This window comes from Micrasema longulum, unplaced genomic scaffold (genome assembly GCF_059751315.1).
Source record: "Micrasema longulum isolate JH-2025_06_02 unplaced genomic scaffold, ASM5975131v1 h1tg001642l, whole genome shotgun sequence".
NCBI lineage: Eukaryota > Metazoa > Arthropoda > Insecta > Trichoptera > Brachycentridae > Micrasema > Micrasema longulum.
In genome coordinates this window covers 1-217,500 of record NW_028278821.1, presented here as the reverse complement: position 1 = coordinate 217,500, position 217,500 = coordinate 1, and the positions used below count along the sequence as shown (strand labels likewise).

General features: G+C 33.0%; 10 protein-coding genes across 25 annotated transcripts in view; 5 read left to right on the top strand and 5 right to left on the bottom strand.

Moving 5' to 3' along the window:
• The window catches only part of nej (CREB binding protein nejire), a 22,564-nt gene extending 8,059 nt beyond the window's left edge, over positions 1-14,505 (bottom strand). For 2 of the 3 annotated variants that reach the window (XM_088237051.1, XM_088237052.1), the window contains exons 1-13: positions 13,937-14,505; positions 11,171-11,370; positions 10,397-10,643; positions 9,740-9,930; positions 8,679-9,404; positions 8,247-8,388; positions 7,615-8,026; positions 5,866-7,477; positions 5,095-5,252; positions 4,915-4,995; positions 3,878-4,814; positions 1,952-2,188; positions 1-460 (exon numbers count right to left, since the gene is read on the bottom strand). The exon at positions 1-460 is cut by the window's left edge and continues 806 nt beyond it. In XM_088237051.1, the coding sequence (XP_088093177.1) occupies positions 1-460; positions 1,952-2,188; positions 3,878-4,814; positions 4,915-4,995; positions 5,095-5,252; positions 5,866-7,477; positions 7,615-8,026; positions 8,247-8,388; positions 8,679-9,404; positions 9,740-9,930; positions 10,397-10,643; positions 11,171-11,370; positions 13,937-14,018 (5,485 nt within the window). In that variant the 5' untranslated portion in view covers positions 14,019-14,505. The remainder of the gene's footprint in view (positions 461-1,951; positions 2,189-3,877; positions 4,815-4,914; positions 4,996-5,094; positions 5,253-5,865; positions 7,478-7,614; positions 8,027-8,246; positions 8,389-8,678; positions 9,405-9,739; positions 9,931-10,396; positions 10,644-11,170; positions 11,371-13,936) is intronic. The other variant, XM_088237053.1, reaches the window with a different exon arrangement.
• Positions 14,506-22,743: 8,238 nt separating this feature from the next.
• Positions 22,744-31,037, bottom strand: LOC148274477 (membrane-associated progesterone receptor component 1-like). The gene is made up of 3 exons (XM_088237061.1): positions 30,541-31,037; positions 25,131-25,280; positions 22,744-24,272 (listed from the first exon to the last, which is right to left on the bottom strand). The coding sequence occupies exons 1-3, from the start codon at positions 30,854-30,856 to the stop codon at positions 24,163-24,165; spliced, it is 576 nt and encodes a 191-aa protein (XP_088093187.1). The 5' UTR covers positions 30,857-31,037; the 3' UTR covers positions 22,744-24,162.
• A 5,519-nt stretch (positions 31,038-36,556) lies between these two features.
• Positions 36,557-81,752, top strand: pns (DENN domain containing pinstripe). 3 transcript variants are annotated; one of them, XM_088237060.1, is made up of 24 exons: positions 36,594-36,890; positions 38,970-39,079; positions 39,191-39,361; positions 39,673-39,911; positions 40,141-40,285; positions 40,535-40,679; positions 42,093-42,227; positions 42,313-42,512; positions 48,088-48,196; positions 49,296-49,514; positions 54,140-54,321; positions 54,946-55,157; positions 58,136-58,348; positions 69,876-70,038; positions 71,225-71,492; positions 72,498-72,696; positions 73,000-73,250; positions 74,827-74,966; positions 75,110-75,228; positions 76,440-76,654; positions 76,985-77,167; positions 77,282-77,510; positions 79,134-79,225; positions 81,730-81,752. In XM_088237060.1, exons 1-24 carry the CDS (start codon positions 36,788-36,790, stop codon positions 81,735-81,737), a joined length of 4,050 nt encoding a protein of 1,349 aa, XP_088093186.1. In that variant the 5' UTR covers positions 36,594-36,787; the 3' UTR covers positions 81,738-81,752. The 3 variants fall into 3 exon arrangements, with proteins under 3 accessions (XP_088093185.1, XP_088093186.1, XP_088093184.1); XM_088237059.1 differs by lacking the exon at positions 81,730-81,752 and having other exon boundaries at positions 36,557-36,890; positions 49,299-49,514; positions 79,134-80,188; XM_088237058.1 differs by lacking the exon at positions 81,730-81,752 and having other exon boundaries at positions 79,134-80,188.
• A 6,300-nt stretch (positions 81,753-88,052) lies between these two features.
• Positions 88,053-114,788, top strand: LOC148274475 (uncharacterized). 7 transcript variants are annotated; one of them, XM_088237046.1, is made up of 11 exons: positions 88,053-88,407; positions 88,806-89,861; positions 91,596-92,222; positions 93,316-93,461; positions 103,993-104,092; positions 104,398-104,552; positions 105,683-105,820; positions 105,908-106,154; positions 110,059-110,324; positions 113,127-113,309; positions 114,443-114,788. In XM_088237046.1, exons 2-11 carry the CDS (start codon positions 88,988-88,990, stop codon positions 114,527-114,529), a joined length of 2,823 nt encoding a protein of 940 aa, XP_088093172.1. In that variant the 5' UTR covers positions 88,053-88,407; positions 88,806-88,987; the 3' UTR covers positions 114,530-114,788. The 7 variants fall into 7 exon arrangements, with proteins under 7 accessions (XP_088093172.1, XP_088093171.1, XP_088093174.1 ...); XM_088237045.1 differs by having other exon boundaries at positions 110,041-110,324; XM_088237048.1 differs by lacking the exons at positions 93,316-93,461; positions 103,993-104,092.
• Positions 114,789-128,237: 13,449 nt separating this feature from the next.
• Capr (Cell cycle associated protein caprin family member) lies at positions 128,238-133,935 on the bottom strand. The gene is made up of 4 exons (XM_088237062.1): positions 133,725-133,935; positions 130,983-131,159; positions 129,830-129,996; positions 128,238-129,750 (listed from the first exon to the last, which is right to left on the bottom strand). The coding sequence occupies exons 1-4, from the start codon at positions 133,842-133,844 to the stop codon at positions 128,388-128,390; spliced, it is 1,827 nt and encodes a 608-aa protein (XP_088093188.1). The 5' UTR covers positions 133,845-133,935; the 3' UTR covers positions 128,238-128,387.
• A 1,731-nt stretch (positions 133,936-135,666) lies between these two features.
• eIF2Bepsilon (eukaryotic translation initiation factor 2B subunit epsilon) lies at positions 135,667-144,276 on the top strand. Its single transcript, XM_088237083.1, has 10 exons — positions 135,667-135,872; positions 135,954-136,078; positions 136,168-136,359; positions 137,240-137,423; positions 137,506-137,750; positions 139,649-139,771; positions 140,759-141,063; positions 143,082-143,291; positions 143,520-143,800; positions 143,946-144,276. The coding sequence occupies exons 1-10, from the start codon at positions 135,747-135,749 to the stop codon at positions 144,153-144,155; spliced, it is 2,001 nt and encodes a 666-aa protein (XP_088093209.1). The 5' UTR covers positions 135,667-135,746; the 3' UTR covers positions 144,156-144,276.
• Positions 144,277-145,873: 1,597 nt separating this feature from the next.
• Positions 145,874-151,347, bottom strand: LOC148274472 (TBC1 domain family member 19). 2 transcript variants are annotated; one of them, XM_088237084.1, is made up of 11 exons: positions 151,155-151,347; positions 150,949-151,086; positions 150,603-150,774; positions 150,201-150,288; positions 149,994-150,054; positions 149,450-149,683; positions 148,729-148,866; positions 148,023-148,179; positions 147,187-147,296; positions 147,022-147,113; positions 145,874-146,317 (listed from the first exon to the last, which is right to left on the bottom strand). In XM_088237084.1, exons 1-11 carry the CDS (start codon positions 151,254-151,256, stop codon positions 146,062-146,064), a joined length of 1,548 nt encoding a protein of 515 aa, XP_088093210.1. In that variant the 5' UTR covers positions 151,257-151,347; the 3' UTR covers positions 145,874-146,061. The 2 variants fall into 2 exon arrangements, with proteins under 2 accessions (XP_088093210.1, XP_088093212.1); XM_088237086.1 differs by lacking the exon at positions 149,450-149,683.
• Positions 151,348-151,476: 129 nt separating this feature from the next.
• On the top strand, positions 151,477-159,563 carry LOC148274471 (protein SPT2 homolog). 2 transcript variants are annotated; one of them, XM_088237081.1, is made up of 7 exons: positions 151,477-151,713; positions 152,076-152,613; positions 155,838-156,110; positions 156,286-157,344; positions 157,586-157,712; positions 157,910-157,995; positions 158,621-159,563. In XM_088237081.1, exons 1-7 carry the CDS (start codon positions 151,654-151,656, stop codon positions 158,698-158,700), a joined length of 2,223 nt encoding a protein of 740 aa, XP_088093207.1. In that variant the 5' UTR covers positions 151,477-151,653; the 3' UTR covers positions 158,701-159,563. The 2 variants fall into 2 exon arrangements, with proteins under 2 accessions (XP_088093207.1, XP_088093206.1); XM_088237080.1 differs by having other exon boundaries at positions 151,492-151,713; positions 156,274-157,344.
• Positions 159,564-160,834: 1,271 nt separating this feature from the next.
• On the bottom strand, positions 160,835-163,512 carry LOC148274470 (RING finger protein 141-like). Of its 2 annotated transcripts, XR_015824294.1 has the most exons (4): positions 162,824-163,512; positions 162,292-162,732; positions 161,649-161,892; positions 160,835-161,490 (listed from the first exon to the last, which is right to left on the bottom strand). XR_015824294.1 is itself a non-coding variant. In XM_088237082.1 (3 exons), the coding sequence occupies exons 1-3, from the start codon at positions 162,967-162,969 to the stop codon at positions 161,727-161,729; spliced, it is 753 nt and encodes a 250-aa protein (XP_088093208.1). In that variant the 5' UTR covers positions 162,970-163,512; the 3' UTR covers positions 160,835-161,726. The 2 variants fall into 2 exon arrangements, 1 of the variants encoding a protein (XP_088093208.1); XM_088237082.1 differs by having other exon boundaries at positions 160,835-161,892.
• A 10,400-nt stretch (positions 163,513-173,912) lies between these two features.
• Positions 173,913-217,500, top strand: ZnT77C (Zinc transporter 77C). 3 transcript variants are annotated; one of them, XM_088237055.1, is made up of 8 exons: positions 173,913-174,386; positions 192,546-193,140; positions 212,037-212,120; positions 213,390-213,651; positions 214,405-214,593; positions 216,097-216,222; positions 216,300-216,478; positions 217,003-217,500. In XM_088237055.1, exons 2-8 carry the CDS (start codon positions 192,952-192,954, stop codon positions 217,021-217,023), a joined length of 1,050 nt encoding a protein of 349 aa, XP_088093181.1. In that variant the 5' UTR covers positions 173,913-174,386; positions 192,546-192,951; the 3' UTR covers positions 217,024-217,500. The 3 variants fall into 3 exon arrangements, with proteins under 3 accessions (XP_088093181.1, XP_088093180.1, XP_088093182.1); XM_088237054.1 differs by lacking the exon at positions 217,003-217,500 and having other exon boundaries at positions 216,300-216,663; XM_088237056.1 differs by lacking the exons at positions 192,546-193,140; positions 217,003-217,500 and having other exon boundaries at positions 173,920-174,386; positions 216,300-216,666.

The following is a 217,500-nucleotide window of genomic DNA, read 5'->3' as shown; positions in this document are numbered from 1 at the left end:
CGACCCGCTTCATCTTCTGGCAGGACGGTAAGCGGCAGTTAGCGTCTCGACATTGACAGGCATGTACGAGCGACTGTATGCAGCGCTGTATGGAGAGCTTGCGCGCCTCCTGCGGATTGGCCTGCTTGGTATCTCCCGGAGAAGTTCCGTCGTCCAGATCGAATCCTAATTTCTCCATCTTGTGCGGATGGCCTTCCTTTCCGTAACAGACCATGCAGAGATCAAAGTCATCACACACAGTACAGTGATACCGAGTTTCTACATGGTTCTTGCAGTGATTGCAAGTGTATACAAATTTATCTTGTCCTTGATTATGTAACTCCCAAAGCATACACAGTGTAGAGAACTGAGCTCTCCTCATTGAAGAGAATTCATAATGCCTATCACGTGCCATAGTCAAGAATGCGTCACGTCCGTCCATTAAGTCGCAGTTTAGCAAAGGATCTGGGTCTTGAATGGGCTGAAAACAAATGTTAGAGATATAATATATGTGACAGATTTAGGATGACTGTATATGTGTTAATGACCACATGAAGTCCACCGAGGCGATTTCAAGGGAAAAAGGAGTAAAACATTAATACCCCTAAAACTAACATTTTACTGAACATCATTGACCTTTATTTTGAAAGTCTAAAGGCCAGTTTTATAAACATCCGTTAGTTAACTTGATACCATTTTTAACTAATGTATTTGTTCCTAGCATTACGAGACATGTAGGTGTTTTGACACATTGTTATTTGATCATTTCTTTCATTCTCTGCTCAATTCATTTGCGATATGTGATTATTTTTTATATCATAATTACCATTCTAATATTTTTTACTCCGCATTGTATTGGGCAAAGATTACACATGGTATTCGTATTAGGTATACAAACAACAAAACATATATACCCCACATCATTGACTTACCAGTAATCTTATATATTTTCATATTTAATGTATTGTAATTTGGAGTATTGTACCCAACTTTCTTTTTTTGTAATTTATCGCAATGTTGACAAGAAATTCATGTATAATATATATTTGAATCCAGCACATAGCAATGCGCATTTTTTTATTTATTGGCAATTCATCCTATGAAGGATGATTTCTGCCATCCATGTAAATAATTTTATGCAGACTGGGATTTTTAGAAGATCCAAGTAGGAATACCAGCCTCCTAAAAGTTCACTCCATTCTCACTCGGAAATCTTCCTATATGATGTCAGGGGGGGGAAGTGAGGATATGAGAGAAGTGACATTTATGGGTAAATTTATGTTTACAATTGAGAAATAAATATTGTATCCGTCAGTTATAGGGCAGCCAAAAAGTATGCGGTGAGGCGTTTCCATGTCTAGGCCACACCGCACCATGGACTCTGAACTACTTTAATTTTTAATAGGTGACTGTTAGTGCAGCAGTGCAACCTACAAATGTTGGATACCAATATTTTTGATAATTTTGCAGACCTATACCAGGGTTGAGGAGGGATATAATTTTGCAAGTTTCTATAGTAAGAACCCTTAGTTTTACTGTTTTCATTCCAATGATGTTTAGCCTGGCTCATAAGTCTGAAATCTGCGAATGGAAGAAGGGAGGAGATGAACCGCTCGTCAAAGCCTTTCTTGCCAGTTCACCAACTTTCCGTTCTCGTTTCCCCTGATACCCGAGTGGGCTGGAATCCAAGCTATAGTCACATCTATATTGGAGTCTCTCAGTCTCCATAAAATAGATCTAATAGAACATAACAGTTTGCTTTGATGAAATTTGTACAGGTTCCTAGAAATGTACTTAATTGCACTCAAAAAATCTGTGAAAATAATTATACGGGGATTGGATAGTGATAAAGAGCTTCGTTTATAGCCAAATATTCTGGTGTAGAGTCTGGTGTCCCACAGAGGAGGGACTAGGTAGTCTAAAGCAATGTGCATTAATCTATGATAAGACAAATATTATTATAACAGCTTACCGCTAAACTTGCTGCAGATTGAGCTGAATGAAGTCTGATAACAAAGAAAACTTCTTTATGTTTCTCCATTGTTGCAAATATTTTAGCACTAAGATCATTTCCAGTTTGTTGGTCACTTTGTTTTTTACTATTTTTGCGTTGAGCCGCTTTAGATTTATTTGATTTTTTGGCTTTCTTCTGTCCTTTCTTCTTGCCATCTGGTCCCTGTTCACTGTCTTCAGAGAGTTGAAATATCTGCTAAAAATATTATTCAAATATTATCTTTATATCCGATGCACAAATAATATCTGTATCTTAACAGACAAAACACGGAGTCCACTTTATACCGTTTTGAATTTAAAAATGCAGAAATTATCGCAATCAGCTATTTTTATGTTGAAATAAAAATCAGAATTACACTTTGTTTTGATGCAAAACAACATCAGTAATCCCAAATATGCTATTTTAATATGTTATTTTTATTTTTTTTACATTAATAGTCTTATATAGGTTGAAATCATCTCATTTGGTTCAAAAGTTATGATGTTTTGGAAATTCCACAATCACAAAATCCTGTTTCCTGAAAATTGACTCCCGTAGTTAATGCTTTAAGGTACAGATATAACTGGTGGAAATTTTAAATGCTGTAAAGGACATACAGTAAAACCCCTGTTTTACGTTTTTCAAGGGAGCAACAAAAAAAAAGTTTTAAACCGAGGAAAACGTTTAAGTGAATGAGTGAGTGAAATTGTAAAAACTGTCATAATTAATATGATTTCATTGAAAATATTTTGTATTTTTTCAGTCAATACCATAATGCGTTTTTTTATTGAATTAAAAAAATACATGTTTAAATAATTTTATGTAGATACCTTAAAAACACGAAAATAAACATATGAATTTGCGCACAATGATTTTTTCCCTAAATTTTGGAAAATTTTATTTAAATGGTATCACTTTTTTTAGTATTGAACTGCAGAATTTAACTGTCATTTACAATGCAGCAAAACTGTTTTACACTTTTATGATAACTGTTTCGACAATCTTCTTTCCAAATTATGTTTATAACTTCAAAAAATATTTCTATTATAAATTTTTTAACTTTCTGCATCGTCATTTATAGATGCAAAGACTTTATTCTTCCTAAACAAGCGCAACCGCATGTCACAATTTAGTAAAATGTCAAAATTAGACACTTAAACAAAATGGTCAATTACATACTTTGAATTTAGTTTGAGACAACAATTTACACATTTTTTTATTTACCTCGATTTTATTCACCATTTTGGGCAAACGGGGCGGCGTGTGGCTAGGCTTTTTTGACAGATCGAACAAGTTTTAAAAAATTTCAACATAAAACCGGGGTTATGAAAAACGTAAAAAACTTTGATCGGGGGGATATTTGAATAACAATGTTTGGAACCTAAATATTTCGGCGTAATAAGCCCGAAAACTTAAAATTGAGGAAAGTAAAAACGAGGCTTTACTGTATTATAAATATGTACCAATATTCCAATCCTCGTTTTGTAGCAGTTTTCATTGCCAAAACAAAACAGAGCTAAACCAACGGTAATGTAGCGTCTTTTATTGGTAAACCCCAGAGGGAGTTTAGCATGTCTTGCTATTACTTAGAAAAAAAATATCTGTAAAAACTTGTATTAACTTATATCTGTATATCTGTAAATACAAATGTTCAATCACAGCCAAAATGGTAAATATGACAGTGCGTAAAGTGAATACTAATAACCAACTACATAGTTAAAATTTAGCATGATATCCAAAATAAAATTACAATTAAATCCTTTGCAAATATTTTATTTTGGATACCTTACCAAATTTTAATATGGAATTCTACCAATTTACTGCATACTTGTTAATCTTTGTATTTACTGATTTTTTTCAACATCATTATTCGTACGTTGATTTACAACATAAAGGAATACTTACTGCAGCTTCAGCAGCCTCTGCTTGCTTTCTTTTTTCTTCTTCTTCTTGGTCTAATTCTTTAATTGATTCTTCTAGAACATTGGGCCAAAAATCTCCCTCAAAATAAGGCAAATCGGCTGCGGAAGAAATCTGATCCTCCATAGCCTGCTTTAGAATATCCTTATAGTCGACGATAATCCTCTCTATGATGCCCTTATCTAACATCTTCTTGTACCACTCCTGCAATCGCTTAGGCTTAGGGATCTTCTGCTCTACAGGATGACAGTGGAAAATGTAATCGTCGCCCTCGGAGGGTGGGCAAGCCCAGATATGGGCCATCGTGTAGCCCAGCTGCTTGGCATAGTCCAGGTAGCCCAGCAGGATCTCGTGGTACACGGCCGTGCGGTACTGGCGGGGCTTGAAGAAGTGCACAGAGTCTAGGTAGGCGATATACACCCGTCGGGTGTTGGGCATGGGAGACTCGCTGCCGTACTCTTGCACGTGCATTCCGAAAAAGCACACGTCGGCTCCGTCCACCTCCTCGAAGGCGAACAGAGCCTTGGCCCGGTACGGGAACTCGGCGTGCAGTTCACCGGCTTCCACGAAGCGGTTCCGCATGCCAGGCTTGACCTCCACCATCTTGTCGGAGCTAGCCACCACACGGATACTCACCTCTCCGGCCCCCGCCTCCTTTTTCTTCAGGAAGTTATTTACTCGAGTCTCTATATAGATGCCGAGTTTGGAGGTAGGTAGACGTTTGGCGTTAAATTTATTTTCTTTTCTTTTAGCTCCCTTCTTCTTTAGACAGTTATCACATACAAAGCCTTGCGGCCATATTTGTTCTAAGTGAAGGATACATATTTGATGCTGTTTCCTTCCGCAATCGTTACAAATTATATATGGTTCTAATTCTAAGTGATCATTTTTCATCTCTTTAAATTGATCTTTTTTAATTGCCCTGTAGAAAAGAAAATTAGTTATCAAAAATAGATTTGTTACTCTAAATAATATTTACTGAAAAAAAGCAAGATTGACAATATTTTCACAGATAAACTTACGTTTGAGGTTGCATAGGATCGTCTCCCAAAGTAACAGTATCACCAGCAATATCGTTAAAACATTTCTGGCAGAATGTATACCTAGAAACACACAATTCATTAGCACAACTGATATAGATACTCAATACCGGAGGATGAAGCTACTCAATACCAAATAATAATTATGAAGAAATCCTTTACCTATTCTGGTAACTAAAATATTTTGCATCCCTCGGTATAGTACACAACTGTTTTCCATAACAGCACAACACTTGAGGATTAAAGGTGTATTTCCGTCCACAGCAGTACCCCAAACTTTGCATAACGGGGTCTATTTCCTGTTCAAATACTTCGGATAGCTAAAAAGTAGCATTATTATTAAAACATATTCTAAGAAAACAGACTGGGGAACTTCAGCCCTACAGGAAATTGCATAAAAAAATGTTCTTATGTGCGGTAAAATTTAGAGCATTAAATTATGCAGCAAAGTTTCTTGAAAATGTACAAAAAAAAATATTTTTATAAAAATGAACTACTTTGAAGGATCAAATCTTCGCAGACTTAATTTGGGATTATATAAGCCGATTATAATTTCATAAATCGACATTTCATGGTAAATATTAGATTGATTATAAAAGTAAAATGTATTTAGGTATGCAGAATTACAGCTATGGCATATTCTAAATTGAAAATATTTTTATGCTGATTTGGAAAAAACAAAACATATTTAAATGTTATCATTTTAAAAGATAGTTTCAACATAAATGTTCAAATCACAGCCAACCTACTGTATAATTTACTTCATGGTCCCACAAACATCAGTTAACTGTTCTTAGAAAAATCCTACGTAATTTTTAATAATTGTATAAAATTAAAACACTATTTTGAAATTTGTTTATGACTTAACGCTTAAAAGTAAACACCGAATTTGTGAGAAATTTAAATAAAGTTATTAGTAAGAACAAATCTTACCTTTGTACAATATCTATATACACGAGATGTTTTTCTGTTATACAGCCAAGCATTATCGAACATTTGCCAAACATCATCTACATATTCCCAAGGATCAGAGTATTTTCCACCATCAAGGTTGGACTTGATCGTAGATAGATCCATCGGTTTCTTTACAATATCAAAATAATCAGGAATCCCTAAAGCCTGGGCATCTACAGGTAGGCGGAAAGGGATAGACTCAGGATCCTGTCTGAAGAGCTTTTCCAAGGTAGGCATTAGCGCTTGCCGAAGTTCTTCCGGTTTAAATACACATTTGCGCTTTTTGTCGGCTGCTAGATTTTGAATGGGCTCCGGAATTAGGGGTATGATGTCTCGAGATGGGGAGCAGGGTTCTTCTTTCACCTCCTCCTTCATCTCCCCATCCTCCCCAGGTTCGCGCTTTATTTCTTTCTTCACCTCGGCGCGCATGCCCTTCCCCCCGCAGCCCACATCATCCGGGTCCTCTTTCTTAATATCATCCTCACGCTTTATGTCCATCTTCCCTCCGGGCAAGGCGGGGTGCGAGGAGGGCGGACTGTCGTCGCGATCCATGGCAGCAGCCGCATTAAGGGCCGCCATCTGGGAAGACAGGGAGGAGGAACGCGCCACCTTGCCGGGCTGCGGTGCCTCCTGCGAGGGCGGCGGGCTAGGCGCGGGCGGGGCTGGGGTGGCGGGCGTAGGCGGCGCGGGGCCCTCAGAAGGTGCGGGCGCGGGCGATGCGGCCGACTGTTCTGGCGGAGCGGGCGTGCCCACGGGGGGTGCACTGCGGCCCCCGTACTGCCCGTAAGGGCTAGGAGCGCGGCTTCCCGTCCCGTTGGCGACAGCCTGTTGCGCAGTGTTCATGCGCAACATGTCTGTGGAGGCGAACAGCGGGCCGGGAGAAGCCCCCATCATAGTGGGCCCGTTAGAGTTGAGGGAGGGGAATTGATTGGGTACAGAACCACCCGACATGTTTGAGGCGGGAGATGTCAGAGGTTGACCGAAGGGTGACAGTCCCGGGTTGGATACCATATTGCTGTTTGGAGTAGGCGGGAGGGCGTTAGGGCTAGGCCCGGGGGGCCCAACCAGAGAGGGTTGGAACTGCATGCGGTTGGGAGGCAGCGCCAACCCCATGCCTGGGGAATGACTGCGAATCGAAGGTGGAGGTTGCTGCGTGGCACCCAGGGGTGGCCTGGGCATGCCTTGACTTCCTAAAGGAGGCCTTACTCCGACTCCACTTATTCCCACATTACCCTGCTGTTGTTGCTGCTGCTGTTGTTGTTGTTGCTGCTGCTGCTGCTGCTGCTGCTGCTGTTGTTGTTGCTGTTGTTGTTGTTGCTGCTGTTGCTGTTGTTGTTGTTGCTGCTGTTGTTGTTGTTGTTGTTGCTGCTGTTGTTGCTGAAGTTGTTGCATTTCTTTTCTTTTTTGTCGTTTTTCTTCTAATTCTTTTTGTATTTTATATATTTTTTCAGCTAAAAGGTGATAGTACTCTGAACGAGTCCCTGCCATTTCGTACATATCACCCTCTACTTTTCGAGCATAAGCAACAAGATTATGCATACGTTTATCAAGCATGGCTGTTGGGTCAGGAGTGGGGAATATTGCTTGTACTCTACAAAATTTAAAAATTGTATCATTAGTAAGTAATTTGTAAATTCATCAGTAAGTATTTGTTATATTATATATGAAATTAATTAGATAAAATGCTAAATTATATGAAATTAATTAGATAAAGTAACCCCTACTCACAATTTATGCACAAGGTGATTTCTCAAATCAGATGTGATGGATTGGTGCCATTCCTTACTGCCGGATACAGGAGTCGCCGTGACCTGCGCTCCCGCGAGCTGCAGCGTGCTGGGGGGCAGGTCAGGCGGCGCGGCCTGGGGAGGAAACAGCTGCACGGGCTCGGGGCCGCTAGGTGCAGCCAGCCCAGGGGGACGGGGCCCCCGTGGTCCACTGGGCGCCGCCACGCGCAGCCCACCCCCGGGGCACTGGATCCCTAGCGCGTCATACGCTCTTCGCATGTCCGATGGGGAGGGGTTGGAGGGGGTGGAATTACTATTGGTATTAGAGATTGTGATGGAATTGGTGTTGGAAATGGTATTTGCGTTAGTATTGGTGTTGGCATTCACCACAGGCTGAGTATTTCCAGCTACAGCTATGGAAAGAAAAATATCTGTCAAAGATAAAATTAAATGTAAATATTGTGCTAGTAATACATTTAGAATAATTATTAAATTAGTAATACTCCATATGATACATTATTAGTATTACGATTTTATTTCATAAAAACCTTTCTATGGATCAATATGAATTAAATCAACTCTAAACAAACTTCGTTTTTAGCCACTAATTTTATTTTAGGTAAATAAACTTACCATTGCTAAGATTATTGCTTCGATTCCGATCTGCTTGCTTCAAGGGTAAACAAACTGGACAATCATTTCTCGAACAGTGTTTCCAGTGATTTATGATTTGTCGTGATGAGGAACAATGAGGTACACTACAACTTTTTCCAGCCTGCAATAAATTAAGCAAAAAATGTACTCCTTCAGTAATTTATTTTGAGACACTAACAATACAAACAACAATTTAGATTTATAAAGTAATATAAAATACTATTTCTTTTAAGTTCAATGTGCTCATTAAACTACCCAAAAACATTGAACGTGGACAGTGACATTTTTGCTTTTAACCCCCTCACATTCATAAGATAAGATAGGTTGTTAAATATTGAAATTAATAACTGAGGGGATTTCCAAACCAACTTTATTACATAATATTATACAAAAGCAAGTATTTATATTGACCTGGCAGGTAATCATGTGATTGAGTACACCCTTCATGGTCTTGCAATGAGGTAGCGTACACTGCCACACTTCCCCATTGGCTTGAGACTCTCGACGCTGGCACTTGTGGGCGTGCAGGAGCAGCACCAGCTGCTGCTGGATGAGCTTTCTCTTCTCGGGGTCGGCGATGGAGGGCGGCGCAGGCACGGGCGCGCCGGGCGCCTGCTGCGTGGCGGTCTGCGGTCCCGGCTGCGAGCCCGCCGGCGCGCCCGATTGCGGCTGCTGCGGACTGGGCGCGGGCGGCACGGCCTGGCCCGCCATGCCGCCCGCACCGCCCACGCCCTCACCCGGGCCGAGGAAGCGGCCCGCGCCTGCTGGCGGCCCCGCACCGCGCTGCGATGGCGCTACGCCCGCGAGCTGCGGCGGCGCAGGGCCCACAGGTGCCCCTTGCCCCGCGTACGCCGCGTGGTAAGGAGCCAGGGGATGTGGGGGAGCGGCTCCACGTGCGGCTAGGTGTTGTCGCACCCCGGGTAGATGCTGCTGCTGCTGTTGTTGCTGTTGTTGCTGCTGCTGTTGCTGCTGTTGTTGTTGTTGTTGTTGCTGCTGCTGCTGCTGCTGCTGCTGCTGCTGCTGCTGCTGCTGCTGTTGTTGCTGCTGCTGCTGCTGCTGTTGCTGCTGCTGCTGCTGTTGCTGCTGCTGCATGGCTGCAGCGCGAGCCGCCATCATCGGCCCGTTTTGCATACCGGCCTGGAGTTTCAAAAATTATAAATTAATTTTTTTAGATTTTTAAATTTAAACAAGCAGCTTTAAACTAATATGCAGATCTACTGTAAGTAAAGTTAGATGCGTGCGTATTTTAACATTTCCAAAACAAATCTAGCACATTTTTTAAATAACTGATACTACACGTTGAAACCAGCTCTTGTGGCAGCTTATTCCAACCATCAACAACCCTATTGACCAAGAATTGCTTCCGTGGGTCAAGGGTCAAATGCAGAAAAAGTTTTTCTGAATTATTATTCTGATGCACTATTCGTCAAAAGAAAGATAAACGCCATAAAGAAGATAGCGTGCATAATTACCTGGGGATGCTGTGGCGGATGGTGTGAGGGCCCCATGAGTGGCGCTGGTCCCTGTTTCAGGTTGTTTACCACCAGCGGGCCCCCTCCCATACCCCCAACCCCCACTCCCCCAACACCGCCAACCCCCATGACACCTCCGCCCATGTTGCTGTTGGTCATTATCATATTTCCAACACTGTTGACGTTCATACCTAAAATTTTAATGATTATTAATTTTTATAAATAAAACTCTGAAGTAATAAAATTTGGCAATGACAATTACATATTAAATATTCATGAATCATAAGGAAAGTGCATAACTTCACTCTTCCAAAGATTAACAAAACTTAATTATTTTTATAGACATGCCAATCTAAGTAGAACGGCCAACTACAGAACATTGGAGCATACTAACGGATACTACAGCATACTTCACCAAACTTGAGCATCCTACACATACTACAGCATACTAGTGCATACTAAAGCATGCTACAGCACATTAGACCATACTACAGCATACCACAGCGCACAAGAGCATACTACAGTAACAATCATCAGGATGCCCTGGTTGTTTACAATTCTGTTTATTATTTTACTCGCGCAGATAGAGTGCTGTATAATACAAGACGTATCTACAAAAATACGGTAAATTTGAAATATAAGAATGCATTATATTACCCTGCATGGAGTTCATAGGCATAGCGGCGTGGTGCTGGTTGGGGTGGTTGGGGTGACCCGGGTGGTTGGGGTGACCGGGGTGGCCCGGGTGGCCGGCGTTGGGCAGCAAGGCCTGGTGGAGCCCCAACTGCTCCTTGGCCACGGCCACGGGAGGAGACTGCAGACTCGGGCTCTTGCTGCCCAGCCCTCCCATGGACATGGGGTTGTGTGTCCCCAGTTGGTTCCCCTGACTCTCCCTCTTGTTTGTCTGAAGGAATTTAATATTTATTATGTACCTTATACAATAAATAACGGCATTTGTAAATAACCGAGTACTAACATTTACATTTTGACAATATTCAGAGACAAAACTTAGTACTTTTCTCTCCTCACCTTCACTTTGAATATGGGCGTTCATGTTTATACTGGGAAAGTATTTTTTTTAAATTTATTTATGCTCTTTAAGCATAGTATTTAATCTGTTAATGTCTTGAAATCATTCCTAAAGATATTATTATCTTCATTGAGAGTACTATATACACGAAAATTGTAATAAAAATTAATAGTAAGCATATGCTAAAAATTTTAATTTACAAAAGTCACGAGATTTTTCTAAAAATAGTCACAGGTGTTTTTAATCAATCTAGTAATTAATCTAACTTGGAAAAAAATGTAGACTAAAAGAAGTATTTTAAATTCTCCAGAGATTATTTCCAGCAAAATTTTCTAGTCAAGATCGGATAATTTTAGTGGATGTTAATGATGGGAATCGGGGATGTATATTTCCAAAGTTACCTGATGCATGAAGAAAGACAGCATGTGTTTTAGTTCTCCATTTATCTGCGGCTGGGGAGGACCCGTCCCCGGGCTGGGGCCCTGCGCCGGGGGCTTGCTGCTGAGCCCCCCGGCGCCCCCCTCGCCCCACGAGCCGCTGGACATTAGCTCATCGGGCAAATTGTTTTCCAGATCAAACATATCCATGTTGGAGAAAACATCTGCAATATTTCCAAAATTTAAAAATTACTGTGTGAAAATTTAGTGGCGATTTAGCTAAGTGTAAGTACCATGAGAAATATTTAGTAAAAAATACACACATTGAACCGGAATAAAAAACTTTACCTAAAATGGACTAGCATATTTCGTCGGGATTGTGTGGCGTCAAAAAAAATTAACTTAACTGCTCTCATAAAAAGTTGAACAAAATTTGCGTCGTTGTTCTACGATCATGAAGATTTATATTGAGTTTTGTTTTTTTAATTCTGGTGGTCTAAACATACAGAGTAATGTCACTATGATAAATGTGTGAATCGATTTGAGTTAATAAACCAGAGTCTAAAATAGTTATGGCTGTTTATTGACATCAGTTCACTAACAATAGCTCTATCTACTTTAGAATACCTAAATCTGGGATAGATCTGATCCAGAGTCTACGACATTACCACAGAACCAAGACCCAAAATTTATGTTAAATATACTGTTTTTATTGTAAATATTGTTGAAATTGTAGGTGCCACGGGACATTATTTAACAAAAAAATATGGTAATTTTGAGATCATTAACAGAAAATATAATTAAAAGATTGTGTGCAATGTGTACATTCAATAGTTGAATACTTATACATTAATAGCAATGTAAATAGGCTGTTACAATGTAGTGATATAATCATTCATTCATTCATTCATTCATACGGTCGCCGTGATATCATTAGGAAATATAATATTTTATAAAAATACCAAATTTAATTTAAAGATTTTATCATTTCTTTTGATAGTAATAACTACCACTGGAGAGGTATATACAGCATACACCCCGTGGGTGGAAAAATACTTTTTGAGTTGTTATCCACTTCAGTACTTTTAAAATGCAACTTGATTAAGTTAACAACCACAAATATATGGAGATCTTTAGTTCTTAATGAAAAATTTATTTTTATATATTATTTTTTATATATTATTGATTATATGTTGTTGATTATATATTATTGATTATATATGATTTGTGTTATTCATTTTATGATACCATACTTTTAATAAGAATATATCAACATTTTAGGCAGATTACATAATAGATTTCAAATACTATCAGAGTATAACACTATACAATGGTGAGTCGATCAATAAAGGTAAAGTTATTTATTTCATGCAACACTAGTGATCATGGCAGCCCCGAGGTGTAATGGCTAAGTTTGAGCGATCACAACTATTATTAATAAAGCGCAAATTAATTACCATATTAAAGATATTCATGTGCATATAATCATTACAAAGACTAGCACAGTGGCGAGAGAAAAGGCCAATAATATGTACACATTCTTAAGGTGCCAAATAATATGTAATAAATATAACAGGATAATAAATACGAAATTTTAAAATTGAACATTTCTGGTATTTTATTTTATATATAGACCATTATAGACAATCTTTAAACCCTAGTATTTTTAGTCTGCTTATAAAAAACACAAGACAATTTTAGTTATTTTTCTCTATTTTCTTACAATGCATTCCAGCAAGAATTTTCAAAGAGAAATATTCGCCTCATTTACACGAAACAAAATTAAAACTGTATAAGTACTCAAATTTATATTGCTAGGTATTTTTATTTAAATAAGTAAATGACATTCAATTAATATTATGAATAATTTCCATGGAACTTGTCAATAAAAAATTTAACTTTTTTTATTTATTAGAACTTTATCTAAATTATCTACTCGTAATCAAATATTAAAATGAGATAAACTTTATAATCACAAAAACATATTTGCATAAAACCAACATGAGCTGTCAAGAGTTTATTTTTTTATGAAACACAATACCTATAATATTTTTAAATAAATAAAAACAAACGCAAAACTAATTTGACATATACCTATTTTTAAGAGCGTATTTAACATTGCGAATACACCAATAAGTAATATTGGTTTATATTTTTATTTTGACATTTTTTATCTCTAATAATTTCGAATTATTGTTTAGTACTATTGATAATTTATTTTGAATGCCCGGTTATTGTATAAATATAATTCTCCGTAAGTCAAATGTCATATTATATTGAGAATAGCAAAATGAACGGAAAAGACTCGCTACTGTAAAATTACATTGATATTGCACAGACTGACATCGTCAACTATTGTTTGACTATAATATTATGACTTTCGTTGTCTAACTCACGTTGTTATTATTTTGAAATATATATCAAAGGAAAGACTAAAAACTACCGTAATAAAGCATAAATTAAACAAGCTAACGCAGATTTTACAGCGAAAATGTCAGACGTGCTAAAATGTAGAAACATTGATCTGATTAAATTGAAGCATAGGAAGTTTTAAAGATGGAATTGTCTTATCTTCCGTTAATATTCATTACAATTTGGTAAAAACGTATTTATTTGTACGTCCGACACACTTTTCTTATACTCCTAGAAATTTTCCCGAGCAATCCTTAATTTTCTTACACAAATCGCCACTAAAAACCGAGACACTACCAAAATGTCAACTTGGTGTATTTTGACATAAATGATTGTTAAATTGCGAAAAACATAATAAATAAAAACAAACTAAATTACCTGAGGAATCCGAAGGTCCCTGGAAAGAATCCCTCAATTTTGCCCGCTTATTAGGCGGTTCATCTACGAGATGATCGGCCATGGTTCTGTTTACTAAACTAAAGCCGTCGTGAATACTTCAGCCCGCCGTTTTAAAAATCACTTTTTGAAGTATTTTTCGGCTTATAAATCATCTTATAACAGATCATAATAATTTAAGTGTTTAATAGTCCACACCACGACTGCTCGATGTCCATTACACCGTAAAAGGCACATATTATTAAACCGCGGCTAAAGATTCGCCATTACAGAACTGGGAATCGAAGAACTACACAGAGCCTCTCACCATCTTCCGTCGGAACTGGCACAATGAATAAAAACAATATCACCAGATTTCTTTATGCATTATGGCGTCAATGACACTTAAATATTATATAATTTCACTAGAAATTTTTAATACTTTAAAGTACAAAAGGTTTTGATTAATAAGTCCAAGAATATACAGGTAAATCACAAGATAAAAACGAAATTTCGCCCCAGTCTCTGTTACTCAAAATGGCGGCTGTTGATGAACTTTTTCTACGCTTGTCAGAAAATGTCGGCCTATTAAAGTGTTACTTCTCTCTGATTGGCTATAATATGGCACGTGACCACCGGATGTATCTTTATGACGCAGAATCAGACGGTGGAATTGACATCAACGCGTCAGATAGTCGGAAATGGTAAAATAATTCATTTGTCTATGATTCGTTTGAACATAATAAATAAAAATATTTATTGCGTATTTCCCCTAAAATAAAAATGCGTTTTCACTATAAATTTAAATTCTAATATATAAAAGTAACAATTTTTATTATTGGACTATTTTTATGATGTTACTGTTATTTTTTAATTTAGCATCTAATCTTAGTTCTTTCGCGCTTCAGTGAGAGCGGGGACCATAGCCAATAATATAAGTTGGAATTCTTTGTTACGTTGATTTAAATATGTTTAATTTTATAACACATTCAAATAAAAGTTATAAAGTTTTATTTTTCAGTTTTGTGGTGGGATGGTTAGTGCATTTTGCTACTGTGTAAGAGGCCAAGGATTCAATTTCTGCCAATGCCAACATTCAATATTTGTTGAAAATTTTTTTTATCAATATTTAACAAATCGATAAAATAATATTTATTTAACAATACATAGTATAAAAACCACTACCACTACTTACTTTACAAGTTAATACATTGAATATTATACCCTAGACTTACCTCTGACTACTTAAAAATTATATTCGAGACCATTTTAAAATCAACATAAAGTCAATCATACAATGTCTATATACACAAATCAGACAAGACATGACTAGACCAATATTTTTTTATTACCCAAACGGGTTTTTGAAATTATGAATAAAAAATAAATAAAACACAAATCTCCATACACTAGAAAATAACAGATTGTTTTTATTTTTTATTACAGTCTTTTTCTAGTACCCTAGTACTTGAATGTTTTAAACTGATCATGTAATAACTAATGACAGATTTTGATAAGCTTAGCAGTTATTGGTATGAAAAAGAAAAATAATATTATTATTATATTATCCACAGTGGCCACAGTATAGGTAATGCAACCTAAGTTGAGGCGAACAGACACATAAGAAAATGTGTATTGGTATATCTGTATAGGCTTCCGAAGAGTACAATAGTATTTGACATTGTGAGGTGTGCTTTTATTTGACAAGAACATCCAGGTATAATATTGAAATGACCCTTACGCGGAATGATCTTTATTCTAATTATTATTAAATACATTATTTTCATGTTTTTTCTCATCATTTGCTGGTAGATACAATAAGAAATTTAAACATTGTTTAGCGAATGGTTATGAGTTGGTTACAATAACAATAAATGTATATTTTTGTTTATCAATATGCTTCAACTGTAATTCTAATTTTATTTTCTCAGATGAATAGACTTTTCGGAATATGCCAAAAGAAATCGATACCCAGTAAAAAAAAAAGAAATAAATTGTATTCTAAAATCATTTTCAATCAAATATTTGTGGATTTTTTTGTTGATGAAACAAATTTTATTTTTATGCAAAATTTAAACGTTAGCTAAAACATTTAAGTTTGTAAGTGAAAATTCTTGATGGAAGTTCATTGTAATTTATTATATAAATAAAAGACGAGTGATTCTTTAATCCACAAATTTCGAATTACCAGTGACCGGTTTCATCGCTTTCACGACATTTTCGAGTCTCATAGATAGGTATTCATCTTCTAGTCATCTACCAGTCTCGAAGATGTCGCGAAAGGGATGAAACCGGTCAATGGATATTCCAAATTTGTGGATTAAAGTATCACTCATCTTTTATTTATATAATAAATTAAATGTTAGGTTAGTAAATTTATTTATGAGGAATGGTATCTTTCACATTTTTGATAGCAAGATAAAAGTATTATCAAAATAAAATGCTGATGGCAACAGAATTTATAAAAATGTATATTTTATTAATTATGGCAATATTTTATTATATTGAAAACTAATTATTATGATTAATGCAGGAAATAAACTTAGAAATGTGTTTCCTAACATAAAACATTTAACTTTTTGACGCATCCATTAAACCCATCGCTTTATTTATAAGAGATGAAAATAAAAATGTGGACGAATAATTTTCCGCAAAAAAATATTTTTAAAGTCACCTACAAGAGTTAATCTTTAAAAATAAATTATCCGAAATGTAGAGTTAACACCACACCAATATTATTAACTCACTGGTGAACCTGTTAGAAGTGCCTACTTTTTTCAAAAGTGTGTCTTGCTCCAAAGACTGTTAAATTTTTATATTTTCCACCCTGTTTTATTAAATGACAATTAAAAAATAAAACCTAATTATTGTTCTTCGGAAAACATGAAATATATCCATAGTAACGTAAAATATTGCCTTGAAAAATCACTATAAATATTTAATATTAACCTCTTACACGGTAGCTAAAGGCGCAACCACTATACGACCAGGTTGACATAAAATGAGTTTTTTTAAATTGCGTGTTAAATATTGATAAATTATAATTATTACATTCAATAAAATACAGTATGGACAGAAAAGGAGCACTCCGTATAGCTATACATCTGTGTGAGTACTGTGTGTTCTCCTCAACTCGGGTTGCTTTACCTATGTAATTTATTGATTTGACTTATTATCAATAGATAAAATACATTTCACATAGCATGACAATTATTACAAATTTCATTATTTATTAGGCAATTACATGGTTTTTAAATGAATATATATTATTATACATAACCTCAGATCTTTGATCCGTGAGTCAGCGAGGCTAGTCGCGGAACCATAACCCGGTTCAATTTATTTACAGTTTTTTTTTGGGTATTATTTCGTCAGCCTCGTGGTGTAATGGTCAGCGCGTTTGCCTACCATGCAGGAGGTCTCGGGTTCGATTCCCGAAATGGTTGATATGAAATATTTATTTAAAAAAGTGGTTTTGCACTAGAATATTTCATATTCCCTGGACTGGTACCTGAAGCATATGACTGATCATCTAACCTTGCGAATGTGTGGGAAATCAATGTATGATAGGGTTACGAATGATGAAATCAGGCGAGAGTGTAAATCTGAGACAAGTATAATTGATAAGATTAAGAAAGGGTCTCTGAGATGGTTTGGTCAAGTAGAACGAATGGACGACGAGAGAATGGTAAAACAAGTATATATGGCAAAAATGAACGGCAACGTTAGACGAGGACGACCAAGGAAGACGAGGCATGATCAGATAAACCAAAATCTTAAGTCTGGTCATGTCAAAAGCAGACAGAACCGAAGGGCATGTATGACAAGATGTATGAATGTGGAAGAGGCTAGGATTGTATGCCAGGATAGACGTGTGTGGCGGTCCATTCTCTCTGCCTACCCCTACGGGGAAATGGCGTGATGGTAGTAGTAATCTAACCTTCATGTAACAAAAATTATCAAGATAAGCTGTGATAAGTGTATCAATACAGTGCCCTATGCACCATTAGGTGCGGAAAGGAAATGACGACGATGATTTTATAAAGTAGGGAACAAAATGCCGAACACTTTCTAGTGGAACGGAAGGCCTGTGGACTACTGCCCCTCTAACCCCCTACCAACCTCCCCACCACAATCCACCCACTTCCCACCCACTTAACCATAGTTGTGGCGGTGCGCTCTGGTACTTTTTTATTTAGGACTACACTACTGGTATCAATGCAGTGCCCTATGCACCATTAGGTGTAGAAAGGGAATGATGATGATGAAACTCCAGTCCTAGTGCCTTGTTTTCATACTAAACTCTTTTGAGAAGTTATTGTAATCTTTTGAGAAGACTTACCATTTCATTTTGTGATCTTGGGCCAAATGTACTTATTTTCAAAGCAATATTTTTGTTTGTATGGTGTCATGGTTTCTGAAACTCTCTCTATGGCCCTTCTCAACTTATGCCTCTAATATTGTTTTTATTAATAAGTAACATTCTGGCTCTAAACTAGACTAGACTCTAGACTAAAAACTACATATGAAATACAAGTTATAAAAAATAAAGTTGGACTTCTTTTCTCGTTTCTTTAGTTTGTAAAAATTAATTAAATATACCCTTCCCATTGATTTTTGTTTTAGGTTTTGAGCAATGATTTATTGTTTCTGTTAATGTTGTCCACCCTGCATATTTATGTCCTCTTTAAAAAAAAAACTTTAAGGTCTTCTTATAACTTTAGGCTGCCCCAATCTAAAACTTATTTTAAAAATATATATTATGACCTTCAACAGAATGACAATGGAATGTCCCATGTAAACCTCATCACTGTTTTTGATTTCACAAGACCTATTACTCAAGTTCATATATTTATAATTTTGTTTTTGTGATGTGATTTCTGCAGCTGAGACTGAGCATGTGTAATGCATGTGATATGTATAAAATTCTGCCCATTTATCTTGTCAATGTCAACATTCACACAACTTAAAGTATATAAGCTTTCTTTCAAAAAGCAGTCTAGCTGAATGTTCGTTCAGGTTCTATGTTTTAGATGTAAATGTAATATTATCATAATATAGGGATATATTATTTTTAATAAAAATGTCTGTTATATTATAATACAAACATACCAAACATTTACCTACAGTAAAATATTAAACTATTTATTTTTAAGATTTCAACCATAGAATTAAGAAGAGTCATTTCAACTATTTGAAAAAACGTAATCATAATGTTAATTTCATAGTATTATAATATTTTATGAATAGAATTGTAATTATAATTCCATGATTCATTTATTGATGTTGAAAATAAAAAGTGCGGCATCTTGTGAAAAAAATTGGAAGCTCTGTTCAACTTTGCTATCAAGCTTTGAATGTTGTTGACAGTCTCTGTTTAAAAATAGATATCAAGGTCAGGGTTTCCTAGAAGGTAGGCGTAGGTGTAACAAATAAAACAAGTAACAAGTCACCAATGCAATGTGAATGTAAAATATTACACTAAATTAACATCATAAGCGTATGTTTTTAGACACTTATAAAAAAAGAATAATAATTCATAAGGTTTCGCATTCGAAACAATGAATTTATATTTGTAAATATATTTTTTTTAATAAAAAAGAGAAAAACTAGAGTTCTTATTATTTACTCATATTGTTTCAGACCATTTCCTGAATTCCGTAAATAACTTGTGCTGGAAAAATGGCAGTCGAGTTGTGGTAGAGTGGGATTTGAACCTGGGACCTTTGGTCCGTGAGTCCATAATACTACCACTGGACCACAACCTGGGAATTATGAAGTGTTACATATATTATTACATACTTAGGTACCAGTTAAGAGAAGAAGCAAAACCATAATAATATGCATTCTATCAAATAAGTCAATATTTATTTATAAATTAAACAATTATCATGATATATGAATACTATATAAAATAAATTATTTCGCCTACATAGGTAATATAGGCAAGGCCTGAATTTTTTTTCAATTTCTGTACTTCTTCACGAACCAGGTGGATCAACAATATTTTGAGTTTGTCCAAATTTTTATAGACAAGGACTGGATTCAACTCCCTGGGGAGCTGTTAATATTTACAACAAAGATGAAGAACATTTTTGAGAAGGTAATATCAAAAGTCTAGGCATATGACTTATGAGGGCTTATGACCTGTCATTGGCTGGTTTAAATGGCCACTTTACTTTTACACTGGGTAACATTCACCATTCTTCTCATATTTGAACATCTATATTCCTTCAATCCTTCATCCGTTGATGTTTGTGAAGTTAAAGAGCTGAAACATTTATTTATGGGGGTAAGATTTATTTTTTTAATTACTATTCTTTTTTTTCAATTTCTATACTCCTTCATGGACCCGGTGAACTTCAACTAGACTTCTATATTACCTTCTCAAAAATGTTCTTCATCTCTGTTGTAATATGTTAATTATAAAATATTTTTGTTTTATATCTTATTTAAACCTTTATTGGCACACCTCGGTATTAATTGGCACAGCAATTTCCTTAGTTATTGACACCTTTACGGTTATGTGAATATAGGAAAAAAATAAAGACATGGTAATTTTTTATTGGATATACATTTAAAAAAGATAAAATACAATTTAATCTGAATCACTGATGAATATAGTGATCTTTCTATTTCAAATGTTGTTATTTTTATTTATTCATATTATAGAGGGCTTGATTTTTATAAACCCTTTTAAATCTTTAATACTGAAATTGACTGATTCATAAGACAAAATTACAATTTTGTTCACGGGTTTATTTTTGGCTGGACACGAAAACATACCCATAGTTACTAAGTTTGTTTATTTATACCACGACTGCATTCAACAATCATGCAGATGCTACTAAAAATTGGATACTCATTTTTGGTATGTAAAAAAGTTTGTATCTTCATGTTAAAAATCGACATTAGTTTTTGGTGGATCCCAATCAGATTATTTATTTAAATTCCTTATAATTTTGACCCATTTATTTCTTTTCACTGGATTTTGGGAAATGCAAAAATAATATTAACTCACATTTATTATAACATATTCCTATCAGTATCCCTGTAAGCAATAAGAGCTTCGCAATTGCGCCACTAGGCGTAGCTTGACGTTTACAAAAAATAATATTAATATTTTAATATTAATAGTTTTTTAATTAAGCTTTGTTAATCACTCATGAACAAATATTTACCAATGAAAAGTTACACATCTTTATCCGAAATGAACACTTTCATGACACAAGCCGGCATTTAGGTTTTGATTCTAAACGTCACTTCTGGCTGGTGGTCGAATGACTAAATACGCGTTGGGCATGACTAAGCGTTTGGGCATGAGTTAAGTGTTAATTTTTGAAGGCTCAGGGCATGTACAGACATGACACTCATGACATATTAATACATGTCAATGAGTGCACCCTATAATAATAAAAAATATAATGTAATGTGAAGTGAAAATATTTTTAATGTGGTGTCGGTATGTGTTGGATAGAAATAATACATATATTTAAAAAATATTTTTTTAATTAAAAACAGATAAAAAAAACATATTCAACATCAAATACAATACATAATATAATATGTAAATGTAAGAATGTCAATTTCGTAAAAACTTAGAAACAATCAGCTGTTTTTTGACATAGTTTATGTCTAAAATGGATACAATCTAAAAGAGTTGCAACTGTAAAAATATAGAAATCACTTGCTTTCTAGGAGCAAAGTTTAGTTGGCTCATTATTAATAAAATATTATAAGTACCCTCACACCACGATCTATTATTAAATAATCATTGCTCCCAAATAGATAAATAAAGTAATAAGTTTGCCATTTAGTACAAAATATTCTTTTGAACATGACATCTCATATTAGATATTTAATCATTTTCATTGCAAGATATTTATAACATGCTTGGTAATTATAACAATAATTATAATATGACTTCGTAAAAATGACTCAAAATATTATGCTTCTTAAATCATCAATTTATAGAAGATTAAGTTGATACCTTAGTGACACCATTTAATAATGCAAACAGGCATTTGAAAAGTAAGACTAAATATTTCCTTCGTATCGTACAAATGATCAAAATATGCTGAAATAGTTTAGCAATGCAATTATAAATCAAGTAATCTGGTAAATAATATATGTAAACTCTAATACCATCTATTTAAAACAAAAAAGTTACAAAATATAGATTACTAAAAAGAAACTTCATTCAGCTCTAAAATTCCAAGTATATATATGAAAAGTAGTTATCTGCTTGTCATTTTCACTTTTCAAAAAAACGATAAATTTGCTAAAATTTATGCAAACCGAAATGCCGAAACAAATGCCGAAACACCGAAATGCAATTTATCTGGGGTTATTCGGAATGCCAAATAAATGGTTAATCAATAGCCTTACAAAATAAGATTACAAAAAGCAACTATAAAATTATTTCATTAAATTTTGACTGTGATTTAAATTGGAAAGATATTTCGCAATTGCATACATAAAATAAATGCTAGTCTTATACTATACACCAACAACTTAGTCAATTAAATTTGTGTTTGAAAATTTTAAAAAAAGTGCACATCATTTAAAAATACACATTATGTAAGAACGCGAAATACAAACACCATATTTATGCCTTAAACAAGTATGTCATTTTGATAACACACTGTCCATCCAGTTCAATAGCCAGCACATAGAGTGAGATATATATAATGTTTCGTAACCCGTTCATTCAAATATACACCAAATTTAAGATTCATTTACTTACGTACCTACTAAAATTCAAAAGCGGTAGTTTTTTTTTATTGCTTGTATCCTTAAGTATATTTCTATTTCTTTTTGCTTATGTTGGTAGCCGGCAATACACTTAAAAGTTATTTTTTTAGTTTGACAGCTGGCTTCTGGCTGATTTGTTTATTTTGTGGCAAATCCCTCTCGTCCTTCCAAATCAGGCATACTCAACCTTTTTTCTCTTTGGGCCACATACATTTGTTTGCTTAGTTACGCAGTCTGCAACATTATACTGACATGACGAAAAGAAAAAAACATATAGGGAAAAACAGTATTGGTTGAAACCCTTTAGATTCAAGATTAGGCCACCACTTGATAAAGCAACAAATATTTTAAAAACTTAAACAGAATGATAATAATACTTATCGCTTATCAATTATTAGCTATACCAGTGTATTTCCCAGTACGATTTTTTTTGTCATTTTAAATATAATAATGAAAAAAAAAAAACTAAAGTGTATCCAAGCGTTTATTTAAAAATTAGTGCAATTTTTAATACCGATATTTTGAAAAAAATATTTTAGACAAAGAGTTTGTCTTTTAAACTCGTTTAAGCGATTTAAAACAACCGGCTCTAAGAGCATAAATACGTTACGATTACAATATCCGAGTTCAGCACGAGGCCTGGAAAGAGTAGGTAAGTGCAGCAGGTGTTAGTCCCAGTCAGTTCGAGGCGAGCGAAGATTATTCTACTGCGTGCATGTCAAGATATTGAAAACTTAGAATGCAAGATTTTTTAAAACCGGTAATAAATGTGTTTCAGACTGCACATAGAAGCTTAGCAGGCTGCAGGTTGATTATGGCTGTTTTAAATAATATTTAAAGCATGCATACTTCAATAAAATAAAATAAAATTGATTTGATTGAATAAACATTTTTGTAAGATAATAGCACATGTTTCATGAACTTTTGTCAATCAATTACTCAGTTATCAGATTTCTAAAATAAAAAAAAGAAGAAAACTTTTAAAATAATTATTTTATGGTTAATCAGATACGTGACTTTAATAAGACATAGTGCAGATGTTAACTATGACAACATTTCAGATATTTAATTTTCAACTACGGTAACTAAGAAATATAAATATTCCCCTTGTGTTTCATGTGACTACTGACTTTTACCAATGATATAAAAGTTGCCGACTGAAATATTACAAAACAAAAATACATATTATCTTTCTGGTTATGCTTCATTTTAATGTATCATTCATAAATATAATATTGAATTACTACTAAAACTTATTCTACTAACAGTCTTAAATAATAATGCCAAATTGTAGATAATTTATTATGTAGGTTTTTACTCATTACTCATTAAAATCAGTAATCATTTTATTTTTCAAAGCGCTTGACCAATGAACTGGAGGAATTATATATATTTTAGTTGCTTTATAGTGATGTAACAAAATATAGATAAAATAACAACACTGAAATTGTTGCAATTAAGCGCTAGTGGGTTCACTAGTTGGATTTCTTATTTTCGGTGGTGGTTTCACTCTCGGTTTCATCATCAGAATAAGTGGCGGGTTCTTCACCTGGCTTTAAAAGACGTCCAACAAGTTCATATTTTTCTGAAATAAAAAACACATTTAAGCGAAATGTGAAAATCAAAAATTGTAAAATTACCCGCAAGATGAATTTTGTTATTTATGTGTACTTGGCTTTTACGTGCGTATTAGTGTACATACTCGCATTTTAACTTAGAACCTTCCGTTTCATTATATCAATATTACAGTAAAACTTTGTATTGTTAATGTTCACAGAAACAGTGAGATCTCGGATGTAATGAGGAAACATTCATTGAAATTTTAATTTATGGTTTTCTCTATACATTTTTATAACGAGCTGCTTCTCGGACATACCGAACAAAAATACTGTCAACAAGTGCGCAAAAAACTTTTCAATCTTTAAAAAGATATTTTCAAAATAAGAACCTAAGTAATAAAATCAAAATGGGCAGCTAACTTAAAGGACCGCCGCCGGGCACCATGACACCGAGGCAACAGTCTTTATGTATTTCAAATATTTTTAAATATAGGTGCAAGATGTTGATTTCAAATTTTATGCTATGCCTAGAATAAAGATTAAACTTTCAAAGCTTTAAAAAAAATTAAAATAAAAGAAAATCCTGGGAAAAATAATGCGTTCAAAGAATAAAAAAAACTTAAAATGCGATTATCTCGGGACGTGTTTTAATGACTTAATACATTCCGTCAGAAAAGCCTCGACACTATGTTTGTGTCAAAGAACCTAATCGGTGTTTTCGCCGATAACATTGAAAAAAAATCACATATATGGTTGAAATTGAGAACCTTGTAATTTTGATTTGTCTTGAATTTTGAAGGGTGTTAAAATGCCAACACATTTATAATTAGGATAATTAAAAACTCTGTTAATTTGTGTAATAAATAAATAAAATAATAAGTAACCTCTGAACTGCATTTCCCATTCTCTTGCAGATTCCATTTCCATTGATGTGAGATCACTCAGATCATCGTATTCCTTATCCGACACATCTACAGAGAAGGTGGCTAGACCCCGCGTAGCATCGTGGCCAGCAAAATTTGCATATGGCCCACCTGAAACAAATACAGGTTTATGTTACAACTGTGTAGCATTTCATTTATCCATGAGGCATAAGGAAAATGGCTAAACAAAAACATTATGTCAACTTGACCTTGACATGGAGGAAAACAAGATATACACCACTTGTCCATAGAAAAGTTTAATTGATATTATTATATTAATAATACACCTTGAATAAATAAATTGTTAACTGCAATAATTATTTAGCAATACATGAATATATTGGAGCCGGAGAAGTGACGTCCAAAGATAAAATGTAGTTGCCTCTTATTGAGGAGTATCCGAATCACCCCATGCATGTTCCGCGATTTTGCTTAGTTTTTGAGTTATGATTTTTGTAAAATTTTCGACCAGATAGGTTTTTAATTTTTAAAAATAATTTTGTGGAAATTTTTTTGAAACACTTGAACTTTCAATTTAAAATTGAAAATCTAAAAAATCAATTCCTTAGTTTCTGAGTAATTTTAAAAACTGCATTAGACTCTTAAGCTTTTGTGATAATACAAAAAAAATAGGACTTAATAGGCTATTATTTGCTGAAATCAGCCTTCAAAGATACTGAAGTGGAAAATTCCTTAGTCATTCTTACCTTGTGTTTACTGCTACTCGTGTCGCCATTTTATCTCTAACAGTTTTTATTTGTTAGTTTACACACTTTCAATCATAATTATCCTTAGGAATTTTCCATCTCAGTATCTTTAAAGGCTGATTTCAGTAAATAATTAAGTACTTTTTTTTTGTATTATTACAAAAGTTTAGAGTCTAGAGCAGTTTTTAAAGTTACTCGGAAACTAACGAATTGCCTTTGAAGATTTTTAATTTAAGTTGAAAGTTCAAGTCTGACTCGCTCATACTTAAATTCTGCATTTCAGGTCAAAAATTTTTTAGCTTCCATTAATGTTACGAAGCTGATTATTTTATGTGTGAAAGTATAATTTTTGAAAAATTAGTTTAAATTAAAAAACCTTGCAGAAATTTAAAAAAAAAACCAATCAGGTCGAAAAATTAAAAAAAAACCCATTAAAAATATCTTAACTCGAAAATTACGCAAAATAGCGCAACATACATGGAGGTGATTCGGATATCCCTCAATATGAAGCAACTACATTTTACCTTTATAAATCACTTTTCTGGCCACTCTGTATATTTTAATGCGACTAGCCTTTTATATGTAGTCACCTATAAAATAGTACAAAAGAAAGTTATGTCTAAAGATTAGCTTGATTGATCATATAAATTCTTGCATTACTCTCCAGCATGCAAAGGACACAGAACTTGTATTGAAAAAAATATATAAACAAAATTTATACATACTATATCAACATTTACTAAGTTCTTATAAATGAATATGAAAAAATAGCAACACAATAAATGGACTGCAGAAACCATGAACAACTTATACAGAAGAAACTCAGCAGTGAAATTATACTAATTGTCTAAAATAAAAATAATGATTAGTAAATCTATTATATTATTTTTTCAGTCTGATGTCTGCCCAATATGAATATTGATTTCAATTTGTATTATGGATAGCTAATATAGTGCATCTGAGATCCTAATTAACCAAGTTCCTAACTAAGGCCTGTAGGGCAGATTTAATAAGGCCATAAAGACATATTTATAAAGGCCCGCAGGGCTGAATAAATGAGGCCCGAAGAACCGAATTTCCTAGCATGTAACAATAAGGGATAATTGAATATTGTCTGGCAGTTAATATTAAATTTAAGAAAGAAATATCTAAGTGTATGTCTAGACACTGGGCAGTAAGGAAAAATAAAAAAATCACTACTTTTTACTGAAATAATTTAAAGTGTAAAGTGATTTCAAACAAATTAAAATTACTATTTAACTAAACATATTGTTGAGTCAGATTAAAGACTAGTAGATAGTCACAGACTTGTAGATAGTCACAGACTTGAGAACAAGAAGTATTCCCTACTTTATCGTGTCACTTGATTTTTCATAAAACAATAAGTCATTGTGTACAAAGTCGATATGCAATGCTAAAAAAGAAAATGGGTTTTTTAAGAGTGCAAATATTCATTTTTTTTATTTGAAAAACCTAAAATTATTAAGTACTAAATTAACACTCTTTAATTCAATATTTATATAAAACTTTGATACTATTTGACTTCATCAAAATATATTTTTAAATATCCTTAATTAAATTTGATTTCGGCTTCCAAATAAATTTTAATGCAGGTATCTGATTACATGAAATAGTTGACACATTGGCGGATAGTTTTTTCTCATATGGTCACATATCATAAATTTTTTATTTTTGGAATATTTCCCTTCAGATTTGACTAGATATGATTTTACCAGTAGCCAGCATAACTGCGAATGTATTAAACAATAAAATATTATACACCTACTTTTTATTTTTGAGAATAAATGGATGAGGTGTGATTGATTCAAATGACAGATGTAAATTGAAAACCAAAACTGGAGATTATATTGCTTTCTGATAAAGTTAATTTACAAAAATACTCTGCATTATTGCACATAAACATAATATAGTATCACCATCAAAAACTTTGTAAGCATGACAAGTGTATTTACACAGTGATAAAAATAAATGATTTCTCATTCTTGTTATTTACAGCCATCGACTAATCTGAGGAACGTCTGGTTATCAATGGATATTTTTAATATGTGTTAAATATGTAAAATGAACATTATAAAAAATTATTAACAATTGAATCGGTATTCATTAAATATTTTTTTATGAAATGGAAAACTTAGTTTTCGGTGTGAGTAACATTTATTATATCCCTTAATCCCTCACCCCCCCCTTGCTGCTACCCTATGTATGTCAACACTTTAGATAAATAGATCATTTAGGAATATATTTATCCTAAACTGTGTTCTAGTTTTATAATTTTAGTTATGTAATATCCATTGTTACGAGTTTTCTATTAAAACTATAGCCATGTTTTTTAAATAAAATAAAAGTTAGAAAATTCAAAACAAAGTATTTTATTTCATAAGAAGATATTCAAAATTCAATGATTAAGTCAATTAATGCATTTTTAGTTTTCTTTGATCAGGAATGAATTTTGTGTTCTTTGAATTGAAGATTTATTCTTTTATTTTTGGTTTGATAAACCTTTTATAATTTATAATAACAATAAGACCAGTGAAAATAAATACAACAAAAAATAGCATAATATTAAAAAAGAAAAAAACATCAAAAAAGTGTACAAAATAGTAAACAGTATTTATTGAAAAAAAGAAATATCACATCTGTAACAAATATAAAAGAAATATAAATTAAAGAAAAAAGCAGTTATAAAAAAGAATACAAGAAAAAAAATAGTGCTTTAAAAGGAATGTTCAAAAGTTTACATCATGGTATAAATAAATATTAATACTAAACAATAATAAATGTAAAATATAATTAAAAACACAAAAGTAAAGAACAAATCTTCCTCTGAATTTTTAATTGTTCATTCTTTTTCATATAAAGCATAAATAATGAAACTTGTGTTAAAATTTCCATCACTACAGCAATAATATTACAATAATTGTTTATGTAGCAGACTTTAAAAAATATGTACATATATTACATTCACTCAAAGTATGCATTTGAAGTATGTAAATATTATGAATTAAAAGAAATGTAGAAGAACTAGGTATACGGGTGTGGTTTATCAGGAAATTAACGTAACTAAAAATTGTAATAATTATAATTATGATAATTACAAAGCACATTAATTCAATGTCGGGAAAAGATGATGAGCTGTAGGCGTGGGGAGATGCAGTGGAATCATTAGTCAATAATATTGCTGCTTATACATAGGTAGTTGCAGCTGGATAAATCCAATAAGGAGGTTAGCATATTTTAGAAAAAATCTAATTCTTAATCTAATCCTAAATCTAATTTTCGAATTTTGAGACGGGTTGCGGTTCCATGGGTAGTGTCGTGAGGTCAGAATCAGCAGATCCGAGGTTCAAACCCCACTCTACCACAACTTGTTTCCTCTTTTCTAACATGGTTATTTAGAACTAAAAGAAAATGGCCCCAAATCTGAAATATTTGTAGAAACCATAAGAATGCAAATGTTTATTTAAAAATATATTTTTTAAATCCAGTCGATAGAGATGGGTTCTGATTGAACTTTGCAAAATATTTATTGACAATTCTTGATGGAATTCCATTGCAATGATGTAATGACTTATATTTACATATAAGTTACTAATTTAAAATACTTAGTGCACTTCCAATCATTTGTTTGACCTATAATATTTACCAGTCTAAAGATGCCCATTAGAGGGTGAAAGCGCTAATTGGTCGAACAAATAAGTGGAAGTGTACCAAGTATTTTTAATTAGTAACTTATATGTAAATATAAGTTATTACATCATTACATAACTTACTATTTTTCCCTTTTCATGATTTCTCTTTTTACATCAAATGCTAATAAAAATAATAATTTCAGGGCATCAATTTTTTATTTTTACATCACCTTTACACATTAGGAACAAGTTCGGAGAACATATTACTTACAGAGAAAAACAACAACTATGTGTTTTTATGTGAATTCATTTAATAAAGTTGTAAATTAAAACCGAGACCTAACATATCATATAGGTAAGATACCACGAAACAAATATTAATATATTGGCAATCACATTAACCACTGTGAATTTTACTCTTTATTTATTTCAGGAATAAGTATTTGGTATAAAATTAAGTTTAATGTTTGACCCTGAGCAATGACCTGGTTGCCATATTGTTTTTCCATTACTGTGCTTGCTACATTTCATATGTTCTATTATTGTTCGGTTATTCTGCATGGAAATTCCGTATTAATTCTGTTTTAACTATTAGACATTATTTATGTCAATAAATGAAAATCAGCTTGAATTTGTAGTCCATTTCAACATTCATAAAATAATAAACACCTAAGGCCCAATTGTTTGATCATCAGTAACAGTTAAAAATCGGAAGTAATACCTAGTTGGAATTTAACAAAATATAATATGAAAAAAGGGAACACATTTTCAAAATGTTCACTAGGTCACATCATACGTCATTGTTACCTTTCTGGTTTTTAACTATTACAAACGATTAAACAGCCGGCTCTAAATGGCTAGATTTGTAATATTTATGTTTGGTTTATTCAGATCGACAGTATGTTTGAATTATTTTACATTGTATTATTTACTTTAATTTATTATTGATATATTTAGAAAAAAATACTTTAATAACGTTTCTAATTAGAAAAGCAATAAGTAGATTTGATTTACCTGGCCCATAGAATTTTCGACCTTTAGACACATCGAAAACATGTCCATTGATGGCAACAAGAATCCGCCCATCTGCATTATTGCTAGCGTAAGCTTTCAATTCGGCTGGCGTAAAATCTTTGCGCAATTTAGGTAATGCCGGAGGAGCCGCCTCTTCTACGGGACTTGTATCTCGGCTTTTAAATATTTTGTAGATCAAAACTAGTATTAGGGCAACAAGAAGAGAGTTGATAGGACTATGAAAGATTTCATTGAAAATCGAGGTAAATAATCCTACGTTTTCCACGACAGGTTCTTCGGGTATTTTATCTGCCATATTTTATAATATATTGAAAAACAACATACAATGTACTGATTGCTTACACGACACTATTCGAATAACGACTAGCGAGAACTATTCAGAATTGAAAACAACAATGATAAACGACTTTGTACTGATATATTCAATGAATTCGCCAAAAACGTCACAGCTTACAGCTGCTTATCAATTTTATAATAAATAATAAAATAATATCTTTGTATGCACAGAGCGCAATTTTGAAAATTTGTCTATTAAAATGACCTACCTACTATAGAAATACGAGTCGGGATCTGGGCCCCGATTACAGTAGGAAGCTTTGACTGTCTAAAGAAAAACCGATAATTGTGTACGAAATTGAGTATTTTTGCATGAAAACTAGTAGTAAAGTATCTTTGTCGGAAGCCTAAAATTGAACATGCTTAGGAGAAAAAATTGTGTACATATTCTGCTTTTCATTCAGAAAACTTAATTTTACTTTGTAGATAAAATTGAAGATAAATGCTTCCCATTGTAATCGGGGCTCAGAGATTATACAGTCGGGTTTTCCTGGGTCGGGGAGGAATGAAGATAACCGTTATGTGTGTAAAATAAAACCTAAACCCTGGACGCGTGATTTTGTTTCAATGGCTATTCTAAACCAAAATAGCGAGAGACTTATAAATATCGTCCTCATGGTTAATATTGATGTTCGTGAAGCAATGATCACTCAAGGCAGAATAAGCATAGGCTATCAGCGCGTGCGAGTTGAAGATAGCTGCCCGATTATGCAGTGTTTCAAACGCATGGGCTACGGACACTCTGCTTCCAGATGCGGCGAGAGCAAAGATCGTTGTCTGCACTGCGCGGGCGAACACAAGTCTTCAACTTGCACAAAAAATATAAAGAGGAGTATCGCTGTTGGAACTGTGTCAAGATGGTAAAAGAAAAGACCGACGCATCGAAACACAGAGGCAATGACAGGGACTGTCCTTATCGTGCAAGAATTGTGCTCCGTACCATGGAGAGGATCAACTATGGCTAACACGACTCTGGTATCAAATGAGGGGATCCAAGTTATTGCCGACGGCGCGGTTAAAATAATTCAGTGGAATTTGGGCCACTGCAAAGCGGCACAAGAAGAAGCATTCGCCAACAGGATGGAGGCCAATATACTGCTGCTTCAAGAACCCTACATGGGTTATTCTGGCAGAATTACAGCTTCAAGAGTCACTGTTTTTCAAACAGTGACATCTTCTAAGCCAATCTGCAAAGCAGCAGTGGTCTTTTGCAAATCCAATTTGTGTGGTATTCTGTTGACTAAATGTGATTACAATACTACACTGGTGAGAATAGCCACAGAAGTCAGACCTGTTATTATCGGATCCATATATATTGAACCTAACTGTGACATCTCTCAAATCCTCAATAAGCTGAGATATCTCAAGACTAACAATATTCTTATTGGAGGAGACCTGAACGCCAAAAACGTTTGGTGGGGTAGTACGAGAACAGATCGAAGATGTGAGGAAGTTGCAGATTTTTTCTCGGAACTAAATCTGCATACCTTAAATATTGGCAATCAGCTTACTTTCGATACCTACCGTGGAAACCGTCACTTAAAGAGCGTTATTGACTTGACATTCTGTTCCACTAGCTTATTAGACAGTGTTGATAAATGGAGGGTGGAACCCAACTTTAACCAACTCAGTGACCACAATCCTATTTCTTTCGAAATTTCTGCTAGAATATGGAATCCTACAGGTACAAAAACCGCCATTTACAATACCAAAAAAGCTGATTGGGAGAAATTTTCTAAAAACATAAAATGCTAACACAGGAATCGAAAAATAACAAAGGAATCGTTTTCCGAATGTAAAAACACGCTTGATGGACATATTAAGTGAATCGTGTAAGGCAAGCATACCAATTAGGAAATTTTACAAAAGGAAACCCTGCCCATGGTGGAACGTTGAACTTGACAAGTTAAAAAAAATTGCGATAAAATGTTGACACAAGCTCCAGAACTCAGGAAGAATTAGAAGAGAGACAATAACACTTTCTGAGTATTTAAAAGCCAAACAAATTTACAAGAACGCTATAGAAAATGCAAAAACAGAGTCATGGAAAAGTTACTGCGTTTCACAAAACAGGGAAACAGCTTGGACTGCAATTCACAGAGTGCTGATTAAAAGAAGAAGGAACATCCCATTAGCTTCCCTGAAAGACGGCAGTGAACATCTAGCATCGGCTGAGGAAACTGCCAAGCGATTACTACAGAAGTTTTTTCCAGACGATAATACGCAGCAAGAAACTCGAGAACAAATTGAAATCAAACGGATGGCAGAAAAAATACCTTGTACTGATGATGGTCCACTATTCACGGAAGAAGAGATAGAAGATATATTAACAAATAACTAATATAAATTCGAGTAAGGCACCGGGAGAGAATCACTTCACCACTGATATTTGCCTTCATTTTTTAAACGTGGATAGATCATTAGTGTGTACAATGCATGTCTTAGAATAAGCCATTTTCCAACTTGCTGGAAAATTGCAAAGATCATAGTTATACCAAAACCAGGAAAGGATGACTTACAAAATATCAAATCCTACAGACTGATTGGCCTCATTTCAGTGTTTGGTAAGGTGCTGGAAAAGTTGACCATCAATAGAATAAACTGGAATTTTCATCGTCAAGGTAAGTTAAGTTCAAAACAATTTGGGTTCACCCCTCAAAAATCAACGGAAGATGCTCTCAACGCTTCCGTCAAGATAATTAGAATGGCGCTGCATGATAAGAAATTAATCATAGCGATCTCGCTTGACATCCGAGGAGCCTTCAATAATGCTTGGTGGCCATTCTTGATGTGACAACTAAGCAGGAAAAGGTGCCCTTGAAACCCGTTTATGCTTGTGAAAAGTTATCATCACCAAAGAAGAGTTAAATTGTCACACTTTGATGCTGCACTTGAGAAAATTACGACTAAGGGGTGTGTTCAGGGATCCTCATGTGAACCAAGTTTTTGGAACTACATCGTAGATGATGTCCTTCAGAAGGATTTAGGCCGTGGAGTTGAACTGACTGCATTCGCAGATGACCTCATATTAATAGTTGTAGAAGACAAAATGGATGAACTCGCAAAAAAAAACGGAAGATGCTCTAGAGATTATCATAAAATGGGGATCAAAAGCCAAAGTGAATTTTGCGGAAGATTAAAAAAATGCGATGTTCATTTCCAGAAGACAAGACCAGCAACCCATCATCCATATGAATGGAGTCTGGTTGGAATTCATAGATCATTTTAAGGTTTTAGGTATAACCATAGACCGCCACCTGAATTGGTCCGAACATATTGACAATGTTTGTAAAAAAGCTGCGGCTGTTACAAACAAACGTGTTCGGGCCGCTAAACCAACATGGGATGCATCACCGGAGGTAATGCAGCAAATGTACGTAGGAGCGGTCGAGCCTCTGATTACACATGCTTCAAGTATGAGGGTAGATGCGCTAAATTAAAAATATAACAAAAAGAAATTGGACTCTATTCAGAGACGAATTGCCATCAGGTCTTGCAAGGGCTATAGAACAATTTCCTTGGTGTCTGCTCAGGTTTTAAGTGGCTTCATGCCACTTGCCCTTAGAATCAAGGAGCTTGCAGAAGCTTACGAGGTCAAGAAAAGTCTCACTCTGCAAGACTTGTCAACTGACAGGTTTTATCAGGGAACCGGAAATTTTTTCTCCCTTCCTCATCCTGCGGAGCAATACCAGATGGACCATGGATTCAACGACCAGACGCTGCCTGACATGAAAGAGAATGAGTTGAGGATCTTCATTGATGGCAGTCTCTTAAATGGCAAAGTAGGTGCAGTATTTGTACCCTACGATGGCGTAAGAGAACTGCTTGCCAGGAAGTTTAAAATCGATCACTTTTGCTCAGTATTTCAGGCTGAAATATACGCTATTAGAGAATCTATAGTTTACGTTTTAAAAAAACCGTCTTATAGATGGAAACATATTACGATTTTGATAGACTGTAAATCATGTATTCATGCGATTGAGGATCGTAATTCGGTGAACCCAATTGTCATGAGTATACGAACTGATATCCAGATACTAAAAAATCGATCGCAAAATGTATACATTGGCTGGATTCGAGGACACTGCGGAATAATTGTCAATGAAAGAGCTGACGAAAAGGCTCGGGAAGCAACTCTCAAAAAAACAGTCCCTGATTTTGCTGACTTTCTAATAAGTTTTGCTAAGAGAAAAATAAGAAGCAGAACTTTACAGCTCTGGAATGATCGCTATTTAGCAGAACCCACAGGAAAGGTAAAAAAATGTTTTTTTCCATCCATTTACCATGCTTTTGAATTCAGGAAACTGCAGCATGCAGGATACGAACTTACACAAATCCTGACAGGACATGGTGGATTTATGAGCTATTTTACACAGATTCAAAATATATGAGATCAACACTTGCCCATGCGATGATGTTACTCTCCAAGATGTCTCCCATCTATTGATGCATTGCTCCTTTTTTAGTCTGCAGAGAATGCAACTGGAGGCGCGATGCAAAAGTCTAAATGAGGATTTACACGATGTTCATGTAGTAATTAGTCATAAGGACTTGTCAAGAGAGGTAACATTATACATGACAGATATAGTAAATGCAATAAAAGGTATCAATGATAGCAGGACACCAAATGCCGAACACTTTTCAAGTGGATCGGAAGATCTGTTGACGAATTACAACGGTCCGCCTTCTCCTGACGAGTTTTCTGTGGTTTCCTCGTCACTAGAGCAAATGCGGAGAAGCTCTTGAAACATGTCACAGCCTAAAAATCCCACCGATCCTTACATAATGTAACTAAACAAAGCTTTTCATTGAAGTAAATTTAATCTATTTTTTTAGATTTTTTTTTTAGTAAACAAATAAATAACTAAGTATCGCTTTGAAGTAAATATATACCTTGTACATTACAAGCAAGGAATAATGCAACTTACATATTTAAAAAAAAGCCTATTAGTCCAACTCTTCTAGGTATCTGCTATTTGGTTTTCTTCCCCCAATTCGATTATATGTCTAAGGTGTATATATATAATATGTGTGTTTCAACAGCTTCAATTATTTTGTTGACTATTTTCAAATTGCTGTTGGATGAACTTATATGATTTTAGTTTTGGAGATGTTCATTTCCGGGCTTACTTTTAGGGAAGCGTCATGAAGCAAGATGGTACAAAGATAATAATATAACCATCGCATTCTTTTTTTAGTAATAATAAAATTTGGCTGATTGGGTGAAAAATCACTTCAATGATATATGCTTTACACTTTAATATATTTTAAAACTGAGTATATGAAAGAAGTCAGATTTCTGAATTGAGATCTGAACAACTGGAACTGTCGATGATTCGCAAGTGTGAAGGCAATTTTAATAGTTCCAGGCAAAGAGGCCGGCAACGGCAAAAGCACAATCTCCGAACCTAGTATTTGGGCAACGCCGGATTATTTACTAAGTAAAATTACTTTTTTGTTATGTTTTTATTCATATGTTTATTCCAAAATACGTAAATTACTACTTTTATTACTATGTGTGTAATTTACGTGTTTTGGAATATTCATTCATTCTCTTTAAGTATTTTTTTTCGGCCAACATTTTCATGTTTTGGTAAAAGGCCTACATAAAAAAATAAAAGTAAGTGTCTATGGTGTTTAAACAAGAACCCACTTTACCATATCTATGCTGGATCGCGCGCCCGTGTTGATTGGTTAATTTTTTAATAGTGTTGTCAATACTCGATAGTTGTCAATGCGATAGGTTTTCATTAATTTTCTTTGTGCTTGTGTTATTTCACCCGTTCGCTGTCTAAATTAGTTCATGTTTGCAAAGTTTGCCCAAACTGTTATCACTATGCAGTAATTTGTAAATAATGGGCCATTGGCCTGTTATATATTAAAATACGACATGACTACATCGGTTGGAGCCTGTGCAGGAACACGATTCGTAGATTATTTCGCTATTTGCGGACTTGATATCGATTCAGGATTAGAACCAGATAGACTTTCAGGTAAATAATAAATTATAGCTATTTTATATTTCAAGCAGAAGAGCTCCGTGTAAATGTTTTCTTATACATTTATTAGAAAGTGCGTTTTGATCACATGTAACACTTTAAAATTTAAATAATATTTCTTATTGTTTATAATTTGCAATATCCTATACTTCTTTTCCAATATTTTACCGTATTATGTTAATAATATGTATACCAATTTCTTTACAAAACAAAAAATAATGTTACATTTTTTTAACCTTTGTCAATAACCTTTCGAGACAGTCTGAACCAAGCTTAGGAATAATCACCTTTTTGTATAATGTTTTAGTAAATGCCTACGTTTGTATTAACGATTTATCAACTGTTTTGTGCAAATGTAAGTTAGTTGATTCACTGTCATGTTACTTTCTAAACATCAATGTTTTTAAAAAAATTGGGTACTTCATTTCCCGTAATTGTCCTGAGATACTTATTTGTATAAAATTATACTCAACAAATCTAAGTTGTTACTCAAAAGAACATCTTGGTTTGTTTTTTATTAAACTTAATTTTCTTCTATGCTTTTTCCATATTGATATAAATCTTGTTACTCTGTGAACATATCAAAACCATTTTGATAATAATTTTCAAAATGTTTGACAATGTTAAAGGATTCATAGCTACACAAACACTACAGCTGTACAAATACTAATAATAATGCAGGTATATAGCAGTGTCTCTTAAGGAAGGGAGAGTAAAGGCTTTCACCCACATTCATTTTTGTGAATACGTACTTAAATGAATTGGCCACTAATCACCAAACTAATCATTATATCTTTTATCATCATCAAACCTTTATCCATAGACTACTGCATTTTTATAATAAACATATTGTTTGGCGTTACAGGAAAGTAAGGTGATCAGTCTTACACTTCAGGTGCCAGTGCTGGGGCAGTAAAATATTTCAGCGTAAAACCACATTAAAAACAAATATTTCATGTTGATCTTCCCAGGAATCGAACTCAGGATCTCAATCATGGTAGGCAATTGCGCCAACCACGCCAACCACTACAAAGCAAACTTTTTTCCATTTGATTTCCCTTTTCATGATTTTTACCTGAGAATAGCTATCGAGTCATAAACACTCTTCCAGGATTTCGATTCTATTTCACACACAGGCCTGTATTTCTTATCCATCTGGATATATAAAATTGACTGATTGATTGAATTCTTAAACTCAATAGCCGGATAGCCTGCAGCTCTTTTAGTGATGCTTTTTTAATGTCATCTATGCTTGTAAAATGACAGCTCTTTAAGGTTCTCTTTATTTTTAGAAATAGGAAAAAGTTACACGGAGCCATGTCTGGCAAATTGGAGGCTGGGGCAGCGTTACATTATTGTTTTTGGCCAAAAATTCATGAACTAGCAATGAAATGTGAGCAGGTGCATTTTGTTCAAAATTCAACAATTTCGGAACAAATTTTGCTGCCACGCGTTTCATACCCAAAACATTCGAAAAAATTTAATGGCATGAGCCAATCGATATGCCAACATCATCAGCGACTTCTCTGATTGTGATTCGGCGATTGTTCATAACCATTTCATCAACTTTTTCCACGTTTTCATCGGTTGTTGATGTGCTGGGGCGTCCGGGACGTTTGTCATCTTCAACGTCTTCACGGCCATCTTGGAAACGCTTATACCACTCGTAAACTCTTGTTTTACTCATAGCAGACTGACCATAGGCCTTTGTTAACATTTCACACACTTTGTTACACTTTATTTAATTTTTTACACAAAATTCGATACAAACTCTTTGATATATTTTTTTTAATAAACGAAAATCGCCGAGCTCATAAAACACGTTTAACCTTAGCGGCTGCCACAGACAAAGTAAACAATGAATACAGATGAAAAATTAACAATACTTCAGGAGCATGTATACAAACATAATGAAAAGAAATTGACAATCAGACTCCAATCTCGCGAAATTAAAAAAATCCTGTTATTTTCTAAACACACCTCGTATACAATAAAAAACTGTCATACCTCAAAATCATAAATTATTATCGCCAAGTGTGTAATTACATCCTGATTTATTATTTTATTTATCAGGAGATAACCTTCACTACTCACCATTGGATAGGCCATACAAAGGAAAAGTATTAGGACACTATCCGGAAAAAGTACCAACAAATATATTTGATGAACATGCCGTGTGTATGGTAAGAAAATAATACTTAATAAAATTTATTTCAGGGAAATCACATTGTATTCAAATCACATTGACAAATCCTCTGAGTGAACAAATACTCATAGGCATTTTACTTTTTTAGCTTTGCTTGCCTGCAGGTCTTCTTTTTCGAACTCAGAAAAATGTATTGGAGCCACGATTTCATTCATTTGTGATAACTAGAGAAGATGCCAGCAGATATTATGGATTTTCACTTATTTTTTATGAGGAGGTTCGGAATAGAAATATCTGCAATGCCATGCATACCCTACAGGTAACCTTATTATTTTATTTGATCTGTATTGAGGTACTTATATGGAAACCCTACAGTAATCGAGCATTACTTATTGAATGTTGGAATGTATTGAATATTAGCAGGTATTTGTTTTTTCATTTTTAGTTGAGATTTTTTTAATGTTTTTGCAAGTTTCATATTTCTTCACAAAATAATATCAAACATAGATTACCCTTAATATCCTTATTCTACAAAATGTTGGCAAGAATAAAATGAAATCCGACAATGACCCAAGAAACTCAAGAATTTAGACTCAAGAAACAGATATATTGGATATTTTTTGGTTTCAGGCAATGCACATTACGGAACTATCCAGTGGTCAGACACCTCCGGGAAACAGGAAATCTGGTCCCCGAGAGACTTGTCGATCTCTTCCACGATCCTTTAAGCTATCACCTCATGTGTCTGGGGCAGCTGTCAGTTACTATGAGATTACCAAAGATAAGCTTTATGTGGCCAAAAGTATCGCACTCATTTGTCAAATGGCCTATGTAAGGGTTGCCAATCTGTTCCTGCTAAATTTATATAAGTAAGTTAAATATTACTTATCCTTTTCAAGGATGCAAAAAAGTGAACTGAGCATCATGCGTCAACTTGTTGCTAGTGTACCTACTGTTTAGTGATAGTAATAGTTCCTTGTTTATACACAAAAATTTATATTGCAGCTTATTTATACGGCTTTTTGAAATGAGACTTGTTAGTTTATTTTACACCGAGTCCAATTTTTTACTTTCTTGCCAATGTTACTTTTGTTTCAGGAGTCTTCCCCGACAGCCTGGTCCGGGAATGTCCCCGGAGGCATACGTATACAATATGTTATATGAAGTGACATTACCTCCACCCGGACAGTCTGTCCGGTTTTACCTCCCACCGCCCGAACCGCACCTTCCACCCATTTCTACAGTAAGTACACCAAATGTCCATTTTAAAAGTATGCTCATAAAAGTTCCTATAAGGGTTCACAGTCAAATGTCCCCCTGTTCTCAATACTAATTACATAAAGATAGCCAGAAAATAAAATGGAATATGAACTTTGTACATTTACATTATAAAACTGTTTACCTGAAACAATTCATTTATCTCGTCAAAGTTTTATTTTTTAAGTATTGTATTAAGATAAGTAAGATTTGAAAAATCATTAATAATTTGCAGGTAATACATCGACCGAGTCTTCCCGAAGAATTGCCGTGTTTAGATTATGCTTTAAGAGAAATGTTTACTCTACTGGGAGCTGATTACATCGTGCAGCTATTTACCTGTGTTTTATTAGAAAACCAAGTCCTTCTAAGGTCATCTGGTAAGTTATAAAAAATATCTAAATGTTATTAAATATTTGTATATAACCACTTACCGGCTTTTCTATGTCTACCGGTTTCGAGACGTACCTGTCTCTTCGTTAGGACACCAATTAATTTGAATGTTGGTTTAATTGGTGTCCTGACGAAGAGACGGGTACGTCTCGAAACCGGTAGACATAGAAAAGTCGGTAAGTGGTAATATAAAAATATTTAATAACATTTAGTAAAATGTTTGACCACAAAGTTAATGCTTTAAATATTAATAATATAAAAAATATCAATTGGATATACAGTAAAACCTCGTTTTTACGTTCCTCAATTTTACGTTTTCCCGCTTTTTACACCGAAATGTTCAGGGCCCATTTTTTTCATACATTCTTATACAAATATTCCCCCCAATTAACGTTTTTTACATTTTTCATCACCCCGGTTTTACGTTTAATAATTTCGGAATTCACTTTTTGATGTGTCAAAAAAGCCAAAATTATATCGTAATAATGATGGCGCGGCCTGTACGCCACCGCGTGCGCTAAGTGAATGAAGAATAAAAACACGTAAACAACTAATAAAGGATAAATTATTGTCTTAACCTAAATTCCTTTGATTAATAATTGACCTTTTAAGTGTCTTCCTTTAGGGGTAGTCTTAGTTTTCAATTGAACAAAAACGTTATTTTGGCTTGTAAAAATCATGATACGCAGTTGACAAATGTTTAGAAACAATAAAATTTTAACATCATTAAATTGCAATGTTTAAAACATAACAATAGAAATATTTAAAGTTAGAAAAAAGATGGTTTAAAACGTTGTTATAAAAGTGAAAACAATTTTTCCGCGATTTATATGACAATTGTTTTTAGTGATGCTAAAGAAAAAAGTGATCCGTATAAATAAAATTTCTTAACATTTAGGGGAAAAATCATTGTATGTTATTTTATGCAAATTCAAAATTCTATTTTCGTTTTTTACACATAAAATAATTTTAACATGCCGTTTTTAAATCAAATAAAAAACTGATTACATAATATTGTTTGAAAAAATATAAAAATATTTTTTGTGAAATCTTTGAAAATAGGTAAAAAAATGTTGTCAATTTCCACTTATCACCATTTTTACAATTTTTCTGGAAGTATATTTACACTATAGTGAAGCAAGTCAATTTTATTTTTATGTCAATCCTATTTTTTCCATACATTTTTCATTTCCTCAGTTTTACACTTTTTTTCTTGCTCCCTTGAAAAACGTAAAAAGGGGGTTTTACTGTATGTAAAAAAGATTGTCAATGTGAAAAATCATAATGACATTACTTTTGAAATTGAAAATCTAAAGGATCATTTAGTTCCAAATGATCTAATATATGTCAAGAACAGATATTAGTTTGTAATTTTATTTTACATGTAAGCTTCATTTTAGATTACAATCGTTTGATGTTAGTAGCTGAATGCATAACTGGGTTGCTATTTCCATTTTGTTGGGCACATGTATATGTTCCTATTTTACCGGCACCATTACATCATTTTTTGGATGCTCCTGTTCCATTTGTCATGGGTAAGTTAATTTTTTTTTCTGTTTCAACATTATTTAATATATCTTTATGTCAAAAATAAATGTGTCATTAATTGTTTTATTTTAGGCTTGCATTGGGAAAGTTCACCTTCATCTATTGGCGTCGCCAACAGTGGAATGAATAGAGGCATAGCTGTAGGATCTGAGGCAGCATTATGCCTTGTGGATATCGATAAGCCTAATGTTCAACTTCCTGAAGAGTTACCAGTTTTTCCATACAGAAATGCTTTTATTGAGGAGCTGTCCCAGTTATTGGAAAAGTTTCAGGTCGGTAAATGTTTCTAAACTTACTCAAATAGTTGTTTTTTTACTAAAATTATTAGGTGTACAACTTTGCTTCCGCCGTTTTCCTGTAGATGACTTTAGCGGTAAGGTCAGCGGTAAGGACGGTAAGGTCGTAGTTCATGCATGTAATGCAATAAACTAGGGCATTTGTCAATATAACCTCATGGAAAAATTAGTCGATTTGTGTCTGCATCATAAAGTTATTCTCGATAGAAAATGTCAGTTTACAAGCAAAATTCTCATCATTTACGTTCCAATATAAAATAATTTCTCTATATGCGGACTTATTTATAATAATTTCTTCACAGCACGTACGTACTCAATGCCAAAATGCGCGGTAGCGTCTAAAGGCGGCAGGCGACTAATACAAGAGTAGATACGATGATACGAATACTCTGCTGGCTCCCTTCCTTTCTTCATCTATGAAGCATAAAAAAAAACAAACTCATCGTTTGAGCAAATTATGTTCAAAACATTTCACTAATGTCAGAACTCTCTAGCCTAACCAATATTAATGTACTCTAAATGCAAGCTTAAGTACATTAAATAAACATGTTTTTTTTCTAAGGAGTGCGACTAAATGAATAGACTGAAGACACCGTGTGCATTGCCCGTGCTTTGAAAAAAACTGTAATTTGGACAATGGAATAGGGTTGTTTTTATGTATGACTTTTTGGTGAACCTCCCTTGCCTCTCCTGCAAAATCGCCACTGATCTAATATGTCCATATTTTGTAAACTGCTGACATTGTTTTTTAAATCTTAACATTTTTGCAGTCAGTCAATTTAAAATTTTAATGTATGTTATTGAACCTTTTTTGTATTTAAAATGTTCACTTTGGTATTATTGTAAACAAAGGGTATGTGACCTGTATGAATAGAAATTAATATTTATTTCAAACATTTATGTATAAGGGTTAAAAAATAATATTTTAATTAAATCTAATAAAGAGCTCAGTTGCTTCAACGAATTCTCGCGGTATTAAGCATAAAAATGTACCTCCCATCACTTGAAATAATGAGCCAGCACTTCCTGCAAGACCTGCAGTAATAATCCTTCCAGAAGACAAGTCAACTTTGTCAGAACACACGTTCAAGAAAATCAAGAGTGTTGTAAATCCGACAAAAGTTGGAATTACAGTTACTGGTATTAAAGAAATTAAAAATGGCGGAGTAGTAATACATCCTAGTTCAAACGAAGAAGCAGTAAAACTAGCTAATAACCCTGCCCTAGCGGAAGCCGGTCTAAAAGCATCAGTTGCGACTCATAAACTACCTCGCATTGCAATTCATGGTCTATCGCAGGACGCTTCTTCTGATGATATAATCAGCGCAATTCACCATCAGACCACCAATGAAACTGGGATATCTCTTGAAGACTTAAAGAAAGTTACTATCTTCTCACCAAAGCGGGCCCTCGCACTGGGACGTGCATTCATATATATAGAGTTCCTCCATCTGTTCGACATTCATTAATTTCTTATACCAAACTGGCCATGGATTGGTAATTACACAAAGTACGAGACTGGATAGATTCGTTGAAATGTGGATATTGCCAACTTTATGGACATGTAGCTTCAAAATGTCATGTCGAAACACCCACCTGTTCTCACTGCGCTAAAACTGGTCACAACCGTGATGCATGTAATAAAAAGGATAAGGTTCCCGTTTGTGCTACATCTGCCTCTCACTCTACTGGATCCCAGGACTGCTTAGCTCGCCTAGCCGTTGAAAGACGTGAACTATCCCGAATCAATTTTTTAGACTAAATACCAACACCAGATCGTGCACTAATGAAATTTAAATAAACTAGAAATTTTACAAAATAAAGCAATGAGAATAGTTCTTAAGAAAAATAAATATAGCAATGTAAAAAAAATGAGAGATGAACTAAAATGGTTATCTGTAAGAAGGAGACTTAAATTTAGTATGTTGATATTTATACATAAATTTTTTCACGATAAATTACCAAAATATTTTAAGGATAAAGTTGTCTTAAACAAAAATTGTCATGAATATGCTACTAGACAAAAGGATAAAATAAGACTACCATTATTGAAAAGAGCTGAGTCGCAAAATTGTTTGATGTATAAGGGTTTAAAAATGTATGATGAGATGCCTGAATGTATGAAGAATGAAAAGTGTCTGAAAGAATTTAAAAATAAATGTATAAGTTACTGTAAGGAAATGTAAATATATATAGATGATGTAAATGTACATAATAGTTTATATTAGTTTTAATATAAGCTAACTTAAGAAATAAATAAAAAAAAAATAAAAAAATTATCCCTACTATCAAAACGTCAGAGGTATGAACACTAAATTGAATGTTCTAATGTGTAATTTATCTGTATGTGATTATGATATTTTTACCGAAACTTGGCTAAACAATAAGGTCTCATCTGCTGAACTTGGTCTAACGGAATTTAACATTTTTCGTTGTGATCGTTCTGCTTCATATAAGTCTAAAGGTGGCGGAGTGGTGATTTGTGTCAAAAAACAAATTATATGTCATATTTTGAAATCACATAGTAATGTTTCCGATCAGATTTTCTTGACCATCATCCTCGATGGCAAGAAACATATAATTGGTTGTATATACATTCCCCCTTCTTCCTCAAATGATATTTATAAGGCACATACGGATTTACTTGAAAACATCTCTGAAGAAGGTGATCTGTTTTTAGTTTGTGGAGATTACAACTTACCAAAATTGTTATGGTCAAATGATAACCGAGGTGTTCAGACTTCAGGCTCTCTATCCTCGCAAGCTGCCATAATTGCAAACTTTTTTGCATATATGAACATGTTTCAGTTAAATGCAGTCACTAATTGTTTTGGAAGTTGTTTGGACCTTATCTTTAGCCGTAGACAGAATATTCTTGTTCAAACATCTAGTAACCATTTATTACCAATTGACAACTATCACCCTCCACTTTCGATACAAATCATGTCAAGTTCATTCAATATTGATAAATCACCACCCATTACCTCTTATCGCTATAAATTTGATAAAGGAGACTATCCAAGAGTTAATGAATTTCTCTCTCAGATTGACTGGACATCTCTTTTTAGTAACATGAATATAAATGAAGCTCTAAGTAAATTTAATGATCTATTGTCTCAAGCCATTGATCTGTTTATCCCAAAAGGGAAGTTTTTCAAACCTAAATTCCCCCATTGGTTCAGTGTTGAACTGAAACAATTGATTTTCAACAAAAAAAGAATTCATAAGCTATATAAAGAGACAGCTAATTTATTGTACTGTCGTCAATTTTCTCACCTTAGAGAATTGTGCAAATCGAATGTGGCAAAAATTACAAGACATATATAGAAAATACGGAATCAAAACTAACCCATAATCCTAAAGAATTCTGGCAATTTGCATCAAAAAAACGTTCTGAAAGTCATATTCCTTCCAGTATAATATCTAATGCTATTCACATTACTGGTAGTCAAGATATTGCAGATCTTTTTGCTGATCATTTTTCTTCTGTACATTCTGTTAACAATATTTCCTATGCTTTAATTAACTCTTCCCTGAATTATATAGATTCTGTAGATCTTAGTAAGTGTGAAATATCTATTGGTGAAGTATTTTATTGTTTAAAAAGATTAGGCAGGAAAAAATGTATTGGTCCTGATGGTATTCCTGAACTGTTGTTAAATGAATGCAAATTTATACTGTCCTCGCCCATTTGTATACTGTTTAATATGTCTCTTTCCTGTGGCACATTTCCTGATTCTTGGAAAACTTCATATATCAGGCCAATTTTTAAGTCAGGTGACAAGTTTGATGTCAAAAATTATAGACCTATATCAATGTTATCTATTGTTCCGAAAATATTTGAATCTATTATAACAAAAAAAATAACACCTGTATTCAAAAATGTGTTGATAGATCAACATGGATTTCGAGCTGCCAAATCCACTACAACCAATTTGCTTGCTTATACTACTGCTATTACTTGTGCTCTCGAAGACAATCTTCAGGCTGATGTGCTTTATACAGACTTTTCTAAAGCTTTCGATAAAGTCAATCACACAATTCTTCTGGCTAAATTACAAGCCATTGGTATAAGAGATCCTTTATTATAATTTTTCAGGTCTTACCTAAGTGAAAGAAAACAGTTGATTCAAATTAATAATTCCTTGTCTTCTCCAATCACTGTTATTTCTGGAGTACCTCAAGGAGCCCACCTTGCTCCATTATTATTTAATATTTTTATAAATGATATTATCAATGTTTTTCGAAAAACAAAATTCTGGCTTTTTGCTGATGACAATAAGGTACTTAAACTGATTGAATCTCCCAATGATTGTCTTCTTTTTCAACATGATATTAATTGTTTTAATGAATGGTGCGACATCAATTGTCTTCAACTTAACATTGACAAATGTAAAATAATATCTTTCTCGCGACTAAAAAAACCTATACAATTCAACTACAAACAAAAAAATACTTCCCTTTCAATGGTTTCATCAATAAAGGATCTTGGCATTATTTTAGATAGTAAACTCTCCTATCGTGAACACATTGATAATATTGTAAACAAATCTCTCAAACTTCTCGGTTTTATCAATAGAGTGACGGCAGACTTCAAAAATATTAATACCATCAAAACTTTTTATTGCACACTAGTTCGACCCCATCTAGAATACGCTTCTCCTATTTGGTCTCCATTCTACAGGACTCATATTGACCCTATCGAGTCTGTCCAACACCGTTTTCTAAGAAAAGTGGCATGGTTGCTCGGATTACAAAGGGGTAATTATTCCTATTTTGAAATAGAGCAATCTCTTAATCTGTCTTCATTGGAGAGACGTAGAACTGAGATGGACCTTATATGCATTTTCAAAATACTTAATGCTTTAAGTGATGTCCCATCTCTGTTGCAATCAATTTCTTTTCATGTTCCCAACCGTGTCACCAGAAGTCAAAATCTGCTATTTATAAAATCTTCTAAGAGCAACTTTGGTTTTTATGCCCCAATGTCCAGAATGTGTAGATTAGTCAATTCATCACACGACTTGGAATTTTTTGGGATAGATCTTCCGGCTTTTCGTAGATCTCTTCGCGACTAAACAGTGTGGGATGAAGTTGGATTGGCATGGTTTAGCTCAATGTTTTAGGTCGTTTGTTTTTTTGAATATATTGTATACAATTATTGTTTTACCCTTGTTTGTCTTTGCTAAATAGTTTTGTTCTTTTTGTTCAGTTTCTTGCATTTATGTTTCTTCGTGTAACTGTTGTAATTGGCTTAGGCCCTATATATATAATAAATAAATAAATGAATTTGACTAAATATGTTAATGAAACGGTTGTTAAGGGTACTACATATTGTATGAAAGATATTTTTTAATGTAAATCTTTACAGTATAGGCCTTGCGTAATATACATTTATTTATTTATTAGTTCTTTTACAATTTATGTATTACTTTTTTTACATCAAAAATAATGTTCCCTGATAATGTGTGAAAAAACACGACAAATCTAATATTATTGACTATTTAACAGTATAAAAATATATTACTCAATTACATTTTATTTTTTTTAGATTTCAAGACCTGCCCATGAACAGACCAAATTTCATACTCCAATCAATGGGCTCTCACAGAAACATTACCTTCAGGATCCAATGACAAGTAGCTGTACGCTTCCCTCAGGTAACAACATTAATATTTTTTATGCCATATACTTTTAACTTACTGTGATGCTATTTGTGAAAACCTGTAATTGGCTTATTTGTAATTTGTTTTGCTTTATATATAAGATGAATATAGCTGTTGGTTATCCAAATAAAGAATAAAAAATATAAAAGAGAATAAAAAAAAAATATGCTTATTTTATCACAAATTCCTTATACCTAGTTTTTTTTTAAAAAGAGCAAGCTTAAAATATATTAAATATGCACATGTAAATTTATTAACACATTATAATCACATTTTTGATCTCTGTCTATATATTTTAGTTACTCACTACCTAAAATATTTTCCTTTTTTTTTTAATACATAATATTATTGCTTAGTGAATGTTGTCATATAAGAGGTGCAGAAACAAAAATAGGTATTGTAAGGAAATTTACACAGCATTATTATTTTTATTTTTTTACAATTGCATCATTATTCCAAATTTTACTACATTCCAACTCCATGGGACTTGTCGTATGACAAGTTAAGCATCTATTATTGATAAACTGCTATCTGCCATAGTGACTAGTATTCACGCCACCTATGTGATCTGTAGCCGCAGGACGTGTTTGGATGTTTATCATACAGCGAGCGCCGTTGAGGTGGTTTTCATTAAAATGGCCCTGTCATCATCATTCACAATAATAATAATGTGATTATTATACCACCTTAATTTGAATACAACTAATTCACTAAATGATAACTTTACAGAAAACAATAAAAACTTTACAAATTACAAATTTTGTATGAAACTTTTTTTTTTTTTTACCAAATATTTTGTTTTTAAGGTATGCATGATTTTTAAGTGTTTTATCCAAATAAATGTAAATTACTGTACTACTGACTTATGCTGTAATCCAAGGAATATAAATCTTCAAAAAAATGTGCTTTATCTAAACAATTTTTTTGTTCAAATGACAGAGATAAATGTTATTTTGTACAGTGAACAATATTCAATCATAATCTCAAATACAGAAAAAAAAGACTTACATTGTATTCGATGATAATCTGTTTGCGCTTCGCTTAATGTTTTTTGGTGTTGGGCACTGTGTTGTTCATGTGATGTTTATTCCAGCAGGAATGGGGGCTCGGCGGAAGCATTCCTTCAACGATATCCTCGACTGGGAGGAGAGTCGGCCCCTCAGTGGGTCTCCGCCCCCCTCCCCACCCTCGCACAACATGTTCCATCACCCGTCCCACCTGCCCCATGCCCCCTACCATCACCACTCCAATCGGGTGACACCCCCACGCTCAGACGCGTTGCAGAGGATTGTCGATATTGTCAGAAAAACTGGTATGTATTTTTTGAAACTGCAATATTCCGCTAGTCATCATTTGCGTCAGTGCATGGGGCAATTCTTTGCTACAGCATATTTCTACAAAAATGGTGAGTTTTACGCTTCAGGTGCCAGTCCAAGGACTATGAAATATTGCATTCACCCTTTTAAAATAAATATTTCATATTAACCCTTTATAGGACATAAATTTTTTGTTGATTTACGTCTTGCAAACCTAATAAAATGAAATTCGATTGTAGTTTAGACTAGTGATAATAAAATAATAAAAGACGAATTTGTGAATTAAATTATCACTCGTCTTTTATTTTCTATAATAAACTAGAGTTATTCTTAATATTTTCTTTTTTTTGCACCACAACAGGCCAGGAGGCCCAATTACAGTTATTTTGTATTAGTTGTTGGTTAGTCCTACCTGACTAAAACTTACAACAATAACAATATTTAGTGTTTCTTTTTTTTTCTTTTTTGAATACTTTTTTTTGTTTCTTTGTCTGTTCATTCCGCCCTATAATATGGAGGATGGGGAGAATCCTCCTGATCCCCCAGATGAAATGGCAATAGGGGCTGAAGAGGATGCCGGTGGTATAACCTCACCTATTTTACATTCATCAAAAGCCAGAAACAAATGTCTTCTGAAGGCTGAATCATTTGAGGAAACACTCCCGCCTTCAAAGGCGGTGAGTGTTCATCCTTCTTCTGCTTACATTCCACAGGAAAACATATCTTTCAAATTCATCAAACAAAACAATCCGCACCGATTTAGAAATAATATGTCAAAAAACATTACTTATAATAAAAATTATTTTAACATCCTCCAATGGAACAGCAGAAGTGCTGTAGCTAACAAAATATAATTAATGTATATCCTAAAAGAGTATAATATAAAAGTAGCTACCATATCAGAAACGTGGTTATTTCCAAGTTTAAAATTCTCAATCCTCGGCTATTTTTGTATCAGGGAAGATTGTGAGGATAAAAGACCGGGAGTCGCTCTATTTAACCACTCCTCGCTATCATTTTCTGACATCTCGCTTCCTTCTCATTCTGAATTCCAAGTGATTGCAGTATCAATTAATGGAATATCATTCGTATCAGTTTATCTTCCACCCCGCTGTGAACTTGATACCAAATTTTGGAATGTGCTAATACTGTTTCTATCTAAATCCCATTATTATATCCTCGGAGACTTCAATTCACACTCTATGCCGTGGGGCTGTTCCTATACTGACAGATCTGGTAATTCAATAAATTCCTTAATTGACTCCTATGATCTTTGCATTTTAAATGATGTATCAGCTACTAGGCTAGGCCTTCCTAATCAAAATCATAGTGCATTGCATTTGTCACTTAGCTCCCTGCAAATTGCAATAGCTTCTTCGTTGGGCACTACTGAGTGACAGTCACTCGAGCGATCATTTTCTCCTAGTACCAAAAGAATAGCGATAAACTTGGAAAGCAAATACATCATTATAAACTGGGACAACATTGGGACTGGCTTGCCTTCTCTGAGTATCTTGAAAAGGAAACTCCAAAATTATCACCTGTCTCTGACTCCCGTGATACCTGTGACACCTTCTCAGCATTACTGGACACTGTTTTAGCAGCAGCTAAAAACAGCATCCCAATATCCAAACCAGGCAGAACTCTCCGCCAGACACCAAGGTAGGACGGGGACTTTACAGAGATCGTGACGGAAAGAAGAGAAGTCATAAAAGCTTATAGAAAGAATTCGACGATGGAGATTTTTTTATGAATTAAAGCTATTCAGGGCAAAAATAAATAAATTACAAAGCAAAAAACGCCAAGGATGGTATAACTTTTGTTCTTCATTGGGTACTCACATCCCTTTAACAGAGGCGTGGGAGAAAATTTAAAGATTTAGATCGGCTTTCACTCCACCATCTCGTAGGTCGCCAAACACGGAGTGGTTGGAAGACTTTACAAATAAATTGGCCCCATCTTATGTCCTAATGAAGACGAAGTGAAATTTTTTAGAATACAATTTACTATCCTCACCAATGTCAACAACGCCCAGTCTAAGTTCCCCATTTAAATTAGAAGAACTTATATTGTTTTAAAGTCAGTATCTAACTCCGCCCCTGGAATGGATAAGATATCATATATCTTCTTACAAAAATTTCAAGTCGAAAACGAGCAAATCCTCCCTCTTTCACAATTTGGATTTAGAAAATCAAAATCATGTTTAGAAAATCTGAGTGCTTTGACTCCTGACATTCAGACAGCATTTTCTAGTTGTCAATATTTGACTGCCGCTTTCCTTGATATTGTCGGAGCCTATGATAATGTAAAGCTCCCTATTCTAAAAAATAAGTTATACCATGTAGGATTGCCAACAAACATAATCCATCTCATTTTAAGTTCACAGATGGTAAGAACGATTTATGTTTCCGAAGTTGAATGCACAATCAAAAAACTTATATGGAAAGGTCTTCCACAGGGTTCAGTCCTTAGTCCTATACTTTTTTAAAAATATATTGTTATGATTTGTAGATGATAGTCCGTCCTTATGCAACAATTCTTCAATACGCAGATGATGAATGTTGTTTTAAATCCTCAGAGTCCTTACAAAGATCTTCAAACTATGGTTAAACAGAAACAGCCTTGATCTTGCTCCCGAAAAAAGTAATATAATATTCTTTACGAGAAAAAATAAGGTACCAGTCACACAGTTTACTGTTGACTCGGTACCGATTCCAATCTCCAATCATATTCAATTCTTAGGCATGATCGTTGTCGGGAAACTCTTACGGAAGGCTCATATTGATTACCTAATCCCACCTAAACATTTTACAATGAGAATAGGTTCTGGAATAAGAATTCTAAACCCCCGCTCTGCAAAAGCTTAATTGATGGAGTCGCAATCAATCTTCTTATTCCCCATCACAATAACTTCGCATTCTTCAGAATCCCATATGATGCTATTTCCCACAGGCCATTATTTATTGAAAATATTGGTCCCCATAAATCAAAAAACATGGCCCCAGAAGTAATTGATTTACACTTTACTGACCTGGTCAAAACAAAACGATTTTAGCACAACAGTATTTATCCCGAAACTGATGATAGATCTTAAATTCGAACTTCCCAGTCCTTCCTCCGTCTAGAAGCTATAAATATCTGTCTACCTCTCCCTCACACACATGTTGTAATATTTACAGACTCATTGAGTGTGGTTAAATCTATTTCCAACAACCTTGAAAAGACTTAGCATCTGGAACTTCAGTAGAACTAGTAGAGAGCTAATTGTAGTCTGGATCCCGGCACATCTGGGTATTAGAGGTAATGAGATGGTAGATGAACTGGCAAAAGCAGCATCGATAGATGGCTCTAGTCCTCTCGACTATTGTGTGTGTATTTCTGACATCTCCTCTCGAATTCAGAATGAGGCAAAAAGTCGATGGAATGGTAAGGGAGTATTCTATAAAAATATTCAAGAGAGTATTCCAAACTATCCTTGGTTTCATTCAACAAACCTGTCTAAGAGATTGATCTCTAACATTAGTAGGTTACGAATTGGTCACTGTAGCACAAATAGCCACCTGTTCAAAATAAATGTTGTGGGAAGTCCATGGTGTGAATGTAGTCAGGATCACGAGACTCCAGATCACATATTCTTTGATTGTCCGTTAAGAGACGGGTATAGTCTCTCCTTCTTAAAAAAATTTCCTTACCCTATTAACATATCATCACTCCTCTCCATCCTTGATCCTGAAATTATCCATCATATGGGAAGATTCTTGTCCGAAAATGAGATAAAATTTTAGGTTTCTTTGGTTTTTTAAATTTTTACACAATTATATTCCTAAAGCTATGAATATTATATTTTACCCCTGGCAAATATCAACCTTTAGAATGGTTGCCTAATTAAAATAAAATAAAAGAATAAATTAAAAAAACCTAATAAAATATGTTTTTTTTAAGATAATAAAAATATTGCATTAAAAAAAGCTGATTGGAAGACTGATTGCCAGTGTACATTATTAGGATGCTCTTGTGACATAAGACTTATTATTAATATGAAATCTTAGAAAATAAATACCTCAATTCTGGTGGTATATTTATTTACCACTTTGTTCTAGGTGCCCTATAAAGAGTTAACCTGGCTGGAAATTGACCTGGGACCTCAATCATGAGATGGAAAAAAAACATACTTATCTCAATTCATGAAAAAATATTATTAAATATGTTTATGTTATATTGCGTTTCACTTTATTTTATTTTTGCACCACAACAGGCCAGGAGACCCAATCACAGTGGTGAATTACATCACAGAACACCAGGCTTGAGAAAAATGTCATATTAATTTTTGTGTTCTCACCGGGAATCGAACCCGGAACCTTCCGTGCGTGAGTCAAGCGTCTTGACCACTACACCACGGAGGCTGCCTTGCTCCAAATATGAGTGTATATATTTTTTTGGACATATATTTATCCTCCTTATACAATAGTTTTCATTTTCCCGTTTCCCTATTTAATTTACAGGTTTTACTCCATTGCTTTTTTTATTGACCTGTAATATTGTTAGTTCATTTGATTTTTTTTGTAATATAAAGTTCTGCATATTTTCAAAAACCTCTTAATTAATTTTTTTCCTTGTACAGGTGTAAATTTGGATGATTTGGATTCTGAAGAAGTTATGCCGACCGCCCGACGGAAAATTCTAACAGATGAAGAACAATATCAAGAGGATCTGAGATTCAACAATGCAATACGAGAAACATTCTTAAATAGATTTGTTCACATGTTTAGTGCATATGAACATTTTGTTATTCTGCCCGACCAAGTAAGTCATGTTTCTTTTAGTAAAATGTTGCATATATCGAGCTTAAATAAAATCATCAGGTTTCTGGCTCAAGTTGGTAACTAACATTTCACTGATGGTGGCATATTGCATTTCTTAAGTTAAAAGCTCATCCCAAATCAACAATTTAAATAAAATCACAAGCAGAATATTATAAAACATTATTTTTTGTATTTATAAAATATGACATATTTTTATTTACTTTTTCAACATAGATAATTTGATGCCAGTTATGAATCAATCTCATTTTTCGAAAATTTGTAGTTACCAACTTGTGCCAGAAACCTGACGAAATAGTCCATTAAAAACAATTTGAGTTTATGGCACTAAATGTTTTTTATTAAAGAAAGCACAGTACCATTTTTTCTAAGAATAGTCCATTGATAGTTCTATTTAAGGATGTGCTGATCCCAAATTGAATCCACGAAATGCAAATTTTAGTTCCGTTAATTGACTTTTCGTGGGATGATATTGAACGACATATTAAAGTACACAACATTATGTCGCTCTTTCTGGTTCTCATTTTGAATTTTGATGTATTTGATGACTGTGCATTCATTGACTTAATGTCAGTAAAAATAATAATGAAAGAATTCCTTGTTTCAGGATAAAGAATCGTGGCTATCATCACGTGAGTCCATGCAAAACTTTGATAAAGCAGCTTTTCTCTCTGATCAACCGGAGCACCACAGACCATTCCTCTCAAGATTTTTAGAAAGCCAAATGTTTGCTACTTTTGTTGATAACAAAATCATGTCTAGCTGGGGAGATGTGGATCACAGTCTGGAGCTTTTTGACAATAGGATTAAAATACTCAGGTATTTAAATAATTGTATAGGTAAATTATTATAAAAATAAAAACATTGCTATTAGTGCTACACGATTCATTCTTCTAGAAGAACACAACTATAGTTTCAAGAAAGCACTCATATAATACATACAGAATATTGTTTTTAGTGTAATCATGGATGCTTAAAATTTATTCAAAAATTAAATAAATCAGTGGTGGGACCTAAAGCAGGATTGGTGGGTGGTTATTCCACTTATCTAGTGTTAGCGTATATACAGGTAATAGTCTCGAGAACAGATTAGGAAACGTGATTAATAAATAAATCAGTGGTGGGACCTAAAGCAGTATTGGTGGGTGGTTATTCCACTTATCTAGTGTTAGCGTATATATAGGTAATAGTCTCGAGAACAGATTAGGAAACGTGATAAGTAAATAAATCAGTGGTGGGACCTAAAGCAGGATTGGTGGGTGGTTATTCCACTTATCTAGTGTTAGCGTATATATAGGTAATAGTCTCGAGAACAGATTAGGAAACGTGATTAATAAATAAATCAGTGGTGGGACCTAAAGCAGGATTGGTGGGTGGTTATTCCACTTATCTAGTGTTAGCGTATATACAGGTAATAGTCTCGAGAACAGATTAGGAAACGTGATTAATAAATAAATCAGTGGTGGGACCTAAAGCAGGATTGGTGGGTGGTTATTCCATTTATCTAGTGTTAGCTTATATATAGGTAATAGTCTCGAGAACAGATTAGGAAATGTGATAAGTAAATAAATCAGTGGTGGGACCTAAAGCAGGATTGGTGGGTGGTTATTCCACTTATCTAGTGTTAGCTTATATATAGGTAATAGTCTCGAGAACAGATTAGGAAACGTGATAAGTAAATAAATCAGTGGTGGGACCTAAAGCAGGATTGGTGGGTGGTTATTCCACTTATCTAGTGTTAGCGTATATATAGGTAATAGTCTCGAGAACAGATTAGGAAACGTGATTAATAAATAAATCAGTGGTGGGACCTAAAGCAGGATTGGTGGGTGGTTATTCCACTTATCTAGTGTTAGCGTATATACAGGTAATAGTCTCAAGAACAGATTAGGAAACGTGATTAATAAATAAATCAGTGGTGGGACCTAAAGCAGGATTGGTGGGTGGTTATTCCACTTATCTAGTGTTAGCTTATATATAGGTAATAGTCTCGAGAACAGATTAGGAAATGTGATAAGTAAATAAATCAGTGGTGGGACCTAAAGCAGGATTGGTGGGTGGTTATTCCACTTATCTAGTGTTAGCGTATATACAGGTAATAGTCTCGAGAACAGATTAGGAAATGTGATAAGTAAATAAATCAGTGGTGGGACCTAAAGCAGGATTGGTGGGTGGTTATTCCACTTATCTAGTGTTAGCTTATATATAGGTAATAGTCTCGAGAACAGATTAGGAAACGTGATAAGTAAATAAATCAGTGGTGGGACCTAAAGCAGGATTGGTGGGTGGTTATTCCACTTATCTAGTGTTAGTGTATATATAGGTAATAGTCTCGAGAACAGATTAGGAAACGTGATTAATAAATAAATCAGTGGTGGGACCTAAAGCAGGATTGGTGGGTGGTTATTCCACTTATCTAGTGTTAGCGTATATACAGGTAATAGTCTCGAGAACAGATTAGGAAACGTGATTAATAAATAAATCAGTGGTGGGACCTAAAGCAGGAATGGTGGGTGGTTATTCCACTTATCTAGTGTTAGCTTATATATAGGTAATAGTCTCGAGAACAGATTAGGAAATGTGATAAGTAAATAAATCAGTGGTGGGACCTAAAGCAGGATTGGTGGGTGGTTATTCCACTTATCTAGTGTTAGCTTATATATAGGTAATAGTCTCGAGAACAGATTAGGAAACGTGATAAGTAAATAAATCAGTGGTGGGACCTAAAGCAGGATTGGTGGGTGGTTATTCCACTTATCTAGTGTTAGCGTATATACAGGTAATAGTCTCGAGAACAGATTAGGAAACGTGATTAATAAATAAATCAGTGGTGGGACCTAAAGCAGTATTGGTGGGTGGTTATTCCACTTATCTAGTGTTAGCGTATATATAGGTAATAGTCTCGAGAACAGATTAGGAAACGTGATTAATAAATAAATCAGTGGTGGGACCTAAAGCAGGATTGGTGGGTGGTTATTCCACTTATCTAGTGTTAGCGTATATACAGGTAATAGTCTCGAGAACAGATTAGGAAACGTGATTAATAAATAAATCAGTGGTGGGACCTAAAGCAGGATTGGTGGGTGGTTATTCCACTTATCTAGTGTTAGCTTATATATAGGTAATAGTCTCGAGAACAGATTAGGAAATGTGATAAGTAAATAAATCAGTGGTGGGACCTAAAGCAGGATTGGTGGGTGGTTATTCCACTTATCTAGTGTTAGCTTATATATAGGTAATAGTCTCGAGAACAGATTAGGAAATGTGATAAGTAAATAAATCAGTGGTGGGACCTAAAGCAGGATTGGTGGGTGGTTATTCCACTTATCTAGTGTTAGCGTATATATAGGTAATAGTCTCGAGAACAGATTAGGAAACGTGATTAATAAATAAATCAGTGGTGGGACCTAAAGCAGGATTGGTGGGTGGTTATTCCACTTATCTAGTGTTAGCGTATATACAGGTAATAGTCTCGAGAACAGATTAGGAAACGTGATTAATGGGGCATAAGAATGTTAAGTGGGATTTAGTTCATTAAATCTAAAACAAACACAAATAAATGCTACAGTAATAAAACCAGGTATGTGGGGTGACATCCACATGGCTAAGGTGTTGAGGTGAGGTGAGGAAGGTCCAGTATCATACTGCAAAGGGAACATTATCAATAAAAGCGAGGGGTTATTAAATATGTGATTATTAATTAAATTATTATAGGATTATTAACATACATATAATATGTTCTTTTCCTATATTTATTGCATATTTGAGTGATATGGGGTGGGGTGTTTTGATTATAGGAAGCGATACGGCGGCGACTGTTTGCCAGTGCGTTCATCGTGCTACGAGCCGTGTCTGGCCCCCGTGTTAGGGCTTGCCCACTGTGTCCGCAGCCCAGCCGCAGAGTGTACCCCGCCCTGTGAGCTGCTTCCACACCGCGCCGCCTACTACCGCGCTTTCCCCCTCTTGGATGCTGCACTCCTTCAACATGCACCTGCTCCGTCCGGAGAGAGGTGCTAAACTCATCTTACTAACTCATCCCCGCCTACTACCATACCCACTCGCCCGCCCATCCTCGCCCCTTCCTGTTGCGCACCCTGCAGAATCAGCATGCGGCAGAATGCATGCCTATTGCTTGAACTCCTACTGCCGATGATCACTTTAACAGTATAGAACCAAATCCTGTCTTTTGAGTCTCGATAGAATACCATTATAAATACAAACTTTAATTTGCATCTTCCAGTCTGAAGATGGTTTTATAGTTAGTTCCATATTCAGAGGTCGGAGTCCGATTCTGAAAATACCCATGAAAAAGGCAACGCTGTTTACTTTTACTGTTCATTCTTTGTGTCAGATTTCATCAACAGAAAATTAATTTAATGTTACTAATAATTAAGGTAATGTTTGTGGTGAAATATTGATGCCCATTTTTTTGATTCCTGTTCATATTCAAATGCGTTATTCCGTCTTACATTTCTACTTAAAGATGTGCTGACTCTCAAATTGGATTCACGAAAAATCAGATTTTAGTTCCGTAAATCGACTATTCACAGGATAATATTGGACAGTATGTATAAGTAACACCTATTTCCAAATGCAGAATGATTCCTATGCCGTATTCGATATTTAAAGTATGATTTTATCAATTTCAAAACAAAACAAAATCCCTAACAATATTTTGAGTATGTCAGATGAATCTCACCCACTTGATAAAGGTTTTAGCTCTTTTACTTCACAAAAGTCAACAGATGGAAGAGTCTAGGAAATGTGGATGTTAAAACATAGACAGAATGGTGAATGTTACAGTATGTTAAGTGGCCACTTAAACCAGCCAATGACAGGTCATAAGCTCTGTAAATGTCTAAACTTCCATATTCCCTTCTCAAAAATGTTTTCTCTCTGTTGCAACAAATTTAGATAAAATACCTAAATTTGAGTTGTATAGTATTATTTTGATAAATTGAACAAATGTGTAAAACATTACAAAACAATGTTCATGTCACTATCAACCATGAAGTGTGGAGTTAAATTCTACTTTATGGTCATCCAAACATAGTGTAATTTTGGAAATAGGTACTTCTGACAGTCACAATAATGTGTATGTATTCACGTATTAATATTCGATTTTCCGTTCTAACCTCAACTATTTTTTAAGATAGGTTTTGGTTCTCTACAATTGATTAGACATCATTAGTGCCAATTCAAGTAGATATTCTGTGGCAATGCATGTAACAAAGTTTTTTCTGTTCATCTGACATTGTACAAAGTGCAGCAAAACAGACAGTGCCGTTTTAAAGGTCTATTAAAAAAAAACGGAACTTACAGAAATGAGATTAATTTTATTTTATTTGGTACATCATGCTGTTTTACGCATCAAGTCTTGAAGATGACATCAGAAAGATGATGGCCCCCAGCAGCGATACATGGATGAAGGCGATTTCTCAAGTTTTCGGCTGCGTTTTGGCACATCTCAATGGGCATAGCAACGATTTACTCCCGTATTCAATCCTTAAGTTCTTCCAAGGTATGAGGTCAATGTTTAAAAGCTTTTTCCTTCAGATAGCCTCACAGGAAAAAGTCGCAAAAGCTTAAATCAGGTGAGCTCGCGGGCCGTGCCACGTCACCCCTCAGAGACGAGGCGTGCAGGGAGCACCTGTTGCAGTTTTGTCATCGAAACTCGAGCAGTATGGGCTGTAGCACCGTCCTGTTGAAACCAGATCTGTTCCTCCATTAGTTCTTCCAATTAAGGTTCGAAAAAAAATTCCAACATGAAAACATAACATTGAGCGTTGACAGTCACGGTTCGTCCATTCTCCTCAAAAAAATACTACCCAATCACCCCAAATTTGGAAATCGCTCACCACACAGTCTTTTTTGGGGAGTGAAGAGGTCTCTCGTGAAGTAAGCGATCAGCAATGCCCAATGTAATTGCATGCTTCCATGCAGAGCGCTGAGGCGACAGTTCAATAGCTTCTTTCACTATCGTTAAATTTTCGGGTGTTCTTACGATTTTGCGTCTTCCCAAACCTGTAGGTCTTAATGTGGAACCTGTTCCTTCTAATGTACGCACCCAAGTCACAACTAAATTACGGTGAAGGACGGTATCACGACACCCAAGATTGAAGTGCAGCCAAAAGGCCCGCTGGGTGGCGATGACAGAATGACCATTTTCAAGAAACGTGCGGCCGGCAAAGCCCCGGTGTTGTCCGGACCAAACCGTGGCAACGACTGAAAAGGGCAAGACCCTCCCGATACAATGAGACCACTCCCAGGTTCCTACCCCCACCACACGGGATGTACCAGCCTGTCAAAACTGCACTGTCTGTTTTGCCGCACTCTGTATTTTGCTTCATACATTAAAAATGTTTAACCATTAACATAATACATATTATGTATTTGTGTTCATTTCGATATTTGTAGAGATGTTTAAATCTAGCATTTCGTAATGTCTTTATATGAATCAGTGTTTAAAATATGTAGTTCATATAATACTTCTTTCATTGACATATTAATACATGAGTAAAATACTTTAAAAAGTAGTGACACGACAACGCACCCATAGATACTGAGTTGTTTTATTTACACCAGGACTGCATTCAACGAGCATACATATACTACCGAAAATTGAAGGATAATTAATTTTTACCATATAAAAAAGTTTGTATTTACATTTTAACAATTGACTTTAGTTTTTGGTGGATTCCAGTCAGATTCTTTCCCGAAATTCCTTATAATTTTGACCCATTTATTTCTTTTCTCTGGATTTTAGGGGTAATGCCAAACAAATATTTGCTCACATTTATTATTTATATTTTAAAAACGTATTCCTATCAGTGCAGCCCTGTAAATAAGAAATATAATAAAATATTTATGAAATTTATTTATGCCTTGTTGAAAAGAACAAATATTTACCAATGAAAAGTTACACAATCCTTTTTACAAAGTTTATCTGAAAGGTTTTTAGACGCCTTCATGACCCGAGCAGGCATTTTGGTTTTGATTCTAAACGTCACGCCTGGCTGGCGGTCGAAGAACGACTAAATATGTGTTAGGCATGACTAAGCGTTGGGGCATGAGTTATGCGTCATCATTTTTGAGGGCTCAGGGCATGTCTATGTGTATTAATATGTCAATGACTTATAAACATTATAAAATCTTTCATGACACATTGCGCATCTGATTATATATCAAAAGTTAAATGTCAAATATTGTGTATGTATAAAAGTACAACTTTTTAAAGCTAAGATTATAATGTTATATGAATGTTTCCACCACAAAAATAAAAGATGTTAAATTTTATAAATATGGAATTATTAAATGTATAGTTTTTTATTTATTTATTTACAAAAATCACTAGAATTCATTACCCTTGGACCCCTAAATTGTTAAATATGTCACTCTAATATATATATATATATATACATATCAATGATTGATGTTTATATAAATATTACATATATATAATGTGTTTATTTATGTTTTACACATTGCTTTAGCTTATTTTGTTTGAAAAACAAAATGCTTTTTAAAATATGTTTTCATCCAATGTTTGTGATCATTTAACCACAACAAACATAATGCTTTTTTTTCATATTTAATCATATAATATATGAAAGTTAAAGAAACTTTTCATTTTTAAGAGTGTGCTCGTTTTATAAACAAAGTAATATGTTTACCTCATGACTGCTAATGAGATTAAAAATATTGGTTTATCTTAAGGTTTTTACGCAATCACCAATATTCGTAAAAATATATTATATATTAAACCTACATATATTTTTGTCTGTGTCTGAATTCATTGTGTATATTTGTGAAATATTTTTTTAAACTATTCTTGCATCTTTCTTTGTTCTTTGGGTATTCCGTGTAAATGCTTTCTTTCAATATTTAAAAAAAATTATAATTCAAAAATCCATCAACCCATTATGCTAGTATTGAGATTATTATGTCAATAATATTTCCTCACCATTAAGTTAAAGCAGAAGATCGACTTATTGGGTTTTTACATAATACCTAGTAATGTATTTGGGTTCTTTAGAAGGCATTTTGTCATATGGGAATTGGATTATATCAGGATACTTAACCAATATTCTGACATATTTAGCTTAAATAGCTCCATGTGTACTAGGGTGGTTCGATTTCTAATTTTTTGGATTTTCAAAATGGCCCTATGCGAAAAAGATGTTCTATGGCCTACAGATTAAGGGAAAAATAAGCAAAAAAATATTTTGTCAAGGGAAAATTTGCCCCGAGGCTGTTGAAGTTTAGGTATTTGAGCATTTTCATGGTAGTGTTTTAAAAAAATATATTTGAGAAAAATAAAAAAATACTTATTATAAATAAAAAGCTTGAATAAAATAGATGCAAAAACATAAAATATAATAAATGTAGCAGTTTCGGAATTTGAAAAAAAATAAAAACTACAAAAAAACAATAAAATTACAGTTGACGGTAATCACGTTTAGTATTAAAGAATGGCATTAATTTTCTCGATTTTAGCCAATTTTTAATAAACCCGTCTCTTCTTTGGTTTCCGCAGACAGCAGCAGATGCTTCCGTAACTATTTTTACAGTTCTTTCTGTTGCTTGACTATGACAGGGAAACCCCTTGATAGATGGTAATATGACCTCTTGAATGATTGATGTGTCATATTATATTGCTTCATTAATTAACTTATCTGTAAATTGCTGTCAGAGGAGGCTCTGTTAGATTATCCCACTGAATTAAATCCACATAATCCGTCGCAGAAAGTTCCGATTCTGGTAATTTGAATAGTCGGACACTTGTTGGAAATGAAGTCCATTTTATTTTGCTTCATTTTTTTATTCTTCTAAGAGCTCTTATATGTTTTCGCTCGTCAGCTAGCATTGATAGAAGAACATTCTCAGGATGTCCGAAAAATCCGTTCCTTCTAATTACAGGGTCAATTACACATTTCAATTCATTCAACAAATATCGAGATAAAATAATGGATTTATGGAAAGGCTGTGCACCATAGATGTTTGATGGCTTTATGTTTATATTAAACCACATAGGTGCATAAACTTTATTAATAAAAGTTGTCAATGTCATTAAAGCTCCGAATGGATTATTGTAAGATGCGTACAGCCTGAGAATCCTGTTTGCGGTAGTAAGCCACCTAGAGTGATAAATTTTTCCGGGGGTTCTGTTAAAAAATCCGTTTCTTTTAATTACAGGGCCAATTACACATTTCAATTCATTGGACAAATATCGAGATAAAATAATGGATTTATGGAAATGCTGCGCACCATAGATGTTTGATGGCTTTATGTTTATATTAAACCATATAGGTGCATAAACTTTATTAATAAAAGTTGTCAATGTCATTAAAGCTTCGAATGGATTATTGTAAGATGCTTACAGCCTGAGACTTCTGTTTGCGGTAGTAAGCCACCTTGAGTGATAAATTTTTCCAGGGGTTCTCTTCGACAGACTTTCACTGCAATATCCACAGCTGATAGCTTCACAAATGTCCATTAAGTACAGCTGATCATTGCTTAAATCATTCTTATTAGTAATTTCAGGTAGATGGCATTCTATTAAGGCGAATGAAACTATAGGCGGTTTCTCGCATCCATCTAACAATTTTCCTATTTCTTCCGTGAAGCTCCTAGGCCCAGTTATAGTTCCATCTAAATATGTAAAAAGATGACGTAATGTAAGCTCATTGGCGTGTAACTAGCACACAAACCACTGCAGTGGGCGCTTCAAAATTAATTCACTATTTCAAATAACATCTCCTTTCCGTTGTATCCAATCCCAACCAGCTTTGTAAGATCAATATCAATGCCCGACCAAAACTTTCATAAATGTTTTCCGATTTTTTTAGCACTTCCGACATTTACAGATACGTGACCAATATACTCGAAGTCAGGTTCTTTTACCAGATTTATGTGTTTTCCTCTTGATTTTTCTTCTGTTGTCTTAAATATTATTGTCTTGTCTTTGCGTCCATCAAAATATAAACCAAACCGATTAAAATTTGCCATAACTGGCAGTGATGATAGAGTGGTTCTCGTTTTTGTTCTCTCACACCGAATTTTATTTCCGTCAAAAACGTTTAATACATTGCTTTGTGATATAAGGCCAACATCTTGAAGTGCGGCTGACATGATAGCTGCCCCTGCTCGATCAGAAACGCCATACCGATCTAACGTTCTAGCTACAGCTGGAAATTTGGTGACTTCAGGTGTGAGGTTTTGAGAGATTTGGGCTGTGTTTTCAATGATATCTGACTGTGTTGAAAAGTCAGTCCTATCACTCATACGCCGCTTCCGTTTATTGATATTTTTCTTTGAACTGGAACAAATTTCAATTAACGATTTATTTTTGTCCTTATAACTGACAAATTTCAACTTTCGTACAACGGACTTTGTGTTTTGTATGGTAACTGTACGATCCAAAGGCCCAATTAGTATTTTCAGTTCTTTTTTACAGCTACAACTTTCAAATGATTTACAAGTACATGTAGATATATCAAATAAAGCATTCGCTTTCCATATCAATCTGCTTGCGATAACTTTTAAGGTCTTTTCTTGGTTTATAAGATTTAAGAAGAGTGTGATATTTGACGTGAAATGCTAATATTTTTCTTAAAATACTCTTGTGTTTAATTATTGGGATTGATGCTCGTTTCCAGATGTCTTCTAACTTCTTAACAATTTCTATACATGATGTTGATATATTTTTTTTATATCGGTTCTCTTTTAAATGCCAAAATAAGCACCGGATTACGTTTTCTTAGGTAGGAAGCATATTCGGCGGCATATCTCAACCAGACCCAAAAATAGGGAAAATCATGTCTTTTCTTAACATTGACATAGTGCAAAATTGCTCAAAGTACGTTAACTTACACAATTCACGCAATAGATCGTAATTTATTTAGCGGGAGCAGTGGTCACTCATGCTACCCTGACAGCCGCGCGGCGTAATCTGAACCAACAATGTTTGATTATGTCCAAATGCTTGCAGACTGGCTGGATTTCCTCCCTAGGGAGTTGTTCATATTTAGATTTATTTCAACAGAGAGGGAAAAGTTTTCGAGAAGAAATTTGGAAGTCTAGGCATTTACAGGGCTTATGACCTGTCATTGGCTGGTTTAAGTGGCCACTTTACACACTGTGTAACATTCACCATTCTGCCCATGTTTGAACATCCACATTTCCTCAACTCTTCCATCTGTTGACTTTTGTGAAGTGGAAGAGCTGAAACCTTTATCACGTGGGTGAGATTCATCCGGCTGAACCAATGGTAAAAGAAGAAGTATAAAAATTGGAAAATTGTTTCCAGGCGTTGCCTAGTAGGTGATTTGGTTCAGCCGGATGAATCTCACCCACGTGATAAAGGTTTCAGCTCTTCCACTTCACAAAAGTCAACAGATGGAAGAGTTGAGGAAATGTGGATGTTCAAACATGGGCAGAATGGTGAATGTTACACAGTGTGTAAAGTGGCCACTTAAACCAGCCAATGACAGGTCATAAGCCCTGTAAATGCCTAGACTTCCAAATTTCTTCTCGAAAACTTTTCCCTCTCTGTTGAAATAAATCTAAATAATCTGAACCAGTTTGACGGTTTGATTTGAAAGGGTTTGGGGAAGGGGCGAGTCTGTAGTATATAATTATCAATTAGTAATTATCATTAATGGATATTAAAATATCATAAAAATTGTTTTTTAATCTCCATAATCATCTAACTAAAAAACGGCTTTTTAACATTTTTCTACAATTCAACCCTCTCGCAGCAAATCTTACCATTAAAAATAATTAATTTTTCCCGTATTCTACATACTATAGAACATCTTTTCCGCATAGGGCAGTTTCGATAATTATATATATTTTTTCTCCATACGATCGATCCACCCTAGTGTGTACTCAATGTAGGTGTAAATAATTGTTTAATGTGTATGCTCACTATGTATGATATCTTTTTTTATCAATAAAATATGATTTAAATAACTTTCGTTGGAGAAATATGAATCTGGTTGAATAATGTAAATATGTATGTGATTACTTATCATCTTCAATTGCATACTTTTTAGCTTTTATTAATTTATTTGACTCTAAATGACCGGTAATATTTTGTAGCTAGTTCAAAAGTTTGAATCTCACATTTATCCTTATCTTATGATCAAATATAGCTACTTATTAATTTTTGAGGTACTCGGATACCTTTATTAATGCGAGGTATTGGTAAAATAAAAGTGCATGTAGTATGTTTTGGATTTAAAAAATAATAATAACAACACAACCGAGACAAAATTCAAACAATTAAAAATCCAGTTCTTTACTGTATATATGTGTATTCCTACTTGCTTAATATTTTTTTGTTTAAAAAATATTTATGTATGTTTCTAGAAGCAAATATTAAAACTTAACATGTACAAATAAATACATTTCTTCCTATCATCACATAAATATGAATATACATTATTTAAATATAATATATATTTATTTCTAAATGTGTACCTGTATATAAAGCACAGTCTATGTAACACTGTTATAACTACTGCACTTCAATTGTACAACTAAATTAGTCCATGCAGCAATACATAGTTGAACTGTGTTATTATCTAAAAAAAATGGACTACATACATACTTAGCAATTAGCTTAATTTAATTTCTTTGAAAATATTATTGCATGTTATATTTTATGTTTTTACATACATGTGTACATAAAAATCAGAAAAATTAGCAATTTATCAATCAAAATAATGGAGAGAAAAGTTGTCGAGGTTAATTTTCCAATATCACTTGAAATTTAATGTGATCTTCAAACTCTATTTTAATGAGCCGTCTCACTTGCATCTTTCTGTAGAGTAATTTTAATAATCCATGTTGGCATCCTATTTAGTTGATTAAATTATGACATAATTTGATCATCAGACTAGTCGAAGTTGCAGTCTAATGTATTATGTACTGAGGATATGGTAGGATTAAGGTGAAAAGATCTGTGTAACTATTTAAACATAATATTAAATTGTGTGTTCTGAACCACTACCCACTAGCAGGTAGCTAATCAATTTTGCAATTACAAATACTATATTTGTAAGTAGAAACGTAGAATGATGAATGTAGAGGAACCGAGATCTGTATGCAAAGACAGGGTGATATGGCATTATATACTCTGCCTACCTGAAATATTTTAACTTTTTATTTTAAGTTTTTTCTAAAAATGGCTTACTCAAAACAAAACTGGTAGAAACAAATAATAATTAAAGGGTATTTTAAAAATGGTATGGCTAACCACAGTGTAATATGTATTTTCAATATAAAAAATGTTTTCTAATACATATTGCCAAATATTGATATTAATATTTTGAAAAAAATATTACTTTTTGTACTGGCCCAGTATTTAATTGCGTTTTAAATGCCAGTTTTACTTGTTACAACAATAAAAAAAAAACAAAAAAGAGATATTTCCTGTAGCTTTACTTAATATTTGATGATCAAGTAAATTTATTAACATTTCTAGTGAGATATTAAAAGATGTTTTATTTAGATTACATTTTTGTATGTAATGTAATATTTTGTATCTATTTTTAATTATTGTTTAATATAATCAGTGGCATTTGGGCCAATAACTGTTTACATCCATTTTTTAAGTTTTTAAATTATGGGGCTTGAGTTAATATTGTTATTATATAATAATACATAGCATTGTTTTTTTATAAATCTGTTTTTAAAAATTGACATAGCAAAAAAATGATTTTTAAAATCATTATTATATAAATATTAGTAATTGTGTGTATTTCCATCTGTCAAAGAGTAACATATTGTTACTTCTGTAACCTTAATTTGGGAGGATTTCTTTTTTATTAGTTATATCTGTTAAGTGTTTTGTATATCTAAAACTCTTTTTTAACTAAAAGATTCTTTAAACAAATCTCGTATGGATGCCTCTAAAAAAAGAACATATGTATTTTGTTATTATTATTTATTATGTTGGTGATATTTTATATAATGTCATTAAATAAACATTATTATCACAGTAATTATTTGCTTTAATAATATTGTGTTATTTACTAGCTAATGAATTAAAAGGTTATTGTAATTGTTGGAGGAGATACAAATAATATTATATTTAATAACCAATAATTTGCAATACTTGCAATAAACACTATTGATAAATCAAAATGTATTTTTATTTTCTTATTTTATTACGAGTACATTCAGGTATGTACAATTATTTAAATTACATGAGATGACACATATGATAGCATTTTGAGAAAAAATAATTGTCTGTTATTAGAATTATAGATAACCTATACAGTGTCATTTTCATAAGACATCTCAAGGTTTACAAACTAAACTTACATGTTAAAGATTTGATTTATTTCCCATCCAGTTATTGGTGAATGATAACAAAACAGATTATTTGTTAGAACTATTATCAAATTGGGGAAAATAACTGTTCTACAATTTTTCAGCCATTTAGAGATTTTATGGATTCTAGTGCTACATAATATTTGTATGTACTGTCACATTAAATAAAACCCTATCACAGCATCTGTTTTTAGGGTTTTACTGCGATTTTTTAAAAAACATACTGTTCTATATTTATGCATAATATATTAATGAAATAAATAATAATAAAAAAAATCTTAAAACAACTGACATTGGAGGACATGGGATTAGAAATTCTCGTTTTTTAGTGTATTATTTTACTTCTGCCGTATACAATTTATTATTACAGCTCAAGTAATTTATTTGTTCTAGAGAATTTGAAATGTGATGGATAGATTACTTATATTATATTCTCTTCTATTGCATGTGGATGTTATTTTCAGGTGTTTTGTTACAGTATTTAGTAATACGTGTTTGTGTGTAGTAAGTATAAAGCATGCATATTTTTTGTATGTTGCGTGTTTTTCATTATCACATCCTCAAGTTCAAAATAGGGGAAATTCAATAAACTTTTTTTTTAATAACTAAACATTTTATAGAATGCAGCCAGTAAACCAATTAAGCAAAATCTCTCTAGAAAACAATAATCGTTAAAATTATTATATCATCAATATTTTTATATATACGGTATCTCTTTTGCTTACAACTTTAGCCTAGTAATTAAATTATTATGGAAACAATGACCATGGCTTTTCATTGATTAAACCAATAAGTACATAATTATTAATTAGCGGGAATTGAACTGAAGTGTACAAAGCCTAACAAATACCTTTGCTCTCAATTTTGATTTAAATATCAGCCATAAAAAATATTTATTCAAAATAGATGTCAGCCATCAAAAATAGCTATTAGTATTTATTTATTCCTGCTTAAAGTATTCAATACTCCATTGTAGAGTAAACAATAACAGGATTGTAATGAGAAACTCCCAGTAATTTACATACATTTTCTCTTTTCTTTTTTTAGCGTCTGTTTACCAAAAACATTTGTTTTCATTTTTAATACACACGTTTTTTGGTTCCACTTTTAGTTATATATTATTTGCTCATAAAACGGATCTTCACAATTTATCCACCACTTCTAAATTCTGATTTTTGTTAACAAATTTGTTCACAGAACAAATAGTTTACGGCGAGTGAGGAGTGGAACTATGAAATGGCAAACCAAAGAAATATCAATGGACAATATTCAAGCTGAACTTGGCAGAAAGTTGTCCACTGAATCAACGCCTGCTGCGATAGCTCAGAACAATAGAACATTTGTTGAAAAATTACTCAAGGTATTTTTTTTGAGAATTTATCGTATTATGTTATGAGCAAAAATAATGAAGAAGTACTACTTTTTACCATCTGTATATTTGAAAATCATAATAAAGTAGTTATGATATCTAAGATCCAGCCTTGTGGATGAGGGTTCCAGGTTGTGATATGTCAAGCCTGTAAATCAATTCTGTTAGGTCCGCCTGTTGTGGTGCAAACAATTATACAGCACAATATGTATGAGAATAGAATGTTAAAAAAATTACTGCTACAACTACTTCATCAGGATAGACATCAGATATTTTTTTTTATTAAAAAAACTTGAATTATTTTTTAATTAAAAAAGATATATTTATTCGTTTCAAATTACATTTATTTACAAATTCGTGAAATTATGGCTTTTTAGACAGTGCCCGTGTTAAGCCATAATAATTAACAAGTGATACAATAGAATAACAATCCAGAAGAATAAATAAGAAAGATTACAAATAAAACAATTAAGAATAGCAATAGAAAAATAAGAGAATAAAAAATAATCAGATATAAATTATACAAATTTAGCTGCCGACATAATCAAATTTACAAAATAATAGAATCATTTAATAAATATGTATACTTTGATGGTCAAAGGGATGATAGCCAAATGAAGAATTCTTTTTTCCCAATTTAAACCCTCATGTTCAACTCCAAACTAGGTCCACGTCAATGTTTCTTCACTAGGATATTTAAAACTTTGACCCGTCACATTCTGTTTGGGCTGTTAAAGAATTTTCTGACTGGTTTCTTTTCTTCTGTCATAAAAACCTCTGGTAAAAATGTTCATTGTTTTTTTTATTTGTATAGTCTTTATTCAATAAAATACACACATTATTACAATATTAATACATTATAAAAAGAACACAAAGTATTAAAAAAATATATTTTGTCCCGATAAACTATTAAATAATAGTTTGTCATCGGGGGTGCTTAGACATTAGTTTTAATTAGATTGTATGTGTAAGAATTGAAACATTTACTTCAAAATTTATCATTTCAATTAACAAATTGAGATTTATACAAATGTATGTCAACTTGCAACCATTATCTTTTTTTTACAGAAAAATTAAGTTTTTTATTTGTTAAGAATAAAATAGTCATCATTTTTATAATGTTATTAAAGTTTTAATTACATATATTCATTCATTATTTGCGTCACATCTATTGTAGGATTGCAAAAGTAAAACCAAAAAAATGTTGTTGGAAAAAATGGGAACGGAAGCTGTTGATCTTGGCCTCGGAGTGGAAGTTTCTATTGTCGGTGTTGAGGAGAATACCATGATAGCATCTTTGTGTGACTTACTGGAGAGAATCTGGTCTCATGGCTTGCAACACAAATATGGAAAATCCGCACTGTGGATGCACCTCAGTAATTTTCAGGAGTTAGAGCAATGTAATGATACATCCAAGCCCATAGATCCCAAATTTCTAACTCCAGGTAAGCATCATTCCATTAGTTACATGAGAAGTTTATTTGTCCGCCAAGTCTTTAACAGTATAACTTTTTTAGTAGGTACATACTGTGGAAAGAAGTTGTATTCATTTGTAATAAAAATTTATTTGTTTCAATTGAGTAATATTAAGTAAATATTACTTTAAAATAGACCTTAGTCTCGCCTTTTGACAAAATTTGGGCACAAAAATAATCATTGAAAAATAAGTGTTTCGTATAATAAATTATATGCAGCACCATTATATTAAAAATTAGATTGTCTTAAAAAAAAACGAAAATTGGTGTAGTTTTTAAATACTAACTAAGTAACTGTGGAGCCCTCCTTAATTTTACAGATAGGTTTGCGTACCATTAATTTCTTGGTTATTATTATCTTAGGTCACAAAATAATAATCATCATCATCATCATTATTCCCTTTTCGCACCTAATGGTGCATAGAGCACTGCATTGGTACACCAATTGCAGAGTATCTTGATCATATATTTTTGTTATGTGAAGGGAAGATGATCAGTCTTACGCTTTAGTTATCAGTCCACAGACTATGAAATATTCTAGTGTAAAAACACTCTCGGGAATCGAATAATTTCTATACAATTTACAAGCAGATTAATCAAATGTTTCTCATTACTTTTTTTTTAAATGTTTGATTTATTGATTTAAATATAATGTTTGAATTTATTTACATGCTGCATATACACCAGCTCTTTCCTGGTGTGTCTTGAGGAAACGTCTCGACTGTATGTTGTTTGTATATTACATTTATTTTTTTCATAATAGGCAAATAAATAACATGTCCACCTACTGTTCAAATAATATTTTTTTTCATGGCAACTTTTCATCTTGAAACTAACAAAGAAATAAATAAACTAGTGTAAACTGGGCATCTTACTGTCTTATATTATTAACTTAAAATTGAGATTTGGTATGCCAATTAATCAAAATAGAATATATGCTTTTTTTAAATTCCTGTTGTGTTTTTATTTGTAAAGATTTATCATCCGTTGCCCTGGAGTCGGAGTCTGTAAGTCAGAAAACTCAATCACCAAATAGGTCTCGCGACAGTTCTCGAGCAAGTTCTAGAGATAGCTCTAGGGACAGATTAAGCAGTGGGTCCAGCACATTGGAAAGGAAACCACAAAATCCCGTTCCCCTCAGACCTTTGCCAGAGAGCTTGACATTCGATATGAGGTATAAACTTGAAATAAGCACCAAAAATATCTTTTACATTCTCGTTTTATTCAAATGTTTTATTGTGACGTGAATAATTCCTTTTGATTTTGGGCAGTATCCATTGAAGCATTAATTAGTAATCTTAAATGTCCTTTTTTTGCTAAGGAATCCATCATTTTGATCATGTTCCTTGATACAATCTTTTCACACATTTTTCGTAATTTTATTCTCCCTTTTAACAACATGCTACAGCATGATCCAATAGTATTTTAAAATATGAATTATAATGCAATTTTTTACTAATTTTATATTTATTTTTAGGAATATACAAGCTATGTCAGATATAAAAACTGAAATCGGATATGCTAGAGCTTGGGTAAGATTGTCCCTAGAAAAAAAATTACTCTCTCGCCATTTGAAAACATTATGTGCTGATACAGCACTTCTGAAGTCACAATATAAAAGAACATCATTCTTGCGCTGTGAAGAAGAGAGAGAACAGTTTCTATACCATTTACTGACACTAAATGCTGTAGATTATTACTGCTTTACAAATACCTATCCAATGACAAGTAAGTAGACTAAAAAATATTTATAAATTCATACAGTAAACAGAAAAATACACAATTTGTCGTACATCTTTCAAAAAGGTGTATCTCGTTTTTTGGCAAAATTGAGTTGTGAATGGGGTCGCATTGCCTATATGCATTCTCACAATCCATTCAAACAGGCTTCTTTATTTTATTCCAACTATAAAATATCACCAGGAAACATTTAGGCAGTCCTCTTATTTCAATTTGTCATTCATACAAATGGACTGTGATTGGAAAATTCTGGGGACAAAACACCCTCCCGAACTTTCTCATCCACCGACTAGATTTGTCAAATAAAACATACCAGAATAAATTATACCAAAATATACCCCTCCAACTCCATGTGAACTGCGGTCAAGACGAAGCTTCAAATAAAACATCCTTTTCTAAATTAAACATTTTTTATTTCTTGTAAAACTTCATCCTGAACTCATACTAAAAAAGGTTCTTTAAAATATGCCAAATAACCAAGTTTTTAAAATTTACAATATGTATTATTATAATAATTATACAAGGATTTAATTTTCCACAAAGCATTCAAAAGAAAATTACAAAATTGTTAATCAAATGGACTTTCTACCCTGCCAGCAATTACATTGGACAATTGAACAATTTCAAAAAACACATCACCAGTTATGTGCTAATTTGCAGGGTAGAATTCTGTACAAATTTCACTAATTTTATTTTCCAAATTATTTTTTAGACAAAAGAAATATCTTCATCGAATGATTACATTATTGTAATAAGAAATGTCGAACATCGCAATTTTTATAGAAATTGACCGCATTGAAATAACAGCCCATAATCCGTTGTGGACCGTTATTTTATTACAGATAATTTCATTGAATTTTGAAAAATTTTGATTTCTTGCTCCAGATTTTTTTTCCACATTTTTATTCAAAAATTTAGTATTTTTAAAGAAAAAATGAGTAAAAGACAACTAACTATCTTACTACTTGTTCCTTTTATACAGTTTTTTCATTATTTTTATTGGATACCAAAATTGGTTTTTATTGTATTTTTTAAAGTACTTAAACATTTCAAAACAATTTTGAGATGCTCTTCAAATTATGTGTCGTGTAACTGTCATTTTACGATGATTTAATATCTAACAAACTGACGTATCTTATAGTAAAACATGGCGTAAGTGATATTTTTTTAATAAAAAAACAGTTTTTCTTATCTTTTAATAAAAATTAAGTAATAATTATGGAATACATGGGCATCATACTGTCTTAAAATATTTTTTTTTTAAACTGGCAAAATACAGTAAGATTATTTTTTTTATGTTTTTAAAGGTGAAAATTTTCCAAGCACATTCTTAGACAGTCGTCTCCTGTAAAATCAACAAATTCGAGATATGCCTTTTTGAAAGATGGACGGCAAATTTACTGTTGTAAAAAGGTCTATTTTTTGTTTATGCTAACATACTAATCTGAAAAAAGGTATATCCTCAGTGCTACCATTTGACCAAAATTGTAGCATGATTTTTCTGAAAATGAATGATATAAATTTGATGTAATGTGGTCACAAAAAAATAATAAAAACTTTCCAGAGTTACCATACAGAGTTGTCATAGTACCTTCTCGTAAAGCAAGTGCAACTACTGCAAATTGTTGGGTGGCACTATCAGGAACTAATGGAGAAACTCAGCAAATCCCTATTCCTAGAAATACCATGGAATTTGTGTTTCATGTAAGTTATTTTGGTTTACTTACGAGCTTACATAGATAAACATTTTACTTTCTGATTTCAGAGAAGAATTCTTAATTATAATAGCAGTTTAATAGAAGAATATTGAAGTCTAGAAATATAAAAAGTTTTGACGTTGTTTTCAGCACAAAAACTTGGGTATCCTAACAACATTGCGTATAGGCCATGACAATTCTGGGTTATCTCCTCGGTGGATGCTTGAAAATATTTATGTACGGAATGAAGTAACTGGCCATGCTTACAGGTATGATACATGCAAACAATTTATTTATTTACATACCCATTATATCTTCCGTGCGCGGGAAAAGGGGCTTAAGTCATAAAATGGTCAAAATGATTTAAGTATACAGTTAAGAAGCTATTTTTTTTGCCCATTTTTTGGTGTATTTGTCATAAGTTATTGATACTAATCAATCGTTGCATTACAGCTCAAAAAGTCTTAAGTCATACTTTTATCAGAATTTTTTTCGATTTTGTGGTCCAAAAGACTTAAGTCGTGTAAAAAATAAAATTAAATGCAAAATTTAAAAAACACACAATGTCAAGAATAATTTTATAAGTATGTGAAAAAAAAAATACTCTCAATTTTTAGACACACTAAAAACTTTGATTGGCTCTCCTGAAAAATCAACTTTTTAGACTTAACCCCTTTTTCCCGCGCACGGAAGATATACAATCATAACAAAATATACTATAAAGGAACGGTACAGGTAGAGAAATGGGATAGTCCATCATTTTGTCGAAAAAAAATAATAACGCCACTTTGTTCAGAATCCTGTGTTTTATTCTATTTATTTTCGATACGGGCTAATCAAGGGTAAGAGTATTCTACCGGTTGAAACACAATTTGGAATATATGCCTACAGGCTAAAAAAGGGATTTTCAAAGCTTAAAAATGTTATCCAGAACATTTTACAGATTGTAACTATCCCCTTCTCTTCTTTTAATCAAATTTAACTCTGCTACTTTCACTGTGAGTTTGGCAAATTATATGGAGGGCTTTTGTCGGATATTGTCATTCTTCCTCATGACCATATTGCAAACACGAAAAACAGTCTGCGTAATTTAATAACATCTGGGCCGCAATTAGAAACGTGTCTTCATCGGTACACATCGAGACATGATGATTAATACCGCACACTGAAGCTCACTTTACAATATATAATTTAGTTAGTAAAACACCCGCTAGGTAGCGCTGAACACTGTGTTTGTAGCGCTCAATTGTGCGCTGCAAAATAGTGTGTGTGGTGATATGCGTGCGCACATTTTATATTGTATGATTTCCCATCGCTTAAGTGTGATATGTAAACAATCACAAATCAAGTTACTTATAATTTGGTGAAACCAGCATTAAAATTAGTTATAGTTCCAATATTGACTATTTTTTACTCTTTTGACAGACTGTAATAATGATCTTTTTTGTAAAAATTTTTTCTTTCTTCTTAATATTTTTAGGTTTCCTTGCAACCGCTGGCTGGGACGTGGTGTGGACGATGGCTCTACAGAGCGCCTATTGGTAGCGCAGCCTGTCAATAACAACGACAGGCGAGGGGGTGGCGGAGGGGTGACTGACAGGGCCCCGGATAGGGGGGCCCCCTCCCCTGCCCCGGCTAGTCCTGCCGGACCACACACCACACATTTATCTCCATCTACAGTACAGCACATGATTGGCGAGTTTATTTACTATCACAGTCTTATTTTAAGTTAATAAAACATTCAAACACTGGTTGAAAAACAGAATCAGACCAACATAATGAAAATATTAAAAACTTTTTCACTAAATTATGTATGTATTTGAAAACATTTAGATGTTTTTACACATTTAGCAGACATTTAGGCTATTTTTGTGCTTTAGACTTAATTTTTTGTAAAATTTAACCCCAGGGGGGATGATTGGCAGAAAGTATATGCATTTAAAAAATACTATGAAAGGGTTATAGATTGAATTTATGTATGTTTTGCAATAAATTGACGTACCGTTTTCATTTAAATTATTTCAGGTGACTGTGTAAATGCAATTGTCAAATGGCATTATCGATCCAAAAGAGAGAAAGATGTCAGTTCGCTTAGCATTTTGCTTTGTGGTGAAAATGGTTTAGTAAAATGTTTAGAACAAGCATTCCTTTGTGGATTCAAGTCCAGCCGACTTTTCGGAAGAAACCTTTTCATATGGGACTACTTTGGTAATTTGATAAGTTCATTTAAAAATTACAATCTCCGCAATAATTGACTTTTTCAAAAATAAATAAGATTATTAAAAAATATTTTTTAAATGTGAAAGGAATAATTTGTTTCAGTGAAAGTTAAAGAAGTGTTTGAACAGAACTTATCTGAAGAGTGTGTAGATTCTACTAGTGACAGCTCTAGCGGAGTTTATAGTTACCACTCTCCTTCACACTCTGCCAGATCACAGGAACACACCACAATATGGAGATGCTATTGCCACTTAATGGATGAAATCAATAATGCCGGACGAACTTTGGGGAAAGATGGAAAGTTTCAGTTATTTATCTGTCTTAGTTTAAGGTTGGTATTTTATTTATCAACACTGTTGATATTCTTTTATTGGCAATAGAATTTCTTATTTGAAATCTTATTAACAATTGAAGACGTATTTTTAAATTTTGAATTATTTTCAGAAAAAAATTGTTGGCAATGTTTTTTTTATTTGGTTTCTTCTGTTTGTAATTTGTAAAGAAAAAAAATCATCTGTGTAATAATATTTAAATAATAATACTTTGTGTTTTATTATATTACATATTTTATAAAATTTACACCAACTTCATATTTATGATGACGTTGAATTGACATAATATTTTAGAATTAGTTGCATTATTATTCAACAATCCATGTATATAAATTTAATTTAAACAGTTTTTTGCATCGACCTATTAATATACCTAGACGCGCCCTGGGCCTTCAAAAATGATATTCGTATCTGATGCTCAAACGCTCAGTGATGCCCAACGTGTATTTAGTCGTTCTTTGACGGCCAGCTGGGTGTGACGTGAGCTTGACATTTAGAATTGAAACCAAAATGCCTGCTTGTTTTGATTTGGATAAACATTGCAAAAAAGATGGTGTAACTTTTCATTGGAAAGTATTTGTTCATAAGTGATTAAGAAAGCTTAAAGTAATTAATATTCAAATACAAGTATCATTTATTTCAAATGTCAAACTACACTGGTGCACTGGTATGAATACGGTTTTATATGCATAATTAATGTGAGTTAATATTATTTTAGCATTCCTAACACACATTAAATAGAAATAAATGGGTATAAATAAAAGGAGTTTAAGGAAAGAATCTAATTGAGATCTATAAAAATGAATGTCAATTCGTAACATTTAAACGCAAACTTTTTTATTTATCGAAAATGGATATCCTCCCAGTTTTTGTAGTATATGCAGCCTCCCCAAATGCAGCCCTCGTATAAATAATATGATTTTGTAACTATGGGTACATGTTCCTGTCACTACTAAATATTTTAGTCCATAGTGCACGTCTATGTATATTAATAGGTTGATGATTTTTTGTGATAAATAAGATGTTTTTTTGTCGTGTTCACTTATATTATTTTAGCCATTAAAAAATAAAACACATAAAATTTATACAATTATTTTAGCCAAGTCTTTTTGTACCTTGATAAAGAAGCTAGTGTAGCTTTGAAACCAGTCGGTAGAAAAAAATAATAAGTGTTAAAAACAATCATCATCATCACCATTCCCTTTCTGCACCTAATTTTGCATATGGCACTGCATTGGTACACCAACCGCAGCGTATCTTGATAATTTTTGTTACATGAAGGAAAGATGATCAGTCTTACGCTTCAGGTACCAGTCCAGAAACTATGACCGTTTTAAATAAATATTTCACATCAACAATGTCGGGAATCGAACCCCAGAGCTCTTGCATAGCAGGCAAACACGCTGACCACTACACCACGAGGCCGACAATAATTTTAATATATGGATAATAAATTATTTTCTAATTTATATGTAACTAATATGTACTGGTCTACATGTTTTTTTAAATGTAAGCAGTGTAATATTATTTTTATGAGTTTCTGATTAAAGATTCCTAAATGTACCTACTGATATTTTTAAAAACTTTATGGTTTTATAAATTTTATTTATGTTATTTTACAGAGAGCATTGGTTACACAGAATGTTGGTACCGATGTCCATGACAAGGGTAACAATGGAAATGTACGAGGAACACAGTTTTCTTCGTAAGAGGGGTTTGCTTACTTTTCTTAGGCAGATATTGGAGCCGCTGGATGAGTTTAATATTGTTCTGGAGAATTCTATAACACAGGGCATTCTATCATACACTTAAATGACTTTGGCTTCTAAATTCACCAAATCAGTTAAAAATGATTGAATGTTTGGTAAAAATCATTTCAAATTAAACTAGATGGAGTTAAATTATACATGCAGACATGTATAAACGAGTTTTATAAAATTTTATGTAAAAAAAATCTTATTTTTAATCAAAATCTCGAATAATAAATTGTGCAATGATGTGAGTTTATTAAATATGTATTGATAAAATCTCACACAGGTGTATATTGTTTAAGCCTTTTGCATGATTTAATTTAATTTTACATTTATTTTCTAAGTTATATACTTTGTTATTTATTTTTTAGTGATTGTTAAAATAAATTGTGTATGTTTTATCACATTACCTATGTAATGCCAAAGATAAAATAATTAACTGTGGAATACATACAATCAGTATTTTGGCTGTTTAAAAATGGCAAATTGATTTGATTCAAAATAGTTTATTGGTTTGGAATATTAAATGTAATTTCCAAAAGATAATTTTTTTATTTACATCTTGAACCGCGTAAATAATAATATTTATTCCTCACCTTAAAAATGTATTTTATTTGAAGCCACAGTATAATGTTGCAGAAGGAAAATAAACGCTTCAGTATGAGAAATGTTTATTACGCTATGCACTTTCACCCAAATTACAGTATTTTGTCTTTTCATGAGAGATACGACTGTCGGTTTTCTCTCATTCGTACAATTAGTACAGTAGTTACTTACCATTCAAATGACATTATTTTTGGTCATTCAACTTTTTTATTCTCGTGACTGAGTTTGTAACCTCTTCTATTTTATTACAATGTTCCAAACCATTTTTAAACCAAAGATAAATCGTGATAATATTGTTTACCTCTTAAGCCAAAGAAAAATATATGTTTTTGAAGTATACAAGAAGATTTATTTTGAATGCTTGTATAATAAAAACAAATCCATCATAAGATGGTGGGACCGCCAATACCCAGTAGGGTACCGTCCACTTGTGTGCACAATCCGTATAACGGGCAGGACTTGGCATTTTAATTGTAATACTCAGAAGTGTAATTTCTCGCAAGAAAACACTTAATAGAATAAGAGAGCTCAATAATTACTTAAGTTATCTCAATCTAAGATAATCCAAACTTCCTCTAATTAACTTCCATACTTTCACAATGCAAATAAACATAAGAGACTTCTTAAATGTTAATAATATTATTTTCACAACAGAAAAAAATTATCAAGCTTAAATTACCCATATATTTTTATTTCATATAATAGTTTCTCCTAACTTCACCGTGAATTGAATTGAAACATTGATTGAGTTTAATTCTAAGAGGAACATATAAAGCTGACGTTTTGAATCTGATTTAGATTATGTTTTGACTTTAAATATTAATAAAATAAAAAAACTTTTGGGAGCTATTTATATCAACTGAGTTATATGTAATTGATTTTTTTAATTAGCATTCAAATCTCAATTCTAAGACAAGTCAATTGGAGAAGGTTTTGATTATTTTAGATTAAAACGGTTCATGGCAAGCTTTATAATATTATTTTATGTTTATGTCATAAGTCTTGTATCGATTTAATTATGTAGTTAGTAAATACTAACAATAGTGTTATTCAGTTGCTCAGTTTAATTTTTGTGTTAGTTCATCACATATTTTAGGAATATCCTTAATGATTTATGATTGTTTCATCATCATGTCTACGAAAGAAGTGACAACGATCTAAAGAAGAAATGAGGAATCATTGATATTCCAACACATAATGTAAGAGGCAGGTGGTACCTTTTAATTTCCTTTGCCCATATAACTTATTGTTAGTTTATGTTATTGATATATTTTTTTACTATGGTGCCAAATAACGCTGAACTTTGAAAAACATATTACATACATAGTTTAGTATTAAAATTCTGGTACAGTTTATTTTTTAAATAAAATGTTAGTGTGGCAACTTTTTATATATTTCTCTGACTTATTTAATTTAACTGTGTACCATGTTATGAAATATTTAAATTCTCAAATACTGTTGTGAATGAAATAGTTATATTAAGTTTACTTATGATTAAGGTACATATAGGTAGTGAAATAAGTGCAGGCCATGCCTGTATATTTATGTTAACAGAATTATGCTAGGTCATTGCAGATGCCAAGATTTCTAATAATTTCCCTACCCACACGTAGTGGTGCATAGGACACTGCATTGGTACTTCAATTGCAGCATATTTTGATTTATACATGAAGGCGAGATGACCAGTCTTATGCTTAAGATCCAGTCCAGTGACTTTAAAATATTGCAGTGAAAATCACCCTTTTAAATGCATGTCTTGTGTCAAAATTGCCAGGAATCAAACCTGGGACCTGATGCGTGGTAAGCAAAAGCTCTAACAATGCATGAGGCAGACTTATCTCCAATCCATTTTCTTTTTCAGGATTTTGAATATCTCATAAAGAGGAAATTTAGTGCCATGTACCTGAAATTGGAGTGTAAAAAAGTTTTCTTAGACGTGTAACAAGATGATCAGTTGAATGGCGAAACTTCACTTAATGAACTAAAAATCAGACTTTTACACATTTCAAACGCGCATGAATTTATCATTTTCTGCTGATAAGTTTGCTAATCATAATCACCCATAATGCAGCATTATAAACATTTACAGCAATCGAATTCGATCATCTTGTGTCAAATGAAATGCAATTAGCTGAGCGTACAAGTGACATTTGAATCTACATTACCCTTCAATTTTTATCAGTTCTGAAACATGCTATTTAGTTTGCATTACAGTGTAATGAATGTGTATCCATGCAAAGAACTGATGAAGTTATAAGTTCCAAATTTCAGAAGGAATATAAAAAATGGAAACAAAAAAAGAATCAGTGCTTGTGGTGATTTTGGCTCAGTAGTTTTTTAAATAAAAACACTAAGCTTCCCCATTCCTGTTTTTTTTTCAATATTTATAAAATACATAGAAAAGGGCAGGGCAGTTTTTGTTAATAGAAATACAGTGATGCAGTTTACAACTATCTAACACAAATGTAAAATAATTATATTGAAAAAAAAAAGCAATTTGTTTATTTCTCTAAAATTTCATTGTACCCGTGGAAACATTGATTGAAAGAACAGAATAGATAAGTAAAGGGCCATTTAATAAGAGTAATTGAACTTTGAACTTAAAAATAAAACAAATTTTATTTTACATAAAGTGGATATTTTTATGTCATGTTCAATAATATTTTATGCCATTGTGTTTTAAAAATAATGTCGGTAAAATGTCCACCACGGAGTTGTTTAATCCGAGAAGTCCAATTTTTGTAAGTTCTCTCATTAGATGAGCAATGAAGCGTAAACAATATGACTACCCTGGCAACACTAACAAAATGTCCAATTTGTTTTCTTTGACAATCTAAAAGGTGGAAAAATAATAAACTTTTTGAGTAATGCATTTGATACTTACACATAAAATGTGATCCCATCCTGTTTCTTTTTCATCCCAGCAGCATTTCTACACTTTAAAATGACACAACGCGGCATAGTTGAATTCAAATTTGGAGTTGCGTACTGAGCGACGTCTACAAATAAACTAATGGGTCAAAACGTAAAACTACTTGTTTAAGAGTAGTTTAGTCGCCTTCTTCCGGGTATGAAGGAGTTCGGATGATCCACAATATATGTCTGAAAGTGTGGAGAACAGGTCAATGGCCCGACGATTGGACAGAGTCAATTTAAATACCGCTTCATAAAAAAGGATCAACCCGTAAATGTGAGAATTATCGAACAATCTCCCTCATGTCGCATGCCAGCAAAATTCTTCTTTTCATTATAAATAAACGTTGAGAGAATTATATTAACTGTCAAATTCCCTGCGAGCAAGCAGATTTTGTGGCAGGGAGGGGTACACGGGAGCAGATCCTAAACATTCGACAGCTGATTGAGAAGTGCTGTAAGTTCAATGAGCCAATGTTACTGTGTTTTATTGACTACACAAAGGCCTTTGACTGTGTATGTTGGCAACGTATGTTTGAGATCATGCTAGAGATGGGTGTGCCACAGCATCTCACATTACTGGTGAAAAATTTATATATGGATGGGTCAGCAAGAGTAAGGATGGAGAATGCACTGTCCAGCTCCATTTCAAGCAGAAAGAGGTGTGCGTCAAGATTGTATCTTGTCGCCAAAACTCTTTAACCTTTACGGTGAATATATTATGAGAAGAGCGCTGGATGGGTGGAATGGTGGTGTCAAAGTGGGAGGTCAACAAATATCAAATCTGAGATATACAGACGACATGACACTGATTGCCAAAGATGAAACCGAGCTAGCGGAAGCCTTCAGACGGATAGAGTTGGAGAATGAGGCTCTGGGTCTGAATATAAACAAAAGTAAGACAAAGCTAATGATTGTAGACAGAGCTGGCAGTCTCCTAAGAACAAGACAGATGCAAGACCTTGAACTGATAGATGACTTTGTGTACCTCTGCTCGCTTATCTCCAACAACGGCAGTTGCAGACCTGAGATTGGTCGCAGGATTCAAATGGCCAAAGAAGCAATGAACCGTTGGAGAAGATTTGGCGAGATCGAGGTATATCAATAAACACAAAAAAGGGGTTGATGGAAGCCCTGGTATTCTCTGTTTTCCTATATGGGGCTGAAACGTGGACAATGCGTGCCTACAAGAGGAAGAGGATCGATGTATTCGAGATGTGGTGTTGGAGAAGGCTGCTGCGTGTGCCATGGGCAGCCAGAAGGACGAATGCATTGATACTGGAAGAGCTCTATATTACAACTCGTCTATCAATGGTGTGTTTGAGAAGGATACTGTCTTTGAACATATTGCTAGACGTGAGCCAGACAATCTAGGAAAGGCAATAATGTCTGGCCGAGATGAAGGTAGGAGAAGCCGGAGTAGAATCCCATATAGATGGACTGACCAAATAAAGGTGGCTGCGGGGCTAAAATTTTATGAGTCAGTTCGTCGGGTTGAGGACAGACTGGAGTGGAACAGACTAATCAGAAGTGTTCATGGTGATCACGATCCTCAGCATTGAGGGACTGACTTGGAAGAAGAAAGGTCGCCTTCTGTTTGATGCGCTTATGCGGCTTCTGGACTATTCTTAATTCTATGTATGTCATCCATATTTTTATTTTTAAAAAAAATCATGTCCCCAAATATTTCAATTTTGGAAGCCATTTTCAATGAGTTATAAATAACTCACTATTAGTAAATGGGAACGAAGTTGGGGTAGAGTGGGTTTAAACTTTGGACCTCTGATCCGTGAGTCCGCGACACTAGCCATGGGACCACAACCCTATATATTTTATTATTTACTGTTAGTTATTAACTTTCCGAAGAAATATGATATGTTAAATTGCCTATGAATGATATTAAACGCAACTCAACTCAAATTGATAGACATAGTAAAAAAACTTATAAGATAGCATTCTAATCTTATTTTTGGATAAATGCTTTTTACAGCATTCAAAATTCATCTAAAAAATGTGATTTTTTATGTCAAAAGAATTTTTTTTTAAAACATTTGAGTTTTAAATTGGTACCAATCAAGGGATATGTTTTATTTTTATATTGCCAAAAAAATTGTAAATTTTTCATTATGTCCCAAGTTCTTTGCCAAAATGTATAAAATTCTTAGAAATAAATGTCTAATTGTTGTGATAGTTTTTTATGTAAAGTACTTGATTTTTGCAAAGCAAAAAATAGGTTTGGAGATAGTCATGTATGTACTGTGAAGATAGAGTATACATAACTGAAAAATCTGTAGCTTGGGTCAAAAAGGGCCAATGTCGTAAATTACAACATTCCAGCAGAGTAATTTTACAGCTATTTTGTCACGTGAATACACTGGGATGTTTGAAACTATTTTCAATAAAAAAAACACTACCACATATGTACATGTATGTGTATATAATTTTTTTGAATGTGTGAAATTTTTAATTGACATCAACCCTCTTCAAAATGTTGGCAAGTAAAAAGTTTTTATCCGACATTGGCCCTTTTAGACCCAAGACACAAAAATATTGTCTCTATGTAACTAGAATATATTATACTCGTAATTTCTTTATTATGTTCGGTTTGCCATAGTATAAAATAAATACCAGTTTTTCGCTCCATCTGGGAAAATACACCTGCAAATGCTTTTAAATAAGAAATTATTTTTATACTTTGACTTATTTACATTGTTTGCAAGTCTTGTGATGGAAAAATCTCAGTTTATTTAACATTTTATTAAGTTTTTTTAATGCATAAAAGTTACCACTGTAATTTACATAAGTACCAATAGATAAATTAATATTATTCTGTAGATTCATGTCTGTCATAAGATTAAAGAAAATGTCTGCCAAATATGTAAAATTAAATAAATAATTATTACATAAAATGTATTTTATTTTTATTTTGTCTAATTCTGTCGATAGTTTTGTCAGAATTATAAGATGCAAACCTGCAATTTGGGAGGCAGCCAACAGAGGGGCCTGGAGGTTGTTTGTGAAAACCATATGCTTCAACTAGGGAATGGATATAGAATGAAAATGATTTATCTAGTATGTTATTCACTAGGGAATCTTTTGAAAACAGTACAGCATTACAATCTATACATATAAAAAGGCAATTTTCGTAAGTGTGTCGTCGATATACTCAATAACTACTGGACTGATTTACGTGCATTTTTTTACAAAATGATTAATTTTCTCCTAGGCATTTTTATAGCTCATAAAAAAGTTATGTTTTTATGAATACCAATCAGATTCTTTCCATAAATTCCGCATAATTTCTACCCATTTATTTCTTTTTACTGGATTTTTGGTAAGTACTTAATTCTAAAATAATATTAACTGTCATTTAATACATTTTTAAAAAACGTTTTTCTTCATTATGTAAGTGCATCCTTGTCAATAGTTCTACATTATCTTAGTAATAGTTCTACATTATCTCTGATCCTTGTTGGCAAAAATAACAGTCTGACAAACATAATTCTAAATTTGAATATTTACTATTTTAAGTTTTGGAATTTAATCATTAACAAGTGCCTAGGTACCTACATAACAATGAAAAGATACACAATCTTTTTTACGTTTATCTGAACGGTTTTTACACGTTTTCACAATACAATCAGGCATTTTGGTTTCGAATTAAAGGTCAATTTCACGCCTCCCGCCGGACTTCGCTCTTTGCTGATGGTTGCCGCCTTGATTGCCCTGACTACGATTGCCTCTTTGTACCAAACAGGACCTGTTGGAAAGTTTTTTTCAGGACTAATGAGGTTGACTTAGCAGTCATTGAAAGCATCCACCACATACCCGAATCCGTTTTAAAGACAACATGTCTTTCTTCGGATTCACTCATACAAGCAAGCAATTTTTTTTTTCATTACAAATTGATTATATTTCATTCTTTACTCACCAAATTCAGTAAGGAAAAGCGCGAACAAATATTTACATTTACAATTTCAATCTCCCTTTTACTGTCGCCCTAAAACCACCCCTCATCGTCTACAAGGTAGGGACAAAGGGAAGTATAAATAAAATAAATAAATAAATCCTTCAGCCATTTCAAACCCCCTTATGTCGACAGTGATAGGAAACTTTAGTTACTACTCTCTGAAGCACCAAAACGCCCCCAGGTGACGCTTAAGGCCAGTCACCGGCAGCGTACCCAAAAGCAGCAGACTTACCCAAACCTACAATTGCAGATGTTTGCAGATTGCAAGGAACCAAAAAGACGAAGCCGCCACCCCCCCCCCTGTAACGGGTCAGTACCAATATTATTTTTCAATACGAGCTTTGTCACCCTACTTACATGACACACATTATCAATGATGTGTATGGGCTAAATACCGCAAGCGAATTTTTCCCTCTCTGATACAATATATTTTAATATTATAAATGAGTAAATAACAATAAAGTGGCCTCTTTATTAGTTGCTCCTTTATCTTCCTGCACAGATAAGTTTGTAAATGTCTACATAGAGGTGTATAAAACCGTAGGTAGATTAAAATTATTATTTATTTATTTTTAATCTTGAAATAGTGCACACATAAATTTTTTATTTAAATAACTTTTTTTGAGATTTAATATAAGTATAAAGATATTTTTATTTTTACATTCAAAACGGCAATTCCAAATGTAAGCCAGAGATCAAAAGCACCTATTAAAATATTATTTTTAAAAACCCAATAATACATCGCTTTGGAAATAAAAAAAATTAAGAGTTGAGACGGGCACTCTCGTTCGCAAAGTTCACTCGTTCGCTGCCATGCTGCTAATGCTAATGTAAATAAAATGTTTAATAATAATAAATATGCTGCCAATGAACGAGCAACGAGATCACACAATCTCAGGACTCGGGATTCGTACACCGATTTTTGGTTTAATAAGGTTGCTTAATTTTCCTCCAGACTTCATTGGTTCGGCATTTCACGGAACCGCACGAAATTACACGGAAATACCCGAAAGCCGTGCATTGGTGATTGGTGAAGTAGGAAGTAGCGAACAATGTTTTTGGTGGGGGAAGGGTGGAGAAGAGAGCCACAGCGATGGAATTTCATTTTAGGAAAAACCAATGAGAAAAAAAAAGGTCGATAGGTCAACTGATATATACATAAAAATGAATAAAACTATTTTTGTTCCTTAACTGGGCTAATCTTTAGTCATGACGCTTTTCAAATCAACAGAAATATTTGATTCAAATGTAATGATTTCAAAAAAATAAAGCTTTATGTTTGTATTACCCGTCAAATCGATAGATGGCGCTCGTTCTATTGTTGTGCGGTTGTGTGCCTTCGCAAGTAAAATGGCGTTCGGTGATGTGAAAGGCGAGACGTTGTTCTGATTATTTCTGTAAATAACATAAATTGAGTGTTTTTATTTCCCGCGTCTGCGTAATGTAATGATAAAAATAAAGAAAGAATTGGTTATGTTATAGCGAAGTGTAAAGTGCCTGCGAATTTGGATAATATAGTTGTTTCCTGAAGCAGTTTCGACGGAAGGGCAGCCCAGTTTATCGAGCCGAGGCCATATTTACGATGTTATCTGGCATCCGAGCGTTGTCCTGTCGCATTTGTCGAGATTTTTAATCGAGACACTAGTCTCCATACAGGTACAATTCTTAATACGGCTCAGATATTTAGTATTTGATCGCGTTAATATCGTGTTTACGGCCTGTGGCGGGTCAAGTGCCAAGGTGGACGCGCGCCACAGCAAGCGAGGCGGGGGATTAGCATTTTTGTAGAAAAAACAAAAAAATCCTGCCCCGCGTGTCATTTATCCGAATAAAATTATTTCCTTTTTGATTACATGTGGTAAAATCCATATAAAGTCACGCTCCACCGTATTCCAATAAAACTGTCAATAAATGCAAATGCATTTACTGACCGCGAATTTTCGCGGTCGGTACGATAGGTATTCGAAGTTAATTATCATGTCCTTTTTACCTGCTCCGGAATAACATCTTTATTTTAGGATGATGTATGAAATGTTGTTTTCTTTTCGTTTCAGATAAGATGATCCCTATCTCGAAATATCAATCTTCGATATAAACTGAAACATAAATAACCTCATCCGATTGTGAATCGTAATATGACGTGATAGTGACTTAACGAAGAAACTTTCTATTATGGGTTTTCCCGAAATATAGCGTTATTACGATATACCAAAAGTAGAAGAGCAATCGGGCGGGAATGGATCCCGTGGGACCTTGGTCGGCGTACGCTTCCTATAACCGGCTGGCGGGCGTGCAGGCCGGGGCGGCCGGCGGAGACTTCCATCACCACCTGGCGGCCGGGGGCGCGGGCCACTCGGCCACCCCCGGAGTGCCGTCCACCACCAGCCAGCTGCTGCTGCAGGCGGCGCACACCACGGCGTCTCTGGCGGGCCAGCTGGGGACAGCGGGCGCGTCTCCGTTCAACCCGGGCGGCTTCCTATCGCCACCGCCCGTGGGTTACGACTCGGTGTTTTCGCCGCTGTTTCACCCCAACCCTAAGCCCGCTCACTACAGCTCCACCATCAATGCGCAGCACCGCCAAGCGCTAGCGCAAGCGCAGGCGGCGGCTTCGAAGCAGTCGGCTGTGGAGTCTGAGCTGTCCACTCTGCGCGAGAACTACACCACCCACCACCAGACGCTGGCTGCGGCGCAGGGTTCGACATTCTTCGACCAGTCCTCCGCTCCGGCGGGCGCGTCGGGTCTGGCTTGGCAGGGAAATAACCAGCTGCCGAGCCCCTTTGGTATCCTGCCCCACGAAAGCGTGGTTCCGTCTTCTCCGAGTCCGGCTACCACTAAACCTTCCTCCTCGGCTACGTACGACAACTTCAACGTGCACTTTGCAGCGGCGCAGACCCTGTCCAACCATCTGAGCTCGCTAGCCAGCGGGAACAAGGCGGCCCGTGCGGCGTCCCCGCAGGTCACACCCCCTGTGAAGCCAGTGGCTTCTACCGCCGGTGCCTCTTTCTTCCAGACACCCGCTACCTTCGGAAGTCCGGCGGAAAATATTTCCAGTTATAGCGCTACTAATGCTAAAACCGGACAGATTTCCTCACATCAGGACTACGCCGGAAGTAAGTCATTCTCGAGTTCAGGAAGTAGTTCGTCGTCGCATCTCACTCAGCAATCCTGCATAGTGTCCACCCCTCCCTCATCCTCCCCCCCCAAGGAGTACCGCCAGACTGCCCCCTCCCGCCCCCCCGTCGCCTATGTACCGCGCTCAGACAAGTCTCGCCCTCCCAGCTTTGTACCGCCGCCCTCCAAACCCACCCCGACGCAACAAATACAAACTAAAGCCCAAACTAAAATTTATCCTGAATTGGGATCCACTAATTCAGAACCACGCAGAAGTTCGGACTCTTCTCTAGATAATTCCCAGTCCCAATCGTCGCCGATTAGTTATTCTATTATGGACACTCCTGGGAGATTAAATTATAATGGTAGCAATAGTTCATCTAAATCTAGGAATACTTCGAGTTCAAATTATTCCATCAATCAAAATGCAACTTACAGGCACTACCAGCCGGGTAGTAACGCCGAACCCGAATATCACGCGCGGACTAAAACTGGTCCCAATAGTGACGGCAACTATTCTAATAATCCCCAAAACGGACCAGACTGCAGTGTGGTTGTGCCGAGGAGACCCAGTCCCCTACAAGCGCACTCCCAAGCCTCCCCCCTGGGCCACGTGCCCAGCCCAGCCTACCCCATGTACAACAGCCCCATGAACTCCATGGCGTCCCCTCAGCAGCATGACTCCCCGCAGCAGGTACCCTACAAGAGCACCAACCAGGTAGCTCCTCGATCCCCCCTGGATGTTACGGTGTCTCGCCCTACGTCGCAGACAGCGCAGGTGGCCTATCCCTCTGTCATCACGAGGGCTCTGGGTACCGAGCAAGGGAGTAAAACTTATAATGAGACTCGCTTCGAACGTTCCAATACTCAAGCTCCGAATGCGCCCCAATCTCAGAACTGTTGGGATAGTGATAGGCAACAAAATCAATCTTCTAGAAAATATTCGAGTACAACTCCTAGCAATAATTATAGTAGTAATTCTAGTAATGTTTCCGAGACTGTTAGCAGAAGCGATAAGAGTTCGTCACAATCGCAAGTGTCCATTCAGAGATCGTCTTCTAGTAGCGGTAATGAAAAGCAAGCCTTCTTTGATTCTACCCAAGTGTCTTTACAAGATTTGTCCAGTTGTAGAGGAGATCCTATGAGTATAGTTAAAAATCTTCAATCTTTGCAGCAGCAAAATTGTCAGATCCAACAAGAACAAACTAAGCAACCCATTAGAGATAGTCCCGAGCCGGTTCCAACTGCTGTTCTTAGTTCTACAAAAAATACCGGACGGAGAAAAAGTGGAGAAAAGTCCACCCTTCATTCCAATTTAAATGAACTAGCGATGGCGGAATATTTTACTAGTAGAATTCCTCCTCCCGCTCATAGCACAACTAATCAGCAACAGCAAAATGGAGCTTACTTTGATTTCGAGCGGTGGAATTTACCCCCTCCTTCCTCTAAAATGTTTCCCGGAAGTGCGGCTTTTGGGACTCAGGCGGCTCTTCATACGGCGAGTTTTCCTAATCAACACCAGGGGCTGATGGTCCCTCATCACACTTCCCTTTCTTACTTTCCTCCCTTCCACCTGCCCCCTCACCCTGCAGACTTTCAAACTTCCGATCCCGCTCCTTTGGACCCCACCCCCGCGGCTCCCCCTTCCTCTTACTCCACCCCTGAGACGCGCGACGGAGAACAGCCTAAGGTAGTGGTGCCCAATATAGAAGAAGAACTTGGTTTCCTTGCAGAACAACGGGCGCAGGCGCAGACCGCTCCGCCCGTAGGCGCTCCCGATGGGCCTAAGGCGCAGCCGGACAAGAAGCTTCCCGGCGGGGCGAGCACCGGCTTCATGGCTTCCTACCTCAAGTTCTTGCAGGGCGAGCGGGACACGTCCCCTCCACCCGCCGCGCGCGGGGGTCGCAGTAAGGCCACATGGTCTCGGTCCGGCGCGACCAATAATAGCAAACCTTTCGCTCCCAACGACCCCGCTTTCAAGCCCCCTGATATACCGGCCAACGCTAACGGCAGCCACTCGGGCGGGTCACCGGCACCGGGCGGGATGGGCCAGGCCCCCGCCCCTGCGCCTCCCCCAGCCGTCCCCAAGGTAGACGATGAGCGCTACTACCCGGCGCCCAAAGATAGGAAGCGCAAGTTGGAGGGGGAGGAGTATGAGGAAGAGGAGCGACGGCTGAACAAGCCCGTGCTGAATGTGCCGTGCTCGCCCCTAGAGAAGGGCAAGAAGGGCCGCGCGGGGGCGGGCGGCACTGCCAAGGGGCCCGCGGCCGCTCCGCGCAAGCGCCCGGCCGCGGCTCCCGGCCCGCTGCCTGCGCTGCAAGCGCCCCCGCAGCAATACTATTACCAGCAGCCGGACGAAGGTGCGTTCAACTTCCTAGACTTACACTTTAGAAACAGGCAGCGATGGTGAAGTGCTAGCCCTGAGTTAGTATGACAGGAGCTAGTCAGCCGGGTGAAGGCTCGTTACGAGCGAATACTGCGATAGAGTTAGGCTGTAACGAGGTTTCGCTAGCGGCTCGCGGATGATGACACGCACCGAGTGCCATGATTATTATTTTATCTTATATTGACTCTTGTCATACCAGCTCACTAAGGGGTGCTACCAATAACTAATTCCAGTATTTTTAGCCAATACTATATTATTCTGTCTGCCGTACTGCAGTGTGTACCAGTGGACAATATTATTGTATAAATTCTTGTATTTTTTTATGAATATGATGACAGTATTCATGTTTTAGTTAATTCCTAGGTTTACATCCGAACGAATGATATTATTGATTATTTTTAATTTTATTGTGTAGTTTCAAAAGTATATTTTATTTTTTAAAGAACTTATCGCATAATGAATTATAATAAGATATATTTTACACAATTGTCTAACGGACGAAAATATAGGATTAATAGAGATTTTATCTCAGAAGACGCATTTTCATTTGATGAATCATATTTAAGTATTGTTATTTTGTTCTGGCACGATTCTCAATGTTTATGTAAATACTTTTGTAATATAGATGAATCAGGAAATAAACTCAAAGTACATTACAATATGGTGTCATCTGCTTTACTGAAATTATCCTGGTAGCACCCCTCACTTCGCCTAGAGTAGGAATTCTGTACATTGTCGCAATTTACTCTGACATGCGCACATCGCGATCTATTTATTACTTCAGTTGCCCGGCTCCTGCGGATGTTACATAGTAGTTGGTCATTAACGAATAAGCGTGTGCGTAGTTGCGCAGTGTACACGTCCAATATGGGTGCTCTCCGGTATCCATACTGGAAATTCCTTTCCTCGATTATCCTAGTCCCATCCTTGTTCTATCATTTTATTTTGCGAATTTTTTATTCGCATCGAGAAACACAACGGCAATTCCATTGCCGAAAATATTTTTCCAAAAACACAAAGATTAGTAGTGTTCACTAGTAGAGTAGATAGTGTTATGTATTGTAAAGCTCGCAACCCCCCGGTTCTGCGAGAGAGTGTTCGGCGCCAGGCCAGGGACCGTGCGGGGGATGTGCGGCGCATGCTGACGGAAGATGAGGAGCCTCCTGACTTCTGCGACTCGGACGAGGATCCCGCCTGGACACCGCACCCTGAGGTAATATTCCTGTGGATTGTGCTATGAAATCCACCAATCTTTAAATTTGTAGAATTACAAATTATTAGGTTCATTAAAGAACAAATGCATTTGATTATTTTATTCATCGTGCTCGAATAAAGAAATTTATTCATGTGAATTAGTAGTTGTACTGAGCGAAAGAAAATGGTATTTTTGGGGTGATTGAATTGATCCGAATGCAAATAGATCAATTGATCTAACTGCATACAAAATGCCAATAGACCAATTGGCAATGACAAATCCCTCAAATTTCACACTGAATGTTTATTTGAGGAAGTTCACTGGTTTTTTATTTTTATTTGTTAGTAGACTATCAAACAAATTAAAAAAAAATAAAGTAAAGTATTATCATTGCTATGATTTTTAAAGCTTTGTAATTTTTTCGTTACTCGAAACGTGATGTCATCGTTAGCTCTCCTGAAACCGGAGATCCATCACAACATTATCATTGGTTGATTTATAAGAACTTATGACATCATTTAAAGTAGTTCATTTTTATGAATTTTTTCACACATTTTAGAGAAACTTCGCCTTATAATTATGTGTTGATAAAGGGAGATAAGTCAACAAATATACTATAATATCGTGGGTATACTGGCAAAAAGCTTTAACTTTTAAATCCCTGTTTTGAGAAATCAAGCATTTAAGTTTTGTTCCAATTTTACTCTTATATTTCATTAAAATATATTAAGATGTTAAGTGCTCATTTAAGAACATTTTTATAATTTTTCCGTTTCTTAATTTTATATAAAGCAAATATTAAGTTTAAGTGCTCATTTAAGAACATTTTTATAATTTTTCCGTTTCTTAATTTTATATAAAGCAAATATTAAGTTATTTAAAGCTTTTAGCCTGAATAGGGTTTTATTTTGAAAACTACAGATACATGAAATTTATTATGACTTAGTGTATTTTGCCAAAAAACTTTACAAATCTGCATCATTAAGTCTAATTTGCATATTTTCAAGTTAACGTTTTTTGCTAGTATACCCACGATATATTCGTTGACTTGACTCCCTTTACCTTATCAACACAGAATTAAATGCTTAATTTTTACCGTGTGTAAGAAAACATTTTTTTAATCAAATTTCCCATAGCACTGAACTTCCTCAATATTAAATTCATTACATATTTTATTAATTTCATCTCTGATTCATATATTACACTAGCTGAACCCGGCCACGCTTCGCTGTGGCTTTGTCTGATGCATTATTAGGGAGTAAATAAAAATAGTCTCGCAACTGTACATTTACTGAGAAAACACAAACATACAAAACCTAAATTTTTATAAATATAGATTGTAGGGAAAATAAAGTTTTGTAACTTTGGGCAAAATTAATGGCATCACTGCGTAGAACTGTCATTCGGTACTCTTTAACTATGACAAATTATGAGTATTACAACGTTCTGTAAAAATTTAGAGTCAATCCATCGATCACTTTCCGAGATTTGTGGCCACAAACATACAGATCCAAAATTTATATATATATAGATTACTATATAAATGTAATATAAAAAAAGTATATCGTTTAGTGTCCTCGGCACGTGTAACCCCAAGTGAGGTCACATTATTTTTATTATTAATTATTGTTTATAATGGAAAAAAATGAATAAGTCAATAAATACTTTGCTCTTACTCGCAGTGTATTGCCATAATTAAACAAAAAGTAACAAATATAACAATAGTAAATAACAAAATCCAAAGAGAAAACTTGTCGCGGACGTGCTACTCTCCCACAACTTGATTCCCATTTTCTAACAAAGCTGTTCTTGAATATCCGAAAATGGCTCCAAAAGTAAAATAATGAAGTAAACCATTAAGATGCTAATATTTTTTTTCATAAATAAAATGAATAAATAAGGACGATGAGGAAGTTCAGTGGTTTTTTAAAAATATTTTTATTTGTTAATAGACTATCAAACTAAGCCAAAAAAATACAAAAATGTTTTTATGTATCATAGTATCACCACTATGGTTTTCTGAAGTTTTGTAACTTTGAAATTACTTCGCCTGTGACGTCACAAGTTGTCATCAGTGAGTAGTGCCTGCCATTTAAAAGTTGAACCCCGTAGCTCTCAAAATACACTAAACATTGTGAAACAATGGCTATCCGGAAACCGGGAATCTATCACAACACTTAATTGATTGGTTATTATTCACAAGAGCTTGTGATGTTTCAAAGTAGAAAATTTTTATTAATTTTTTCATACATTTTTAAGGAACTTTACCATACAATTAAATGCTCTAATTTTTACCACACCTAAGAAACCATTTTTTTAAATCCAATTTTCCATAGCACTGAACTTCCTCATTGAGAAAAGATACCGATGCGAAAATGGTAAGGCAAGGTACCATTGCTTATGAGAATTACCAAAAAGAATGAATATATGCAAGAAGAAAACTAAAATGACCAATCTGCCTTGCAATATTAAATGTTTTTACCATTGGTAATACATAAATATTACTGAAATCAATCATTTTAGTATTAAAATCCATCCAGGATTTCTCGATAGGTCATGTTTAGTTTAGCTAAAGGGGATGTACAAAATACAGTAAGAGATAATACTTTTCTTACTGTCACTGAATTGTGATAGTCATTTTTGATTTCTAACTCAGACAGATGGATTAAACATTCTGTTGGCTTAAAGTGTTAAGGTGTAGTCGGGAAACATGTGAAAAATGAGGAAATCATACGATTTTGCTATTTTAAAATGAATGTTTTTAAAAATTGCACAATAAAAAAAAACAAATTAGCTAAAAACAATAATTTTTAAACATATTATAACAGAGATGAAAAACATTTTAGAGAAGGTAATATAGAAGTCTAGGCATCTACGGGGCTTATGACCTGTCATTAAATGGTCACTTTACACACCATGTAACATTCACCATTCTGCCCATGGGAGTTGAATCCAGGCCTTGTCTACAAAAATTTAGATACACTCAAAATATTGTTGATATTTTTTAAAGGTATTTCTATGAAAAAAGATACTTAAAAGTTTTATGTAACTATAATAAATAAAAAAATCGACCGGCAGATTACGCCATTTCAAATTTTGACTAAACTTTGGGGCGACGATTCTCATATAAAGACTAAGTATTGAACTAAAATTTGTTGTAATGATTTAAAGATAATAAATTGAACATGAAAGTGGCCGAAGCAAAATCTTAATTTTTTGTTTTTAAAGAAGATAATTCTGGTTGTAATATTCAATTTCTAACAATATCTTATTTAGGTTTTTATTACCTCCTTGCCCTTACCGGTACCGGTATCCCATGGGCCTTAATAAATCTGTCCTTGTGGCCTTATTAAATTTTTAATCGGCTCTTAGGGCCTTGGTTTATACGACACTTATTTTGGTTGATTTATGTCTTGCAAACCTAATAAAGAATGTTATTTTTTAAGATAATAAATCTATTGCACTTAAAAAAGCTGAGAGAAAGACTGATCTACTTGACACTCTTGTGAAATTAGACTTATTATTAATATGAAATATTCAAATAAATAAATATCTCAATTCTGATGTTCTGTATATTTTTTTTGATTTTTTAAAATAAATATTTGCATTCTTATGATTTACCCAAATATTTAATTTTGAGGGCCATTTTCAATGAGTTGTAAATAATTCACTATTAGAAAATGGGAATCAAGTTGGGGTAGAGTGGGATTTGAACCACGGACCTTTGAGCCGGGAGTCCGAGACGCTAGCAACGAGATCATAACCCGATTCGAATGCACCAGTTCATTCTAGGTGTCGTAGAAAGGGTTAATTAGGATCTCTGGTGCTCCATATTAGTTATCTTATAATACAAATTAAAATCAATATTCATGAATTTTGGCGCCATATAAGTTGTCCATAATAATAATAAAATTTAAGGTAATATATACATACGTTGAAAGTGAAATTCTGTCAAAATACATTTAAAGGGATTGAAGAATATTCTCATGGCTTTTAAAAAATTATAGTTTAGAGGTAAATATTTAAAAAATATATATTCTCCTAACTTATTTTTGAAAATTAATTCAGGTAAATATTAACACGAATACAGAGAGATAATTATTATTCCATTTGAATATTAAATTTGAACAGACAAAAATGACTCTGATTTAGCATTGACATCACAATAATAAGGCTAAAATTCCTGTGCGCGATTACAAGGGACAGACACAATCAATCAATTCTAAGTAAAACAGACTTAAATTGTAGCTAGTCATAAAAGTTTTCTTGTGTCCAGGCGGATGAAGAATACAGTTCTGTGTGTGACATAGTACCAGAATACTGGATGAGCATTTTCAACTCTATGGCTACTCTCGGGTTAAATGCCTCGTAATGTAGTGGTTGGCGCCTTCGCTCATCATTCTTGAGGTCCTGGTCTGGTACCTGGAGCGTATGACTTCACTTCCTTCCGTGAAACAGAAATGATCTAGATACGCTGCGATTGGATTGAGTGAAATTTTCTCCAGAATTGCGTAGATTTTTCCATTTTCTTAGTCCAAGAATCGCTGAGATTTAGTTTGATGTATTTTTCACCATTCAGGGTGTATATAAAATTCTTGTATCTGTAATTTTTTCCATCTCCTTCGTCACGACCAGGAAGAATGCTTTCATAAAACTGAATGTTGTTAATTTCTTTTAAAAAAATGTAATTCAAATAGAAAACTTCATTTGGGTGTAGTTTTTTTTCTAGCTGGTTTGAAAATGGCTACAAATCAGCAGGAATGTATATATTTTTATTATTTAAATACCGCTCATGCAACTCAAAGTTTAGAAGAACATTTGTCATTTTGCTATTTCTCTTTTTGTATGTTCGGCTGCCACTGTAGAAAATTAGTTTCGAGTTAGCAGGGACTGTTGGTAAAATGTAATTTTCTATAAAATCTAACCAAATACTAGCAATCTCTTCGGCACTAACCCACCTTCAACTTCATTCCAAATTAAACAAAAACTAAGTAAATGTTGAATAAAACATGGAAGTTACTACAAGTTTACGAGAAAATATAATTGTATCAATAAGTTCAAATTAAATTATTATTAAATTAATTATATTAATTTTAGAACGCTTTCCACGAAGGAGCTTCAAAATAAATAAAACATCAAATTCAGAAAATGAATTAACATTTGAGTCATTCACTCTTCAAACACCTCTATAACGGAGTTTTAAAATAATAATTTAGAAATCACAAAAAAATGTATTATAATCTTAACCGAAATGCTTCATTATTTAAACATGATATGTGATCCTAGCGTCAATATTTCAGAAAATGATGACAACAAAAACTTGCAATCTCGAAAAATTATGAAAATAATATTTTTTTATAGAGGGAGCCACTCAATACCTTATTATCTAATTTTTGGAACTCAACATGCATATATTAGAGGGTTTGCCACTGGCATTATTTGAACAATCCGCTGATGTCCTATGAGATTAATAGAAATATGATGATTTAATTAACATAAAAGTAGTACTGTTATTGAAACAATCGTCAATATTAAAAAAACTAATTAATGTTCTGAAAGAAACATGTAATTTTAATCATTTCTAGTTTAATTTATATAAAAATATGCAATTTAAATTATGACATGAAAATATTTTTTTAAAAGTAAAACAATATATTATTCCTTTTCTGCACCTCATGGTGCATATGACACCACATTTGTACACCAACCGCAGCTTCTCTTAACCATGAAGGTAAGATAATCAGTCTTACACTTCAGGTGCCAGTCCAGGGACTATTAAGGATACAAATTTAAAGTAATTTTTTTTCTCTTAAAATTATATTATAACTTTTTATTTATATTTTCGATTATAAAGAGGTTTGGAATTAAATGACACATTTGTTTCATTTTAAAATCCTCCTGTTACTTGAATTCATAAAAAATCGACTAACCGAAGTCTGTCACAATTTAATATTTAGTTGAATAATGAATCAATGTGACATTTATTTATTTATTTATTTATTTATTTACGGACAAAGTCCATTATAAACATTACAATTAAAAGAAATTTTTACAAAGGAATAAAAAAATATAAGGAACAGAAATAAGCAGCAAAGACAGATGATAGATTTTTTAGATTAAGTAAAAAGCATAGGCTAACTATACAGATTCTTTAGCTGATTTGTAAAGAAAGACATCCTTACACCATAATAATCAAGATCTTGATGATCGTTCACCCGCCTGATCATTCTGGGCAAAGGCGACTGTGCACCATAATTGGTCCTGTAGTGACCGAGGAAAAGCATTTCATTATTTCTTAGTCTACGGGTGGGAACGTTAAAAAGAATCTTTTGCAAAATTTCAGGGGCATCAATGAGACAGTTCATAATTTTATACATGCAGATTATATCTGCAATGCATCTGCGTTTTTCAAGACTTGATATGCTTAAAAACCTCTCCATATCAGAATATGAATAGTCTCCTCTTTCCAATCCCATCTTCCATGCAATTTTTCTTATAAAACGATGTTGAAAAAAATTTAAATTTATTTTTATTTAAAACATCTTTCAAAACAGTACTTTAATTTTCAATATGAAAATGAATGTAACAAACATTTGTAATATTTATTGTAAATAAGCTGATTTTTATAATAAAAACAGTTAAATTTTTTCAGCCGATGTAAAAGTTTTGATAATGCAATTTAATCTGATGTTTTCTTCAAAAATATGCAGTCTAGAAATTATCCAAAACAAATTAAAAAGTTGATAGTTTCAACTATGAAAATATTTTACTTTTTTGTATTATTTTTAAGATTATCTTAAAAAATAAAATCAAATTATGACAGAGTGGGGTTTTGAACCATAGAATGGTATCTGAAATGACACTGATCGCTGGCGTAGTTCCTGTATGTTCAATAGACCATTTAAAAAAAAAATTAGCTATGAATGCCAATACGTTTATTATCCGCTCATGTAGCTAAAGAATTATATTTTCCATTATTAAATAAAAAATTTAGTGCCAATCTCCACTTAATAATTTTACTTATTTGATTTTAAAAATAAATCTAATTTATTTTGTACAATTTGCAAAATGGTCTATTGAATATACAAGAACTAGGGCAGCGCGATGCGCCACAACCCAACCCAGCAGTGCTTCGCATTTGTCTGGTTTCTAGGCATTGGAACATTAGTAGTAATAGTATTCTCATTGTTTTATTCATTCAGTGTACAACTAAGGTAATTTCTTCTTTACCTGAGATTTTTTTGCATTCTAAATTAAATCAAGGTAATATTTTTTAACAGCAATTAATCTAACACAGGTAAATAGAAGAATACACTTACATAACGAGATATACTTTTGCCATCCTAAAATACATTATATGACATGTTAGAAAAGAAATATAAAAAGTGTATCCATACTCCAAACATTATTCACTATACATATCGTATACTTAAAAATACGTACTAGGGGGTCACTATCACATAATACTTCATTTAAAATTCAGTTGTAACGTGAAACACATTTTAAAACTAAGTATTTATTTCAGTTTATTCTAAGATACGGAGTTTTATATGATCATAATTTCCCCAGAAGTAGTCAGTGGTGCATAGAGAAGGATCGGTACTCCAATTGTAGCGTATCTTGATCATTTTTGTTACATGGGATAACTCAGGTGCCAGTCCAGGAACAATGAAATGTTGTAGTGTAGAACCACCTTTAAAACCAACCCTTCCAGGAATCAAATCTAGGATCTCAAGAATGGTAGGCGAACGTGGCAACCACTAGATGACGAGGCGGGCCTATCTCCACTCGATTTCCTTTTTTAGAATTTTTACTTTAACCACCGAGTTTAAAACACTTGTCCAGGGTTCTGGTTCTATTTCACACTCCGAAATGTATTCTTCATCCACCCAGGCTCGGAATTCCGAGTTTTCTATTCATATATTAATATAATTGCTGCATAAATCTTTATTAACATTTTCCAAAACCAATCGAACAAGCATATTAAAAGACCAATACTTTATTTCAAATCAAACATTAAATGTTCATGTATCAGCATCAAGCTACTTAGGTATAATAGTATGAATAATGTTCATAGATTCGCATGATACTTTAATAGATTACAATTCTTACTATACCATCAACATAATCTATACTCGTATACAAGTTATTTGTTTTATGAAATAATTTGATTTTATTTATTATAATATGTTACGTTCTCCGCTTAAAAAATGTTAAATGCATAATAATGTCTTAGATGGAAATTTAAAATGCTGAAAAAGACTATTTACTTTTTTTTATGAACAGTGGAAAAAATGTTTTTTATAGTTATAAATAGTTATAAATGTGTGTTTAATTTAGGTTATATCAACCACAAAATGATTTAATACTAGAATCGATTTATTTTACTATTGGAAAACACAATGCCTCAGTTACACCCTGGAGAAAAAAGTTCATCAACATAAGAAGAAAATTAATATTTTTTAACATTTTGACACGCTCTACAGTATTTCAAATTTCTGTTGACGATTTAAATTTGCATACAATTTTTCAACAAGTTTAATTTAGTAAGTATATATTATGTACATATATATTGTATATTTCATATTAGAATTCACTTTTATGGTGTTCTGTGTACTTAATGCATGTTTTATTATTTGTCTTTATGTGGCCTGTAGCAGATTAATACAAATTCTTTTTTTAAAAATTGAAATGTAAATACTTGTAACTTTGTGTTTTTTAATAAAAAAAGAAATGTTAGCGTTCTTATAGTTTATCCAAATATTTTGATATTGGTGGCCATTTTCAATGAGTTTTAAATAACTCACTATTAGAAAATAGAAATCAAGTTAGGGTAGAGTGGGGTTCGGACCACCGATCCACGAGTTCGCAATACTAGCCATAAAACCACAACCCTATCAAAAATTAATTGAAAAATTATAATGTATTACCAAAGTTTTATTGAAATATCATTAAGAGAACTGTTTAAAGTTATTAAAGAAAGTATAATCTGTCAAGTTCCACCACACGCTTTCAATTATAAAATATTTTTTATTGAAATTGATGGTCCAGATTCCCAGCATTTATGAAGCTTATCTTTGGTTTGACAGAAGCAGTGTTGCTTTTCAAGTTACAAAGCGGGAAATTAAAAAGTCACCGATTTAATAATCCACCCTTGTACAATCACTACAAATCAAACATTAACTTTGCCTTATTTTATAAAACAATTCAATGATTGATTTGCTTCAGGCTACATGGTACCTACTTATATTTGATTTAATTTGAAAGGTTCTTATGATTTCCATCCTGGCATGACTTATTCTTGTAGATTTGTTAACCAAGGTGTGCCTTAAAATTACTGCTTTGAATTTCGAAAGTATTTTCCATTCTTCCATTTAGTATTGTGTCCGCTTAACTTACAAACACTTCTCATATGAATGATCGGAAATAATTTGAAGCATTGCGTAGTAGTTAACTGTTGTGTCCTCCAAGTTAACCATTAACCGCATTATGTTGTACTTCACAGCGGGTATATAAATCATAAAAAAATATTTTTAAAAATTTGACACTTATTATACATACAATGTTTTCTCAGAGACACTTTTCGTATGCGGCTGTAAGAGTGTTCAATGTCTTAGATTAGCTCTCCACAACGAAGGCCATGTTTAAGATGAACGTCCATAACTGGATTTTATCAAAGGGAAGAGATCACTGTGAGACGGTAATAAATTTATTGTCTCGATGTTTTAAGTATATTTTTTTTTATTTGACTTTCTAGATTATGATTGTAACTTCATATAATATCTTTTTTTTTTTCATTTTTAAGAGTATTCAGTGATTTTTGGTCTGTTACTCTTAATATTGTTACTGTGTAATATGTTATTATTTTCTTCTAATTTACTATTTTTTCCACGCTAATAATTATGGCTTAACACAGGCACAGCCTAAAAATCCATAATTAGCTCATGAATATATTATGTTTAATGTAACTTAAATAAAATAAATGAATTATTGAGTGTATTCAAAACAACAATATTCGGAATGCCCAGGTATTTATGATTATGGGTTCTGGTAACTCTTCTATTAAGTTTTCCATTTAAACACTAACAATTACTGTAGAATAGTAAAAACAATGTGCCAATATAAACATCAGTGATATTGTCATTTCAAAAACAATACCAGTTTTACCCCAATTCAAGTAGCCTTATGACAAAATTCTCAGTACAATCTATGAATTAAGTAGCCTTGCAGGCTACCGGGCGCATGAAAGCTACCAGAAATTATCAGTATAAATGATAATTTTTCCAAATTTGAATTCATACATTCAAATATTTTTGCCCATGAAAATTTGATGTTCGATAGTAACACGGTGCTTATTGAAAAAAGTAACGAAAAGCACGCTAAACAAAAGTTGTATCGAGTCTAAAAGTAGTCTACAAACGGCATTTAGGCACTAAATCAGCATAAATGAAATGGAAAATGTAGAATACTGCGAGATATGTTTGCAGTAAAGGCACACCCTTAGCTTGCGGAATGTATTGGCCTGATACCCATTTGAGTATGAATTTAGGAGGAGGATGAGGAGAGGAGTGAGGGGGGCCGGCGGCACGCCCGGCCGTTGCTGTCGGGCGCCGCAAGCGGAAGAGCGCGCACATGCAACATCCTCTCCGGTACGCCACATATACATACTTACTACATACTCACCAGTGTGCTTGGAAAAATATTCACGTCCGTCCAATCTATTGGGATATTGTGTTTGTGCGTTTAATTTGTCTCTAACCCTTTTTGTTATCCTCAGTCCCCTAATCCCTGTATGTATAACACGTAACAACTATTAGGATGTTTTGTTCAAATTACTATGTATTCCCTTCACATTGAATCGCATAACCTGTTGGAATTCTTTTCGGTAAGTCATTGTATATTTTGATTCGGTGATGTTTTTAAGATATTTTCTTTAAAAAATGGCGTGATTTAGTTGCCGCACATGGCGCTGGTATAGATTACGCCGATTATTCATCAGAAGACGATTCCGCAGCCAATAAGAAACTCAACCAGCAAAGAACATTGCAACAATCCACTCCCGTTATACAGCAGACCGTGAACACCAGACCCGAAGAAATGCCATATCAGGTAATCATTATTTAGATTTATTTACTGTCTCATTAACCCTTAAATGACTATAAAATTTAAACATTTTTATAAATGTGAATATGTGCTAAAAAGATTTTTATGCGAAAATATAAATTAGAGGATTATGTCAAATCAATAAAGTATTGTAATAGGGACTTGAAAAGTTCTCGTTGTTTCCCCATACATGGTCTTATCTTAACCTTTACATCAGGCAATACTACAGCCAACTTCATTGTGTAGCCCACCGGCAGTAAATGTTATTCCGCTGAAGTGTAAACAACATTTTTTCAAAGCATTAAACATGTCCATATTTCATGCCAAAAAAAAGAGTATCTGCGGGGAATTTCGCCACATTACCTTTTTTTTTTAAAATCTGCAGCTGAAGCACATAGAGTTCTTGTGGAGACTTACAGTGACCATGCTCTGTCGGAACATCACCGGACATCATAATCTGTGCTTTGCACCATGATCAGCTGGGTGTAGTGTATTATAATCTCCTCAAACCCAACAAAACCATCGCGGGAAATTGCTATCGACTACAATTGATGCGTTCAAGACGTGAATTGAAGGAAAAACAGCCACAATACAAGGAGAGACATGACAAAATAATTTTGTAGCATGACGACGCTCGGCTACATGTTGCAAGGCCAGTCAAAACATACTTGGAAACGTTTACATGGGAAGTCCTACCCCACCCGCTATGTTCACGAGACATTTCTCCTTCCGATAACCACTTGTTCCGATCGATGACTTGTGGCCTGGCTGAGCAACCCTTCCATTCATATGAAGATGCCAAAAAATGGCTCAATTCATGGATAACCTCAAAAGACAAGTAGTTTTTTCGAGATGGTATTCTTGTGCCACCAGAAAGATAGGAGAAAGTAGTCACTAGCAATGAACTATACTTTCAATGACATGTTCTGTGCTGATTTTTTAAAATAAAGCCTTAATTTTCATGAAAAAACAGCGAGAACTTATGCAAGTTCTTAATATATATGTATTTATTTTTTATATACAATTTATAAATCTGTAACATCACAGCAACATAAAACTTAACCTGAAATTTTCTTAGTTACCAATTTATCAAAAAATATGGATTGATCACTATTTTCTTATTATTTTTATTTCAGTCGGGAGAATTTGTAGCCATTAAATCAGAACTAAGCGAAGCATGGCCGGCCATATGGAGGGTTGACGGGAAGACTCTCTTACAAAAGTACGAACCCTTTGAACAAAATGGAAAAGTTTTGTATAGAAATATTTCCACGGTAAGAACTATGTCTTCATAAATGTTTATAATATTACTATGCACATTATATTAATCGTATAGGTAATATGAATATTTACTGTTACAGTATGCAGCTTGGAATTCAGAAAATAAGAAACTCTATACTCAAGTACCAGTGAGAGTGAGAGCACAGAACCATTTAGAAACAATAGTAGAACTTGTGCGAAGTGATGTTGGATTAGATGATAATGAATTTATCGAGAAAAGAATGCAAGACACAATCATATATCAAGATAATTTCGAAGTTTATATTCAGACATTAATATCGCATGCATTAGACCCTAATTTCTTGATGGAAATATTCCAAGAGCAAGGTTTGTTTTTTTTTCTTTACAAGTTTTTATTTTTATTCAGACCTGATTTGACCCATTCTCTAAAATTAAAATACAAACATTTTCAAGGATTCAAACTTGAGCCGTTCATTAAAAAAAATCCTTTCAGCCAGTGACTAAATAGACACGTTACCAGTGCACAGTAGATTGCATTTCAATTCTGCGGATAATTGCCTTCATTTTCTAATAGACTTTCGTCTATGCCATCATGTGTGCTGAGAAAATGCATTAATTACACTGCAACTGTGAAAAACAATAGATGGGTATATTGTTTCATTCGTAAAAAAAAATTGAGTTCTGTCCGCGCTTTCCTTCCCCCGCCACTAAGTTGTTCGGTAATTATTACGGGTTGTAATAGAGCAATGTTGTCGCTTCGGCCGGTGAGTAATGAAAGTTGTATGTGTGGCGCCAAGACTAAAATGTAAACAATATTTAATAAATTGATAACTAGTTATATTTTGCAGTACATAAATAGCGACAAGTTACACAGAAATATGAAATACAGTCGAACTTGGTTATTACGGGGAAGATGGGACCTACTTGAATTGGCTCGTTATAATCGTTACTGGTTATACCAGAAAGAGGTTTTTAAAAATAAAAAAAAACAATCGCCATTGAACATTATTAACACATAAATATGTCATTCATACAGATAAATTAAAAAAACTGTTAAGCAAAATTATAATAAACGCCTACAAACATACCCATCACATGAAAACACACATGCATACTAATAAGACACTGAAAGTTGTAATCCAAAGAAAATTCACAATTGGAATTTATTTACACACACATTTTTCTGTCAATCCCCCCTTTGTCATAAAATTTTTAAATTCTACATTTTTTCATGTCTGCGATATTATTTTCAAATGCAGATAAATAAACGTTCTTATTTTTCCACAATGCAAATACTATGGGTGAAGATGGAGAAAACTTTACACACTTCCACATTTTTCACACCACGTTCTATTTCACTAATAACAATAGCCAATTTTTCACAAATTGAGAGCCACTTCCTCCTGTTAGTAAACAAGTTTAAAATGCAAAGGTTAGTTTTTGACTGATCTTCTCTAAAACTGATATCACCTACTTAGTTTTATTATGCTTTGGCCATAGAACATTAAAAAATATAAAAAACATTGTAAAAAACCTCGAAACAAGAATGTCATTCATAAACTGCAAAAGAAGTTGTAAATTGTAATGAGGTTCCGAGCCGGTGCTTATTGAGTTAACAAAGCTTGGATTTATTACAAGCAATTTCAACCTTATGTGTCATACTTTATCTATGTCAGCGAAAAAAACAATTAGGTAGACACTTACATTGTCACAAACATAATCCGATTCCGATGCCCGGCTGTATTGGTCCTTTACATTTTTTGCCCATTTTGGATTTTATTACTTGAGTTCTTATTTTGAAATGTGCTTAAACAACTGAAGATTTTTTGCACACTGTTGACAATTTTTGTTCGGTATGTATGAGAAGTAAGGTCGTTATAAAAGTGAAAACCATGAACTAAAATATTAATGAGTGCTTGCTCATTACATCCGAGATCTCGCTATTTCCGAAACCATTATAAGACAGTTCAACTGTATGTATATCTCTTCCTCACACTAATGTTTCAGTTTCAGTGCCGAAATATGGCGTTTATTGACACATAAATATAGTACAAACTTGCAATGCAAAAATGTAGTACGTATTTGCAATGCAAAAATGTAGTACGTACTTGCAATGCAAAAATGTAGTACGTACTTGCAATGCAAAAATATAGTGCATCCTTGCAATGTAAAAAAAAAAGGAAAATAAGTGATTGTCTCATAAAATTGGCGGGAAATATTTCTATCAGCTTCACTAGGTACAAAAATATTTGTTCTAAAGCTACACATTATGTATATATCAGGTTGGGGAAAAAGTAAGTTCGCATTTCGCGCCCTTTTTTTCAACTAAGTATATCTCGTTCATTATTGGTCTCATCGGATCATACGATACGGCGTTGTAAAGGTGTGAGTGTATACTACAAATGCTTATTTGAGTAGCAATATTGCACTTGGTCGGTTCAGTCGTGAACTAACGATAGACGCACGAGCGTCGAGTATGGAGGTCTCAAAGGAAGAAATTTGCCATATTTTACATTTTTACTACCTGAAAGGAAAAAATGCGTCAGAAGCAACCAAAAAAATTTGCGATGTATACAGGGCTGATACTCTTTCAGTTCGTGCTGCACAACAGTGGTGCGAGTGATTTCGTTCTGGTGTAGTGGAGGTTTTTTTTATTTTAAAAAGGAGTAACCCGCTAAGCCTTTATTTAGAGGCTTGTCAGCAGGTGGGAAAGAGAGGATATGGAAGGAGGTAATGAGAAATAGACTAAAACACCCAGACCAATTAAGAAAAAAATCTTTCTTGAATTTTTTTCTTGCAACTGGCGGGAATCGAACCCACGGTGCCAGTTTCACAGTTAGCCGTCTAACCAACTGCGCCACGGCGCCTGTGAATGACTGTCATGTTAGCATTCGTAGCATCGCCTAGGAACTGAATATCGATCATAAAACCGTTTTGAACCATTTGCAGAAGGCTGGATTAAAAAAAAAACCTCAATGTTTGGGTGCCACATGAGCTGATGCAAAAAACCACATGGACCGAATTTCCATCTGCGAATCACAGCAAAATCGACCCATTTCTGAAGCGGATAGTGACTGGTGATGAAAAGTGGGTCACTTACGACAATTTCAAGCGACAGAGATCGTGGTTGAAAGCCAACGAAGTGGCCCAGACTGTGGCCAAGCCAAGACTGACGGCCAGGAAGGTGTTGCTGTGTGTTTGGTGGGATTGGCAGGGAATACTCTACAATGAGCTGCTCCCCCACGGCCAAATGCTCAATTCTGCCCTCTTCTGTGAACGACTCTACCAATTGAAGCTGGCGATCGAACAGAAGCGGCCAGCATTGGTGAATAGTAGAGGAATCGTGTTTCATCAGGACAATGCCAGGCCGCACACATCTTTGATGACTCACCAGAAGCTCCAGGAGCTCGAATGGGAAGTTCTTATGCATCCACCATATAGTCCGGACCTGGCACCAAGTGACTACCACCCATTCCTGTCTATGGCCAACGCGCTTGGCGGTACAAGTTTGGTCTCAATAGAGGCCTGTGAAAACTGGTTGTCCGAGTTTTTTTGCCAATAGGGACAAGGGCTTCTACGAGAGGGGCATTATGAATTGTATTCTCGTTGACAACAAGTTATCGAACAGAACAGCACATATTTGACTTAAATCGGATGATTGTAACACTTTTTATAAAGCATTGAAATAAAGCAAAAATCCGAAATTACTTTTTCCCCAACCTGATAAATATACAAATAGTAATAATAAGTATGCTACTGTGTTATAATAAAAATTAAACATCATTTAAATAAAAAATAACTAGATTTCGAGGAAAACTACAGATTAAAAATAGAAAAAAAATAACACAAAATAAAAGGATGGGTAGATAACACATGAAAATTGATTCTTGAAGGCAGCATAAAATTTTTAGGACCTCTTCCTCTTCTCAATTTTGTACATTGTGATTTACTACATTTTTTTTTCAAATTGTTGTCGAATGCAGCTAATAACGGTGCAACATACATTTTTTTGCATACATACATTTTTTTGTTTTGCACCACAACAGGCCAGGAGGCCTAATTACAGTGGTGAATTACATCACAGAGCACCCAGGCTTGAGAAAAATCACATTTTATTTTTTGTGTTCTCACCGGGAATCGAACCCGGAACCTTCCGTGCGTGAGTCGAGCGTCTTGACCACTACACCACGGAGGCCGCCGTTGTCTATTCCATAATTACGTTACTATTAACGGCTAGTAATAATAATAGTAGTGTCTCCTACATACACAGACGAGTACTTCCTGACCAACGTGAAGACGGTGGACGACATAACAGAGGAGCGGAGGAGGGCGGCCGGCGCCGGGCTCGGGCGCGATCTGGAGGCGGCACTCGCGCGTTGGCCAGGGCGCGGTAGGGCACCGGCCGCGGGGGACGCGGCGCCCTGCGGGGCATGCCGCCACGCACGCGCGCACCACACGCTGCACCTCTACGGCCAGCCCTACAACCCCGCCACGCTCGAGTCCTGCCAGCCCGACCCCAGGCAACCGCTCGATAAGGTATGTCCAATCCCGGTCCTGAAATTTACATCAACCTACAAATTAGAAATACAGAACAATAATAATAATATCAATCCATTATTAGCCAGTAATCCCGTGTTTTTACACAGGCCTTCCACTTCAGTAGAATTACTTTAACTACTGTATTGCAAGTTTAATCTTTACATTATTGTAGTTTTAGTTTATGTTACACTAAAGTTGCGTTTGTGTATGAATGTAGCGTGCCTAGGTTAACTTGGGTTTGCGTGCAGGACGACGAGAAGTTAACCCAAATTCTTCAAGGCGTCTCTGCACTGTTCGTTTAAAAAATTTCAATTCCCTGTTCTTTTACTTGTTTGGTCAATAAATTAACAGGATGTTTTCTATTTTGCAAACATATATCTCAAATTTTTCCGTCAATTCGTGGTGTCGTGGTCCCTTTTCTGCCACAAGCTCATTTACGGGCAAGTTTCAAAGGTACGTCAAAATCTAATTTTTGCTTCACTCTCTTAACCGACTTAACTTTGAGAAGTTTGAAGAAACTGCTATTTTATACTGAAACATCTCAGTATTATTCAATTATCCACGAATTTCCCCCAATGTTCTCGGAGAAATAGTCCTCCCCATAGCTAAAAAATATTATGAAAAGTGAGGTTATGCAATAAATTAGTAAAAATATATTACTTTCGCTCATTATTGTATTAATATTACATAAAAGTTTGTACATTTATGTATACATACCTTTTGAAATAAAAAAATCTTATTTAAGTCACCAAAAAGTCTTTAAAATGAAATATTCCGACGAATAATTGTTTGTAAAAAATCACACTACACAACCTTGACCGTCAATAAACGTCATAAATAGTCACAGAAGATCAAAATTTACAGTTAGCTTACACTTGCTTTTAATATTTTTAATTTTAAAAATATATTAAAATCACTACCGCTGTGCAGCACTTCAATCATGTGATTAGTGTTGCAAATTCAGAATGTTGATCAGCAATATCAATGTAATACGAATCTCCACATTGATCGATGGTCGATATTGGTGTATTAATTGGGTATAATTAAAAACAAAAAGTGGAAAAAAAACTAATACTGATTAAAAATATTATATGTTTATTTACGAAGGCTGTCCCAAAAGTGCCAAACTTAAAAAGCTTAGGCTTGAAGTTTCAAGACTCTACATTGTTTAGTATTTATAGTGAACACTCTCAGTGAATTTGTAAACATGGAAAAAATTGGTCATCATTTTGTGATACAATAGTTTCATTTGAAAAGTCTCAGTCCAACCAATATCAAAGCCGAGCTAGATTCTACTCCGGCAGAGTCTGCTCCTAGGTTACAACAATAAAATATTTGGTGGCAGATTTTAAACAAGGCTGTACGAGCTGCCAAGACAAACAACGCAGTGGGCGACTAAATGAGGTGACTACGCCAGAAATGGTCCAGAAAATTCACAAAATAGTGTTGAATGTTCCTCGGGCACCCTATTCGCCAGATTCAGCCCCCTCAGATTATTTTTTTTTTCCAAGCATGAAAAAATGACTCAGAGGTAAAAGATTTGCGAAAAATGAAGAGGTGGGGTCTGCGGTTAATGGCTATTTTAGGAGTTTGACTGTTCTCACTATAAACAGGGTATCAAAACTTTAGAACATGACTAAGAAAAGTGTGTTTTTTTTTGTGTTCTTTGTTAGATCGGATACTTCTGGAACTACCCTCGTTAAATGGAGACTATCCTAACCAGAGGACGCTCCGTATTCATAATTCACTAGTTTTATATAGATTCCCTGGTATTAAATGTGTATACTTATTTAAGCAATACATTTTAAAAATAAAATAAATAATAACATTTCTAAAACAAAATCATTTTGAAATTTTCTAAGTACTTAATGTAAAAGTGCAGTGGAGTATTGTAAAATTTATATAAAAGGCCTTTTTATAAGGATAATTTATTCAGCACTTTTTTCACATAATATTAGCCTCGAGCACTTAACAAAATGTTAACTCTAAAATAACCATTACAATTTTGTTAGTTGTAATTTTTTATTTTTTTATTATTTCTTATCCTTTTTGAGGCATTTTTCATGATATAAATTTGCATGTATATGTACAAAGGTTTCATAAAAGAATCAAATAAATTTTGGTTATAAAAACAATTTGAGGAGTGTCCAATGAGGACCGCGTACAATATTTAAAAGTGTGTATAAAAATTGATCGCAAACTGTTCTTATATATAGAGGTACGTAGGGGGTGTAAGTTTTCCTACAGTAACATTTTAAAAACAGTACTGAAATAGAGCATCTTGACCTTGTCATAGTTCATCACTTATAATTTGGTATCGCCTGCATAGAAATCAACTGTAGTTCTAATTTTACCGTTCTCTACTCTTCTTTAACAAACTCTATCTGTATATTGTATTGTATATAAGGAATACATATGTAGTTATAAAATATGTATTCTGTAATATACATTTTTTTAATGAGAAAAATGAGTACTTATTTGAGTTCTTATTATTTACCCGAGTATTTAAATTTTCATACCATTTCCTTAATCATAAATAACTTATGCTGGAAAAATGGAAATCGAGTTGTGGTAGAGTGGGATTTGATCCCCGGGTTCACAACATTATCATGGGACCACAATTCAGTTCAAAGTACATATTTAAACCTACCATTTACTAATGAAATCCCTGGAACCATAGATACATGATAGGGAAATGCACTAATCACTACAATAGGAACCAGACATAAAACCAAGTATAGATATATTGGAGTTAACTTAAATACACTCGCTTGGTTACATGAAACTATATTGTTTCAGGAGGTATTCTTGTGTCAAACTTGCGCTCACCGTGCGGACCTGTACAGCCGTATATCACACCAGAAGTACCTGATGTTCATGGAGTGTAGTAAACGTGTCGCCAGGAAACGTATCCAGGATCCCCAAAAGGACACAACCCTAATCCTGAATGAACTTCTTGCTGATGAGCCGTGGTTATCACAAGTGAGTAAACAATTATGTGTAGATTAAATTGTGACTTTGTGGATATAATTTAAACAGTCATATTTAAAAGGCAGCAAAAACCAACACTTAAATCTTGTAAATTTTCAACTGTACTGGCAGCTTGAAGTTGATGGTGAGCTGGAGGGTTTTTCTACTTATAAGTACATTTTAAAAAGTATTTTAGTTTTACAATATCTGGCAAAAAACATTTTTTGAAACCGTTGTTTGATGTAATATTAAATAAATACAGTAAAACCTCGTTTTTACGTTCCTCGATTTTACGTTTTCCTGCTTTTTACACCAAAATGTTCAGGCCCATTTTTCTTCATACATTCTCATACAAATATTCCTCCGAATTAACGTTTTTTTTACATTTTTTACGTTTTACGCAAACTATATGACAGTTGTTTTTAGTGATGCCATAGAAAAAAAAGTGATACCGTATAAATAAAATTTCCCAACATTTAGGGGAAAAATTATTTTATATTATTTTATGCAAATTCTAAATTCTTTTCAAATTTTTTTTTATTTACACATAAAATAATTTTGACATGCTATTTTTAAATCAAATAAAAAACAGATTACATAATATTGTTTGAAAAAATATAAAAATATTTTTAGTGAAATCATTGAAAATAGGTTAAAAAAATATTGTCAATTTCCACTTATCACCGTTTTTACAATTTTTCTGGAAGTATATGTACACTATAGTGTAGCAAATCTTTTTTTAAAAATGTTATTCCTATTTTTTCCATATATTTTTCATTTCCTCACTTTAGCGTTTTCCTCAGTTTTACACTTCCCCCTTCTTGCTCCCTTGAAAAACGTAAAAAGGGGGTTTTACTGTATATATATATATTTTTATTTTTTTTAATTTATGCAACTACTCTTATTTTCAATTATCTATCATTTCATTGTATTTTTAAAAATTACAATGTTAATTTAATCTGAAGTTGACATTTCCACAAAAGCTTATAATCTGTGAAAAATTACTATCTTAGAAGGCACTATACTCTACCGCCGATTAAAAAAACATTAAGAAGCTATATTATAATATAAAGAGATTTGTCTATAAATACATGGAGAAGTTATTACAGAAAATATGAACATAATATATTTCCCTTTGTTTCCAGCTGTTCCGGGATGTGCGCCACTCGTGGGCAGAAGCAGAATCTGTGGAACAAAAGTCCCGCCAAGCCATGGGACGCCAACACATGTAATGTTTGTTGGGTGTAAATAAATTAACACATAGGACCGATAAAGGGGAAGTGTGAAAGTGATCATTAGTAATTAGAAATAATTCCAACTTCACAATAATAAAATAAGACTTTGGTTCGCTCGAGACTACCAAGTATAAATAAATTGGATTTGAAAAAATATTTTATTTTAATTGTTTATACTAATCAAATAAATAAGAATATTTCAAACGTTTTTGGTTGTCAAAAAATAAAAATTATGTTTATCAATACGCCGTGTAAACTTGCGTATTATTTTTAATGAACATTTCTTTACGTACATAATATCATAATCCCAAATAAGATTTCATTTATGAATATCTATAAGTATTGCATAATTTTTTGTACTGTGTATTATTACAATTACATCAGTAGGCAGAGAGGAATCTAGTGTTCTAATAACCTCTGCAAAAGAATTGCATGTCTTATTTTTGACAGAATACATCATGCAAATTATTTTATGACATTCCGATGCTATTTTTATTAATTGAAATATTAAAAAATACTTTGAAAATGTTAAATCCACATATTTTGTTACTAGTTAATTGTTTTCACTACTTTTAATTGTAGATCTTTTATAATTCATTTACACTTCTCAGGGCTTGAAGATACAGTGGAACTTGGTTATTACGAGGAATAAAGGACCAACTGTTTATAAGCATTACTTGTTATACCAGAGAGAGGTTTTTTTAAATCGCCTTTGAGAGACACTTCCTCTTGTTAATAGACATGTTTCAGAATTCGAGGGTTAGTTTTTAACTGATCTAACATCACCCACTTGTAATGTTTATTATGCATTGACCATAAAACATTTTTAAAAACTGTAAAACTTTGTAAAAACCCCCGAAACAAGGATGTCATTCATAAACTACAAAATAAGTTGTAAATTGCAATGTGGTGCCGAGCTGATACTTACCAAGTAGATAAAGCAAAGCTTACTTATTTACTCACAAAGCTTGGATTTTTTACATGCCATTTCAACCATATGGGTAACATTTATGTCAAAAGTAATCTGAGGGTCTTAAGTTAGCCGCCCGGTTGAATGTTGTTACTTAGGTTCTTATTTTGAAAATGATGTCTTTAAACAAAAGAAGAGTTTTTGGTTAACTATGTTTTTGTTCGGTATGTCCGAGAAGTAGCTCGTTGTAAACGTGAATATGGAGAAAACCATAAAATGTCAATGAATATCGCTTCCTCATTACATCTGAGATATCGCTATTTCTATGATCATTTTAACCAAATTTGACTGTATTTGTATATTATGTGTAAAGTATGTTACCCGAAATAATATATTACGCTGTGGATTTATAAAATCAGATGTATAAATCAAGTATGGTTTTGAAAATAAATCTATGCCAAACTGTTTGACTGAGAATACAATAAATATCTGGTTGATATTGACGTTGGATACTCGCATGTTAACTCAGTACTTTAACCCTACCCGATATGGAAAGTCGAAAGAAAATTTGTCAGATATCAGACTTTTATCATTTTGTGAATACACTTCAATAATAAGGAATTGTGATTCTGCATTAATACAGCCATTATAACATCATCATTGCAAATTGTTTCGAGAATTTAAATACATTAGACAATCTATAATCAAATTATGTAATTTGTTTTTTTTATTTTTTAACAATTTAATTTTAAATACAACTTTTCACGTAGATATTGCCAATCATTTTTAATATATGTTTTTTATAAATACTCGATCATCATTAAAACAATGCAATTTTGGATTTTATGGAATAAGAATTTGAAAATGGAATTTATGGCAAAAAATCTTTTGTTGAATGAATATTTATTTGACAAATTTTCAAAATAGATTTCAATGAATATATTTATAAAAAAAAAACAATTATGTATGCACACATAGTATCAAAGGATTGTATATGTGTGTACATAGGGTTGTCAGTTGAATCCCCTTTTTTAGTCTGAGTAAATAGTTATGTACCAATACACCTTCAATGTATACTTCGTTAAATACAGTGTTTATAGTTTACAATATGTATTTTGTCAAAAGTATAAACAGTGTAAAAGGCATTGTGCCATATAAAATTTTTGTATAAAGGTCAAAATGGATCGTAAAATTGTTATAAATGAAAATGGTGAGCCTATCGTTGGATATATAAAAAATATGTGTATGTATGGCAACGCAAAATAAGTTGAGGCGAACACAATACTCACACAGCTGTATAGTTTTTATAGTGTTCCTTTTCGGTACATATTATATTTTATTGATATTTTTATAAAACAGCACATTATTAAAAAAGTATTTTATGTCCACCGCATAGTAGTTAGAACGTTTGTCTTTCGTGCGAGGTTTAATGCATGCGCCAAGCATGTCAAATGTTTTTCGTTAGGAAACACATTTCTATGTTCATTTTCCGCTTAAATCGTGTGCCAATAATTTATTTATGTTTTCAGTAAAATAATCTTGCCATACAAAATAACAATTTTTTTTTTAATTTTCTCATGGACCCGGTATATGTTTTTAATAATACAGTAAAACCTCGTTTTTACATTCCTCGATTTTACGTTTTCCCGCTTTTTACACCGAAATGTTCAGGACCCATTTTTCTTCATGCATTCTCATACAAATATTCCCCCCAATTAACGTTTTTTACGTTTTTCTTCACTCCGGTTTTACGCTAAAAAGTCAAAGTTATCTCGTAATAATAATGCCGCGGCCCGCGCGCCACCGCGTGTGCCGCGCGAATAAAGAATAAAACAGGTAAACAACTAATAAATTACAGTATAAATTATTGTCTTAAACTTAATTCAAAGCAGGTGTAGTGTAAACCTTTTTGTTTAAGTGTCTTCCTTTAGGGTTAGTCTTAATTTTCATTTGAACAAAAACGTCATATTGATTTGTACAAATCATGATACGCAGTTGACAAACGTTTAGAAACAATAAAGTTTAATTATCATTAAATTGCGATGTTTAAAACATAACAATAGAAATATTTAAAGTTATAAAAAAAATGGTTTAAAAAGTTGTCAAAATTTTCATTTGAACAAAAACGTCATATTGATTTGTACAAATCATGATACGCAGTTGACAAACGTTTATAAACAATAAAGTTTTAATATCATTAAATTGCGATGTTTAAAACATAACAATAGAAATATTTAAAGTTATAAAAAAGATGGTTTAAAAAGTTGTCATAAAAGTGGAAACAATTTTGCCGCGAATGCGCGAATATGACAGTTGTTTTTAGTGATGCCATAGAAAAAAAAAGTGATACTGTATAAATTAAATTTCCCAACATTTAGGGGAAAAAACAACAAAACAAAAATGTTGTTTTATGCAAATTAAAAAATATTTTTGTCATTTTTTATTTACTCATAAAATAATTTTATCATGCTGTTTTTAAATCAAATAAAAAACAGATTACATAATATTGTTTGAAAAAATATAAAAATATTTTTAGTGAAAACATTGAAAATAGGTAAAAACAAAAAATATTGACAATTTCCACCTATTATCATTGTTTTTACCATTTTTCCCGAAGTATATGTACACTATAGTGAAGCAAATCAATTTTATTTTTATGTAATTCCCATTTTTTCCATACATTTTTCATTTCCTCACTTAAGCGTTTTCGTCAGTTTTACGCTTTTTTTTCTTGCTCCCTTTAAAAAGTAAAAAGGAGGTTTTACTGTACTTTCTACGAAAAATACGGAGTTACGACTGACAGTTAAATTTATTATATTTTTCCTAAAAATTACATTTGTTTAGTTGATAAAAAAGTCCACAAATATTCGTTTCGAATATCATTAATTTCATTATGGTTGTTTTTCTTTAGGTATACTTTTCGAAAAGTCGATTTGTATGCATCTGGGCAAATACAACTAGGATAACACTTGCAGCATATTGATAAAAAATTACAAAAATATTCCAACAAATGAAAAACAATGCTAAATCGTAATAAGAGTTGTTTATCTTTATTTTACTGGGCGTTTTACTTTTTAAATGTCTGTCGACTGTAGGTATGTTTTTTCAGCTGGGATAATGAAATATTTCATCTATAAATAATTTTACCATTAAATGTTATTTCTGTGTGATTTTTTATCCACCCGTTTGTCACGATTGGCACGAAAAATGATTTACTTATTGTATGAATAATAATTTATTGAGTCTTAATAGGGGTAAACAAAACCACTCAAGATTTCCGACAAATACGCTACAGTTAATTTTTCAATTGGTTCCCGACAAGCGACACAATTGTAAGCATCGTAAGAACTGGAATAAAAAAATAAATTTCGTTAACTAAGTTCTAGAAATCCGCAATAGGTCATTTTATTTCACATTATATATATAAATATTATATGTCCACCTCGTGTTGTAATGGCCAGCGTGTTTGCCTACCATGCAAGAGGTCTCTGGTACGATTCACGACCTGGCTGACATGAAAAATTTATTATAGAAGGTGTTTTTATATTAGAATATTTCGTAGTCACTGGACTGGCACAAGGAGCGCAAGACTGACCATCTAACCTTCATGTAGTAAAAAAACAATCAAGTTACATTGCGATGTGTGGAAAGGGAATGATGATGATATATAGTTTTTGTCTGTAATTATATTCTAAAACTGGTCACATGATTTATCCTGGTGATTCCCACTTTTTAGTTTATAGGCATGATCATAATTACATTTAGCTTTAACCGCTCGAATGCCAAAGTGTAGATCTCAGCTGTCAATTTCTTTTATTGCTATTTTTTTAATAATCAAACTAATACCAGTCATTGAACAACATCATTGGCGTCAGTCGTAACAGTGCCGAAAACCCCATGCAACGGATCACGATTCTAAAGGTGTTTTTTCAGAAAAATAATGATAAAGTATTTATTCAATATTGATTGTGTTTAGGGATATATTCTAGTAATAAAATCACCACCATTATCAGTATTTCGATAGTTTTATTTTAAAAAAGTGACAGTTTGTAGAATAAATTCAATGTAGGCTTCTTTGTAAAAAGTATTTAACAGTTATACGTTGTTTATGTCAGTTTATAGAAAATTTAATCACAGTTTAGAGCAAATATATACAAAAAAGAGGTTGATGGAAGCCATGGTATTCTCCGTTTTCCTGTATGGGGCTGAAACATGAATAATGCGTGTCTACAAGAGGGAGAGGATCAATGCATTTGAGATGTAGTGTTGGAGAAGGCTGCTGTTTGTGCTTTGGACAGACAGAAGGATGAATGCATTAATGCTAGAAGAGCTCCACATTACAACCAGTCTTATCAGTGGTGTGTCTGAGGATACTGTATTTTTTTTGTATATATTGTAAGATGTGAGTTAGACAACTTAGAAAAGGTAATACTGTCTGGCCGATTTGAAGGTAGAAGAAGCCGGGATAGAATACCAGCTAGATGGACTGACCAAATAAGAGAGGCTATGCAGGTGACATTTGCGGAGTCGAACTGAGAACAGACTGGATTAGAGCAGGCTGGTGAGAAGTGTTCGTGGTGGTCACGGTCCTCAGCACTGAGGGACCAACTTGGAAGAAGAAGATAGCAAATTTTATAAAGATTTTAGAAATATACAATACATGATATGATCGAACAAAATTACGATCTTTTCAAACTTTAAAATGAACACCGCAGACTAAAGAAGGTCCCCATTTTATCCCATATATGTATAAAATACCATACTGTTTTACTACCTTTTTGGTAGCCTGTATATCCCACAATGATTTTCATTTTTAAAAATGCACAGTTTTGTGATGCAGTCTTTTTATTAGTTTTTTCTAAGACAAAGTACAAAATTTTAGTTATTCTAAGAATTTCATGCTATAATACTATAAAGATGTTATCGGAGAATTAAAATCACATAAATATACAGCTTATCTAGAGGCCAATCAAGACTTGCAATTCATCTGTAATTATATTCCATTTTCACATAAAAATTACAATCGCAAAAAAAGGTTAAAAAATCAATGCGCTCATGCAAAATGCTTGGCAGTTGGGGTAAATTTTGTATCCTGCTAGTTTGGCGTTCAAACAGTTAATTGTCTTTTGAAACATTATTTAATGACAAATGTTTTTAAAACAATTATTTTTTTTTATGGTGTATTTGAAATGCATACATTTTAGTGCTTTAAGTGAAAAATACCTCGTATATTTACCAAGACTTGGCACCGGAATTCAAGTTACCGTCTCATAACCGTTAGTTTTTTTGTTTGTTTAATATGTTATTGTATCTCCTAGTAAATGAAACAAAAAAACATTAATTAAATGAACACCCTACATGACATTCTAATATTGAACCTGGATGTTCAAGTCCAATGAGTCGGTGCCTCGCTATGACACACTTTCGTACCCTTCGGAAGCCTATCCAAATACACTAATACCAACATTTTTCCTCATGTTAGTTCGCCTCAGCTTACATGGCGTTAGCTATACCTTATTGTTGCCCTTACATATACCTAATTGTATATAGATAATATAAAGTTTTTATACCTACATGTGATCAACTCAGAATAAGTAGAAAGCGAGTGTTCTAAAAAGGCCTTTCAATATACATAATATATATTACCAATATTAATACAATTTTGTGCAGTATCTCATGCAACTATAGAAATAATTAAAAATGAGTAGCTGAATTATAAGTTGTCTGTCACTAATCATGAATATTATCAAAAATTATTAAAGCATATTATGACAACATAATTTTACGCAATTCAAAAATAAATTACTGTTAGTTTTGAAACCACAGCTAAAACAGCATTTTTGCAACTAATGTATTAGGTGTTAACATAAGTTTTCTGTTTTTTTTTCAAGTTTAAAAATGATCACCAAAAGTAAAACAAAATGGTTAGGTTAAATGTCATTTGAAAGAAAATTTTCTGCTCTACAAGTTATTGGGATTGCATATTATTTTACGTTACATATTTTATTCGATTACAAATTTCAAGTAGACGAAAGTGAGCATTTTCGATACTTTCTGTTCGCGTTCAATCGAGGGAATAAAGCTGCCAAAGGTGCTCACGATATTTGCGCAGTGTACCGTGGAAGATGCTATGAATTATTAACTAATTTGTTGTTGTGTCCTCTTGATTTGGAAAAAACGGACATAACTTGTGTTAGCACCCAAATACATCGTATTATATTTATCTAGGTTTATCTTGATATTTAGTAATGAATATAATATACTCCTATACTCTAATATACAGGCCAGTTCTTGGTTATTCATTAAAAAAAATTGCAAAATTGAATTATTTTACAGAAATGAAATGATCAATCCAAGCATGCCCACATATTGTTTGTTCGCATTATCGAAATTGAAGGTATTTAAGACATATTACAGCTTGATGACATTGATGCCAGAGGTTTATAAAATGAAAGCATAATATAAATATATATGTATGCTCAAATAATAGTAAAGGATGGTTTGAATAAACCAACTTATAACGTGCAATACCTACACACAATTGACAACTTCCAAAATTGCATGTCAACATGTTATAAGGCCAGTGTATTGGCAACAATGTAAATAATTACTGTAAATCCATTGGATATTACTGTGTAGAATAAAACAATGAAAAGTTTTGCTTTTATTTTCACTGTAATATTATTAAAGTTTATAATATTTATGTTTTATAACTTGTGTAAAAATGATCTGTTATAATAATACAATTCAACGGACTATGTACCTATCTACATTGAATAGTTAAATTAAAATGTTTCAACAGTATTATTTTATTGGACAATAATTCACTTAATATTTTTTAAACTTGTATTATTTTTTGTGTTTGTCTTTTGTTGTACTGATCAAATTATGATTTCCAGTCCCTTAAATTTTGTAGATTTTCACGGCTGCTTAGATGCGCAATGAATTTTTCTAGGTTATTATGCCTCTTTGGTGATATTTAGGATTGCATTATAGCGTCCATCGTCAGTTTTGGTGTTATTTGTGTGGATATATATGCAACGTTATGGTACTTGGGATTTGTACCGTTCCACAGTCGTTATGCGCAGGTTAATCTATGAAACGACAAGATAAGACTGAAATTACTCAGATAAGCTGTGGAACGATGCAGATTTCAGATTAACAAGCTGCATATGGCAATGGCTGTGACACGGTACAAACAACAAAGTACATAATGATAATATATAACCACCCAAGTAGCATCAACCCTGACGATGGACTCTGTAATGCAACCTGAAACATGAGAAAAGACTGTAACCCAGAAAAAATCATTGTATTTCCATAGGTACCATTATTACAATTATACTACCATATTTTAAACATCTCATAATAATTTGAATATAAATATTTTAATTTTAAGTTAAATATTTAGGTGTAGGGTTGCAGGATTTATGTATATGTATTGGTAAAAGACAATTATTGTGATATTATGTAAAAAAAAAAACACACTCATGCAGCAATAAAAAAACAAAAGTATGACATAATTACCAAACATTTATTTAATATGATTTGTTTTGTCCATGTTTGCCCTTACTTACCTGTCTATTCAGATTCTTCAGTATCTATTGCACAGCTTTAAATACGGGTATCTAAAAAATGATTTAATACATACTTTGAAAAAAAATAATTTTTTAAGATATTTTTAAAGCTGAAATAATGTTGCCACAATGAACATTATAAAAATATACTCAGAATAAAAAAATAAATTAAATGACACCATTTGTTAACAGGAGACCATTCCTGCTACCCTATCTTTTAATTTACTTGGTATCCATTTAAGAAAAAATCTCAATATAAAACATCACTTCGGACAGTTGATAGGACAATTATTAGTCATTATGGAGTCTGCGTGTAATTTTTTTGCAATATTGTTAAAAACGATGTTTAAATAAAATTATTTTGCAGCTAATGAATTTGTATAAGTTATTTTTCGATATTGATATTAAAAATTATTTTATATAATTGTGTTTTATTAAAGAAAACTGTGTGTGCTTAAAAATATATCATCCAGAGCCGTGTCCTTCCGGAAGATGTAGATTAATGCTCAACCATTACTGCTATACTGGATCGCAGAAATATGATTAAGAAACTCACTAAGTGAAAAAGACATGCAATACATACCAGTGGCGAACGGTGACTTTTTTATAGGTAAGCTATAATTTTTTTCATAATTTGTCCCTGCATGTACATACATACATATAAGTAATAAAGTATGTTCATGGCTTATTTTTCTATGGTTTTGTGTGAAAACAACTTCATCTCTCCGCTTCACATGCTGACAACAGAAGACGGAATACCTACTTATTTTTAATCCAAATAATTATTATCCACCAATTTGAACAATTAATAACTTTGCGAAATATGTAGTTATATTCTCCTTTATTTCAATACCGTACATGTATGCAAAAGTAAAAAAAATGATAAAAAATAAGTACATATAATAAAATAATTATATTTATAACTCCTTTTTGTGTAGCACTGATTGAAAACACCATATATTTATTTTGTAATTCGCATTTTATACTGAAAATATTAACTAATTAAAAATAAAATAAAAATATTATTTTAAGACGTCACTCTCCATCATATGCACAAAAATTGTTTTTCTTTTACAAAATGGGAATAAACTTTTAAAAATACAATGACATTCATATAAGGGATAATATTGCAACAAAAATGTCACGTGACCGGCAACATCCGCTTTGTTTCCTTGTAAAAATGAGTAATGCCAAAACAGACACGCATACATTTTGTATGGAGAAACATATTTCTGCAGCATACTGCAGTAATTGGCCAGTTTCTTTCTCCCACTGAGAACGGGCTGGATGCTGGGAGCGCTTATAGATTTTTTGAGGAAGATATAAACGGTGAGGTTATTTTATAATGAATATAAAAAACGAGGGGTTGAAAGCCAGGGCTGCGACATTTAAACAGTTTTTGGCAAAATGGCTTCAAAGCATCTTTTACTTTTTATATAAAATGACCTTAGACTACGGAAATGGAAAAGAAATAAATTATGTAAACTGACAGCTCATACGAATTTATCAGTTGTGTTTCTTTGGTTTTTATAACCCTTATTGAGTTAATCCTAAGAAAGTCAATTTCACTAGATCGAGGAATATCCATCTCCTCCTCCCAAAAACTCTGCAACCTAGAGTATGCCGATGATGCGGTTATAACTGACAATTCAGTCGAGGGTCTTCAGGTCACTATAGATAAGCTAAATAGGTACTCCACATGCATGGGTTTAAAAATCAATATTGCAAAAACCCATGTACTGTGTAACACTTCGTGCCTTGATGCTCAAAATCCCCTGACTGTCAAACCAAATCATCGAAAGGGTGGAGAGTTTTAAATACCCGGTATATGTTACAGAAAATGGCAGCTTTTAAAAAGAACTAGGAGAAGCAGGGGCCACATTCAACAGAATGAAGTCTGTCTGGAGATCTGATATTTACTCAGTGAAAACCAAATGCCGCCTATATGACGCCTCCATCACCTATTCTCTTCTACGGATGCGAATCGTGGCACCCCACTAGGGCGCAAAACAGTAAAATATCGAGTTTTAAGAATAGGTGTCTCAGAAGAATCTTCAGTGTGCTGTGGTTGAACTTTGTAAGAAATGAAGTAATAAGAGAACGGACGCAGCATACTTCGGTGACAACTGTCACCGAGCGGAGGAGATCCGGTCGGCTTGGCCATGTATTGCAGATGCCTCCTGAGAGCCTTAACCACGCTTGCCTACTTTACAAGGCACCAGGTTCTTGACATCCTGGATGTCCGCTGTTCGTTGAAGTGTACGTCAGAACTATGGGACGCGGACCTGACTTGGGAGCTGGCAGCTGATAGAGATGCATGGAGGCTCTTTGTGGATACCATATGCTCCAACTAGGGAGCGGACAAGGAATGATGATGTTTCTTTGGGATATTTTTTTTGTGAAACATTTATTTACCCTGACACATTTTTTGTTTAATTAGCTTCCAGCTTTAATATTTGATCTTAAATATGGCTTAAAACATGAGATTTTTTGCATCTAACTACATACTCTGATTAAATTAATGTCACTTAAGCTCCTATGGCTCTCAGTGCCCCAAATGTGTCTGTTATTGTAGGGTGAACTATTTTTCTAGCCTGATTAGCCCAAATTAGGGAAAAGTCAGTTTTAGTAGTTATGTTTCTTTATACATTTCAACAGAAATATATCAGCACCCTTACTGCTTCACTGATAGGCATAGGATGAGGGGATACAGGTAGATGTGTTATCAGAGGGAAAATGATTTCTTTTATTTGGTTAAATCTGGATGAATTTAGTAAAACAATAGATTAAAAATGTGTATCTGTTTTATTGATATATTTTTAATATCTATTTATTTAATGAACCTGTAATAATGCTCGTTAATGTTTTGTAAAAAATTTAGTAGTATTTTTTTACAAAAAAACTAGTATACGGAATACAGAAATTCGTTTTAGAATCATCCCATGAAATAACAACAGACTTCTGTTATTGAAAAAAGAGCAAAGAATGATTTGTTTCAAAGAGAAGCCTTAAAATCAAAATAATACATGCAATTGTAACATTTAAATGTTCATATACACTTTTTACACAATAATATTTCGGTCCTGAAGCATAAGAATGACTATCTTCCCATCGCATATTGGAGTAGGTACCGACAGTGTCATAGGTGCGGATAAAATAATTACGTTAATACATTAAAAACTTTTTAATTGACCATGATTGAAAATACGAAGAAAAAATGCAACTCAATTTTTTTGAACCAATTTGATTTCTAATACCACGCTTAACTCAAAATGTGTCGATACATATCTTTATCACTTAACATTACAAGTTATTTGATGTTTAGTATTATATTATCATGGGATTCGAAGTTGGTAAATTGAGCAAAATGACAATTGTTCTAATAGCAGCCAAAATACATACAAAAGAATTGACAAAGGAAAAAAAAATATTAAGGTTTTTTCTGCACTGGTTTCCTGTGATTCTCGTAAACAGATAAAATTTATCAAAACCAAATTTTAGTTGAATAAAAATAAACCATATCATTGATTTATTTTTTAAAGGAAACTTTCTAAATCGTGTTTTTATGTGTAACTATATGAATACATAGTTATTTTAATGAAAGTTCGCAAGTACAAAAAAAATATGCATTGTAATACATTGGCACTCCTAAATAATGATCGATCTTGGTTTATCACTCAAATACAAGAATATGCAAAATACTTTGGGTTAGTTAATTTTTTTCCGATAATCTATAATGGTTGTTTCAGTTCTGTTGCTTCCTAATATCGTGGGTATACTGGCAAAAAACGTTAACTCGAAAATATGCGGATTTTACTTAGTGATGCAGTTTTGTAAAGTTTTTAACGTTCTACAAACTGGCGAAATACACTAAGTCATATTAAATTTCTTATACCTGTAGTTTTAAAAATAAATTTAAGGTTAAGTCGTATACCGGGTATTTTATTCAGGCTGAAAGCTTTAAATAACTTAATATAAAATTAAGAAACGGAAAAATCAAAAACATGTTCTTAAATGAGCACTAAACATCTCACTATATTTAAATAAGGTATAAAAGAGTAAAATTGGAACAAAACCTAAATGCTTGATTTCTCAAAACAGAGATTTGAGAGTCAAAGCTTTTTGCCAGTATACCCACGATATATTGATTGGAAAGGTGTCGGCATCTATGTCAACTATTTCAAATGGTTGGTTTTATAAATCATTCTGTCTTGTTTGATCCAGGAATGTTTAGTCTTTTTAAAATATAAAGTTGTACAGTTATATACGATCTTAGTGTTTACAAAACCACAAGTTTGAAAAATTGAATATACCCCTAATGTTTCTCAAATCAAGATATAGCGTTGCAACAAAAGCACTGTCTTGTAAAGAATAATTTTTAAAGAATTTTATTTATTTAAATTTTGATGTACTTAACCTTTTTTAATTGCAAACATCGTAAATAAATAATATGATATATATTAATAAAACTGTAACCGATTATTTTACAGGAGTCTCGAAATAAATATTTAAAAAATAAGGATAGTATTATGTAGGTATATAGTGTAAAAAATTATTTACGTTTTATTTACCTGAATGCAAGTCATTGTGGGCACTGTTTTTTAAAAAAAAGGAAAAATGTTTTTTAACAGGTTGACTACCGCTCGAAGGTGAGTGGTGGGTGCTGATTTTTTTTCCCCGCAAAATCGCTTCAATGATGTCCGTTAATGCTTTAAAAAAAATATTTTATTACGGTAACACATACAACGTTCAACCGAAGTGCCAATGAATAAACAACTAGCCACAACAGTTGCCGGTGGAAAATTGACAAATAGAAATAACACTGTTGTAGTGCGTAAATGTGGGATCGGCGCCCCACGCACTACCCCCATCATGCACAAGCGCGGGATCGGCAGTCAACCTGTTAGCAAAAATGTTATTCAATTTACAGATATTGTATAATACAAGCTAGAATTTACATACATTTAAAAATAACATATCTATAATTATTATTTATAATATATAATGTAATAGGTATATTAAATTAACTTTTAGATCTTTTTCATATTGATATAATTAATGCAAATTGCCCTTAAATAAATCATTAACAGATGTGGAACAACAAGCTCAAAGAGTCACTATTTGTAAATCACATCTGTTAATATAATTTACCTCACGGAGGTATCAACTTGCTAGGAGGGGCGTGTTTCAAATATGAAGAAAATATTATAATTTCACAAGGCCAGCGCGCATTGTTAGAGGCTAAAGAACGTAACACTCGACAGGCTACGCTCTGATTACTGTCAACTTACAAGCGCTACAACATAAGTCAAGCTTCAAATATACTGAATGTTCGAGGACAAGAAGAGGAGGCCATCCCAGAAGCCGGTCAGTGGACATATTGCTTAGTATCCGGCTGTGCGGGCTTCCGTGGGTAGTGCGCTCGCGCGCGGCCAGCTGTTCCGCGTCCTCGCCCCCCCCGCGGCGCTGCCCCCTCCCCGCCGCGCCCGCCCCGCGCTCCACTGCCCCCTCGAGACCCCTTGTAGCCTCCCTGTTGGTACCCTCCCGAAGAATTCTCGTATCGACCTTCGCGGTAGTTGTCATTATAACTGCCCCCATTGCCATTAGTCTCCCTGCTTTGGTAGCTATCCCCGCTCCTGTAGTAGGAGCCCGGTCGCCCCCCGTTTTGGTATCCCCCCCCACGAGCGCGGAAGTTAGATCTCCCACGACCTCGTGGACGGAACTTGTCAGATGTATATTGCCCTTCTTCAGGTTCTGCATCCACGGGAGCGGGATTCCACTCGTTAATTTCCAGTCGATCTTGATCTTGAGTGTCTTCTGCGGGGGACTCGTTCCATGCGCTGTATTCGGGCTCCGGGTCGTGGACATCCACCGGAGCTTCCGGAGGAGGCTGGAAGTTGGCCTGGACAGGGTGATGGAAGGGGGAGGGCAGGCGTTGCTGGGTGGGGGAAGACTGTGACGGGTAAGAGGGGGGCATAGGGATGGGGGGAGGGGGGTTAGCCGAAGGAAAGCCGGCTAAGTGTGGAGGAGAGACTTCAGGTATAACTGGCTGATAGTGGTTCGGCTGCGGAGAGTTACCAGACGGAGGCTGAGAGTTAGCGGCAAGTTCGGGAACAAAATGTTGCTGGGCGGGAATGGCGAAGTTCTGGTTTGTAAAGGTTTGAGACGGAATAGGAACAGGAGAGATGGACCCAGGGCTCGGAGGTCGGGCAATCTCAGTTGGGTCAATTTCAGATTCCTGGAGAAAAATAAAGCTCTGTGGGCCAAATACTTCTTGAATAGGAGGTTTCTGTCGGTGGCCATATTGCTGGGCAAAGTAGGCATGCTCTATCTGCTGCAGCGTGACAGGTGGGGGGTTGGGAGGTAGCAGGGGGAAGGTGGGAGCGGGCACGGCTTGCGGGGCAGGCGGCGGGGGTGCCAGGGATGGAAGGGGAGAGGTGGCAGGAGGGACAGTCGGAACGGTGTACTCCATCTCGGGGGGTCCTTCCTCGCGAACCTCGGGTATCTCTTCCTCTTCCACCTCCTCCACTCGGAACACCCGAGGATGGTCCAAGTATCCACACTCGTGTACACTAGTAACAACATCCTTCAGGTGAGCGTATGTGGTTCCAATCACTTCCTTGGGACTTCCATCAATTATAGCAACCAAATGTTTAGCAGCATTCATTGTTTGAACTTCGAAAGAGGGCAATCCTTCTTCTGGGCAGTGTTTTGGAGCGACTTCTGGGTACCTGAACAAAATGTATTTTATATTGAATTTCAAATACATGAAAAATATTAAATAATATTTTTCATCAGAGAAGAGCTTACAAGTCATCGAGGGCCTTAAGATCTGCTGGAGTTAGTTGGGAAGCTCCGCAAGAACCAGACAAGAAGTCAGCTCGGGCCGTCGGGTCGTTTAATTGTTCCAAACAGTCCAAAACCATGAGAACATCTCGTACAAGTTGCGTATCCTGACTCTTTCGTAACGCACTCTCCTGGAATATAATGTAATCGTTGTATTCATAAATAGATAAATTGTCAATGGAATACTGAAAGTTTTGTTTTTAGCCAATATTTACAGACATATTCAATTATTTAACTCCGTAACCTATCAAACAAGTTGTATTTCATATGTAAATGATAATGTCTCGGATCGAATTGCAATAATTGAGTAAATGGAAAAGTTTTAAAATTCGCTGAAAAATAGGACTTTCTAACATGAAAATAATTCAATAACATAAAATGATACACAATATTTGTCTGAGGGGATGAAGAATACGATTTCAGTGTGTGAAATAGAACCAGAGCCCTAGATGAGTATTTTGAAAAAGGAAATCGAGTGGAGAAACATAACTCCGCCTCGTAGTGCGGTGGTTGCCACGTTTGCCTACCATGTTTGAGGTCCTGGGTTCAACTCCTGGCAGATAACACGTAAAACATTGTTTTTTGTAGTTCTACATTGCAATGTTTCATTGTTCCCGGATTTGCACCATAAGACTCATCACATGCAAGAAAACCATCCTTCCATGTAACAATAATAATCTAGATACACTGCAATTGGAGTAAAACGGTAATGATGGAAAGTACATGCAGTTCCAATACAGGGAAATCATCGCTTGCAATTACTTGGACAAACCCTTTTGTTGGAATAGATTGCGGTCAAAGTTTTGCGTGATCTCTGAGAAATTAAAATTAATTTTAGATTATTTATGCAAGCATATCTTTGTTTGTTTATCTATTTATAAATTAATTAATACCCATTATAATATCGATATAGATGACAATATTTAAGTTTTTAAAAATATCACCAGAGCAGATCCACAGATAAATACATTAAAAAAAACATTTTATTATGGTCAAAATTTAATTAAAATCATTAAGGATTTTTTTGCAGTCTTGGCCTTGCGAGTTTAACATGTTTAACTGCAATAATGTATGTGCCAGAGGTTGATTAACAAATTGACATATGAGAATTGCACACCTTCCGGGCTTGCTTCTTAGCTTCATTTTCAGATAGAACTGCTATTCCCATGGCCTGCTTACACAAGTCCCACACAAACTCCAACATCTGGCTAATCTCTTCAGCTTTGGCCGATCCTCCTTTTTGTTCAGAGCCATCTTTTACGGATTTGACATCTTTACCTGAAGACAGCTTACTCTGAAACAAAGCAATTCATAAAATATAGAGCATATTTCTCGTATTACAATCATTCTACACCAAGCACAAAACATTTCCTCTTTTTTGATGTGGTATTCGTTTTGTTTTCTTTGCGTACTTTCGCCTTATGTATTTATTATGTAAAAAGAATGTAATTTGTTAAACATGTTAAACAAATAAATAAAATTGAAAAAAATAATTTCGCAAAATAAAAAATTATAAATTTATTTTACATTTGTCATAATGTGGCAATTTCCTCCAACCAAATAATAAAATGTATTAAAATAATCTTGTTCATTACGGTTTATATTTCATTAAGGTTTATATTTATAACTCATAAATTTATTAGATAAAAGTGATGGACAATGATTTTGTTACATGAACCGTTATCGCTGATTCTTATGTAATTTTGCCTTCTAAATGCCATCAGAATTTGTCACCCTTTGTTTTTTTTGTAATTTTATGTTTTACTACCAAATTACCATATTTCAATTATAATCGCCTCTCATATTTAATTTTTGGAAATTCTAATTTTTGTACCCGCTTTTAAAAATATTGCTTTAATGATCATGCATTTTTATGTAATGGATAAATCTGATTTTGGGCAACAATTGTATGATTTGAGGTTCTTTATTCGAAACTGCTGTGTTATAGTATTTATGTAATACTTTTCAATTTGATTTTTATGATTTTCACATTATATTGAAGTGTTTAATTTTTAAAAATATAATATGTATCTTTGTAAGGTAAAAGGCACTACGTGCTGTGTATATAAATAAATAAATAATGATACCGACTAACGATTTTGTGCTGTTTAAAATTTCGAATTTTAAGATATGGAATAAGGATAGACAAGGTCACGGGACTGCGCAGGTGTGGGGTGGAGTGGAGACAGACCAGTGAGATTTCATGCGTATATGTGTATGTACTTCTTCCTTGGGAGATCACAATACGAGTAGGTAGGTATTATGGATAAAGATTTGAACTTAGGGCGGTACAGAGTGCGGCGGGGCATTGAATTTTTCGCGCTAAGCGTTTCGGAAGGGTAACTGTTTTAAAACAGCAGTTACAATTATTTTTACCACCTCTAGTTTGGGCCCATCGTATCTGCTGTTTACCACATGTTGAGAGATTTTAACAAGATATCAGCCATATTAAATCGACAAGGGAAAATGGAAGGAAAACATGCTTGCGAATATTAGGACAACTATATACAAATGTACTTTGTAACTTTCAGATATTCTGTGTATGTTTCAACATACATTTCTACGAATTCTTCCGAGTAAATTTGGAAGTCCAAGTATTTACAGGGTTAATGACCCGTCTCTGACTGGTTTTGAAGATTATCAGGTGAAATTCACAGCTTAGTTATAAAGTGTCCTTTTTATAATTAATGCGGATAGCGGATACTTTTATAGTAGTGGATTTCAATTGATAAAGGGCATATTTAACACATTTGATAATTACATATTTTGTTTCTCAAGCACTGAAATGCAACTGTTGGAAATAATAATTATTTACATGGAACGTGACCTGCATTTTTTTTCTGGACATATTTTACTATTCTACAATCAGCTTAAGAAGAGACTTTGGACGGTTAAGTGTAAGAAACAAATGCCGTACTTTATTGTTGAGTCGCCGCAACAGTGACGTACCACCAGAAAACTTCACTATCGATCGACAATATCGACTTTATATTGAATTATGTTGTGCATGTTCATTTTAAGGAGTTCGCGATACAATTAATCGACAATCATTTTGACGTTGAACTATTGTGTTTTAAGCTATTTAGTCATGAAAACATGTTTTTATTTAAACCCATCTGATGGAAAGTTATTTAAAACCGATATGGAAAATCGAAAGAAAAAAAGACTGCCACAACACTATTGTAATCTGCCAAAAGTACCTTCTTATATTGTCTGAACTGTAGTGCAAATACGTTTTTTTTTCTTTGAATAAATACAAACATAAGTATTTATAATTTAAAATATCACTAAACGGGATACCAATACTATAAGGTCAAGCAAAGGTATACTAAATTAAAGGACAAAAATGTTTGCAAGAACATTACAAAAACATCAATTTATGATCGATGTTTTTCAATTCAAAGTGTGATTTTAAATTTACCGTAAATTGTGATTACTAAATTATTCACTATGAAGAACCAAGAGACGTCCACAATCAATGACTCATTAACAATAAATGTTTTGTAGTACCCTACGCTTGATAAACATCAGCATATTGCATAATGACTGCCACTTATATTGATATAATAGGCGTTTGAAAAAGTGGGAAAAAAATACAGAGCACGCAATTTAATGTAATGTAAACCGAAACGAAAACAGTGTTTTTTGATTATTGTAACCAATAAAGCACATGTCAAAGATGGCGGCGCAAACTAAAGTAATGACAGTTAAGAAAATTGAGGAATATAAAACAAATTAAAGACAAAAAATACGAGAAAACAACATCCTTTTATAAACTTCAAAAGAGTACACCAGTGCCGACAAAAAAATGCTCTTATAATATCTTATTACGCATTGATCACACGCAAAGAAAACTTACTCTCTGTTTCTCCAAGCAAGCTATTTTGGCCTGCAGTATCTCAACCACACGACGGATTGGGGAATTTTCAACCGGTATGAAGGCATGCTTTTCCACCTCGCCATTCGCAGCGGAAGGCATTTTTGTAATTGAATTGCTTATCAGAATTCAAACTGATTCCAACAAATCTTCGCCACTCACAAGACGCTCCTTTGAAGTTTGGGAAATTACCACAAATTTATAAACGAATTTAATCTATGATTTTTAGTTTTACTTCTTTTTCTTCTTTATTTATTGGCTCGTTTCCGTCCTTACTGGTGTGTTCTAGCCAGTGTCGAGTTTTTGATAAATTTACACATGACTGTTAGTACTAAATACAAGTTAGTACACTACACATATCGATATATAACATATTTACAACTTGACACCATTTATAACTAGATATTTACGTAAGATTTTGAATGCATGCGTTTATTGCAGGTGGGCACAGAAAAGTTAGAATATGAGTAGGGAATGGGACGTTGATATCGGAGAGGTTGGGTAGTGAAAATATACTTGTGTCATATATACCAACATATATACAAAATTTAAAAAATATTTTTTAAAAGTTGTCGTATTTAATATATATATATTTATCACGGGGGGGTTAATTTAGATTATAAAAAAAAAGTTTTATGGGGGAGTTTTGGTTATTGAGGGAGTGGCGATGAGAGAAAGATTAAAGACGAGATTTGATTATCTCGGAGGCTGTGAAAAATCAAGTTCCGTGTGAATAGACGGAAGATGTCCGTCTCTCCGCTGGGAGAAAGCGGGAACATCCGCCGAACGGAAACTTGAGATGAATTAGAAAGATCGCGTCTTCCTGGTGCCTCATCGGGTATGTGGAATAAAAAATTACTTCACCATGTGTTCCCACTTTTATTCCCCATCATGATAATATAATCCCAATTAAAACTGAGTGAATTTAAAGCCATAAAGAAAACTTAAATCTATTCTGAAAATGAGTAAATTGGAAGATAAATTAAAAATCTTGAATGTTTTATGTACCTTTGTTTATTTAACTAGAACATGGGAATAATCTTAGAACTAGTTACAAACATGAGAGAAAGAAAAATACTTACAGATCTAGGTCCTTAACTAATGCAGTTCGTAATAGTAACTCTTCACTAATAGTAACTCTTCACTAATAGTAACTCTTCACTAATATCTAACACAATATTATCGGTTTCACTTATGTGGAGAGATGAAGGATGGTGATCCGGATGCTGTTCGGACGAACACATGCTAGGCGATGTCCTGGGCGGAGATCTGCCATGGATAGAGCCTTGGGCAGCTCTCGGGATTCGGTCCCGTGGCGATGGTGACGGCGACAGCCAGCTGGAAGACTGGCCGGCCGTGGGCTGGGCACACGCGCTGGCGGTGCAGGAAACTGGCGTTCCTTTGGAGGACGATGGATGTCCTGGATGTGGAGGGACCTTCGCGGCTGGAAGGCGGCCTTTGTGGAGTAGTCGGATTCCACGAGGTTTGCTACGTAGCACTGGCTACCAGTACACTAACTTCACTTAACTCCCTAACTTCGACTCCCACGCTGCATCGTCTCCGCGATCGACGGTACGATCGCGTCGACCCAACTCACTCTCTCGACTGTCGACCGACTCTTGGTCGACTCTTTTTCCTGGCTCTTTTCCGACTCGTTTTGTTCCGACTGTTTGGGGTGGTTTTATAACTCCCAAATTAGGAGGTTTCTCCTTCTCTCTTTCACTTATTGCCTAAAACTCATTGTCTCTTTTCCACACTTATTAATTGCAAGGATGTTTGCAACGAAACGGAGAGCATATGGGTCATATTATTTTCGAAACATAAATTCGCATTATTTTTAAATTTTTGTTAATTTTTAAATGTCAAATCGCTGGTGGACAATTGTATAACGATATTGTGCAAATAACACATTTTAATTTATTGTCTTTGAATTTGAAACGTCAATTTCTGGCTTAAACGTCAGCCGCGAATTATTTGAGATCAACTCTGAGAATTTGAACGAAAATGATGAAACAAAAAAAAGTTCCTTCAGCTCTTGATACTATGGAAAAGGACGATATAGTTCAAGCGGTTGTTGTTGCTGATAATTTTAATAACAATTTTGTTCCCGTTGTTTCAAAATCGCCCTTAGTATGTTTTAACCTATAAGATTCAAGCATTTGACTTTAAAAATATTTTTAAGTTGAAGTAATCATACAATATTTCTTACAGGCTTTATTACCTCTAGTATGTGTTCCTCTCATCAACTACACTCTTGAATCTTTAGCGCAATCTGGAGTTCATGAAACATTTTTATTTTGTTGTTCTAACGTCGATCAAATCCGAGCTCATATCAAGTAAGATACGTTCGTTTATAATAAATGGAAAAATTGGAAAATAACGAAACATTTAATAACGTATTACATATTATTTAATGTGATTACAGTCTAAATATCAAGGATAAAGTCGCATGGAGTGTGACAATGGTAGTTAACATTGTAGTTTCAGAAAGCTGTCGCTCTTTGGGCGATGCTCTCAGAGATTTAGATGCGAAGGGACTTCTTCGGGGTTATTTTATACTTACTGGAACTGACACCATTTCCAATGTAAAACTACTTCCATTGTTAGAAAAACACAAGTAAGTTATATTAATATTCCTACACCTCTACAGTTGTAAATATAAATGTTATTGTAGTATCACCATCCCCTATCCACACCGAATGGTGCATAGGGCGCTGCATTGGTGCTTAAATTGGAGTAAATATCGATCATTTAGTTATTCATTATTTCAACGGCTTATGCCATTAACAAAGTAAAAAAAAAAATGTGTAATTATAAAAACAAAATTCAAAACACTTGTGTATATAAACAACATGTAACAAAAAAATTCAGTGGTATGCATTGAAACAAAAAGATCATAAACACTTAATACCATAACTTTAACACTCAATACCACTATTTTATTTTTGCACCACAACAGGCCAGGAGGCCCAATTACAGTGGTGAATTACATCACAGAACACCCAGGCTTGAGAAAAACCACATTTTAATGTTTTGCGGATGATAAGATGCACCCCAATTTGGTTTAATTTTCAGAGCAAAAAAGTGCGTTTTATGGTCTGGAAAATACGGTATATAATATTACATACATGAAGGCAAGTTGATCAGTCTTACGATTAATGTGCCAGTCCTGGCACCATGAAATATTGGAATGTAAAAACAAAAACTGTTTCATGTCAACTTTACTGGAAATCAAAGCAGAGACATAACGCATGGTTGGCAAACACACTAACCATCAGACTATAAGGAAAAAAAAAATTATGTTACAGTTTAATCTAATTTCATATGTTTATTATAATAAATATCTTTTTAAAAGTACAGTTTGAGGTATTAACCTTTTGCACTCTGTTGGTGATAATATATCACCTTAGTAAAAAATATTTTTAAAAAATAGCTTAGTAGTCAAATAGTTAAAATCAGAACTTAATGAAATTTCTTGTGTTTTTCTTCACAAATAGGGAAATAAATAAGAAAGACAAAGGTGCAGTAATGAGTCTTTTATATAAGGCTGCAGTTCCTGGACACCGAGCACAATGCTCCGGGGAAACTGTTTTACTTGCTGCCAATTCAAACAGTAATAGGGTACTTTTCCATCAGAAATTGTCTTCCAGCAACAAGCAGCGTAAGGCTTCTTTCCCACTGGTAAATAAATATTTATCATATGTATCAACAAAATAAGTATAATAGTCCCCCAGAATAATACATTTTTGTATTTCTTTCCAAGGAAATGTTTTTAGAAAACTCCGATGTTACAATCCACAGTGATTTAATAGACACGCACATCGCAATTTGTTCTCCAGCTGTTTTGCCGTTATTTTCTGACAATTTTGACTTCCAAACTCGTGATGATTTTGTTAAAGGTATTTTAATGAATGAAGAGATATTGGCTAGTACAATTTATTGGCATCAGTTGAATGGAGATCAGTATGGAGCAAGAGTGACAAACTGGCAAATGTATCAAACAATCAGGTTTGTTTACTATGTACTTATTATTAGGCTGTATTTATTTTTATGCTTTAAAAGGGTATTCTATCCTACAATCCATCACATGTAGAAAACAAGGTAATGCTAATACAATGTATTTAAAGGACCAATGGAATTTGAACTGGTCACAATTAAATTAGTAAAATTCACTCTAGTCTATTCCCAAAATACTAAGCATCTGAATAATTGTTTCTGTGTAAGAAATGAATACTTTTATTATGTGCTAAATATGCTAACCAAAGTGCTTTTAAAAAAAGTTATTTTTAATTACTTTTTAATAAGTTTTAAGAGTAACATTTAAATAAATATTGTAAATAGTCAATTTTTTTATTAAAAAAATATGCTTAGAGTATTTTAATTTTAGAGCTATTTTCAACTAGTAAATAATAGATCAGCTACTTCTATAGCGATAGGAAAAGGTATTATACATGTAGGCATACCAGCAACCATTTGCGGTCACAGGCCCTATGACATGGAATGCTCTCCCCGTAGAAGTGCAAAACCGTGAGAGTGAAGTGATGTATCGGATATAACTTATAGCCAATATGTGATAACAATTTATTTTATTGAAAAGTTTGAAAAGCACAAATTAAATATGGCATCAAATCACTTTTGTAGCCTTTGAGGTATTATACTATGCTAATAAGACTGTATAAGTTATCCATAATAATAACCGCCCTAGTAAATAATAATGTTAAAAATGATTTCAACCTTTCACTTTATATCTGGAGTCTGGAACACTGCCGCCTTTAGTACACCCCAGTTGCGATCCGCGATAGCGAAACCACGACAAATCTGTCCCAGTATATGAGAGGGTATCTCATATGTCGTATCTCACTCTTACTTTCTATGACTTCCTATGGTTGTCTCTATTAGCGACATATCGCTGTTAGCACCAAAACTTGTTTTACGCTGATGCCGCGATACTGTCATTCCAGTTTTGCGTTTCATCATGATATCACGTATCTGTGCGGAAAGACAGAATTTTGCAGACGATAAAGATGGCGGATGTAGATATTACAGAAAAATCAATAGATTTAATTCGTGGTTTTCCTGAAAAGAAGTAACATGGAGGAAAATCCAGGAAGAGACAGGTTTAGATGGTAAATTAATTTATGTTACTAATTTGTGTTTCTTGAAATAAAAAAATAAGTGTTAAATTTGTATGGTTCGAACGAGATCCTAAAATCTCTCAGGATTCAAACAATAGCTCATTAGTATGCTTACCCATAAATAAAAAACAGTTTAGTATTTCAATAATAGTTGATAATGAATAGTAATTCTTTTCAATATAATTGTATGAATATTATTACACTCATTGGGCAAATATGCATAAACATTAGGCATTTTTAGGGTTCTCCAAGATTCTTTCGTTTTTGGTTAATTTCATGAACCCATATTCTATGTCTTTTTTTCAATGTAGATGCGAATAGTGATAATTCCTCCTCTTCAGATGTGGAAAGAGACTCGTCTGACTGGGAGGATATTTTGAACACAAATGAATTTAGTGCAGCGAAATTTGCAGTGTAAAAATATATCGCTTTTATTTCGCTACCGCTAACGATTTACTGAAGTTTCACTTTGGCGGATCGCATCGGTGATGGTCTAACTGCATACAAGACAACCTGACAATGTTAATTTTGCCTGGACTATGTTCTATTGATCAGCAATTGTCTTGAGCATATGTTGCAATGATTAAAAAATCACACAGATGTTTTATATACATAAAATTTGTTTCCACCCTCCTAGTACTACAGAAACACATTTTGATACTTTATTTAATTTACAATAATTGTACGCCGTATAACATAAATGTAATTTAATGTTATCTGAGAATGTCTAAAGTATTTTAGAATTTTCTCAAGTATGTGATTTTTTTTCAGCCAAGATGTGATTCATAGATGGGCTTACCCTCTTGTTCCAGATATGGGTATTTCAAAACAATATCAAACATTTATTCTACTGAGGAACCATGTCTATAGAAATCGGGATGTGACACTTGCAAAGTTAGTCTATTTATAAATTATGCCAAAATTATTTTTTTTTGGTAGACAAACATTTCTGACACTAAATATGCCCACCTCTTGATGTAATGGTTAGCACTTTTGATTGCCATGCTTGAGATCCCTAGTTTAGTTCCTGACATAACTTGTCAAATATTTATCGAGGTGTTTTTACACTACAATATTTATAGTCCTTGGACTGGGCATCTGAAGTGTAATGCTGATAATCTTGCCCTCGTGTAATAAATGATTGTGAAACTCTAAAATTGATATACCGATGCAGTGCTCTATATTCCATTGGTTTACCAATTTTATAAAAATATCTCGATAATTTAATACATAATTTTTAATCTATTTTAATGCATTTCATATGTCTGTCAAAGGAATGTGAAAGACAACATAATATTTTCATGTACTGGAGATGGGCGTTTCGGTTATTTGAAAAGAATACCAGTAACAGTTATTGTTTCATAAATTAAACTGTTTCGGGAATCAATTCTACCTGATGAGTAAGCCATCTGTCTCTATTATGTATCACGGAGGGCAATTTGTAAAAAAAATCAAATAATTTTATTTACTGATTAATTCAGTAATAAGGACGGAAATATTTATATTTGATGTAATTGATTTTTGTTTGTTTACATTTCAGTATCAGATTTGATTAAAAAAAGTATTTACTTGAAAAATAAATACTCTCTTAAATCATTAAAAAAAATAAATTTAGATGATCTGGTTAGTTAAAATAAAAATAGTTTTGGTTATATTTAAGTGACATGCGAACGTACAGTCCTCCTCAGAACAGGTCATTCTTTTAGGAAGACTCTTATATCAATTTCGTATACAATGCTTTAAATTGTTAAGATTAATAATCTTTAACAATATAATTTGTTAAGATTAATAATCTTTAACAATATAATTTGTTTTTATTTACAGTATGTTTCATAATTTTTTCAGTGTTGGATTTCCATTAATATTATGTTTTCATTTAAGGGGATGCGAGTTAAAAGAAGATGTAGTAATTGCTAAAGGATGTTCTGTTGATGAAGAGACTATTATTTTGCGATCTGTAATTGGAGAAAATTGTCAGATCGGGCGCAGATGTCAGATAACAGACAGTATAATTATGAATGGCAGTATTATAGGGAATGATTGTTCTATAATAACATCCGTCTTAGGATCAGAATGCAAAATTAACCAAGATGCAAAAATTGAAAGTTGTATTTTAGGTCCATCAGTCCATATTGATACATGTGTTGAAGTAAAAAGTCAATTAATACAAAACACATCTGGAAACGGTGAGCATTATTGTTTTGAATACAAAAAGGCAGAATAAGTGTCAACCTTTCATTTATTTGATATTTATTTTATTAATTCAAATAAGCAGAGCTCTATTGTTGGTTGTCAATATGCAATATTGCTAATTTATATTTTTTTCATCGACTTTAGCGAAGAAAAAATACTTACATAAATTAAATTTTCAAACGAGTTTAAGTTGAGTTAACCCCTTACCACATACAGAGCCATCTGGTTTGAAGAATAAAGGTGTAAATGTATTTTTCTCTATTATCAAGAAAGCTATCATGTAACCATGTTGTAAGTGCATGAAATACCAAATGTAGCTAAGTTATACTTTGGGTTTTTAATGCATTTAAGGCTGTATACGGATTTATTTTACTTCACGATTTAAAAAACAAAATATTTTTATTTTTAAAAATTATTTTTCCTAGATCCTAGTATCCTGCATAACTTTTTTTTTCAAAACGAAAAAAGCTCATGCGGTAAGGGGTTTAAGGTAGTGATGCAACGGAAGTGTCTTAATGGAAGCAGAAACGGAAACAGATGTAAAAAGTAAATTTTAGCGGAAACGGAAACAGATGCGGAAATGTAAATACTATGAAAAAAAAGTTTATTTTTACAAATACAATTATTAATAAAATTAATATTCAAAATAAAGTAGTGGTAAGTTATATTTTATGAAAAGCAGTTTGGCCGCTTTTACACCTAACAATCTGTTCTTCATATATATAAGACCAGCTCCGCAAAATAATTGCCCACTGGTGACGTTGCTGGGAGCAGCTGATAATAAATATTGGCGCACTAATGGCAAAAGATTAGTACATTAGTATGAATTTAATTTCCACCACATAAGGGGATCCTCCTATAAAGGCAATCGTATTTTCTTTTTTGTACTCCTGAAGTTGTGATTGTGTCTCCAAAAATAGATTGTCATTCTCGTTATTTGTAATCGAGTCTTGCCGGTCTTCATTCATACTTAATATGGATTCTAACATTTGTAATGATAAACTCATCATTTATGATGACGTATGTTCGACTTCATTCTCAATATTAGTTCGGCACATAGTTTACATCTGGCCGTTAGATCGCTATTTCAACGAAATAGTTCCAAACAGTACTTATTTTTGGTTTCATAATTGCACTTACGTTACACACACAACACAAATTAATTACTAAAACAAATAAGAACAGAAAATATTACGAGCTTACACTCACGTCACAGCGTATAATGAAGTAAAAAAAAGCATTTAAACTGCGTTGCCGCAAGTGCCGAAAGCACGCCCGGCTCTTCCGCTCCTCTGATCATCATGCACAGACGTACAACCGTTTTTAAACTTACTTCACCACTTGTACACACTCATTTGATTCATAGCTTTATTACCATATGCAGTTTTCACCTCATTATAAACCTCAACCGGAGGTTTTCCCTTCCAAACGAGATAACGGACGACGCTGCGTATTTTGCACTTGGCGGGAGATTGGATTGACATTTTTCACGAAACGTGTTGTCGCGTCGACACTTCTCAACGTACTGACCTCGAACTGGTCTCGTTGCGGAGGGCAAGGGATTTTATTTTTTACATGTTTGCTACACTTCCGTGTAGCCAGTACGTGAAAAATAAAATCCATCCGGTCGTGAGAGCCTCAGTACACTTACTTTTTGGATATGCCTCGTATATAAAATACTGTAATTGCCTAGATTTCCACGTCTGTTGAAAATATTTTTCAAAAATGTTACTTGTTAAATTGCTATGTTATATTAGATATGGTTGGCTGGGCCATATAATGCTGATGCCTCCTGAGAGCTTTAGCTACGCTTGCCGACTTATTGTATCACTATTTTTTGTTGTTTTTCTATGTCCCAACTCAGCACTGGACCAAGGTCCCATGGAGTTAATTCTGCAATTATTGTAACTCGAATATTGTCAATTTACAAATAAATAAATAAAATAAAATATAGATTTGATCAATGAAATATGTATATAAATATATTCGTTATATAAATATAACTTTTTAGCATCTCAGAAGCTTGGAGAATATGCATACACACTTACCGATAATCAAGATAATGAATCTGTAGATTCAGATATGACCGAGGATAAGGGAAAGGGGGATGAATTAGCCCGATTAGATGCCAAATGGTGGGATGAAGAATCAGATCGCTACTCAACATCTTCAGATGATGGAAGTAGTCAAGCCATGTCTCAAGTTTTGGATGATACCAACTGTAAGTAACCAGCCCTACTATTATCTTCAAGTTCAATATTTAACTAGGCCAAATCCGTTGATCTCTTTTTGGGAAACCAATAATCAGTATTATATATTATATAATAATCAATTAATTATTATTAATCAATTTGCATTGCTGTCACTATTTCTCTAAGTAAATAATTAAATATAATAGCAAAGAAAGGCCTTTTCCTCTTTATGACAAAGTTCTTTATTCTACTTTCAGTGTTCCTACAGGAAGTAGTGGATAGTTTAGCCAGGGGATATGAAGAGAAACTCAACTGCGACTATTTAATACTTGAGATAAATTCTTCTCGGTACGCATACAATATGTCTCTCCAGGAAGTGAACTTCTATGTCATCCGAGCGCTGTTTAGTTTACCACCTATGAAGACACCCACAAATGTGTTAGGAGCATTTAAAGACTTGCTGATTTTCTTCAAACCAATTATAGCAAACTATATCAAAGGCTTAGATGCTATGATAGATTGTTTAAGGGCAGTCCAAGTAAGATTTTTTACTTAATTTTTTCAATATTTCATCAAGTGGGGAAAATAATTTTACAACAAATAATTTATTTATAAAATATTTTTTTTTTACAATGTTCCTATACCGAATTTCTTTAATAAATAAATAAATACATATTTTTTAGGAGAGCTGTACTTGTGAAATAACTCTTGAAAGCCGTATTGTCAAAATTATACATTTCTTATATGAAAAGGATGTTGTTAGCGAAGATGCAATATTGAAATGGCACACTGATTTGATCGAAGACAAAAGTCCCCTTTGTCGGCAACCTGGTCTCGCTAAACTCATCGAGTGGCTGCAGCAATCTAGTGAAGAATCGGAAGAAAGTGAATAGAACAAAGTATTATATATTCTCTAACATATAATGTATATATTATACTTTATTCATTTAATAAATAAATCAATATTTTACATTTTAAAAAATGCATCACATCAGCATCAATTAGATAACAATAGAAGAATTTGTTATTTCTCAATCCTTGCATAGAAAAGTGTAAAAAATAATAGATTTAAAAAAAGAATATTGTATGTTGCATATTCTAGGGTAATCTAAAAAATAGGCATAATTATAAACTCCAAATGATATTTTCAATTTTGCAGTTATTTGCTTGCAATGCACGTAATAAGTTCATTTGCAGATCAAGTAGATACAATTGCCATACAGAATGATTTTGAGTTCTAACATAAAAATGTTGAATCTACTAAATATTAGTATTTTGGCTGCCTATTTTAGGGTTAAAAAAAACAATTTGTGGAAACACCAATAGTTAGAAATTAGTATAAATTTTAAACTGCCTTACGCATCATACGCTGTATGTATATATGTAGTAAATTATATGTGCGAGTATAAACGACTTATCAAATTGTTACAACAATTGAATCTAATATTTGTTGAGAAGAAATAATGCACAGTCTTTCAAAAAAGGTAAAGAATTATTGAGAGAGCTGGTATTTTAATGTCTTCTTATTATATTTTTTTGCACAAGAGGCCCTATTACAGTAGTGACTTACAGCACACCATCCAGGCTTGAGTAAAATCACATTTAATTTTTGTGAATCACTGGGAATCCATCCCGGAACCGGTGTCTTAACCATTATACCCTGGGGGTAGCCAATTGAGAACCGTTTTCACAAAGCAATATCTACAAAAAGTACATTTTCCAGGTTTTTCATTTTGAAAAAAAAATTACCAGGATTTCAACAAAAACAAAAATACAGTTTTCTAGAAATTTTTAATCCTAATACATACCATATAAAATAAAATAAAATATGATAAAAAATAAACAGGAAATCCTAATTTGAAATGCCCGCGCTGCACTAATTGGTATTATTTTGCAATCACGTTAACAGCGCTGTTTTTAACAATCTGGCAAAGTTTGACAGCGATCGGATGTTCAGTATTCTGTCAGCGTCTGTTTGAGTGAGTCGAAAAATTGCTGTGTGGCAATTTGGCAATCAAATTTTGTGTTGCTAATGAAATTTCGTGTGCCGAATCATTGAAAATGTTGAATAAAGCTTTTAGAAAATCGTGTTTGTCTATAACACGGGCATAAAAATAGTATAATAGGTTCAAAGGCGTTTGTGAATGTTAAGATGATGGTAAACATACTGGACGTCCAACAACGTCAGTTACCGAAGAAAACATCGAATCGGCAAAACAAATTGTGTTGGAAAATCTATGTGTACCAATCCGAGAGCTTGCTGTATTATTGAACATCTCATATGGATCGGCAGATCATATTTCAACCGATATTTTGGGCATGAAACAAGTCACTGCCCCCCTCGTCTCAAAAACACTTGACGGAATGTGGAAGTACAATTAGTGTATTTTACACCACGATAATACGCCATATCATAACGGTGATTGTTTCGGAGTTTTTGGCCAAAAATTCGACTAATGTCGTCAGCCAAGCACCGTATTTTTCAGACCAGGCCCTGTCTGACTTTTTTCTTTTCCCAAGACTAAAATTTCTATTAAGAGGAACGTGCTTTGAGATGATTGATGCCGTAAAAGATAATTCGCTGCGAGAGTTAAAGGCCATACCTTTTAGATTTTTTTTGTAGATATTTTATTTTGTGAAAACGGTCTTTAATTATGGTAACACTTTGAAGACAGCAGTACTGAAATAGAACATTGTTGCCTCGTCGTAACCTATCATATAATGGGCTACTTTGGTGTTTCCAGCATAAAAATCAGCTATAGTTTTCTATTCTTTTGAAAAATAGCAAATATCGGCCATCTATTCCTTCATAAGTGCTAGCTGTAATAGTGTCATGACAGATATGGTGGACAAGTCGGCCAAGACCTGGTCGATGCTCTGCACCGTGTGGACTTGGCAGATGCTCTCCCTGCGGAAGGACAGGATGGCTACTGCCAGGAGAGGGAGCGGCTCCAGTGAGTCTCTAGCCACCACAGTGTCCCACAGTAGCAGTAACTGCTCTGGAGGAAGGTGCCCACTAAAGGCTCTGACCAGCCATTTTAAAACTACTCTGATTCTGTAAAAAAAATATTATGATACATTAATTACATTTTAGAGAGCAGAAATTATAACTACATAGTTATATACACAGTTTTTCAGGGCCATACCGCAAAACTTCAGAGAAACATTTTTCTTATGATGTACTTTTAAAAATATCCTAATGATTTTTTTGGATAATTGCATTTTTTAATTTAAAAAAAATTGGGATTAAAAATGTATTTGACTAACGAGCCAATATATACCGGATGCGGACCAGGGAAGCGGCTGAGAAGGGGAGGGATAAGAGGTTTGTGGAAGGGATGCTAGCCCGATACATTAAGGATTGCCACCATTTTCAAATTATAACAATGAAATTTTTTCATAGAAAAAACAGTTTTTGAAAAAAAAAATTAGGATTTAAAAAAAGTTTACCATAGAAATGTTCCTCTGAAGTTTTGTAGTCTAGCCCTGAAACACGGTGTATACATTTGTAAACAAAATAATACATTTGACAAAATGGAACATGTCTATGGGCCGAGTGGTTACATCTTTAAAAAAGTAATTATATGTTGTTCCTTTGTATATTTTTTGTTTTTGGATTATTGAAACAAATAAATATAACCAATTTTGGGCCAATATTTTATATTCCAAGTTAGATTCTATTTGAGGGTAAATTACATCTCAACTCAGTCGGGACTCAAGCATGTGAGTAAGTGTATATTATAATAATATAATACATACGGTTCTATATTCACACTCCTAAAGTGAGACCACAATGTTGGTTCATAGGCTTGCAGTAACCTTTCATAAAGCAGGCATAATGACACTATCCCCTAGAAAAATAAAGAATATAATTTGATAAAACATTTTCAATATGGATAAATTAAAAATAACTATTTTCCTTACCTGTGGATGTGTTGAAATAATGTGAAGTCGATGCCAATATCGTATATAAAATGATCTGAATGTAAAGTAAAGTTTTACTGGGTCATCATAAAGATAGCAAAATGGTGTGGCTGAGGAAAAATGTAGGTAATTAGAAATATATATTATTAAACAAATTCTGAATTATTGTTTATTCTTGTATTGCATACTTTTCCTCATTAATTTAAGAATATTAGTGAAAAGAAGCTTTCATGGGTATGATAATAAATAGTAATTTGAAAGTAAAGTAAAATAAAAACTTTTTAATGCTATTTAGTAAAATAAGTTGCCATTTTTACCATAAACTAAAATATATTATGCAAATGGAAACATGAAAGGTTTCAAAAAATTATATGTTACTCTGGAGAATTTTTTAATTATAAAAGTGGCCTCCGAGGTGTAATGGGTTAAGACACTTGACTCGCCTATGGAAGGTTCCGGGTTTGATTCCCAGAGAGAACACAAAAAATTAAATGTGATTTTTCTCAAGCCTGGGCGTTCTGTGCCATAATTGACCACTGTAATTGAGCCTCCTGGCCTATTGTTATGCAAAAAAATAATATTAAATATTATCAAAGTAATATTACAATAATAAGCTCATAAATCTTATAAGCTCTAAAAATATGGTTAATGATATAGACGATTAAAACGTGATTATTAAATAATATGAAGCTTGCACCTTTAGAACATTTAACATTTCCGCTATAAAGAACAATTGAAATTTATTTACAAATTTTTTAATAACAGTAATCAACGCGAATTTATTTGTATTTGAAATAAAAGACATAAATAAAAATAATTAACTAAAATATTCTCACCATACATAGTGAATCCATGAAATGGTATCACACCACTTGGTGGAAAATTTATTGTATTATTTGCCTTTTTACCTCGAATTGTTGATGTCATTGGTACTCCTAGAACATTCTTAAGGGCTGAATATACTTCAGAGTCCCTTGAAAAACACAACATTACCTGAAAAAACGTACATATGTATATAGAGAATGAAAGACAGAATTGTAAAAACAGTAGCAGAGAAAAATGTTTTATATTCAGAATTCAGATAGACTGATTGATTTAATATGGTTGACAAAATGTCGGAGAGTTTTTTTTATTTTTACAATTTGTTTAAACTATGAAAATTGCGTTTCTTCCTTCTCAAACATTTCCTACATGTCGAAAGTTTTCAGAGTTAAATTAAGGGATAAAAGTTTTTAAAAAAACTATGTAAGAATTTAATTTTGGAATGATATTAATTTTTAGAGAGGAGACTTTAAAATATGTTAATGAACACCAAAATATAAACTAAAGTAACACTAAATATTTTAGGCATTTACAATATGATTTTTTAAAAATAACTTCAGGATTAGGAAATAAAACAAATAATAATTTATTAATTTAATTTTGTGCTGTTACATAAAAAATGATAGATATATTTTTGTGTTATTAAGGCTCTAGTCTGGAATTTAAACTGTCTAATTTCCCACCGACCACGCAAAAAAAAATCAAGACAAAGGAAGTTACCTGATACAATAAATCTTCAAAAACAAAATATTGGTCATCATTAGAGGCAGTCAGTTGAACATCTTTAAATATTAATTTGTCAATCATTAAATCATTTTGAAGAACTGAATTTTTTAATGTTTGGTAGTACTCCAAGTGCTATAACAAAAAAAAAACAGCATGGTATAAATCATTTATACTATAAAATTGGTTTTCTTCAATACATTAACATTTTCACTGGAATAAAAAGTAATGGTGCGACCGACCTTTTGTCTTTTGAACATCTTATATTATACATATACATAAAGCGTTAGTCTTATGATTGCAAACATACATGAACTTACAATATTTATTATGGTAACATAATTTAATATAAAAGAATCGGGTTGTGGTCCCGTGGTAGTATTGTGGACTTGGGGTTCAAATCCCACTCTACCACAACTCGATTCTCATGTTTCCAGCACAGGTTATTTATGAATTTCAGGAAATGAAGGGAAACTTGAAATATTTCAGTAAATAATAAGAACTCCAAACATTTATTTTTTACAAAAAAATCATTATTAGGCCATGGTTGTGGTTGCTCGTATTATTTATTGGAGACGTTATTTATCTGTTATTGCTCTACCAAAATCTTCACTAACTGATTAACATTTTATGACTTTTATTATGGATTGAAATCAACTAGATTCTCCGTAGAGTATGGTGAATTTTTGATAAATAAATAAGGTATTTTGTTTAAAACCTGCGGATGTATTTCTGTTCCTAACACTTGTGCCCACAGTTGAGCTCTGAGGCAACGGGGACATCCACGTTTCAGGTATTCTTGTGAGACAGGAGCGTAGCCAAGAGCAGCGACCCGCTCTCCAAGTGCAGAGCGTTCCACTTCTAAACATGGGAACCCAGCAACAGAACTAACCATATTGGGATTAACTCCCAATAATGGCTCACCCCGTGATAGTTCTACATACTGAGCACGCTAAAATTATTAATTTATGCAAACTTACATAATATTTTTTAACTTTTAAAGGACCATGAATAATTTTAAAGAAAATGATGTTTTGTAATACATTTGAATTCACTGTAAATTAAAAAGGTTAAGTTCACCGATCATCTTAATCAACTTTGAAGGTTGAATGTGATTTAAAAGAATTTTAAAGCAATATAGAACATGAATTATTTCCAATTTGTTGAACCTATCTAATTATTATGCGCGTGCACACACAATGTGTCTATTTATTTCCTCACATTTACATAATGTATATTATGTTACAATGTATTTTACTTACCAACATATCAAGTGTTTTTACTTTAAGTGGAATATGAGAGAACTCCCACTTTGGCTCACCTCTGGAATTGAAATTTAGATAGTATTGAGTTAAATATATATTTTTTAGTAAATAAAATTATCAAATGGGAAATAGTGGGGTAAAACAGTAAAATCATGATCTGATATTTTTTTAAGAATGAGTAAACTAAAATTACTGTCTACTCACTCTACACGCTCATACCCTGGTCCAGATAGAGACAATAGTACTTCTAAAAAATCTTTTGGGGCATAAACTGGTCTATATTTAGTGAGATCTGTAAAACAAAATAATAATTAAAAAAACATTAATTAAATATAAATATAAACATATGTATCTCCAACTCAATGTTTTAAATAAATAATGGTATTTTGTAATATTTATAAAAGTTATTTGTTGTACATATAGTTTCTCATTAATTTGTTACCTAATCTTGAGTGCTTTAAATCTAATATGCCTACATTTATTCAGTATACATTGTGACATTAAAGATAATTTAATATATGAATAAACAAAAACATAATATATATGAAAAGAAGCAGGTAACGGATTCACGTAGTACCTACTGGTGTCAATCAATATCAAATTTACCTATATCATAAGTACTCAATTCGGACCATTTTTCTGATAGCTCATTTTTGTCTGCAGGTAATCGTAATTTAGCTAAAGATATTCCTAAATCTGTGCACATTGAGTTCAAAGACTTATGAATCCTCTTTTCCCATTGAATATTAGCTTTTTTTAAATATCCCAAATTATCAACCTATAAAAACGGTAAAAGGTCAAATATAAGTTTTACATAAATATAAAAATTAACATAACATAATTAATCTTAAATATTGTAAAAAAAGTTATTATTTATTATATAATTTAATCATTCTTAAAGCCATGACTTTTAAAACTGGTTTTGGTAAAAAAGATATAAAATATTTTTTACCTTTTCACATTTTTGTTGTGACCTTATCCATTGGAAAACTGTATTTCTTAATTCTGTTTCCAATCCAGTTTCCTTCATACCAGCTAGCAATGTTTCTTTAAAACTGTCTTTGCTCACATTTGAAGATGCAACTAGTTTCTAGAGATAAAAATATTATTATAATAACAAGGATAAATCTGAAGAAAAAAATAAGATTTAGGTTTTACCTGTATATCATTGTAAAATGATTTATACATTGGCATTTTCTTTATTTCTTCTGCCAATTTAAGTGCAGTGTAATGCAAACTTTTATCCTTAATTTCTTCCATTTTGTCATTTAAATAAATCAAATAAAGTGGTTTTGTTTAAAAATTAGGAAATTGACATATAATAATAACATCATTGTTTATTAGTTGTTATGCCAACAGGCAAAGACAATAAGTAAATTTTTAAAAGAGAGCGGTAAAAAATATAAGTGTTGCTACATAATAAAACTTGGGATATCATATTACTATTATTTGAAAAAATCTCTGAATTATTTTTATTGGCAATATTATTTGCAACATCCTAGTCTGGCCTGTTCTGTGCAGCATAGATAAAACATTTTCTATGCCAGTTGCAAATTTTTTTCTGAAGTGTTCGCTTTCTTCTACATTTCCACGTATAATAAATAGAATGTTGACACATATATTTTATTTTATTAGATGAAGTAAATGAATTTCTATAATGGATTTTGGGTCTCTTCTTCATGAAGCCAAAAAGAATGGCAAAAGTTCCAGTAATGGGGTAAGGTACTTGTTGGTCTACTTTTTTATTCTGACAGTTCGATGTTAATACATGCATTCATAAGAATTAAGTTTTTTGCAATATTTATGTATTTTTTTTACCTTTCTAGTTCTTAAACTGATCTTTATTATTGTATTTGTATGAAATTGATCGCAAACGAAACAATCACTTTACTTATTTTTAGAAATTCGTATTTTCGCGTGTACAATATTTTGGTTTACTTTACTATTGTTTCTAAGTTTTAACGAAAAGTCAAAGTTTTTTTTTAAAATTGTTCCTTTTATTCAAGCTATTCATATATTATTTATTTGGAATAATAGGATAAAATGGTACAGCTGTTAAAATTGTAGTCTTAATTTCAGGGTAACTTCTATAAAACAAAATTCGAGCCCCCCAAAAAAGAAAACAAATCCAAGACTCTTTCAGCTAACATACAAAAATTCCTCGCGAAGAAAGAGGAAGAAGAAAAACAAAAAGTGGACGATGCCAAAAAGAGAAGAGATGAATTGCTTTCTAAGAGAGATGTGAAGGCAACCAATAAGATTAAGAAAATGCTAAAAGTCATTAAGTCAGCTAACAAGTCAGTTCTAGATGAAGCGGTTGATAATAATGATACCGCCGTCACAATGGCCGGTCCCGACCAGCCAGACGAGGATGACTATGGTTATGTATCGCAGGAAGCTTCCGCCTTCTATTCCAAGATGATGGAAAAATACAAATCTATTCCTGAGGAAGATAAAAGATTTTCCTCTGCCACGAAGCCTGTAAACTATGACCTGTTGAGCACCAAGGACAGAGTGAGAGCCGCCATTATTCGTCACCAGGAAGAAGAGGCAATGCCCCACAAAAGGAAAAGGAGGTCTCGTACCACCAACGACACTTCTCGCGATTCTCACAGCGGTAAACTTTTATAGAAATTCATTATTCATGTATATTAGTGATGCAATTAATAACTTTTATAATTTAATTGTTGATTAACTTTGACAGACAATTTTTTATTATGTAATAAGTAAGGACCGGATAATATGCAACATAACAAGGCATGCATCAAAAATGCTTAAAATATGCAATGTGTGAAAATATGAAAAAAAATAATTACAATGACTATTTATTATTGTGAAAAATTGAAGCAATCTATGTTTTTAACAATCTTTGTTTTTATTAATGTTAACAATGTGTTATTCTAAATTTTTTGTTGCAAGGTTGTGCCTTCTATCAGACAAAATGTTTTTATAAATTGAGAATGAACGGTCCATATTTAATTGATCGGACATAATATTTGACATAATGGTTTGAAACCAGGGTTGTTTACAACAATCAACTCTACCCCAACTTGATTCCCGTTTTCTCAAAGTGAGTGTTTTACAACTCGTTGAAAATGGCTCTGAAATTTAAATATTTGGGTAAATCAAAAGAACGCAAATATTACTTTGTATAAAAAAAGTGTGTTTAATTGTTTAGGCAAAAGCCGCCCGGCCGCCAAAAGAACAAGCTTTAAAAATGCAGTTTCTACGCATGCTTTTGCATTCAGAATACCAGCCAAGGTCGGCTTAAATTATTGAGATCTGTAAAAATAGCACAAATATGCCCCTTCAGCAGGTTTTCAGTAAAAGTAGCTAAAACTTTATCATTTGCTACCCCTAAGAGATAAGCCCCCTTGCATATAATAAAAGCATTTCAAACTTTTGGTTTAGCTTTCGGTTTGCGTTTGCAATTCTTGACCTGAGGATCTACGACCTTACCTACGTATTGCTGTAAACTGTAGCTAACTTTGTGGTTAATAATTATAGAATGGTTTTTGTCTGTATGGGCTACTCTATTAGTGGTGTATTATTACTCTTAAGCTAAAACCCATAAAAATATCCTTAATATGCAATTGCAAATAATCCGGTCTCTAGTAATAAGTATTCATTGGTTGTGATTGTAAATATTTATTTTTAACACAGGTATGAGATGTTTTTAAGGTGAACTAGTGTAGAATGAACTTGTTCTAACATTTCAACATTCCATGATTTTTATTATTATTAGCTAGTCCAGTGTTTTTAAACCTATGGGTCGCGACCCCCTGGGGGATCTTGCTGGGGGTTCACAGTCTGTTTTTTTTTTTACTCTGAAGGGGGTCGCGTATTCAAAAAGGTTAAAAAACACTCAGCTATTAAAACTTTTTCAAAAGATGTATGACTTGGCAATAATTATTAAAGGTTATTCTGATTAGTTATTATTTAAAAAAAATATATATTTGTTACACATTCACTAACTTATAATAACTATTCATGTGTATATGAAAGGCAATTTTTGTATGTATGTCCTCGATGGACTGAATAACTACTAGACCGATTTACGTCCGGTTTTCAGCGAAATGTACATCTTTTCTACAAGCAGGTTTATAGCTCTTAAAATCTCCAATTTATTAAGTTAAAAAAAATTAGGAGCACCAGGGTTGCATTCGTCGAAGGATGTTGTTTTTTTGTGTTTGAGCTTTTTATGGATCCCAATTAGATTATTTCTTTAAATTCCTTATAATTTCTACTCATTTATTTCTTTTTACTGGATTTTTGGTAATACTAAAATAATATTAACTGACGTTCGATACATTTTTGAAAATCGCATTCCTAACTAAAGTGCACCCCTGAGCAGAGTTTGACATTTGCTAAAAGAATTCTATATTTAAAAATTTTTTTTTTTATGTTTTGGAATTCAAACATAATCAAGTACTGAGGTACCTACTTAAATTCAATATTTGAATATCTACTATTTTTAGATTTAGATTTCGATAATAAACATGTATCTAGTATCCTACTTATCAGCGAAAAGTTACATCATCTTTTTCCTTCAATCTAAACCGTTTTTACACCCTTTTGTGCACAATCAGGCATTTGGGTTTTGAACTAGGCTGGTGGTTTTAAAGAATGACTAAATACGTGTAGGGCAGGATTGAGCGTTTGGACATGAGTCATAATTTTAGAGGGTTCCGGGTGCTTCTATGTGTATTAATAGGTCGATGATTTTATTTAAGAACACCAAACCTGTTTTTTTGGTTACATAAAAGCATTATGAAGTAAAGTTTCGTAAGTATACTTAATAATTTTTAATCTCAAAAGGAAACGCAGTCCGACTTTTCTTCGTACAAACGTATTCCCGTATTTTCTCTCTGGATTATGACACTATTGGAGTGATTTTTTACACACTATAGACATTTACCATTGGCGTGTCCCTATTGTTTTGTTTCTTGAAAAATGGTTTATTATGGAAACAAGAACCATCCAAAAACCCGTAAAAAAGCACAGTTTTATCTGCTGTCTTCAGGCGCATGGTATACAAATATAACAATTTTAGAAAAACGTACTGTTAAAAAAATAATATTCTGATAATCTGTCAAAAAAAAAAAACAAAATCAGTTCAGTTTTGAGATGCGGAAAATGGGACAACGAAACGTCGATTTTGTCTATTCTAACAAAAGGTCTGACATGCAGTTTTTTAAGCATAGTGTCGGTAGGTATCTGCAAGACAATGACAGGAAAACAATTTTCGAATACCTATTTATTATAATTTTCTGTCCTCACAATTTATGTAAACTGAAACACAAAAATAATAATGCTAAGTACATATCTAATTTGGACTAAATACGATACAAACTTTCGATTGAGGTCATTTAATCCATATACGAGTATGTACTCAAATCTAGCAATAGAAAAGCATTGCCGGGTTCAGCTCGTCACTAATAAAAATGAATCAATTCATTCATGTTATACACTTCACTTGCAATTAGGTAATAACTTGTATTTCCATATCAATCGAAATATTAACCATATAATTAAAGAGTGTCTGTGTTAATTAGTTTAATATACAAGCAGAGCTGGATTAAGAATTTTCTATTGATAGTTCTATAAAAAATATTAGTCACCATCAAATTCAAATGTAATGTCAATTAAAGTTCTTTTACAAAATAAATATTTTCCATTTTCAACAAGTTACATGTAACTAAGATAACTTAGAAAATGGAAATCAAGTTGTACCAATGCGGGTTCGACCCTCGGAACTCTGATCCTCGAGTCCATGACAATAGCCACGGGACTATAACCCGGTAGTTTATTTTTTAGTAATTATGTTTTATTTTCTTTTAGATTTTGAAGATGAGCCAGAAAAACCAGAAGAAAAAAAGGTGGAAAAACCCAAACCAAAACGTCCAGCACCACCGCCATTAGATTTCAACCAGCTCCTTAAGATAGCCGAAAAGAAACAATTTGAACCTGTTGTGATTGAAACAAACAAAGCAGAAAAGGTTGAAGAAACTGAAAGATTAATGACGAAAAAACAGAAAAGGGAGTATGAACAGTTGAAAGCGTTTAAGGAATCTCGATTGAAGCGTGAAAGAGAAAGGGATAGTGCCAATTCAGGTGATTTTATGTTTTAAACTAGTTTTACTTTAAACTTTTCATTGTATACATTATTGTGGAATCGTTTTAATATATTTTATAACCATAACAATACAAGTACATGCAATGTGGTTCAAAAATATTTTCAAGAAGTTTGTTAAATTATTTTAATGAAATAAAGCAGTGTTATTTTTAGAAAAAGATCCCGTAAGAAAGCCCAAACATGAACCAGCCACTCCGTCTAAACCAATTAATCCCCTTAGCATAAAAATTCCAAAAATTGGTGATAAATTAAATAAGCACAGTTCTGAGGAACCCAAAAAAAGCTTTAATAATCCTTCGACCAAATCTGTCGATAGAGATCGTCCCTCTCAGCCAAAACCACAGTCGGGAGATCGGCATAGAAAAGATGATTTGAAGAACAGTGATGAAAAAATCGATGTAAATAGAAATAGTAAAAGTAGTTCTAGTTTAAGCAATCATCCCAAGATTCTCAATTCACTTCTAACATCTAAAGGCAACAAAGTACCAACTTCAAGTGGTTCAACCTTCAAAGTGCCATCAAAACCAAAAGAAAGCATTCAAAGAAATGATAATAAGAGTTCAACATCTGAAAATCGACCGAGTACTAATTCAGTTAGTAACTCCAACAGACCACAAATTTCTTCTTCAAATAGTTCCAATCATAAAATAACTTCAAAACCTTCCCCCCTGCCCAATACTAAAACCTGCATCCCTAAAGGTAATCCCCGTGACATGCCTACAAATTCTGCAAAGACAAGACCTGACCAGAGATTGCAAAAAGATCTTAATATTTCGAGAGATGCTAGAAGTCAGAATAATACAGTTAAATTAGATAGAAAATCTGACCAACAAAAACCAGTTAATCAAATGAGACAATTGCCAGATCAAAATAGATTACCCAACAGAGGCCCGCCGCAAAAGGAACCAATAAAATCATTGAACCCCCCTGGGAAAAGACCTTTGGCATTAGATGGCAAGGCAGTAAAAAGAAAATTAGATGACGGTCAACAGGGTTCTTCTCCAGGACCATCAAATTCCAAGCAAGCAAAGCCTTCTTTGTCTGATCAAAAACCAAGGTCTTTTCCACCTCCTGATATTAAAAAATCCAGGCAGTTTCCTCCACCAGATGTCAAAGGACCGAGGCAATTTCCTCCTCCTGATGTTAGAGGTCCAAAACAATTCCCCCCGAGGGATATGAAGCCACGGAAAGATAAACTGAAGCCTGTTAAAGGTGAGTCACTATAGAAAGGTTGTATTTATTTATATCAATAAATACATATATACACATGTTTTCAATGATGTATTTATACTTTGTTATTTTACTAATTTTCAGTCAGATTTTATAAAAGATAATAATCAATTGATTAAAACTACAACATATTACAATGTACCAATTTCTGATAACATTCTCTCAAAGAATCTTATAAAAATCCTGTTGAAATGTGTGAATTATTCATATTTAAAACTTTTAGGACGAATACTAGATTCGGATTCAGAGTATGATTCTGAATTAGATGATTTCATAGATGATGGACCGCAGGATGATGGAAATGACTACTCGAAATATATAAAGGAAATATTTGGCTATGATAAATCCAGGTATGCTATCACGCAACTTTTATTTTATTCCAATAACTAAGGCATAATCATTTACATAATTATTGGCAACTGATAATTTATGTTACAAGAATACCAAGCATATTATATTATATACTTAACCTTTATATGTCATTCTGTTATAATTAATATTATATAATGTGGATGACAAAATTAATATTTTTTAAAATTATGATTAGGTATAGAGACGCTGATGAAGATGATACAAATATGGAATCTAATTTCTCTCAAGTTATGAGAGAAGAGTACATCAGTAAAAAAATTGGTGAGTAGTTATTTATTTTTAAATTTTCATATACTTAGTAATAGCTACTTAATAAAGTTTTTTTTATAATTACATAGGTATATATATATATATATATATGTGTGTCTGATTTAATATTGTATGTGTAAATCTGGAATTTTTTAGTTAGACGTATAAATTAACATATTTTTCAATCTTACCATATTAAATCCTATAACTAGTGTTCTGAGGGTGTGGCGGTAGACCTGGCTTAGACACGTGCTACGCATGCCTCAGGAGAACCTAAACCCAACATGCCTGTTCCTTACACCCACGGGCTCCCGCCGTCCTGAAAAGACATCAATGACGATCTTTCGGCTTTATTCGGTGGAACTAAGGGACGCGGAATCGACGTGGGAGGGTGCGAGAGTGCCGGCTGGCGAAAGGGTCACCTGGAGGCATCTGGTGATTTCCACATGCTCCACTTAGGAACGGATGTGAAAAAGAAGATATGAAATTAAATAAAGAAATGTTCAGGTCATTGCTTATTGTGGTGAGCTCGGAAAGTAGCACTGTTGGAATATTCACTATGGTTTCTCAGATTTTCTGAATGTTTTTTTTTTATGAATCAACATGAGATAAATTAATTAGTCAACATTTTTTATAGGTATCATGGAAGATTTGGAGGATATGAGAATGGAAGCCCTTGAAAAGAAGAAAAAAATGCAACAGAAAAAGAGACACTAAATTGACATTGCAGATTTACAACATTGTGTATTCATTTCATTTATGCACTTTATTTTCTTCAAGTATATATGTACATGTTAGCATTACATTGTTTATTTATTTTGATAGCTTTGTTGTAGAAGTTATGAGGTGGGTAAATATATAAAAGTGTCTAATCATTCATTTCGAGGAAAGCATAAGGATAAAATTTCTCTTAATTTTATTGCCCTTATTAATGAAATTTTTATGCACAGCATTATAATTTTTATTTTACTTGAGTAGCAAAAATGCACTTTTTATTAACAAATTTAAAATTGTTGATTTTTGTATCAATTAATTTACAAATTTTCATTTCGGAGTCTCATGCCTTAGTAGTATATAATTGTATAAACTGTTAAATTATGTACACAAAAATATTTTTGATATCAAATATTTTGATATACATAAATAAAATTGACAAATTTATATAGTGATGAATGAATATTATTGTATAGATTTTCAGAGTGCAATTATCTATGTATTACTAATATACACTACAGCAATGATGAGTACCAACATTTAATTTTCTTCAATCAAATACTTATGTGCTCTGTTCAATTTTCATATGCATGCAATACATACCTACACTGATTATGTGAATGTCACAAACATCAAATCACGTAAACACATTTCATATCATTATGGATTACAAAATTGCTGAAAATCTGCCAATTCACCACATACAGAAGTTAAACATTGAAATGGTTTTGACCATGTTCATGACAAGATGAATTAAATGTAGTTGAGATGCAATTTAAAGGTTAATTGATTTGTTTGTACTTAACCAGCCATAGAATATAACATCGTATTATTTTATATATTTACAGTAAACCATTTTCTCCTTTGACTGATGTTTCTATTTTGCAAGCGCCGTTTCCAAATGTAATTGTAATATGTACTTGTTTTTTTTTAATGACTTTTTTACCATGCAAAAAGTCCAGGGTTTGATTCCCGATAATGCAACATGAAGTACATATTTATTTCAAAAGAGTTTATTCACCACTGTATTTCAATGATTTATTGAACTGTCACATGTCTTCATGTAATGAATAATCAAGATACTCCGTGAATCATGTAACAATGTTGTACCTTATGCATCATTCAGTGAGGATAAGGGTAAGAAACAGACTTTCTCAATGTACATATGTGTATGTAAAACAATTATTTTTTTACTCGCTATTATTCATTGATCCAGGACAAATTAAGTTTATATCACATAAAAAAAAAAATATTTGTTAATATATATTCAATATTTTATTTAACGATAATATTACAAACTTATATTTCAGTACATGAAGTAAAGTAAATAAAAAGAGATATTAAAAATGGGAATAACATTATCATAACTAGAGTATTTAGATTTATATGAATATACATAGTTTGATTTCATTTTATGTCATTAAATTTATTATCACAAAGCGCCAGTATCAAAATTTAAAAAATCATCTAAATTTGTTGCAACAGAGAGGGAAAACATTTTTGGGAAGGGAATATGGAGTTCTAGGCATTTCCAGGACTTATGATCTGTCATTGGGTAAATGCCTAGACTTCCATATTCCTTCTCAAAAACGTTTTTCCTCTTTGTTGCAACAAATTTAGATCTAAATAACTCTCTAGGGAAGAAATCCAGCTGGTCTACAAACATTTGGACATAGTCAAAACATTGTTTAAAAAGCATGTCTATATTACGCGACTCGACTTTAATATATTATGTAAATACAAAAAATATGAAGACATTTAACTCCTTTATCATCTGCAACAAATTTAACGTTGATGTTTTTTGTAGATATTTCTTGATAGAACTCCAAAATTATGAATAAAAACTCTTTAGTTTACTTTATCTTATTTTAAAACCAAGGAGTTTTTATAAATAATTTTATCAACATCCTTACATTTAGTGTTATATTTTTGGAGTAAACTGAACATTGTTTATATTCGCACAGTGGATACACTCCTTTATAATTTGCACTGTCGCTAAGATACTCGACTGAGATCTGAATATCATGGTGGCAGGGCATACTTAGTTTATTAATAAAATCAAATAAATTATTCATATACAGGGTGGGGCAGAGCCAACTGAACAGTTTTGAAGGGTTATAAATAAAGAACCGCACAATTCAGATAGAAGTGGTTTATTTTATTCAAATCTGTATGTAATCCATTTTTTACCTCATGTTTTGAATATGGTATCAAGATGGTGGCCGTCAGCAGAAATATATTGATGGAGGCAATTTCCGAGGTTTTCGCATGATTTTCGTTTCGTTTGGTATGCCGCAATTTCGATGGAGTGGTCTTTTGCGGAGTTGCCCTGGGTTATTTTCATCCCAGTATTGAAAATTTTGTTCATTATTGACAGCCCCAGAGATGAAAATGGGCCTCGTCTTACTGGCGAATCTCTTGACAGCAATTTCAGCGGTTTGCATAGTCAATAACACTTAATTCTTGAGCAAAAATTAGTTTGTAGTGATGAAATGACAAATTTCCATGAAGAATTCTCAAAAAGCAGGGAGACATCCCCAAAGAAACCACTTGCTTTCAAGATGAGCGTTTTGGTGACTGCTCAAATGCTGCTCTAACCAAGTGCACATTTTCGGGAGTTTTAACTTTTTTGGGTGCTAAATTTCCACTTTCTCTTATAGCGAACTTCCAGTTTCTTCCAATTGCCAAAGTGTTAAAAAAAAACCCTTTGCGTGGTGATCGCCAAATAGTTATGTTCGTAAAACGTGTGCATGACAAAACCTCAATGCACACGAATCCAAATCACGGTAATGACTGAAAACAGGATATCAGAAATAGAATAAAAGTACTTGCATTTTCCCACCTCAACCCCAGCCCGAGCAGCGACCCTTTAAAACTGCTCAGTCGGCTCTGTCCCACCCTGTATAAAATTAACAATAAAATATATAGTAAACATATGTAAATTTATATACCGTGAACTTAATACTATAATATTGTAATTCTGTACATATAATAATATGTATAATATTAAAGTTTCCTTAAATATGCATTCACGTCTTTCCTTTATGTTTTGGTGATATTTGGGAGATTTCATTGAGAGATGAGCATATTTCTGCGGTTATTTCCTCGACATCTGGAGCTTCTGAAATCACCCATGTGTCATCGGTTGTGTCTAATCTTTCTCTACATATTGGACATGTTTTGTTATTTACATTCCTGCAATAAATAAAGTCAAAATTAGATAGTTACACGAATATTTATTAATTTGACTAGCAGGCAGAAATCTAAACAAATAGTAATTTTTTTTTGAACCTCTCTCTATCACTTTTTGGTTGTAGTGGCGCATAAAGCATATTATCCTTATAATAATTATTAGTCTAACCAGAGATGCTGTACACCAAAAAAGAATGATTTTTAATTAAAATGATAACACTTTGTTACCACTTATTTAACTACTGCCCGGTTTCGAAGCCAAAAACAAAGCATTTTAATTATAAAATGAATAACCACAAAGTTAGTGCTTCAAATATGAATTTTAATTATGTTTCGTTTTTGTAGATTACATTACTGTGACATTAAGCCTTCATTAAGTACTGATAAACTAAGTTGACATACCATTGTTCAATACAGGGCAAGCAGTAAGAGTGGGCGCACGGCAAGATGACTTCTGGTTTTCTCTCCAGGCAGATACAACACTCGCTTGACTTTTCTAGAACTGCTTTTCCTGAACTTATTTCATCCACATGTTTCATTAGCATGGAAGCTGTCAAGTATGGGTTAGCATTATCACTGAATTCAAATCTCGATGAAGTTGCTTCGGTAGCAGACTGATTTTTCTTACTAACTTCCATACAAACCATATGGCCTTGAAGAGTTTTAAATATTTGCAGAAATTCTGCCAAATTTATCAAACGGTAAGATTCCACAGTTGATGTAGAAGGATTTATTTTGACACATCCAATTTTTACAGTACCTTTCCACAATATTGTTGAGTCAGTTCCCTTTTTCACGGCAAAAACCAGCTGTTTTCCATTTGGATCTAGGTTTTTTCTAGATCTGAAAAAGACCACAAATGTTTGAACATGCACAATTGTCAAAATATACATATTATAGAACAGCTGTTTTAAAATTAGTAAGAAAAACTTACAGTTTATTTAACTCTCCTAAATGGTGAACAAACTCCTCATATGAAAGCACGGCAATTTCGGATAGAATTCTTACATGCCTTAAAAGATCTTCTTGTATGAACTCAGAAGGTGACATTGGTTCATCTGAACTTACGTTTTGGCCCATTTTACGATTATTCGGTAGATTTTAATGTGTAAATAGAAAATATACACACTGCGAAGATTAATATTTTCTTTGAGACAAAGTCATATTTTTGTAATTACGTACACAATACAAAACACATTGTAGATGGATAAAATATGATAATCTAAAAACGATCGTATAGATGAACTTTCTTTTTTACATTGTTAACTGTTTAGAAATTGAGAAAAGAGGGAATTAAATGACACACAAACGCCATTTATTAGTTTGATTGGGTCAGATTATTGTTCGTCTCTCGTCGATTTCTTCATTTTTGACAGAACTAGGGATGCATACGATACATCGTCAAAAAACATCGGATAAAGCATCGATATTTGTTCAGAAAAAAAACATCGATGTTTTTTCTTCTGAATCTGTCACTACCCTCCCCCTCCCCAGGATGCCACATTTGATAAAAATCCTCAAAAATGTATGCAGTGTCAGTTTTTTTTTTTACGATATATCGATGTTTTTAGACATCAATGTATTCTTCGGTGCATCGACGTCCCGATGTATCGATGTTTTGGTAGGCGATAATGCATCCCTATACAGAACACAGAAAAACAACACATGAAACGAAGAAATAGATAATGATGGGAATAATCGAGATATTTAGATAATCAAAATACAAGCATTCGAGACATTGGGGGGATAAAAATACATCTGTAATAACAAAGTACTTCAAAATAATTATGAGGAAGTTCAGCCCTACGGGAAATTTGATATAAAATATGTTTTATTACTCACGGTAAAAATTAGAACAATAAATTGTAAATTTCTTGAAAATGTTTGAAAGAAAGTTCGCCAAAATCAACCAATAATATAGCGTTGTGATAGTTATATGTCGGCCTTGTGGTGTAATGGTCAGCGCGTTTGCCTACCATGCAAGAGGTCTTTGACATGCTTGATTTGAAATATTTATTTATAAGGGTGTTTTCACACTAAAATATTTCATAGTCCCTGGACTGGTATCTGAAGCGTCAGACTAATCATCCGACCTTCATGTAACACAAAATGATCAAAATACGCTGCGATTGGTTTACCAATACAGTGCCCTAATGCACCATTAGGTGTGGAAAGGGAATGATGATGACGATGATAGTTATCCTATTTCCGGGAAACAAACTAACAGACGTGAACTTAATACGTCACACGCAGAGTAATTTCAAAATAAAATCAAAATTAAAATCATAGTGCTGATGATACGACACACAAAAATGTTAAAAGTTGTGAATGTTTACCCACATGTCAGAATTCGTATCTCGATTGTCTCGAAATGTCAAGTCCGAAATCATATTTCAATTGTCTCGAAATCTCAAGTCCGAAATCACATTTCGATTGTCTCGAAATCTCAAGTCCGAAATCATATTTCGATTGTCTCGAAATGTCAAGATCGAAATCATATTTCGATTGTCTCGAAATGTCAAGGCCGAATTCATATCTCGATTGTCTCGGAAAACCATTTCAAATTAATTCACTCGAGATATCTCGATTATTTTTCCAATTAGTACGAGTGAACTCAATTAGTTGTAAGCATTTCAAAATGTCTCGATCTTTTTAATAATCGAATATTTCGATTATTTTAATTCGATTCTTCCCACCATTAGAAATAGAAACAGATTTCGAACATTTGAGTAAATTTTAGTGCATGATGTAAATTAATTAAATTATTTCCAGACATTGCCTAAATATTGAATAACCGGTTATCAAAATGTCGCGCCATAATCGATTATTTAGCATTATTATTGCTAGGTTAGAATATGAAACATTGTATAGGTAATAAATTGACTTAAAGGTCCACCTACTATTAAATCCCGTTGGCTAAAAAAAAAAATGCTCGTGGCGGTGGTGGCCATAATCGCCACGAATCCCCACTGGCGGCAGCACGTGGTGGTTCAACCGTACGTTAATATTCCGTAATACTATATATATGTTTTTGTTATTAGTAAATTTTATAAAAATAATTCAAACAGAATGACTAAATACGAAAATACCTATTGTTATTGAATGCACATTAAGTTACACAAATAGTAAGGAGAAAAGTCAATAGGTTTTAAACTAAATTAAATTAAAATTAACTGATCAATTTTATAAATTTAAACTAGGGACAAGATAATTATTTTAATATGAAGAGTCGTAAAAACGAAATTAGTCCTTAAAAGAATAACGAAATTCATAAAATATATAAAATGGAAACTCATTTTAAAACCATGGTCGTGTGGAAAAAAAGCCATTAATGGTTTAATTTTTTCGTAGAAAAAAGGATACACTACTCTTTACGCATTTATATTCTTTGATTTTTTGTGAACTATGGAGCTGCTATGGAAAGTTTATGGTTGAGCAGACGTACGCGGGCAGATTAAAAATAATAATTCAAAATATGTAAATATTGTATCTATGAAGAATGTTTACTAGGGATGGAATGACTGAGAAAGATATTGAAAGGAGGGAGAGTGCCAGTAACAGAGTGAACGGTGCACCCAAATTAACCTTGGCAAATAAATGTTTGTCGCAAAAGGCAAAATTAGCAGTTTACAATGGAGTCCTGGTCCCGACTCTGATGTATGGGAGCGAAGTATGGACTTGGAAAAACAGGGATGAAAGTAAGCTGAATGCTGTCGAAATGCGATCTCTCAGGCGAATGTGTGGTAAAATTATGTTCAAACCATGCAAAAATGCTGAGATCCGTACATTATGTAAGGCTGAGTAAGCATTATCGACAAAATCAAGAAAGAAGCTCTGCGTTGGTGTTTTTTTATATTTTTTATTTATCTGTTTATACATTTTATCATACTACATACGTTTTTTGAACACTTTGCCCACCTAACAGGGGTACATACCCCGTTACAAGCTAAGCAATGGTCACCGAGCGAACGGCTAAAAATAGTTACGATGCGAACGTTGATGGATGCGGAAATAGAGGAAGACCGAGAAAGACATATGGCATGACCAAATCCAACAAATACTTGAATATGGATATGTTAAAAGTCGGAATAATCGGCGCGCGTGCATTAGAGGATGTATGAATGTAGATGAAGCGAGATCTGTATGCAAATATAGAGTGATGTGGCGTTCTATCCTATCTGCCTACTCTTACGGGGAAACGGCGTGATGGTTTGTTGGTTTGTTTTTATACAAAATATAAAACAGTCGGATTTCAAATTAATTTAAACAAAATAAAATTTTTGTTTAAATTAATTAACAATACAAAGGCGACATAAACTTATTTTATTGTTATTGAGAATGACTTATTCAGTGCTATTTACGAAATATCGTTTATAAATAATTTAAAATAATTACTTAAAAAACTACGTGAGCTGTCAAAAACGAGTTTAAAATGTAATAATTTTAGTTACTTTATTTTAAATAAATTAAAATGCAACTTAATTTTTCAAGACGTGGCCTTTTTTTAAATTCACTGTTACATTTTTTAAAAACATGACTGGGGATTGTTTTTTGTAATATTTGTAGTAATTTTTATGAATGTCTTATCACTGTTGATAAACTGCATTATCAAACATCGCACTGAAAAATAAATTTATATTTGTAAAAATAGATAAGGACCACTGATTAGAAATGTTAAACATAAGGACTACAATAGTTATTTTCTTCATTGATCCTATCGTTGGCGGTGATCGGTGATAGGAAACAACTACTGTCTGATAGGGATGGATGGTAAATATGTATTCATTTATCCTATGCATTATCTAATGTAAATACCTAAATACCCAGTAGTGGTCAATAGTAATTTTACACTGTATTTATCCTTATCTGTTGTTACAAATATAAATGTCTTTTTAAATGCAGTGTTTAATAATGCAGTTTATCAAAAGTGATAAAAAAACCAGATATACCCTCAATTGATGACATCATTAAAAAAGCATATATTCTGCAAATTTTAAAGAAAAAAACCTAATAATTAACAAATTTCTCGAAACCCTAGATTTCCAAATAATTTAATTTGACATAGATGCAATAAAATTATAATAATTATTTATATGTTGGGAAAAAAACACTACAATAATCTTCCTGAAAACATTTTAATTTAAATATAAAAAAACGCATGAGATCCACCCTATTTTGAACTCTATACAATAGAAAATTGTGTATCTTTTAGAATATTATATTATTATCTAATTTTAAGGAACCTGTTTTAGATAGTAAAAATGAAATGTAAATAAAATATTATAAAAACATAAAAATTAAAATTAATAAAAAATGAACTATCTCTCTCTATCTAAACACGAGTTTTCACTATAAAAGAGTTAGAAACGTTATTATTAATTATGTACTTACAAAACATTTGTAATTTTATATTTATTGTGTTGACAATTTTTCAACAAATATGTATACATTTCTTTTAAAGGAAATGTTTACGTTCTTTTGATTTACCCAAACATTTCGATTTTGGAGCCTTTTTCAACGAGTTGTAAATAAATGCTATTATAAAATGGGAATCAAATTGGGGCAGAGTGGGGTTCGAATCTCGGACCTCTGATCCGTGAGTCCGCAACACTAGCCACGGGACCACAGCCCGATATAAATTTAAAAATAAGACGTTCATAGAACTTAACTAAAAACTAACTAATAACTAACTAAAACTAACTAATATAACTGTGAATTGACAAATAAGCTACGTCTGTTAAAATAAAGTTGTATTTATTTTAATTCATTGAAAATAGTGTAACTAAAATTATTATTGATTTATAATTTATAAATTATTATTTTGTCCCGAAACGAGTTATATATAACTCCTAGGCTGGTATTCCAAACGCTCTCGCGGCCGTATTATCTCGCGTATTTACATAAAAACTCGTGCCGCGAGAGTGTTTTCAAATAGCACCCTTGACTCCTGAAAAAATCATAGGTATGATGAATCATATCTATGGCAATTTTTTATTATTGTAATCTTCGGGCATTAATCCTCGTGCTTCGGCCATTGCATGAACGATAGATAAACTTGGAACTCTACGAAAGTTATTAGTGTTATCACTAACTCATTACTACCTACCATTTATTATAAATCTTCGTCGTTTGGGGGTCAATAAATTAACAGGAAATCCTAGCTGCGTGCAGCGTGCGCCAAAAATTAACGTGGGTCTATCTCATAACATGCACTCACATAGAACCCGCTGACAAGCCTCGATGCGGGAGCAAAAATACAATTATGTATGTTATCTACTTGTTAAAATAAATAAAACTTAAAAAAAATGGTTTTTAAAAAATACTAAAAAGTCACTAAGGATGAAAAGGTCACGTTAACATAAATATATATGTATGTAGGATGTAGGTAGCTAGGTTTAAGCTGATGTTGGTAGGTGCGAGCAATGAACGTAGTTATGCAGAAAGCAGCCCGTCCGCAATTTTAAAAAAAAGACATATCGGTGTTATCGGGTGCCGTAAGGTCAACTATATGTTCTGCTAAAAACAGCCAGGTAGCTTTTACACCAAAAAAAACTGTAATAATCACCTTCTGAAAAAAATAGTGTTGATCACAAACACGACATTTCCTAATTTGCAGAAAACACCCACAGCGCCAGGAAAATCTTACGGTATAGATGCAAATGAGAAGATTAATGCCTCCAGGTATAGCGCCGCGATTATGAACGCTCTCTTCATCGGTTCATATCGAGACGGTATAAACTAACATCGATAATTATATACGAAAATGTGTATATTTGTACGAAAATTCAAAGTATCTGCGTCAGTAACCTGTAATTGAACATTTTTAGTCAACATATTATTATATTTTTCATTCAGAAAACGTAATTTTACTTTGTAGATAAAATTGAAGATAAATTTTTACTTCCCATTTGAACACGGGCCCAGAAATTTAGTACTTTTAAATAAATTAAAGTGGATGAATACGTAAGTATTTTAATTTAAAGAAATCCATTGATTTTAAAATACCCGTAATAAAAAAAATATGTATAAATAATGAATATCACCCCATCCATTCAAAGTTTAGGTGAGGTATCATTCAGTATTAGATCTTCCTGTTTTCTGCAAAATGAATATTTTAGGTTGTGTGGTCAGCCAGACTTTCCAAAATCAGCAAAATTCCCTTTACACAAGATTAAATTTAAAAAAAAGTTATTATAACAAATAAATTCTTTACAATTAATTACCCCAATATAAATAAAAAATAATATGTTGAATGGGTGAATAAATGACACAACCAGTGGCGGATTTCCCTTATGTCCATTGGGTCAAAGACCCCCCAAAATTTTCCACCAATTAAACTAATTAACTTAAAATACATTATAAAGAAAGTATATTATACAATGCAATAAGGTTTTATAACATTTTCTTGAAAATCATTCACTTAAATATATAAGGATCTATTTATCTTCATGTTTTTATAGATGTTATCTAGAATACTCGCCGTCAAATATTCGTGTTATGTCGAATGCGCGGGTCATTTTTGTAATTTCTGTATTTCCCATTGTCTTTGGGACAGTTACAGAAATGACCCGCTTTAGCTTAGCTATTGCTAATGTTATGCTTAGCTTTGGCTAATGTCTTATCTCTAGATTTTCTTATGAGAAAGAAAGAGATGAAACATCCCGTACATCATGGGCACTGTCCCGGAGAGATAACAATATGAAACAAGGGAGATAAGATTGTAATAATAATATCATATTGGTAATTGGCATTGGTCTAGACTGGAAGAGATACGATGATTAATGAATTTCCATGTATTTCACATACCGAAACTTAAAAAGGACGAATTCTTAATGGAAAGGATTAAAACGTTTAAGTTTGTAAATGAAAATTCTTGATGGAAGTTCATTGTAATTTATAACATAAGTTTATATTTTCTTGTCCCTTTTTACAAGATTGAAATGAGCTTTGTGAATAATTTATTATTATAATATATTGCTTCTTGCATGTGTCCAATTACTTAGTGTTTCTTAGGGTCCTGTTTCGTATGCACTAAATTCATATTGACTAGTAAAATTTAAATCCTATACCATTTGAGTAATTTGTTTGTGTTTTTAAAGATAAATGTAGGTACGAGTAATTTTTATTTGTGGAATTACGATGGCGATAGTTAAGAGTGAAATATATTTTTCGACACTAAAGCGAATTAAAACCTATTAAGAAACTTTATGAGCCAAGATAAAGTGAACTCGCTGTGTTAGGTATTTTGTAAATTTGTGTAGCATATTAGAAAAATCTATATAGACATAGATATATTTATGTATTATTACAAAAAAATGCGATAAATTAAATTAAATATTTTTTTGTATTATAAATAAACGTATGCATTATTTATCAGTTGTGAAAGTAAAAAATATTCCAACTGTTGTGCAGATTTTATTATTCACTATTTTCATCAAAGTGCTATTATCCCAGTTTCACTTTTCCATGGCTGTCTGCTTTCTGCATAACTACGTTTAAATAATCATGTTGAAAACTGAAACTTTTGTGATTGATTTAAGATTTAGTGTAGGCAGCAACAGTGAACATTCAATAATTCAGCATATATATTTTTATACCACGTAAATATCATCAATTGCCTAGGTATTAAAATATAATACAATAATAGGAGCTATGGGATAATGGGATCCATACTATTGTACGCAAATCCGAACGTGTTAGATTGCATTTTGTTGTTCCGAAGTGTAGAGGGACGCGGTAGGGGTACGTTTATCCAGTAATATCGCATCTTAGTCGGTGTATCGTGCTCAAAATATATCGTGCGATTAAAGCCGCAAGAGTGTATGGAACAGCAGCCCTGGGACGCGTCCTCTAGCGATCGCAGGCTCCGCGACGGATACTTAGTAATATACTTTGTATTATATGATTATAAAATATATTAAAAATAACCAGTACGGACTTAGTTCACTTGGCTTGTGGACTACTTATTTATACCTGCGCAAGTTTGCATTAATGCTTCGGTTTCATATTTTTGATTTAAAAAAATAAACTAAAATCACTTTCTTTTTTTTTATCTTCCAGCTTTTTCAAGTATTTCCGAATATAAAATATAGGGCAGCTAAAGGTATTTTAAGATCGCGAACCGCTTCTATTTTTTTTTGCATTAAAACCTTAGAGTATATACATTATATACTCTAAGGTAAAAACACTGTCTTCTACACCAGCGGCGGCCAACAGGACGATCGTATCGATCGCGACAAGGAAAATAAATAGAAAATAAAATAAAGTTTTAGAAAGACGAAAAAATTCCTTGGTTAAGTTTTTAGTTGGGTTCGATTTTGTTTGGCTTTGTAAGGAGTGAAGTAACAAGATAATGGAAGCAGCAAACTTCGGTGTCAAAGCGAAGGCGATACGGTTGGCTGGACTGTATACTGCGAAAGTTTCTCGAGAGCCTTAACATCCGCTGCTGACTGTTGACTGATGTCGCCAGTTCATGTCAGAACTGCCGAACGCGAATCTGACTTGGGAGGATGCACAGGAGCTGGCAGCCGACGATGCCTGAAGGATCTTCGTGGACACCATATGCTCTAACTAGGGAGCGGACATGGAAAGATAATATTACACGCTGTGTAACATTCGGCGGCCTCCATGGTGTAATGGTTAAGACGCTTCACTCACACGGAAGATATCCGGATCTATTCCCGGTGAGAACACGAATAATAAAATGTGATTTTTCTCAAGCCTGGGTGTTTTGTGTTGTAATTCACCACTGAAATTGGGCCTGGGCTGTAATGGTGGATTTTTTTAAATGACATTCTGCCTCTGTTTGAACATTCGCATATCTTAAATTTTTCCATCTGTTGATTTTTTTAAAGTAAAAAAGCTTAAATCTTTATCGATATCGGTAAGATTCATCCGAATTATTTCACCTACTAGGCAACGTCTGCTGGGCCCGTATTACAATGGGAAGTTAACATTTATCTTATATTTTATCTACAAAGTAAAATTAAGTTTTCTGTATGAAAAATAGAATATTCATATCTTTTTCTAAACGTGTTCAATTACAGGTTACCGACGAAGATACTTTAAATTTTTGTACAAACATTCAAATTTTCATACATACATCAATGGTACTTTACCGTCTTGATATGTACCGATGAAAAGATGAAGATAGCGTTTATGGCCCAGAAAATACTTTTTAATTGCTTAATTACTCAAAATACTCACAATTTGATACTGTTGATTGTTAACGTCTAGACCTCTATAGTACCTTCTCCAAAATCGCCATCTCTGTTGTAACAAATATAATATTACGACCATATCTCCCCATGCCCTAGATTTTCCACTTCGTTCATTCTTAAAAGCGATACTTTTTATTTATTGTATTTGTCTAAGACACTGTTTAAGTTTTTCGCTTTATATTTTGTTGTGATATATTAAGTTATAAAGATGTTTAAATAGCTGTTTGTCTTTGTTGTTCTGAATACCATTTTAAAAAATGTTAGTGTTACTTTAGTTCCTAACTGAGTTGTAGCAATGGAATATAATTCATTTGTATTGTAGGTACTTTGTACCTATTATGTGATTAATAAATAAAAATAAATTTAAAAATCAAAAACATTTCAGTTATGATAAACTCCATTTGAACATAGATACTTAAAATATTAAAAAACATTCATGCATCGGTAAAATAATGTTTTTTTTTTTACTTTTAACTTCTTTTGTATAATATATATTGTGTGTATACACAATATATATTTTAATTCGTATACTGTATATGTATATAAATAGATTTTATTGTTATTTTTCTCGTTCATTTAATTAGTTTAATTCATTATATTGATTTATTTATATGCATTAAACTTCTTTAATGTTTTTTTTGTTCTTTTATCGTTTATTTTCTTGATTTTATTTATAAGTACAAAATGTTTTAATTTTTTTCCATAATGATATATTTTTATATGTAAATATATACTATTTACCTTAGTAGTAGTTTTAAATAATAATACATTTAATTATTTTGTTTATCGTTTAGTGTTATTCAAAATTGTTTTAATTTATATATTAATATGTATTGTTTTCTTAGTTTTTTTTTTACTAGCTCAAAATATTTCTATTACCTAATTATTATTTTTCATCAATATTTTTATTACTAGTAATAAAAAAAATATATTGTTTATCTTTTTTAGACTTTCTTAATTTGTAAATAAATAAATTTGTTTTAAATGCTATGGATATATTACTTAAAATTCTACTTACATGTATGTATATTTAACTGTATTTGCAACTAATATGCAAAAAACCAAGTGCCGTTTATTTTAATAAAATACGTTTTGTTTTGTAAAAGGCACTTGTGCCGTAAACGGAGTGCAATACATTATTTTGTACGTGAAACTTTTTTTTCTTGCACAAAATGGAACTATTTATCACAAGTGATTTGATTTGATACGCATTAAATTTCCGATGGTGCATAACATCGTATACAGAGTGTTCATTAAACCCTGTCACATCCGAAACCACGATGATCAATATGAGCAAGAAGACATATTGGTACATTAAAATATTTTTTTAGAACGAATAAAATTTAAAAAATAAAATATTTAAAAAAGCAAATGGTTGCTTACTTCTGCAGGGGTGAAACGAGGAGGGGGAGGGTGATATCTCCTAGCGCTCCCCTTACTTCTCCCCTGCAGAAATAAGGAACCATTTGTTTTTTTTAAATATTTTATTTTTAAAAATTTTATTTGTTCTAAATATTATTTTAAATATGCTAATATGTCTTCTTGCCCATACCGATCATAGTGGTTTCGGATGTGACAGGGTTTAAAGAACACCCTGTATATTAAGTAGGTAATGTAAACCTTTTGTTAGAATAAGGCATAATGCACATTTTTACATTCCGTTCATGGTTTAGACGCATACAGATGATCTGACCTTTCTATCCACCCAGTTCGAAATCATAATAATCACTGTTCCCTTTTTGTTCCGCAGGTAACGAGAATGACCGATGCCGACGGATGGTGCCGCGCCGGTTCTCTGTTCTCAGTTCTCAGTCCTCGCTTGGCTTTCGGAGGTCGAAGCATTGTGAGATTGTGAGTCCATAGTCCATACTACCTATTGTAATCCGATGTTGATTACAGATTATAATACTAGCTGATAACCGCTGCTGCCATTCGTTGCAGACTGGAAGTGACACAGTGTCGGTGATCGGTGTTCATTGAATCAGTATATCAGTGATCAGTTTATCGGTGGGAGGTATTCGGAATGGGTGTCCCGTGTTCTTCGCCTGACTTTTCTTCGCCCGCCGCCAGCAGTTTTATTTCCCGCGTTTTCAGTGAAATGTGAAACAAAAAAGAGTTGAATACTTCGTTTCCTGGTGCACTTTCTCGAACAAAAATACAGTATTCTGGTTTCGAAATAAATTCAATCAACGCGTTGTGCACTAATTATTACTTTTCAAATGAAAGAAACATTTAGTTTATAAACAAATGATAAGCCTACAGCGCCAATTGAAGAAAGTAAGTATTCTCGTTCTGAAAAACAATAAGATTTGTTTGTATTTTTTACACCTAATATTTTCATATTGTGGTTTTGATTTCATTCTGAAAAGTGACATATTATTCTGTCCGTAAACTTGGAATTAAGCCACAATCCAGTCTTTGGAATATGTTTTTCACACTCTTCACACACAGTTATTTTTTTTTATTAATGCAATGAAAATGTGTCATCTCAATAAAAACCTCTGTTTTAACGCATTAAAAAATTTAGACGAATAATATTCACCGCGAAAATAGATCTTAGAATAACCGTAAAATTGTATTTAAATAGTTTAATGTTATATTCATAAATACTTACAAAAGGAATTTAATTCAATTAAAATTAATTAAATAATATTATATTTGAGTTAAATGTACATACATAATGCAAAACTTAAGATGTAATCGAAAAGTCGTACAATATAGTATTTGAAGTACAGAGGAATTTCAGTGCTATGGGAAATTGGATATAAGATAAAAAAAAAGAGCATTAAGTTTCTTAAAATAAATGCAAAAAAAAGATTTTAATAAAAACGGACTAATTTAAACGATGATATAGTGTTGTAGATTTACGGGTTTACGGGAAGCCAATTCACCAATCAGTAGAACTCACCGAAGAGAACTTGTGACGTCCAACGCGGAGTAATATCAAAATTACAAAACTTAAAACAAATCATAGAACCGATAATAGGATACATAAATATATTTTATAATTTTTTTTTGCTTAGTTTGAGTCTATTAACAAATAATAACAAACCCACTGAACGTCTTCATTCTCCTGCAAATATAGTAAAATAATATATGGGTCGGCCAGCTATGTATAGGTAATAAATATATGTACAGGGTTGTGAGGTGTGATACAAAATATAGAACTATCCATGGATTGAAGGTTAGGACAATGACAAGAGATAAACAATTCTACAGATTTGTTGGCAAGGGCATAAATTAATTATTTAAATTTGTTGCAACAGAGAGGTAAAATATTTTTGAGAAGGGAATATGGAAGTCTAGACATTTACAGGGCTTATGACCTGTCATTGGCTGGTTTAAGTGGCCACTTTACACAATGTGTAACATAAACCATTCTGCCTATGTTGAACATCCTTATTTCCTCAACTTTTCCATCTGTTGACTTTTGTGAAGTAAAAGCATGTGCATGTGTGTAGCGTGTGATGACAAAGTACATTATTTTTCTTAAATTGGAAAGCCTTTGCCTTTGAGGTATTATATTACGAAAATAGCGCTGTATAAGTCAGTAACCCATAATTATAATATTAATAATAAAGAGCTAAAACCTTTACCATGTGAGTGAGATTCATCGGACTAAACCAATTCACGTACTAGGCAACGCCTGAAGACAATTTTTCTATTTTTATACTTCTTCTTATACCAGTTAGTTGATTCAACAATGTTATGAGTATGTCCAAATGTTTGCAGACATGCTGGATTTTCTCCTTAGGGAGTAACTTCGACTTCCATATTCCCTTCTCAAAAATCTTTTCCCCCTCTGTTGCAACAAATATAGATCGAAATGACTTTCTAGAGAGGAAATCCAGCCTGTCTGCAAACATTTGAACATATTTAAAGCATTGTTTGATAAATTAATTGTAATAAATTTTTATCACTAAACTACGGTTTATATACAGCATTGATAAAATAAAGACAAGATTATCGCCATTGACAAAAAATAAATTAAGCCCAGCAGTTACAAACGAGGTTTCAAAAGAGATAAAATTAACAGTTAAATTTATAATAGATACAAATAAAAATACATATGTATATGAAATATTTCATGTTGCAGTCCCGTGATGATCCTGTCGCGATTCGAACCCGTGACATAGTAGCAGTGAAACAACGCCTACGGTTGATAAAACTGAAAACAATTTGTCCGCATTGTAAAAAGATAAAAGTTTCATATTGATTAATAATTGATAGTAAATAATTTAATAATAAAAAAAAACACATGTAACTTAATAAGTCAATATAAAAATATCAGTTCAGAAACAAATCACTCCGGTATTTAAAAAATCTTAAACAAATACACGAATTGAAATATAAGATTTTATCCTCTCAATTGATAGTAAATAATGGAGTGTGTAGGCTTATCTTGTCATTATTATCATTTAAGCACAAATACCTATTAATTCCCCAATCTCAGTGGTCTTGCTCTAGTGTGCCGAATTATTATCAAATTCAGTCAAAAATTATGCGTCAAAATATGAATCATAATTTAAAAAAATTAATTAATTAAGTTTAAAAATTGGAAAATTGTTTTCAGGCCTAGAATGTGGAATAATTCAGTCAGATGAATCTCTTCAAAACAATAAAGGTTTCAGCTCCTTAATTTCACTAAAATCAACAAATGGAAGAATTGAAGAAATATGAATGTTCAAACATGGGCAAAATGGTGAATATTACACAGTGTGTAAAGTGGCCACTTAAACCAGCCAATGACAGGTTATAAGCCCTGTAAATGGCTAGACTTCCATGTTCCCTTCTTTAAGGTATTCTCCATCCCTGTTGCAATTTGTTAATATAAATATTAGCGTTCTTATCATTTACCCAAATATTTTAATTTTGGGGGGCATTTTTAACGTGATTGTTGTAAATAACTCACCTTTAGGGAATTAGGTTGTGGTAGATCTCTGATCCGTGAGTTAACACTACCACGGGATAATATTTCTTCTTTACATAGCAAGCCAACTGTGTGAATAATAATATTTAATTTTATTTATTTATTAATATTTTTTTAAAACCTTAAAACTAAAAAGGAAACGGAGAAATTTGTTTGATAATTTTCTTAAGTTAGTTAATATTACATCAGTATAAATTTTTCAACCTATGTCCTTTCATTCTTTAAACTTTCGGGTTTTAGGCATCTTATGATACAATTTGAACCCTTTATACATTAATCTATACTCATCTTATTCCTTTTTCAAATTCTATAGTTATACGCATTTTTATTAAATACAATTTCAATCATCAAATATTTCGGCATAAGTACAAACCCCAGAACAAGGTTCTATATGAAGAAATGCAAATTTACAGGAGAGTTATAAAACTGTCCATAAAGTAAGTGATATAATCTTTTGGTTATATTTATATTTTTATAGGTACACGTTATTATTTAAAACATATTTATAATCATAAACCAATGAAGATATTTAAAAAAAAGCAAAATACCCAGATTATGGAGTAAAAAGGGTCTTTAACATAGGCCTCTCCATTATGTTTTCTTACATTAACTTGCCGATGGATGACATTGATCTTCTGTTTTCTCGGTTTATTGACAGTTTTAAGAGCAGTTTTGAGAGCACAACGGTCGCGTCGTCTGCTATTTTGGAAATAAAAATCCATAAAATTTGGACATATTATAAACCCTTACTATTCTTTATAATTATTAAAATAATTGTTGCCCGAGTTTTGTTACTATCGAAAATATATATATATATATGTGTATGAAAATGAGCGCAATGCTACATAGATCCGTTTAAAATAAAAAATCCACTTTTTGTTGCAAAGTATGTGGTTTATATACGAGGGTCGCTACTTAAGTTTTGAGATATGGCAACACCAGTGTAAATATGTGAAATCCAATATTGTCATCGTAAAGTTTGCCATTTTTAATGGTAAACGTACTCAGGAAGTTTTGTCATACAAGTGATATTTGTGATGTTTACAGATACTCGAAAAATTAATTTTGTTTAAAAAATTGAACTAAATCGTGAACATTTTCGTGCGATAATTTTCTATGACTTTCGACATGGATTAAACCAACAACAGTGTGCCGATTAACTCGCTGCGACTTTTAATGATGAAGGACCACCTCGAGCCACCGTGTTTTGCTGGTTTTCTTAGTTCAATCGTGGTTGCACTTCGTTACAGGAAGAATTTCGTGAAGGTCGACCAAAATCGGCTGTTGTGCCAGAAAACAACGATTTTTTGCGTAAACTGATATTGCAAGATCGTCATGTGACATACCGTGAGATTGAAGCATGCTTGGGCATTAGTTCTACTTACATTCATTCAATATTGCATGAAATTTGGTCGTCAAAAAGATTTGTTTGCGTTGGATACCGCATAATTTAACAATCTCTCAAAAAAAGGGTCGTGTCGATTGGTGCAAACAAATGTTTAAAAAGTTTTTGCTTCAAAGGTCTTCTTCTTGGCGGCCTCCGTGGTGTAGTGGTTAAGACGCTTGACTCACACACAGAAGGTTCCGGGTTCGATTCCCTGTGAGAACAAAAAATAATTGTGAGTTTTCTCAAGCCTGGGTATTCTGTGTTATAATTCACCACTGTAATTGGGCCTCCTGGCCTGTTGCAGTCCTAAAAAAAGAAAATTAAAAAAATAATAAAAATAGACGTCTCTAAGATCGTGACAGGCAACGAATCATGAATCTATGCATATGAACCCGAAACTAAACAACAATCGACTGTATGGATATTCCAATACGAGCCAAATCCAACAAAAGTTGTTCGCGCACGAAGTACTTTGAAGCAAATGGTCGCCTGTTTTTTCTTGCCCAATGATTTTTTCTTATTCCCGCATATCAAAAATAAATTGCGAGTTCAACGTTTTTCGACGCCTGAAGAAGGGGTTGATATGTTCAAATCACATGTTTTGGAGGTAGGTACCTCAATCGGACTGGAAAAAGTGCTTTGAAAATTGGTTCAAACGCATGCAAAAGTCTATTGATCTTTAAGGGGAATATTTTCCAAAACAATAAAGGCATTTTCGATTATAAATATTTATTTTTACTTGTACATCTCAAAACTTAAGTAGCAACCCTCGTACCCTTATTCGAGGGACACCTTAAAATATATATACATTATACATTTTTGTTTTCGTTTCTATCCGATTCAAGTCAGTTCCCATTTTTTCAACGTTAATATATTATTTTCTTCAGGATAACTTTCATTGCTCTACTTTAGAGTATTTCGAACTTCTTCATAACTCTCTTCTTGGCCAATTATTGTTTTATGTTTATAATCTGCACTGTTTTTATTTATTCCATTCCCAAGTCTTTCTAGAAAGAATGTATCGTTTTTAAAATTTTGTTGTATATTGGTACATACATATATTTAAATTATCATCCTAAATTAATTTAATCTAGAGTCAAGAATAATTCATAAGTGTGTATGTAATTACGACGATCCTTCAATAATTTCTCCATCAATACTCGTACCTATCTTCATTATTATGTTCGGTGTCTTCTCTCCTATTTCCATATACTTTGTTTTACTAACACTGAGTTATTTGTAGTAGATTGAAAACAATATTTTAAAAATCAGTAAATGCGAGAATACTAAATTGTTTTTTTTTTAATTTCTCGCTCTGTATACTTCACTAGCCGATTTATATCTTGTAATTTAAGTACACACTGCATAAGATATGCTCCGATTGATCCTAATTCTGTGTAGCGATATCCAACGTACTGTCGTCACAAATATTATTTTAAAAGCGATCGTAATATTTCAATCAAAATATGTGGTAGGTATGTATAAACATTATGTAGTGTCTTCTCCATCCTCCATCAAACATGGCACAGCCCGTTATAAGATAGAGAATGCTTCTAAAGATATCAAAAAATATATTTTATCTTCGAAATTAGAATATTATACGGAAGTTAGTTTTTTTTGTTTATTTTCCATACATGTTTTTTCATTGAATTTTAATTACAAAAATACACTTTAAAAAATACATCTTAAAATTAAGCTATAACATAATTTGGAAAAAATGCCCACAAAGACTTCAGCGTCTGAGTGTGGGCCATTCCCTTTTTAATAATTTAAAAGTTTATAGCATATAAATATGGTATGACAACCATAAAGAAAGAAAAAAAAACAAACAAGATTAACATATGCTGATATAACAAAAGACAGGATTTTTTTGCAGTATTTCATTATAATTTTTTTTAAAAGAAGGTGTCTTTATATTCCTTCCATGCTAATCCAAGACCTCAAACCTACTTTGAACGGTATCAGTGATTTAATGTTTTGTAATTCTTTAGGTAGAAGATTGAAAGATCTTGGACCAACATGTGAGGAGTGCCTCTGTGCGAACTTAGTTGGATCATTATTATCTATTAGATGTACCTACCTATTACAATGGTCATAGAATTAAGAATGGTCCAGAAGGAGCGTAGAATCATATTTGAATACGTCGGACTGTGTCCAATAATTCCACCACTATGCCTCACTTTCACCGCGCGCATTCGTGATGCCGCCTCGTAATGTTGCACGATGGGAAACAATATAATTATAACACAAATGTAAGGTTAAAAAAAAGCGATCTGTTAATTTCTCTTAAATTTTATTGTGCACGCGGAATTATTGATTGATACAACAGAGTAGACAAGTAAAGGGTCATTTAATAAGAGTAATTGAATTAATGAACTTTAAACATAAAATATAAAACAAATTTTATTTTACATAAAACGGATATTTTTATATCATGTAAAATAATATTTGATGTTTTAAAGATAATGTCGGTCAAATGTCCACGATAGAGTTGTTAAATCTAAGATCCAATTTTCATTAGTTCTCTCATTAGACGAGCAAAGTGGGGTAAAAAAATTTACTACTCTGGCAAAACTAACGAAATTTTTTGAAATGTTCAGTTTGTTTCTTCGACAATCTGACAGATGGAAAAATAATTCAATTTTTAGGTAATGCATTTACATACACAATCATTTGCTAATTATACATGAAATGTAATTGCATCCTGCTTTTTAAGATCCTAGCAGTATTTCTACACTTTAAAAGGACACACCACGGCATAGTTGAATTCAAATAAGGAGTTGCGTACTGAGCGACGTCTACAAAGAAACTAATGCGTCAAAACGTAAACCTACTCATTTATGAGTAGTTTAGTCACCTTCTGTTTGATGTGCGTATGTAGTTTCTGGACTATACTTAATTTTATGACAGTGGTATTCTTATTGTGCATTTTTGTACCGAATTTAGCATATTTCGCTAAGATAGGTAAACAGTGAACATTCCTCTAACAGAAGTATTTTTATGTTCATTTTAGCACAAATTCCGTATTCGAAACTGAGGAAAGAGGTTAAAGAGGTCATCGATTGGTAGGTAATGACAACTAAGTAATAGGTATCGTTATACGTGATAATGTTTGTTTTGTCGGCCTCGTGGTGTAATGGTTTGGCGTTTGCCTACCATGCAAAAGGTCTCGGGTTCAATTCCCGACATGGTTGATATGAAATATTGATTTAAAAGGGTGTTTTTCGCAGTAGAATATTTCGTAGACCCTGGACTGGTACTTGAAGCGTAAGACTGATCATCTAACCTTCATGTAACAAACATTTTTCAAGATACACTGAAATTGCTGTACCAGTGCAGTGCCCTATGCACTATTAGACACAGGAAAGAAGTTATGATGATGATGATAATGTCTGTACCGATCCGAATAAAATGAAGCTCTCTTTCTGCCAGCAAAATTGATGAGGTCTTTTGAAACCTGAATATATTAATAAAAAAATAATCGTCCTACGCAAAACAGGGTTTCCGAATATTTTTTGTTCACGTCCCACTAACTATTCATGGAGTGGGTGTTTTAAATCGAAAAAAATATTTTTAAACTCATCAGTGTAATCATAATTATATCGCCTGTATTATATATATACTTTGTACCGATGAATAAAATGACTCGCCTACAGGCTGTATTAAATGCCGCAGCGAGACTTATTTTTGGAATCTCTAAATTCAGTTATATCACTCCACTACTTCGGGAATTGCACTGGCTACGTTTTCCACAGAGGGTGGAACACAAACTCTGTTGTCTTATGTATAAGTCACTGCACAAATCTGCTCCAACATATCTAAGGGAACTCTGCATTCCAGATGAACTAGCTGACAGACGTCTTACGCTTAGATCAGCTACATCTACGTCGAAAGGAAAAGTTATTATACCTCTACGCAAACAGCGCACTAAATTCGGCGAACGTGCATTTGTGGCCGCAGGCCCTACGGCATGGAATGCTCTCCCAGCAGAAACTGTGAGAGTGAAGTGATGTTTCGGAAGAAACTTAAAACCCACTTGTTCTCTAAATCATTTGAATAAATTCTTAGCATGTGGTGGAAAAGTAGTATGAAAAATTACTATATTTTTCTTTAATTAAAAAGTTAAAGTTAAAATTAAATTTATATCTTCATATAGTCACTTTGTGAAGCGCCCTTGAGGTATTATATTACGAAAATGGCGCTATATAAGTTATCCATAATTATTATTATTACATGTATGTACTAGTATCAAACATAATTTAATATTTTTAATAATATTCATTCCGTCATCATCTACCTAATAAATAAATTATCAAGATACGCTGCACAAGCAAACTAGTGTTCTTATCACCGTGAGATGCGAATAATATAGGAAGGTAATAATAAATATTTTTATAAATCATTAGATGGTTTACGTGATAACTTTACACACTGTGTAACATTCATTATTCTGCCTCTTGGACAATATTTTATTTCTTCAATTATTTACGTATTTGCTGATTTTTGGCTAGACTTCAATATTACCGTCTTAAACAAGTTTTCCGTATCTGTTTGAATATACTTTAACCATCATCATCATCATCATCATCATCAGCCGTCTCTTGTCCAATGTTGAACATAGGCCTCCCCCTTTAGTCTCCATATTTCTCTATCCTGAGCCAACCGCATCCAACCACTTCCTGCTACTCGTCTTATGTCATCAGACATAAGGAAGGAGATCCAAAAAATCTCCCATACCAACCCGTCTGGACAGCGTGGTATGGAGCTACTTAATTGTGGCTGTCCAAAATAACCCCCTATAATGATAGACATATACTTTAATATCGATAGTCAAAACCACAATTCAAATATTTTGACATACACACTTAGGATTTATATAGTGACAACGTTTTGTATTAACGTTTTGAATAACGTTTGTAGGCAGGGCAAATTGGTTAGCAATGAATGCATTAGTAAATTAAATTATCAATAAAATAAATGAATTGAAAATAATAAGATATAACGTTGGGTAAAGCAAGCAAAGAATGCGCACTTAACCACTTTTTTATTTTGAAAAAGTTGTAAAGAAAAACTCTGCCAATAATTATAAGCATATGAAAATACAACATTTTCAAAAACAAAATAATATATTGTTCTTATGTGAACAATGCTAAAATTATTAAAAAATAGCGTTTTTTTCATACTCTTTCGTAGTAAGCACAACCATTTCATCTTACAAGGTAAGAGCGCGCATATAATATAACACTAATTTTTTGTACAGAAATTACTATTCTAATGCTCTAAAATCAATGTAGTCAGTACACTCATCGTGCCACCATACTTTGCATCTTAAGCTGGATCCAGCCCACTTCCGGTGGCTCTACGTATACGAAGGCAACAGAGGATTTTCTGGCTCGTTTGATCATCTGAAATTATTTATTTCCCATCGGTTTCATCTCGGCTTCCTTTAATTTTGCTAGTAATTTTTCTGCCCTTTCCTTCTTCTTCTTCTGTTGCTCTTTTTTTACACTTTTTTTGCACACTTTCTCCAGAGAACGCATTGCGTACTCTTTGGGTGCGTACTTTTAGCTTTGGCACAAAATAGTATCCAGTGACATAAACAAATTCACTCAAAAAATTTAAATGATCACCAAACAAAATAAAATAATACTCACACTTGCTATACTAACCCTAGTATTGTAAGAGATTATTGTTTTTTTTAATCGGTTTTTGGATCAAAACCACCAAAAAACATAAATCGCTTTTTATATAAATGCATTCCAACATACGATTTAAACGACACGCAGATTGATAGTTTAGGCTGTAGATAACCGAATAAATTTTGAAACGTGTTTCGAATAAATCGCGATGCGTTTATTCTATTGTCAGATCACTATTGCAGATTTTGTAGGGCTAACCCTGTCCTAAGTATTATATTGCTCCCGTCTACTTCTAAAAGCTATTAGCCGCGCAATCATTCAATGGAGTGAACCACTGTTAACAGACAATTGTCATATTGTGGTATCATGTGTAGTGTACGCCAAGTTTCTTTATGACGGTCAGTGGTAGCCATATGTATGTAACATAAAGGCATGTATACATCACAAACCATAAGCTACATACCAGTACCCACTTACACACATACGGCCTACAAAGTGGCTCGAAAATTGCGCTTTTTTGTCACCGATCGCGGACACACGTGATAACTGGGACATCAGACATCACCTCGGTCAGATTTAATACGGCACAAATTAGAATTCACTAGAATGAATTATGAATTAACTGTTTAATACTGGATAATTCGGCACTCAGGACCGCAGTTAATCTACTCACGGGGCCTTTTCTGATAGACCACATGTATTTTTTAAAACTCTTTGAGATCTGTCATCGTCATTATAGTAAATTTAGATTTTACTACATGTGATAAAATTCGATGTAATATTACTTTGTGGTTTCATTAATCTGTATCAGTAAATCAAAACTTAAGAACCCTGCATTTAAACGATCGATGATCTTCGTATTAAAAATCGTGTTTCGATTAGATATTGGCTTTCCGGTTATTTAAAAGGAACAGCTGTAACAGTTACCGTATCAAAATAAAACTTTTTGTGAAACGGTTTCTAAATAACAGTTTGGCCGAGGGTAGCGGAGGGGGAAGGGGTGGCAACATTATTGCCAACACTGAACTAAGCAGTTTAATTTGTGAATTAATAATATACTGACTAGCTTTTCTTTACAGAAACAGCTTCATGTTTTTGTGAAACTGTTTCAGTTGTTTCAGTGTTTCAGCTGTTTAACTTTTCATCACCTCCACTTCCGATAGATAATTTATTTAACTCCGCGGAACCACATTTCGAATCTCAAAAAAACATTTTTGTATTGCAAAACGAGTTTGGTTTCTGCCTATTTTTGGTAAATCAATCACCCTATTCAGTGTTTAATTGCGTCAGTAAGGTTTAAATTTGAATACACTGTACTTTAATACATTTATAAAATAATAAGCCGTTTTTTTTCAACCTTTGAAATGTACCTTATGCACTTATTATTTGTAATTATTGATATTGTTTTTACTTTTATGCATTTTAGTGTCAATGATGCACGTGCAACTACTTTAATTGTATTTTTGTGTTACTGATTTTGTAAAAAGCCTTGTACAATAAAATTATAAAAAATAATGATAAATTGCTTTCGACACAGTAGCAATTCTACAGAAATAATAATATACTTTAATATTGATGATTATTCCACTAACATTTGCCGCATTTTTGCCTGGGTTTTGCTTTTGGTATTGGATATTTCTGGATTTGTTGAAATTGGGTCATCGGCATTGGTCGGTCGTCGGCCTGTGACTGCCCCAAGATTAAAGTTCTTCGCTGAAATGAAAATAATTTCAAGGACGGAACGATTTTCGCGTGCTTATTGTATGTTCGAAGATGCCAATGACCCACAAATAAAGGCTCGTGTAAAAAAGATGCACGGATAAATAACTCGCCGCATTAAAAAATAAACATTTAAAAATGCATATTTATTACAGTAAACTGGTTTGGCCAACAAGTTTCTTCTTTCAAAAAATATAAATAATAATCGAAGACAAAAAACTTACATGCAATTACACCGCAAGACAAATAAATTTACGAGTTCTCAAAAAAAACTAAAATTGACATATAATGAATTATTCTTGATATTTAATTAGTTTTTTTTATATTGTTTGACATATGTGATGACTACTCGTTATTTCAAGGTTAAAATAAAAAATCTTACTCATGAATTGTACTTAGAAATTGCCATTATATATCAGGTATCAGATTACCCGAACCTTAGAGACCCATAACGGTTCATTTATGGTCGAGTGTTTGTGATGGAATAATAAAAGACATATTATTTTTTAATTCATATTTAAGAAGTAGGTTCTTATCGCTTTATTTTAAATTAAAGTATTTTACATTTAAACATATTTATAACATTTAAAAATATTTAGTACTTAGTGAATTCACCTTTATTTTTTATAACATGTAAAATTCTATTATTTAGAGAAACGTAAAGCGAATCTAAAATTTCTGATGTTATTTCTTCTTCCCAAACTTGAATAAAGTTTTTTTTTAATTCCTCAATGTTTTTTGTTTTTTTTTTCCCGACTTTTTTTTTCATAATCGCCCATAAATTTTCTATCGGGTTCAAATCAGGGCTATTCCCGGGCCACGTCAACGATTTTAAGCCAATTTTCTCCTTGAATTCATTGATCTATAAAAAAACAATAAATTATTTATCATGTGGTCACAAAATGCATTTAAAAATATATATATTTGTACTCACAGTGCGGGCTCTATGGCACGGCGCAGAATCGTCCTGAAAAATTGGGTCCGCGGTATACTGCGTAATGTCCTCGATTGTTGGAATAATATGTTTTTTTAACACTTTTTTGTACTGAATGGCATTCATCGTACCCTGTACAAAATTTAGAGGTCCTAAACTGTATGCTGTCATGCACCCCCAAATCATCACGTAGGGTGAATGTTTAACGGTTCGAGTGACGCACGACGGATGATATCTTTCCCCACGTTTTCGTCGAACTATCTTTCTGCCGTCTGGACCAAAAAGGTTGAATTTTGATTCATCAGAGAAAACAACATTTTGCCAATCCTCCAAGGTCCAATTCTGGTGCTCTTTCGCCCAATCCAGTCTAGCCTTCTTCATTTTGTCCGTGAGTAATGGTTTCTTTGCGGGACTCCGTGCTTGGAAACCATGCTCCAACAGCCGCCTGGACACTGTTTTTACTGAAAATGTTGATGTGCTGGTAGACTGCACCTCTGCGTGTATTTCAGGTGCCGTTAAAAATCGATCGCGCATAACAATTTTTTTTATTAAGCGATCATCTCGGGCAGATGTCACGCGCCCCCGTCCGCTTCCTTTTTTCCGTTCTATGGATCCAGTTTCTTGGATTTTTTTTAATAAAAACCTCACTGCACCTTCTGAATACCCAACTCGACGAGATATTTCACAATTAGATATGTTTTCTTGCGACAATGTGATTATTTTGGATTTTATCGCAATCGACATTTGCTTTGCACTTTCCATGATTGTTGTGTTATGTTCACTCAAACGCGGGTAAAACAAGACTGTTGAGACATTTTAAAATGTAAATATTGTAAAAAGGTGACACATAGTGTCCTTAATTTATTAAACAAAAGAAAGAGGTATCGATAAAGGATTTCTTAGAAAAAGGGTTCAGTAAAGTCAAGGGGCGCGGTAGCAGGTAAACTCGTATTTTTTTTTGTCTTGCGGTGTAATTATGATAACAATCATGAACATTTTTTGTAAAACCGTTTTTAATGACGTTGGATTTATACTTTTATTGATCATTTGTAATTAGAAAATACCACATACTACGAATACCGATACAAATATATGAAATGGATTTCGAATAATTAATTGTATTTTCAAAATAAATATGGTGTTTTCACATATAATTCACATATAAATTTTAAAACATATTTTTTTAATGTCACCAGAAAAACGCGACGTGTTTGGCATTGATAATTATGACGTCAAGATTCGTGAAAATGTTCTAAAGAAACTTTAATAGTCAGGAACAAATAAACATGAATCGTGACGTATAAGGGGCGTGGCTAATGGAATGACTGTTTTTGCGAAAATTCAAAATTACAAATTTAAAAATACTTTTCATGCTACTGATAAGTAACAACATTTTTTTTTACTGTACAGTATTTCATAGACTTAACTTTAGAACATTTTTAAAGTAATAACTTTAAAAATGTTTTCAAAAAGTGGTATTTCTCTATTGGTAAAAGTTTCGTTTCCATAAATGTAATTAAAATTAACAAGATAGCAAAAAACTATATATGTATTTCATGTTTACACATCTCTCAGAAGAAACATTTGATCTGATCTTGATATTTTACTCTTATTTTATGCAATTTTTCCTACCGAAGAATAGCATTGAAATTATTTATACTGTACAGATATTGCTAGTTCCATTTTCTTTTTTTTCTTTTTTTAACATACCTACGTATTAAAACAAAAAAAACAAAAAATTGCTTAAAGGAAATTGACAAAACTGGCAATAAACTTGCCAATGTACAGAAAGGAGTACAAAATAAATATTAAAAAAACTAGGCGGATTTTTTTAATTTTTGCACATACATTATTTTTTAACGACACAATTAGCCAAAAACAGTGGTAAACAGCACAGAAACAATTATGCTTAGAAAATGAACATGTGAATTATTGTAATCTAACCGGGAAATGAATCTGAACCCGCGCCTTTACATTGGAAGAGCCTTCAAGTATCCTAATGTTACAGAATCACATATGTAAATATACTCGTGTTTACAGATTCTTACTTAAAAACATAATCATCTTGCAAAAGCAATATTGTCAAAAAACGTTCTTAAAAATATTATAAAATTAGTAGTTTATCAAAAGGAGATAACAGTAACATACACTTTACATAAATTACTAAGTATAATAACATGTATAAAGCGTGATTACAGTGTATGCAATAATTTAATATCTACAGACCTTGCAATTTTAATTTTCACCACTTTCTTTCACTTTGAATAGAAACGTTTCCTACATATTCGCCCAAGCGGCATCTCTTCACGGTAGGTATGTATCTAAATAACATCTTGATAGATAATTGTTGGAAGGAAATGTCAAAAGTCTTTGGCTGGTTTGAGTGATCACTTTACTTACGGTGGATGGAAGAATGAGGAAATTGAATAAAAACAATATTTTTTAATTAGCAGTGCTACATGCATGATGCAGTGGAATTTATGATCCGATGGAAATTCCTAATTTAAGATATGTGGATGCTCAAACATAGGCAGAATGGTGAATGCTACTCAGCAGCCTAGACTTTCAAATTCCCTCTGCAAAAAAATGTTCTAGATATTTGTTGTTATACAATGTACATTGAACATGTCTTTATTAACGTTTCCCATTCCGTAAAATAAAATATGTTCTTGTGAACAAGAAAAAGATATTAAATAAAAATGCCAAATATATAAGACAGGAAAATAAATCAAAACCAATATCCCAGAACTGCCTTATGTACAAAGGAATAAAGTTGTTCGAAGATATGCCGGAAAATATATAAAATTATTATGGTGTAAATATATTTAAAATAAACTGTATAGTTTAAATGTATAAAAATACTAGGTTAATGAGTAGTCAATATATGTATATTAATATACATTTACACGATATGAAAGGACAGTGTGAATATTATAAATTTAAATAATAAATGGACAGTATTGTTAGAATAAGTATAAATGTAAAAACTGTATTGTAAATATTATATTAGGCTATGCTTAATCATATGACAAAATAGACATTAAAGAATTTTAAAAATGGGTAGTGACGTCGTATGTTAATTATATTTTATCTTCGAATTAATTATATTAAACATACACATAAAATCATAAATAATATGAATTAATATACTTTCGCAGATAGATCGTTTTTAGAATTGAATTATAATTAAGCTAGACTTGACCACGGAAAAAAATGTCTGGTTAAAAACAATTTCGCTAAAAAACGTTAGTAAACATTAATATTTAACCAAGTAATAAATTATTCCGAGTAATTAGTTTGTTCCAGACTGTAATTCATTACCATGTCCATAATGTATATCGTCACATCAGATTTAACACATTTTTCATGCCTCGACTATTTTTTATTATTAAAAAGCATTTTCATTCATAAAAAAATTGGTACCCATATTGGATTGCGTAAATTATGGTACTTGGGATGACATGATTTCATCACAAATAAATTACAGGTTGGTTAACCCTTTGTTCCCTGAGCATAAATTTAGTAGAGCTCTTAAACTGTTTATTTTCAAATTATGACATTAATAGATTAGAAACGTTTAAATTATGGAAAAAAATTGTAGGGTCAGAGAAACCGATACATAAAAAAGTTGCTATTTATTTCAATATAATATATTTACAAAAATAAAACCAAGAAACAACAAAAATATTACAAAAAAGAGCTTGCCTGGCATCATAAATCTTAAATCTATATATTATAACTCTGGTCTATATATTATTGCTCTAGAAATAATTGATTGCGTCTGTCTGGGCTTAATTTTCCCCCTGATGAATTTTTTTTGTACTGCCGAGGCAAAAAGTTTCGTGGGTGAGTTGATTTCAGATCGTAATGGTTTGAAGGCAAAAAATAGCTTTCTGAGAAAACAGAAAAAAGTGAGTATTTGGTTTGTGGTGTAATTAAAAAAAAATAATAGCAGAAAAAGTAGCTTTAATCACATTTAATTTTTGTGTTCTCATCAGGAATCGAACCTGGAACCTTCCATGCGAGAGTCAAGCGTCTTAACTGCTCAGTGTGGAGGCCGCCGAGATATTTAATATATTATAACTTTGTGGTTCTGGAAACGTTATTCTGATTGACAAATCAATCTTTTTTTAAAAATAAATATTTGTGTTTTGATGATTTACCCAAACTATTCAGAAAAAAGTAGCTTACTGAAAAAACAGAAAAAAGTGAGTAAGTATTTGATTTGTGGTGTAATTTAAAAAAAAGACAGGCAGAAATGAATGAATCACATTTAATTTTTGTGTTTTCATTAAGAATCGAACCCGGAACCTTCCATGCGTGAGTCAAGCGTCTTAATCACTACACCGTGGAGGCCGCCGAGATGTTTACTATATTAGAACTGTGCGGTTTTAGAAGCGTTATTCTGAGTGATAGATTATTCTTTTTTTTAAACAAATATTTATGTTCTTATGATTTACCCAAACTATTTATTTATTAGAAAATGAGAACCAAGTTGTTGTAGAGCGGGGTGCGAAATGTGGACCTCTGATCCCTGGGTCCGCGACACTAGCCACGGGACCACACCCCGGTTCATTATTATATTTAGATTGCTCCTAACAGCAAAAAATAAATTGTGAGGCTCAAAAGAGTAACATTTACAGTGCCCGAGATTCTAATTAATCAACTGAGGCCCGCAGGGCCAATAAAGCGAGGCCCGAAGTGCCTTATCTCCTAGCATGTAACAGTCGGCCATAGCCGAGGTATAATATTAAAGTTTGTAAAGGAGTATTATTTATCACTGTATGATATTGATTTGCGAGTGCGGATTATAAAGATAAACACGGATTAGATTTGAAATATTTATTACTAAAAGTTACACACCATATAATTTATCAAAAGGAATTTACAATATTGTTAATAATGGCCGATGGTCCTGCTTGCAGGTGAGACAAAAGATCGAGAATAAATGCATCGAGCAGCGTTGCCAACCTCAATCAAGCTAAAATCGGTAGATTCAAAAAATAAATCGGGAATTCGTAATCAGCTGCAACAGTCTTACAAAAAATATTGATCTATTACTTTTAACGAGCCACGCTGCCAAAAACTGTTATTTGAGAAACGTTTTTACATGGTTACGATTTTGCTACACTGCTCTTAAAATAACTGTTTGTGTGTGATTAAAAAAAAATGAAAACTACTTTGAATGACCTTACTAGTTCTTACAAATCAACAGATGTTATCATTGGTTGATTCGTAAGAAATGTGATGAATTTCCGGTTTACGGTCAGTCAACTGACACATGGGCAGAACTGACCGAGAAGGGGAAGAGAACTTGAAACGTCACACGCGGAGTAATCTCAAAAATACAAAATTTTGAAAATCATAACGCTGGTAATACGAAAAATTGTTTTGGCTTTGTTTATTAGTCTATAAACAAATAAAAAAAACCGCTGAACTTCCTCATTTTTCAAGATATTTAAAAATCGGTAGAATAACCATAAAATTCGGTAGATCGGTAGATTGCTACCAAAATCGGTAGATCTACCGAAAAAACGGTAGAGTTGGCAACGCTGACAGCGAGCGACGTCCTTTCAAGTGTCATATAGAACCTGGTAATAGAGTGAAGTTAGGTTTTTTCCTTCCCGCACACTCAAGATTCTTCTGAGACACCTATTCTCAAAACTCGGTATTCTGCTGTTTTAGACCCTAGTGAAGTGCTGCAATCCGCACCCGTAGAGAAGAATAGGCGTTATGCAGGCGTTATATAGGCGGCATTTGGTTTTCACAGAGTTAATATCATTACTTCAAGAATATTTTCTTATTTTTGTTCTTTGTTTTGTTTCAGATAACTACAAGAAAAAGAAAAAAGATTTATCAAAATCCACTTCCAAATTACTATTACCATCAAGTATTTTTCTTTGGTTTGAACACAAGAAACTTATTGAACAATTTAAACCAACAAAAACAATAAAAATACTGAGAAACAAATTTTCAAATTAAATACAATAACAAACAGTGTAAAATTCATTTTTAATGCCTGCTCATGCGAGCATAAAGTGATTGATTGATTTTATACAAATGATGCTTGCCACTATAAATCTGTGATTTGTAATCAAGATTAAGTCATTTATACATTGAAAAAGTACAGTTATAAAAGTCGTGTGATCTGGAATCTGCCAGGAATCGTCACTTATACTTGGTTTCGAAGGCGATTATTTAGTGTTGAAAGGTGGTCGGAATTTTAGTCAGCCATGGGTATGAAAGAGTGGCTCCAGCGACTGCGGCCTGCACCGTTGCACGCCGTGCTGTGCTTGTCCGTCGTGCACTTCTGCGCGCAACTTGTCATCTGTCACGTGACCCACGCCTTGACTCTCCTGCTGGACTCCTGTCACATGTTATGTAACATCATAGCTCTAGTGGGATGCATCATGACGGTTAAGGTAGGCAACACAAGTTTTTTGAGTACTACGTAAATTTTCACTTTTCATTTGATGGCCATAAATATTTAAATTCATTCACATTCAAAAATTTTAATTGATTTATTTATAAATACATATATTATTATTGTGTAGATACATTAACTATTTCAGACCTTAATTAATTCCCGTGGATATATCAATATTTATTATTCTGTGTACTAAAGGAATTGTTGAAGGTGAAGATTTTTTTCGGTATTTTAAATTTTTTTAAATATATTTTTTTTACTTCAGATATTATTAAACGTACATTTTTTATAAACGATGGATCTCAAACTTATTATCAACAGAGAAAATTTGTATAAAATATTTCACTATCTTACAATATGTGTTTATTCAATCAAATTAATTTAATTTGACTAAAATATGCTTAAAACTTGCCTTACACATCATTTATAAGGACGACGTGAATTCAAAAAAAATTATGTTTGAATGAACTCAAATTATGTCTGAATGAACTAAATTATATTAAAATAAATGTATATTTGGGTGAACACTCAGGCTGAAAGGGTTAAGTTCAAATAATACCAACAAAGTTTAAAATATGAAAATCATCATAATCCCTGTTCACACCTGTAATATGAAAATACCATAGTCACCATCATCATTACCTTTCCACACCTTATGGTGTATAGGGCACTGCACTGGTTCACAAGTTACAGCGTATCTTGATAAAAAAATAAATTACATGAAGGTAAAATAACCAGTCTTACGCTTCAGGTATGAATGAAATATTACAGTGTAAAAATATTCTACATGAAATATTCTAGTGTAAAAACACAGTTTTTAAATAAATATTTCATTTCAACCATGTCGGGAATCGAACCCGAGACCTCTTGCATGGTAGGCAAACGCGCTGACCATTACATCACGAGGCCGACAAATATCAAAGTACATAATGAAAAATATTACATGCCTGTGATCATTTAAATTTAAAATTACTGACAGTGTTTATGAGAATATCCTAATCTATATAGACTATACTAAATACATTTTTGAAAGATCCTCCAAATAAACAAACGAAATGCGTGTCACTCGCGTGATCGGTAGGGGTCAGTTTTTTTAGTCAAATTATGAATATCTCTTGCTATCCTTTTTTAAAACTTTTACATTGAATGTTTTCCAATAAATACAATGTAAAAAAAGCAAAAATATTAAATTACTTATTGATTTAAGGTACACGTACAATGCATAATGTTTTAAATAATTAAATATACAAGACCAAAACAGAGATTTACTAAATCCTTATCGGTGAATTAATAATGAAGTGATATATTACTGAGTATGAAGTGTCTGTGTCCGGGGGGGGGGGGGGGTGAAAAATTAAACCAGATTATCTCGGCGTCTTAGACGTTTTTTTAGAAAAAATATAACAGTATTTTGCATAATTGGTTTGCTCGAGCTGGAATGGATCACTGTGATAGAACGTGGAATAACTGGTGAACGATAAATATGTAAATATAAACGTAAAATGTAATGAAAAAAAAAATGTTACTTATTATTAGAAAATTGCAGTTTTTATAATTTAATTTATTTCCAGTCATTAAAATATTTTTTATCTCGATATTGCACACTTGGCTAAATCTGTTAAACGGACCCTTGTGTTCAGGTGTTCACTCGCAGACTGCCTAGACCAGTGTTTCCCAGCCTTCTTTATGCCATGCCCCACCGTAGTCTTTTCAAAAGTCAGATGCCTCACCGGCATCTTTTTTAATTAAACAGCAGGTACATTTCCAAATCATATTGTAATATGTTTGTAAACATATGAATCCCTAATGAAATTGAATAAAACCTATTCTAATACATAATATATTATAACTAAAATTATTACAAAAAACAAATTCATTTTTTTTTGATAATTATTGAAATTGTAACGGGTTTTATTCTATTTTAAGTACAATTTGGCGTATATTTCAATTTTGTACATCTCAGGCATTTTTCGTATGCCCGATGAGTATTCCCCTTTATATGCGGAATGCCGACGTGTCTCTTATCTGAAGCGCCCCACTTCTGAGACGGTACGCCCCACCGGTGGGGCGTATGCCCCACCGTGGGAAACACTGGTCAATACGGTCCATATTCTCCGCATTGGGCTCGTGGCGCGCACGTGTAAAGAGGGCCAGTCTCGTTGAATAGGGTATAGTAATGAATTCATCTCCCTAGAGAGTATATCAAGATTTTAAAATATTTCAACAAAAACAGTCTTTTAAAGAAAGAAATACAAAAAAAGAAATACAGCAATCTATTTTTCTATGGTCCATTCACATTTATCATACCTATGCTGTGTTTGGGGTTTTGCAACTAAGAGCAAAATTTCTGAGGTGCAAGTTATTCAGAATAGAGCGACCAGAAATGTGTTTCACCTACCATATGATACTCATGTAAGGGACATTTATTTTGAAACAAAAATCATGCCTTTTAGCATGCTTTCCTATTTCGAGATAACTGACACTATAATTAATACTACTCTCGACTCAATACACAGTAACATAAAGCCCGCTTTCATTAGAGACATCCATCAGTACAGTACTCGATCAAAAAATAATATTTATATTGGATCTGTGAAATCTACGAAGTTTGGTATTAGATCTTTACAATACATTTGTTTCAAGGAATTTAATAAATTGCCACAAAAATTTAAAGTACCAATTTCAAAATTTAGAAACAGGACGTGCGAATCAAAAAAATATTTTTTCCTTTGTACTTTGAAGTACTTTGAATAAATAATGTTAGTTTATCCAGAGAATGCAATGCATTGAACATATAACTTTTAATATTTTACCGTTTTTGCTTGTATATGTAATTTTTAATACTATTGAAGTGTTATTTGTATTTTTTTATACTTATTCAGCTTGTATTATGTATGCGTAATTTCAATACATTTTAAATATTTTTTTAACCTGTATTGGGTGTGCGCATATTTTGTTAATTTAAAAAAACTTTTTTTATTCTTGTAATTTTTAAAATTTGCACTCTCGTACTAGTTCAGTTTGTATATATACATACATGTAATTTTTAAACATTTTATATTTTTTAATTTTTCTTTCCCAGATTGTTTGATGTATACATGATTTTGAATTTATTTTCATACCTAGTATTATGTTTATTTTGTTATTTTTAAATATTGTTCATACCCTTTTAATTTGTAGCGTATCATAATTTGTATTTTGCTTTTGTAAATAATGTTATGGTTTAAAATATAAAAACGTCTTTAAATAAATATTGTTATCTGTATGTCCCTAAATGAGTTTTTTTTAAAACTCATTGATAATATTATATAAAATTATGTATAATATGTTTTCAATTTAATAATATATATATATATATATTATATGCCCAGGAATTAGCAAAATTTATCTTTCGTTGCTTGGTTCAAGTAAATACTTTTTACTTTTTACGCTGGGTAACATTCCCCATTCTGTCTATATTGAACATATTTCCTCAATTGTTTTGAATACTATAATAAAATTTTTATCTTATTCAATACAATTCCTGGAATAATCACTTACCTCCATGTTTATTGGATGAAAATTATCTCTAAAACCCGAAAACACTGCGATTGGTGTATCAATGTAGTGTTACGATGATGGTACGAAGACAATATATAATATTTACTATTTGTTTACATTTTCAATAAACAAACGTATAATTTCAGAGAAAAAAATGAGTGTTTTCGAAATTAGAATTTTAGATTGAAAAAATGATATTTTTAACACTCGTATTGGGGGCATTCCATTGTGATTGGTGGGACTTAAAATTCCAGAATTTGACTAACTCTGAGAAAAGTTACTAATTATGTCATCAGAATTCATCAAATATCTTTTTTCTAAAACAACACGAAGAATCATTTTATTTTACTGCTTTCAAGAAAAAGCCAAACAGTTAATATGTTCTGTGTAATTCTTATTTGAATAAATGTGACTGGTGGGACAGTGCGATGTAGACAAACTTGATTCTACGCCCCTTCTGGTATATTATATTTCTATGATTTACTAAATAATAACTGTGTGTAAGGTAATAGTTTCCATAGACAAAGTTATGAATTATTTAGAAAAATATTTTTGCACAGATATGTAAGAAAAAAAACGTTTAGTCATTATGTTATTATTGAATAATTTATTTATGCTTTATTAAGTCATTTCATAACATCTTAAGAACTAACATAAACTTTTGATAACATTACAATTATTTATCAAAATTTCCCAAGAACATATTTCAAAAATTCAAATTAATTTTAAATACTTCAATCCTTTCTATTTCTTCAGGTAACTCATTGTACAGCTTCAATCCTTTGCCAATGAGTTTTGAAATTCTGTTCTTCATCTCATTAGTAATTTTATATTTTTTTATCCCTTGTTCCATATGTATGACATTGTTGATTAATATTTTTTTAATATTTATTTTATTCATCTCCTTAATTATTTTATGAACAAAAATTCCCACATTATATTTATTATAATTTAGAGGTAATAAATGCAAAGTCTAAATTTATGTCATTTTCCCACTTTTCATGAAATGCCCTATTGATTATTATTGTTTTATAAAGAAAATTATTGACGAAAAAATAATATTTTTGTGCAAATCATTTCAGATTCTGACTAACAAGGTTTTATTTATTTTTACTAGTCAAGAATATTTCTAAACGTATTTTAAACTTTAAGATTAAAATCAGTACACTTTAGGAGCTTAATTTACTAAGTCATTTATTCCACCAATAAATTAATGATCTATTATCATCACTGAAAACTTCATATAACCTTAACAATTACAACCGATAAAAGGTAAAATATCTACTAAAATTTCAGCTTACCAGTCTTTGCTTTTTGTGCGTCGTCATCACAAGGAAAACATATCAAATTAAATAATTTCGTTAACAATATAAAGAACACGCTAACAACTGTTTTTAAATTTAAAAAAAAAGATGGGCTCACGAGTGCATTCAACGAAGAATTTCGTCAGTTTTTGAAATACGGTGTATCCTCGGTGTAGTATTGCGATGACACGCTAATATATTTTATAACTTTTTCTACTCACCGCGTCCGCCCGAAGAAAGTCATTTCCCTGCAGATACAAGTAACCTACCCACGCATTTACCATAATAATAAAGTGACATTTTATGATGAAATCAAAACATTCCATGTGGCGTAACATATTTCTCAAGCAAGATTTTAAAAACATATATTACATCCAGTATCTAGGTAAAAGAAACAAAAAATGTTATTACCAAAACCTTTTTTAAAATTTATATTTCTATACGTTTTTATACGTAAAGCACCAATGAATGATATGTGTTTGTCATTTTGAAATACTCATGCGTAACAGAAAAGAGCCCGTAATGGTCTTTGTTCCCCGTAAAAAGTGCGTCATTTTTATGAATGAAAAATAAACATAAATACCGAATATAATGAACTTCGTCATTTTGTTTTCTCCCTAGACAGCATTTCAAATGTGTTGTTTATTGGTATTGCGAATTAACATAAATTTAATCTGCAGCTTCTTCTTTGTGCAATATTGTGCATTCAACGCTGGCGCTCTCGGAGATACAAAAAAACATGATTGACAAGCATTAATCGCAATGAAATCCTCTTTTTACGAGGTAAGATGACACAGTTCATAATATGTGGTCAATACTCTCATACAGGTGGGATAATAATGTCAATGTGTTACATACTGACTAATAAAATTATGTCAATAGAATAGATCAATGAACAGATAATGCGGAACGTATTTCCGTTTTTCCGCTAATAGAAGAGAGTTTAAAACAATGGAAGAAGTGATAGATTAAGGGCACACTTTTCTTAATATTGACCTTCAAATGAAACCAAAAAATTAATATTCACTATGTGACGATATAAAGATTTGATAGTTCAATAATACTTTTTTTATAAAGAATTTGCGCCGTTTTTGAAATTTCATTTATCTTATTTTCACGATCTATGTGGGTCAACTGAATTTTTTCGTTTATTCTGAAATATATTAAAATAATACAACGAAAAACAATTTGAATATTGACGTTTCCCATTACGTAAAATAAAAAATAAACAATTCTTGTGTACAGAAAGGGGAGGGATGTCTTATTCATTTTTTATTAGTAAATATGTTTAATAATATAGGGAGGGTGCAATAGTAATTGGACAGTCTAAATCTAATGGCCAAAAATAAGTAAACATAAAAATTTATCTCCGCCATTAAAAAACTTTTTCTTGTGTGTTTTTTGCCTATAATGAACGCATTAAATTGTTTTTTTTTTTACCATTAGATTTAGAATGTTCTTTTTAATGAGTGCTACGTTAATTTAATTATGAATTGAGTTATTTCTTCACACTTAGATACTTTAAATCATCTTTCCACTTACAAAAAATCTGGATTTTTATGACACATTTGTTTTTAAGAATAGTATCAGAAAGACATATACATATTTTAAAATTATTCTCACAGTTCTCCGTTACAATAATTTAAACATTGTAAACAATTTCGGTTTTATTATGCACCATTTTCCTCTGTTTTTAATGCAAATAACCAAGAATGAATTTTTTCTTTGTTTTGAACTGGGTTATCAGCTAACAAAAACAAGTTATTAAATGCCAACAAAGAATAGCATTGGCATTAAAACAAGTACCATATTATCAAGTATAAAGAAGAATAATCCACGAGTAATTATTCAAATAGAGTAAACACTAATTATAAGCATTATATGCTCAAGCTCATGTACATGTAGGTACAAGAATATTATGTTTCATGCATATGAAATATTTTTGCAAATAAATTAAATATATTTTCCATTTAATTAGGTAATTAATTGGTAAACATAAAACATGGTTAATTTAGATAGTGGGATAATAAATATAAAAAAAACATTCAACATTATTTTGAGTATGTCCAAATTTTGAAGACAAGGATTTTCACATATTTTTTTCCACCATAACAGGCCAAGGTGATTAATTATAGAGGTGAATTATAGCACAGAACACCCAGGCTTTTATGTATTCTCACCGAAAATCAATCCCAGTAAAGTGTATTTCTAATAACATCACAGAGGCCGCCTAATTACATATTTCACAGATCAACATAATAAGACTTACATTGCCGCGAGAAAATTGCATAAAATCGTTCCGGCATTTTGGACTACTTTTTTTTCGCAAATTCATTAAAAAAAGTTAAAAAGGGTCAATAAAACCAGTTCAAACAAAAGTTTGTAAAACACATATTTAACAAAGTAATCTAAAATTAAGTATGGATGTAACCTACTTTGAAACTACTCCCATTGGTTGAAAAAAAGGAAAATGGCGTCCGGTGAATTTAACAGATTATGCAACTGACAGTAATTTTTGTAACCAAATTGGTTCTAACAGATTTGGAAGTCAATGATGTCCTTTGAAATATATGTATGTTTATATAATAATACTGTTTTTTAATTTTTGCTATTATTTAATTATGTACGTGCTTACACTTTCCATTTTGTTGTATCCCAACTCAACACAGGGCCCTTGGCCTCATAGAGTTTGGGATACGTTAGTATTGCATTACTTTAATTTTAATATGATTGTATTTGTATGAATACATAAATAAATAATAAATAAATAAATTCAGTCATTCACAAAAATCAACGGATGGCTGAACTGAAAAAAATGTGTTATGAGTCAAGTGGCCACTTAAACTAGGTCATAAGACCTGACCATATTCTGGCCCATATTAATCTCCAATAGGTTAATGATGAAAAACATTGTTGATCTACAAGTTACAAGTATATAATCAATCTGGACAGGCCTAATAGAACATGCAATAATTATTGTATTAAGTTTACAGCCACTGTCTGCCTAGTACCTACTCTGTAACAATACAAGTTAATTGGAATTTCCAAACGGATTACTAAATATACCCATATAAAAATATAATTATGCTACTTTTTTATACGGCACAGAACACACGCATGCTGGGTTATTTTTATGGCAATAAATTGCATTTAAAAAATCTCAATAATTTTACTTATTTCTTCTAGTTCGATAAAATATTAATTTGGGCTTCTACGTATAAATTTATTTTTTGTTTATTGAGAAACCTGTTGAGGTTTATGTAATGTTTTTATTTATTTTTAATCTTAAAATAGTGCACATATAAACATATTCTCAGGTGTAGTGTAATAACTATGTTATATATAATTTATACATTGTTTAACAGGAACATCGCCTTAACGTTAAGTTTAAATTTTGATAATATTTTATTCCATTTCGCAATATTTTTTTTACTGCTTGTGAAAGTATGTATATACGACCCCTAAATGGAAGTCTGCTCTTTCCCTTTTCTCTGGTATTCTGATTATCCTCAAGTTGACTTTGATTTTTTTATCCCCAAAATTCTGTTGATTTTTAGAATCAATGATTTTATTTAATTCTATGGATTGTATACACAATTTTCAAAGTATTGTAAAATACAATTTGTCAGTATGTATGTAAGTATGCGGTATCAACGTTGTTATAAATTGAAATGTACGACCGGATGCCATCTAATCGTGTCGGACTGTCAGATCGATGGTATAAAATTATATGTAATTAAAATATATGTTATCAAATACATATCTACGTTGTTATGACTTGCCAAATGTTGGGACATAACAGACGCTGTGGCGAAGTTGGTTAGACGGCTTACTGTGAAACTGGCGTCGTGGGTTCGATTCCCGCCAGTTGTAAAAAAGATATGCTACAAATATTGTTTCTCGATTGGTCTGGGTGTTGTGGTGTATTTTTCATAATTTCCTTTCATATTCTCTTTTTCCTACAGCAGGTAGGTAAACCTCTAAAATAGAGGTTTAGCGGGTTATTCCTTAAAAAGAAAAAAATAAAAGAATTTCAATTTGAAAGGCATTTTTAACTAGCAGGAATTAACTGTAGAAACTTGAAAATAGTAACAAAAAGTTGTGGTAGAGCGGGGTTCGAATCTTCTCTGATCCGTGAGTCCGCAACACCAGCCACGGGCCCACGAGTCCACAACCCGTTTTGGATTTCATTTGAACAACTTTATATGTAAGATATTGTAAAATAAATAGTTTTATTATTTCAGGCCAATTAGCGATTCCAGTGAATTAGAATTGGTAGAAATGATACCAACATAATTTATTTATTTATACATTTTACCATATTTACATGTATTTTTTTTCCTCACCCGCATAAATAAAAGTTTCAGCTCTTTAACTTCACAAACATCAACAGATGAAAGAATTGAAGGAATATAGATGTTCAAATATAGGCAAAATGGTGAATGTTACACAGTGTGTAAAGTGGCCACTTAAACCAGCCATTGACAGGTCATAAGCCCTGTATATGCCTAGACTTCTATATTACCTTTTATTAAATGTTCTTCATCTCTGTTGTAATATGTTAATATTTACATATTTTTATTAGAAACTTTGCCCAGCTTACAAGAGTACATACCCCCTTCCAAGCTAGACAATTACATTTTAATATAAAATCGTTTACAAGTTAATTTATTTTAAGAAGAGACATATACAATACAAACTTGCCACAATACATATACATATTTACATACTCGTAACATAAAAGATACACTTTTTTAAAACTTAATATAGGCGAAACTTTTTGCTTATTATTTGGTTTATTTATTTTTTTATATTTTATTTTCACTATCCAATAAGAATTTTCAATCCAAGGTATGCATTAACTTCTCTGACTCCCTACGACTCCCTACGTCATAAAAGAGCGAGGTCAACACTCGCTTCAACCTGATAACACTCCCGCTTTTCTATATTTCCAGTAAGTAATAGTATTGCCTTGATGCCAGAACAGTGTTGACCCCTGATCTAAGTATCATATCCCTATTGGCGTACCTTTTATTATGGTTTTGGTTGACCTGCTTAAGCTGCAAGATCTAAAAACCCGTACTAAATACGCGACTTGAGTCACAAGTCACAAGTTCTTACTGAATTATGGTGCATCAATAAATTATCAAAAATCGATACGACCAGGGTAAAAGCTAAGGGACCCATCTATCTAAGGACAATTGGGTACACAGAATCAGGAATACATTAAAATATAAAATTCGATGATGATTTGATGTTTTAGCCCCAACACAACGTTTTAACCGCACTTGTTCCTCTCTTGAAGTAGGAAGAGCATACAATTTATTAATGATTCTCAATAATTAACAAAAATAAAGATAAATAGAAGATCCTCAAAGTATGAAGGAGCTATAGCCAAAAGAGTGCTATGTCTTTAATGACAGTCTAAGTTATGTGGCACGCGCACGCCCATAAAAGGCAATATTTTTTTAAGGTTCTTTTGAGTCACTGTTTTGTATTATTTGTTTTTATTTGGAACAATTTTTTTTCAGTTTGTAAATCATTGATTGAATTAACCTCTTATCTTACATTAACTGTACTCGAATCCTCAATACTGTAATCTCGTATCTGAAAATTCTTCATTTACCTGAAAAGCGTACTTAAATTATTGGTCGTTTCGTCTGAAAATAGTATTTTTAAGTGTTTATAGAATGGCATTCACACATTTTTCATTTTATAAATCCATGCGAAAATAGGTTGTGAAAAACAGGTACGAGGTTGAAAAATAAGGCAGCGATTTATTACATGGTAAAACGTAATTAAGGTAAAGCACAGTAAATAAAAAGATTATAAGATTTGTGATAAAACTGTGAAACATCGTTAGAAAACTAATAAAATTTAAGTTTATTGTAAATCTTATAAACATATTATGATGTACACATATGCTCATTTTGTGTAATGTATACGTTAGAATAAATACATTCAGCTTTACATACTTATAAACAGATTGAATATTTGGGTCATTGGTTATTGTTGTAATATGTTTATTATTTTAATATTTTTTTTTTTTTTTTTAATGTTGCTTAAACCGTCGCGACGGCTTCGCGTCGCATTATTTTGTAAAATTGAAGCCAATGTTATTGATTTCAGTTTTTTTGTATTTTTTGTTTCTCTAAGTACAGGCATTAACCTGTACATCTGTTTATATTTCAAATGAAATGAAAGCATAAAATAAAAATAAAATTAGAACGGAATGAATAAACGATAATTATGCTTGTAAAATCGCTAAGTTACAGTAAGGAACTTAAGTGTTTTTAAAATATATATATACTAATAGACTATTAAACTAACCTATTATATTTTTCAGCGATATGATATTTTAAAGTTTTGTATTTCTGAAATTCCTTCACGTGTGACGTCTCAAGTTCTCTTTTCATTCTTCTTATTGAGTTATGCTGATTCGTCAGTTGATTTACCGTAAACCGGAAACCGGAAACCTATCACAACTCTTATCATCGGTTGATTCTAAATAACTAGTGACATCGTGGAAAGTAGTTCAGTTTTATTATTTTTAACACATTTTCAAGAAACTTTGCCGTACAATTTAATGCTCTAATTTTTACCGCGCGTAAGAATACATTTTTTATGTTCAATTTCCCTTAAGGCTGAACTTCCTATAAATAAGTAGGTAGGAGTAGTATTTTGTAATCCAACCTGTAATATAATAATCAATTTGTTGATATCTTGATAGAAAAATAACACTGTTAATTGAGATTAGAATTATGAAGAGTTTCTTCATCGTTCTTAATTCTTATCAATTAATAATCCACTGTTGACTTCATAACATTATTTTCTATAATTTTGCACACGGTTACTAACATTTTTTTTTCTCAAATGCATCGTCAACACTTTATTAGTGTAAATAATACAAGTATAATCATAAAAGATAGTATACTAATTGACCTACATAAAAAATGCAATAAATAATAACAGTTTGCGTATTATTTTATTTTTTAAATTACAGTTATCTTGATTTCTGAATACAAAACTACTATTTACAGATATGAAAAATATTTTTTTTCACAACTAATAGAAGAAACAATAATCAATAAAATTATGCATATTTGATCGTGTGCGATGTGCGATCTATTTAATTATCAAAAGTAATTTGTAATTTATAATCACATCTACCGTTTGTTCAATGTTCTAAGGTACTTAGCAGAAAAATTTAGAAAAACAAAAAAAAAAATTCATCCCAATCCTGAAGGATTAAGCATTGGACTTTTATCTCGAAATCACGGAGGTGCTAATTTATGGATTCAAAAATTAATTCCTTTATTGTTATTGTAAGACAAAATTTATTCAAAAACAAATAAAATCGCGTAAGACATCCCACCCCTTTTATCCTACCTATCATTAAATAGTGTTTTTTTGTTTTTTATCTACTATCAAACTAAGGCAAATTAAAAAAAAATAGGTATCGGATTATCAGCGCTATGATTTTTTAATGTTTTGTAATTTTGAAATTACTCAGCACGTGGCGTCACAAGTTTTCTTCGGGGAGTTCTACTGATTGTTGAGTTGGCTTCCCGTAAACCGGAAAGCTATCACGACACTCTACCATTGGTTGATTCGGAAGAGTGATGTCGTTCAAGGTAGTTCTTTTTTACTGTTTTTTTCATACATTTTCTGGTTTTTTTTTTCTGGAGATTTCTGATTCAAGAAACTTCGCTATACAATGCCGTAATTTACCGTGCGTAAGAAAACATATTTTTATGTCCGATTTCCCGTAGCACTAAACTTCCGCATTGACAACGGTAACTGTGGAAAACATTTTATAATTGTATTTAGGTCGTTGTAGATAAAAATGTCAATTGAGTATTCCTGCCCCGAGATTATAATCGTTTGTGTAGATAACTATAAAACACAATATTTATCGATGTAGGGAGATGGATTATGGATCTATTATAGGTGATAAATATATTTTGTATTAAATTTTAGTCGACGGCTGATGACACATCTGTCGCGGTCGTACAAATCCACGCGACACGGTAAAATTAGGGTGGATTGATTTTTATTACTTCCATTTTATTTATTTAGTGGTAAAAATCGAACAAAATAAAAAATGCGTTGATATTATTCGGCCTCGTAGTGTACGGGTCAGTGCATTGGCTTGCCCTAAAAAAAAACTAAAAAAATAATATTAAAAAAAAAATACAATACTCCCCACGTAATTTTATCGTGGCATGTGAATTTTACGACCGTCTGAAATGAGCTGATGTAGTGGATACTATTAGTTTGTCTGCGTACATACAGAAGAAGAATACAGTTCTATAAGTAAAGTAGAACTAGAATCATGGAGGAGTTTTTTGATTCGATGGCTATTTTCGGGTAAAAATCCTGAGAATGGAAATCGAGTTGGGATAGGTCGGCCTTGTAGTGTAGTGGTTGATGCATTCTCCTACCATACTTAAGGTAGCGAGTTCGTTTCCTGGCAAGGTCGACACGAAACACTTGTTTAATCGGGTTGTGGTCCCGTGGCTACACTAACGGATCATGGGTCCGAGATTCAAACTCCACTCTACCTCCAACTTGATTTCCATTTTCTAATAATAGTGAGTTATTTACAACTCGTTGTTAATGACCCCCAAAATGGAAATAGTCTAGTAAATTAGAATACCCAAATATTTTTGATTTAAAAAAAAATATTTCCTTGTCCCTGGACTGGCACCTGAAATGTAAGAATGATCACATTAATGTCATGTAACAGATGATCGTGATACGCTGCATTGAATTTGGTTTCCCAATGAAGTGCCCTATGCACCACAGAGTGCGGGTTGGGGGGTATGATAACGATGATGTTATATGATAATAGGCCGTACTCATAAACTTGGCACGTGTAAAGTTATGCTTAGACATAGTGGTAGAATACGTATGGGAATACCATCCTTATTATAGTGAAATAATAAGGATGGAATTCCTATCCTTATTCTACCACTAGGCCCAGGTGTAACTTTATCCCAGGTTTATAAGTAAGAGTATTACAGTAAGACCCTTTAGGTATTAAAATTCTTACAAGCGAGCAAGAAATCCGATTCATTTCAAACTTGCTATTCCCTCTCTTGAGAAGGAAGAGTAATATAAACCTGGTATAAAGTAATGTGTTGGCATCCGTAAGGCCCAGAGCATTTAAATTTCTGCTAACGATATTATATCTTACAAAATACCATGATTTTTTTTGGTTTAGGACAATCAACGTTCCTTTCACGATAAAAATAAATATTTCTGTGGGTGTTGACAGAATCCAAATTTCTAATATCGTTGGCTTAAAGATTCCTTAGATAAATCATTTCCATTTCCAAATTCAGCCATTTTTACGCCTCTTCAATAACCAAAAATTTATTGAAATTGAGAAAGAAGAACCGTAATATGGATAGCGTCAATATTACATAATCTATCTAACCAACTCTAGGTGCCATATTTATAAATATACGAGACATATTGTTTTTGGAATAATTACTACAAATAAAAAAATAAAGCATTTCGTGCCTGGGAACTTAGGTAAAACTCCTCTTCATAGCAACTTTACTCACGTATACAAGATATAAAATATTTCATGATTTCGTTTTTACCATGAGCCACATAATATCATTTCATAATATTTCTAAATTTTCGTCTTTGCTGTCTAAATAGGACGGTACTTTTTATTATCACATTTCAACAGAAAAATAAAATTTCTGAAATAATTTGAAAAAACACTGTCTGTTGGTGTAATTGTAATTATGATTGTTATAATATAAAGTGAGACCATGATTGCTATTTCGGTTCAGTTGACAAGAATTGATTAAGAAAATAAAAATGAAACAGGAAAGACTTTGGATAATAGGAAAATTATTGACATTTAGTCTTTCTTACCGTATTGAAAGAATCGCCCCCTTTATCACAGTAAAATTATCCAGCGCCCCCCTCCCCCCGAACAAAAATCGAAATTAAAAATTCACACGTACTTTTCTCTATGTAGGTAGGTATTTACTGTATCCAATGTATTCCAATCAACATATATGAGATGTATTCCAATGTTGTATGAAATGTATTCCAATGTAAAATGATAAGAAGTACAAATAAAAAAATAAAATAAATATTATGAAAATTATCTATTTTTTACCTTTTATGTCATATTAATATGATATATATATATAGTTATGTTTTTTAAAAATAAGTAAATAATTCAATTTCAAATTTTTATAAAAATACAAAAAAAAAGTTAATGAGATTCTTGAGCCCATTTCGTAATATTAGGCTCAAGTTTAGTAAAATATAATCTCAAATCTCCTCTTTGACTTATTTGTAATTGATTTCCGGACTTTTTCAATACAAGCATCACTGCATTTAAACCCTTCTTTACTTAATAGGAATATGGAAATGCTATGATGGGTAATTTTACTTCTTTCCACAGAAGAGGGTAATTGATAGCGAAAACAAACCCAAAAAGCATCATAATAACATAGATTGAATACTATTTTGGCTTCGCAGTCAAATGACTTAAAAATTTAAGTGAATAAACTGCTCTTTTAGATTTGAACTGACACTTTCTACGTCCAATTAAAATGGATTACTAGCCTCGGACGGTACAAAACTTTCACTCATAGGTGATATTTTGAACTTTTTTGAATGGGCCCATATTTTATATGAAGAACATGATATTGAACTTATTTTTCTATATTGACACAATGAGGAAGTTCAGTGGTTTAAAAAAAAAAATATTTGTTAATAGACTGTTAAACTAAGTAAATTTTTTTTTATTTTAATTTTTATATATCGTATTATCGGCGCTACGATTTTTCAAAGTTTTGTATTTCTGAAATAACTCCACGTGTAACGTCAGAGGTTCATTTCCGCTTATTCTCATTCAGTTCTTCCCATTGGTCCAGAAGCGACAAGCATACCGGAAATCTTCCATAGCTCTCAGATCATAGGTCGATTCACATGAACCAGTGACGTCATTTAAAGTAGTGCGTTTTTATCAAAATATTTTTCATTATTTTTTCTGTACATTTTCAAGAAACTTTGCCCTACAATTTAATGCTCTAATTTTTACCCCACGTAAGAAAACATTTTTTGTATCCAATTTCCCGTAGGGCTGAAGTTCCTCATTCCCACTCGGTCTTCTGCAGCGCCCCCGAAATGCTAAAAAAAATATTATATTTATTTAGAATCATATGATTAATTGATGGAATTCGAATAATAGTTTTACTCTACGCAACATATATTTTAAAAGATATTTATTTTGTTACATCTTAGTCAAGTTGGTAAGTTTAACTTAAGTTATTAATAACATATTGTATGGAATATGTTCCACTACAAATTTTAATAAAACTATGTTTTTTATTGAGAAACATTACGAATTAATAAAAGTTAAAAATGTCTTGACTACACTAATTTATTGAGAAAATATTCTGGTGCGTTGCGAATATTGTGCACTGAATCATAATTAATGCGATAAAAAGTAATAAGTAGTTTTAATGAAGGTCTTAACATTATTCCTAGTCTCTTATGAAATGATGTAATAGATACAAGATGTATATACTCTAAGGATACAAGAATCATATTTCGGTTGGGTTGTGATTTTGTAATTTAAAAAGGGAATCATAAACCTCATTCATTTACATTAGTTTATAAAAATACTTCTACATTTATTTTTTCATCAACAAATCTTTCAAAACTGTATTTTTATTCAAAAAACAAAGGATTATGTTTATTGTACATAATTATATACAAGCGCCTGTTTCAAATCGTTTAGTAGGTCATATTAATACGTCGCGTTCATCAGTATCTTGTCTTGAAGGTGTAAGCTATAATAGTATAGTCATATAGTTGGTTTATACATTTATGTAAGACTATTTTGGAACACGTTATTCCATATATTTTGATCTTTACGATTGGAGACCATTTCACGGGGAAAGTCACGCGTCGCCGTCGCGTCAGGCGCCGATCACAGGAACACTTTGACGTCGGGGAAACTCCGCGTCGCGGTGCAGTTCGCGAGACGTACGCTAAATGCATGTATTTCAATAAATCTAGGCGCTCTAATGTTTTTATTTATTTTATCTTACTTTATTTGTACATAATTTTGCATTTATTTTTTGTCCTTATTTATTTACTTTTTTTTATACATACATTTGTTAATTTTTTTAGAATAGTCATTAGCATCAATTTAAAATTGAAGTCTCATTACATAATAATGAGAACTCTTTTAATGACACAAATAACTTATTGCCTTCACAAATATCTAAACCAAAGCTCTTTTTTTTATTAACTAAATTAAATCGCTCCAAAATTTCTTCCCAAAAAATAATCAAAATAGCAGTTTCGAGTTTATCCAGTTTATTGAATAAATTTTGCACCTTTTTTCGGAAATAAACTTTTTTATCTTCATTTATGCTGAAACTTTTTAAATTAAAAATTAAAAATTTCATAATGTCATCATCATTATTTTTGAAAGCTTCGACAGTATCATAGTGACAATACCATCTGGTCTGCCTTAAGGTCGACATACTAATGGATCATAGGTCCGAGATTCAAACTTCACTCTACTTCCAACTTGATTTCCATTTTCTAATAATAGTGAGTTATTTACAACTCGTTGAAAATGACCCCCAAAATTGAAATAGTCCAGTAAATCAGAAGAACGCAAAAACTTTTTAATTTTTTTAAAGTGATCCACGGAAATATTTCCTTGTCCCTGGACTGGCACCTAAAATATAAGAATGACCACATTAACGTCATGTAACAGATGATCGTGATACGCTGCATTGAATTTGGTGTCCCAATGTAGTGCTCTACGCACCATAGGGTGCGGGTTGGTCTGGCTTAAACTTTTTAACGTAAATTTTAGTTTTGTTTCGCGTTTTGACAGTTGACCTATGGGTCGAAAAAGTTTACAATTTCGGTTGCAACCTTCACGGATTTTTCACCAACCAGCAACTAGGTTAAGGAAACGCGCAGCGCGCGGCACATAATCCGCGGATTTATTATATTGTTTTAGTAGTGCTTGTACACCATAGTAGTGACCCGCCATATTGGCAGGGTCGTCATATGACTGTCCCTGACAACTTTCCAGTAGTAGTTCATTTGTTTCTAAAAAGTCTTGTAGAAGTCTTTTACTTAACGATACACATCTTTCATACACTTTTCCCCGAAAACAGTATCGTAGTAATTATGTATGTATTCGTATGTTCATTATTATATTTTTGTACCTTTTCCATTATTTTTGTATAACATTTTTCTTTTCTTATTCTTTAAATTTAAATTTATCTTGTTTCTATTAACTTTATTTTTATAACTGTATATAAGTATGTGTATTTTTATTTTATTTGCAACTTTTAAGTACCTAACAATTGTTAATTGCTTTTATTTTGATACCGATAATGTACTTAATCAATATCTTACACCACTGTGGAAAACTTTTATAGATTGTTTTTTTTTACAATTTTCGTTCATATGTATTCTTATTTTCTGAATACAATATATGTAAAAACTGTTGTTTTTTTCCCAAATAAAAATAAATAAGTAATACAAAAGCAAGTTGATCATTGTGAGACAAATCTGGGATTGAATCCATCACAATTGAGTAATAGTTTGTGTCGTCGTTATTTATTTGGTTATAATTTTCATCTGTTTACCCATAGTCTCAATTATTTCCCCATGCCCTTTTTTTATAAGTACGATATAATCGGTTTTGGTCGCAGCTCTCGTTGTTCAATATGTTTACAATTTCGTCTATTGTTTTCAATGGAGGCTGGGTGCGTTCCGTATCCACAGGGCCCTGGGCTGCAGCCCAAAAAGCCCTTAAGTAGATCCGCCCCTGCCTTAAGAGTAATCGTCTTGCATTCATTGATTAAATTATCGAGGCGCGCTGCATTGGAGTATCCATGCACGGCTCCACTGCACCACAGAGCGCGGATAGGGAAAAGATGATGATGAGTCTTGGTATACGTCTTGTAATTTCAATTGATTTTATTGTAAAGGCTGTCGATAAAATTACAGATTTTTGTATTTTATTTTACAGTATGAATCGCAAATGCCACCCCAAAGTAAAATAAACCAATGCGATGAAATTACAGGAAGCAGTGAATGTAAAAACGAAAGGAAGGTAAGGATCATAATCTGTACGTATTTGCTATTATAAACGGTTATTTTTTCTTCTACCCTTTCATTCAAAATGTATCGTTACATTTTTAAACGCATAAATAAAGCTAGAATGTTTTTGAATTAAAACATGAAAGTGACGCCCTTTGTGAGGCAATTGCTGAGAAAATGGAATTCTACGAACGAACTGCATTGAAAATAAATAAATTATATACACATATGAAGGTACTTGACATAAGACAATTTTTAAAAAAAGACTCATTGACATATTTCTGGTCATGCGGTTACAAGAATGCTCACACGAGGTTTTCCTGTAATTTAAAATATTTGATATCTAACATACGTCGCGTCGTTTAGACGAATTTATATTTTGTGGCCTCGAGAGTGCTCATTATCCTGGATTAACATATTAAGTTCTCCAAAACGAAAGCCATTTTCAGCAGAAATGTACAAGTTTGGATTTTTTCCAAGGGAAGAGAGCGTTGCAGGAGACTGCTACGAGACATTGCGTAGATTTATACACTATCAAGAGTGTTGTTCAGATGTTTGTAAAAAAATATGTTTACATAATAATTTTTAATTTCAATTTCTGATATTGTTTAATAATATGCATGCTTCCACTTTCTACTATGTTGTATCCCAAACAACACATAACTCTTGGCTTCATAGAGTTAGAAATACGTTATTATTTTTGTAATATGTATAAACAAATAAATCCTTACATGCAAAACCAACAAACCAGGAAATATTTAAATAATACCCTATATTTGGAGTGGGTTTTGTGATGATATTACGAACTACATATTATGTATAAATTTGATGAATGCGATTTTTGTCACCAAGCAAAGATATACATGTTCATATTTTCTACCAGTTTTTTAACCTTCTCAAATTCGGCGGCCTCCGTGGTGTAGTGGTCAAGACGCTTGACTCACAGACGGAAGGTTCCGGGTTCGATTCCCGGTGAGAACACAAAAATTAAATGTGATTTTTCTCAAGCCTGGGTGTTCTGTGATGTAATTCACCGCTGTAATTGGGCCTTCTGGCCTGTTGTGGTGCAAAAATAAAAAATAAAAAAATAAAATAAAATAAAATAAAAATATTTAGATGAAGAGTATTTTTAAGGTTTTTGGTCAGTATTTACTAAAAAAATACCCCCAATATAGATGAAAAATGCAATATACTAATACATACCTGAAAAAAAATATCCAAACCAGCCGAAGCGTAATTTATTTTATCCCTTTCTGAGATATCTATTGAATATTTTTTGCAGACAAACATAGAGGAGAAGCCGTTGTCCAATAATGGTGAAGAAAAACGACTGCGTAATACGTTTGGATGGACCAGAATAGAAGTTTTGATGATGCTCGGTGTCTGCGTGTTTTTCGCCTCTCTCTGCTTTTCCGTGGTGCTGGAGGCAGTCCAAACCCTCGTGCATATTGGTCACATGGATGCCATGCACAATCCCCTGGTCGTCCTCATCATGGGTGCTCTAGGATTATTACTAAATGGTTTCTGCTATCTCCTGATTGGCGGTAAGAAATAACTACGTACTAAAAAAAAATTAATGAACAATAGGAAAGGAGAACATTTTTGTAAAGGGTAGTCTAGTCAGAGATTATATCCTGTCATTGGCTGCTCTAAATAATCACTTTTCCCACTGAAACCATTCACCATTCTGTCTGTTGGAACATTCATATTTTTTTCAATAACGTGTCTGGGTGGAGTGAAATTCATTGTAAATGAAAAATACAACGAGGAAGTTCAGCCCTACGGAAAATTGAACATAAAAAATATATACTTGCGCGCGGTTAAAATTAGAGCATTATATTGTGCAGCAAAGTTTCTAGAAAATGTATAAAAAAACATTAAAAAATATTTTAGTAAAAACGTACTACCTTGAACGACGTCAGTAGTTCATATAAATCAACCAATGATAAGAGAGTTCTCCAGAGAGATCCATCTTCATGGTCAGGAACATGAAAAGAAATTGATTGCAACATAGATGGGACATCACTTATAGCATTAGGTATTTTGAAAATGCATATAAATATAAGGTCCATCTCAGTTCTAGCATCCATTCGTTCAATCTATCTGTTCAAAATGTATTTTTCTGTGTTTTTCATTTGTTATCAGAAATTAACGACAATGCCGTGCCGTGCATATACATTGTACATACATCGTTTATTGAATTACTGTCCATTCTTATAGCAAAATTCACGTTTGTTCAACATAAATTATTTCTTTGGTATATTCATAGTATAATTACAGACATGTTTTCCTTTCAGGCTTTACATTTCATCAGGGCAGTTTCCTGCACGTAACTGCCAACGGAGATGTTGTTCTAGAGAGTGTGGTGACTGCAGCTTCCATCAGGCAAGGGCAAAGAAGGCTTTCGCGGTCAAGAAGATCGGCCTTGCCACCCCCACAACCCAAACAGAGACAGGGCCTTCTTGAAGCTACTAGAGACATTATTAGTGAGTATCGGGCCAAATTACACAAAAACGAATCCAAATTAATATTATGCTTTAATATTTTTTAATTTATTTTTTAAAAATACAAACAGGTTAAATGTTTATGCTTAAAGACTATTTTTTTTAAATAGTAGGGTCTGCCATCCAATTACACGTATTCACTTAATTTCAATAATATAAAGCGACGGTTTTAAAACGGATAAAAAAATAATAAGTAATTGAAACAATGTTCTTAGAAAAATTAGAATAAAAGAAATAGAGACAACACAAGGAGATGGTGGGAGGGAAATAGAAGGAAAGTGAAGAGGAGTAGTGGATGATGAATGAAAAAAAGTGGGAGTGTAAAATTGCATTTGATGACGAGAAATGAAGAGCAAAAAGACAAAACGTTTACTCTGAATTAAGCTTGTCAGTTCTCTTCTATACCTTTTATATGGAGTGTTAAATAAAAGGTTGTTCAAAAATTACTTTCGTATTTTTCAAGTTATTTCAAATATTTTATTTTATTTGTACAAATAAACAGAATTAAACCAAATACTATCCATTATTATCTATGGTTTTTTGCCATCTTTCTGTTAGAGCCATGATTCAATACGCATAGAACTTCTCTGGTTTGTGGGCAAAAACTGGGACAAGTGATTTTCACATTAAATTTAATTTCTTTCCCTGAAGAGAGTTTTGAAGAGACCGGAATAAATACAAATTTGAAGACGTTAGGTAAGGACTATACGGTGGGTGGGTCAAAATTTCCCAGCCAAGCTCCTCCAGTTTTTGTCGGGTGACCAAAGATGTGCGTGGTCTCGCGTTGTCCTGCTGGAAGAAGACTCCACGGGATTTTGTCAGTTCTGGTTGCTTTTTATGAAAATCTGGTATGAAAATTCAATTTTTCTTCGTCAGTGACCTTTAATTAAATATGTTTAGAAATAAATGTAAACATATTTTATTTTTCTAATTAATTTTAGTTTGTAGATAAAATTTAAGATAAATTTTAACTTCCCATTAGAATACGGACCCAGGTACCAGTTTGGGAATTGTTCAAAATTTTAGTGTAAAACAATCATATCAACCTTGAAAGGAATCTAATCTGGGACTTCAAGCATGGTAGGCGAACGCGCCAACCACTACACTACTCTGCGAGCTTATCTCAATTCTATTTCTCTTTTCAGGATTTTTACCCTAGAGTCATCGAGTCGAAAACACTGATCAATATACTAATCACAATAGCCGCATTTGTCAGTAATTACAGACGCGATAAAAAATTCTTATGGAAAAGTGCTAGTTAAGGACTTTTAATCGACGTGATAAACATCTGTGATTGAGCACCGGGTGTCTGGTTCTATTTCACACACATACATGTGTTATTTATCCCCCCGAAGACGAATAAAAAGGAGCTTCTCAGTTGTTTGAAATTATGTAAATGTTTTAAGACTTATGACCCATATACCTACATGCCATTCATAAACTCATGTTTTTAAAAAAATAACTTTTTTTAACATTTTGTTTCAGGTTGCCTATTCGTTATTTTATGTTCAATAATTGTATATTTTATTGACATAAAATATGCCAAATTTGTAGATCCTGCCTTGGCAATATTATCTGCCGTAGTTCTTCTGAGTTTGACGTATCCATACAGTAAGTTAATTCCTGATTTCAAATTTACATTTTAAAATACGTGAACTACAATAACCAATAACTCATTTTTATTTCAGTGAAGGAATCTGGCCTTATATTGCTTCAAACCATACCGGACACAATGAATATTGAAGCATTAAATAAAGAATTGTTAAAGAATTTTCCAGATATAGTGAACATTCACGATTTTCATGTATGGCAGCTTACATCATCTAAAGTATTTTCGACAGTGCACATTGTTTTCCTTAATCCACTAGTAAGTATTTTTAAAAAATACATTGGTACTTCTCGTAGGAATTTTTTAAATCATCTTTCATATATCTGATAGTGCATAGGGCATTGCAATGGCATACCAAATGTAGCATATCTCAATATGTCGTATTAAAATGTTTTTTATTTAACTCTCAGTTTCACCTAAAATTATTACTGATAAATATTTTATTAGTTATCATTAAATTCACAATTTAATTAAAATTATTTTTAAATGTTTCGTAATAAAAATGTATTTTTATATTGAATGGAACAGTCCTGCTTTTGCAAGAATCTAGGCGAATGAAATTATTATCGTTTATACACATTTTTCAACAGAGAAGGCGAACGTTTTTGAGAATCGAATTTTACCAAGGTATTTCCAGGGCTTTTTGGCTGCTGTTGACTACAAATTAATCATTTTACACACTGTGTATCATTTATCACTCTGTATAAGTTTAAATATCTTGGTTGATTTTTGTGAAATGATTTTACAAAATATTTATTTTCTCCGTTTTTTGTTTTATATAGAAACGTCATTCTTTCTTATGACGGCAGAATAGCAGCGAAAGGAAGCATAATGTCGGATCTGTAAACGTCAGGTGAACAGGGAACCAATGTTACATTGATTGCGGCTGTGTCAACTAGTGGCATACGGTTCCCGTGATGTTTATATTTCCCAGGAAGAGATTTAAAGATCACTTTATTTCAAATGGACCCTCTGAATGCAATGGACGTGGTTAATTAAGTGTGGTCAAAAGAACCCACCAAAATATAAACACTCGTTCAGTAACACAAATTAACCGTGTGTATTGTCCTATTTGTATCAACCGCCTTTGGTAAAACGCAATATAATGTAATTGCGCCAAAAATATTTGATGATTTAATGCCAAATATAAAAGACTCAAAATGAGAAACAAATTTTAAAATAAAAATAACTGCACATATAAATAGTGTGGCGAGAGATTTTTTGAAAAATATGTGTAGATTAATAAACGTAGTAGGTACTTTATCTACTTGGTGTACATA

Excerpts from the sequence above, each read along its gene's own strand:
- LOC148274470 (XM_088237082.1), bottom strand. The coding sequence starts at position 162,969 with ATGGGCCAAAACGTAAGTTCAGATGAACCAATGTCACCTTCTGAGTTC. Across the intron at positions 162,733-162,823 it reads TTAGGAGAGTTAAATAAACT|ATCTAGAAAAAACCTAGATC; the intron begins GTAAGTTTTTCT and ends GGTCTTTTTCAG. Across the intron at positions 161,893-162,291 it reads TTGCCCTGTATTGAACAATG|GAATGTAAATAACAAAACAT; the intron begins GTATGTCAACTT and ends TATTTATTGCAG.
- LOC148274475 (XM_088237043.1), top strand. The coding sequence starts at position 88,988 with ATGGATCCCGTGGGACCTTGGTCGGCGTACGCTTCCTATAACCGGCTG. Across the intron at positions 92,223-104,397 it reads TTACCAGCAGCCGGACGAAG|TTGCCGCACATGGCGCTGGT; the intron begins GTGCGTTCAACT and ends GGCGTGATTTAG. Across the intron at positions 113,310-114,442 it reads ATGAGCCGTGGTTATCACAA|CTGTTCCGGGATGTGCGCCA; the intron begins GTGAGTAAACAA and ends CTTTGTTTCCAG.
- LOC148274477 (XM_088237061.1), bottom strand. The coding sequence starts at position 30,856 with ATGGCAGATAAAATACCCGAAGAACCTGTCGTGGAAAACGTAGGATTA. Across the intron at positions 25,281-30,540 it reads TCGAAAATTCTATGGGCCAG|GTGGGCCATATGCAAATTTT; the intron begins GTAAATCAAATC and ends TATTTGTTTCAG. Across the intron at positions 24,273-25,130 it reads ATGGGAAATGCAGTTCAGAG|AAAAATATGAACTTGTTGGA; the intron begins GTTACTTATTAT and ends TTTTTATTTCAG.
- eIF2Bepsilon (XM_088237083.1), top strand. The coding sequence starts at position 135,747 with ATGATGAAACAAAAAAAAGTTCCTTCAGCTCTTGATACTATGGAAAAG. Across the intron at positions 139,772-140,758 it reads CGGGATGTGACACTTGCAAA|GGGATGCGAGTTAAAAGAAG; the intron begins GTTAGTCTATTT and ends TTTTCATTTAAG. Across the intron at positions 141,064-143,081 it reads ACAAAACACATCTGGAAACG|CATCTCAGAAGCTTGGAGAA; the intron begins GTGAGCATTATT and ends ATAACTTTTTAG.
- Capr (XM_088237062.1), bottom strand. The coding sequence starts at position 133,844 with ATGCCTTCCGCTGCGAATGGCGAGGTGGAAAAGCATGCCTTCATACCG. Across the intron at positions 131,160-133,724 it reads CTTGCTTGGAGAAACAGAGA|AGTAAGCTGTCTTCAGGTAA; the intron begins GTAAGTTTTCTT and ends GCTTTGTTTCAG. Across the intron at positions 129,751-129,829 it reads CTTAAGGCCCTCGATGACTT|GTACCCAGAAGTCGCTCCAA; the intron begins GTAAGCTCTTCT and ends CATTTTGTTCAG.
- pns (XM_088237058.1), top strand. The coding sequence starts at position 36,788 with ATGACTACATCGGTTGGAGCCTGTGCAGGAACACGATTCGTAGATTAT. Across the intron at positions 71,493-72,497 it reads TCCCAAATTTCTAACTCCAG|ATTTATCATCCGTTGCCCTG; the intron begins GTAAGCATCATT and ends TTATTTGTAAAG. Across the intron at positions 77,168-77,281 it reads TTTCATATGGGACTACTTTG|TGAAAGTTAAAGAAGTGTTT; the intron begins GTAATTTGATAA and ends AATTTGTTTCAG.
- LOC148274471 (XM_088237080.1), top strand. The coding sequence starts at position 151,654 with ATGGATTTTGGGTCTCTTCTTCATGAAGCCAAAAAGAATGGCAAAAGT. Across the intron at positions 152,614-155,837 it reads TTCTCGCGATTCTCACAGCG|ATTTTGAAGATGAGCCAGAA; the intron begins GTAAACTTTTAT and ends ATTTTCTTTTAG. Across the intron at positions 156,111-156,273 it reads AAGGGATAGTGCCAATTCAG|TGTTATTTTTAGAAAAAGAT; the intron begins GTGATTTTATGT and ends GAAATAAAGCAG.
- ZnT77C (XM_088237054.1), top strand. The coding sequence starts at position 192,952 with ATGGGTATGAAAGAGTGGCTCCAGCGACTGCGGCCTGCACCGTTGCAC. Across the intron at positions 193,141-212,036 it reads GATGCATCATGACGGTTAAG|TATGAATCGCAAATGCCACC; the intron begins GTAGGCAACACA and ends TTTATTTTACAG. Across the intron at positions 213,652-214,404 it reads CTGCTATCTCCTGATTGGCG|GCTTTACATTTCATCAGGGC; the intron begins GTAAGAAATAAC and ends TTTTCCTTTCAG.
- LOC148274472 (XM_088237084.1), bottom strand. The coding sequence starts at position 151,256 with ATGGAAGAAATTAAGGATAAAAGTTTGCATTACACTGCACTTAAATTG. Across the intron at positions 150,055-150,200 it reads CCAGGGTATGAGCGTGTAGA|AGGTGAGCCAAAGTGGGAGT; the intron begins GTGAGTAGACAG and ends TTTCAATTCCAG. Across the intron at positions 148,180-148,728 it reads TTGAAGATTTATTGTATCAG|GTAATGTTGTGTTTTTCAAG; the intron begins GTAACTTCCTTT and ends ACGTTTTTTCAG.